Source organism: Mus caroli, unplaced genomic scaffold (assembly GCF_978045245.1).
Source record: "Mus caroli unplaced genomic scaffold, Mus_caroli_1 scaffold_2, whole genome shotgun sequence".
In the NCBI taxonomy this organism is placed as follows: domain Eukaryota; kingdom Metazoa; phylum Chordata; class Mammalia; order Rodentia; family Muridae; genus Mus; species Mus caroli.
Window position 1 is genome coordinate 149,373,025 of NW_028227257.1, and position 253,023 is coordinate 149,626,047.

At 51.7% G+C, this 253,023-nt stretch overlaps 2 protein-coding genes across 3 annotated transcripts; both read right to left on the bottom strand.

Annotated features, from left to right (window-relative positions):
- Window positions 1-34,278: 34,278 nt before the first annotated feature.
- On the bottom strand, window positions 34,279-85,132 carry Ass1 (argininosuccinate synthase 1). 2 transcript variants are annotated; one of them, XM_085835036.1, is made up of 17 exons: window positions 85,034-85,132; window positions 80,500-80,563; window positions 78,479-78,588; window positions 76,863-76,931; window positions 74,354-74,542; window positions 68,679-68,735; window positions 66,546-66,620; window positions 62,705-62,775; window positions 61,886-61,916; window positions 58,388-58,435; window positions 56,644-56,734; window positions 53,980-54,064; window positions 53,345-53,409; window positions 44,877-45,008; window positions 40,206-40,362; window positions 36,154-36,219; window positions 34,279-34,577 (listed from the first exon to the last, which is right to left on the bottom strand). In XM_085835036.1, exons 3-17 carry the CDS (start codon window positions 78,581-78,583, stop codon window positions 34,532-34,534), a joined length of 1,287 nt encoding a protein of 428 aa, XP_085691162.1. In that variant the 5' UTR covers window positions 78,584-78,588; window positions 80,500-80,563; window positions 85,034-85,132; the 3' UTR covers window positions 34,279-34,531. The 2 variants fall into 2 exon arrangements, with proteins under 2 accessions (XP_085691162.1, XP_021036695.1); XM_021181036.2 differs by lacking the exon at window positions 58,388-58,435 and having other exon boundaries at window positions 85,034-85,131.
- A 9,086-nt stretch (window positions 85,133-94,218) lies between these two features.
- Hmcn2 (hemicentin 2) lies at window positions 94,219-241,160 on the bottom strand. Its single transcript, XM_021181028.2, has 98 exons — window positions 240,821-241,160; window positions 221,723-221,793; window positions 220,092-220,250; window positions 219,011-219,133; window positions 212,331-212,502; window positions 211,541-211,647; window positions 211,070-211,190; window positions 208,949-209,212; window positions 205,472-205,616; window positions 204,952-205,073; window positions 201,995-202,267; window positions 201,022-201,163; window positions 200,577-200,704; window positions 200,154-200,267; window positions 198,469-198,618; window positions 193,733-193,921; window positions 192,912-193,007; window positions 192,519-192,646; window positions 190,341-190,485; window positions 185,666-185,778; window positions 185,400-185,556; window positions 183,766-183,931; window positions 176,137-176,264; window positions 174,020-174,274; window positions 173,391-173,477; window positions 171,968-172,162; window positions 170,754-170,884; window positions 170,350-170,497; window positions 170,006-170,132; window positions 169,662-169,816; window positions 168,096-168,374; window positions 166,538-166,816; window positions 165,872-165,980; window positions 165,555-165,724; window positions 163,872-164,026; window positions 163,440-163,536; window positions 162,743-162,838; window positions 161,848-162,024; window positions 160,111-160,268; window positions 158,827-158,950; window positions 158,152-158,327; window positions 157,400-157,496; window positions 157,163-157,282; window positions 156,040-156,201; window positions 154,791-155,072; window positions 153,333-153,500; window positions 152,597-152,710; window positions 151,329-151,415; window positions 150,112-150,303; window positions 149,353-149,526; window positions 149,118-149,231; window positions 148,485-148,627; window positions 147,857-148,007; window positions 145,786-146,004; window positions 143,356-143,469; window positions 142,810-142,997; window positions 142,158-142,254; window positions 141,316-141,477; window positions 141,051-141,164; window positions 140,010-140,212; window positions 139,458-139,539; window positions 138,089-138,220; window positions 135,012-135,155; window positions 134,764-134,923; window positions 134,559-134,683; window positions 134,024-134,207; window positions 132,334-132,431; window positions 131,677-131,943; window positions 130,958-131,148; window positions 130,762-130,843; window positions 130,538-130,674; window positions 129,765-129,906; window positions 129,546-129,690; window positions 128,761-128,888; window positions 128,075-128,231; window positions 126,588-126,709; window positions 125,737-125,901; window positions 124,431-124,538; window positions 124,028-124,162; window positions 123,665-123,799; window positions 122,559-122,749; window positions 121,451-121,664; window positions 120,134-120,268; window positions 119,047-119,237; window positions 116,574-116,655; window positions 109,444-109,713; window positions 104,074-104,223; window positions 102,075-102,212; window positions 101,857-101,978; window positions 101,385-101,622; window positions 100,304-100,366; window positions 100,067-100,189; window positions 99,371-99,505; window positions 97,710-97,838; window positions 96,844-97,164; window positions 96,095-96,214; window positions 95,691-95,817; window positions 94,219-94,900 (listed from the first exon to the last, which is right to left on the bottom strand). Exons 1-98 carry the CDS (start codon window positions 241,080-241,082, stop codon window positions 94,555-94,557), a joined length of 15,228 nt encoding a protein of 5,075 aa, XP_021036687.1. The 5' UTR covers window positions 241,083-241,160; the 3' UTR covers window positions 94,219-94,554.
- Window positions 241,161-253,023: the final 11,863 nt, after the last annotated feature.

The following is a 253,023-nucleotide window of genomic DNA, read 5'->3' on the forward strand; positions in this document are numbered from 1 at the left end:
ATTAAAGGCGTGCGCCACCACATCTTAGGTCCTCCATTGCTATTGAAGAGACACCATGACCATAGCAACTCTATTTTTTTAGATTAATTAATTAATTAATTTATTATGTATATAATAATATGTATACTTATATTATGTATATAAGTACACTGTAGCTGTTTTCAGACACACCAGAAGAGGGCATCAGATCACATTACAGATGGTTGTGAGCCACCATGTGGTTGCTGGGAATTGAACTCAGGCCCTCTGGAAGAGCAATCAGTGCTCTTAACCACTGAGTCATCTCTCCAGCCCTGAACATGTAATTTCAAAAAGTTTAAATTTTTGAGTAAAAATTAAATGAGTGGGATTTCTTGTCTTTCTTGTAAAGAATTTCTTTTCATAGATGAAATCATAAAATATCTTGTGAGAGGTGTTTGGATTTACAGATGAGGGTTAACTCAGTTAAATCAAGGCCATTACACCTTGTGGTCGTAAGTAAGCTTGGCTGGTTGTTGAACACCTTGATAGCGATGCTTTAGGGACATAAGCACTTGCTCTGTAGCAGATTTTGGCTTTATGGGAAGAGTAGAAAGCCTTTTGACTCATTCTCAGCTCCCTTAGACACCTTACTATGACCCTTAGTCACCCCATATGTATCAGTCTGGCCATCCCTAGAGCACCCCACCTTAAGGATAGACATGGGAGCTGGAGAGAGAGAGACAAAGAGACACAGACAGAGACAGAGACACAGGCAGAGGCAGAGACACAGGCAGGACAACTTGCCGGCATTGGCCCTCTCCTTCCAAGCCTCAGTACTGAACTCAGACCATTAGTCTTTTTGGCAAACTCTTTACCTGTTGAATCAGGCGCCACGCCCTTTCTGGCTAGTCTTGGGATCTACTAGGAGTGAAAACCTATAGTCTGTCTGTCTGTCTATCTATCTATCTACATACATACACACACACACACACACACACTTGACATAGCCTCGAGTGACCAACCTTTTGTGACCTTCATGTGTCAGCCTCTCAGGTGCTGAGATTTCGGGGTGACTCACTACACCCCACTCACTGCCTGACCTTTTCTGTTTCACGTGGCTTCAAGTCCTCAAGATCCGGCTGTTAGAACTCCCCCTCCTTTTGTAAACGATTTATTCATTTGTATTTGATGCATATGAGAGTGTTCTTCCTGCAGGAATATTGGTGGGTGCACCGTATACATGCAGTGCTCACAGAGGCCAGCAGAGGGCATCAGACTCCTCGGAACTGGTGTTACAGACCGTTGTGAGCCACCATGTGGGTGCTGAGACTCCAATCTGGATCCTCTGCAAGAGCTGTCAGTGCTCTTAACCACTAGGCCATCTCTCCAGGCTTCTCTTTCTTGTTTTTGAGACAGGGTCTCATGCAGTGCAGACTGGTTTGGAACTCTCCACACCACACTCTTGCCTCAGCCTCTTGAGGTTGAGATTTCAAGTGTGAGCCATTAGGCCTAGCTGTCACAGGCTTCTTGTTGGGGGGAAATCTCTAGTTGCTAAAATCTTATCATGTCCTCTATAGATGAGATAAAGCCCAGAGAGGTTGAGCAGAGCACCTGAAGTCACACAGCCCAGCAGTGGAAGAGTTAAGATTAGACACCAGGGCTGCTTCATGAAACCCTGGGGTCCAGTCAGCCTAGGCCTCTTCTCAGGTACACAGTAAACAACTGCAGCCCACACTCAGGTTCGCTCAGTGACAGACCCACCAGTGACCCAAGGCATGAAGTCCAAAGCCCATTTCACTCTTTTCGAATGAACAGCTGAGAGATGATTTGCAGTGTCAGGCTTTGGCTACTGATGTTGAGTGGAGCGGGACCGCAGCAAGCAGTCACACCAAATAAAACATATTATTTGGGAGTGATTGGAGGCAGACAGGCTGAAATATTGTGCAGGGAAGGGCTCCCGCAATCTGCCTGAGAGCGGCAAAATCGCTTTTCCCAGCTCGGCTGCCGATTCACATTTAGGGCAATTTCCCTCACGGTGGCTCGCCTCTGCCAGTAGGCTTAGCTTGTGCCCTGACTGTTTCCCAGATGAACAGATGCTGGATGCAGAGCAGAACTCAGGGGTCTGTGGGGAGCTGGCTTCCTCTGCCCCTGTGGTGGCCACTGAGATGTTTTCCTGAGAGTGGCTCCTGGGCCTTAGGGACTCCTGAAAAAGATGAGAACAGCGCCAGAGAGGTTCTGCATGATCTCAGAGTCACACAGCTGTCACACTGCCAGGGAGCTATGGATGTTAGGACGGTGGGGCTGTCCAGGGTGTGTGGTGCTGTGTGGCCCTGAGACTCTGCATCTAGTATGCAGGGAGGAGGTATCAGAGTGACTTAGGGAGTCCCTGTGGCAAGTGTCTCATGTCCTTTTGCATTGTGAGTGGAGGCCAGATTGAGTCTGCAGCTACAGAAGAAGGCCCCAGAGGCAAGTGTCCCCAGCAGGAGACTGACCTGGGATGGGGACTCTGAGCAAAGGCAGACACAGGTGTGTACAGCCGCACTGATGGAGACTTTTCTCTTTATGTATGTGTGTGTGCATGTGCACATGTGTGCATCTATGTGGAGGCCAGAAGAGACAACCTTGAGTATTTTCTTCAGGTGCTGGCCATCTTTTTATTTTTATTTTTGGCAGTGGTTTTTACTGACCTGGAACTCAGTAAGTAGGCCAGGCTGGACTGGTCAGCAGGATTCAAGGATCCTCATTGCCATGTCCCAGTGCTGGCATTTGCCACCAGGCCCAGATTTTTAAATAAAGTTGGAGGGAGAGGTGTTTTGAGACAGGGTTTCTCTGTGTAGCTGTGGCTGTCCTAGAACTCGCTCTATAGGTAGGCCAATCTGGCCTGGAACTCCAGAGTCCTTGGATTAAATGAGCCACCTCACCTGGTGAGATAGTAGTTTGTTTTTGTTTGTTTAATAGACTTTAAAATCTTTAAACATTATTTATTTATTTGTTTATTTTTATTTTATGTGCGTTGGTGTTTTGTCTGCAGTATGTCTGTGTGAGGGTCTCAGATCCTCTGGAACTGGAGTTACAGACAGTTGTGAGCTGCCATGTGGTTGCTGGGAATTGAACCCAGGTCCTTTAGAAGAGCAGCCGTGCTTTTTTTTTTTCCCCCCTAAGACAGGGTTTCTCTGTGTAGCCCTGGCTGTCCTGGAACTCACTTTGTAGAACAGGCTGGCCTCGAACTCAGAAATCCACCTGCCTCTGTCTCCCGAGTGCTGGGATTAAAGGCGTGTGCCACCACCGCCAGGCGCAGTCATGCTCTTAACTGCTGAGCTGTCTCTCCGGTGTGAGGCAGTAGTTTTTAAAGCAGTTTGTGTATAACTTGAAGGTCTCCCACAATGCCTGGAGTCCTTGATGTCCTGGAGATAAAGTTCTTGAGAAGAATATTCTCAAATTTCTTGCTTCGGGAACGCAGTTAAGCAGCACCAACCCTGCCCTCCGGATGGAACAGCCACGGCCTCTGCACCGTAAGTCGGAAGAGGACCTGGGAGAAGCTGCTGCTGGTAGCTCCAGCTACTGCTGCCCTCGAGAACCCTGCTGACACCAGCATCATCTCTTCCAGGAACACTGGCCAGTGAGCTGTGCTGCCACTGAAGCCACTCCCGTAGCTGGCTGCTTCCCTCATGGGAATCAAGTAGCCTTTGGGAGTCATGGCTTCTGGTGGTGACTGAGCTCAGGGCTGACCACCAGCCCCTAGCAAAGACATCTTATGTCACCCTTCCCACCATCACTCTGTGTAAAACAGATTCTGTTCTGTGCCACGTGGACATTGCCATTCCGGGCAACAAGAAAATTCACGCAGCGGGTTTGATGTAATGAATGCCAGCACAGGAAGTTCTGCGCATGCGCGGCACCGTTTCCCAGAACCACGCTTGATTGTGACTTCCACAGAGATCCTGGAGAGACAGAGGAGGAAGAATAAGTGTGGTTGGAAAAGCTGTGACCAAGGAGGATTGCAGGGTGAATAGACAGGGCCAGCTCCTGAGCTCACTGCTGTCCAGCCAGAGTCGGCTGACTCCTCTGTGGGCCTGCGAGGTGCTCTCTCTGCCTACCCTACAGTTCCCTACTGTAGTCTGCAGTGCACAGCCAGTCACTGAGGACTGGTCTGCGGTGCCCACACCTTGCCACGGCTTTTCTGGGGACACAGAATGGAAAGAAGGCAGATGGGAAAGAGAAACGAGGAAGAACCTTAAAAGGAGCTCTCTAAGGTGTCAATCAAGTGGATTTGACAGGATCTAGATCACCAAAGAGCCAGGCCTTTAGGCACATCTGTGAGGAATTGTCTGGATATGATGAACTCACTATGGCCAACATTTTTCCTTAGGCTGAAGTCCTAGTGTGAGGGCTAAAGTTGTTTTAAGTTTTAATTACTGTCTTTAAGAGAGCTAGTTTCTGACCTGTGAGCCCCACTCGCCCAAGGCAGATAACTTCCTGGAATGCTGAGGGCTGTCGTTCACAGAAGACAGCAAGCCAGGTGTTCTCACTTCTATAGACAAGTTTGGTTGCTCTAACAGCAGGGTGAGTGCTTGATCGCACGCACGTAGGCAGGAGGTCCATTGACAGGAGGTATACAGGCAGGAAGTGCGGACTGCCCCTGGTTGCACAAAGGTGGGAAGTGTGTGGCCTTGTGGGTTGTGCCTTTATAAGCATCAGACTAACAGAATTCGTGGCCATTCTCTGGGAATTCTACATATAGACCTGTCCAGTATTTAATATAGCATTCTTCAAATTTAGCTAAAAAAATGTGGTAGTGATCTTATTCTTGCCTGGTGGTATTAACACTGTCTTCCCACAGGCCTAAAAGTAATGTCTCTAGCTAACCTCCCTCAGGCCCCTTCACTTCATCAGGTGTCTTGTCATAATGAAGAAAAGCTAATGAACACACACACACACACACACACACACACAAACGGGACAGCCCATCTGCTGCTCGACCCACATTCTGTGGGAGGCCAGGCTTCAACAGGCAAAGGATCTGCTCAACACAGTCATTCAGGAGCCCCGAGTCCAGAGACTGAGATGAGGCGAGGAAGTTTTAAGAAGCAGGCATAGAATTGGCAACAGTACTTCCCCTTTGTGCTCCATTGGCCAATATGAATCACGTGACCCCATCTGTAGGGTCATCTGGGAAATGTAGTTCATCAGGGTTCGGGGGCCACAGTGAATTATGTTGAATAACATACAGGGCTTCTCACTGATAGAAAAGCTTAGCTTTCCAGTTTCTCAGGTGAGGAACAACTGTGAAGCAGTCAAGTTGAGATCAGGGAGAACTGGGACTCTGGTTTGCAGCTGTACCTTTTAAGGGGAAGTGGAGTATGATATTGAACATATAGGGGCAGTGGAATATGATATTGAACATGTAGGGGCAGAACTAAATAGGAGAGTCAACGTTCTGATCCAAACATCCTGGGTTCAGTTCCTGACTCTGCCTCTTCCTAGCAGTGCAACTTAGGGTAGGTCAGGCTTTGTGCCTCAGTTTTCCCTTCTGTCAAATAGGGACAATCTCAGTGCCTGCCACTTAAGACCTTTTTGACAGGATTGAGTTAGTTCATGTAAAGCAGTTAAGGCAGGAGGCTAACAGAGGGCAGGGGAGTCATTCTCTGTATGATGTCATTCATGAAGTAGGAAGGTGTTAGTTATCCAGCCTACCCCAGCCTGGGCTGGCTCTGAATCCAGTTCTCCAGTTTGCAGATTCCGTGGAGAAGAGTCATGGACTTTTCTAAGATCTTCCCTGTCCCCTCTTAGGACCTTTGGGAAGGAAGACTGGACCACCCAAACAACCAAGCAGCTCTCTGAGAACTAGGCTGGGCTCAGGGAGAAGAGGAACACTGGAAAAGAGGGATGGAGCCCCGGCTCTTCCATGAGAGTCCTCATTTGGCAATGCCAGATCAAGCCGGTCACTTCTCCAGCTGCCTCTGTACAGGCGATCTAATCACAAAAAGCCCGGTCACCACAGCTTCTCCAGCACCATCATGGCTGACTCTTCCAGCCATCTCGGAGTGAGTGTTCTGTACACTAGAGTGCTCCACAGGGCAGTCACCCACAGCATGAAAGGGAGAAGGGAGGAGCCAGGGACCAGTTTGTCTGTTTCTTTTGTGTGTGTGCTCCTGTGGATGACTGTCTGTGTGTATAAGTACTGGCTACTTTTAGGTCAACTTACCCCTTGCTACAATTGTTTCTGAAGAGGGAACTTTTCATTAAGAAAATGCCTCCTGCCAGGTGCTAGTCACTGTGGCAGGCCTTTAATTCCAGCGGTTAGGAGGTAGAAGCAGGCAAACCTCTTTGCCTTCAAGGCCAGCATGGCTTACAAAGTGAGTTCCAGGACAGGCAGGGCTGTTACCCTGTCTGGGAAGAAAGAGATGGAGGAGTTGGGGGTGGGAGTGGGGTGGAGGGAGAAAATGCCTCTTATTCCTTTTTTTTTTTTTTTTTTTTTTTTTTGGTTTTTAGAGACAGGGTTTCTCTGTATAGCCCTGGCTGTCCTGGAACTCACTTTGTAGACCAGGCTGGCCTCGAACTCAGAAATCTGCCTGCCTCTGCCTCCTGAGTGCTGGGATTAAAGGCGTGCACCACCACGCCCGGCTCTCTTATTCCTTTTAGGTTGGCCTGTGAAGAGTTTTCTTGGTATATTTTCTTGATTGATAGTTGATATGGGAAGCCCCAACCCACTGTGGGTGGTGCCAGCCCTGGGCTGGTGGTCCTGGGTGATATGAGAAAGCAGACTGTAGAGAACCTCAGCATTGGCTCAAGATACCCCAAGACTATGTTCTTAGTCCAAAGGATATTTATTTGCCCCAGAGGGACAAAGGACAGGGATAAGGGACAAAGACAGGAGATAGAGAACGAGGGAGGAGGCGAAGGGAGCAAGGCAGAGGGAATAAAAGGAGCATGGGGAGGGATAAGGAATATTTGTCCCAGAATGGGACAAATGGCAATCTCTGGTTAGAGAGGGGACAGACATGGCCCGTGGACAAACTTCCCGGTTTATAAAGGTAAAATGGGTGCTGGGATTAACGGTGTGTAGCCATCACTGCCTGGCTCCAACTCATTTTTTTAAACTTTATTTTGAGACAGGGTCTCCTTAAATTGCCCAGGCAGACCTTAAATATGTGATTCTCCTCCTCGGCCTCCCTAGTGGCTGGGGTTACAGGCCTGCGGGGGGGGGGGGGGGGGGGGCGCTAGTCCCACTCAGGTATCTTATAAAGGAATTTGGGCTGACAGTGTGGCTCAGCTGGTAGAACACTTGCCTAAGACACACAGGTTCCTCGGTTCTATCCTCAGCACCACATAAAACCAGGTGTGGTGATACACACTATAATCCCAGCACAGCAGGGACAGAGTTAGGGTTCACAATCCAGCCTTGGAAATCGGAAGCTAACTTTGGATTTGGGGATCAAGTTTCTATTACTGGATCTCAGAGAAACCCTGTCTTGGAAGCCCCCCACCACCACCAAGAGCAGGATTTTGGGGAGCTAAAGATAGAAAGGATAGCAGAAAGCCAGATGAGAAAGGCAGAAGTCTAGAGAAAGGTGTAGCTGGTCCCCTCAGCCCTCTTCATGCACGGACTGGTGTCCGAGGAACCTCAGACTCTGTTTTGGGTCTGACTGTGAATTTTCCCCTGTGGGTGGTCAGTGGAGGAGGGTGGTGGGAATCGGAGACTGGGGGTTGGGGTGGAGATGGAGGCATACACTGGGGACTGGGAGTGGTTCACAGGGACTGGGCCCTCCAGCCTTCCACAGCAGCCAACCCCAGTCCTTAAACATTCCCACCAACAGGACGATGATATAAATTTGGTTTTGAAATAATAACCATAATGAGAAATAAGGAGAGTGAGTGGGTGCCCGAGAGAGGGAAGGGAAAGGGGTCCAGCCAGGTCCCTTCTCAGTGTACTGACGGGGGAAGCGCAGGGGAAAATAGAAATTAGTTGTGACAGCTGAAATCCTCTACAGAGGACATTTGACAGGGTACTTAAAAAAATAATAAGAAAAGGGAAAGTGGTTTGGGTCGCGCAGAGAAGGGGGAGGACGGGGGATTTCAAGTGACACAAGACGCATAATTCAAGCTTCTTAGATTGCAAAAGCTCTTCTTACCTAAGGGGCCCGCTGCCTTTATTTTTATCCAAATGGCTCAATTACTGCAAAGCCCCACAGAGAAAATTACGGATGTTTGCCTCTATTTTTCTTCTCTTGTCTCGACAACTGTAGATATTTTGTTTTCCTTCTTTCTCTCTCGCTCTCTCTTGGTCTTTTTTTTTTTGATGGGGGTGGGGTGAAGAAAGAAAGGGGGGGGGTTCAGATGGATTGAGGGGCTTGAGGCCTTGGAATCGTTCCTCAGAGCTCCTATCAGGCAGACTCACACGAACAGCACAGGCACACACACACAGACTTACACAGTTTTACATGGACACACATGAACACAAACACAGAGACACATAGAAACCCATACAAATACACACAGACACTCACAAGCACCCACAGACTTACACAGTCATACATGGACACATGCACACATACAAACACACACAGACTTATATGGTCATACATGGACACACACACAAACACACAAACACATACACACGTAAATATGCAGACATACAGACATACACAAATACACAGACCCAGAGATGCATATAGAAACAAATACGTGTAGACAGAGACACACATAGGTGCACAAACATACATGAATATGTGTATATACACACACAGAGTCAGGCTCCCGGGTCTTGGACCATAACTGGCCTATTTGTGGTGTCCATTTTGACATTTGTGCTTTCCTGGTGACCCTCTTTTCTCCTGGGGTACCCCTCCCCTGGCTTCTTGCAAGAGCAGATCTGAGTACTCCCATGGGTCTCTATCTGCCTAGTGGGCACACCTCCCAATGGCTCTCCCCTGAGCTCAGCTATTTCTAAACCCTGCAATAGACGCAGGGAAGCTCGGAGGTACCCATTTTCCAACCTTTTCCTCCTGTCTCCGTTTGTCATTTTCGGAATTGGCGCACCAGGGAGCCAGGGCTGACGGTGGCTGTTCTCAGAACTTGCCCGTTCTGCCAGGCATGTGTTGAGCTGTGCAGTCACTGGCAAGCTCCATAAAATGTGCTTGTGTGTGTGTGTGTGTGTGTGTGTGTGTGTGTGTGTGTGTGAGATGGACTCTGGAGTGGCCTGGGCATCTGCCTGGGACCCTGTTGGTGGGGCCTGTGGGAGATGGTCTCAGTCCCCTCCCCATGGTATCTGCTTCCTTTGTTGCTCTTTCCCGGCTCTCATCTGGGGTCCATCTTTTCCTTGTCTGTTATGGAAGGAGCTGTACAGGGGGAAACATGGGAACAGGGTCCACTCCACACCTATATCCCTGCTTTCTGGAGCTTCCATTGACACAACACTCTCAGAATATGCCCCATTCATTGGCCCCATCCTGCCTTTCCTCTTCCTCACATTCGTCATGAATTCTGGGTTCTTTCCCTGTGCTCCCAGCTCTCTCTTGCCTTGTGCTGCCCGAGTGGTCTCCACTCCTTCTCTTGTCTTTGACTTTGTCTCTGTCTCTAGTTCTCTTTCCACTATTTTTTTTTTCCCAGTGGCCTCCTTCTGCAGCCCCACGGCATCAGGCTAACTTCATCCCATCTATCCTTTCCATGGGAGTGATTTCAAAATCCCGAGAGCCCATGAAAACCGCACAGCCATCATCAACACAGATTTTGGCTTAGTCCAGTGAGGACCTGGAGGCCACATCAGGTCACATGCTTGGTGATGGAAATGGTCGCAGAAATAGCATTTTAACCACTATGGCTGCCAGAGCGTCCATGGACCGTTAGTTACCACTCGCTGTTTGTGCAGTGAGATCCACTTCCACTAGCCTGGAGGCTGTTGGATCCATAATGCACCGTAAGTAAAGGGCAATGTATCATGGGAGATGGAGCAGAAGGTCCCTGGGTTCAGCCCTTCTGAGGAGACCACTAAATTTGTTTGTACAGTGTATGTGGTCATGTTTGCACACATGTGTGTTCAGATATGTTCAGAGGTCAGAGGTTGATGTCAAATGTTTTCTGTTGCTTTGAGAGTGAGTTTTACTAAACGCAGAGCTTATCAATTCTTGGCTAGCCAGCTACTAGCTATTGAGCTCCAGGGAGCCTCTAGTCCGTGCTTTCCTGTTCTCCCCAGTACAGCGGTTACAGGCATGTGCTGCCATGCCCAGCTTTTTACAAGGGTGCAAGCACTTTATAAGCTGAGCTATCTCCCCAATTCCATAAATGTGCTCTCCAGTCCTACCCCCTATGCCTGCACCTTTGGGCATCTCTCTGTGTGGAGCTGTAATTGACCCACACGTCCATCTGGCAGGGCATGGGGCATCATGGTTGATCCCAGAGGCTCCAAGGTCAAAGGGTCTAGATGCTAATTCAAAGCTCAGAGCTCTTTTGGTGGTTGGGCAATTGACTGGGCCTCAGTGTCCTGTTAATGAGAGAACAAGGCAGTCAAGGACGGAACTAATGCATGCAAATTGCTACCCCTTTGTAATTACCAGATTAGTGCATTCTGTCATTCTCCAGCCTTGCCAGTCACAGGAACCCCTCCAGTCCACCACCACCACCAGCTACCACCACAGTTCACTCAGCAAGCACTTTAAGGACACTTATTTGCCCCTCAACAGAAGACTCCAGTGGCCCATCCCCATCCAGCTACTGGAGAACCTGCACTCTGAGAAGCTGAGAACTTCAGTCATTTAGGCATAGATAAATCTAGATCTAGAGCTTTTTAATTCCATCCCCAGAACTTTCCACAGCTCATCTGTAATGCTTCTTTGAAACAGTGTCTGTCTCTGTGGCGTGTGCACCAGTGTGCACTGTGTGTGTGTGCACCCTCATGTCCCTGTGGCATGTTCACCAATGTGTGGTGTGTGTGCACACACTCATGTCCCTGTGGCATGTGCACCGATGTGGTGAGGGTGGGTGTGCGCATACTCATGTGCAGGCCAGAGGTAGACACTAGGTGTTTTTTTCACTCTTCATCTTGTTTTTTGAGACAGAGTTTCTCACTGAGCCTGGACTTCATTGCTTTGATGAGGCTGGCCAGCCAGACAGCTAGCTCCCGGGATACACCTTTCTCTGTCTTCCTGGGGTTGGGATTAGACACATGCCACATGCATCCGGATTTTTACCTGAGTTCTGGAGATCTGAAATCAAGTCCTCATGTTTGTAGGGAAAGATGGTTTACTGAGCCATCTTCCAGACTCAAGAGAGATTTGTCTTTTTTTTGTTGCTGTTCTTCAATACAGAATACAGGTTTCTCTGTGTAGCCCTGGCTGTTCTAGGACTCACTCTGTAGATCAGGTTGGCCTCGAACTCAGAGATCCACCTGCCTCTGCCTCTCAAGTGCTGGGAGATTTCCTATACTCAATTTGTGTTAGGCTACTTTTTTCATGACCCTTCCCTAGATTTCTGATCTTTGCCGCGGGGTCTTATAAAGCACACACTCCACCTCATCTTCTTATTTCCTTTCTTTTTCTCCTGAACGCCTTCATTTTCGTTGGGTGCTTCCTTCCAGCCACATGGAGCTGAGTGGTGGAGCTAGCAAAACAGGTGAGGGTCCTGGGTTCGATCTTTAGTACCTCAGTTACAAAGATAAAATGAGGTTTGAAAAATGTTTCTCCTCCTAAAAAGAAAGGTATGAGTGGGTACTCAGGAGGCAGAGGCTGGCAGATCTCTGAGTTTAAGGCCAGCCTGGTCAATTTCACAGAGAAACCATGTCTTGAAAAACCAAAAAGAAGGAGGAGGAGCAGGAGGAGGGGGAGGAGAAAAAGGAGGAGGAGGGGGGCAGAGAAAAAGGAGGAGGGGAGGAGGGGGAGGAGGAGGGGTAGGGGGAGGGGAGGAGGGGGAAGGGAGGAGGAGGAAGAGGGGTAGGGGGAGGGGGATGAGGGGGAAGGGAGGAGGAGGAGGGGAGGAGGGGGAGGAGGAAGAGGGGTAGGGGGAGGGAGAGGAGGGGAAAGAGGGGGAGGAGGAGGAGGAGGGGAAAGAGGGGGAGGAGGAGGAGGGGGGGGGGAGGAGGAGGAGGAGACCTGAACAAGATTGATGAACTTCCCCTTGTGCAAAAGAATATTCTGGAAGGCAAAGCCGTGAAGCAAGGGAGCGCACTCTCTGACCATTGCTCCCTGTGTGGTGTTTATTCATGTTCATCCTACACCATGGTGTGAAATCCTGCAGCCTCTGTATTAAACAGAGGGTGGCCCAGGGACCACTCCCCAGAGCCCAAGTCAGACCACAGTGTGGCTGGCACCCGTGTGAAGGCTGCCTCAGAGAGCACCACTGATTCCCTGGCTGCTCTGAAGGGTGAAGAATAGAGGTCCCCAGTGTCCCATAAGCATCTCAGGCAGCAGGGCCAGAGCAGAGATGCCAGAGTCTTGGGTATGGGAAAGAGCACTGGGAGGGGGGCCTCAGCTTAAAGCCCAGTGTGCACTGGCAAGCACTCCCTCAGGCAGGGTGGGACTCCCTTTGGAACTGCTAGTGTGAAGTAAGGGGATGCCCACCCTGGCACAAGCAAGAAGCAGGAATCATAACTGAAAAGTGCCAGAGTTTGTCTTCCTACCCCTTCATTCAGTTCAGGTGTCCTGGCAGTTTTTAGAGCCACATCGAGGGAGGAGAGTGACTGCTCACAGCACAGAGGCTGCCTGCGGATACCATCAGGTAGGGTAGGGAGCTGAGGTGGAGGGGAAGAGGGTCTCAGTGTGGAACACCAGTCCTGTGGTAGCCAGAGCATCCCTGTCTATATGTGACACCGTCTCTATGATCATCTCTCTGTGTCAACCCTCCGGTTACAGACAGGTATGAGCTGTCACGTGGTTGCTGGGAATTGAACCCCAGTCCTCTGGAAAAACAGTCAGTGCTCTTAACTGCTGAGCCATCTATCTCTCCAGCCCTCTCTCTTCTTTATAAATCTTGCAAATGAAAATAACTTAATTGCTCCTTCTGATTTTCAGAGTAACACAGAATCATTACAAAAAACATTGACATGGCACAGAGAGTGAAAGAAGAAAGAGATGGGACTCTGTAGAGCACCCTAAGCCCTAACAGAGCTGGGATAAAGAGGTCCCCTCTTGAAAAGACCGGGGTGTTTTCCACCAGTCAGGAGAGTGGGACTGATGGTACCTCAGCCTCAGGCCAGCCCCCACTCTGACCATCTGCCCAGTGCCTCTCCCCTTCCCTTAGAACCAACTCCAGGTGGTAGTGGTGGGAATGTCTGGGGAAGTATCTCTCTTGTTAGAGTGGTTGCCTGGCAACATTGTCTTCAGATGGGCCGTGGGACCTGTCTGTCATCCTAACATGTGGGAAGTGGACACAGGAGGATCAGAGTCATCTTTGGCTACATATTCAAGTTCAAGGTCCATCTTAGATAAATGAGACCCTGTCTCAAAAGTGAAAAGGGGCAGGCATGATGTGCAGCAGGTAAAAGTGCTGGCTCCCAAGCCTGTTGACCTGAGTTTGATCTTTAGGACCAAGGTAGAAAGAGAGAACTGCTTCCTATAAGGTGTCCTCTGATCACACGCACATCATGGCATGTCTGTGGATGTATATGCACATCAATCAATCAATCAATCAATCAATCAATCAATGGAAGTGTCTCCATTTCCTCTTCCCTAAAACATGAAGGCAGGATGGATGACTTAGGCATGAGAAGAAAGGACTTTGTGTGGGTAACAGGGGTGGCTGTTGTGGTCATGGTAGCCTTGTTGGTATTTGAAGGGGCCCTGTTCTAGCCACTCAGTCCTCCCGGAGCTCAAGTTCATCCTGAACAGAACAAACTGAGGTTGTCTAGAGGTACAGGCCTGGGTCATGTTCAAGGTCAAGGACCAGAATGCCAGGGCCCAAGGAGCTTCATGCAGTATCATCTAGCAAGTCACAGAGAGAGCTGGGGGTAGGACACAAGAGTCTGGAGCTTAGGCCTAGGACACAGAAGGCCCGAGGCAGGATCCGCTGAACACACTGTCCTCAGAACTCAGAACAGGGTTGTGGCAGGTGAGGCTCAGCCAAAGCTTTAGAAGAAAGGAGCCTCACTCTGCCTCTCCTGGCTCTGGGCTTCCCCAACCTGTAGGGGCGATTTCAAACACGCTTGTTTCAAAACCCTTCAGGTGAGATCTCCGGAACTATGAGAACTGCCAACAAGGGGCAGCTCCCTCTTCTACCCACCTGACTGAGGTTAGGGTGGGGCCAGCACAGCACGTGGCCTGAAGCCACCCTGGGTTTTGCCCTCCTTTGGGTTTCCCTGATGTCTGCATGGAGACCAAAGCTCAAGTCCAAGTGCCTGATACAAGGCTCACTGTGCTGGCATCTGAGGCCAGTCATCGGGTCACCCACTGCTCCGCCCTCCCGGCGTGTTCCTCAGTCCCACGTGTTCCTCCCACTCAGAGCAGCCAGAAGTGCCCCACCCAGGGTGATTCACAGCCAGGGCCCAGCTCACGGGTTGTGTGGTCCTTTTCTGGCACTTTCTGCCTCTTTGTACTGGACTAATCCCTATGTACCCCTTGAGAAACAGCATCTCCTCTTGGAAGTCGTCCCAGGTCCCCCCAAGTGATGGCACTGTCCTCTCCCTGAAAGGAGAGACGAGTTCAGATGGCCAGATCTGTGTTTTGGCCTGAGGTAAACATTTAAAAATGTTTGTCAGGATGAAAAGAATTATCTGGGTATGGTGACACACACTTATAATCCCAGCACTAGGGAGGCAGAATCTTGAAGACCACTGCAAGTTTGAGGCTAGCCCATGTCATGAGTTTGAAGCCAAACTGGACTACATAGTGTCTCCATAAATAGATAAATAACAATTAAAAAGAGGATGACAGTGCTTTAAGTGTTAACTAGACACACCTGGGAAGAGTTGTGATAAGGGACTGTCAACCCTGGGTTAGCTTGTGGATACATCTTGTTAATTGGCATAGGAAGACACAGCCCACTGATGGTGGCGTCATTCCCTAGGCAGGTGGTTCAGAACAGCATGAGAGGAGAAAGCTAGCTGAGAGCAAGCAAGCAGGTGAGCGAGTACACATCCCTTTCACTCTGCTCTTGACTGTGGATGTGATATACCTGCTTCTACCTCTTGCCTTGACTTCCCCTCAGTTCTGGACTATGGTCCAGAACTGTGATCCGGAACTGGGAGCCAAATCAGTCCTTTTTCTCCCATGTGCATTTGTCAAAGGACCAGAAGTGAAACCAGAGCCCCAGGGTTGGGACTCAGTCGGTAGAGTGCATGCCAGGCACACGTGGAGCCTGCATTCCATCCCAACGCCAAGTGGTGACGTGTGCCTGCAGTCCCAGCAGGGTCAGGCAGTGCATGACTTCAGGGTTATCTTTGCAAGTCTGAGACTAGCCTAGGTACATGAGACTCTGTCTCGCAAACAACAACAACAACAACAACAACAAAAGGAAATGCTAGGCTTGTGGCAGGTGGAAGGCACCCCGGTCTTCTCAAGAGGGGACCTCTTTATCCCAGCTCTGTTAGGGCTCAGGTGCTCTACAGGGTCCCATCTCTTTCTTCTTTCAGTCTTTGTGCCGGCTCAATGTTTTACATAATGAGTCTGTGTTACTCTGAAAATCAAAAAAGAGCAATTAGGGCTGGTGAGATGGCTCAGTGGGTAAGAGCACCCGAGTGCTCTTCCGAAGGTCCAGAGTTCAAATCCCAGCAACCATATGGTGGCTCAAAACCATCTGTACCGAGATCTGGTGCCCTCTTCTGGAGTGTCTGAAGACAGCTACAGTGTACTTACATATAATAAATAAATAAATAATAAAAAAAAGAGCAATTAAGTTATTTTCATTCGCATGATTTTAAAAGGAGGGAGGGGACTGAAGAGATGGCTCAGCAGTTAAGAGCACTGACTGCTCTTCTAGAGGATGCGGGTTCGATTCCCAGCAACCACATGGCAGCTCATAACCATCTGTAACTCCAGTTCCACCCTCACACAGGTGCACATGCAGGCAAATCACCAAAGCTCATAAAATTAAAGCAAATCTTTAAAAGTTTATGGAGCATCAGAAATGAAAAGGAAGTGGGTGTCGCTTACACGAGAAGGGGTGTCATTTGGATGAGTGGTACACCTTGGACCTGAGCTTTCAGACTCAGGACCCTTAAAGGGAAAGCAGCCAGAGTGGGAGATGGGGTCATAAAAACACATTAGCTGTAGGTGTTGTAGCTCTCAACACTCAGGAGGCAGAGGCGGGAAGATTAGGAGTTCAAAGCTATCCTCAGCTACACTGAATTCAAGGACAGTCTGAGCTGCTGAGATCCTGTCTCAAAAAACCAAACATGATTCTAGCACAGCCAGAACTACATAGAGAAAGCCTGCCTGAAAAAAAAAAAAACAAAATAAAACATATACATGAAACCAAAACCACCACCACACCAACGAAGCTCAAACATGCCTTATAAATGGGAGGGAGGAAACAGGAAAGAGGGAGCAAAGGGAAGAGGCGTGGCTAGCTATGTGCCCCTTCCTCTGGTGTCTGCCGAAGCTTCATCATGGTTGGCTAATAGGACATCATCACTGTCTTTCCTCTGCATCCTTGTGAGTGTGTGTGTGTGTGTGTCTGTCTGTCTCTTTGTGTGGTGTGTGTACCCGTGTCTCTCTTTCTTTGTGTGGTGTGTATATGTGTGTCTGTCTGTCTTTCTCTGTGTATGATGTGTGTCTGTCTTTCTCTGTATGTGGTGTGTGTCTGTCTGTCTCTCTGTGTGGTATGTGTATGTGTGTGTGTCTGTCTGCCACTATGTGGTGTGTGTATGTGTGTCTGTCTTTCTATGTGGTGTGTGTCTGTCTGTGGTATGTATATGTGTGTCTGTCTTTCTGTGTGATGTGTGTATGTGTACTTGTCTGTCTTTTTCTCCATATGGTCTATCTGTCTGTCTGTCTGTCTGTCTCTGTCTCTGTGTGGTGTGTGTATGTGTTTGTGTGTGGAGGCCATAAGTTGATGACTTATATCTTTCTCAATTGTTCTCTACCGGGTAATGAGTCAGGCTTTCTCTTAAACTCAGGGCTCACCAATTTGTCTATTCTAGGCTAGTCACATTGTGTCCCTGCGTTAGCCTCCTATGTGCTGGTTCTGGGACAGGCTGCCACAGCCTGCCAGGTGCTAATGCTTGCATGGTAGGGATCCGGGCTCAGGCTATCACGGTTGCTCAGCAAGCTCTTTATCCATCGAGCCTCTGGGGTTTTCTTGCCTGGTGTCTGACGTCTGGATGTGAGAAGTGGCAGAGTGGGTTTCACACCCACATAACTCAGACTCCTGAACCCACAAGAGTCAGCATTTGACCATGTCCACATCTGTGCCACCTCTGACGGAAGGGCAGCTTGTCCTCTGAGGCACTGACTGGTGGCAAGTGCAGTTGCAGGGGTGAGGACTGCTGGCCTGACAGCTGTGAGCAGCCACCAGGGCTTCTCTAATGGAGTCCTGAGACAGTACGCAGTAGTGACAGTTGAGCCCGGAGATAGCAGGGTGCGTGGGCTCCAGTGTGACAGAAGGGACAAGCCACCAGCAAACCTGTAATCCTCTGATTTCTTAGCGGCTGTAGCATTTAACTCCTACTTCTCCAAGCTGAGTTATGCCAGTGGGGTCCCTGTCCACTCAAGGAAGGGACAGCCACTGCCTTGAACTACTGAAGTCTGAATTATCTGCTTCTGTCTAAAAAAAAAAACCACCCCCCCAAAACAAAATAAAATCCCCCTGCACTTTACTTATTTATTTAGTATGCACATAGGTGTGTTGGCATTTGACCATGGATTTACACCAATGGTGCATCTGTAAGTGTCAGAGGGCAACTTGGGGTTGGTTTCCCCTTCTACTGTGTTGGTCCCAAGTCTGGAACTAAGTTGTCATGATTGGTGGCAAGTGCTTTTACCTATTGAGCCATCTCTCTGGGCTCCTGCTTCTGATTTCCACCCAACCCTACCTCAGCTTTTTTTCCCTGGAGACCAAGAGGGGTCGTTACCACTGCTGATGACAACGATGCCAATGATGAGTGACATGGGGTCTTATGTACCCATACTAGCCTTAAACTTAAGATGACCTTCAACTCTTGAAATATTTGCTGGCGCCTCCTCAAACGCTAAGATCCCAGGTAGACACTGCCATGTCTAGCCAGGAGGGATATTTGACAAAGAAATCTAGTAAGATATCTCGTTGGTCTTGGTCTTTTTGTGGGTTTCTATTGGCCTCAGGATAAAGCTGAGGTTATGACCTTTGCCTGCAGGAGCCTTCTGACAGGGCCTTTAGCACATCTAGAGTCTCCCGTCTGTGTTTGCCCCACTGCTCTTGCTTCCTTGGCCCTCTAACTGGCCTTCCCTCAGGACCTTTCATGTCTGTTTTTCTCCATCTTTCCTGGGCTAGTGACGTTCTTATCTTTCAGACCTGTGTTTAACCTGCTCTAATCTGCAACATGGAATCAAGGCATCCTGCCTTAAACCCAAGCAGTCCTTCTTCATACCGAGTTCCCTAAGGCAGGGTGAGAGGTCAGATACCTACAGACCATACCTTGGTGAAGTCTCACAATACCCTCCATTAGGTGCGTATGCCAACAGGACTCTAGAGAGGAAGAAACCGACACCGAGGCTCGGAGTTTCCACCTTCCAAGGGCAGTTTGCTGTAGAACCAGGATTTCTACCTAGTCTGTCTGAACCTCATGGGTACCAGACAGCCTCTGAGAGATGGAGGAGACCCTTGCAGCCTCATGAGGCAGAGGTGGAAACTAGGGCAACTGGGCATGGGGCAGTGACTTCCCAGTGTCCTGTAGGCCAGCGCTTGTCCCTGCCTCTCTCTTGTGAGCACAGATGCTTCTCCCTCTGAAAGCCTGTTCTTGGTGGTCCGTGGCTCAGCTGGGATTGGCTTCTTCCTGTGAGCTGGGCTGTGGCTAGGACAGAAGGCTCCTTCCAGAAGTACTCAGGGCTGGAAGTACTCCCAGGCTCCTCCCAACCCACTCTGTCCCCAGCTCCAAGCAGCTGCTGAGCACAATTAGCCAACAAGTGGCTGTTTTGTGGAGTTGCTGCTGATGTGTTTGGAGTGGCTCTCTGAGTGGGAAATGGGGCGGTAGGAGAGGCCAGCAGACAAAACAGCGTGAGTGCATTAGGCTTTATCGCTCTGTACATGGCTGACATCACTGTTTTAAATAAGTTCTGTTTGGCCCTGGAGGAGGATAAAGGCACAAGAGGGAGAGAGTGCAGGCTGCCAGACACGTGCTCGCTTGCTCTTGATGGCTTGTGCGCGCGCACACACACACACACACACACACACACACACACCCCATCCAGTCTAGAGTGGAGACATAATGGCCAGAGACACTGGAGCAAACTGTCCAACAGATGGGGCCAGCCCTGCTTCAACAGGAGGCTTCAGCTCCAGATGAAAGCCTTCAGGTGAAATAGAATGCCTGGATTAGCCGACCATTGTGTGGTGAGAGGGTAATGCCGCTGCCTCTTCCTAATGGCCGCCCAGTTACCAGAGACCGAAACCACTCCAATGGTACAGACATCCAAGGACAAAAGTCACCGGGAGAAATGACAGAGGGGGTCCTCCACCCTGGGCTTGGGTAAAGAGCACTGTCTCCTCATCCCTTCCATCTCGGGGGTCCTGCTGCAGATTTGTCCGAGTGATCATGAAGTAGCCACCTGTGGAGAGGTGTCCCGGAGGAGGGAGACGCAGCAGAGAGGTGCAACATGAGGAGGATGGTCAGGACGGGACATAAAACAGCTTTGCCGTGAGCCTCCCATCTGCCCAGCCTTCCTTATCAGACTCCTCTCCTTCTCTCCAGGCTTCTGTGTCTGCTTCTTTAGAAAGACATTTAATTTGAGGGTGTGGGGCATATGCCTGTGTTCCAGCACTCAGGAGGCAGAGGCAGAAGGATTGACACAAGTTTGGAGGTCAGCCTGGGCTACATAGGGAGCTCACGTCATCCTGTCTCAAAGAAAAGTCAAGGTTGGATGTGGGGCCCACACACTCGGGAGAGTTTTGGGTCAGCCTGGTTTACATAGTGAACTCCAGGTCAGCCAAAGCTACAGAGTGAGACCCTGTCTTGAAAATAAACAAAACAAAAAGTCTGTAAGTAAAAGAGAAAAAGTTCATGTATCTCTCACCCCTTGATCCATTGGCCCATCTATTCATCCATACATATTCCTATACATACCCACTCATATATCCATATAATTTTCCCATGCATCTACCCATCCATCCATCCATCCTTTCATCTATCCATCCATCCATCCATCCACCCACCCACCCACCCACCCATCCATCCACCCATCCTTTCATCTATCTATCCATCCATCACCCATCCATCACCCATCCACCCACCCATCCATCCACCCATCCTTTCATCTATCTATCCATCCATCACCCATCCATCACCCATCCACCCATCCATCCATCCACCCATCCATCCATCCATCCATCCATCCATCCATCCACCCACCCACCCACCCATCCATCCATCCATTCCCTTATCTACCCACCTACCCCTCCATCTTATCCACTCTTCCATGTCTTCCTCTTCCCATTTATTCACCCACCTCTTGTCCTTGGTATATAATGAGTTATCTTTCTGGATGCTTTCATTTCCCATCTTCCCTGGTGGAATATGAACTACTTTAAAAGCCCCTCTCTCTAATGATGTATGTTTATTTTACTGTATTAAAATCTTTAAAATTTTAAAGTTTATTTTTCGTGTATGAATGTTTTGTGTGTGTGTGTGTATATACACTGTGCATGCCTTATGCCTTCAGAGGTCAGAAGAGGGAACTGAACTTATGGATTGTTGTGAGTCTTCACGTAAGTGCTGGGAGTTGAACCCTACTCCTCTGCAAGGGCAATGACACCTAAGCCTGCACATCTCCTGAGGGAGCTGGAGGGGAAGCCCCTGTAGGTGCAGATGCTGTGAGAGTGGGCAGGGACACTTCTGTTGATGTGACAAAACACCAAACAACATAGAGTAGAAAAGAGTTCAGTTGGCTTACAGCTCACTGTCCATCACTGAGGGAAGTTGAGGCAGAAATTTGAAGGCAGGCCTACTTATTGTTCCATACAGCAGTGCCTCTGATCAAGAAACTCACTTCTCAGACAAAGAAGTACAGCAGGACCATGGGGGATGCTGCTTGCTGGCTGGCTTATACTCAGCTAGCTTCCTTATACTTACTTATAGGACCATCTGCCTAGGGATGGTGCCACCCATAGTGGACTGGGTCCTTCTACATTAATAAGCAAGACAATATCCCATAGATATGCCTACAGGACAACCTTATTTAGGCAATTCCTCACTTGAGGCACCTCTCTCAGATGACTCTAGGTTGTGTCAAGTTAACCAGGACAATTGGGGGACATAGACCTGTAAAAAGGGCTGAGGTTCTGATGGGCAGATGGAGGGAGCGAGAAGTCTAAGGTACCCCAAGGCTGAGCCCAGGGAGGTCCCTGTAATCTAAGTTATGACCAGAAGCTCTGGAAGCCCTAGGGAAGTGTGGAAGAGGTGCAGGAGAAGCCTCAAGCCCAGTGATGTGTGGCAGCTGGGGGTGCAGTGTAAGCGAGGTAGGAGAGAAAGAGTCCCCTTACTTCACTGTCAGGACCTCTGAAGCAGAAGGCTTTCATCTCCAAGAAAAGAGCTTTCTTGATTTCTCCTCAGCGCAACCACAGTAGTACTTAGCGTGAGAAGAAGTGACTCCCCCACCCCATTTGTAGGTGAGAAGGTTTTACAAGTGTCAGGCAGAGACGCTAACCTGGAGGAGGTGGGAATGAAAGCTTGCTTCATTCCGACTCCATCAGCCTGGATCAGGACTTCTAAAGAACCCGACCCCGGGCAGTTTATTCTCAACGTATTTAAGCCCAGTATAATTTGGGAAAAGAAATTTCCTGCTGTGCTGTGATCCTTGGTGCACAAGTACAGCATAATTATATTGAAATGTCAGGGTACATGTCATTTTTTTCCAAGAAGATGGGCCCTAGAGATAGGCTACCTGTGCTAGCTTAAGCCCTGGCCTGGTCCCGGTCACCTAGATAGCACAGAGGTCAATTGGGTCATGAGCTACCTCTGGTCCTGGTTGTGGGAGCATAGGTGTCCCCGGTTGTAAGGGTCATTTAGATCACTGGCCACCTCCAACACTGGTTGAAGGAGCTTTGTATGGCTTGGCCAAACAGATAATGAAGATCACCAGGCTATTAATCATTTCCAGTTATCAGGTTTCTGGGTGGAAGAACAGTCTCTCTCTCTCTCTCTCTCTCTCTCTCTCTCTCTCTCTCTCTCTCTCTCCCTCTCTCTCTCTCTCTCTCTCCTCTGAATTCTTTGATTCCTTACATACACCTAGGCCTAAGGACAACTTAAGGGTGTCACAAGGGATCTGTACCCCTTCCAAGCAGTAGGTAACAGTTATGGACTGCCTAACTTATCATAAGTGAGCTTGCAGAGTGGGGGGTGGGGTGGGGGAGGGGTGGGGAGCATGCACCTCCAGCCCTTCTTTGTGCCAAGTCCAACACAGATTTATGGATAAGAGATCAGAATTGGAGACTCTACAGTTCTGAGGGCGGGCCTTCCCTGAAGTTGTGCTGGAGGAAAAATACAGAACTGGAAGCTGAACTCAGGTGAGAGAGGCTCAGGGGTGACCACAGAAGCTTGGGGGATAGTATTCCTAGTCTCCTCTTACCACTCTACAAGGAAGGCCATGTGCAAATCTAATGTATATGGTGCTGGGGACCAAACCCAAGGCTTTGTTCTTCCAACTGAGCTAACACCAGTTTGTTGGTGTTTTCAAACAAGGTCTCATACAGTTTCAGATGACCTTGAAATCACTGTGTAGTTCAAGGTGGCCTTGAGATCCGAATCCCCCTTTCTTTATATCCTGTGTGCTGAGCCTCATGTTAATATTCGGCCATTATTCTTTATCCTTCCTTCCTCCCCTAACTTTCTTCTCTCCCTTCCTTTCTTCTTTTTTTATCTCTGGATCTTTGTCTTTAGGAAAAAGTTTTTTAAGTAGCAAGATAAGAAAAGTAGCCAGATAACCCCTGTCCAGCACCCCTGGCTTTGTTTATAGATGTATGCACGCATGCGCATGCACCTCCTTCCTGTAGGAGGTTCCACGCACTAATTGACTCCTAGGATCTTGATGGAGCATAGATTGTGGTCAACAAGTGGCAAAGGGTGGGTGGCAAAGGCCCCATGCTCCTGAGTGCTGGGATTAAAGGTGTGTACCACCACGCCCCGGCAGTAAATCCCTTTCCTATACTAAAGGTGACTGGTCCCTTTGGTAATGAGAGAGGGTCTGAGCTTAGGGTGCTACTGGGCCAGGGCACTGTTAATGTGGATCTGGTTTCTGTGGAATGGAGTGTCCTAGGCAGGGTTTACTCTGATGGCCCACTGAGGTCCTGCCCTGGGATGTTGATGACGAAGTGACTCTCCAAGACTGCAGTGGAGCCTCAGACACTACGGTGCACTTGCAAAGCTTATCACCCTCGCCTTTGCCCTTAAAAATAAGTCCGTGAATCAAGGAGCTCACTGTGGAAAAACTCCCTGAACTTTCTCTGTGACCCAATTGCCCCACCAGCCTCAGGGCTCCCTTTTGAAGTCCAGTTTTTTTCCAGCCTTGTGCCTGAGATAATTCTGGGCAGCAGTGGCCAAGCCTGGGGGCATCTGAAGCCGCCTGTGCATATGGCTCCCAGCTTAGGGCTGTGCAGGTTTCTGGTGGGGGAGGGGGCTCACCGCTGCTGTCCCACCCAGCCCACATGGGGCTGTTTTCATGGGACCATCGATCCAGCTAACCCAAGGAGATGTGTTACATCTCTGGGGTCAGGGGTCCTGAAACCCAGCTGGTAAACTGCCTGGGGGCTGTGTTTAAGAGCCAGGCCCCATGTTTTGGCTTCTTGAGGCCTAGGAGAACTTGCTGAAGTTTGATATGGCTCTGGGGGCCGGTGAGAGGCAAAGGGCTCCTGCCCAGGGAGGGACAAATAGATCGATGGGAAACTGCCATGACCTCCTGACCTTGGAGATGGCTTCAAACCACATGGTTAACGTGGCCTAGTAAATCTGGGATGGACCGTCCTCCGCTGGGACATTGGTGACAGTTAAGGACCAACAGGGGATGCCAGAGAAGATAGTCTCTATTCTGGTTCTTTTCTAGGGTGGAACAAGGTCAAAGGGGAGTAGTTCTCTTCTTTTCCTGATATCTACTGTCCTCACAGGACCTGGCTGGCCCCTAGGGTGAGGCACATTAAGAAGTAGATGGCTCCTTGCCTTGCAACTTTGCCTTGGTGGGACTGGAACTTTCTAGCCTTTTCTCTAAGCCTTGGTTGCCCTGTGTGTACCATGGCCAGCATTCCCTAGCATGTAGCAGGCACATACAATGGCCCCCAAAGATGAGTTAGAAGAAGGAGTGTACCCTGCCCTGGAACAGACATTTTGAATTCCTCCATCTCCCCTCCCTTCAGTGTTAGGGAAATGTAGGCATACTTGAGGCCCTGGGGCAGCATCCCCAGCACTGTGTCAGAAACTGGCATGCCAGCCATGCCTGTGGTCTCAGCACCTGGGAAGTGAAGATAAGAAATTTTAAGGTCAAGGCTCTCTTGCAAGATGGCATGACAGGTAAATGTGTTAGTCTTCAAAAATCTAAGGATCTTAGTTGTTTTGTTTTGTTTTTTGTTTTTTGTTTTTTTTTTTTTTCGAGTCAGGGTTTCTTTGTGTAGCCCTGACTATCCTGGGACTTACTCTGTAGACCAGGTTGACCTTGAACTCAGAGATCTGCCTGCCTCTGCCTTCCAAGTGCTGGGATCAAAGGTGTGTGCCACCATTGCCCGGCTCTGAGGGCCTGAGTTTGATCATCAGAATCCAGATGAAAGGAGAGAATTGTCCCCAGACCTGCATACACATACACCCCTGCTCATTAACCACATATATATATATACATACATACATACATACATGCATGCATACATACATACATACAAATAGAATGAAAAATTTAAAGCAGTCCAAAGTCATGCTACCTGAGGTCAGTTCAAGGCCAGCCCAGTAAATTCTGTTGATATAAAATGTACCATCATACCAAAAAAATGTTTTTTCCTTTGAGAAAGGGTCTCATGCATCCTAGGCTGGCCTGAAACTTTATGTTAGCCGAGGCTGACCTTGAACTCCCAATCTCCCTGCCACATCCTCCCAAACACTGGACTACAGATACATTTTAAACTAATTTTGTTTTGTGTGTATGGGTGCTTTGTCTACATGCATGTCTGCGAGCTGCATGCAGAGATCAGAAGAGGGTGTCGGACCCCCCTGGGACTAAAGTTGTGGATGGGTGGTTGTGAGTGGTCATGTGGGTGCCGGGGCCTCTGGAAGAGGAACTAGTGTTCTAAACTGCTGGATCATCTCTCCAACCCCAGGACTCTATAGCTGTTCACGACCATGTCTTTTTCTCCTAACTCTACTACCTGGTTGTAGAGATGGAACAGGTATGGGGGTCTGCACACACCAGCTTTTGGTGTGCTCAGAAGCCCTGATGGGCCAGGGTTTAGGGCCTGGGTTTGGCGATCCTGGGCTGAGTCCTGCTTCTGCCTCCTGGCTGTGCAGCGTCAGGTTGGTGGTTTAGGCTCTCTGTGCCTCTATGACTATACCTGTGCAAGAGACCAATACTCTCTGCCCCAGAGGGTCCACAGGGGCTTCAGATGATCCAATAGGAACACCATTGTGGCCATTGTCCACATTAATGGGGATAAGCTGGGTTGACCAGGAGACCCAGTTTCCCACGACCCCAGAAAGAGGTGGCTGTTGTGTCATGAACCTTCAGGACATTACTTCTTGCTTTTCTTTCTCTGCTTCCTTCAGATCATCTCTTCCACTGGCAAAATGAGCCCTCCTCCACAAACAACCTCCTTCTAATTCATCCCAGGGCAGACACAGAAAGTAGCCCAGGAGATCCTGTTACAGGAATCCCGGCTTTACCTGACTGCTGCTCCCATGGGGCAGAGGCTGCACAAAGGGGCATGTCACCGACCATTGTGGGGGTGGGGCCACGGGGCACCTGTGTCGTGTCTCTTGTCTTCCTCTGGAGGGGGCCTGAACTGCTCCCTTTCCCCCCAGGGTACGGCTTTGTCCCATCTTTTCTCTGTCTGCTGCCCCAGAAGTCAGGGGCTTGCCTGCTGCCGAGCCTGTGAGCCAGCCCCAGCCCTGGCTTCCCAGTGATCTGACCTGACCCACACATAAAGCCCCCTCTTTTCAGAGTCCCATGGAGGCTGCCCTGGGGGAGGGGGTGCCGAGGAGGGGCACTGGGGTCCTCAGAACTCCCAGACAAAGCTGCCTTGTTGGGAGTGCCTGGAGAAGCAGGGACCCCACTCTCTGGGAGACCTTTCCCCTTAGGGGCTCACCAGGGTGCACAGGGCCAGCTGCTTCAGGAGCAAGGCCATTAGCCTTGCTGAGCCCTGAGCCTGGGGCACACCAGGGCAGAGCGGGTGGAGCTCAGGGGCCTGGGATCCTGACCACAGGACTCCTTAGCTCCTGAGTGAGAGTGTTTGGGAATGGCTTTCCTCAGTCACCAGAGGCATCCCTGGCTGCCTGTCTTGGGTGTAAGCCTAGAGTCTTGCCCTCCAGGCCTACGGTCCCTCTCCTAAGCCATTGTTCACTTTAGTTCCTGGAGCTTCTAGTCTTTGAACATGTTGATCACACACACACACACACACACACACACACACACACACACACACCCCACTCCCTTGTAGACAGGGCCTCACTACGTCGTCACCCTGGCCTGGAACTCCATGTATAGACAAGACAGACAGTGGAAAGAACAGCCGGCCCTGGGGCCCTCAGGAGCTATAGTCAAGAATTTCCCAGACCTCAGAATCTCTTGTGCACAGCTATAGCTTGCCATCCTCCGGCCACTTCCATACAGTAAAGGGGACCCATCCCCCAACTCTGGTCACTTTGAAAGTCACACTTTCTGTAGGCATAGCTCATGTAGAGTGGCATCCCAGGCTATCGGTCTTGAGTGGGACCTGGCAGGATGGTAGGGTGCTGTGGAGGAGGAGTAAAAATAAACAGAATATGAGTGGGACCACAAAACAGCGACAAGAACATAAATAAACAATCTCACCAGGGAAGGGGCTGCCAGCTGGTCCCTCAACAACATCTCTAGCTCCTGCAAGGATTGGGCCAGTGGCCAGTTGCAAAGGCTTCATTCTAGTTTTCACTCCTTAACTGAGTGGCCTGTGAGCTCTCGTGTGGGAGGGGGAGGGACATTAATGTAACAATTAGTCACAGTTCGTGCTTGATCTCTGCCTAGGATCTGAGTGCGAGGAATAAGACCAGTGTGTCATGGTGGTGGCTAAGGGGAGAAACCAGCATAACTTGCCAGCCATTCTCCTGTGGCAGACCCATGAGTTTACCCCTGCTTTAATTAAGCCTTTTGTGCCTAGGCAAGCCTGTAGAATCAGCATTGTATTGGGCCCACTTTTTTTTTTAAAGATTTATTTATTTTATTTTATTATATGTGAGTACACTGTAGTGTCTTCAGACACACCAGAAGAGGGTGTCAGATCTTGTTACAGATGGTTGTGAGCCACCGTGTGGTTGCTGGGATTTGAACTCAGGACCTTGGGAAGAGCAGTCGGTGCTCTTAACCACTGAGCCATCTCACCAGCCCCTTGGGCCCACTTTTTAGAAGTGGAAGGGTGAGTTTGGGCCAGCAAGCATTCAGTTGCTCTAATTCTGCCTGGATTCTAACCAGGGACTCCTCACAGCTTGTCTATGACTCCTCAGAGAGCCACACCCGAGGTTCTGAGCCCGGGAGACAGGTGAACCGGGGCTTATGGGCTGAGGTGGGGGTGTGAGCAAGGATCAGGGAAGCTACCATTGTGAACCCCGGCTGCCTTCAGGATTCTAGTTACACCTGCAGGCTGTGAGCCTGCTTTGGTTTTCAGAAGAGTGTAGAACCTGCCTACCAGGCCTCTACCCCCCTGAGCCTCCCTGGCCTCCTGAGGTTCTAGAGCCACACGTAAACTGATGGCTTGGCCTCTCTGAGCCCTGCAGAGTCTCTCTCTGAAGTTACCCATGAACCTTCAGGGTCTGCAAGCAAGCCAGCTGCTTTAGGGCAAACTGAGTCTTAGCACTTGGTTTCATATCTGGGTAAACTGGCCTGGAATGGTTGAGGGTCCTGCTTGGGGTCATACCAGTGGCAACTCAGTTCAACAACTTCCCTCTGACAGCAACCTGCAGGAACAGGTGTCCAGGACTTTCACAGCCAAAGGCTGAGGTTTTGAGGCTCTGAGGAGAAGCCGCAAAGTCATGGGAATAAAATACTACGTGCTGGCAGGGCTGACGTCCCAGGCCCAGGGCTAGCTGCTCAGTTTACATCTATGCAGTGGACTCTTCACGGCAAGAGAAACAGGGTCTGTAGCCATTGCGCCTGGGGAGGATGGGCCAGTCTCCCCTCACTCGCCTGCTCTTTAGAGGGACGACACCCTTCCTCCAGTTCCCACCACACAGAAGGACAAAAGGGTCAGGCAGGTAACTAGATGATGGAGAACGGCTGAGACAGACATTAGGAAGTGTTAGGGACTGTGGATCTCTCTCTCTCTTTCTCTCTCTCTCTCTCTCTCTCTCTCTCTCTCTCTCTCTCTCTCAGATCTCAGACATGGGTCTCTTTCTATGACCCTGGTTGTGCACTGCTATGTAGACCAGGTTGGATTTGAACTCATAAAGTTCCACCTGCCTCTGTCTCCCCAGTGCTGGGATTAAAAGTGTGAACTTTTCGTTCCTGATGAGTGCCAGGCTCTGGGAAAAAGCTAGCCTTAGTTTCCCTGATTGTGCTTGGAAGGGAGAGTCAGAATCATCTCTGAGGCTTTGTACCTGGAGAGCCTGGGTGGATGCCAGCATGCAGAGAGGCCACTGTGGCTTTAAAAGTGCCGGGACCACCCAGTAACAGCAACGCGGCACTGAGCCGAGCCTGCTGGCGCACAGGCCACCTGCAGAGCCCTCCACAGCTGGGGAGATTAGTCTCTTCCACTAGACAACACCCATTACCCTGGTCCAATAGCCATCACTTCCGCTAGGAGAGCTGCAGATGAGATATCGATTGCACTGACCCCAGGCGAGCCCTTTCCCCAGCCTGAGAGGCCTGCAGATCAGCTCTGTGCCTGGTCACTCCAGCGTCAAGGCCCTGGGGTCTGCTGCTCGAAGCTGTGTGCAGCTTTGGGCCGGGAGGGTGGAGCTGGCTGGCTGTGCAAGTGGACTGGCCTGGGCTGGTCAGGTTCTGTGTTGTCTTCCATTCTCTCTCTCTCTCTCTTTCTCTCTCTCTCTCTGTGTCCTCTCTCTCCTTTCTTCCTTCTCTCTTTCTTCTGTTCAATTGTTCCCTCCTGTCTCTTACCCTCTGTCCTTTTTCTTTCCCTCTTTCTTTCCTCTCTCACCGTCTTTCCTTCTATCCTCCCTTCCCTCCCTCCCACCCTTCCTCTTTTCTCTCTTTCCCTCCTTCCCTCTCTTCCTCTCTCCCTCCCCTTCTTTCTCTCTTCCCCCTTCCTTCTCTTCCTCTACTCCCTTTCTTCCTCCCTCCCTTCCTATTCAGTCCCAGACTGGCTTCAAACTTGTTATGCAACCAAAATGACCTTAAACTCCTGATTCCCCTGTCTCTACCTTCCCATTGCTGGAGTCAGAGATGTACACCAACCAGTATTCCTCTTTGTGCAGTGTGTGTGTGTGTGTGTGTGTGTGTGTGTCCGGCAGAGTGCGTGGGAGCTAGAATGTGCTAGACAATGCTGTAGGAAACAGCCAGGGCTCAGTCCTCCCTCCGAGTGCACCTTCATTTCAGGAGGGAGGTAAGGGTGGGTCTTCGGTCAGAGTGGATGTCCAGGCTGTGGGAGGCCACAGTCAATGCCGCTATTTCTGTGGTGGAGGTGGGGTGGGGTCTTGTCCTTTAGAGTGTCCTCCCCACCCTCCACCCCTGGCCTGCCTGTAGCTGCTGGCTTCTGGTGGCAGTTGCATGGCTTCCATTCAGGATCCAGGCGCTGTCCCTGAGGACAGGATGCTCTGGGAGCACGTCCTTGCAACAGATAGGTTTCTGAGGACTGGATTGTCTGCCTCTCCTTGCTTGCCTGCCCCACCGCAGCACAGGGCTGGACATGTGGTCCACGTCACCACCCAAATCCGTTTCCTAGTCCAACTGAGGAGAGCAGAAGTGGGCAGAGTCTCCTTTATTCCTTCCTCCCTTCCCTGAACCCTGCAGCCTGTGTCTCATAAGGAGATGCTGGGCTCCACCACTGCCCCATCCGCCCCCTGTGCCCCTCTGCTTTTCTGAAAGGAGGGGATCACCGTGCTTTCATTCTCTGTTTTTAATCAGTTGATTTCAAAACCAGCCCATGGCACTAAAGAGTCCACAGGGACACTGGGAAGGTCCTGGGTACAGATTCCGTCAGCTGTTCCAAGTCCTATGTGTGCTGAGCATGTGAATATATGTGCATACATTACACATATGCAGGTGTGTGTGCTCGTGTGCACACATATTTACATTTGTGTTATGCATGTGGAAGCATGTGTTTGTGTACATGTTTGCACATGTTAGGTACATACAGGTAAGTGCACGCTGGACCTGAACAAAACCTTTTACAAACACTGTTTTCTGGCTGCCATAGGGATGTTTGGTGATTCCCAGCATAGCTGGGGCTAGAGGACGAGTCTGATTGTTGGTTTGGGCATAGAAGCCCAAACACAGATCCAAAGGGTCTGTGTGACTCCTCTTCCTGTGTGATCTCCTTTTCACGTGACTGCCTGCTCTTTTGTTGTGACCTTCAGCCAATGTTTTATCTTTCTAACCTTCATTTCTTTGGGGAAAAAAAAAATTGAGCTGAGTGATGGTGGCACACACCTTTAATCCCAGCACTCAGGAGGCAGAGGTGGGCAGGTCTCTGTCTGTGAGTTCGAGGCTAGCCTGGTCTACAGAGTAGGTTCCTGGACAGCCAGGGCGATACAGAGAAACAGTCTTAAAACAAACAAACAAAGCCAGAGGTAGTAGCCACCAGGAGGCCGAGGCAGGGAGTCTGAGGACAGCCAAGCCTACATAGTGAGAACTTGACTCAAAAATAAATCAATAAATGGACTAAAATTAGGGACTGGAGAGATGGGTCAGTAACTAAGAGCATGTGCCGCTCTAGAAGAGGACCCAGGTTAGTTCTTGTCAGGAGGCTCACAACTGCCTGGGACTCCAGCTCTGGGCGATCCAGCTTCTCTAAGTTTAGGCACCTTAATTCCTGTGCATACACACTCACACGTGTGCACACACACACATGCATGCACACGTTTGCACATGTGCACACACATGCACATGTAATTGGAAATAAGGTAAATCTTTAAAAATAAAATGAAATTAGAGGCAACAAATTTAACATAAGATATGTGAGATTTTGTGCACTCTGAAAATTATGAAGTATTAAAGAGAGTTTTAAAAAGTCACGAAATGATGAAACATACCATGATCACAAATTGGGAAATGTACAAAGATGGTGATGGTCCCAGACTGACCCACTGTGTGACTGCCATGTCTAATGCCAATCAAAATCCTACTATAGGTTTTGAAGAAATTAGCAATGTGATTTTAACAGTTATATGGAAAGGCTAAGGATCTAGAATAATAAAAAAAAATATTTTGACAGGAAAGAGTAAGGTTGGAGGGGGCTGGAGAGATAGCTCAGTGCTCTAACTGCTCTTCCAGAGGTTCTGAGTTCAATTTCCAGCAACCACATAGTGGCTCACAACCATCTGTAATGGGATCTGATGCCCTCTTCTGGTGTGTCTGAAGACAGCTACAGTGTACTCACATAAATAAAAGAAATTTTTAAAAAAGAGAGTCAGGTTGAAGCTGTGTGATACCAAACTTCAGGAGTTACCATAAACCTACAGTAACCAGAGTGTCTTTGTCAAGGACAGCAATATAAATCAGTGGAGAAAAATAGAATCCAAAAATGAACCCATGGCCACAGTACTGATTTTGCTTTGTTTTGTTTTTTTCCAGACAGGGTTTTTCTGGACAGCCTGGCTGATCTGGAACTCACTCTGTAGACCAGGCTGGCCTTGAACTCAGAGACCTGTCTGCTTCTGCTACCTTTCACATGTCACATGTTGGGATTAAAGGTGTAAGCTGGCACTCCTGGCTGTTGATTGATTTTTAACTAAGATACAAAGGTGGTTTAATAGTTTTTGCTATGTGATGCAGGCTGTCCTTGAACAGTAAAGTAGTCTGGGCTAGTCTTGAATTTGAGATTACTTCCCAAGTGCTGGTATTACAGATTTGTGCCACTATCTCTAGTTTGGAAATGTCAGACTTTATTTTCTTAATTTTTTTTAAAATTTACATTTGTGTTCTGCCTGTACGAAGATGTCAGATCCGCTGGACCTGGAATTACAGACAGTTGTGAGCTGCCATGTGGTTGCTGGGACTTGAACTCAGGTCCTTTGGAAGAACAGCCAGTGCTCTAAACCCCTGAGTCACCTCTCCAGCCCTCGAGATTTTATTTTTAATTAATTATTTTGTTTTTATGTATATGTGTGGACCTGATTGTCTGCATATGCATGGTGTGTGTGTGTGTGGTATTGGGTAGGGCTAGATATGTAGCTCAGTGGTAGAATTAAGCATCTAGGAGATCCTGAATTCAGTGCTCAGCGACCTTAGAAATGTAATTATCTTTTAGCTAAATAACTACTAAAAAATCATTATAAAAATAGAACAAATGTGAATTTAAAAGGAACGGGAAATGTCAGTAGCTTTTGTGAGTGGGCGATGGGTAAAGTATCGTCTAAACATACAAGCGGCAGGAGTGAGCAGGCGCTGCTCCTTGGCTGAGTGGTCCTCAGCAAGGTCATTCTCTGTGCCTTGTTGCAGGGTAGAAAAGAGCGTATGTAGCTCATACTCTCTCACATGTGATTTCACATGTGGCAACGTGAGATGATGCTGAGTGACCTGCCTGCTCCTGAGCGATTGAGTGATTGCAGGCATACACCACCACACCAACCTGGGCGTTTGCAAGAGCATCACGGTGAAGGAACCATTCACCTCACCATGGGCATTTGCCATCAAAGAAGTGTGAAAGGAACCCTAGTGGAGAAAGACAGCAGTGTGGAGATTCCCAAGATGCAGATTCAGGCTGGGCTCAGAGCAGCTGGTGTTTTGGTCTCCCCACTGAATATGCTTTGGGGGGCCAGTGAGATGGCTCAGCAGGTAAAGGTGTCTGCTGCCAACCCAGAAGGGCTGAGTTTGATTGACTCCTGAAAGTTGCTTTCTGATCTCCACATGCACGCTTAGACATGAGAGTGTCCCCTCACAATAAATAAAATGTAACTTTAAAAACAAGGAAAAATACTCCCTCTCCAAGATGAGGAGACACAGGGGTGACTAACAACCTGGTGCAGGAAGTTCCTCCAGCTTACTTACAAACAAGCCCCATAAAACCCCTGCCTCTGCCTCCTGGGTGCCGGGTGGATGGTGAGCACTTTATGCATGGACTCCCCAGGCCCCTCTCTCCCTGCATTTTCGGGCACCCGAGGGTATCTAAGGTGACTTGTCTTCACTTGGGATCCGGTGCTCTGGCTAACTCCTGGGGATAAGATCCAGGTCACTTGGGGATGTGATTCCTGGGCCAGTTCTCTACAGAACCGCAGCCTGGGCTTCACAAAAGACCGTTAACTTCAGCGCTTTCCTCTTTTCCCATTCATCTCAGGTGGCATCGTCACCATACATAGAAGTTTCAAGTGAAGGGGTGGTGATATGTTCTCAAATGTATCAACTGAAAAACAACCACAAGAGAGCATTCCTAGGTTCCTGGCTTTTGCTGGAGGAGAGAGGGGGAATCCCCCTACCAGATAAGCAGGTTCTCTGGCAAAGATGAACTTCCACCACACTTCAAAAATAAAGGAGCTGGGAGCGTGCGGAGAGACAGGTCACCCATTAGGAGCTTAAGATCATTTGCTCTTGCAAATGATCAAGTTAGGTTCTCAGTGCCCATGTCTGATGACTTCATAATGGCTTGTAGTGCAGCACCAGGTGAGCACCCCCTATTATATATATGCGTGGTATATAATATTATATATGGTATTATGTATAAACATACATATAATATACATGTGCACCCTATTATATTTATGTGTACATTATATGTTTATATATATATTATATATAACATATAATATACATGTGCACCCCATTTTATTTATATGTATACATGTATATATATACATGTAAGGCATAATACACTGTTTAAAGGAAGACAACAAGGTTGGGCTAGGCATGAGCACACAGGCACACACACAGAGACAAATAAAAGACTAATGTAACTTCTTTTAATTGTCATTTTACGCTTTCTGCAGCTGCCCGCCACCCTCCCTTCCCTTCGATGACCACTTTTGTAGGCTATAGGGGACCAGGGAACAAAGGCTGTGGGGGGGTGGGGGGGCACAGCAGCCCCAGTCAGGTGGTGGAGAACAAGCTACAATTACAAATTTATCACAACAATTAATGCTGAAGCCTGGGAGAGCTGCAGAGTGGGGAGGCCCGCTCCTCTTTGTCAGGGTCTATTTGGCAGTGACCTTGCTCTGAAGGCGATGGTACTCCTTCAGCCTGTAAACCAGATGGAAAACAAAGAAAAATGTAATTTCACAATAACAACATGCGCTCCGTTCAATTAATTCAGGCAGGATGGGGGCGGTGGGGGCAGCTGTTTGTTAAGATGTATGTGAAGTTGTCTTTTTCTTCAGTCCCCTCTCCTGCCCTAGCCTCCCCTGGCTCCTCCAATCAGGATAATGTAATTAATTTATCAGAGGGGAAAACATTGTTTGTCATTGTTGAAGATAAAGCATTTAACAGGCAATAGGAGAAATGAAGAGGCCATTATGTTCTGGGCCATTTCAAAAGGTTTATGGGGTTATGAGCCACAGGCGAAGCAGGAGGCAGGAGGTGGAGGGGCCTGGGGGTTGTGGCTGCAGAGAGGTCTCTGCAGACCTGGGGTGGCTGCCGGGAACCTAAGGCACATTGCCAGACAGAGAAGCCATCTCTATCTTCCTGACACAGGTCCCGAGAATCTGGAGTTGTCAATGAAAAACCTAGAGTTGGTCTTCCTAGCTGGGCACCACGACTCCTCTCTGACCGACTCCAGGCAAGTTTCTTAACCATTCTGGGCCTGTGTCTGGAGAATTTTCAAATTTCTCTAAGAATTAAAGCAAATGAGGGGCTGGCAAGGTAGCTCAGTGGGTAAATGTGTTTGCTGCCAAGCCTGAAGGACTGAGTTTGATCCCCGGGGCCTACATGGTAGACGGTAAGAACTGTCCTTCAGCAGGGCAGTGGTGGCGCACACCTTTAATCCCTGCACTTGGGAGGTAGAGGCAGGTGGATTTCTGAGTTCGAGGCCAGCCTGGTCTACAGAGTGAGTTCCAGGACAGCCAAGGCTACACAGAGAAACCCTGTCTCGAAACACTGTTCCCAGCCCCCCCACCCCCAAAAAAGGACCGACCTTCAAAAGTGTCCTCTGATTTCCATATTAAAAGCACAAACCATACACATGAATGAAATAAAAGTCTGAAAGGATGAGAATGAACTAGAGGAGCGCCCAGGCCCAGCTTGGCTATGGCAGCTGTGGTAATGAATGGCCTTGCTTGTGTCTTTGAGCATACATATCAGCCCTGGACACCTTTAGCTGTTAGGTTTATTCCCATGGGCTCCTATGGGATTCACTGGGGAGTAGGGGGCACCTCACACCCTCCCTTGAACCTCCTGGAGATTGGGAAGGGGTGTGAGTCCCCCCAGGTCCAAGCAACTTCAGTTATTGCATATGAGCCCCAGGCCACAGCGACTGACTTGCCACCTGACCCTCCAGCTCAGAAACAGTGGCAGCATAAAGATTCTATCGCTCCTCAGGGCATTTCCTCAACTGGTTTTTCCAGTCAAGGAGCCCCATGTCTTTGTGGCTGGAGATATTAGGGCAATTGTTAGAGCCCAGGCCAGGATACAGGGAGCCATATATCCAGGCCCCTCCGATTCTGTTGGCTCTCAGGCCCTGCTGAGAACAGAAGCTGGCTTTGGAACTAGAGGTGCGTGGTCTGGAACATCGTGGTGTGTGAAGGGTCAGTGTCACACCGGGACCGGCTTGCCATAGCTGCAGGCCTCTGACGATTGGCATGATCCAGAGTTTCTCTCTTACCTGAGCGAGTTGATATTGATGAAGCCAGTGGCGTCGATGGGCTCATAGTCGCCCTGCACATTCATGCTGCAGGAAAAGCAGAGCTTATCAGCAAGGCCAAGCCACCCTACCCCGGAGTCCCTTCTCGACTCAGTCTAATTCTGGGAGCCCTGTATGGGGCCAGGCGCCATGTTGGCAGTCAGTGGCCAGGTAGCCCCCAGATGCCCTGAGTATAAGACTTATCCTGAGTATAAGTCTCGGGAGGCAGGTAGAGGTATCAGGTTGGGTCCCAGCTCTACTAACTCTGGGCCTGTGAATTCTTCCTGCCATTTGTAAACTGAGGTCCTCTACAGAACCAGGGCCTGAAATGACCCATAAATCTAATATTTATACCTGGAGCAGCTGATGGGCTCTCTGGAGTTGAGGGAAGCTGGCAGGTATTTATAGCATGGAGTCCCACAGTCACCTTTACCTTGGTTTGTCCAACCATGCAGACCTTATAGAACCATCCTGACACCCATGCACCCCGTGGTCAGAGCATCTGTCACCTGCGGTGGGCCTCAGTACAGCTGCCCTCTCTGCCGTTTCTACCCTCTGGCTCTTTCTCCACCCATGCCGGCAGCCATCTTGGTCTGTCATGTATCTCAGAGAGCTTAGGGAAGTATGCGGGTTCCCAGGGCTGAGCGGAAGCCTTTGGGGATATATCAGTGGCTCTCTCCAACGTTTGGCACTGTGGTCCTGTAGTCTCATTCACACCTAACTTCCAGCTCTTAATCAACCCCTTGTCTTTAATCTGGCACAAAGCAGTCTCAAGGTTCCCGAGGACAAGGAGGTGGCCTGCCCCCTCAGGAGCTCTCTCCAAAGAGGCAAGACTGGGAAGCAGGTGAGAAGGACCTGCCATGGTGAGGCTGAGGCCACACCTCTGGATCTCTGGGGACACCTACTCCCTCTTTTGGTGACCCTGGGCAATGAACCCACACCTCCAACTTAACTGTGGCCCTTTTCCTAAAACACATGGAACCAGCAATGGTGGCATTCACCTATAGCAAGGGTGGAGAGGAGAAAGCTAGCCTGGGCTATGTAGTAAAACTTTGACTCTACATTCTCACCTTCCCCTAAAACACATAGAGTTTCTGCACATGTTCCTTGGGGCCTGGAGTTTTAACCTTGATGCTGTTGTGGTCCTGAAGTCACTCCACGATATGCCCTCCATGACCCTGTCTCCTGTTGTTGTTTTTTTTTCCCTCCCCTTCTTCTCCAGACTTCTCTTTGGGATTTGGGTCTTGACAACACCAGGAGCTGGCCACTAACCAATATACTCCCTCCTGGGGAAAAGATGTGTGCACTGCGTGTCCTTTATTGTGCCTACATAAGTTAGGAAAGTTAGGTCTAGACCAGGGTACCAACTTGTACAATAATGTTCAAGCCTTGCCTGCTTAGGTGCATTTGTGAGTGCCGGGAACGGGGACACACAAGGCACAACATCACTTGCTCCCTGCCTTCTGGCTCACAAGCTCTGGAAACCCAGCCTCACCTCTGTCCAAAGCCTTCACCTTTACGAGCGAGCGCCCCTGTTCTCAGTCCTGAGAGCGGACTGGCTGGCAGCTGAACCTTCCCTCACCTGGGCCACACATGGTCCTCCTTTCCTTCCACCTCCCAAGTCAAAACAAACTCCACGCCATAATCCTAGCGCTCTGGAGTGTGAAGTACAGGAGGAGTTCAAGGTCATCATATTGTATCTAAGAAAAGCCTGGTCTACAAGAGACCTCATCTCAAAAACAAACAAACAAAGCAACAACAACAACAAAGCAAACAAAGCAGCAAATCGCTCCTCCACCCGTCTGCAAGGCAACCTGGACAAACAGCTTCAGGAGCCCCTCAGAGACAGCCCACCAAGGACAGCCCTGCCCCGTGAGGCTGCCCAGAGTCCCAAGAGGAGCTTGTTTGAGAACGGAAAACCTCTTTTTCAAATAGTGCTTTGGTGTGTGTCGGGGGGCTGGGGTGTGGAAACAGAGTTTACAATGATTTTTTTTTTACCTCCTCTGACGGTCTACAGAAAAACCTCTATGCTTTTATTTTTGCTCATTCGAGTGGCTCTGACCTGCTCTATAATTACATTACTTTCTACCTACTGCGCCCGGCATTTCCAGCTCTGCTACCTCTCGCGGCTTCCTCGCTGGTCCCTGTGACGCTGTCACTCAAGGGCTTTCAAGTCAGCGATGTAGAAATCAAAAAGAAAAGGGAAATGGTCGGAGACACAGTGAGAATAAGTGCCTCTGCTTTTTTCTCCGTCTTCCCCCTTTCCCTTTTACTTTATTCATTTAATCTCCCCGAGTGAGACTGTAAGGTTTAATGAAGGGTTGGGCAGATTATTAGAGGCTGTTCATTTGGAGGGGGAGGGGAGAAAGAGCCAGAGAGAGAAAGAGAGAAGATAATTTGACATTTACCCCGACTGATCTAAACTGATTCGGTTATATTTATGGCTTATAAAGTGTTTAGAAAGATTGAAGTGGGGGAAGCAACTCAACGTGGCTGGGCGAAGGGAAGGAGAGAAATAATATTGAACGCCAAACAAAACTCGTACTTTAATTCCGACTCATCCCTGGGAGGGCAGGCCAGGCCTCCGCCTGAGCCGGCTGGGGCTGGGGTCCTCCTCGGGTACTTCTTGGTAGTGCTGCCTGTCTCTGAGGGTTTGTCCCCACCCACAGTTTGGCCAAGTGGCACCCAGAGGAGACGGCTGGCTTTCTCAGGGCAGGCTACCCTCAATCATAAGCGAAGTCTGTGTCTCCCATGTCAAAACAAACACTGGGCATGGTCATGGAGGATGGCTTAGGCAGTACCAGCTTAGGTGACTCCCGTCTGCCAGACACCCACTGCTTGGTCCTTCCAGAAGGAAGCTCCTGGAGACTCCATCAGGATTCCCCGCTTCTCTCCCCTGACCTCAGTGGCCTCTTCTGTCCACAACTTCAGAGAACAAGCTTGAGGCCCTCCAATGTCACTTCATTCTGTACTCATTGCCCAAAAGCAGACAAAATGGTTCCAGGCTATCTCAGAGATGCCTACACTTACATCTGAGACTCCCGCAACTCTCATTCCCTGACAGCAGGGAGTGTGTGTATGTGTGTGTGTGTAGATCCGTGGTAGAGCACTTGCCTAGTGAGTGTAAAGCCCTGGGTTTTATCATCACCACCAACAGGAAACACAGCCATGCCCCAACTCATCCACAGTGTGTTCCTGCACACTGACTTCCCCCTCCACATCTAGTGCAACTCCTGAAGATAGGTTGACTCAATCTGGTTTTGGGGGATCACCAACCCAGTCCAGACTGCCAGTATTGCTCACTGGCAACCTTATGACCATCGCTGCCAGTGTCTACCCTTGCCTGTGTGCACTCCACAAAAACCATTCTTCAGGGCAGCCATAGGACCTGAACATCTGACCCTGCCCTTCTTATAACCTGGTTTGTTAGTTTCCTTCCTCCCTGGTATCTTTCCTTGTATGTCTGGATTCTTCCAAACCCTTCCCAGGCTCAGAACCAGAGGTGCTATCCCTGGAATCCATTAAATTCTCCAGGCAACTCCTGATAAGGCAGCTGTGCCACAGCCTAACTTTTATACCCAGCCAGACTATCCTTTTCCAATTCGGCCTTTTTTTTTTTTTTTCTAATCCATATTTCAGCTTGCCTGTCTCCTTTATTTTTGTTGTTTTGATTTTTGGGGTCAGTCTCATGTGGCTCAGGACAGTATTACTTTGCATCAGAAAACGACACTGATCTTCCTGCTTCTACTGGCTGAGTGCTACGATGATGTGCACTGGTTTATACAGTGCTAAAACTGGAACCTGGGGTTTCCTGTACGCTAGGCAGACACTCCTAGTCACATCCATAGCTCACAGCTATCATTTGACTGACACTTTTCTTCTCACCTGGCCTGTAGTTTCCATGACATTAAAGATGTGTGTCCATCATAAACATCTCACTGGCTTCTCACAAAGAGCTTGACATGAGATCAGCAAAAATGTGCTGGGAAAGATGCCCAGACAAGCCCAGATGGGCTGAGGCACAGGGAACCTACCTCACCAGCTCTTCATTATAGAGTGAAAGTGGAGACTCCCGACCGAGGATGTACACTTGGCCCTTGAAGACAGACACCTGCACCTTCCCTTCTACCCGCTCCTGGGACTTCTCGATGCAGTGGCGAACAAATTCACATTCAGGGCTATGCCAGAAACCTGCAGGAAGAAACAATGAAGGTGTTGTGGATGGCCTTAGGCCAGGGCCCAGGAAGGATGGGGTTGCAAGAGCAGAGCCCAGGCCTTACCTTCTGATAGGCTCCGGTCTGCCTTGCTCACTTGTGAGCACTGGCATGATGCATCACTGTTAATGAGTTGAGGAACACACTCTCATGTCCCCATCCCACCATCTTGCAAGAAATGACCTCCTTGTCCCCAAAGGCATAAAGGTCAGAAGGAAGGCATACCCCTGCTTCATGCACAGGCATACACAGGAGTTATGGGAAGACCCTGACCCTGACCCAAGAGGGCTCCATTTTGCTAACGAAGATAGGAGACCTTGGATAGGGCTCAGAGGCACATGCCATGGGACTGAGCAATGAGGGCACCCAGAAAGGCCAGCCTGGTTTGTGGTTAGACAGGCTATGGGGCTCTGGGGCCTACAGCTGTTTCCATTCCTACAAAATAATGCAGCAGTGCTGAGTGAAGCCCTTGTACCCAACAAGCACTGGGTATGCGGGACTGCTTTGAATGGTGTCCTGGGTAGGCCCTGAACTACTCTCTCTGCCCCGTGACCCTATACTCCAAAGGAGGAGGAAGAGGAGAGTCAACAGAGCAAGCAGTTTGTCCAAGCTGACCCAGTCTGTGAGTGGGAGCCAAGGGTCAGTGACTATCTCCTGTCATGATAGATGCTTTCCTTTATATGACAGGAGCATCCTCTATTTGCACACAACACCTAGGATGCACACTTCCTCACCCTACAGCCCAACATCCTTGGGCAGACAGCCATTCCTTTAGGAGAGAGCAGGGGCCCCAGTACCAAGGGACAGCAGCAGGTGGCCATAGTCAGGGTTGGGGGAGGGGCAGGCCAGGCAGAAGGTTTTTGAAAGAGCCAGGAAGGTGAGCCCACCCGGGCAGCTGTGAGGCCAGATGGCCTGTGATCTCCTACCCTGATAAGAGGGTAGGTTAGCAAGGCCCAACTACTGTTAGAGGCCTGGAGAGGCACCACAGAGAAGGGATGGGCTCAGTTTGGTGTGTGTGTGTGTGTGTGTGTGTGTGTGTGTGTGCGTGCGCGCACAGCAAGATATGATTACTTAACTGCTCTGCAGGGATATGTGGATTCAGCGAGCACTTAACTCTGTTGTTCAAACACTATGACCTCTGACGGCCCTCGCTGTAAACCAGGAGAAAGGCCCAGAGAAGCAAAGAACCTGTACAAAGTCACACAGCAGGACCATGGCAGGATTCAGGTCTGATGGAACACTTCTAAACCAAGGACTTTAAACCGCCACTGGTCTCTTTGGGAGAGGACATCAGTCACCCTCCCCTCCCCACTTCCCCGAATCCCCCCCCCCCCCCCCCCCCCCCCCCGCTTCCCTGCATCCCTGTGTCCTGCCTGCTCTTTGATTTTCTCAGTTGGGATAATTAGTCCATTATCCTCCCAGGCTGGAAGGCAGGTGGAGATGGAGCTGTTGATAGGAAGGGCAGAGATCAGCCTCAGAGCCCTGGCCCTGGCTTTATCTGAGATCTGTTTCTCTAGCCCACAGGGGTCTTAGGCTCAAGTTTCTTTCCCTAGTGGACCTGGCCTGAGATGGGCCAGCAGCCTGGTCCCATGGTACAGGGGAGATCGTGCATGCGGTGCACAGGGGGTGGGGCATGGGGTGCACAGGGGGTGGGGCATGGGGCTGAGCTACAGAGGGCTCCCCTGGCCCAGGCCCAGCATACAGGCCTCTGTTCTGATTGGAACAAGTGTCTACTAGAGTTATACACTACACCCATTTTCATGTTGAGGACAGGCGGGAGGAGGCATGTTAACTAGGTGAGGTACCGCTAATAAATAAAATGTTCCGTCAGGTGCCTTCAGGGTCCTGAAGCTAGAGTCCTGCTGAGCTGACCCGGGGTGGGGGGGGGGAGGGGGAAGAGCGGCTCACTGAACTCCATAGAGCCAGTAGGGAAATCAGGAAAAGGGGAAGAAGAATAGAGGGAGATGATCAGGCAGAGTCAGGGACAGTGTCCTGGAAGCCTATGAACCTAGGAAGGCTTCTCTGTGTCTCAACCTCCCCATTTGTGCCCTGAGGCCACAGAAAAGCTAAAAGGGTAGCCCTAAGGTAGAGTGGTGGGTTGTGAACCAGGGGTGCTTAGTGGGAAGGGAACAGACCCTAGCACGTCTTAGCCCTAGAGCCCTTGGGATTTATAGGAGGGGAAACTGAGGCCCAGGGAGGAAACAGATTTACCTAAGACCATAAAGCCAAGCAGAGGCAAAGCCTCTCATGGCCCACACTGGATATCATGCCAGGTCTCAGTTAGTTACTAGTCGCTGGCACTGTTCCAGATGCATGGTACACCCATGCCATGGTCCTCGGAGTGGCCATTTCCACTCTTTAGATGGGACATCTGAGGAGAAGGGAGAGGAGCGGCAGCATCCAGCCAGGCTGGGTCTGCAATATGCCTCCTTCCAGCAAGGGGCCAATCAAGAGCACTCTGGACAGCCAGAGGGCTGGCTTTGACCTCTGTGGACACCTGGATATGGCAGAGTTAATGTTAGCAATAACGACCTGGTCTAAGTCTTGCTCCCTGCCTTGTTCCTCTCTCTGCTCCAAGGTTTTATTTCCTTTGAAAGCTCCTAATCGCTCAGCCTCATTTTGGGATTTGCAGGGCTCATTGCTGGCTGACAGAGCAGGGACTCAACCCAGGCACTGTGCCTGTAGCCAAGGCTTCCTGGGCGTGTCATGGCAGCCCCCCACCCCCACCCCCAATCAATCCTTTCTAACAGCTTCCCAGGTCCTGTGGGAGTGACTTTTGAAGCCTCCCTGTGTCAGGTTCAACCTTTGTAACTTAGCCAACTGATAAAGTATCTTTGCCTGGACCTCAGTTTCCCCATCTCTGTTGCAGCTAAGGTTAGGTAACACCCATCAGGTGCCTAACACCCATCAGTCCTGCTGAATCCAGTGCCAGCAAGACAGCAGACAGTGAGAGATGCTGACACTGTGGGATACCGGAAACCCGCCCACTGTCCTCTGCCAGGCTCAGCCCTCGGGATGCCTCCTGGGCACTCAAGCCAGGTGCTCTCTGCTCTCCCCTACGCCCTGCCATGTCTTAATGTCAATCCCACTTTGTAACCAGAATCCACCTTTAAGCACTGGAGTCCTGCCGAGTCAGTAGGAAGCCATGATATTTAAACACCTGTCTGTACCTGGAGAGGGGGGATTGCACTTCAACACTGAGAACAATGGCAGGAGGAGAGAGTGCCAGCCAAGGCTGGGATGGATTCCAGCAGGCCTGGGAGGATGGGGATGGGGACAGGCGTGGCCAGAGGCCTCAGCCAGGTGGCTATGACTGACATCTATCCAGACACTCAGACTTCCGGCCCACAGAACTGCCAAGGTTGGCTGTTGGCAGCAACAGCCTGTTTTCTGAGAGGCTGCCTGACAAAATCATCCAAACTAGGGAAGTACAAATATTATAGACAAGGTCAGAAAATGTCTCCTATAAATGAGTGTGAACATGTGCATATGTGTGTGTGTGTGTGTGCGCGCATGCCTATGTGTGTATGTGTGTGTGTGCATGCATACACGAGTGTCTGTGTGTGCCTGGCTTATAGCACTGCTTTGGTCTTTTTTAAAGACAGAGTCTCATTGTATAGCCCAGGATTGGCTTAAACTTGTAGGGATCAAGAATGCTGGGATAGAGGCATATGTTGTCACTGTTATAGGTTGTGTATGCCTTCAGGTCTCTGCTAAATCAACTCTACCCTGCCACTGCAGCCCAAAGAGACTACAGGGACATGAGGGCTGTGTTAAGTTTGGTTTCCTTTCCAATCATTAAAAAAAAAAAAAAAGCTTAAAATGATTCTTAGCTCACAAGTGGCAGAAAAATGGGCACCAGGCCAGGTCTGATCAGGGACCAGGGCTTAGGGAACCCTGATTCCCACTATGAAGACTGTATATAAAGTCTGGGTCCCTGAGCAGCACTGCTCAGGGCACACATGTGCTTCTCTGCGCATGCCCTGTTGGAGGTTAGTAAGCAGTGTCTTCTGGACGGATTAACAGGGCCCAAGCCAGCCCTCACTCCCACCTCCCTACAGGCTCCCAGCCCATTTCCTCATCTGTAGAAGGAAACTTAGACCACCAGGGACGTTTGTGGGAACCGCGCAGGTTGTCTGGAGCCCTATATCTTTGCCAAGTACTGGGTTCCTGCTGAATCCAGTCTGGCTAACACTGGGAACGACTCATAGTCCTTCTTTTGACACTGTAATGGATACAACTAAACACCTTTGGAGGCTGCCATGTCTCCCTTGGCACTCACAAAAAGGCCACCCCACTGTCCCTTCCTCTGTCCTTTACCCCTGGTCCAACCTTCCATGTGTACCTGAGAGTTCTGAAGAGGATGCCAGTGGGTGGGGCTAGATGGGAGGAAGGCATGATTGATGGAAGCAAAGGTCTGAGTCCTGGGGACCCTGGGGGTGGAGCGTCACTGGGGGTGGAGCGCCAGGGGTGGCTGGGACTCGGACATACCTGTGTATACGAGCTCTGCGAATTTGAGGCCCAGGCCCTGCTTGATTTTGCGTACTTCCCGATCCATCGTGAAGGCCTCTATGTCTAAATGAGCATGGTAAAGGATGGTCCCTGCTGGGGTCTCGTAGATACCTAGCCATTTTTCCAGGCAGGGGGAAAGAGGGAAAAAAAGAGAGAAACACATGAAACCCAAACTGTCAGCAAATGACAAAAAAAAAAAAAAAAAAAAAAAATAATGACTTGTCTGACAGGAGACAAGCCAGTCGGGCCATTCACTCCCAGCTTGCTGCAAAATGCGTCTGTCATTATGTTCATGCTGGGGCCACGACAGTCCACTCTGCGGCTTGTGGAGAAAATGTCTAGATGCCCCCCTTTGAAGAGGCCCTCAGACGCGGGAAAATGACAGGGTTTCTGAGCAGTGCCCCCCTCCCCAATGCATGCCCACCGGCCTGCAGTTGAAAACCTGTAATTAAACCAACTACGGTGGAGCCCAGGGCCCCAAATAGCCCTTCCTCCCTTCCACCAGGGAGTCGGGGGAGGGGGACGGCTGTGCACACACATGCATGAACACGCGAGTGCACACATGGCCTGGGCAGCTACATCTCCAGAGATGCCTGGGGTTGCTTGGGGCTTGAGCACTGGCTCCACTGTACAGATGGGGAAGCTGAGCCCCTGAGAAATGGTTGGACAGGGAGAGAATGGAATCTGAGCTCCTGGATCCCTAATGGGTGTGGCCTGCTGTCTTGTGAGTTAGCTGGTCACAGAAGGCAAAGCCCTGTCTGAGGAAAGGCGCTTGCTCAAGTCCCTTCCGGTCAACTCACCTAGCTGACTTATTTCGGGTCATCTCACCTAGTTGACCTATTGGTAACACAACCTGCTTAAGCTAGAAGGTCTCCAAAGTGACAGGGTGGCCCTGGCTGAGCTGTCAACCAGCAGTCCCATGCTCTATCTGAAGCACAGAGGCACCAAAGAGGCAGGACTGTGCCTGTTCTGGTGCTGGGCCCTGTTCTGGTATGGCCTTGGACAAACCTGTGTCCACTGTGCTATGAAGGAAGGGCAGGAGCAGCACCATGCCCAGAATTTGATCCAAAAGCTTTCTCTCTTCCTGCTTCCCGCCGCATGGTGCTGAGGAGGCAGCGTTTCTGTTGTCCTGGCAACTCCTCAATCTTTACACAATAAAGCTTTAAAAGCAGCTAGGGGGCAGTGGTGGCACACACTTTTAATTCTAGCATTCAGGAGGCAGAGGCAGGCGAATCTCGAGTTCGAGGCCAGCCTGGTATGGACCGCCAGGGCCTCACAGAGAAACAAACAAAACGCAGAAGACTACACACCTGTACCCTAGGCCTATGCGGCTCAGCAACAGTGACATGCTAGCCAGTCTGGGAGGACAATTCTACCAAGCACCGAGGAGGCCAAGGAAGGAGGAACAGGTTATCTGAGGCTAACCTAGGCTCTCCAACCAGACCATACCTCACAGACAGCAACCAGAGCTGGGGCTGGGACTCCCATACAGTGTTTGCCTAACATGCCTGGGGGCTGGGGGCCTGGCCCTGGGTTCCAGCCTAGCACCGTATAAACTGGTGTCCACTCGGTTTTGTAAAAAAATTAAATTAATTTTGATTATTGTCATGCATGTATGTGAGTGTGTGTAGAAATCAGACCTTCCAGAATTGACTTTTCTTCTAACTTCATGTGTGTCCTGGGAATTGAAGTTGTGAGGCTAACACGGCCAGCACTTAGATGCACTGAGCCACCTAGCTGGCTGGTTTTTGATCTTTAAGGTATGGGAAACTCAGAAGGAAAAGACCTTTTAGGACCAAAGTTATCTGTATTCTCTAAGGGGTCGCCAACCTAATACTCAATATATGCAGACAGAGGCCTAGCACATAGAAACTATGGCTCAGGTCCTGCTGGAGGGTGACAGGGAGGTACTTTTATCAACCCTTGGCACCCCTCAGGAGTCCTTAGGTCTCTGAACTGGGTCAACAGTCTGTTGGACAGACAGGAAGATGGAATCTAAGAAGCAGTGACTTGCCTATGCTACCATGTCTCAAAGGAGAAATAAGTCCAGAATCTGCATTCCCAGTCCTGGCCCCAGGTGGCCTCTCAGAGCCTTGCCCCATGTGTCAGCACTCATCGGAATCTAAGAACACATTCAGGTGCAGGGTCTCAGGCAACACATGCCATGTAAAAGCTACCCCAGGGTTGGGAGGCCGTGCACTGGCTAAAGTGCTTACCACACAAGCGTGGAGAGATGAGTTCAGATCCCAGTGCCCACAGAAAAGTTGGTGGTTGTGGGCTGGCCAAGATGGCTCAGCAGGTAAGAGCATTGACTGCTCTTTCAAAGGTCCTGAGTTCAATTCCCAGCAACTACATGATGGCTCACAACCATCTATTTGTACACCTACAGTGTACTCATATATATAATAAATAAATAAATCTTTAAAAAAAGTGGTTGCTGTAACCCTAACTCTGGTTCTGGGTGGGCACAGGAGGAGCCCTGGAGTTCACGTGCCAGCCTGTCTAGCCAATCCAGCAAGCTCTAACTTCAATGAGAGACTCTGTCTCTCTCTCACACATATCATATATATATGATGGGATAAATATAAATATATATATGTATATGATAAAGACTCCTGATATTGACCTCTGGCCTCTGAACATGTACACCTGTGTGGAGTGCACCTGAAAACATATGCACCCCAAAACATATATGAACATATACATACAAATAACACACACACATATACACACCTGTCCCATTTTACTTATAAGGTCGCCATCCTAGGGAACCTCCTCTACCCTCCAGAATCTACCTGCAGACTCCCACCACACCCCTGATGCCCTCAAGTTTGTGCACAAGGTACCCGGCCTCATCACTCCCATAGCAAAGTCCAGATGGAGGCAGTGCCAGGCAGGAGGACCAAGAAAAGCCATGGCTGACAGCCTGAGGGCAGGGACCTGGGACCTCAGCAGTAAGAGCAGGTCCTGGTGGCACATGGCTGTGATTCCAGCAGTGGGGAGGTTGAGGCATGTGGTGGTGGCTGCCTGGGTTAGAGAACACGACGACAGTGTCTAGAAACAATAACTAGCGAACCATTACATCGGAGGAAACACAGGGCTAGCGAACCATTACAGAAGAGGAAACACAGAGCCTAGCACACACCCTGGGCTAAGTTCTCAGTACCGCAATGCACCACCCCCAACAACTTTAAGAACTGGATGTCCTGTTCTACCCCTGTAATCCCAGGACTCGGACTCAGGAGGCTTGGAGGTAGAGACAGGAGGATCAGAAGTTCAAGGCCAGCCTGCCTTATCTGAGATTCTATCTCAAAAACCCAAAGCAAACCAAACATAAAACCCAACAGCTCTCAGGAGCAAAGGCAGGTGGAACTGAGTTTGAGGCCAGCCTGGTCTACAGAGTGAGTTCCAGCAGGCTGCTTAGAAAGACAGACAAATGCAGGGAAGAAAACTGCCTCCAAAATGGCAGGGATACAAACAAGGACCGAGGCGGATCTTAGTCACCCTAGGTCACCAACAGCATCACACAGAGATTTCCCATGGCCTGTTGGTCACCTCTGACGCAGCCCAGCCACTCACACTGACTAAGGCAGCGGAGCTTGTGACGATCTGGTTTTGTACAGTGTGGAGAAGCCTGTCCTTATACTGGCTGTAAATAGAGGTGACAGCACCCCACTTTGACTCCTAGAGACTTGGGTGCCCTCTCTGCACTTCTCTCCTTCCCAAGCCAGCTGTCTGTGCATGTCCCAAGCCATGCAGCATCTGGCTTGACTGCATGGCCTTGGTCCGTCCCAGCATCCTCTCAGAGCCCGGACAGGGGAAAACAGGAAGTTGCTAAGTAACTGTGTATCTTACACGTTAACCTGTGACATGGGTACCGAGAGCAAGCATCTAGATTCCAGCCTATCCTGGCACACAGAGAGAAACTGCAGCGTCACCCCCAGCAGGCCAGGGAGAGGACAACACAGGTGGTATCTAGGGTTCCAGAAAGATCCACCAGTTGCCCAAGGTCTGCAAGCTACTGCCCATTGCAGATATCCCCTGGGAAAATGAGGCTGGCAGCACCAGCAGCCAAGAGTGGGCAGAAGTGCATGCAGAAGCCAGCTCCTCTAGCGCTCCACACCAGCCCAAGGTTGTCAGCAGTTGCCGAAAGGTCCCAGGCTTACAGCAAAGTCCCAGGCAAGAGACATGAGCACAGTTAATATGCCTGATCCCATCTCAGGCGGTGTTAAAGTTAATTGTGGCTGATCAGAAAGGGCTTGTTTTTAGCTCTCTTAGTTGTGTGTGTGTGTGTGTGTGTGTGTGTGTGTGCGCACGCGTGTGTATTTTGAAGCTCTCTCCTCTCTTGGCAGGGGTAGGGGTACAGATGATTTCTCTGTAGTTCTGAAAAAAAAATTGGTGACAGAAACCTAATTCTAAAAGACTGGATTTGGGGCTTTTGACAGTCAGTATACAAACCACCGAGCAAAGAGGGGGGAAATGACAGCTGAGCCCGCGCTGCTGTGGAATAGACAACAGACATCTTCAGAGTGACACGCACCGCGGCTCCAAGTGTCTATTTTCATCTCCCCGTGTTTACGGGAAAGACAGAGGTGTCAGCAGCCCTCTGTGGAGCAGCTTCAATCACACCCTAATTACCACTAGGAAGGGGGGTAGTGGCTGGGGAGGCCAAGGAGCTGGGGTGGTGGGAGGGGGAGAGTGGACCATGAGGACGAGGTGGGGACTACACAGCTGCAGCAGCTCAAATTCTTCTCATCCGTTGCCAAGATTGCCGGTTGGGCTGAGAAATTTGGTAAAACTAAGTAGACTTTACCGAACCCACAGGAGTCAGGCTAGAGGTCAGGGTATGTAGACTGGAGGCTCAGGCATTCAGGGGAAGGAAGGGGTTTGGGAAGTTGGACAGGTAGAGGGACGGTAGAAGATAGATTGACTGGAGCCCCAGGGCTCCTTTCTTAGGTACCAGGACCAAGGCTGGAGGTGGTTGCCATGGTGATGAGAGAAAGTCAGGGTGGGAGCCTAAGCTATTCTCTAGGCTCTTGTGCCCAGGTGGCCCATCCTGCAGATCAGCTTGGGTGTGTGAGACTAGCCATGCCTGACCTTGCTACCCCAGCCTTCTGTTTCCCAGGTCTCCCCTTGCTGTCGTTCATCTGTAAGGCTGTATGAAAGCTCGGCTCTGGGAGGGCTGGACAGGTGCGCAGGGAGACTAGATAAGAGGGCAGCGAGCTGCTCTCCTGAAAATGAAGTTCAGGGGGCAAGTGGGAGAGAGAACGGGAAGATGGAAGACAGAAGGGAAGATAAGAAAGCTGACGGGGACTGGCAGGTGGAACTGGGGGGCAGTGAGTGGAGGAATGAACAGAATGGGGAGAGGAGCGTGGGTGAGCAGCCATAAAGGAAGACCAGAGAAGAGTGAGGTAAAGAACACACAGAGGCAGGAGGGACAGACTCAGCCAGTAGCCTCCTTCCCAGGCTCCCTCCTCCTTTCCTTCCTCCTCCTCTCCCTCCTCCTCCCCTTCTTCTTCTTCCTTTCCTTCCTCCTCCTCCCCTTCCTCCTCCTCCTCAGGCTTCTCCCCACTGACTTCATTCACTTCACTTAATTAGCCCCCTCTGGAGTTAGGAAGCAGATGTGATATTAAAGATTGTATGTAAACAGCCACAGTGCAGCCAAGCCAATCCACCCAGGCTCCCCAGCCCTCAGGCTCTGACCCTGTAGGTTCCCCACAAGGGCCTGTCATGCCAGCCAGGCCACCCAGACCCGGGATACAGGATGCGGATGCTGCTCAACTCCCTGTGCTCTCCCTCCCCCTGGCCCCCACCCCAGAAGACAAGAGTAAGCTCTGAATGGATGACAATTACCAGCTTTGTAAAATCAATACAAATGACATTTCCCCCACATACACCAAGGTCTGGAGAACTCCAGCTCTGCCCTCAACATAATCAACGATTAACAGCACCTCTGTCACCGTTCACCTAATAAACTGCTCAAGGGGAGTCCATAGACCCTCATTAATTGTCTGCTTTTGCCTTCTCACACATGCGTGGCGTGTAGAAATAAAGGCTGGGCACCCTAAGCTTACCAAGCATGGAAACAGGCACGTGTAAACTCCTGGAGAGATCTCCTAGGCCGCTGGCTCTTCCATTTGAAGATTAGTGTTTCAGAGACAGAAAGCAATTTGTCTAAGGCTATACAGCAATTTTCCCTCCCCAAGACTGTAAACTCCTGTGCTTTTAGGGACAGTGGCCCACAGGCACACACACCACATCTAGGTAGAGTTGAGGACTGAGTTTCAGATGTGTGACAAGAAGTCAGTGGGATTGAGACACACTTAGCTTCTCTTTGTGGGACCTCAGTCAGGAGGGTGGTCTACCTCCATCCAAGACACAGCACCCAGACCCATTCACAAGGGTTGATTCTCAGTGGAGATGGAATTGGATCAGGACTCAGGCTGGGTGCCAAAGCCTTGGCCTTCAACACCAGGTCTGCAGAGACCCACCACCAGGCCAGCTGAGACCTCCCTACCCCCTCTATCCTCTCTCCATCATACATCTAGCCAGCTGGGAACTGTCCACTGCTGCCTTCTCCAGGTTATCTTCCCTGATTCCTGTAGTCTCAGCTTTTATCATCACCTGTTACCTCTTTTCACTCACTGTACCCCTTCACCCAGCAGGACGGGTCCATCTGGCTAGCCCATATCTTCCCCGAGAAGGAAATGAGTAACCACCCTATCAGACCAGCAGCGCCTCTGCCGAGCTGCCTCTGGACTCAGTAGGACAGTGGCACAGCCAATTAGTGACATGACATCGAAAGGCATAAGAAGGATACTGGTGTCTCACATGCCCAAGCAGCACCGGACCCCCTAGGGCTTACCGCTACCTTTGTGCTCACTCAGAATTCCCTCGGGGACCGGAACACTCCCACAGAGCCTGGTCAGGCTATCATGCTTGGGTCTGAACCTGGATCTGTCCACCTTCACAGTCCAGGCTCCTAGGGCTTCTCCTCATGTCCACTGGGCACTGAGTCCTGCCTGTAATTTGCAGGGAGCCCTCGCCCCTTCAGGGCCTCAGTTTCCCCAACTGTGCTACTTTCTCCCAGAGGTGCTACTTTCTCCCAAGGCCCCTCGAGCTGCCTTGGAGGAATTTCTTTGTGTGGCTCCCAAGGGCAGGTGGAGACAAAGGGACATTTAATCAGATGTTAAATAGGTAAGAGACAAAGGTAGGCTGGGAATGAAAGGAGACACTCATTAGCATATTGTTCTTTACAAGGCCTTCTCAAGAGAGCTGCAGTTGTGCAGATTCTCACGGAGGATGATCAGTGTGCGGTGAGGAGAACCCTGGGGCTAGGCGACTCCAGCTCCACCCAACCCCCAACTATTGGAGGCAAGACCCAGGACAAAGTAGGGGAAACTGAGGCCCAAGACAGACAGTTCGAGACCCCAGGGCCAGGGTCTGGGATCTGCATCTTCTCTCACAGCTGACAGCTGCTGCAGCAGAGGCATGTCAGCTCTCTTGGGACATAGGGTCTCAATTTAAAAATCTCCCCAAGGACCTAGACTGGGACTGAACCTTGGCCTGGTTTTATTTAGCTGTTACTGTCCCAAATCAACCATGAAGCAAAGTGATTTGAAGCCCCTACCTGTGTCACTGGTATTTAAACATTCAGGTGCCCCAGTTCAGGGGCCCTAACTGCCCAAATGACGGGAATGCCCTAAAAACACTCCATTGTTAACAACGCACACACACACACACACATGGGGGTGGGGGAGGACTGGCAGGGACCTGGGATGGAAATGCTCAATGGATAGGGAAAGTGAAGAGGAAGAGGATATAGACAGCAAATGACCCAGGACTGAGTGGGAGTCGTGTAAAAACAGAGGCAGGCACCTGCCTGGGAACCAACTCTCTCTTACGCTCTCTCATCTCCAAGACAGGAAGGGGATCTGATGGCCCCGTGGTCCCATAATGGCAGCCTAGACGAGCCAAGTGGCAGGCATGCCACAGAAAGGGACTATCTGTCTCTAGCAAGGCTTTGGAGTCATGCCTGAATTGGCCTGGCTTGTTTAGGGTTCTTGTGTATAGCTCACAGCGCCCTCCCTGGCAAGAGTCCCACTCTACTGCATGCCTGGTGCTAGAGAAGTGCCTTAATGACCACGAAATTGGCCCTGCATGGTCCGCCTCTTAACCTGACTGGCCCGCCCGTGACACAAGACAGCCTGACCTCCAGGCCGACCTCTCTCCCAGACCCCTCCCAACACTAGAGGCGGCTCCTCTCGAAGCACCCCAAGAAGTTCAGGGCAAAGGCCACTGTTCACACTTCATCTCCAGTCCTCACTTCATCAAGGTGTAAGAGAAAGCAAGGGGCAGCCAAGGTGGCCTGGGGTGAAAGGTGACACCCAGGTGGTACAGGAGCTCTGGAAGTGCAGAAGCCAGCCCCGGGTGTCGAACCCACTTACCTCGGGACTTCATTCCAATGAAGCGGTTCTCCACGATGTCAATTCGACCCACTCCGTGCTTGCCCCTGAAAAGAAACACGTCACTTGGACTCAGGTGCTGGCACAAGGCTTGAGGACAGAGGCCACCCACTGAGCAGGTGCCCTTGGCTTGGCTGAAGACCTAACTATGGGCAGACTGACTCTCAGGCTCTATGTCTCAGCTCACCTGAGCCAGGAAAACAGGCCCAAGTGGAGAGAGGTGGGTAACCTAAGGCCCTGAAAGAGAACGGATTGTCTGGGTCACCCTGGGTGCTTCGCCCGCTACATCTATACTGGGACTTGCTTGACCCTAACCCTCACTGAGGATTTATCTTTCTTTGTCCTAATGCCTGGCTCAGCCAAAGGCCTGCAGCCCCAGCTGGTTCCACCATAGGAGATGGTGGTAGCCTTGGAACTTTTGTGTTCATGGTTTGTGGATTTAAACCAATACCAATGCCAAATCAATACCCTCGGCTCAGGGCACTTTATGTCTACAAGGCCAACTGCCAGACCTCCAGGTCATAAACTTTAGCTGTGACCATTAGTCACACAGGCCCAGGCCTGTGCTTGCTTGAGGTGGTGGTCCTGGGGGTCACAGGCAGACTGCGGACACTCACGCAACTTCATTCAGGTACATGAAGAGTTCCAGGGATGTGCTGCGGGTTGTGCCATCTTTGATGTTGGTCACCTTCACAGGGACCCCTGGGGCAGAGAGGGAGGAGAGTGGGCCTTCAGGCTGGGACTCAGCAGAGCAGCCTGTGCCCACCACCCCACCCTCTCCCTCCACCCACATCGCCTTAAATGGATGTGACAGACATGGAGTCCGAATGACTCCTTCAAAGCCCTGTGCTGGGGGGAGAGAAGGGGCAAGAAAGCCCCCCAGAATGAAAGAGGAAAATGCAATAAAAACGCTCGCCCCCTCCCTCCCATTCTCTCTGCCCCTTTAGCATTTAGGGGCTGTGAAATTGGAACCAGGCCCTGAACTAATTGAATTTCACGCTTCGCCATTGTCTTACCAGTGAGCACCTTCTGTCCCCACCAGCTACCCAGGGGCCGCCTGGACGAGGTGCAGCCAGACCCTATGAGTACGCACAGGCGTGTGTGCAAGCGTGAACGTGTGTGTGTGTGTGCAAGCACACACACACACACACCCCTATGTAGCTCTCTGCCATGCTTGACAGGTGGATGTGGGCCTCTCTGCCCCAACCTTGTATCCCAGACCTTCAGAAAGCCACCTGATGGGTGTGAGCTTAGGGTAATGCCCGTTCCAGCAGATAGCCTTGAATTCTGGGATGTGTTGTCTGGGGTGGCAGGAGGGAGACAGCCGAGGCTCAGCCAGGAAAGGGCCGTGTTGAGGGGGGGTGGTGGGGAGGGGGCAGTGGGTGGGTTTGGGGTTGACTTTGAATAGCAAGGGGCACTTTCTCGAGCGGTGTGAAATGGGTAATAAATGTATTAGAGGGCTAACAAGAGAGCCGTAACAGTGACAAAGAAAAGCTGTTCAAAGTTGGCGGCTAATCCCCCACCCATCTGCCTGGCTCATTACCATGTAGCGAGCCATCGGGTGCCAATCAGGGCTCAATAGCGGCTTTGGAGTCTTTATTAGCCGGGCGCCGTTTGGAGGGGCTCCGCTCAGGGCGATGACAGCCTCACCATTCTTAACCCCCATTTCCAGGGGTTTTATAACTTGGTTGTAAATTGCTATTAAATGTAAGTCTGCCCAATAATGAACCTTAAGCCCCCTCTCCACCCCCTACCCCTCGCCTCTCTCTTTCTCTCCTTCCCTGGCCCTATTATCTATCACCCAACGCTGGGGCCTTGGATGGGGCCTGCCTGGGAGGAGAGGTTGACATTGTTGGTGCTGCCGCGGGAGAAAGCCTCTTAGCTTTTAAAATAGTTAATAATTAGATTAAAACTTCAAATAAATTAACTAGCGAGTGAATGAGGAGTAGGCTGGGGAGGGGGCCTCCCTCCCTCTTTTCAGAGAGCTGGCTCTTCTTCAACTCTGCCTGGGGCTACCCTGTGCCTCCAGGGCAGGCTGTTGGAGGCTTGTGCCCGGGACCCTCTGCCACCTCCAGCATACCTCCCACCCTCTGCCCTCCCAGCTCCCAGAGGTTTGAGGGTCTCGTGGGAGAAGTCTGCAGTGTGGCCTGGCCCATCCTACCATCTGCTCAGAGTAAAGCCCTAGGGAGACCCCTTGCTCCCAACAGAGGGTTCGAGAGGGGACCCAAGACTTCTACTGTGTCTAGGGTCCCACCAAGGTCTCCTTAGTCCCTGGGTAATGTGACTTGTAAAGTGACACAGCTAAAGAGGCACAAAGATGGCCCTGGCAGGTGAACAGCCTCTTGGGAGAGGCTGTGGGTAGAAAGGCCTGTCCTGGTACCACACCCTCACGGTAGCTTCAAGTTATGCTGGGTACCTGCAAACAGCCTTGTCACAGCCTGTTTTACAGGCATGCACACCTCAGCCCCAGAAAGGTGAAGTTCCACAAGATCATAGCAGCCTCCTCCCTCCCCCCCATCACTCTGTCTTTCAATTCTGAGGTACATTGGGGAACATCTGAAAGTCTCAGAGACCCTCTTGCTGGCGCTCCAGCCTGGTGGCCACTTTGTGGATGGCTCGCCCAGGTCTGGACTGCCTTATGCCTCCTCTCTCTCCTGTCAGATCCCATCTCTCCCTCAGGAAGACTGCTTGTGAGTATCTTTTCCTTGTACCCCCCCCCCACACTCTCTCTCAGTTGGGTTCTAGTCTAATCACCGGGCATGACTATGTCCAGTTTCTTCCTCTAGGACAAGAGAGAGGAACCAGAGGGCCAGCATCTTTGAGTCCAGGTAACTGGAAACCCCAGACAGCTAAGTCAGGGCGAGCCAAGCTTTATGAGCAGAGTCTTCAGTGTTCCTAAAGCCAGCTTTGCAGCTGACTTTCTGGTGGCAGCATCTGGCTGGATGCCTTCCCTACAGATCTCCTTGCACACTAGGAAAAGAACAGGTTCCCCCATCCCCAACCCCAGTTTATAAATAGGGAAACTGAGGCTCAAGGAAGTAGAGAATGACTTTCAAAAAGCCAGCTACTTTGGGATCCAGTGTTAGCGTATGACAGACACTGCGGCTTGGGAACCCCTCCTCCCAAGGCTCACACTGTTGGGAACTTTTAAAGCCCCTGGAAGCCTCTAGCTTCTAGGAATGCAAGGAGTTAGAGGGTCTGAGCCCAGGAAGGCAGAGGAACTGAGAGGAACTGAGACCCTTAAAGCCTACCCCTTTCATTCCTGATAGGTGGGCACATACCTTTTTTGAATTCTATCTCAAGGACATCTGGGCTGTTGGGTGCTTTGGCAGGGTCCTGAGTTTTTGTGTAGAGACCTGGAGGTGCTTGATTCTAAAACAGAAAGAAATAGGACTTGGGACATCATGAGCGACACCAAACAATACACCTGCTTCCCACTTCCTGCAGGTACCTGACCCTCCTTGCCCCTCTCTACGACCACCAGCCCCTGGCACTTCTCCATCAGCCAGAAGTCCCAATGGACTCCCGGTTCCCAGCCAGCCCAGCCTGCCAGGGGCCCGAGAAACAAAGGGCTCAAGAAATCAGACAATTTTTCCCCTCAACTTGATCTCATCTTTTTCTTTGCCGCCCCCACAGCTGGAGGCAGAATAGCAGGAGAGAAACAAGTCAGGCAGGAAAGAGTGACTTCCACAGGAGCACAGTACACTGGCTTCCCGGGAGCTGCACGCACGCACGCACGCACACTCGAGTCAGTGCCTGGAATTGGGGTTTATTCTGCACTGACCGCAAAGCTAATGACTGTGTGTGACCCCAGCAGGTGCTCGAGCGGGCCGAGCCGTCCCCGGGGTCCCTGAGGTTAATACTCACGGGGAGAAGAGAGAAGAACAAAGCAAAAACCATTTGAAAACACATCAACCTTTATGTATATTTTTCCTTGGGTGCATTAGAAAATGGGCCTCTCTTCCTTAGGCAGAGGCGGAGGGGCTGCTGGCTGCCCAGGATGTTCTCAAAATTCCCTTGCCTCCAGAGGCTCCAGCTTCCCCTAAGCCCAAGCCTGAAGCCTGGATACTTGCCACCATTAGGATGGGGGTGGGGGGGGTGGGGGGAGTGGGGGTGTCTGGGCCTGCCTGCTCAAGTTCGTCCCAGGGGCCTCCTGTCCCCAGCTGCTCTGTCCACCTGCTGATGGCTGGGGACCACAGCCTTTTCATCGCAACCGCGAGCTCATTCATACACCACTGCTCATTTTGGAGATCCAAGCAGCCTTGCCTGTTAGGAACAAATGCTACTGTCCCATCTGTGGGGGCAGAAATGGAGGCTGCAGGGAGACGCTGTTGACTGCTGAGTTTTTCATGAGCTGTGCTCTACCCTGCCCGCCGCAGACATTCCTGGCCACCCAGCACGTGGGAGGGAAAATCACAAGGCCTCAACAACTGTGGTGAATTTGCTCTGTGGTTTCACAGAAAGGGTCTCATGGAACCCTGGTTGGCCTTGAACTTCTGATCTTCCTGTCCCCAAACTCCCACCTGCTAGGATTACTAGGATTGTTAGGATGGTAGAAGACATCCCTGAGCCAGATGTCAGGCTGTGACATCTCTTCAGAAAGTGGCTGTATTTCTCTGAGCCTCAGTTCCTACCTAGGGAAAGAATATGTGCCCCTGACTGTCTTAGTGTTGAAGTGTTAAGCAAGGCCTGGTGTGAATGGCCACATGCTGTGAAGGTGGAGAGTCTGCCTTCTAGTGATGGACACTGTGCCTCCCTCTAGAAGGAGCCACAGGATGATAGTCTGCTCCATCCTGTATTGTGGATCCTCTACCACAGCTTAGGTATGGAGTGACCAAACAAACAGCCTCATTTCCCTGGGCCATCCTGGACTTAACACCAGAAGTATCATATTTCAAGAATCCTTGGTGCCACACACAGTGGTAACATTTACTGTTCCCATTCTACCACTGAACTCCAAGAGATGCTGGGCTAGCAGCCACACCCTCCTAAAGTGCTATTTGTGTGGGGGACACACAGAGTGACCTTAAAGACAGATCCAGGGAGATGCAAAGGGTCCTTAAGAAACACCCCCTAAAAAAAAAAAAAAAAAAAAAAGGGCTGGTGAGATGGCTCAGTGGGTAAGAGCACCCGACTGCTCTTCCGAAGGTCCAGAGTTCTAATCCCAGCAACCACATGGTGGCTAACAACCATCCGTAACGAGATCTGGCGCCCTCTTCTGGAGTGTCTGAAGACAGCTACAGTGTACTTACATATAATAAATAAATAAATCTTTAAAAAAAAAAAAAAAAAGAAACACCCCCAGCAAGAGACCTCCAGGAACCAGAGACATGGCTGGCCCACATCATACCTTCACCCTCTTTCCTGCATCACATGCTGCTTCCCAGCTGCTATGGCAACCTAGGCTGAGACATAGTTAGATGCTTGTGGCTGAGTGTCAAACCATTCATCATGGAGCAGACTTCAGAGAAACACCACATTCCCAGACTCTCTCTGGGCAGTGCAAAGACTGCCATTGCTTGGGTATAGAAAGACCTGAAGCTGGGCCTTCAGGTGACTAATACAGCCCTTCTTCAGTCACTTCCCTACCTGCCCAGAGCTTGCCACGCTGGCTAAGTCAAACCTTCTAGACCTCTCCTTCCACTATGCCCGACTATGACTGACTGTAGCTACTTCAGTTTTGAATCCGTCAATTCTCCGGCCACACGCCAAGCAGTAAGAGGATGAGTGCCTTGGGAAGGGGACAAGAGGCAGGAAAGGTCCTTAGGACAAGGACAAGTTCACATATTCTACAGCGTTAGCTGGGACTAGGGTGGGCAGCTGACAGCCTGAATTCTGTGAAATAACTAAATAGAAATAAGCCAATGTTTGCTTTGCATTCTGAGCTCGCCGGGTGCCTGCCTTCTTTTTAACTCTCCCTCCTTAAAAGCTCAGTTCAAATGACAAATAGTTCACCACTGAGTCTCTGGTGCCATTTATCCACCCCAGCAGGAGGGCTCACTTCCAATGTCATCTGGGTAGTATGGAGGAAGAGAGAGAGAGAGAGAGAGAGGGAGAGGGGAGAGAGGGAGAGAGAGAGGGAGAGAGAGAGAGAGAGAGAGAGAGAGAGAGAGAGAGAGAGAGAGAGAGAGGTGGGAGTTGGTTGGGGCTGGGCAGCAAAAGAAAGCATGAAGCAGGGCCCGTGAAGGAGGGATTGCAGCAAATGGCCCATGAACTAACCCATGATGTAGAGGCATGATGAATGTGGGGATGGCTTATTCACCCATCAGATATGGCGGCCGGCGGCTGAATGAACTCTTTCACTGTGGGCCGTATGAAGTTAAAGCAAGTAAATTTCTATCTTTCTTCGTATTAGCTGCCTCATTGCCCTTCAATCGGCCCCGGCGGAGGCAGAAAATGGCTCAGCCATCTGCCTCAAACCCTCCCTTCCGCAGACCTCGGGTCCTTTTTTGGGGGAGGGGGAAAGGGCCCCTCAAAGCTCTCAGTGCTCCTCCCCAATGGTGGGGGAGGGCTGGGGGTGCTGCATGGAGCAGGGGCATCTGGGTGTCGTAGGATGGGGAAAAGCCTCCAGGGCCAAGCCAACATAGAGGACAATGCTGTCAGTCCCCTGGCCAACAGAGAGGGAGCGGCTTGGACTCTGGGTATCTCTCAGCAGCAGAGCTAGCTGTTGTATCTACGCGGCTACCTACCCTAGCCTGTTCCTACTGCTTGATGAGAGAAGACTGGTTGGAGGGTGTAAGGCAGTGAGAAGCAGAGTTTGGGGTTCTGATATAGAGTGCTTATCTCTGGGACCGGAGCCCTGGCGGTGACAGTACGCTTGGTGCAGGCATGCTAGCCTCGGGACCCAGATCTGCCCATAGTGATGTGGGAATCACACCAAATCTCGTCTCAGGCCCTAAGCTGCTCAAGTGGCTTCAGCTCTGCGCCCCCAGTTCTGAGGTGCCCAAGCTGGGGGTGCTGCTTGTCTAGTGAGGATAAAGCCACAGGCTTCCCTGAGAAGGTGGAGGGAGCTGTACTTGGCCAACAGGAGCCTGGCCTGAAAGTACCTAGAAGTGTTGCTCAGTAGTTCAGTTCTGGGCCCCCCTCAGTGTGACTGACTGGCTAATGAGGAGCGGTTGGCCTGAGTGTCATGGGGTCAGCAGAGCATGAACTGGAAAAACCTGTGGCCAGCAGGCAGCAGCCCCATGGGCCCATCAGTCCCCAGGGGAGCGGTGGGGGCAAGGACACCAGCTCTCCCTAGTGACAAGTGTGGGCTCCGGGATGCTATTGCCTCTGCATTGATAGCCAGTCCAGCCTGGTTCTACTGCTGGTTGAGCGAAGCTCTGAGCAGACCCAGGACACTTAATCTTAACTGTGGCCTGAAGAGAAAGCAAGCCGCTCATCCCCCTGCCTCTGACCTTGTCCCATCTCATGCTAAGTACTTTCTTCCTTTGTGCAAATCAGACAGGATGGATGCTGTGGAAGGTATGGGGGTTCGGGGGGGGGGCGCACTGAGAGCCCCAGCTTCAGTTCGTACTCAGCAGCTGCACCAGGAATGAGTTACTGCACTGCCTCAGTTTCTCCATCTATAAAATGAGACTTGGCCAGTCAGAATCCAAGAAAAATCAAGGCAGGGAAAAGCCAGAGCCAGGTCTGAGGTCAGACGGCCGTCAGTGAGTGACTGGTGGGTAAGCCTGGTACTGCCAGGGTAGGGAATGAGGGGATGGGGTCAGGAGGGCAGACCTGGGCAGGAGGGTACCCTGGGTCCTCAGTATGAGGCTCCTGACCTAAACTGTCCTGTCAATTCTCCTCCAGACGGTTCTCTGATCCCCTAGGCCCAGATGCCCAAATTCTCCCATGTCTTCCAAGCACACTAACCCACCCCAATGCAGCTGCCCAGGGTGTGAGGCTGGGCCAGGAAAAGTGCAGTCATTTCCTTGGGGACAAAGAGAATTTCCTCCTTGCATGAGTCTTCATCCTGCCCACCCCCACCTCCCACAGTGGGCACGAGGAAACAGCGAAGTGAAGCCCCCAGGGAGAGAAACCTTAAAGTTTGACATGGGTCTGTGGGCCCATCCCGGCCAACCCAGGAGGCTGCAGACTAGCTACATGGGGTCATTGCGTCCTAGCCTCACCCTAATCCAGGCAGAACGTCCCCCCCCACACACACCCGGCTGCCCTGTCGCCCCATAGCTGGTGGGCATAGGCTGGGCCCTCCCACAAGTGCCTTGTCTGCTTAATCACTTCTTTATTGTCTTTCAATCACAGTTTCTCTCTGCCTCCCTGAAATGGTTCCTTCCACCATTCATCTCTACAGCAATTAGAAAAATAACACCAGGGAAGGGGGGTGGGGGCGAGGCGGGGACTGTGCACAGCAAGGAGGGGAGCAGTCAGGGGAGAGTAGCCCGTGGGGAGAGTTTGAGAGAGCAGAACGCAGAGTTACTCGAGCCCCTTGTGAAATTTCAAATTAGGCCTCGCATCCATCAGATAACATGAGCGGAGAGGGCTACCATAGGCAGCCGACTCCTAGGCAAAGTGGCTTACCTTGGGGTTTTCCAGGATCCCAGCCTCATAGCTGCAGGAGAGAGATGAGTTGAGTCTACAGAATAATATCATGGACACCCCCACCATCCTGTGGATGGCCCACAAGTCCAGAGCACCCACTGCCAACCCTACCGAGAACACTGAGTCACCCCAGTTAGCTGTAGGAACTGCAGGTCGCAAGGAAGAGCTGGTTCTTCCCCCAACCTCCCTCACACTCACTGACAAGGCTCAGTCTTGTGGGTACAGCCCCAGGCCTCCACTCATCCCAGGCACGTCCTTTTTTATCCTTGAGGGTTTTTAATCCTCTGAGAAGTTGTTCCCAATACCCCAGGAAACAGGCTTGCCAGGTCATCGTGCTGGGCTTGTCTGCACACACGAGCGGAAATGGTAACTCAAACTCAGGAACAGAAGAGCTGCGCTTTCTCTTTCCCGTTTATCTTATTTTAATTCTCGAGACATGGTTTCTCTGTGCAGCCTCAGCTCTCTTGGAACTCACTTTGTAGACCAGGCTGGCCTCGAACTCAGAAATCCTCCTGCCTCTGCCTCCCGAGAGCTGGGATTAAAGGCGTGCGCCACCACGCCCGGCTTCCCGTTTATTTTTATTTTATGGGTAGGAGGAGTGTTTGCTTGTATGTATGTCTGGGTACCACGCATTTGCAGTTCCCTTGGAGGCCAGAAGAGGGCACTGGATTCCCTGCCATTACAGATGGAGCCACCAGAGTGGGTGCTGGGAGCCAAACCCAGGCCCTCTGCAAAAGCAGCCAGTGCTCTTTTTAAGCACTGGGTTGTCTCCTTAGTACCAGGAGGGGTTGGGCTTACCTGATGTGCATGAGGTTTTCATCCATACTCCAGGGGCTCTTGGGGGTGACAGGGATGGGGATTCCGTGTTGCTACAGGTGAAGGCAAAACGGACAGGGTGAGGCGCCTGGAAGGGCACATGAAGGTCACTCATGCTCCATTGCCTGGGATCCCTCAAGGTGCTAGCTAGCTCCCAACTCTGGTCTCCTCGCCCCTCCTCAGGTTATCAAGGGAAAGAGGGAGGGAGGGAGGGAGGGAAGAAGGGCCTTAACCCCTAGAGGTGCCCTCACTAATCACAAGAGAGCAGAATGCAGGCTGACCTCAGAGTTTCTTCCAGAGGATTTCAGGAGCCTATACTCCCAGGATGCTAGGAGCAGATGCTTAGGGGCAGGTCCTGGCTAAGCAAGTCTTAGCACCTGTTACTGATATCTACTATTTCATAAGAGCTGGGGGCTTTAACAGCCTAAATATCTACTGTGTAGCCGTGAGTGGACCACAGAGGCCTGTAGTGCTCTGTGTGGACCAGAGGAGAGGAGGACTATTTGTAGAAGGTTTCACGGCAGGGTTATCTCCTGGGGCCACCCTCTAAGACCTGCGATCAACTCCGCAGACCCTCAAGGGAGACCCAGATGCACCCCCCCACCATTAGTTGTGGCTTGAGGCTATTCGACTTTCAAATGGTCCTCACCATTGCTAAGGAAGATCTGCCCAGACTCCAGGCCAGGTAAATGGCTGGTCACCCTCGCTCAGTTTTCAGGGGAAGGAGGAGGTGGCTAGCCCTGTCACCCCTGAGCACAGACACCTCACTGTAACTCCCCATGAACTCTGACCTTTAGCTCAGGAAGTAGGCCCAGCTCAGTGGCCAGACAGTGTCTCTCAGGCCCCTCAGGCCTGTGGTTACAGTGGGAACCTTGGCTTCACTGATACCATTCTCGGACTGTCTCTCTGGGGTAGGTTTGCCCATCCTGCTCATGGGTTGGCACTTAAGATTCTAGAGCTCTCCTCTGGGCGAGGGGTGGGGAGAGTCCTTCATTATAGTCCCAAGCTTAAAGCAATGCTGAAAGAAGAGAGGGCCAGCCCCTCGGGTTGTTCCTTCAGCTAAACATAAAAAAGAAAAGGCAGGCCGGGCATGGTGGCGTACGCCTTTGATCCCAGCACTTGGGAGGCAGAGGCAGGCAGATTTCTGAATTCGAGGCCAGAGTGAGTTTCAGGACAGCCAGGGCAACATAGAGAAACCCTGTCATGAACCCCCCCCCAAAAAAAAAAAAAAAAAGAAAAAAGAAAAAGAAAAAGCAATGTTGGCAGTTCATGTGGGAATCCCAGTACTTGAGGCTGAGGCAGGAGGATCCCTTTGATGTCAGCTTGGTCTGTAGTGAGTTCCTTGCTTGGAACAGAGTGAGACCATGTCCCAAAACAAAACACCACCATCCACTACAGCAAAACCACAATCGCCATTAAAGTTTTTGTCCTTTTGGGGCTGGTGAGATGGCTCAGTGGGTAAGAGCACCCGACTGCTCTTCCGAAGGTCCAGAGTTCAAATCCCAGCAACCACATGGTGGCTCACAACCATCCGTAACAAGATCTGGCGCCCTCTTCTGGAGTGTCTGAAGACAGCTACAGTGTACTTACGTATAATAAATAAATAAATCTTTAAAAAAAAAAAAAGTTTTTGTCCTTTGATTGAAACAGTACAGGCAACTGGAATATACTTCATTTCCTAGGCGCTCAGTCCTGAGGGAAGTGTGTCTTCCAAACCTATCCAGAGCTCTGTGCTTTCCCTGAGTGGGACCAATAGACCAGGACTGGGACTTTGCGAGACAGTGCTCGTGATAGCTGAGGCCTTGCTGCTGGGCAGCTGAGAAGAACAGCTGGTCAGGACCCTGGAGCTTTTGGTTTTGGGGGTGGTGTGTGATCCTCATCCCGGAGATGCCAACAAATGCAGAGAACAGGACCTCAAGCCCCACTTGACTCTGTCCTGAGCTTCCCAGCCCCAAAGATTCCCAGGACAACTAGGACTAGAAAGCAACTGCCAGCCAGTGGGGGGGCTGGGGGGCGGGTGGGGGCGGGGCAGGCAGGGAGGGTGGAGCTGGGGGGACGGGCACTATTCAGTGCCCACTGTGAACTCTGGTTTAGCATTGGTTATCTTTAGTAGTGATTTTTTTGAGGTCAAACCCAGGGACTCACCCGTGTTAAATGAGCATCTACCCTCCAGCCCTTCTTTCTCTTTGGAGACAAGACTTCACTGATTGACCCAGGAAGACCCTGAACTCAATCGAGATCCTCCTGCCTCAGCTTTCTCAGGCCTGGGACTGTACGTCCGTGGCATTAGGATGTTTCTTTTGCTAATTACTTGTAATAATGATGATGACAGGATAGTTTCGAGCCTTGGGTGGTGGTCTGGGGAGGGACAGAAGCCAAGCAGAGGCTTTGCCCGTGCCTTTGGAGTAGCCTTTGACCCTGGCTACTTAACGGTTTTGAAAGCAGAGATTTTTCAAAGCCCCATTGATTTTTTTTTTCCCTCATCTGTCTCAGATCTTGCCTGGCTGTGAATTTTGCACAAAGCCGCCCGGCTGCTTGGCTCTCCTGGTCATTTCCTGGGTGGGCGGCAGCTTTCTGGCTGGATGTGCTCAAGTTTTTCCATAGCCCCAACCTGCTCTATTTATTCCAATAAATCCCAGGAGGAGGGTGGGGATACACATTCTTCTCTGCTCTACAGATTATCCAAGGTGGAAGCTAAGAATCCAAGTGTGTGTGTGTGTGTGTGTAGGGTGGGGGTGACAAAAAGGGAGGGGAGTGGATCACAAATTCTGCTCTGCTGGGAAAAGCCAGGGCTGCTGTCTAGTGGAGCTGGGAGGTACCATGCAGCCTCAGGTCGGCCAGGCCCTAGCTTCCGACTGGACCAGTGAGGGAGCGGGGCTGAGCACAGGGCTTGTAACTCATTATCCCTAAAGATGGGGCCTGCTTCATATTCTTCTTCATCAAGGAGACAAGGGGGGGGGGAGGAAAAAGACGCCTTGCCAGCCTCCACTCCCTTAATAGCACCACTATTTGCCGATTTGTTTGGTAACATATGGGTTTGCTCTTGTAAACTTGACTCTTAATAATAAAACAACAGATGGTGGAAGAGCCTTTCCTCCCAGCACTCAGGGGCCTAATGGGATGCTGGCGGCTGGGGCAGGGCTGCGTTCCCCACATCCCCACATTCCCCGCAGCGTCCCCTACCACGCGGCACCTTGGCTGCAGTGCACTTGCACAGCTAGCCCCGGTGACTGCTATTTAAAAACCTGAGCAATTTTCTGGTGTGTGCACAGACTTGCTTTTCCCCCCGTCTGATTGATTGAGGCTGTTTGTCAAATGCTGCCATCGAGTCGCTAAAAAGAAAGGTGCCCTGGGGAGCAGCTAAGGATCTTGATGTAAAACTTCTAATATGTTTTATTGCAACTTGTATTTCAAAAAAAAAAAAAAAAAAAAAGGCAGGCGCCACAAAAGGCTTTGTCTGACACTGACCTGCGAGCTTCTACTAGCTCCAGGGAAAGCACTGGGGGACAGCTAGTAGCCAGGTAATTGAGGTGCAGAGAACAGCTTCTCTGCTCAGGGTCCCTCTTCCTGGCAGCCTCTTGGGAACCCACAACTATGCAGGGCAGAAGTGGCACGAAGAATTCTTATTTCCCTTAGAACAAGAGCAGGCACCCCAGCAAAATGAGGTCCCTCAGAGATGCTCGCCTAAGAAATGGACCATGGATCTCTGAAAGGCTGAAATGGGAGAGAGCTGCTTCGGGAAGGGGTTCTATCTTGTATCATGTGGGGATCAGTTTGCCCTTATGCCACAGGCCTCAAAAGTTCCCCAGAGGCAGAGATGTACCTTTGCATAATCCATCAGATCATTTCGGCCCTTGAACCGGTTGTAAAACTCAGGCATCCTCCAGGGGGCGATGACCTGAAGACAGGACAAAGGGGTCAGGACCACGGAGAGCCTACACACACACACACACACACACACACACACACACACCCCTTTGGGGTAAGAGCAAGGAGTCTCCTGCTGTGTCCCTCAGAAGAGTCAATCCATCGGGGAATGATTAAGGAGACTAAGGAAACACTATTGGGTTGTAGAAAGGCCTGTGTTCTATGGACAAATGGCTGTGCATCCTTCCCGGCCTCAGTTTCTCCAGCTGAGACCAGAGTGTCTGAAGGAAATGAGCTTCATGGATCAGTGACCCCTGGTGAACTGAACTGGGGTGGGAGAGAGATAAGATGAGCCTCCTTTGTTGCAGTCCCCCTGTAAAGCTGTGGTGGTTAGGGGAGGGGGGCAACTGCGGAAGAATCCCAGTCACACTTATTCCTCTTGGGCCTTGTAGGTCTGCAGGGTTAGGGACAGGTCTTGGAGAAGCAGAACTCAACAGATGATCCAGTGCAATGTCACTGGTGTGGTGGACATGGTGGGGTGGGGTGGTACTCGGGTACTTCTCATCCCTGAGTCCTGACACAGCAGCCTTTAATCAAGCCCAGCCCCGAGAGCATTCCACCTTCCGTTGGGCTCCCAGAGACCAACTAGCTGGGGCCCTTGCCCCTAGGCCACCACAGCCCCTGGGCGTGGCCTCTGTAAATGGAGACCCCGAAAATAGTTATTGCAGCCTCTACAAGTGACCGTGGGAGCTAGAAGCAGAGGTAGAAAGAGAGGCTCTGCCAAAGGCCCTGCATCGCAGCTACTGTGCTGGGTGCCTTCGGAGGCCTGGCCTGCAGAGGTCAAATGCATCAGAACTCATTACTGCTCACTTCCAGGCCAGTTCCGTCCACACGCTGGGGACAGCTGGGGACAGGGAAAGATGTGCTACGGAGAGGAAGAAGCCCAGGGGGCTGGAAAAGGATTAGGCCTCCTGGGGTTACCAAGGAGCTCCAATTGAGGCTGCGCAACCAGATGCAGCCACTCCGGTAAGACTGGGTCTGGAGAATCAGTACCCAAAGAAGACAAAACCCTCTTTAGCAGTTTGGGAAAAGCCAATTCCATGTTGGATAACTTCTTGGATACATGGGGCTCAATAAAATATTAAATGAAATTCTCTCTTTCTCTCTCCTTGTTTTTTGTTTTGTTTTGTTTTGTTTTGTTTTGTTTTGTTTTGTTTTGTTTTTTTGTTTCCCAAGACAGGGTTTCTCTGTATAGCCCTGGCTATCCTGGGACTCACTCTGTAGACCAGGCTTACCTCGAACTCAGAAATCTGCCTGCCTCTGCCTCCTGAGTGATGGGATTAAAGGCATGCGCCACCACTGCCTGGTTCACCTTGTTTTTTGAGATAGGATCTTGGCTGGCCTGGAACTTACTACATAGACCAGGCTGGCCTTTAACTCATAGCGATCTACCTTCCTCTGCCTCCTGACTGCTAGAAGTAAATGTGTGTATCATCATGCCCAGTTTTTATTTTATTTTTTAAAATTGAGGCAACTAGAAAAACCACCATGTTCCCTGGGGGTGGCGTCTGCGGCCTGCAAGGTATTGACACTCAGCAAACACTGAAGGAATGAATGAGGGAATAAATGAATGGATGGAGAGAAAAGCAGACAGAGGCCCTAGGCCAGTCAAGCTGGAGGGTGACCAGAGACGATAGGCTGGTCCATACTCACTTGTATACCGCAGGGGACATGCCAAAGGCAGGGACAGTCAATTACTGAGACATGGAGGGGGTCATCCACAAACATCCAGAAAGGGGTCAGAATGCAACAGCAAGAGACTGAGTCTCAGAGCTGTTCTGGCCTGCACCCAGGGAATACCAAAGATACCAATGGCTCCCGGACGCCCATACTACCCCTCCAGGAAGAGAGGATGTCTAGGAAGACTGTGACCTTCAGAGAGACTGCCACCACCAGTCTACTGGTGTTCTCTAGGAGCCATGGGCACCATGGGGTGACACAGAGAAGAGTCAACAGCATCAGGACCCCGCCCTTGTCACTGGACGTCCACGTCCTTGCAAGGTCCACTGGGAGAGGAGTAACATCTTACCTTAATCTGGGGTGCCAGTGAGTAGCAGGTGAGCTCAAAGCGGACCTGGTCATTCCCCTGGAATGGAGGACAAGGGTTTATTAGAGTCACAGGATGGATGGATCACAAAAGAATAGAGGACAAACGGCAGCGGCTTTCCTCTCTCTCTGACATTTGTTATTTATCTTCTTTTAAGGACAGAGACCAAAGAAGCAGATACTGCTCCCTGGGAGGGGCAAGGGCCGGCACCCAGGGCATCCCAGACCGGAGCTCCCCTGAGGGGCACTCAGCACACCTCGGTGCTCAGGAAGCATGCATGTGGTGGAAGGAAGGCCGGCACACGAGATGGCACCGAGGCTGACGGCAGAGCACAGGCACGTAAAGAGACATGTCTATGAGGGTGTGCACTGTCGGGGGCATGGTGTGTGCATGTATGCACAGTCCAGGGGGTGCATGTAGGAGTGTGCTCCTCTGGGGTTGGTGACCTGAATTCAGGAGACTCCAAGTAGGAAAACATGGGCCCCTCAGCTGCCCCAGCCACGTGCTTTGATCTTCTACACCCACAGAGTGGCAATTCCTGTTGTTCCCTGGGCCCCCGTTTCCCCAATTCTATAGTGGCTGTCTGGGGGCAGGGCAGAACTAAGTCACCTAGAAGGGCCTTCTGCTTTCAGCCTCTCTCTACACAAACAGGAGACTGAGGCTCAGAAGGCCACAGTGTTACAAGGCAAACAGATGAGTGTCCCCCTGGGGCAGGGCCAGACCCCCAACCATGGGCCTCAGCACCCTTAGACACGTCTCATAGTCTGTATATGGCCATCCTGAGCACTCCCATGGGACAAGAGGAGAAGGGGCAGGGTGGGCACAGGCTGCCATGGATGCCGTCTCCTCCGTGTTGCCCGCTCTGCCACTCACAGAGAGGGAGGCTCAGGCACTGTGAAATAATAGAGGCCCCTTTCGCCTACTGTGAAAACTGCACGGACGCAGCCAGGCAGCGGTGGGAATAACATGTTATTTTCCAGAGTCTTGTCAGGTGGTGCGGAAAGCCTGGTGCCAGCCCCTCCCCAACGGAGCCAGGAGCTGTGGAGAGCCTCTGTCTGTGAGCGTCTCGGACACAGGGCACCACAGCCACCCCCTCTAGTCAGTCCGCACACTGGCCACCTCCTATTACTATCACAAGGGCAGTCATAGGGGCCAGGGAACTAGAAATGAGGAGCCCAGGGTCACACAGGCATCACATCTATCCTGAGTAGGCAGTGAGCTCATCTCGATGGGTGGGGCTGCCCACGGGGCAGGGCTGTGCTGTCCCCACGAAGGTGGGACACTGAGGTAGAGGTGTGGAGAGCAGCGTTTTCTCCGGGATCCACACACCAGAACATTCTAGCACAAAGCTGACTCTTAGATTTTTGCTGTGCATGGCCAAGTGCTACCTGGCCTGGCCACTCTTTCCCCACGGCTTCAAGTTTCGCCAACACAAAAGACAGCCTGTGCCTCCTGAGCCAAGCCCGACTGGGCTAGTGTCTGCTGACCCAGACACGGCAGGGGGATGGACACCCATCTGTTTAGAGAGAGCCTGGAAAAGCTGGACAAACAGGCTTTCTTGATTCAAAGTCTGTCCCAGGCAAGAGCCTAGGGCCTCCGAGTTCCCTTTATCGACCCTGCAAGGGACTCCTGAGCCGGGGCAGCTCCTAGTAACATGCCTAGGTAGGGGATGGGGAGACGGACAGTGTCACGTCACACACATGTGCACATTGCGTGTACCATGGTGAGCACCCATGGGAATGGGAGGGTAGGGAAGGGGGGGGCACCTTCCATCTGCCCTGAGATAGCCCTGCAGATGGTGCCATTTACAAAAATACCCCTGCACCCCCAGTGTCTTCGGCTCACATTTCCAGTCTTTTCTTTCAAATCTAGAGGGTGGGGAACTCGTGCTCTGTGCATCTCACAGTGGAGCGACCAAGGATAAGAAAGATGCCATTGTAAATGATGCTCCCTGGCTTGGGCTGCTGGGAGGAGAGAGTGCCACCTTGTCCCTGGGCTGTCGCACAGGCTGTGCCTGCAGCCTGGGCTACACTGCCTTACAGGGTCATTGGCTAACTCTTGCCCTTCTTCCAGGATGTTTGACACATCCTGCCAGCGCCCCTGCTGGCTCAGTGTCTCTCAGTCCCACAGCGCCACCATCTGGCTGCACCATGGCCTGGCATACAAGAGTCATGGAGGACATGTAAAATCTGTGTTGGGGCTGGAGAGATGGCTCAGCTATTAAGAGCACTTGCTGCTCTTGCAGAGGACACGAGTTCTTCTGCACCTACATGGTGGCTCACAACTACCCGTAACCCAGTTCCAAGGGATCCAATGCCTTCTTCTGACCTCTGTGGGTTAATTCACACATGTAGCACACACATCACACATCACCTAGGCACACACACAAACACACAAGATAGATAGATAGATAGATAGATAGATAGATAGATAGATAGATAGATATTGTAAAGACTCCAAATAGGGAGAAGCTAAGGCAGAATGGAAAGTCTGGGGCACACAGTGAGATCACTGAAAACAAGGAGCCTGGCCAAGCCTTTAAATTCCAGCCTTCAGAAGACAGGCAGGGGCATCTGAGCTTTAGGCCAGGCTGGTCTACATAGCAAGTTCTGGGCTATAAGAACTACCCCAGGCCTTGGCTCCCAGACCATCCAGGTCAAGATAACTACAGGCGTATCACCAACCTTCCGCAAAGGCCAGAGACTCATTCTTGAGGTTACCCAAGGCCCTCTCTGCTCTGAGGTCCCAGTAGCCTGCGTACACCTTGGCTATGGAGTCCCCCCTCCTCAGCGGGACTTTGCCAATCTCCTGCCTTCAGCATCTCCTCGCTCCCCCCAGCCTGGCTCTGCCTCTCCGTCACCATCTCCACCATTCATTCTCTTGGGACAATTGCTTCTGACATCTGCAGTCACCAGTGTGTGCTCCAGGCAGTCAGACACTGCATCTAAATGCTGATCCCCAGCCGGGGCCCAGGACTTCTCCAGGTCTCCTCTCATTCGCCAGTACTTAGTTAGACACTGTCTCCTGGGACCGTGCGCTCGGGAAAGAGGTGGGGTGTGTGTCACTGGGAGCCATGTACATGTGGAGACAGGCATAGGAGTATCCCTATGGACACCCAGACCAGGGACAGCAGAGCCAAAGTGGCGCTGGCTCCTGGCGGTCTCACTGATCTTCTTGCTGCTCAGGGGCCTGAGATATTTCAAGTTGGACTGTCTACCCTATAAAAAGTGGGGTCCTGCAAGACTCAATCAAAACAGCTGTGGGACCCGTGTGGAAAGATCTAGAGCCCTGTGGGTGAAGCCCTGTAAAACCGCTGCAGTGAACTCAAGCCGGGGGTGGTGTGTGTGTGTGTGTGTGTGTGTGTGTGTGTGTGTGTGTGTGAGTGTGTGTGTTTTGCAGTCATCATCATCATCATCATCAACAACAACAACATCATCTGGTGCCCATGCTTCCTCAAACATAAGCCTCTGGTGCCCTCTGGTGGCCACATATACATATAGCACAGAGAGTGGCCACTCTACAGCAGCTAGCTGGCTTGTCTGTGGCTGACTGGGCTCTGCCTCACTCAAGACAGAATCAAAAGGCAGTACAGTCCTTTGTTGTACTCAGCTGATTGCCATGGGATGGACCTTCAGAGTCCTGACTCCGGCTTTGGCCAGCATGCCTCCCAAGGTGGGGAGTCCACCGCTGCCAGTTCGGCTCATTTGGAAAGATGCAGTGCCTCAGAGGTTTATTCTACAGACGCTTGTTCTTAATGACCTGTGTCCTCACCCATCTCCCAAATGGTCCAGGAGCTGGGTGTCAGTTTCACTTTCGATGGGGACACTGTGGCATGATAGCAGAGCTGAGTGCACAGCTCTGAGCCCCAGGTCTGACCTTCTTTCACCTTTGCCACCATGGCTGTCTTAGGGAAGGTGGTACACACCGGCTGCCCATACAGCCTGCAGCATCCGCCTCTCCTCATTTGGTCTCCTAGCATACAACTAAGCAGGCTGGGTACCAGAGGAAACTAGGACCATCCAGGGTGGGAAGATGGCTGACCAGTCTCCCCCATTTTACAGCTACTACTCAGGATCGCTGCTTGCCAATATGCTTTGGGGGAGAACTGCCCAAGCTGGGCTCAGACTCAGTTGTCTCTCCCATAGCTACTCTGTGTCCTCATGGGCCATTTGTTGCCACAGCCTCTTGCCTGAGAGACACTGATCCCTGGTTCTGCACTAAGTCTACCCGTGTTCATCCCCAGAGTACAGACATCATGAAGACAGGGTAGTCTTCCTCCTGTCCCCTGCTCCAAAGCTTCTGGCCCCCGCCCTTCTGTAGTCTTATCAGGTGCCATTCTATTGGGCTTCCCAAGGGCAGGTAATAGACTTAAGGGACTCAATTATGTCTGTGACCAGGAGGCACCCTACCCTTGACACTCCTGCCACAAGCCAGCTGAACAGAATCTAAGACAATGAAGGTGCCCAAGCTTCCACAAACACCCAGTGCCATCCTGGTCATTGGCTATTTCTGGGACCACCCTCAGGTGAGCTCTTCTACGTCAGCCTTAGCTGCATGTCTCCTGTACCTGCATCATCACCAGCCCCATAGAGCAAGGTGGTAAGCCTTGTGGGTTACAGGCGGCAGGATGGTTAGGCATGTCCTGTCCCAGGCTATTATCATGGTATACACTAAATTTGATGGCCCACTCTTCGGAGTCATCAATGCAGTTAGGAGCCCTGCCTATCCCCATGGGGTCCTCTTCAGCCTGTGTGGCACATGTGCTAAGGTGCCACGGCCAGGTGTGGTGATATAACCCTTTAGTCCTAGAACTGGGGAGTCAGAGTCAGACAAATCTCTATGAGTTTCGGGCTAGCCTAGTCTATATATAGAGTTCCAGGACAGCTGTGACTACAGAGAGAGACCCTGTCTTAAAAAAAAAAAAGAGGGGGCTGGTGAAATGGCTCAGCAGATAAGAGCACCCGACTGCTCTTCCAAAGGTCCTGAGTTCAAATCCCAGCAACCACATGATGGTTCACAACCATCTGTAATGAGGTCTGACGCCCTCTTCTGGTGTGTCTGAAGACAGTTACAGTGTACTTACATATAATAAATAAATAAATCTCTTAAAAAAAAGAGTCAAGTCTAATCTCCAGATCTCTGAATGTGACTTTGTTTGGTCTTCACAGAGGGAGTGGATTTCAGAGAGGCCATTAAGGTGTCTGTTATCTGGGAAGGCAGCTTTCAAGGAAAGGAGATAGGAACAGACATCACAAAGACACCGGAGCACCACTTAGGCCTCTACAAGCAAAGGAACAAGTCCCTGGGGCTGCTGGGAGGGCAGTTTCATACACAGCCCTCTGGGCCTTTGGAAGGAGCAGGCTATACTGTGTCCTTAGAATCCTGGCCCTCCGACTCTTTTTAGCTCTTTGTATTTTATCCCATGGTGACATATGCTGTGACTTTATCTGGGGCTGATGCATGTGTAACCTGGTCTACCAAGCAGGTGACAAAGCTTCCATTGGGAGCCCAGCATAGACGACTCAGCATGCAGATGGATGGGACCACCATTGTTCAGGCAGCCCAGCCTTCATCCTGGCCAACTCTGGGATCCTCAGCAGCCTGCTCTCCCTCCTCTCTTATAGTCACCAGATCCGCCCAGCCACCCCAAGCCTTACCTTTCCCGTGGCGCCGTGAGACACATACTTGGCCCCTTCACGCTGGGCAATCTCCACCTGTCTGCGAGCTATGCAAGGCCTGGCGAGAGAGGTGCCCAAGAGATAGCGGTCCTCGTAGAGTGCACTGGACTGGACAGCAGGCCAGATGAACTCTTCCACAAACTCCTTGCTCACATCTTCAATGAACACCTAAAGGGAGAGCAGCTATGAGAGGGAGCCTAGCAAGGAGTGGGGTCCAAAGGGAATACAAGTAGCCCTTAGCCATACCAATAGCCATAAAAGCTCAGAACAGGCTATACCTGCCTTTCCTTCTGCGCTGTAGTATACATCACTAATTCATTCTAGCCAACCGTACTGTTACTCTCCCTTCTGCACTCATGGCAGACATTACTAATAATGGCAGACATTACTAATCAACCCCAATAACCCATCTAGCATCCTTCCCAATAGGACGGAACTCTGATGTCCCCTAAGATCTCAAACAGAAGCTATCAACTAGAGGTGAAATTCCCTTGAAGGGACTTGGCAGTAACTGCAGATATCATTGTCACAATGGCGAGATTCAGTGAGGAGAGAGCTTGGAGCAGCAAGAACGTAAAGCCAGGGACTCTGCTGAGCATTCTAAATATCCAGACCAAGCTGCTGTGTTTGAATTCTGAGACCCCAGTCAGTCCTGAGGAAGGAAGACCCTTCTAGAGAGACCAGTGAGAGCCAATTGTATTGGGGGCTGGAGAGGTGGCTTAGCTGCTAAGAGCGCCAGCTGGTTGTGTAGAGGACCCGGCTCTGATTCCCAGCACCCACGTGGTGGCTCACAACCATCTATAACTGCAGTTCTAGGGGATCCAACACCACCTTCTGACGTCTTCAGGCACCAGGTACGCACACAGTATACAGACATACATGCAACCATACACATAATAGAGTTTGAAGTATATAACACACTGCATCACGCACTGGGGTGCTATTTGCTATTTTAGTTAAGGATGCTTTCATATAGGCAACAGGAAAGTTACGGTGGAGGGGGCAGGCTGGAGAGATGGCTCAGTGGTTAGGAGCACTGTCTGCTCTTTCAGAGGTCCTGAGTTCAATTCCCAGTAACCACATGGTGGCTCACAACCATCTGTAAAGGGATCTGATGCCCTTTTCTGAGTGTGTTTGAAGACAGATTACTCGTATACATAAAAATAAAGAAATAAATATATATTTTAAAAGTAATAATGGGTAAAACCAAATGTTCCAAGCAAGCAGACTCAATATAGATATACAGAGTGCTGGTGAGACCAAAGGAACGAAGGAGCGAGGCACCACACAGAGTCCCTGTGCAGACAGTGGCTCAAGCTCTCCCCTGTCCGTGCCCTCAAGAGTGTTTTCCTCAGCCTAGATAGGGATGAGGCAGCCCTCCCCTGAGCCCCTCATGCACAGAGGGAAATTCTCCTTCCAGGCTCTGGCCAGCATGTGACTTGGTCCTGTGATTCTTGCTCCCCAATGCCCCTTCTGACATGTTTGTGGGGCCCTGCAGTGTCAAGCAACTGCCGGTGTCCTGCAGAGGGATCAGTTCTGACCAGGTGGGTGGGCTAGCCTTTTGTACCTCTGGAGTGTCTCCTATTCTCTCCCCCAGTGAAAAGGGTTCAAGTGTGACGCTCGCTGCAGGAGGAGCAGTCCACAGATGGCACACAGAGTCGCGTGAGTGGGACCATCTGTGACTCACCTTCCCTATTGCTTATGCCCATCATGGAGTCCTGTCTACGGGAGGTCAGAGACACAACCAACAATGCCCTAGCTGGACTTTCCTGAGTCTGTTAAAAGGATGGAAGGACAGACAGTTGAAAGAGGGATGCACAGGTAGGTGGATGATGGGTAGATGTGGGAGAGAGTGGAAAAGAGAACAGAGAGACAAAAGAGGGGCAGACAGACCAAAGGATGAATGGGGGTTGGATGGACGGATGACAGACAGAGGCGTGGATGGAGGCGTGGATGGACCGATGGGTGGATAGATGGGTCAGTAGGTTAGTAGGTAAGTAGATGGGTGACTGGGTAGATGGGTAGGTAGGTTAGTAGGTAAGTAGATGGGTGACTGGGTAGATGGGTAGGTAGGTTAGTAGGTGAATGAATGACTGGGTAGATGGGTAGGTAGGTTAGTAGGTGAATGAATGACTGGATAGATGGGTAGGTAGGTTAGTAGGTGGATGAATGACTGGGTAGATGGGTAGGTAGGTTAGTAGGTGAATGAATGACTGGGTAGATGGGTAGGTGGGTTAGTAGGTGAATGAATGACTGGGTAGATGGGTAGGTGGGTTAGTAGGTAAGTAGATGGATGACTGGGTAGATGGGTAGGTAAGTTAGTAGGTAAGTAGACTGGTGGGCAGGTGAGCAGACAGGTAGACGAATAGATGTCGGGTGGTGCACATCTATCTGAAAGCAGCATATTTGACCCTGCCCTCCTGGAGGGGATGTAGGGCACAGGAGCTCTGATGCCCCTCCCATCACAGACCCTCCTCCAACGTCTTACCTTTTTGGCCCCAAGCTTCAGTGCCTTCTTCCTGGCTTCCTCAAAGTCTTCCTTCTGGCCAATGTTGGCCTGTGGAACAGAAACAGGCCAGTAAGCCCAGGGCAGAGAGAATCGTGAGGCCCCTGGGTGAACCCGGCCGGCCAGCCACCACCCACAAACAGTCTCCATCAGCAGAAGGGGGTGCCTCAGGCTGGTGAGGTGACAGAGGAAAGAAAGGGGCTCGTGGGACGACTTGAGGGTCTGGGCCTATGCAGCCGCTCGTACTTGGCACTGTGTGGCTGGGTGCAAGACACTGGTTTCCCTGTCAAAGCTGCATCTGGCGTCCAGGTGGTTGGGACACAGGTACATGTCTTATCCACAGGTCTCAGTCTTTCCCTGAGCCCATATGTGCCCTGACCACAGGAGGGAGCCACAGGAGGGGACCAGCTTATCCCAGCACTTGGGTGGGCAGCAGATACTAAACCTATTCTGCCTGTGGACTTGGGCCCGTTGCCGGGTCCCCACCGGTACCCACAGGCTGCTCTTCAGATCCTGGCTCTTCCCAAGGCCCAGCTCTACGTTCCTGTCTGAGATTGCTCAGCTGTCAACCTGCCAGCCGGCAACTCTGGGGACTGTAGTGCTAACACACACACACACAACACACACACACACACCTCTGACACTCACCAGGTGAATTCCATCCCCTCCCCTTCCCCCCCCAGTCTTTGTAGCAGGTAACAAAGGCAGCAGACTACACACAGAGACCCCTCCTGGCCCAAGGCCAACATCACTATCCAAAGCAACAGTCTTTTCCTCAGACCTTCTCCCCTGGGAGGATCCTCTCCCCAGGGGCGGTGGTGGGAGCTCATTATGCCCTCCCCTCCCCCTATGTACCCCAGGTGCAGGCATAGAGAGGAACGCCCCAGGTCTGACTCCAGCCAGTGGGAGGAGCCTTGGGCTTCACTACCAGCCAGTGAGCCTGAGACAGCTGGGCTTTGATCTCCCTGACTGTGAAAAGGTCAAGAATGAAGCCAAGTGGAGACCAAGCAGGGCAGGCAGGTGCCCAGATCCAGCCGTGCCTGAAGACTTCCGTCTCCTGGACTTCTGCTATGAGAGCCAAGAATTGACTTTTGGTTTTTGGCTTTGTCCTGTGGCCTTCAGCTGCGCTAGCTAGGTTGGAGTTTCTAAATCACAGGCCTGACTACCACATCACGACTACAGATTCTGAGACTGTGAAGGACTGTAAATGCCACGGCTCGATTAGTGATGTCTGCGCTAGACCCTGGGTGGGGAAGTAGCATTAAGCTACTCTGAGGGCCTATTTGCCATCCCAGAACTGAAGGCTGCTTGGAGGGAGGCCACGTGGAGAGCTAGGACTATGTGCCTTCATAGCCCCTTTAGACAGAGCAGTGGCAAGCTAAGGATCTGCCTGGTGGCCTTCATCCTTTATTCACCTTCCTGAGAGCCAGCCCTTTCTGGTCAAAGAATGGAGGCGGCTCATGGAGCCAGAGGCTGTTTTCCTTCTGTCTTAGGAGGGTTGTAGAGAGAGAAAAAAGCAAGGCTTGGCGGAGGACAGTGACGTGTGGGCAGTGAGGGGAGCAATGGGGGAAGGGTGGACACACAGGGCACCTCCTCACCAGGTAGGCGATGACATCATAGCCTTGTTCCTTCAGCCACACGAGGATGCAGGAGGTGTCCAGGCCACCACTGTAGGCCAGAACCACAGAGCCCTTGCTAGACATCTTGTCTGGAGGGAGCAAGAAAGATATAAGTAAGTACAATGTAGCAGGTCATCTCTGCTTGGTCTCTCCTGGCTCCAGCCCCATCCCGGCTGCCTTGGAAAGCTTTATCCCTTGAATGATAAACAACTGGGATGCTGGGGACAGAATATCCACCTGTCCCACATGCACCCCTCCCAGGGGTCCCTGACCTGACTGCTCTGCACATGTTGCACATGGGATCCAAGAATGCTGGTGGCAGGGAGCTGGGGGTGGGACCAGCAATGAGGAGGCAGACCTTGGAGTCAGACCCATCCAGCTAAAGTGAGCCTTTGAGACTGAGCGGCTGGACCAAAGCCAGCGTCTGAGGGATGTGTACAGTGGGAGGCGGGGGGGGGGGGGGGGAGGGGCCCTGGGGGGCCAGAGCAGGAGGCAGCTGACATGCCGCCCCCTTGAGAACTGTTCCTTGCCAAAGCAAAGTGTGCCGGGCAGGGCCACAAGTGTACATCACACTGAGCCTCCACAAGGACCACAGATATAGGTAGACAGTAGGGCTTTGGGGAGGTCAGTGGTCAAGGTCATAGAACAAGCAGCTCAAGGTCAAAGAGAAAGGCCTGGCTTTGTTCCTTGGCTCCTTGTCCAGCAATAGACGCCGCCTCCGGCCTTGGGTGGACAGGAGGCCACAAGAGAGGACACTTGGTCCCAGGCTGCTCTCCCTTCCGGGCTCACTGGAATTCGAGGTGCCCTGTCACACTCTGTGTTCTGGGGGTAGTAACTCAGAGGGATCTGAGAGACTCCCAGTATCTCTGTCAATTCAATTCTCTAAGGGTTTAAAGGCAAGTTTGCTTGAGTCCAGATGGAGAAACCGGCCCGGAGAGGAGCGAGATGGACAGACTGCCTCTCTGTAGCCTGAAGGTCTTTCCCAGCAGCCCCCACAGTCATGCGACCATAATACAACCTGTCTCTCAACTAACAGAACCTTCCAGAAGGTACTAGGACTGTCTTGTCTATTTTTCTCCTGCAGCTGTTTCTTCTGCCCAGAAGGCTCTGCGAGAGCCCTCGGGTGGGGTGTATCCCAGCATGCCCTGCATGTAGCCCTGAGAGTAGGCGCTATTATAGAGCCAGCCATCACTCTGGACCCTACAGAGGAAGCTCAGGGTCTGCAGCTCAGCCGCCAGCCAGGTGATTATAATGTCAGTAGGCAGCAGGGTCAGATATGGACCCAGGTCTCCGTGTCTCACTTTCCACTAGAACAGCAGTGCTCAAACAGGGGTCGCATATCAGATATTTACATTACGATTCATAACAGCAGCAAAATTACAGTTATAAAGTATCAACGAAAATAACTTTATGGTCGGGGGTCACCACACCAAGAGGAACTGTATTAAAGGGTCCCAGCATTGGGAAGGCTGAGAGTCACTGCACTAGGGCAGTCAGCTAGGCTCTTTATTAGATGTCGCTGGGAAGGACAATGGCCCTCCGCAGACTCAGGGAGTGCAGCAGGGCTCATCTGGTTGCCATCACTACCAGGAAGCTCCAGTGGCTTTCCCAGGCCACCAGGCACTAAGCTGCAGGGCTTAGCTAGTCACAGCTGCAGGTGGACTTGGGAGCTGGAGCAAGGACTATGCAGTCCCCCAAATATCCTCCCAGGGCCCACTCTCTAGTCAGCCCCGGAGGTCTCTGGCAAGCCTTGCTGCAAACACCTCAGGAACAATACTGCTAGTGCATGGACTGATACTCCTGACTGCCTGCAGTCTCCAACAGGCAGCGACTGCCTGCCCACCTTTAGCCAGCTGCTCTGGACCTGGGTTGCCGGGTGACTCAGCAGGCCCTGACCCTGAAGCCAGATGATGGTGCCCATGGCAACAGCAGCTAGGCAACTGGCCATGGATAAAGGAGGGAAGGAGGGAGAAGGGAGGCAGGACAAAGATGGAAAATACCTTAGATTATAGGTACAGGTCCCTGGAGTCCGTGTAGTCTGCCTTCCTGGCCAGATGAACCACTCTGAAAGTAAATGTGATAATGAGACCCCTGTGGCCACTTGATGCTGAGTGACCTGTCAAGGGACATGGAGACCTTGTGGTGGTGTGGAGGATGGACTCTACAGTCCTGTGTCTGCTAAGCATACACTTTACCACTGAGCTGCACCCCAGCCCCTAGGTGAGTGTATGCAAACCATCCGGTTTGTCAAGTTCTGTACGCATCACCGGAAGCCATCCTCACACTCCAGAAGAGGCTGAAGAGGCAATTCAGTGGGTAAATACCTGCTGAGAGCTGAGTTCAGATCCCTGGCAACCATTTTAAAAGCTGGGTGTGGGCTGGTGAGATGACTCAGTGGGTAAGAGCACCCGACTGCTCTTCCGAAGGTCCAGAGTTCAAATCCCAGCAACCACATAGTGGCTCACAACCATCCGTAACGAGATCTGGCGCCCTCTTCTGGAGTGTCTGAAGACAGCTACAGTGTGCTTATGTGTAATAAATAAATAAATTAAAAAAAAAAAAAAGCTGGGTGTGCTGGTGCGTAATCCCAGAGGAGGCAGAGACAGGCAGCCCTGGAACTCACCAGTCAGTCATTCTAGCCAAATCTGTAAACTCTGGGTTCAGTGGAAGACGGCATCTCAAAAATCAAGGTGGAGAGGAGGCTGGGGAGACAGCTCCATAGTTAAGAGCCCTGGCTGTTCTTTCAGAGGACCTGGGTTCGATTCCCAGCTCCTACTTGGAAAAATCACACCAGTCTGTAACTCCAGTTCCAGAGGATTTGGCGCCCTCTTCTGGCCTCTATGAGCACTGCACACATGCAGCACTCAGCCATACAGGCAGAGGGGGAGAATGTGGAGTGACTTGAGGAAGACAATGTTGACCTCTGTCCCCACCCCCAGATATAAAAGAAAAGATACTAAATCCATACATCTTATGTCGAATCCTTTTGTTAATTAGGCGTTTGCCCCAATTTAGGCAGAAGAATTGAAGTTCGGGTTAAGGGAATAGCCAGGCCCCCAAACGCAGATCAACTGGGTTGTGTGCCCTATTGATCTCTGTAGGACAAGCCTGGATACCACTCTAGAGGTGCCAGAGGGAAGAGGAAGGCAACGGGTGGTAAGGGAGTTCTCAGACATCTCAGGGCATCCGAGGAATGGATGCCCCTTGCAGATTCACCCAGCTCTTAATGGTCATTTCTTCCTCCCAGTCTGTTCCAAGGATACTGGAAGCTTCGAGGGTGGAAGGGAGGTAGGTCAGACACCTGCCCTGACTGCTCGGGCCTCAGCCGGGTCTATGCATTATGAAGGGCTGTGTCCTGCAGGGGCTGCGTGCCTAGAAGCACACATGCAGGCCTGCAACGTGTGTGCCTGCACCGGTGTGTATGTTTGTACCCCTAAGATTGGGTGTCTGAGAAAGTGACTCTGTGTACTTGTGGTGTGCACCTGAGTGTGTGCATATGTGTGCACATGTTTACACGCATGCTGGGCTTGAAGCCACAAGCCTGTGAGCTGGATATAATAATATATATCATCTTGGCTCTCAATCTGAATAGGTGTCAGTAGCAGTCTGTCCCTGAGGATAACATGCATGTGACTCTTGCTCTGGTCACGTTAGCCACACGAGCCTCTTTGGGCCTGGGGAGTACTTTGGCTGGACTGTTAGGTGTTTGGGCACTGGTCTGTTGGCTTTGGCTGATGCCACAGAGAGTGTCACCTACCTTGCTAACTAACATGAGCCCAGGCTGACTACAGTCACTCCCTGGTTCTTAGGATTTTTTTGCCCTTTGCTTCCTGTCTTGGTGACGAGTCACCAGACTACAGACAGCTACCCCGGCTCTATCTGCTGTCATGATTACTCAGTTCTAATTGGTCTGTTATTACTGTTCTTTTAAAATCCTGACCAGACCTGGCCCAGAAGACCCCTGAGATGACTCTTCTGCAGTTTCATGTCTGATAAAACTAGACTGCAATACCAATACTGATCAGCAGGAGGCGCACCATCCTCCTACTGGATCTAGCCTGTTTATATTTGATTGACGGGTTTCTGACTTTCATGCCCGAAGGAGGCAAGTAGGGAGACTAAGCGGGTTTTACCAATCTCTGGTGAGAGACTCAAACCTTTATCTAGTGTAGCTGTTCTGGAAGGCCTGAAGACACGTGTATCTGTCCCTTTGACTACTGAAACAACGGAATTCCCAGGAACTTCCCAAGCTGGGGGAAAGGAAAACCTGGAGCTCTGGGGAGGCTGAGGGAAGGAATGTTTCTCCCAAGAGACCAGACACGGTAGTGCACACCTTTAATCTCTGCACTTGGATGGCAGAGGCAGGGAGATCTCTGTGGGTCTGGGGCCAGCCTGGTTCCAGACCAGCCAGGACCACATAGTGAGACCTTGTCTCAAAAATAAATAAGCAAACAAACCAAGAGCCGAAGTCACACAGTTCTGACCACTTAGCTAAGGTAATGATGGCCGGGCCACACCTTGAACGGGATTGCATTCTTGAGCAATTCCTGATGGCGCTTTGCCAAGTTAAAACCTAAACCTCGTGTCAGGATGCCAAAGGTGGGCTTGGGGTGGTGTCCTCTGTTCCTCTTCCTGGTGTAGCTATGCGGACTACATGTCCTTCATCTGCCTTTTACTGTTACCTGTCTCTTTAACTGGGCTATGGGGGGGGGGGGCTAGCAGAGCACAGCTTTTCAGGGACAGCCAGGGCCCGTGCTCTGATGCTAACAGCTCCAGTAACACTCGAAGAACATACCAGTCCACTCATTAATGCTACCAACTGAGGCTCTGGGTGCCCAGCCATTTTCCAGGTCTAGGGAGGAACCAGTCTCAAAAGAGCAGGGAGCCAGGTCCTGGGCAGTGAACTCTGCCCAAAACCTTAAGAGAAAACTGATGCCTCAGACCCAGAGTTCAGCAACGTATCTCTTTCTGCAGGGCTGTCCGCAAGGAAGGCACTCACTCCAGAAGCCGTGTGTTCACAGCCTGGTGGAGGGATCTGGCTGACCTAGGGGCGTCCAAGGTCAGTGTGAGATGGGCCCTGAGAAAATGCAGCAGGTGGGCTGGGGCGTGACTCCACCCCAAGGCTCCTGGAGTGTCTGACTTCCTCAGCTCAGAGCAGGCAGGCAGCTGGGGTGAGGGGCACACTTGACCAAGGGTGCTAAGAGCTGTTCTGTCCTACTATGTGCGTGGAGGAGGTGGGTAGTGGACAGAAGTTGCCCTTCATTTATGGACTCCATGGGCACTGGGTAAAGTCAGAATTCCTTGGGCAGCCTGAGGCCCTTCCAATGCTCCCAGACTTGGCTGGTTTATGGTGGGAGGGGGAGAGGGGAGGGGGAGTTTGAAATGGAGGCTATTCCAGTCTCTGTCCAGCCCAGGTCTTACGTTTCTCCACTGTCTTCTTCCTTCTGAAGGCCTTGTCTGGGGCGGGGGAGGGGGTGGAGGAGTGGGGGACTAGGGGGCTGGGGAGGGACCCTGTCTTTTCAGGTCTTCATCCCAGACCCACTGAGCAAGTGGGCAGACCCTGGCCACAGCTCTCAAAACAGCTCACTGAACTTGAACTCTTGGGCAGCAAGAGTTCCGAGTCCAGGCACAAGGCTGGCAGCCCCGGAGCTGGGAGGCTGACGTCAGGGGTCACCTGCCAAGTGGAGGAGACGCAAAGCGAGGGATCAAAGGAAGGGTTTTCCTGCTCTACCCCTGGGGAAAGGGCAGGTCTGCTCCTGCCAGCTGCACTTGCAGACAGCCTGACAGACCCACTTCACAGAGGGCAATACTGAGAGTGCAGTTAGCTCTCCTGGAGAAGATTTCCCTCGATTTCTCGGTGAGCCTGCCTTCCCGGAGAAGGGCCCAAGCCGGTAACAAGCCAGAAACAGACATTTCCTGCGAAGGGGCTCCTCCCCAAAGAGCCAAGCCAGCTAGCAGGAAACCTGACTAGAAGCCCCACCCAGACTGAGCCTGGCATTGCACCCCACGGAGAAGAGAAGCCAGTAACAGCCTAGGAAGGACCCGGGACGGGTAGGCAGGGTTCGCGTGTCCACCTGAGCAGGGTACTGTCAGACTCAGGAGAAAGGCACGTGCCCCAGCCCCTAAGGGCAAAGAGGGGCTGGACCTTTTGCTTACTTTGAGAAACAAGCCTGAACATAGATCGGTGAGTCTGATCCAGAGAGAGGGAGTCGGAAGCCCCCAACCCTCTGGACTCTCCGGGGCTCTACTTGGAGCCTTCGCAGCACACAGAGGATCGTGAAAATCCAGAGGGGACCTCCATAGTCCTCCTGCTCCCGAGACCCTGGGACCCGTTCTCCTCCATGGGTTCCCTAGGCAGGAGGAACGCGTGCGTCACAGAGCCCCGGACATCAGCCTCCTTCCTTCCACCAACTGCGCGGTCACTCGGGGGCCGCCCTGCGCCCACCCCCTGCAGCTGCTCGCTCCCTCTGGGATTCCTTGGTCATGAGACCCTGGATAGAGAGTGGGGATCAAGAAGGGCCCGGAACTTCTTACCAGTGATCCCGGGCGGCAGTGGCAGACGGCGGAGCAGGGCTGAGAGAGGCGCGCATCCAGGGTTATAAGCACAGGGCCTGGGGGGCAGGAACCTGGGACACGTGGGGACGGGCAGGAGAAAGGCCCCGCCCTCGGGCCCGGCCCCCGCTCCGAGCCTCTCAGGGCTCGAGGCCACCTGCGGGTGGGCGTGGCCCTGCGCTCTCTCCTGCTGGCCCCTCCTTCTTCCCTTGTCGCCCGCACCACCTCCCGGGGGCGCACGGGCGTGGGCTCTTGCAATTTAGGTACCCTGATCCTGACCCGCTGGTGGCTCCTGGGAGGGCGGCAGAGGTTGGAACCCGCGTGACTAGCAAGGCTGATTGCAGCTGTCTTGCAAGAACCCTTGAAAGCGCTGCAAGGCGGGAGTGAAGATGCAAATTGCTTAGTCTCAGAGGCTGTGTAGCGCCACTCGATTTAAAGACTGAAGCATCTGCCCCTCAGAGGCCCTTGCTTTCCCTGATGCTAGCCCACAACCCAGAGCCAAGGGTTCACAAGAGAAAATGCAAACGAGTTGGCCAAGGATGGCTGGGATGCCATCTTAAGGTCCTGGCTGTCTCTCCTCGGCCTGGCACCTGACCAGATCGCCGTGGGCTCCCAGTAAATAGTGAATCAAAGCCTGGCTGTCTGCTGAGCCATCAGAAGATGGGGAAGGTTGAGGTTCACAGAGGTGAAGCTGCTGGCTTGTAAAGTGAACCCAGGGGTTGTGGCCCACATGAGCCAGAAAGCCGTGCCAGAGTCTTCCCAGCCTGGCCTGAGCCCTGCAGCACACAGGACAGCCCCTGTCCCCGTGAACTTCAATACCCAGGATTACAGCAAGGTCATATCCCTCAGGCATGCCTAGATTCCAAGCCTCAGCCGGCTCCATGCCCATGTCTTACCCAGCTTTCCTTACTTACTGCCTTGCCCTTAGACTCTGGGTGCCCTCTGGGGTCCAGCCAAGCCCCTTACTCAGTCTCCTGATTTTTGTTCAAGGTCAGAAACAGCAGCTGTGGGGGCTTCTAGGAGGGAGAAGGTGCCAGACACATTTACAAACTTTAACTGCAGGATTCTTTTGCGCTCCTGGCCCTGTCCTCCAAGCTAAACGTAGCCCATGCTGGTTAGAAACTCCAGAGAGCCAGGTGGGGACAGACGTCCAGGGCACAGCCTGAGGCATCTCTCTGCTAAGTGACTCTAGAACAGCTGACCTTCGGGTGTCACTGGACCAGCTCTGGACCTTCCTCACAGACAGGAGACTAGTGAGGTCAATGAAAAGAACATGCCCAGCAACTTTTGAGCCACTTTGAGGCCATTGGTCCCCATTTGCTGACTCGGCTTCTTAGGGCTGGCCCAGAAGCTTTCCATCTTACCTTTATGAAATATATCACTCTATGAAATATATGCACAGAGAGAGGGTGCATCTTTCCCAAGGCCACACAGCATACCCAGAGCATAGCAGAATTTGAGCCCCAAAGCCCAAAAGCCTCTGCTCTAACTCAGGTTTGAACTGAACTGGTTCAGGCAGGAATCACAAACAGCAGGAACCTTTACCCGCTACTACAGAAATGACTCCAGCCCAGGGGACTGACACGTAGGCAGGGGGGATAGAAGGGCCAGTACTGCCAGCAGTTGACTTATGAGCCCCGGGAGGCGGAGGTGAAGTGCAGGGGCCCAGCTGACTCCTGGACCAGCCATGTTCTCTGCATTCCTCCACCTTCGAGGCGGACACTGAGTCCCACCCATCCTCACTCTGCAAACGACTTCTGGAATTTGGGTGGAACATGACCCAAGAGGGTTCCATGACCCAAGAGGGTTCCATGACCCAAGAGGGTTCGCCCCTGGAAATGAGTCACCATGACCTTTGACTTCACCTTTCCCCCTTCCTACGACAAGGTCAGGGCTCCTTAAGAATCTAGGTTAGCGATTTAAAAAAGCAAAACAGAACAACTTTCCTATGTAGCCCTGGCTAGCCTAGAAGAGCTATGTAGACCAGGCTGGCCTTGAACTCTTGGCTTCTGAGCAGCCTCACCTCCTCCGCACTCTCCACCTCTTTGTTTTACTCAGACCACAGGACTTTTCTTGCTCCAATTTCCATTCCCATTTCCCTGCATAACCAGATTGTCCCCTGGCCCTTCCTCTATCCGGAGGCCAGAAGCTTCCAGAAAGTACAAACCAGAACAGGCCACACACACCCTTCTTAAAGGTCTTGGATGGGCCAGCAAGATGGCTCAACAGGGGAAGGCTCTTGTTACCAAGGCTAATGACCTGACTCTGACCCATGGCACCCACACAGGGAAAGAAGAGGACCAACCCATTTCTTTAAGTTGTCCTTTGACATCCACGTGGGCACCAGGGACACATATGAACCCCTAAGGGATACACAAAAGAAAGGGGGAGTTGGTGACTCACCGCTGCTTCTTAGGACTGCTCTAAAGGACTGTGTAAGTGTGGGTCTGTTTCTTGCGCCTGTGTTCTGTCATGTTAGTTTATTTATCTCTTACCATGCTGCTTCTACGATGTCTTGATTCTTGTAGCTTTACAGTGCGTCTTGAAATTTAGGAAATGACCATTTGGCTAACTTGCTCAGGTCCTTGGCATTTCCATAAAATAACAGAAACAGCCTGTCAGAGTCTGTAAAAAAGTCTCCTGGGGCTAGGCTGGGCTGGGGCTCAGTTGGGAGAGAGCTTACCCAGCATGCACAAAGCGCCCAGCTCCATCCCTAGCATCATGTGACTAGCTGGGTGATTCACTCCTGTCATCCCAACCCTTGAGAGGTGTAGGCAGGAGCATCAGGTTCAAGGGCATCCTTGGTTACATTGTGAGTTTGAGGCCAGCTTCCGGTGCCCTACCTGTTGTGCTTTGCATGTGGTCCTGACAATCAAACCCAGGGCTAAACCCCTCTTCCCTGCAAATCTATATAGATAAATCTACATATCATCTTAGGAAAGCAGACAAGACTGCATTGTCCAGTCCATGAATATGATGGGTTTCTATATCTCTTTGTAACTTCTTAATTTTCCTTAACACAAAAAAAAGCCTAAACATTTTTTTAAAATATTAATTGTTACAGTGCAAGCAACAAGAAATGTATGTATTGTGTTGGTTCAGTCTGTGGGAGTTGACATCCTGATGTGGTCTTCCTTATGGGGGAGTTTAGGCCGGATGGGGTTGAGATGGGATCTATTACATAGTTCTGGGCTAACCTAGTACTCTCCACATAGCCCAGGCTGGACTCAGATTTGCATGGTTCTCCCGCCTTTGCCTCTGAGTGTTGAAGTTACAGCCTGAATCACCCAGCTACACTTCATTAATTTATTGTCCATTCGACAGTGCTGGGGATTGAACTCACGGATTCATGCATCCCAGCCAAGTGCACAACCACCTGAGCTCAGGCCTTAAAGTAGACACTCCTGAGAGTCGGGAAGCTGCCCTGTGTTGAACATGGACTCCTGGGCAATGATATTTTAAACATGTGGGCTAAGATGGGCTTGGTGGCATAGGTCTGTGGCTCCCATTTCCTGGGAAACAGAAACTAGATAAAATTGAGTTTGAGCACAGGCAGGGCAACACTGTGAAACCCCGTTTCAAAAGACAAAGAAATGCTGTCTAGGTAGCAAGACCCCAAAGTGAACAAGGTGGGTTTTATAAAATACCTTCAGCTACAAGGCCTGAGGATGTAGCTCAGGCACGGTGATCAACTAGCATGCATGGAGCCCTGGATTCAGTCCCCAGCACCACACAAGCCACTCATGGTGGCTCATCCTTGTAAACTTGGTCCTTGGGAGGTGGGGGTAGGAGGATCAGGAGTTCAAGATCCACCTAAGTTATGTAGTGAATTTGGGCCTAGACTGGGACTTATGAGATCATATCATGCACAAAAACACACACGCACATATACATATACACTCACATGAGTATATGTCTCTGTGAATATATGTACAATATATTGTGGATCCTCCTGCAGAGTCCAGAAGAGAGTGTCACATGTCCTCCTCTATCACTGGGAATCCTCCTCTCTCACTGGGCATCCTCCTCTATCACTAGCTAGTCTTCTCTCTCAGTGGGAGTCCTCCTCTCTCACTGGGCATCCTCCTCTATCACTAGGTAGTTTCCTCTCTCAGTGGGAGTCCTCCTCTCTCAGTGGGAGTCCTCCTCTCTCAGTGGGAGGTCTCCTCTCTCATTGGGAGTCCTCCTCTCTCAGTGGGAGTCCTCCTCTTTCAGTGGGAGTCCTCCTCTCTCAGTGGGAGTCCTCCTCTCTCAGTGGGAGTCCTCCTCTCTCAGTGGGAGTCCTCCTCTATTACTGGGAATGCTCCTCTATCACTGGGAATGCTCTTCTATCACTGGGTGTCCTCCTCACTAATAGTCCTCCTTTATTACTGGACGTGCTCCTTTCTCACTAGACATCTTCCTCTATCACCGGGAGTGCTCCTCTCTCACCCCCTAGCTCTCTCTTGGAACTGGGGCTACAGGGAGGGGACTCTCGGCTTGTCATGTGGGTGCTGGCATCCAAACTCTTCTTCAGGACTATGCAATGTAGTAGGTGCAGAGCCATCCATCGCTCCAGCCCCCTGAATGGATGGCATGATCTCTTTCTCTCTCTTTCTTCTTCCTTCCTTCCTTCCTTCCTTCCTTCCTTCCTTCCTTCCTTTCTTTCTTTCTTTCTTTCTTTCTTTCTTAAGAATTATTTATTTATTTTATGTATGTGAGTATCCCATTACAGATGGTTGTGGGCCACCATGTGGTTGCTGGGATTTGAACCCAGGACCTCTGGAAGAGCAGTCAGTGCTCTTACCCGCTGAGCCATCTCACCAGCCCTTGGCATGGCTTCTTAAACAGACTTTGACAGTCCTCACCTCTCCTCAGATCACAGTGACATGCCAGTGCCCTCCTCTTGGGCATTATCTGTTGAGCGCCTATGCACAAATATCCCTGTCGTGTTAGCATGTGACAGAGGCCTGATGTCCCCAGTAGGCTGATTCCAAGAACATGAAGGTCCGGTCCCTTCCCCTGGTCCCTCTGTTGTGTCTTCGCTTCTACACCACCACCGTTACCTCTCCACCTCTGCCTCACCCCTCTGCATGTGTGGCAGCCAGGTGTCTCTTGCATGTAGGCTCAGACTGCTGTGGTCACTTGGACTGAAGGGTCTCAGTGTGTGTGATCCCGGATCCCCTACAGCCTATGGGCATGCAGACACTTAGCTTATGCTCATAAGTGTGGAGAGGCCTCTTCTTGTCTCCTGTCCCCTGCCACCTAGAGGACAGCATGATGGCTCTGGAGCAGCTGTGGACAGAGGAGCTGGGAGTGTACTCAAGGTCCTTGTTCTGTAGCTTCTTGTTTGGCACCAGAAGCCACTGTACCACTGCCCGGGTTTGGGCAGAATGGCCAGAACGGAGAATGACCTCCAGGCCAGACCTTGGCTCTCCCTTCCCACCCAGAGGGACACAGAGTCCGGCTGTTGACCTCTTGGAAAAGCTGCATCAGGGAGTTTAATGAGTGACCTGCTAAGTGGATGGTGGGCAGAGCCTCAGAGGTCATGTGCCACAGGGGCTGGGTGGCTAGATGGGGCTGGGACCAATAGTAGCTGGAGGTGACAGGCAGCTGTGGAAAACACCTCTTGTGGGGCTGGATCCAGCTGCAGCGCCAGCAGAGACACCTTAGGAGACTTCTCCTTTATGAGCCAATAGTCCCTGTGCGTGACCTGGGACAAACTTGGTCCCCACTAACCGGCCAACAATGCTGCAATGTCTCTTTGCTCAGTAGCCTGTTTTACAGCCTCAGAGGGACCAGAGGAGCAAAAGCAAGGAGTGGCCCTGAGGAAGGGACACGCCTCACTGCCTACCTCCAGCCCTTCCTCTCCATCTACCTCTGACTTCCTCTTCTCAGCGCTGCTGCTGAGCCGTAACACAGAGACTGACAGCAGCTCAGAGCCTTGTGAGACTGCTCAGAAGCCTTGTGGGCTTAGACACGCTTACCTCTTAGCCTCCACTGCTGCATCTGTGTAATGGGGATATTATTCTTGCCTCGGGAACCTCTGGGAGAGCTCATTAAGGAATAAATAGCTGGAGATGCACCAGACAGTAGCTTTACAACCCAGAGGGTTCTGGTGAGAGACTCAGGAAGCAGTGGGCAGACTGCAGCAGAGAGAGGAGAGCTAAATCCAGCTTGCAAGAAAAACCCCTGCTGGTCCTCAGCACCAGTGTGAGGCCCTGACCTCTTCAGGGCTACAAAGTTCATAAAAAGTTAACAGCCTAGCAGAAACAACCCAGGCTTTGTCTGATTCCTGACCCCTGAGTTTTCAGGAGGAGAGTTCATCTCAAGATTCTTGAGTAGGCTTCAGACAGACACCCCTCTCGCCATCCTCCCTCCCCCAGCCTGCAGTTCCAATCAGCGACTTAAAGCAGAGGTGGGTTTTTTTTTCCATGTCGTAAGTGGTTGAAAGAAGACAATTTCATAGGGTGAAAATAACACATTTGAAATGTGAGTATCAGGAGGAGCCCCTCCCCCACCTTGAGGTGGGAGGGACAGGGACCTCCTAGGAGAGGGCTCTGCCGCTGAGCTAGCTCAGCCCCTGCTAGTAGAGCAACATGCACTCATGGCTGCCTGTGGCCTCTAGCTTTGCCTTGGCACTCGGATAGCACAGGGAGTGAGTTGCATCAGAAACAAGATGTCCCGAAAAACCAAAAAATATTTACTCTTTTGTCCTTTACGAAGAAGTGTGCAGAAGCCTGGCTTCACTTAAATCTGTTTTGAAAGTAGAAGGCTGAATGGGACGTGGAGGCATGTGCCTGGAGTGCAACACTCAAGGTTATCTTCAGCTACGCAGTGAGTGTGGGGTCATCCCGGGCTACGTGAGAGACCCTAGTTCAACAAACACCCAACAAAACAAACAAAAATCAGAAAGAAAGTAGATGTGCCCTGGGGACACTCTGTTGGCTGTATGGGTACCTTCTAATCTAGGGTCGGCACATGGTTAAGAGCACTGGCGACTTTCAGAGGACCTGGGTTCCGTTCCCAGCATTCACACAGTGGGTGCCTCACAACAACCTGTAACTCCACTTCTAGCCTAGATATCTAGGAGCGCTGGGGCACATCTGTAGGTCCACTCAGGAGACCAAGGGAGAATTGTGATGAGTTCAAGTCCAGCCTGGGCTACAGAACAAGGCCCTGTCTCACTGCTTTCTCTGAGACCTAGATGGGAGAAAAGGACTATTTTGGGGTAGGTGGTGGTCGAGGTTGCCGGGGTGGCAGGGAGAAATGAATTATCCCCCAAATCTCCACAAGAGACAGGCTTTCCATAGCTATGTCTGGGGGCACCTGGCAAAAAGGTTACTAAGGTAGGGGCTTGCCTACCTAGAGAGAAAGGCAAGGCAGCAGCAAAGCAGTGTCTGGGCCAGCACCCAGGGCGCCCAGTCCCTCCAGCACCCATGGCACCCAGTCCCTCCAGCACCCAGGGCGCCCAGTCCCTCCAACACCCAGGGCACCCAGTCCCTCCAGCACACAAAGCCACACCCCCGACCCATCCCAGAGTCCCGAGGCTTCCCTCACTTTTCCTGAGCAATCCCCTCCTCTACTGCTAGACTCTTTCCCTTTCAGGACCTCGACCCCTTGCTGTTCCCACAGCTCCATCCCTCCCTCCCTCCCCCCTCCCTTTATCAGGTATCTGCTCAAAGGTCACCTGTCCAGTGAGGTCTACCTCCACCAGCCTGTTAAGAACTGTCTCAGAGGCTTGGAGTTGCAGCTTAGCTCCATTCGATATGGAGGCTGACTGGGCTTATATATAATTCTCTCTCTCTCTCTCTCTCTCTCTCTCTCTCTCTCTCTCTCTCTCTCTCTCTCTCTCTCTCTCTCTCTCTCTCTCTCTCGGGAGCGGGTAAGAGCATCTGGAATCTACTCAGTCCCAATCCTGTTAGATACTACCCCAGCTCTTCTGGCATTTATATCTCATATCTAACCATATATCTATTTCTTTTACCATATGCCGCCCCATTTCCTGCCCCTCTTCCACTCCCATGCATCTGCCTTGCATATGTATGTGCATGTTTGTATGTGTGCAAACATGGGTATTCCCTGGGGACACTGTCCACTTTTTAAATATTATTGCCATTATTATTATTATTATTATTATTTGGGAGGGGGTGTTTGGGTGTCATGGCGCCTGTGCACTGTTCAGAGAACATCTCTTGGGAGTGGGTTCTCTCCTCCTACCCTGGGATCTAAAGACCAAACTCGGGCTATGGATGGCAAGCACTTTTCTAATCTTTGAAACAGAGTCTCCCCCAGCCAAGGGAGCACTCACTTGACTGGCAAGGATCAACCTGCCTCTGCCTCCTCAGCGCTGGTGTTGCAAGCTGGGCCCCCTCCCCCCACGCCAGGACAGGGGTTGCAGGGATCAAGCTTGCATTCGCAAGGCAAGCACATTTCCCAATGACGTCAAGTCCTCAGCTGGTCCCCGTAACATCTCACAGACACAAAATCACCTAGTCCTTTTGCAATGAACATTTCTAAGTTTTCATTTTTTTTAAGTAAGCTAATTCGTTCACCCACTGGCCAAAGATAAAGCGAGTTCTCTTTAGGCATCAGAAGAAACTGTAAAACCAACCTGGGGCTCAAGGCTTCATGTTCTAGTGGCAAGATTCACGAACAACCAAGAAATAGAGTCACTGGTGCGCCTGCCACTTAGACAAGGACCAAGGGAGAAACAGAAGGGCAGCAGGCACGAGGAAGCAGGGTTCTTGTGTTATCGTTTTTGAGGCAGGGCCTCTTGTAGTCCTGGCTAATCTGGAGCTGGCTATCAGCCACGATGACCTTAAACTCTGGACTCTGCTGCCTCTACTTCTCTAGTACTGAGATGAAGGGTGTGTGCCACCAGCCCTGGCAATTTTAAATTGTTCTTGAGAATTAATATACGGTGGTTTTGGTACCAGGCATCTGTGTCTCTGAAGAACATTTAGTTCTCAGTAATTCTCCCGCAGAACTACGGGGAAGGAAGACGGGTCTGCCATACTGCTCTGTTTTACACCAAACATCCTAGCCAGGGACAGAGCCTTATGATTCCTAAGGATGTGGGTCTGCTGACCCAGCAGCTCGGATCACATCAATGCTGGTCACGTCCCTCCCAGGCCCCTCCCAGGCCCCTCCTCAGTAAGATAAAATAACTCAGCAAAGACATCAAGTCAGTAAAAAAAAAGTTTTTATATTGTACACATTCCATGTGGTCAGGACAGTGCCAGTCGCTTCCACCCCTACTGGGTCTGTCCTGGACCACTGAGATCTTGCCCAGCTCCCCGCTGAGATCTGAGGAAAGACTCAGGCCTGACCCATTGGCTTTACCCTCAAAGGGGCAGCGGTCTCTGCCCTGGGGTCAAGGCCCTGCGCACAGCAGTGTTTACCAAAGATCTCACTGACGCACGGGGGCGGGAGAAGAGGATGTTCTCTGTCACTGTAGGTGTCATGGGCAAGGGCCACTCTGTTCCTCTTTGCGAGGTCAGGGTGGATCTGCAGCTCTGGCCTCAGTATGGGTAAGGCGACACTGAGATTAGCAGGATGTAGACGCTCTGGTGGCGGGGTGCCGCTGCGCGCACAGTCAAGCGGTAGAGCCCGGCGCGGGTGAGCGCTCTGCGGGTGTAGACCGCGCCTTGTCCAGCGCGTAGCTGGCGGAGAGCGAAGGGGCTGCGTGGGTCGGGCTCCAGCACGGTGAGCTCCGTGCGGTTGGCAGGGATGCCAGCCTCGGAGAAGGCGGCGAGGCGGGCCACGTCGTGGTGGGCGCGCACGCCGAGGGGCAGCGGCAGCAGGCGGTACTGCAGTGTAGACGGGCCGCTGGCGCTGCAGTCCTGAGAGCAGCGGCGGAAGCAGGTCCTGAGGGTGACACACACAAGCTCGTTGGGCCGCCATCCGGTGCACCCCAGCTCATCCCCAAGCTCCCCAAATATCTTGCCTGCATATGCCCCTATTAGTCCATTTCAGAGATCCACAAACTGAGGACCAGAGAAGCCAAATAGAGGTTTTCCTCCCCTTTAGCATGTCTTCCCCCCCCCCCCCCACACACACACCCTTTTTTCCTTTCCTTGCCCAAAGCCCAGGGTAGCTCAGCAAACACACAACACGATAAAACTCAGTCACTTAGGTTCACTCAGAGGGGCCTAGAAGTGAGGAGCCTAGGGACTGAGTCACAGGTCTGGACTCCCAGAGGCAGGAGAGGTTCAAAGACACTTGTTCAGCCTTGTCAGAGTCTCCCCCACCGCCTGCTTCACTCCCCTTTGTAAGGTCTGGTCCCGAAGCCTTCCCCAGGTCCTGGTGAACATAGTGTGCCGAGTCCTGGAGTTTGTGAGAGTTCCCCAATTCCTATGTTTGGAGGTGCTTTCTGTCTGAGGTTATGTTTTTACAGGGGAGGGGTGTCCCAGAGAGCACACACCATGTAATGGCATGGAGCCAAGTTTGTCCCTGCCTGGGTACAGGTGTCCCAGGTGTCCCAGCACGTAGCTCTGGCCCAGGATGTCTGGCAGGGGAGTTTCCCCTGGCCTTGAGGTGCCTTCCTGGATGTGTGTGTGTGTGTGGGGGGGGGGTGTCCAGGCATGGGCAAGCTGGAGAAAAAGCCCTGTACTCATGTGCCCACCCCTGTACCTCTGCCAGCTGGGCCCCTCCTTACCCGGGGCTGGAGCCCTGCCGGTAGGTGGTAGGACAGGGCGTGTCTACACACTGGAAGCTGCCTCGGGTGTTGAAGCACATCTGGCCAGGCCCACACTCGATGCCATCTTCCTCACACTCGTTGATGTCTGGGTGGTAGGGTTCGGTAGGAGATGGGAAGATAGAACAGGGGAGAGGGAGACCAGAGGAGGCCGTGTGAAAGAGACCAGCTTTCTGAGGCAGAGCCCCAAGGAGAGACCCTCCCCAACACCTCTCCATCTCCCAGGGGCATGTCTTGGAGGGCATGTCTTGGAGGGACTTCCTCCTATCATGGGTGAGGTTCAGATGGAATAGCCCAGGGACACACAGCAGAACTTGTGTGTCCCTAATCCTGGGAGAGGTGTGGATTGGCTCTGGCTGGCTCACCCTGGCAGTTCTTCCCGCTGGGAAGGAGGCGGTAGCCAGAGGGGCAGAGGCAATAGTAGCTACCCTCTGTGTTTTGGCAGGCATGCTGACACAGGCTCCTAACACGGCACTCATCAAGGTCTGGTCCAGGTGGGGACAGAGGGCAGAGAGATGCTGAGTCAGATTGCCGTGTGGCCATGTGCTCTGAGACCGGTCAGGGAAGCTCTCTGCTCCAGGCAACCCCTCCCCTGCCTGCCTCACCCAGGCCTGCTGCAGGAGGAGTCTCTGGCTGGTGAAGAGTGGGAGCCATCACCAAGGCAAGAACAGGGGCCACTCTGCTGACAGAGTCCATCCCCTCTGCAGCCAGCCCAGCTTCCACAGGGTCCATAGGCTACAGACCTGTACCCTCTGCTCCTACAGTCCCTCTTTATAGCTTTGTGCCTAACTGGAATATTCTTTCACAGCCCCGCAAACCTCCCTCCCTCAAGAGCAGTGTTTCTTAAAGGTGTGGGGGGCGGGAGGTTCCTCAGGCATCTTTTTAGGAGGGCCTCCTAAAAACACCCCAAAGACAAACAGTTTGAATATCACCCCAGTCTCCCTCCTGGGTCCCCTTTGTCCATCCGCACAGCCACAGTGCTGCCCCTCACTTGCAGAATTTCCCCTGCCTCCACCCCACTTTGCCCATGAGTGCTGGGTTTCTGAGTTTGCTCAGATCCATGCCCAGCCTAAGAGCCCAGGACCACAGTGTGTGTGCCGAAGGCCTGCCTTACCTGCACACACGCCATCCTGCCTTATGAAGCCAGGTGGGCACCAGGCCCGGCCCACACTACTCAGGGCCCCAGAACCAGGCCGGAGGGAGACCCAGGTGTGGTAGGAACTACTGGGCCTGGGTACCCGAGACCGCAGCCAGGGCCCAAATGGGCTCCGGTGGCTGACAATGGTAATGTTTTGACGGTTCCGTTCCAGGGGGATACAGGTCCTGCCATCCCGTAGGAGAGTCTGGCCTGGTGGGCACAGGCATCGGTAGCTGCCCTGGAGGTTCTGACACTGGTAGACACAGGGTGTGGGCAGCTGTAGGCACTCGTTGATGTCTGTAGAGGGAGAGCGACAGGGTGTGAGGAGGGTAGGTACTCTGTGGCCTACAGGCGCTCCAGCTGCCCTTTGGCTTCTTTTTCTTTTTACTTTGAGACAGTCTTGCTTGGGCTGTGCCTCTGTCTCCTGAATACTGAAATGAGAGCTGTGTCCCTCTATGCCTGGCTCAGCTGCCTCTCCCTGTCATCCTCCCAGAATTCAATGCCTTATACACTATTCACAGGGTTTCCCTTCAAGCTGGCCTCATGAGGATCCTGGTACCTGCATAGTCCCTGACCCTAGGTCTGCAGTTAGGGCCTAACTCCCAGGCGGTGGAGTCTCAATCCTTAGTGACAGTCATTCATTCTACCCCATACCTCCCCTGCCTTGGTTGTCACCTCCTCCCCTTCTGACATCCACAGAAGTGCCCCTATGCAGGATCTAGTGAGAGGCCTTGGCTACTGCTTTAGGCCTTTTCAGACTCTCCAGACCATAAACACTCCTTGTCCTGAGTCAGAGCTGAGTGAGACCCAGGACCCAGAGGGGCTTCTGCTGTCCCCCTTACCTAGGCAAGGCAGGCTGTGACCCTGTTGGCGGTACCCTCTGGGACAACCACAGTGGTGGCCACCTGGAGTGTTCTCACAGAGTTGATTGTAGTGACACTCATCCAGCTGTTCTAGACATTCATCCACATCTGGGGAGGCAGCGGTGTGGTCACAGGCATGGTCATGGAAGAGGTTCAGCCCAGAGGCCTCCTCCGAGGACAGCCCCTCCTCCTCCACAGTAAGGCTATGTCTGTCTCCTTTTCTTTTCTTTTCTTTTCTTTTCTTTTCTTTTCTTTTCTTTTCTTTTCTTTCCTTTCCTTTCCTTTTCCTTTTCCTTTTCCTTTTCCTTTTCCTTTTCCTTTTCCTTTTCCTTTTCCTTTTCCTTTTCCTTTTCCTTTTCCTTTTCCTTTCCCTTTCTTTCTTTCTTTCTTTCTTTCTTTCTTTCTTTCTTTCTTTCTTTCTTTCTTAGTTTTTTCAAGACAGGGTTTCTCTGTGTAGCCCTTGCTGTCCTGGAACTCACTTTGTAGACCACGCTGGCCTCAAACTCAGAAATCCGCCTGCCTCTGCCTCCGGAGTGCTGGGATTAAAGGTGTGCGCCACCACGCCCAGCTCCTGTCTCCACGGCTGTACAAGGCTGCACACTGCCACTTTACAACCTCCATTTTTGAGAACCACGCAAGGTTAGAAGGCAACAGGGTCCAGACTCCAAAGAAAAGAAGGGACTTAGAATGTGGGTTCCAGAGGAGCTGTCATATTCTAGGCCCTGAGTAGGCAACACTCCTCTTACACAAGTTCCTCGTGTGCAAGAAAAGGCCCTGTGGGTGAGGGGTCAGATGTGTGCAGGGTTTAAGGACCTGGGATACAGGAAGAGATGAAGGTAGGAATGTAGGAAGGAAGAGGGGGAGGGAGGAAGGGAGGAAAGGAAGAAGGAAGGAGGAAGGAGGAGGGAGGAGGGAGGAAAAAGGAGGGAGGAGGTAAAAAGGAGGGAGGCAGGGACAGGAAAAGAATCTCTTAAGATCCAGAAAGCTCCAGAAACTCATAGACTCACAAATCTTTCCCTTGGGGCTATATAAACAGCAACGTTTGCCAAGGAAGAGGAGGCCCTTCAAGCTGCTGCCCAGGCTGGGGTGGACTCCTCCAGGATGCAGCTGTCTTCGAGTCACTATGTCTTTGCAAGCAGCCCCTCACCTTGACTCCGTAAGCAGTCCATAAACTCACTGGCTTGCTATGCTAGATTCTATGGAATTGTTTCTTTAGTCAGTTGCTGGTGTCTGATCTGGGATGAATAGATGTTCAAGTCTGCCCAGGAAAACACCACATGACATGTGCCTAAAACCATACAATGTGTAAAGGTCTCCCATCAAGGGACAGCAATTGGATGTTAATACAAAGGCCACTTGCCACTGATGCCCAGTGACTGCCCGGAAGCTGTGTTGAGAAGGACCCAGAGGCTGGCTCTAGTCTGGACCACGATGTGGGAGTTAGCCATGGAAGGAAGTGGCATTCCTGCTGCCTCTGACTTATATCCCTGATGCCATCAAACACAAGTGGGCAGAGGTTGAAAGGGAAAGATAGGAACCAGCTCTGGGCTTCTGCCAAGAGAGTTCTAGATGCCCTGAATCCCAATGACACTCTCTGGTCTCTTGGGAGTTTGACTGGCCCCGCCTGGTGCCCCAGTCACCTTCACAGTTGCTTCCATCAGCTGTTACCCGGAAGCCAGGCCTACAGGAAGCGAGGCAGTTATAGGATCCAAGCAGGTTCACACAGCGCTGTTCCTCCTGGCAGAGGTGGGTGTCACCTGCACACTCATCCACATCTGGGGGCAGAGCACAAGGTGTGTGTGTGTGTGTGTGTGTGTGTGTGTGTGTGTGTGTGTGTGTGTAGGGGGTGGGAAGGGGTGGACAGTGTGAACGTTTGCCTTCCTGCTGCCATCCTTAAGCTCTGGCCTGGCCCACTCATAGCCTAGAAGACCTGACATGAAGGTCTCTCAGCCCATAGTTCTTAGGTAAGGTTTAGACCATGTCCCCTTGGATTCTAGCTAGAAAGCCAAGAGAGACTTGGGAGGGCCAGGCCCCACTGCTGGCAGTGACAGGCAAAGACACAGGTTAGAATCAGGGTGAGACCTGTCATTCAGCCATGGATCAGAAAATCAGAACAGGGCTACTGAGCCTTGAAGCTGCTGTGGGGAGATCTTACAAGCTTGAGGAACACACAGGGACCACATGTTTGTCTCTGAGGGTTCACATCACCCCAACACCTCTTATCTTCCAGAAAATGACCCCTCCGTAGGCATGTGCTTCCCTTTGGAATCTGGGCCCTGAGGAGCCCACTACAGGCTTGAGCGGGGCTGGAGCTGCACTTCCCCGGGGCTGCTCACCTCTACAATTCCTGTGGTCCCAAGCCAGGGAAAAGCCAGAGGGGCAGGAACAGGAAAAATGGCCAGGAGCATTGCGGCAGGTATGAGAGCAGGGGCTGGGACCTCCTGAGCATTCGTCCTTATCTGGGTGGGAGACATGAGACTCTGTTCACAGGCTCTCCTGCCAGCTGGCTGGGGTGGGTTGTACATCCCAGAAGGAGAGGTCACCTTTGTTCCTACTGGCTGGGAATAACTCACCCACACAATATGCTCCCTGTGCATCCGGCTCAAAGCCCTCGGGACAGCCAACTTCATTTTCCTCTGTAATGGAAGCATGAAGACCCTGAGGGAGCCAATTCCCCAGGGCATCCTGGGCTTGTTCTTTGGGCTGGGCCAGGCAGTGGGCCCTGGCTGGGAGCTCAGCCTCAGCTTTGAACCAGACGGTGACAGCGAGACAACCAGCTGGCTCCGGGCCCAGGCTTGTGGGAGGTGGTAGTTATGGGGACATACCTGGTCTTGTAGCTGTGCCCGGGGGTGGGGTGGGGTGGGGTGGGGTGGGGGTGGGGGAGGCTCTTAAGGGCAGAGAGCCAGGAGAACTCAAGAGAGACCACTAGAGAGAAGTAGACTGTTTGAGTGCAAAACTGCTCAGAGAGCCCAACAGTCATGCAAAGGGGGTTGTGATTGCTGGTCAGTGGCCAGCAAGAAAGGGAGATGGGACTGCCTCAGCAACTGCAGGGACAGTCAGTCACCCTTAGCAAGGTGGCCTCTGGGGGCCAGTTAGGGTTGTAGAGGCAGAGTCTTTACTGCTGGCCTGGGGAAGCTAGCAGTTCATGACCACTGTGCAGCTAGGAACCATGGGATTCCCATCAGGTCCATAGCCGGAAAGCAGCACAGATAGGCTCTGAATCAGGGTGTGCCTTGCCTTAGAGCCTTGCTCCTTCCAGCTTTCCTTTCCGGGTCTTAAGCAATGAAAAGATACTTTTAAAGCATTCCTCAGCTCTGACTATATGATGTGCTCAGGTGGGTCACCAGAGCTTGCACCCACGGGGCCTTTGGTGCAGGCACCTTGGGAGATGGGAGTGGGTGTGGTTTAGACTTGGAGTGTGGAGTATATCTCCTGCCTAGGAAAAGGCTTCAGAGGTCTGGGCAGGAGTGGCTCGAGTAGCTGAACTGGCCCTGCTAGAGTGGGCGGGGCCAGGCTGGAATGGGCGGGGCCAGAGGAGCTAGGCTGCTGCCCTATGCACGCCCCTCTCCTTAGCCTGTACTCCGTGTGAATGATCAGAATTTGGGACTCTGGCAGTCTTCGCTGGTAGGTGGAAGTGGGACAGTGGGGCCTCACCTGCTTGCAGGGCTGTGGTAAGCTGGAAGTTCAGGGCCTCTGCCTCAGGGTCAAAGGCCGAGCTGATAGAGGAGGCCCGAAGATGCTGCACCAGCTGGGGCTGGAGGCCCCGGGTCTCATCATACTGGATGCTGTGATTGCAGTGCAGGGAGGCTGGGAGGCTGTCGTGGAGGAAGCGCTGTGTGGAGCCCGCAAATAGCTGGCCAGGCCCTGTCTGCACATAGTGCTCCTGGAAGTCCTGGGGGAAGGGAAGGGTCCCACTTTAGAGAAGCCAGGAGGGAGCTGGAGTGCTGCGTGAAGAAGACTGGGCAAGCCTCCTTGTCTCTTCTGCTCAAGAACTGGCAGTCGGGGGGCCGCGCCGTGCCTGTGATGTTCTTGAGACCCATGGCAACTGGCTCCTGGTGTATGAGGACAGAAGGAGGGCCTGTTTGCTTAGGGTGGGTTGGTGGAGCAGCCCAGATCTAGTAAGTACCTGTACTCGCAGATCTCCGTCGGCCAGGCTCTCTGGGATCATGCCATTGATTTTCATGTCCACGAGCAGGAGTCCATCAGGATCCAGGCCCCGAGCCACCTGGGTCATTGTGAGCAGCTCCCCTGCAAGCCGTCCCCACCCAGCCTGGAGTCAGCGCAGGGGCAGCCTGGGCTCTCTCAGGCCCAGCCCCCAGCCGTCTGCAAGAAGACCATGCTCACCTGTAGAAAATTCCATCTGTGACTCCTGCTGGAAGCTGCCACCCGTCAGAGAGTAGCCATTTAAGGCCTCTCCACTCTCTCTAGCCAGGGCCCAGTAGATGGGGGCAATCGTGACTACCAGCACCCGCATTAGAGGCCCTGGATGTAGCAGAACACAGGCCATGTTAGGACTGGCGTCTCAGAGCAGCGATGCTGCTCACGATCCCTCTGTGGCTCCCCCTTCTCTCAGCCTTTCCCTCCCTGGCCATGCTTGGCCTGGCTACTAAACATGCCAGGTGTTTAGCAGACCCCAGGAGATAGCAAAATATACTTTATGGAGCAGCTAGAAAAGCAAATATTATAAAGAAATGCATGGGATGTGATATTTAGCCAGGTTCAACAGAACCAGATAGATGGTCCCCATGGCTCGGGGGGGTGGGGGGCACAGGCTGTCACTATGTGCTGGTTGGGTTGATGATCAACTAACTTGTGGACAACTTCTGCAAGCACCTGGGAGAGGAAGGAGTGTTCTGAGCCTTTGACTGCCCTAGGTAACATTTGGACCTCTTAGGGCTAGGAGAGGTCACAGACCGGGTCAGGGGGGCACCGCCCACTCACAGCTTCCTCAGGGTCAGGGACAGTGGTGGTACCTAATGGGGTGACAGGAGGGAGCTAGAGCCCTTGTGGGCAGCAGAACCTGTCCAGTTCCTCAGAGCCTCTGCCCCATTACAGTCAAGCTCACTGGGCCTAGGTCTAGACATTTCCCCATGGCTCCTGCAGCTGGAAGCAGCAGCCACAACTAGGCAGCATTTTGTTTAAATTAGTCTCTGTCGACAGCGGCTTCAAGTCTGGCAGTTAAAGCCCCTGACCTGGGGCTGGAGAGATGTCTCCATTAAGGGCATTTGTTTTTCTCGCAGAGAATCTGGGCTCAACTTCCAGCACCCACATAGTGGCTCACAACCATCTGTAACTCCAGTTGCAGAGGACCTGACAGTCTTTTCTGGCCTCTGCAGGCACCAGGCATGCACATGGTTGTACATACATAAATGCAGACAAAACATTTGTACACATAAAATAAAAGCAAATGATTCTAAAACTAAGCAAAAAAAAAAAAACCCAAAATAAAAAACAAAACAAAATAAGTTAACAACTGAGGCCATGTGTGGCTCTGGAGAACTGCTCCTAGTGAGAACTTGTCTCTGCCTTTCCTTACACTGGGTCCTCAGAAGGGGGAGGGGCCTTGGGTCCTTTATGTAGGCTTGCCAAGACAGGGCCTGTGAGCCACCTGCATATTCTCTGCTCAAGACATCCTGTTTCTTGAATCTGTGATTCAAAGCAGGTGCATGCCTCTTTCTCCTCTTCCTCCTCCTCTTCTACCTCCTCTTCTTCCTCTCTCTGTTCCTTCTCCTCCTCCTCCTCATCTTCCCTTTCTTCCCTTTCCTTTTTCTCCTGCTCTTCCTTCTCTTCCTCTTCCTTCTCCTTTCTTTTTGATTTTTTTTTTTGAGGCAGGGTTTCTCTGCATAGCCCTGAGTACCCTGGAATTCACTCTGTAGATCTGGCTGGCCTCAAACTCTGAGATCCACCTGCCTCTGCCCAGCATCCCAAGTGCTAGGATTAAAGAAAGACTTGTGCCACCACGCCAGGCTGCCTCCTGCTTATTGGATGACGGAATTCTGAATCTTTCCTGCTGTCTGTCCCTTCCAGCTCATGTCTGTTAATCAATTCTTCACTTTTCTATCGGCTTCCATCGGCGGGGGGGCTCCCCGAGTGTAAGCGTCATCCCCATCGTCCTCTGAGCTCCTGATGTAGTACCCTGCTCACACGCACCCTCTCCCTGTCTATTTTAAATGCAGTGACTGTTTGGTGATGGTGGTATGGGGGTGGGAGCCTGTGAGCTGGAGAGGGCTTCGGCTCTTCAAGGTAGTCCTATCTTCAGGTACTAGGCCTTGAACGAGCCTTTTCTGTTGCTTGGGTCCAGCAGGTGTCCTAGCGTCCCTCCCCACCCCCCCTCCCCACATACCCACACTTGCTGGGACATGACTGATGCTGCTCCAGATGGTTGGAGCCTCAGAGCTGCCCTGCTGTAGCACACTGATGTTGAGAGTAGCCATTCCAAATTCCTGGCCATTGATGATTCCAGTCATGCTGCCCCGGCTGCCCCGGGGCTCCCCTGTGGAGCAGAAGACAAACAATAGTGACACATGCTAACTACCCACTCTGAGCCCCATTCAAAGGTGTCAGCACTGCTACTCTTTCATCAAATTGGAAATTGAGGCTCAGAAAGGCACAGTGTCCAAAGATACACAGCTAATAGGTAACAGACTCAAAAGCACAGAAGATCTTGGCTCAAAAATAAAGGAGACTCTGTCTGGGGAGAGGGCTCAGCCAGTGATGTGCTTGTCGTGCAAGCACGAGTGCCTGAGCTTGGTCCCCAGAGCCCACATAGAAATGCCAGCCATAGTGGTATATGCTTGGGGTCCTGGTGCTGGCGAGGCAGAGACAGCAGAGGGAGAGGTGGAACCCTGGAGCTCACCAGCTAGCCAGCTTAACCTGGGCTCAGTGAAAGATCCTCTCTTAAAAACAAGGTGGATAGCTCCTGGGGAGCGACACAAGTTGTCATCTGGCCTCCTTATGCACCTGCACCCACATGCACCTGCACACACATACACCCACACACACATCATGCACACACATACAACCATACACACATCATGCACACAGGTGTACTCATACCCACATGCACCTGCACAAGGCACCCCCCCACATGCACCTACACACAATGCTCATGCACACATATACACCTGCATACACATGTATGACATACATGCACCCACACATGCATGCACCTACATACATGCACGTGCACACATGCATGTACAAACATGTACCTGCACACTGCATGACCTACATGCATCCATACATGCATGCACCTATATACATGCATGCACCTGCACCTGCACGCATGCACCTGCCCACATACACCTGCCAACATGCATTTGCCCACATGTATGTACAATGCACCTACCCACACATGTACCTGCACATACACGTGCACACATACACATAGAGCCAGGCAAGTCATGTCCCTAAGTCACATCAAGTTGGCTTGTTTATAAAATGAGGAGGTGGATCTACAGACACACAGAAGACCTGTTGGTCTAAAACTTGCCAAGAGCTATGATGGCAAAGGTTGGCATGCTGTAGGGAGAGGGCACCATGCCAAGAACTGAGTATTATCACCAGAGCATCCTCATTCCATCAGTGGCCCTGGCTCCAGCTGGTCTGCAGCTGCTCTAGCTGGAGTGGGCTGGCTGCCCAGAGGCTGCCAGGCACTCCAAGCAGCCGTTCTTTTGCACAAACTCAATGGATGACATCGGCCCGCAGGGCCCCTGCTTCCTCTGCCTAATGAACCAGCTGACTCTATTGGGCAGATGGCCTTCCAGGGGGCACAAGACAGAGGGAGCCTGGCTCTCTGCTCACCAGCCCTCCAGGGAAATTAACAGCAAACTGCAGATGAACTATCAAAAAACAACCGGGAAAAACAAAAAAAAAAAACAAAACACAGAACATTCCATGGCCAGGATCTTAAATGGTCAATCAAGACGGGTTAATGTCAGGTTCTAGGAAGTGCAGCCCTCATCTGGGGTCTGGTGATGCCCATCTGGAATGCTTCTCATCCATATCTGTTTCACAACAGGGCACAGGGAGGGAGCTGGCTCCTGCAGGGAGGGAGACAAGTCTGACCCAGATCCCTGGAGGCCACAGGCGCTCTGAGCCCTTGAATGGCAGGCCACTTTTTAGACATTAGGAGTCTCAGCCTCTTGTTGCCCATCCCTGGAAAAAAAAACAGCCAGGCCTAGGACACACTCTTACACTGATAAGGCAGAAAGAATAAAACAGCAGGGAGGAGGGACAGGTCTGTAGTCAGGGCAGGAGGTTCAGCGCTTACCTAGCTGGTTGTCCTGGTCCCCAGGACTGCCAAGCCAAGGCCAACCAAACAAATGAAAAGCAACATAAAACAGGGGCTGGAGAGATGGCAGTAAAGTACGTGATGTGCAAGCAGGAAGACCTCTCCTAGGGTGAGCTCACATAAAAGCTGTGTGCCTGTGACTCTAATGCTGGGGAGAAAGGGCTGTAAGAGAGGCAGACCCTGGGGCCTGCTGGCCAGACAGCCTAAGAGACTGGTGAGTGCTGGGTTAGTGAGAGATTCTGGCTCAAACAGAAAGTATGGAAGGAGACTGGAGAGATGGCTAAGTAGTTAGGAGAAGGCACGTACTGCTCTTACAGAGGACCCAGGTTCAGTTCCCAGCATCTGCACCAGGCAGTTCACAATCATCTGTAACTCAAGTTTCAAGGAAACCAGCGCCCTCTTCTGGCTTCTGTGGGCACTTGCATGCGCACAGTGCACATACATTCACACAGGCATACATATATACACATACATAAAAAAATAAATAAATTTTCTTATAAGGTTGGGGAGCAATAGAGTAAGACACTCAATGTCAACTTCTGTTTCTTCACCTGCACACACACACACACACACAATCACATACACATTCGCTCTCTCTCACACACACATACATTCACACACTCACTCTCACATAGTCAAACACATACACACATACACACTCACACACAACACAGTCACATCCACACAGTCACACATCCACACACACACACACACACACACAATCACATACACATTCGCATACATACTCTCTCTCACACACACATACATTCACACACTCACTCTCACATAGTCAAACACATACACACTCACACACAACACAGTCACATCCACACAGTCTCACACACACACACACACAACCGAGAGAGAGAGAGAGAGAGAGAGAGAGAGAGAGAGAGAGAGAGAGAGAGAGAGAGAGTGCTTCAAAATCCCTTTACACAACAAAACCATTGAAGAAACTTAAATCCTGAGGCCCACCACATGGAGAAGGTGGCCGTTGTGGGTGTGGAGACTGAAACAGGAAGCTGCTATTTATCTCTCACAGACAAGAGATGGAAATGACACATGTAATGAAATGAAACTGAAAAAGATATGTCTCCAGGCAGATTATCATGGGATGTCACCCAAGCCAGGCAGAAAAGGGGTAGGTTTTAAAGCTAGCCTAACCTTGTGTAGGAAGCAGAGAGATTTACAGTTGGAGAGAAAACAAACAAATAAAAACCCGGAGTCAGGCATGGTGGGTTGTGCCTGAAATGCCAGCACTGGAGGAGACTGAGGCAGGAGGATGGCTGTGAGTTCTAGGGCCAGCCTGGGCTACAGAGTGAGAATGTTACAAAATGGAGCTAAACATTACTGAGAATTACCTAAGCATGGGAAGAGACAGGCAGCGCCACAGAGTTGTCTCTGACACAACCCATGGCTGTCACATGCATACCACCCCCAGTGCATGTAAATAAAAATATAAAAAGAATGACCCAAGCACGTTCTGATCAATGAATTATGGGTAATAACTAGTTTTCTGATTTCAGACTTCTGTTTTCTCTGCCCTTTCCGTAATTAGCAAATATGAAAGAAAACCGTCATTTCCACTATTAAATAAAGAGCGGTGTTGGGGTAAATTCTTCCCCACGCCACCTCCTCTTTCACATCTTGATGCTCTAACCCTAGGACCTCGGGATAGGACCTCATTTAGAAACAGGATCTTCACAGAGAACAGCACATCAAAATGAGGTCATCAGGATGAGCCCTTGTCCAGGATGCCCGCCCGGTGACGTTATCAAAATAGGGAATTAGAGGCTGTCTTTAGTTACTGTCCTTTTTGTCACTGTGAAGAGACACCATGACCAAGGCAGTTCTAACAAAAGAAAGCATTTAATTGGGGTCTTGCTTACAGTTTTAGAGGCTTAATCCATGATTATCATGGCAGGAAGCAGATAGAAAGGCATGGGGCAGTAGCTGAGGGCTTTATATCCTGATTTATAGGCAGCAGGCTGAGAAACAGGCGCTGGGCCTGGTGCTGGCTTTTGAAACCTCAAAGCCCACCCTCCAGGGGCACACCTCCTCCAACAAGGCCACACTTTCTAATCCTCTGAGCAGTTCATCAACCGGGATGCAGCATTCAAAGGAATGAGCGTATGGGCCCCACCTTATTCAACCCTTCACACAGATGGGAGCTCACAGGGAGATTGCCGCACAATACAGCAAAGATGGGCAACTCTTCCAGAAGCCAAGGAATGCTAGTGATGGCCAGAAGCTATGGGCAGAATCTCCTCCTTAGGCTCAGGAGGGACCAGTACTTCCAAGGCTTTGATTTTGGATTAACAGCCTCTCAAACTGAAAGATGGTGTCTGTGAATTAAGCCCCAGACTATGGGGTTTCATGATGTCCACCTCAGAAACCAACATAGAGACCTACACAGAGCTTTGTGGTTTGAACTGGGAGCTTGTCACCAGGAGAGAGGAAGAGATAGGACCAAGTTCTGAAACAGAGGAAAGTCCCTCAGGCCTGACGTCACCCTTGAGTTAGCAACTTCCTCTGGGTATCCAAGAACCATTGATGTCTGGGTACATCTGTTAGCAATTTGCCTCTTCTTACAAACAAGGGAACTAAGGATCAGAAAGGTTCCTACAGCTGCTTGACAAATGTCAAATCTCAATTTCTTTAGAGGTACCACACTGGCTGGAGAAGAGATCTATGGAGAGAGATTGTGACATCAGGTGGAAATATATTGGTGATGTCTGCCATAGGCAGGGTTAGAGAAGGGACAGAGATTCTGACACTGTGTGTGGAAATGGATTGGTGATGTCTACCATTGACATGAGATACACACCCATGCCCATGAGGTATTTGGTGCAGAGGCAGACAATCCAGAAATGATATTCTGTGACTTTTCTTTATGTTGGCTTGAATTGTTTTTACAGTGGTTGCTCAGGACACCACTTTTTGATATTAAGTTTGGCCTGACCCTAAGGAGAAGGGGGCTGATTAAGGAATCTCTAGATAGTGGGGGTCAGTAATGTCAGTAAGCTGTGATCCTTTCGATGCCCTACCATGGCTGTGTGAGACTTGGGGTGACCACTAGTTCACAGATGTTCACAGCAAAGTCCTCAAGGGCATCATAGGTAATCTTATTTGATCTTGACCTTTCCTTGAGGTCATGGGGTGCCCAGATGGAGGGTGTGGGCCAAAGTCACATGACCAGAACAGCCTGGTTCTCTGGTTAAGGTGAGTATGGTAAAGGCTTAGCCCTTCTGAGATTCAGTTTCCTCGGACAGGATGGAACGCATAGATTTCCTATCTGCCTCAGGCTCTGTTATAACTGTGTGAAGAACCAGGAAGCCTGCAGGGCAGTGGTCCAGGCTCTGCTAAGCAGGACACATCCACTAGACTCAGTCTGGAGGCCCAGGCAGGGACGCTCCTTACCTCTTACGGCCAGCAACGCCTTGGCTGTGACAGAGCCCAGAAGATTGTGAGCAACACACTCATACACTCCAGCATCTCCAGCTTCCACATGCTCCAGCCACAGGCTCCCATCTGGCAGGGCCCGGAGCATCCGACCAGCCTGTAGCGGTTGGCCTGCCCGTAGCCACTCGATCGTGGGCACAGGCTCTCCGGTGGCCCGGCATCGCAGCTCCACATCCACTCCAGACCTCACTGTCATGTCCCGAGGCTCCACCTGGAACACTGGGGCACCTGAGGGAGGAGTGGGGCAGGTTTTAGGGAGAGTCTTGTCTATTCCAGTGATCTGTGCTCATTTAGAAAACACCAGAAGGTGGGAAGGATGTGAGAGCCACACACATTCCTGCCCTGCAGCTGGTGGCCTCTTCACTGCCTTACACACAAGGGACATGCTTTTCCCAGGAGACCACCGTTGTGTGCCAACACTGCTGCTTTTGCTCCATGATGCTGCCTCACATTTGATGGTGCCCCCCACTCCCACCCTAAGATGTTATCACTAAGAACTTGGGATGTGGGTCAGTAAGAGTACTCGCTGTGCAAGCATAAGGACCTGAGTTCAGATTCTCACCACCTATGTTTAAGATGCCAGGTGTGCACTCCATGGGTACTTATTCTCTGCACTTTAATCAGACAAAAGTGAGACATCCATATTGCCCCCCACCCCCACCCCAAGGCTCAGGGACCATCACAGAACACAGGGCAGAAAGTCTGTAAGGGCCAGAAGTCAGGGAGAGCCAGAGTAAACATGTGTTCTGGATTTGACAGGACCGCTGAGGTCATAAGCTTTTGTCAGCCCTCGGTTGCTTCTAAGACCCGAATGGGATCAAACCATTGAACATTCGAACACAGACCCGGGGTGAGCTTACAAGCCCCCTCCCCCGAGGAGCTGTTGACAGCTGATGGCTCCTAGAGAATAAGTTTTCTTTAAGGATGTGGCCCCAGTAGGACGATCTTGCTCCATCAGGTGGCCCCATACCCCACACCCAGGACTATAGTATATGTATGGCACAAATTAGACTCTGTGGCTTATAAAAACAAAAAGAACACTGGACAGTGGTGGAGCATGCCTTTAATCCCAGCACTTGGGAGGCAGAAGCAGGCAGATTGCTGAGTTCAAGGCCAGCCTGGTCTACAAAGTGAGTTCCAGGACAGCCAGGGCTACACAGAGAAACCCTGTCTCGAAAAACCAAAAAACCAAACCAAACCAAAACAACAACAACAACAGCAAAACAAAACCCCCCCACAAAACAAAACAAAACAAAAAGAACACAAAGTTAGGAGTGGGTGGGGAGGTGATCTCAGAGGAGTTAGCAGGAGGAGTGGGGGAATATGTTATATTAAAAAGCACCAGTCATGGCTGTGCCTGCCTGTAACTGTAACCCAGTGCTGTGGAGGGCAGAGAAAAGAGGATTATCGGGGCTTGCTGCCTGCCAGTGTAGCTCCAGTTTCAGTAACAGACCCTGTCTGGAGGGGATAAAGAGCTAGACTCCTGAGAACTTCCTGAGTGTCTCAGCTCACTACAGCCAGTTCTACGAAAGCTGTGTGCTGTGTGACCTCACAACTCAGCTGTGGGACTCATCTCAACAGAAATGCAGGTATGCTCCTCAGCAATGTGAATCTCCCTACCAAGCTGCTCAAAATCCCCCAAACTGAAAAGGATCCACTGGGGAGCACAGAAGCAACATCGGCAACGTGGCAGGAAACCATACGGCCACAAAATGGCACGGAGATTCCAACAGCACCGACAGTGTCACAGCTTCTTTCTGCTTTTAGTGGAGCTGGAGGTAGAACCCTGGGCCACATACTCAACTAGACAAGTGCTCTGCCACCAAGCTTGTCCTAGCACCTGGATTCCATTTAGATGAAGGTCAAGGGCTGGAGAGATAGTTCTCACACATAAAATAAAACGTTTTACATCTTAAAAAATTAGAATGAAACAAGAGTGTGGAAGCACCCGGCAGTCATGGCTGAGCAAAGCGGTCCTCCACAAGCCCTCCTCCCCCAGAAAGTATGAAACTTCAGCGGAATTGACAAGTATTTCAGGGCCCAAGAAGATAGCCAAAGATCCACAACACACAACAGGTTTCCAGAACCGTGGCTGACAACAGTGTCAGCCTGCTGTACTGCCCAGGGCTCTGCTTACCCTGCTCCTCACCCCCACCCCACACGGCATCTCCACAGGCCAGCTGCGAAAGCCACCAGCTTTCTATAACCAGGGCCCCCCTGCAAGTCGGTGACAGAGGAGACAATTCCGGGGGCTGAAGTACAGAGGGGAAGAAAACCGGAGGACACAAATGGCCACTCCAGAGCCTGGCTGAGGAGTCAGAGAACCTGGCAGAACTTTAACAACAGCAAGGAGGGTGTGGAGGAGACCTGGGCTGGCCGCTCCCTTCCGCTCTGGTAGAGGGAAAGATGTGGGTAGAGGAAGACCAGAGATGGATGATCAGTGACCCACTCTACAGCCACATGAGGCTGAAATTCAGCTCCAGGTCTTCTGTCATGCTCACAATGTCTGATGAAGTAGTTTGGTGGCGGCTACTTTCAGACCTTCTGGCTGCTGAGTCATATGTCTGTGCTCTCTCCTGTGTGGGCTGGCTGTCACTGTGCCTTCAGGCTGATAATTTCCTGGTTCCTGATTGAGCCAGAGAGTTCCCATTGCAGCTGAAACAGCATGACTCCAGCAGTGTGTAATGGATGTGGTCTTGCACCAGCCTCCCTCCTCCATGGGGAGAGAAGACATGGCCCGCACTGTCAGGCCTGTTCATCCCAGGCCTCTGCTGACACCCTAGAACACTACAGGGGCTCAGCATCGTAGTTAGGCAGCTGGGGTCTTCAGGATTCCCAGTAGGGCTCCCACTAACTGTAGAGAGAGGGTTCCCTCATGAGAGAAGTAGGGCCAGTCCTGTGCCCTCGTTAGGCCTGACCCTGGGGACAGTGATGGTCCCTGTTCAGGGTATCAGGGACCTCATCTATGCATGGTACAGGCTGTACATAGTGATTCCCACGGAAACGAGCAAGATGACTGTCCTAGCAATTTATCTTCCTGCCTCATCCTCTGTTCATTCTTTCCCTGGTTTAAAATTTTAATTTAAATTACATTCATTTACTTAGGGGCTAGAGAGATGGCTCAGTGGTCAAGGCTGCAAACTGTTCCTGCAGAGGGATGGGTTTGGTTCCCAGAATTCACATGACTCATAGCTGCCTGTAAACTCCCACTCTGGACTCTACAGCCCTTTTACTGTATACACACACACACACACACACACACACACACACACACACAGAGTTAAATGTTTAAAATATATTTTATGTGTGTAATGTGTGTTGTATGTTGTGTGATGGTAGTGGTGATGGTGTATGTGTACATGTTGTCTGGTGTGTGTGTGTGTGTTGTGCATGTATATGTGTGTGTGTTGTGTGGTGGTGGTGGTGAGAGTGCATGTGTATATGTTGTATGTGTATTTACTGTGTGTGCGAGCATGTGCGTGCGTGTGCTTGTGTGTGTGTGTGTGTGTGTGTGTGTGTGTGTGTGTGTGTGTGTGTGTGTGTAGGTTCCATCACACAGGTCCTAGGGATTGAACTCTGACTATCATCTCCATGGCAACCCACCTTTACCCCCTGAGCCATCTCCTCCATCCTACAGTCTTTCTTTTGGTTGGAGAAAAGAGAAGGAGCTTTTGTTGGGCTTCCTGTCCCTTATGTTTTGTGAGATCATAGCTCTCAGCCGCACCCGGCAGTCAGTAGACGTGCCCATGGCCTGGGCCTGGGAGCCTCAGTCTCCCTTACTTTTCCCTTCAGTTTTTTTTTTTTTTCTGCTGCCGTATGAAGGTTTCTGGCTGTTCTGAGTAAGCATGGGACACACTCAGCTTCGTCTGTTATCAGGTCTACCCCATCCCTGACAAAAGAGCCTGACAAACTCAGAATAAAGGGAGCCCTGGGCAGGACAGACAGTTGCCCTCACATCAGATGGACAGGACAGATGCTCTCCACCCAAACTGTAGTGTAGGCTGGTGAGGACGGTGGCTTTCTAGGGTGGCTGCTGAGTCAGCAAGCAGGGCGAGGCACAGTTGCCAAAGGATGGACAGGAAGGAAGAGAACTCTGTTCATATGTGACACACAAAAGAGCCCACTCGGGGACAACTCTACAGAAGCTACGTGAAATCCACCAGAATTCAAAACCAAGCTGTCAGCCAGGAGGTGGTGGCGCACGCCTTTAGTCCCAGAATTCGGGAGGCAGAGGCAGGTGGATCTCAGAATTCAAGGCCAGCCTGGTCTACAGAGTGAGTTCTAGGACAGCCAGGGCCACACAGAGAAAGCCTGTCTTGAAAAACCAAAAAACCAAACCAAACAACAACAAAACAAGCTAGTGAGGCCACAGGGCATAAGATCAAGTTAGAAAAACCCAGGGTGGGCTGAGAAGTTGCCGCAGGTAAGAGCTCAAGCCTTACCTCGGAATTGATCATTACATCAGCCTCAGGCCCAGCACTCCTCTGGTGAGATCAGCTAGAAGCCTGCAGGCCAGTCAGCCTAGAGCTTACAAGACAGAGAGAGAACCAACTCCCCAAATTTGTCCTCTGACTTCCAAGGGCTGGGCCTGCAGTTCGCCAGGCCTGTAGCTCGTCCGAAGTTAGAATGCTTCATTAGCATAGCATGCAAACAGCCTTGGGTTCAATCTCCCAAGCTGAATATAGTGTGGTGGAGCAGGCCTGTAACCCTTGTACTCTGAGGTAGAGACAGAAAGATTGTGAGTTCAAGACCCTGTGACCTCCCCCACCCCAATCAAATCATCTGTTAATATCTGCACTAGCAATGAAAGCCCCCAAATAAAGCAATTTTAGGCAAAATAAGAAATACTTAGTGATCAGTTTAGCAAACAAGTATAGAGGCTTGGTTTGACCACCATTCTGCATCTGGTGAGAAATTAAGAAACAGCCCAAAACAGCCGGAGTCCAGATGAAAAAGAAAAACACGTTGAAGACTACACCCTTACCTCACTTAAAAATTAACTCAGACTGGATCATAGGCCCCATGTGAGAACCATAGTTATGAAAATTGTAGACAAAAATACAATCTAAGGTGGGCTGACTCAGTGGTTAAGAGCACTTGTCTGTTCTTCCAGAGGACCTGGGTTTAAGTCCCAGCATCCACTTGGCGGCTCACAACTGTCTCTGACTCCAGTTCAGGAATCTGACACGCTCTCACAGACATGCATGCAGACAAAACACCAAAGTACATAAAATTAAAAAACGTAATCTAGGATAGACAGCTGTGTGTGTGTGTGTGTGTGTGTGTGTGTGTGTGTGTACCCACGCGCGCTCATGCATGCATGCACATGGTGCTCAGAGATCAGCGTCAGTTGCTGTCCACCTTGTTTACTGAGGCAGGGACTTTTCATTGGCCTGGAGCTTGTCTGTTAGGTTGGCCTGGTTGTTCAGTAAGCCCTGGGCATCCATATCCTGCCATTGCCCAGCACTGGGGTTACAAATGCATGCCACACAGTGAGTTCTAACATTGTTTTTAAATTTGTTTACTCATTTACCCATGCGTCTGCCGTGGTGTGTGTGTGTGTGTGGAGGCCAGAAGACAACTTGTAAGAGTCAAATCTCAGCTTCCGCTGGGCAAAGTCCTCAGATTGAACTTAGGCGGTTGGGCTGGGAAGCAAGTCTCTCATATACTGAGCCATCTCAGCAGCCCCCACTGGACTTTTTAAATGTCACTCCTCGGGAGCAAATTTGGGCCTTCATGCAAGCTTTTTATTGACTATTTCATTGCCTCAGCCCCCTGAGGACTTAAAAAAAAAAGGTAAACATATAATCCAAGAAGTACAAAGTTGATTAAGTATGGACTGTCCCCAATTTTACATTTTAGCCTTTCTTGAAAGGTTTTGTTAAGAAAAAGCACAGACAGCTGGGCATGGTGGCGCACGCCTTTAATCCCAGCACTCGGGAGGCAGAGGCAGATGGATTTCTGAGTTCGAGGCCAGCCTGGGCTACAGAGTGAGTTCCATGACAGCTACGACTACACAGAGAAACCCTGTCTCAGAAAACCAAAAAAAAAAAAAAGAAAGAAAAGAAAAAGCACAGACAAGCTGTAGACTGGGAGAAAGAGAATTCATAGCTCAAAGAAGCCAGAACCAAGAAGACTGCCTGGAATCCCATTGTTGTGAAAGTTCCAGAAGAGGAAATCTGGAGAAACACCAAGCAGGCCACTGGTGGGGCTGGGGCTAGTCTGCAGACAACAGGACCACAGGCGGGGCGGTCCCCAGGCTGATAGGAATGTGCCCTGTAGGGCAGTGGTCCTGCTTGCACAACTCCATGATTGTAGCAGAGAAGTACTTCTTTTTCTTTTGAAAAGATTTATTTTAAATTATGTGTATGTGTGTGTAGCTGTGACTGAGTGTGTGTGCTCTTTCCCAGGCAATCCAGTTAAAACAGTGAGCTGCAGATTCCCTGGGGGACCTTGCCTCAGAACAGAAAGCTGGAAAGCAAGAGTGGAAGACCCCTAATGTCCACCTCTGGCCTCACATTCTCATGCATGGGTGAGCATCCCCCCCACACCTCCCCAACACACACAAAATACTTTCTGTAAAATTCCTGAGATCCTGTGGCTCAGATAGTGCTAAGCAAGCTCTGAGCTGTGTCTCCAGTGGAAGAGCTGCCACTTTAGCCTCAAAGGCAGTTTTGAGTCTTGATTGGAAACAACAATAAGGGCTGGTGAGATGGCTCAGTGATCAAGAGCACTGACTGCTCTTCCGAAGGTCCTGAGTTCAAATCCCAGCAACCACATGGTGGCTCACAACCATCCGTAATGAGATCTGGCGCCCTCTTCTGGAGTGTCTGAAGACAGCTACAGTGTACTTACATATAATAAAGAAATAAATCTTTAAAAGAAAGAAAGAAAGAGAGAGAGAAAGAAAGAAACAACAATAAAAATAATAGCAACATTTGTGTCAGCCTGAACCTGGGTTACATGGGATATGTTTCTCTGGGCTTCTGCCACATAATGAACCATACCCAGCCATACCCAGCCACAGCTGGCCCTGTGTGCCCATATCACCTGATTCTCCACCTGCTAGGGACAGAGCTGAAACTCACTCTGAAGCACAACTGTCACCACTTTCTTCACGGTGCCCATCTCGTTCATGGCCAGGCATTGGTACCGTCCCGCGTCGTCCATCTGCAGGTGGCAAGGGGGGTGGCGCAGGTGCTTAGGTGAGGAGGAGGGTCAGTTGGGCACACATAGATAACTGTACTGAGACTTGTCTGGCCAGGAAGGGGTGTAAGGTGGATGGTGGACAGGGAAACAAGAATCCTGAAAGCAGTGAGGGCCCCTGAGGCCATTCGTCAGCTATTCAGAGAATCCAATCCCTCTGCACTCGGAAGCCAGAGGTGAGGAAGGGCAGAGTTTGTTGCCCTGGGCAGAGTACATTCCGATTTTCCTTTTCCAGACTGTCTATGCGAACTGTTGTTAGTGCTCTGCCATAGAGATTTGGATGAGCACAGTTAAAAATCATTTATGTATTTATTGTTTATTAGGTGTGTGTGTGTGTGTGTGTGTGTGTGTGTATGTGTGTGTGTGTACACACGTTCAAGCACGTGGAGGCCAGAGGCCACCTTTGGGAGTCATTCCTTAGCTCCTATCTATCTGCCTTGTTCTCTTTGGCCTGGAACTCAATAAGTCAGCTAGGCTTGGTGGGTCATGGGGCAAAGGGCCATCCTGTCTGTTTCCCCAGGGCTTGGATTATTTGAGCTCCCAGACTCAGCTTTTTAGAGCTGGATTCCTGGGGTCAAACGCCAGTCTTCTGGAACCATGGCAAACACTTTGCTGACTGAGCCATCTCCGCAGGCCATGCCTGGTACATTTTAAAGCCTAGGACTCAGGTGTTTGCACTAGAAGGTGCCACTTACGGGGTCTCCAGCACCAGCACACAGGGGCTTTAGCACAGTAATAGCTCCGTGGCTAAGGACGCTGTGCACACGGGGCCCTGTCCGTGACTAATCTGCGGTGATGCAGAGAGACACCTTCATTCTCTTCCTGTCATTGCTGCTAGATTTGTTTTATTTTATTTTTAAAAGCAGAACATGGTGACACATGCCTTTAATACCAGTACTCAAGAGGCACAGGCAGGCAGATGTATAGAGTTCAAGGCCAGCATCTTCTACATAGTGAGTTCCAAGGCAGCCAAGGCTCCATAGTGAGACCCTGTCTCAAAAAAACCAAACCAAACCACCAACAAAACACCCCCACCCCCCCACCCCCAAAACTAAAATAAACTCTCTCTCTCTCTCTCTCTCTCTCTTTCTCTCTCATTTCTCTGTATAGCCCCGGCTGTCCTGGAACTCACTCTGTAGACCAGGCTGGCCTCAAACTCAAAAGACCCCACCTGTCCTGAGGAGGTATCTATCCAAGAGGTAGCTCCTGCTGAGGGTAGAGATCTGGAGGCCAGATCCTCACGGGCGGAGTCTGTCACTACTACATTATCATATCTCTGGAGATTCAGTTTCCCAGTCTCTAAAAGAGCTGGGCAGTGGTGGCCCACGCCTATAATCCCAGCACTTGGGAGGCAAAAACAGGCAAATCTTTGAGTTCAAGGCAAGCCAGGTCTACACAGAGAAACTCTGTCTTGAACCCCCACCCCCACCCCCAACAATAACAACAAGCAGCAAGCAAACAACAACAATAACAAAAAAGCCAATCTCTCAAAGAATACGAGCTACTAGAACTGTTGCAGGTGTCCCCGGGACTGTGCAGGTGTCCCCGGGACTGTGCAGGTGTCCCCTGTACTGTGCAGGTGTCCCCTGTATTGTGCAGGTGTCCCCGGGACTGTGCAGGTGTCCCCAGGACTGTGCAGGTGTCCCCGGGACTATGCAGATGTCCCCGGGACTGTGCAGGTGTTCCCTATACTGTGCAGGTGTCCCCGGGACTATGCAGGTGTCCCCTGTACTGCACAGGTGTCCCCAGCACTGTGCAGGTGTCCCCAGGACTCTCACATGTAGTACACCTCGTGGCACTCATGCTGGTTCAGCAGGGTGGCTGTCACTGCAGCTGCTGTCTCATTACATCTGTCTCTTTTTTAACATGTATTTTTATAATTTTTATTATAAAATTATAAAATTATTTTTTTAATGTACATGTGTTTTGTCTGCATGTATGTCTGTGTGAGGGTGTCAGATCTCCTGAACGAGGAGTTACAGATAGTTGTGAGCTGCCATGTAGGCACTGGGGATTGAACCCTGGTCCTCCGGAGCAGTCAGTGCTTTTAACAGCTGAGCTACCGTTCCAGCCTCACTATACCTGTCTTTAATGACAGTTTGCACGCTTCCTAACTGGGCAGATGCAAAGCGTATGATGACATGCTATCAGGACTGACTGGTCCGTTTCAGTGTGGCTTGCCGCTGGAAGATGGGGTACAGGAGAAGCCTGTGAGGGGAGCTTCCTATAGGGGACAGGCAGGTCAGCCTCCTGCATTCACTGTGGAGGGAAGTTCCTTCTAGACTGTGGAGGGTGGTGCTAACCTAACAATCTTCTAAACCACTGTAAAAAGCATAGGACCGGGCCCCGCCTTGCCTTGGTCCTGAGGATGGTCAGGGAGCCGTTCTGTAGCTGGAAGTGGAGGCGGCTGATGGGCAGTGGAAGGCCATCTTTGGTCCAGTGGATGTCTGGAGCTGGGTCTCCACGAACCACACAGTGTAGCTGGATGCTGCCCCCTACAGGTTCTACCAGGTAAGAGAAGGCCTCCCCTTGTAGGACTGGAGCCTCTGCAAAGGCCAACACAAAAGTAGCCAGGAGTGAAGCACCCCCTGCGGCCCATCATTTCATCAACTCACCACCAAACTCTGTTCAGCTCCTGCCTTCCTGCTGAGCGCTAAAGGAGCCCCTGCTGCCCAGCATGGCTGTGCATAGCCCATGTATTGGGAGGGCCAACAGCTTCTGTGTCATGGGCTGATGCCCATAAACCAGCAGTGGTCACCAAGAACTTGTGCTTTGATGGATTGGTGATGCCTGAGTGTATGCAGGAGGGAATTTGTCTTATATGCGTCTGCCATACTGGTCAGTCCATGCTGATAGATCTCCCCAGCTGCAGATCACACCGCCAGGTACTTTGGAAAAGAACCGTAGGAACAGCTGGGACACCCACTGGACAGAGCTAAGGGCCTCAATTAACTCTCCAGGCACTGCTGGCTGTTCTAGGCTGGGCTCCAGGGTCCCTGAGATTGAATTGATCCAAAGCCACACAGACCCAGTGCCTTGGGTTACACTGCCTCCAACAAGGCCCACCTAAGGCTAAGCAAAAGTCCCAGTGCTCTGAGGGCTTCCTATGCCAAGGGGACAACAGCAGACTGGTAAGCACTGGCCATACTCTATCCCCAGCAGTCTCCTCCTCTTTCCCTGATGCTATCCGGCTGCAGCTGGGACTGTCAAGAGATGGAGTATAAAGTACAGTATAAAGTACAGTTTTCTGCTCTGACCTCCCTCCCCAGGGATGTGTTTACAGAGTAGAACTTGGACCCTGACAGTGTATAAAGTCCCCCTGGGGCTCCCAACATGAACAGGTTAAAGAGTTAGAAGGCAGGAAGCTGGTTTCTTAAACAGCAGGAAGTGAGGAGGGTTATAGGAGGGCCATGGAGGAAGATCACATGCGCTCCCATCCTACCCTTCACGTGGACGAAGCTGACAGCCTGCACACGACCAACTCTGTTCTCGGCCCAGCACGCGTACGTGCCGCTGTCCTCTCTGGTGACGGCTGCCCGCTGCAGTGTGCTGCCCCCGTCCTGCTCAGACACCCCCTCTGTGGTGAAAAGAGAGATGTCCACAACTCTTAGTCTGGAATAAGGGCCTCCATCCTTGGTCACTCTGCCGAGGCCTGTGCATCCAGAAGGTCCTTAACAGGGACACAGAGATGAACGACAGGTTGATTCCCTGTGGGTGGCAGTCTGATTGGGGGTGTGGGGGGAGAGGGGCACAAGCCACAGAGGATCTGGCCAGAGAGTTTGCCTGTTTTGTGATTTCCAGGTAACAGTCAAGGGTTGGCCTTTGGGGGACTATTAGCATAAATAATCAGACAAAAAATTACAGGCCCGTGATCCGAATGCTTGGGAATGAAGATAGTAGGTCTGGGAGCTCAAGGCCAGCCTGGGCTACAAAGAACCCAGTGAATTCTCTGATTGGCTAGACTGACTGGCCAGTAGGCCCTAGAGTTATGCCTGTCTTGCCTTCCCAGTTCTGGGATCACAGATACACGCCACTATATGCAGTTGTTTCTGTGGGTGCTGTGAATTAGAACTCAGGTCCTCTGTAGACACTGCCTTTCCTTTCTGTGGGTCAGACATAGTCTCCATGACAGACACTGCTGTTGTGGGGGAATTTTTTTGGGATGCCAAGTGTATTGCTGGGTTGGGTCATCTTGTCCTTGGTACCCGTGCTTTTCTCTGTGTCATAGAAGTGGCTGGGACATCTACTGCAACTCCCTTGTAAGGCGCACAGAGAAGCCCTGTCTGCAGGTGCACATGAGTGCTCAGTAGACCTGGCCTTACACTTGGGTGATGTACTTTACAGCAGAAAATGCTATTTCCAGGGGAGAGCACCCAGCGATCCACTAACAAAGCAGACATTTGTCAAGTACCTACTGTGTACTCTGAACCCCTTTGTTCCCCTGCTGGGTCTGAGAAGGGGAGACAGAGTTCTCCTATGGGAGCAACATCTAGGGGCAAGAACACAGGCATCCCCCTCCTGACCTGAGGACTCTGGGGCTGAGTCTTCTGTTCAGATGGCCTCTTGCTAGCTCTAACATACAGCTCAGGGCATGCTCACAGGCAGGTTCCCTGTGTTTCCTTGTATAGACTGGACACCCAGGGCCTGAAGGACCGTCTGCCACCCCCCTCTGCTCTACCACACTGGACTTTCAACCCTCCTTCTCCTTCCACCTCCCCAGTCCCACCTCTGGTCACCCCTGACTCCAGGAGATCTAGACCTGTGACAGGCTGGTCGTTGATGGTCCAGCCAATGCGGGGTGTTGGGCTGCCCCTGGCCACACAGCGAAGCCATAGCCTGTCCCCAAGACGCAGGCTTCGGTCCCCAGGCAAGGTGGTGAGGACAGGCAGTGTCAGGATGGTGAGATGCACGCGGCGTCGGGCACGGCCCACGGCATTTTCTGCAGTGCAGATGTATGTGCCTGCATCCTGGCCCTGTGGGGAGGAAGAGGTTCAGGATGGTAACTGCCTCTGCACCTAGCCTGGGCCAGAGCATCCTTGGAGACCCATTCTCTACAGGTTCCTGTGAAGCCTCCAAGCCAGAGAAGCAGAGCCACTCCAGCCAGCAGGAGGCCAAGCCAACTCCCCTGAGGCTAGGCAGGGTGCCTCCATGCCCCAACTTTTAAAAAAATCACCCAAGTTTTGATCACATGACCAGAGCCAAGGGTCCTGTTTCCTGACATCGTACTGAGTGCTGGGCCTTGTGCTCAAGCTGACACATGCCAACTTATTCATGTTTGAAACACCCAAGAGGTGGCTCCTACCACTGGGATCTTTATGGAGAGAACCCAGTGAGTTTCTGAGGGAACATGTTCTGCAGGCGCCTTGAGGCAGGACTAGTGTGCTCCTCACTGCGTTGGGGACAGAGTCTGAGGCTCTGATAACCCCCACAGTCCTGCATCACCACATGGCTGCCAGGGCGTTCAAAGAGTGGCTCCGTTTGCTGTACTGATGATCAAGGGGGCTGGCACCTCAGATCCCCTGCTCAACACCTCCTCCGGAACTGGGAAGACCTTCAGTGCTGAGGTTGGTTGAGACCAGCTAGTCCACTTGGGAGACACTAAGTTGTCACTATGCTTCCCTGGGAGGTGGCCATGTCACTTCAAATCCTGGTCATTTCAAACCTGGATTCTGATTATGGATAGAAGCTATCTTGGGATATCCAGTTGCCTCGGAACCTTGGCTTATCCTTGTGGGTGGGATCCCAACACTGTCCTTCCTTGTTCCCAGGGGCTAACAGGCGTGGGGACAGCCTTGGCCAGCAGGCGGTACTCCACAGCTATTTGCCACGCTAGGGCCACACTCAGTGATCTTGGGCCTGGGCCTCACCTCAGAGTTCTTCACCAGGAGCTCTCCGGAAGGCTGCAGGGTAAACTTCCCCTCAGCTCCAGATACCAGGTGGCCATCCTTTTCCCAGGTAATGGCTGGTTCAGGGCTGCCCTTGGCTGTGCAGGGCAGGAGGGCGTGGGATCCCTCAATGGTGGACAAATCTGGGAGGCCATTCTCAATCACAGGCGGGACTGCAGAGAGATAGATGCTCATTTGGGGCTGGGTTGAGCTGTTATGGGTTTGGCTTCTCTGTGCCAGTGCCTGGTTAGCACTCTGCCCTTAGTAATGTCTCCTACTAACTGCCAAGCCACAGGTTATTGCCTGTGGGCAAGAATGCTCTAAGGATTCCGGGTTTGGCTATGTTATGACCCTGTGATAGCTGTGTGCCCAGGTGTGTACACACAGGTGTATGTGTATGTGTGTGCACACACACAAAATCTTAAAGCACTGTGGTGGGGGCAAAGGCCATGTAGGGCTCCATTAGCACAGGCTCTCTGATATGACAACCTCAGAGAGCATGAGCAGCAAAGCTGGGACATTTCCCTCCCCCACGGACTATTCTAGGGATACAGTGAAGGGCCCAGCCAGGCGCAACTCATTTCATTCATCCAGTTGGCATGCGTCCATGCTGGACAAGCAGGGTCAGGAAGGGCACGGAGCCAGGAGCTGCTCTGGCTTCACAGCAAACCCAACCCTAGTCACAGAGCTGTGGCCATCCAGATATCCTGTCCATAGCCTCAGGGATGGAACATCCACCCTGGGCCTCACTGAATATTCTCTGAAGGCTGAGCAGACATTTGGCAGACTGGAAGGCTCAAACTAAGGAAAAGCCAGCCATATAGCCACTTCTAGGCAGGGGAAACAATTGCTGTCACAAAGTTACAATGAGAGAAGCAAGGCCAGGCAAGCACTCCAGGAGGAGATGGAGAAGGCAGAGGGTGGGTGATTATGCCTGGAGCCAGCCAGACTGTGGACAAGAGAAAGTTCCCTCAGCAGTGCTGGGTAGGAGAGAGGTGGGGTGTGTCAGTCAGGGTTGGAGTAGACTAGGAAGAGAAAGTCTCAAACTCTGGGTAACCATGTCTCCTGCAGGTCCCTTCTGGGCCCACCTTGCACCACCAGCCTGGTCTTCGCCATGGCACTGCCCACGCTGTTCTGGGCAATGCAGAAGTAGTTCCCAGCATCCTCTGGGCTGGTGTGCATGATCCGCAGCTGGCCGCTGGGGAGGACCTGCATGTGAGCTCCTGGATTTGGATAAAGTTAAGACTAGTGTCTGCGGTGGCAGAAGCACCCAGAAGGATGTGGCTTGAGATGATCTGTTGGATTTGCTAGCATCTCAGAGGCCAGGAGGCCAGGCCATGTCTCAGGTCCAGGCTGGGCTGTGTCGGATCTCTCCCAGGGGTGAGGGTGGGGTCCCCAGGGCAGGAAGGAGGACCACCTTGCCCTTCCTGCTGGCCACTGTGAGGTCTCACCTTCAGGGATGCTGAGACCCTCCTTCTGCCAGATGACCATTGGCTGGGGGATGCCAGAGGCCTCACAGGGCAGCAGTACCTCCTCCGATGCCACAACCTGAACCACGCTGGGGAGTGGCTTTACCACAGGGGAGGCTGTGGGCACAGAAGACAGAGGTCCCTCCAACCAGGATTTATATCAAAGGAGAGGGAATTCTAGGAGGACAGGGGCTCTGAAGCCTCATGTCAGCAACAAGGCTGCGGGGAGCCTGTTCTCTCCCAAAGATACCAAATTAGGAATTAGTTCAAGTTAGGCTGGGGGTGTCAGGGGGCGAGGCCTTCCCCATACTCCTAGTCCTACTTGTCTCCAGCCCCCCACTCCATTTGCCCTGGGGCCTCAGATGGGCCTGGCTGGGGTCCTTACCTTGCACTGTGAGGACCATGTGCTTGCGGGCCACCCCTGCGGAGTTTCGAGCTGTGCAGGTGTACCGGCCAGCATGGAGAGGGAGGGCCCGCTCAATCTCCAGGGCTCCTGTGGGTGGATGCCAGGCATGATCGGGGGAGGAGGAATGGGATTAGGGACAGGAGTCCCTACTGATGGAGGAGGCAGGGCTGTTACCAACACCCTTCAAACTGCCTTTGCAAAAGGGCACAGAGGGCATGGGAATCAGTTCTGCGCCCACCATGCCAGCTCTCTGGCCTCAGTTTCTCCATGTCCATGATGAGAAGCAGACAAGATGGGCTGCAGGGCCTCAGGGCTATGGGATCTCAGGGTCAGTTGCTCCTTGCTGAGAACCTCGGCTCTTCCCAGTGTGCTCTCCTCAGAAGCCTCCCAGGACCCCCCCTCACCTCTCCGGGTGGAAAGAGGGTAGCAGGCAGTGAGCCTCAGCCTAACTTTCTCACTGCAAAGTGGTTTGGAGATACTACCTGGGGGACCCCTGGGGCCTGCTGGGGGTCCGGGGGAGTGAGGTCACTGGCCTATAACCCTATAATGGCAGGAGAGATCCATTGCACCTAGAGAGTCTGAAAAGCAGGGGCTGTCTTGCCCAGTGGTCTTGAGAGCAGGGTTTCCTAATTAGCAAGAACACTCATTTGGGGAATTGCCATAATCAGTTTTGTGTACTTGTACATCTGAGAAGTAAATGGAATTTCTTTTTGAGACAGGGTCTCATGTAGTCCAGGCTGGCCTTGAACTTCCTATGTAGCTGGGGATGACCTGACCTTCTGATCCTCCTGCCTCCGTCTCTCACGTGCTGGGAATACGTCGTGTGCACCACCAAGCCAGCATTATGTGATGCTGGGACTGGAGCCCAGGTCTTCCCACAGGCTAGGAGAGTGTTCTACCAAGTGGGCTGTGTTCTCAGCCCAGCAAAGGCATTTTACAAATCCGTTATCCAAATTCCATCAGGGATAGAATCTCTCAAACACCAAAGGGTCAAGAGCATGACTTTAAAATGAAGGCTAGCACCCTTGGGTGAAGCTAGCTTTGCCAATACTCCCACAGATATTTCTCCTTTCATCAGAAACCCTTGATTTTTCCAGGATCCCCCGCATTTCCTCTAATGGGCCTCAGACACTGCACTGAGGCTCAGAGAGGGCAAGGGTCTTCTCTCAGCTTACACAGCAAGGTGAGTAAACCTTGCTTTCTTTCCTGCTGTCCAGAGCCCTTCCACACCTTAATGCAGCCTCCTCTCTCCTCAGAGGCATCTCTGCTGCTCGCCATAACTTACCAGAGGGCAAGATGCGGTAGCCGCTGCCCCTTGCTCCCAGCTGGGTGCCTGCCTTGCTCCAGGTCACGGCTGGGGCTGGTGACCCTGTGCTGTGGCACGTGAGGATCACAGGTGCCATCCTGGTCACCGTGAAATGTGTCTGGTCGTCCGCAATGGTGGGAGGCACTAGAATACAAGACAAGTCCCTGCTGAGGTGCAGAGGGGACAGGTGGTCACCGGACCTTGGGGACAGAACTGTCATGAAGAGAGGCTAGGACATGAGGTGGCATGAGAGGTGACAGCATAGACGGAAGCTGAGGGAATGGCAAAGTCATACTGCATACTCTGCAGATATTTTTGGGCACAGAGATAGTCATGAATAGCTTTCTGTAGAGACGTTGGCCTGGTGACTTTGGAGAAGGCCTCTGGGAGAGGTGACACAGAATTGAAATCTGGAGGAAAAGTAGGTGTTGGTCGGGTGAAGGAAGCACGCTTCTGGCAGAGGGGACAGCTTGTGATGAGATCCTGAGGCAAGCAGAGGCATAGCTGATCCCAGGGCAAGCCATGGGGCAAGCTGAACCTGTGTGCCATCTGTGGGGCTGGACCACATGGGGCCTCGCAGGTCCAGCTGAGACCTTAGTCTGCCTGGAGGGCCCAGGCAGCTGAGGAAGAAGAAGCAGATTTGGGTTTAGATTGATGAAGATTGGAAGATATCTGAGTGGTGGGAGTTAAGACCCCGGAGAGTTTCCAGAAGGAGGTGTCCTAAGACGCACAGAAGTCACGGGGTGAAGCCAGCACAAGTACCTGCTGACAGGAGACCCCCTAGGAGGGAGGGTGTCAGACCCACATTTCCCTCCTCTGCGAGGACTTACCGTGGACAGTCACCTGGTAGCGCCTGCGGGACTCGCCCACCTCATTGCTCACGACACACTCAAACTGGGCTGAGTCCTGAGGGCTGGGAGCGGTGAGGAACAGGGCATTGGAAGGCAGAAGCCTGGGATGGACAGAGGGATGGCTGAAGTGAGGGGCCTGGGGTGAGCCACAGCTGTGTCCCCACTCCAGGCCTGACTCAGATCTTCTAGGGCCTCAGAGGCTCAGAGGCCCTGCCACACTTCCGGGCAGAACTCCAGCTCCAGGGGATCTGAGACTCTTTGGGCCCCTTGAGCTGCTGAACACGCATGGGATATACATAACACAGACAAACATCGTGCACGGAAAAGAAGTATCTTCTAGAACTTTCTAGACCTAGAAGTCTCAGCTGTTGGGCTTGTGGACTTTCGTGTGCATTGATTCTGTTCTGCTTCCCGTGTGGTGTTGGGGACAGTGTGTCATCGATGAGACATAACAAACACTTCTGATGGTCACTTTCCACTGGCCACAGTGATACATGGGCAACACTTGAAGCTCTCAGAAGTAGCTACAGGCTTCTGTTGATTTGACTTGTGCTTGCATGGGAATTCCCACATCTGCTGCAGGTCCCTGCCAACAGTTGGTTTTTTTGACTGGTCAATAAAGAGCCAGTGGCTAATGGTTGGGCAGAGGGATGGAGGAGGGGCTTTTAGGATTTCTGGGCAAGAACTGCAGAGGAGAGGGATTCTGCCATTAGGACGGCGTACCACAAAGGAAAAAGTGCAGGAGGGAGAGCCCGCCAACATGTAAGCTGGACATGATGGCGCACACCTTTAATCCCAGCACTCAGGAGGCAGAGGCAGGTGGATTTCTGGGTTCGAGGTCAGCCTGGTCTACAAAGTGAGTTCCAGGACAGCCCCAGGGCTACACAGAGAAACCCTGTCTCGACCCCCCCTCCCCCAAAAAAAGAATCAGAGAAAGCAGCCCCAGGGGCCACTCCCCCGATTTGGTCTGGGATAGCAGAGATGCTATATAGATTTAGCAAGTATTAACTCAGGAATAACTGAGGGGAGCCATGTGTTAGCCACGTGGAGGTTCAAGAGTGGCCCAACCATTGACCTAGCCAGGGCATATTAAATATAAAGGTTTCATGTGCGTGTCTTTTATTCATGAATCCAGAGCCCTTGGGCCAGTGCAGAGCCATTGGGAGCATAGAGTAGACTTTAATTATTTACCACTACAGGCCTCCTGTATGCCTAGCAATTGACCTGCCACTAAGCCCCCCAAGTCCCCTCACATCCTGTTTTCAATGTGCTGAATAAGTCATGCATGTTTTTCTGTGGGGCCATGCGTTCAAGCACCTTCTCTCCTGCCAGGGGGATCCCTCTGCCTCCGTGTCACAATTTCCCCTGGCACCTGGGGTCCTGGACCCTCCTCACTAACCCTGCCACACTCGGTGTGATGGCCCCAACCCCCCGTATGTCTACACCGTAGATGGACCGTTCATTACCGATAGGCGCCTTGCTGCAGGCGGAGGTCCAGCTTCTGCCCATCCTTCCACCAGGTCACCAGGGGCTTGGGAGAGCCTCTGGCTTCGCAGGGCAGCGAGGACGGGCTGTAGGCTGTCAGGGTCAGGTTGGAGGGGCCAGGAGCAATGGCCGGGGGCTCTGGGAAGAGGTTGGTTATTAGAAACAGGCATGGGGTGGGGATGTGGAGGCTCTCTGAGACTGTGCTCACAACTGGGACACTGGCTGCCATCTTCAACCTATCCCAGGGAGCTGAGGGAGGGGAGTTCTCCAGGGAGAGCTTACAAGGAACAATGGATTGGTTGGGTCTTCTGAGTCCCTGAACCTGGTGCCTCCCTGACACTCCACACTTGAGTGAGGCTACCAAGACATCTGTCCATCAGTCCTGCCAAAGGTCAGAGTCCTGCAAGGCAGGAAAACTGCCACAGAAGGCAAAGCTTGATCAGAGGACCCAATTCGGTGGCTTTGAGCCCAGCTCCCATGGAACATTTGATGTCCTGTGTTTTTAAGGAAGGGTGTATGACATATTTGTCCTCTGACTACATATGGGTAAAACCTTTCTCTCCTGAGCTTTATGGCTGAAACCTCTTGAGGATTGTTGTTTTTGGCCCTTGGCCCCTGGCAGGAGCAGATGCTGAAGGCAGGATGATGCTTTTCCCCGCCCACCTACCAAAGACTCTGAGGTCTAGGCCTTTCCGGTCAGAGCCAGCAGAGTTGGATGCTAGGCAGAGGTAGTGTCCAGCATCCTGTGCCAGGACTGGATGAATCCGCAGTGAGCCCTCAGGCAGAAACTCTAGCCTGTAACAGAAAGAGATGTTGTCCTGGAGACAGGCAGATGGGGCCCTGAGAGGGGCTGGACTCCTGACTGTGCTTCCAGCTGGGGGCTCCCTTCTGTCCCCAGCTCTCCGTACAAAAGAATTACAAGTCAGTCCTGCACTTGAGAGACTGACAAAGTTATACAACTACCAGAGAGGTCAAGGGGAGCTGCTCCAGGGGGCAGCGGGCTCACTATGTTTGAGAATGGCCTCAATGGCCATTATAGCCTGGGCTATGTTATATAATCCTGCCCTTGGATTGCAGTAGATTGGGCAGAAGATGGTTCATCATACAGGCGGGGCCAACGGCATTGCGTGCCTTGGGAATTTGGGTTTAATGTTTATAGAGGGCTTGCTGCTTCCCCAGGTTGTGTGAACGGGGAGCTGTATACTTGGGGTGGAGAGGAGGTATCTGTCATGCTTACAGAGGCAGGAGAGAGAGAGAAAGAGGGTGAGGAGAAGACACCATAGAGAAACAGATCACAAGGTCAGTGGTGTGCCTGTCCTTGTCACCGAGAGCCACCCACATCCTGTATAAGGTCACTTTTCTGCTCCAACTGCCCAAAGGAGTTTCTCTCTGTGACTGGAAGAAAGGAGCCTAAACCCGGGTCCTCCCAAAGCCCTCCCTTCTGGCTCCCACCTGGGGCTCCCAGGGTGCAGAGGGATCCCATCCTTCCGCCAGCTCACGAGGGGTGTGGGCACACCGTGGGCCTGGCAGGGCAGTAGGGTTGTGCGGTTCACTGAGACGTTCACAGTGTTCGGTCCTGACTGGATGGTGGGTGCCGCTGGGGAGGGGAAGAGGGCAGGGCTGGGAGCCTGTGGCTCTGAGGGGAAGGTGGGCGGGGAGGGGGACACTCACTGTGGATCTCCACATGGAAAGCCACGCTGGTGCTGCCTGCCCTGTTGCGGGCTGTGCAGCTGTAGTCCCCGCCGTCCGCGGTGCTCAGCGCCTGCAGCTTGAGGAATCTGCCCTGCTCTGGAAAGTGAGTGTGGGCATCTGCCTGCAGAGCCCCCGGAGGAGGGGAGAGAAGGATCTTTATTGGCATGTGGCAATGGCCTTGGTCTTATGGGTTCAGAACCGAGTCCTGAGATGTCATTCTCTTGCTGGGGTAGGAGGAAATACCTTGGAGACAGAGCCAAGTGTCCAGCCCATCTCTGGGTCCTACCTGCAGGGTATGGCCTTCCCTCCAGAGTTTCTGCTTCATGGTTCCCTATTGATCTAACTAGTCTTGGCCTAGACAAGCATCAGGCCAGGAGGTCTGAGAGACTTACGAGACTCTGCTCCATCTTAGGCTAGCAACAGATCTGCAGCAGAGGGTCACTCTGCTGAGACCCTCAGGAACCTGGAGGGGCTGAGCACTGTCACTAAACCCACAGACCCGCAATCTCCCAGTCCATAGCTACAACATAGATGTGGGTCACAAAGGCCTCAGTGTAACCTAAGGGTACGACGGAAAGAGCACCAGGTACGAATCCTGGTCTTGCTGCAGTGCCCAACCATGACACGGAGTGACGGTACCATCAGGTAGAAGATGTGCCCAGAGCAGACACGCAGAGTGACACCAGACAAACAGACCCTTAGAGCCCTGCGGCCATTTGGTCAGAGGCCTCAGCTGGAGATGAAGGGCTCACCTGAAGCAGGACACCACCTCGATGCCACTCAATCTCTGGTGCTGGCTCTGCCTCCACCGAGCACTCCAGGATCAGCTGCCCTGGAGCCAAGCCAACCACAGAGCGGGGACCCCGGGGCCCAACAACATTTGGAGGGGCTGAGGGATGAGAGGATGTGAGGGATAGACTCAGTCTTGCAGGTCCACGCCACTCCCCCTTTCCCCGTGCCCATACCTCCTCCCTACCTTGAACCCTGACCCGGAAGCTCTTCTCAATTTCACCTGCAGGGCTCTCAGCCAGGCAGGTATACAGCCCAGCATTGTCCACCTGGGAACGAGGGGAGATCAGCTGCTTCTGGCTCCACATGTCCATCCCTCATGCCACCCCAACTTCTGGCCAGACTATCCCTCCTTACTTACCCCTAGTGGGCGATGCCAATACCTGTACATCCCGCACCCGGAGCACCCGGCCAGCTTGGCTGTCATTTTCCGTCCTGCGCAGGGCCTGCCCGTCTTTATGCCAAGTGATGTTGGGTGGAGGGATGCCTTGGGCCTCACATAGGAGTTCGAGGTGGTCACCAGGTGTCAGTGACAGCTCTGAAGTCTCACCAGACTCCTCAATGTGAGGGGGATCTGCAAGATGTCCATCTTGGGTCAGCTTTTCTCCCCTCCCCCACCATCAAGAGGCTTATTTCTGAAAGGCCAAAAAACAGTAGAGTATGGTGTGTGTGTAGGGGGGGTGCTGGGCAGTCACCTAGATATAGAAACCACAGCTCCATGGCCCCCGGACAATTATTTGTACCTTGATCTCAACAATGACATGGGGAGGAGACAGAGTTGAAGCAAGTGTTTTTAATATGGCCCCTCATTGCAGGTTTTTGGGCTCCCTTGTGGAGGCTGTGTCTCTACATGTTGGCGGCTCTAGCTTTTGCTTTTGACACCAAGGGTCTGGTGGTAAAAATATTGGAATATAGTTGAAGAGAACCGGACTTCTCAGCCACAGTAGCTCGGCAGGTAGAGCCAGCGAGGCCTCTCTCTGCAGCCTCACACAAAGTTGACCCCAAACCTCTGGGGAACTCCTCTTCCTCACTGGATTTTTCTCAGTCCTGGGGTCCCACCTCACCCTCCAGCCACCGAAGCTGCTGAGGACAAGGTACCCACCCATCACTGTCAGCTGGAAGTGCCTCCTGGCCTCCCCTGCCTCGCTTGCTGCCGTGCAGGAGTAGGTCCCGGCGTCACCAACACTCACTGATTGCAGCTTCAGGCCAGGCCCCTGCTCAAGGCTCTGAGGCAGCAAAGGCTCCCCATCCTTCATCCACGACACGAGAGGCAGGGGGCTTCCCCGGGCCTCACACGGAAGGACTACTTCAGAGCCTTGGGCAGCCATCACGTTGTTCTGAAACTCCACTGGTTCCAGGATGGGGGGCACTGAAGGGGACAGGCGTAGGCAGGGTCTGCATCAACCTACAGCAGATGGCCCTCACCCGGGATTTTTGCACAGTCTGTGGCCTATGGTCTTCATGGATAAACCCTTTAGAACTCTCATGCTAGGTGAGTCCTACAACCTTGCACCCCCTTGTCTACCTAGTGGAGCTGGGGGCGCAGATTCAGTGTTCATTACCATAAGTTATGCCTGTCGGCTCTTGGAGCTGAAGTGCCTGCTCACAACTTGGGGGATAAATGAACAGACAATGGAAGAAATTAGATTGGAATGTCCCATGGCTCTCCCCGGAGCCACCCTGTTGAGCCTCGGATTGGGGATTTTATTCTCATCTGTCCTAGCCTGTGTCCTACTCACTGCCCCACCCTGCCCCATACCGAGTACCAGCAAGGTGAAGTTTCTGTCAGCCACACCAGCTGGGCTTGCAGCCACACAGGTGAAGATGCCTGAATCTGCCAGCTGCACCTGAGAGATCCTGAGCCCCCTCCCCGAAGGGGGAGAGGGGAAGAGGAAAGGGGAAAGGGGTGGGGAGGGGAAAAGGGAAAATTGTTGAGTTTTCTTATCTCGGTTCCTAATGGCTGATTCTGTAAGGAGAACCCTCTATCCCGCTTCATATCCCTTTCCTGGCCTCCTAGTGCTCCCTGGGGACAGCCCCAACTCCTCTTCCCTGAGCCCCACACCCACTACCTTCTCTAGTCCTTACTGCCTCAGCCAAACCTCTGTCCCCTAAGTGCTGGCAGCTCACTGTCCCAGCAGGCATTCTCTCAACTGGCAATCACTTATGAGTTGTCTCCATCTACCGGCCCCATTCAGTTTCCTTTCTCCTGAGCCCCCAGCTTCTTCTGGGCTGCTCTTGTGATGGTGTCAGAGCCCGGCCAGTGTCCCTTCCTGCACAGAGCCTCCCCACATCCTCCTGTCCCTGCCAAAAGCCTTCCTCCAAGTCCAAAGGACATGGTGCCCACGTGTGGCAGATACTTGCATCCGTCTGGCTTCCAGAATCTTCCACGGTGCTGCTAGTCCCTGAGTGTCTATCTCCCCAAGCTCCAAGTAGACAGTGCATCTCCCCCAGGTGCCCGAGAAGCTCGGGGTAGTCAGATTCAAGATGGAGTCCCTTTGGTCAAGCCCACACAGCCAGTAAGGGTTCTTGTGCATGACTGCCCAATGTGGCTGTCACCAAAGGTGTCTGACAGACCTCTGAGCACGGGTGGGAATGCTCAGTGAGCACCTGCTTGGCAGTGACCCAGGCCGCTTCAGATAGGGTCAGTCTTACCAGTACCGTGTGGTCGTGTGCTTAAGGGACTGGGGTTGCGGGGTATCCTGTATACTTCTCATTTTGCCTTTAAAAGTTCCCCTTTCTGGGCTGACAAGGTGACTCAGTGTGTAAAGGTGCTCTCTGTGCATCCCTGGTGATTTGTGAGATTCCCAGAACCCAGGAGAAACCCCATCACGATAAGAGTTGCTTGTTAGGAACCTCAAGACCCAACCTGTAACATCTGCCTGTCCCTGTTGTCTTTCTGTCCTGCTCCCATCTTGGGGGTGGGGGTGGCCCTTTGGACTTGCTCTGTCTGGATGCTGTTCTCCATGGAAACCAGGCCTGGCTCCACCTTCTTACACCTCGGCACCAGGAAGAGGTAAGCAGCTAGCTTTGACCACAACAGGCTCTGATGTCCCTGTGTCTCCCTGACCAGCTTTGACTGTCTTTTGAGCTCATGATTTGGAGCCTTACTATCTGTCCCTCTATACCTGGTCCTTTCGGCTACAAGACTCTCTTGCTTGCTGGAGTCTAGAACCACTAGCTTTGCTCAGGCCCCTTCCAGGAAGCCCTCCTTGTTTTCCATCTGGCTTTCCAGGACAGTACACCCAGGTGTCCTCTTGGACTATGCCTTCTCCATCAGACCACAGGATGAGGCCTCCTCTGGGGCTCCACTAGGTGGCAGGATCTTCACCACAAACCTCGGTGTCTGCACTATTTGTATTCTTCTATCCACACGGAAGCATTTGGAGCCAAAGTTGCCTGAAGAGCACGTCAGCAACTGTCATCTGGGACCAGAGGCTGGGCTTCCCTACCTGAGGGTGCGGCCAGAGCTGTGGAGGAGGGTGCGCTGGGAGAGTGGAAGGGGCAGGCCGTCCTTGAGCCAGCTCACGTGAATGGGTGGGGATCCTTGGACAGGGCACACCATGGTCACCAGCTCTCCAGTCCTGCTCACCAGGGTCCCCGTGTCACCAGCTTGTTGCTTGATGGTGGGAGGAACTGGGGGCAGTAGATTAAAAGTGTTGAGGGACTTGGAGGGAAGGCAGCACCCAGCCCTGACCTTATGCCACTGCCGGCCATTGTAGTTAGGATTTTGGAGTCTCGGCTATGCCCTGGAGAGATGAGGTCCACTGTCTTGGACCCAGATTCACCCAATCTTTTCATGGCTGAACCTTGGGAGGGGAAGTTTGTGACTCTTACTAGAGAACAAGGCCTGAAGGCCCAGGGAGCCTGCAGAGTAGCTGTCACCAGGTCTTGACTGGAGGTTCCTGACTCTGCCCACTCATAATCCTGTAGGTTTTCCCACAAGGCACTGGGGCTCCCTGCATCTCCTCAGCCTCAGTTCCTCACCCAGTACATTCACCGTGTGTAGCCTGGCATCCTCCCCAGCTGGGTTGTGGGCCACACAGGTGTAGGCACCCGAGTCTGCTGTTCTTAGGCCCTTCAGCACCAGGGTGCCACCGTCCAGATAGAACCTGCATGAGGAAGGGTCACTGAGGGCAGGCACACACAGGCTGGAAGCCCTGGTGCCTCAGGTGGCACAGCCTGGCCTTACCGGAGGTGAGGTCCCACGTGCTGGTCCAACGGACCACCGTCCTTCAGCCAGGTTATATCTGGTGGTGGCTGGCCTTCAGCCTCACAGTGCAGCCGAATCTCCTGTTTCTCCAACACATTGTGTTCTTGTGCCATGCCTGAGTCCTGGATCTGGGGAGGCACTGTGACGCAGGCCATGGTGAGGGCCTGCCAGCAGCAAGGGCTGCTGGGGATGGGGCAAAGAGGGGGTAGTGTAGAGCACAGACGCACCTAGTACAGACACTACAAAGTCTTTGCGGGCCTCTCCCTGGGCGTTCTCAGCCACACAAGTGTAGGTACCAGCCTGGGCTGGCTGCAGGTGACTCAGCTGGAGGCGGCCACCTCGGGAGACCACTCCGTGCATCATGCTGCTCTCTGTGGAATGAAGGGAAGCCCTTGAGTCTTGTACTTCCTTCCTGTACTGACAGGGAAACTGAGGCACTCGTGGGTCCGAGGCACCTTCGTAGATTTCTACTGGCCTAGTTTCCCTTCTGCCACTGTGAAAGGTTAGCAGACAAAGGCAGTGTAGAGGTAACAGGGGTTGTTAGGCCCACTGTTCCAGGTGACAGTCCTTCAGAGGGAGTGGTGGCATCAGGAAGCAGCTGGTCACAGCCACAACAGAGAAGGAAGGAATGTGTGCACATCTGTGTTCAGCTAGCTTTCTCTAACTCAGGACCCAATCCCAGGGAAAAGTGTCATCCATTCTCTGGCTGGGCCTTTCCACACCAGGAAACACGCTTAAGACGGTCCCAGACAGACAGACAGACAGACAGACAGACAGACATGCCCTCAGCCAACGTGACCTAGACACTCCCACATGGATGCTCTTCCAGTGGTGACCTGAGGCTTAAGACAGTCCCAGACAGGCATGCCCACGGCCAACATGATCTAGACACTCCCATATTGATGCTTTCTCAGTGGTGACCCGAGCCTAGGTCAAGTTGACAAATTAACCATTGCAACCTCTTTCCTTAACCCATCCATGGCTATTCTCCTTCTTACAGTCCTCCTTCCCACCCGTTAGGGTCCCACACCTTCTATATATATCTAGGTTGCTGATCAAGGGGAATCAGCCACTCAGTGGCCCCACCCTTGGGGCTCCTGGGACTCCACTCAGTATCTTGGAACGCCCCATTGCATATCTGTCCTGAAGGTATTTCTAATCATACCAACCCTTACCTCCACCCCACCTTGACCCCTGGACCAGCCACACCCTGTGTCCTACTTAGAGCTCGGAAGAAAAAGGTGAGCACCGTGGTCCCTGTCTTCAAGAAGCATGAAATGTATTACAAAGGCACAGTGCAGCCGAGGGCTGACTGCTGTACCACTCTCTCAGAGTCAGGGAGCTGGGGGTTGGAGGGCAGGGGAGGATGGAAGGGACAGGGGAGGAGTAGGAGGGTACTAGAGAGAGATGGGAGGGGCAGTAGGAGCTAGGAAGGCTCCTCAATGGGGGCTGCTGGGACAAAGCTTGAGCAGAAGCCAGTCAGATCCAAGCAGACAAGACCATGAGGCATTCCAGGCAGGGAACAGCGTGCGTGAACTAGAGGCCTGATAGAGGCTTTGATGCCAGGCTAACTCAAGGGTTCACACAGGAGAAACAAAAACACCCCCACCCCAGAACCCTGAACACCCACAGACACCTGTACTTCAAGGTCATTGCAGCCTCATCGTGACAGCCCAAGGCTGGTTAAGAAACAGTGCTACCTGTTCAATCCCAGCACGTGGGAGGCAGAGACGGGTAGATATCTGTGAGTTTACAGGCCTGTCTAGTCTGCATAGCAAGTGGTCCAATAAGCCAGGGTTACAAAGCCACATGAGGTATTATGTAAAGGAACAATGAAAAATAATTAAATTTATTTCTGAAAAAGTAAGGCTGATCCAGGCTGCCCAGTGAGCTTTCAAAGGTTCAGGCTAAATGGAGCGAGGCAGATGCAGAAGGTCACAGGATGACGTGACGCCATCAGAATGAATGCCCAGGACAGGCATTTCAGGGACACTGATGGTCGACTGCTGTGGGTGGGAAGTTGCAGGGCATGGGGGATGGTTAATGGCTATGGGGATTCTTTACTGGGCAATGATGACATTGTAAAATTGGTTGTGGCAGTGGCTCCACTCCTTGGATACACTGAAAAGCCTTGAATGATACTCTTTAAATGGCTGGACTATATAGGATGTAAATTGTAGCTCACTAAAGCTACAATGTGAAGAGTTGGGCTAGAGTCTACATGTGAATGGGGTGGGGGAACACATTGTCCAGCCACAACCTGAGGTCTCCACAGCTGCCACTAACTCCTCAGTGACGAGCTGTCAGAATCTTCTGCCTGTGTACTAGAGGGACCCGTGGGCCTGAGACCATCGGGGGGGGGGGTAAGGGGGGTGATGACATCACCAGGCACTGGCAGGGGGCAGTGATGTCCAGCATGGCACAGCCTCAGTGTACTGTGCGGTAGGATTTACCAGCTGACAGGCTGAGGTCCACAGACTCACCCTAGTAGGGTGTAGAGGTCAAGGGTGAGGAGGAGAGCTAAGATGGAGTGACCCATGGTCAAGCAGGTGCAGAGCTGATTGACAGGGGGAGGGGCAGCTCAGAGAAGCCCCAAGCCTGGGCATAGCCAGGCCTGAAGAGCCTCTCTCTTGTCTTTTGAGTGGAGGGGACAAACACCAGAGGACTCCAGCAGGAGTGGCTCCCGATACTGCATTCCAGTGGCCAATAAAAGCAGTGAAGGGCAAAAGGGGGTATGGCTGCCATCACAGAGCAGCCTAACTTGAGGGAGGAAGGGAGGGAAGGGGGGAGAGAGAGAGGGAGGAAGGAAGGGAGGAAGAGACAGACAGAGACAGAGAAACAGAGAGAGAGCGACCCAGGCTCAGGTATTTGACACCCGCTCTCTCCCCCATCCCCAGTGCCCTCCCCTCCCCAAGTTAATAGCCTGGTCTCACTCCCTCTGCTTCCTCTCTGTGGTTAAAGCTGTGTTTTTTCTGCTTCCTGCTCCTAGCACCAGGCTTGCAGCTTGCTCTCCTCCCTCACTGGTGTGATGGGCTCTTCTCCCTCTGGAACCATCAGCCAAAGTCTGTTCCTTCTTCCTTAAGTTGCTATCATCAGAGGCATGCAGAGCAACTGAGGCAGGCTGGCTCCCCGTGGCTCCACCTCCTGTGCTAGGGTTGCAAGCTTGAACCACCACATTCCATGAGCCCTCCGTCTTTGACAGGACCACTAATACCGAACAATTTCCTGGACTTCTACTGTTGCTCTACTGAATGAACACCTACCTATTTTGCACTAAAATGGGTAGTAGGACATGGGTACTCACCCACGGGCAATCTGTCCTTCAGCCAAGTCACAGTGGGAGCAGGGATTCCGGACACATCACAAGCCAGGACTAGGGTCCTCCCAGCTACCTGGCTCACCGTCTCTCTCTCGGGTTTCTCAAATGTTGGAGGCACTGCGGGAAGATGGTAGGTTTCTGCACTCTTCCTTGTTCCCCAGTTCCTTCCTCTCGGGCAGGTTAGGGGTTTTTATTTTACACTCTATTGGTGGAGGCAGGAGTTGCTTTATTCACAGATGGAACTAGAAAGCCACAGCTTTGAAGTATCTCCAAAGCAGCATCCCAGCTGACCCACTCAGCCTGAGGATGGGGAAGGGACGCTCAGGGACCAACAGTCCTTTGGGACTCTCTCAGCCCCATGCTGAGCTGCCAGGCACGTGCCTGGTGTCTAATCTATTCAGTAGATTTGTGCTCCGTATGCCCAGTGAGCAGGTTCTGCTTCTCTGTGAAACTTGGCAGGCAGAGGAACAGAATTATCTCACTAAGTCCTTCCAAGCATGCCGCAGAAAGAGTCCTATGTGGACTTTTTGTTGTTTTTGAGACAAGGTTTCAGTCTGGTCTTGAGATAGCTGTCTACCTAAGGGTGTAGCTTACATACCTTTAACTCACGATTCCCCACTTCCACCTCCTTCCCATGGGACTATAGGCACGCACCGGGCCCTGATTTTGTGCTATATCCTAACTCCCTTCTTGGTTTTGAAAACTTCAGATCTTATGCACTTAGCCCTTGATGGTAGGACCTCAGGACCCAGCTATTGATCTCATTCCTGGCAGCCCTGGGAGCTGTGGGGGTGACAGACAGAGGCTAAGAACTGGCCAGGTGGGGCAGGGACCCCAGAGCAGGGGTTCCAAGAATTTCCCTGCCTTAGGTCAGGAATGCCAGGAGAGAGCCCTGGTTCCTGGTTCCTATGGTCACTCACCCTTACCTGGAAGCTGTACATGAGGACATGACCACAACAGAGAAGGACCAGACCTACCAGCTAGCTCAGCCCTCCCTATGTCTCACCCAGTTTCTGCCATAAGTCCTTTAGAAAGGTCTGTGCTGCCCCTCAGTGGTACCCTATTTTCTTGGATGAGCTCTGGCTATACAGGAGCATGGCCTCCAATGTCTGTTGTCTGTCTGTCTCTCTCTCCTACTTGTGAATGTAAAATAAGCTCTCTAAAACTCACCCTCTAGAGTCTATGGATTTCATTCTTCAAATTCATGAGGCAAGTACCCTAAAGCTACTAGTTTGAGGTGGCTTTGGTGGCCATTAGGTTTTCTGGGACCCCAGCTCCCCCAGGATCAGCTTGTTTCCAAGTCATGAAAGGCTCTATTCTCAAAATATTGAGGTCCAAACTGGTCCTGGCTTACCTTGGATGGCAAGGACAAAGGTCCGGATGGCCTCGCCAGCTGTGTTGCTAACTTTGCAGCTGTACACACCCTTATCTGATGCCTGGACAGAGCACATGGTGTTAGTGTGTAGAATAGAGACTCCCCAGAGAGTCGCCTTGTCTGGGAAGCTATAGGGATGTAGGACTGTCTGGCCTATCTCAGGCCCTGGAAACGAGGGGAGCAGACTTGGCCCAGTATGCCCTGGTCTGCCCTTCACTGTGGGGCTGGAGCTGAGTCAGAAGATAGGAGTCCAGAGGAGGGGCACGGATTCATTCAACAAACACTTGAGAGCCTGACCTGCTCCAGTGTGGAAGGCCTCTATTCAAGGTCACTGTGAGGCAGAGCAGAGCTGGAGTCCAGCTCTTGGTTGCCCCAGGCCTTTCCTGGCCACTTTCGTGTGTGTGTGTGTGTGTGTGTGTGTGTGTGTATCTACTTGGGTTAAGGAGATGGCACCCCCACATCATCATAGGTCCAGGCCTTTGGGGTCAGAAAGCTTTGTGTCCATTGCCCAAGATGCCCACGGTCACTGACCTGTGAGTCCAGGATCTCCAGTGTTTGTCCACCTTGTAGACCCTGAATCCGCTGCCCCAGGGCTAGGGGCTGCTGGTCCTTGAACCAGGTCACAGCTGGCTCTGGGATTGAGTCTGTCTCACAGCTTAGGATGGCTTTGTCCCCTGCTCTAACCCGGACGGCCTCCTGGGGGCCTCCAGGAGCCTGTTTAAAGCTGGGGGGAACTAAGGGTTGAAGAGCGCAGTGAGTAGACACAATATCCTTGTCCATGTCACCCCCAAACCACCCTGGTTTTGGTCTAGGGAGGCCCACCCGATCGAATGGTGGACCTGACCCTCTAGCTTAGTGCTGACCCAGGGTTGCTGGAGGAAGTGAACCCAGGCCAGCCTACCAGAGCCTACTGTGGCCATGAGACCTGGTGCCTAGACATGGCAGGGAAGGTGCTGACCGCAAGGCTTTTTTTCCCTTCCCAGCATCTCCTGATTAGACACAGCCTTCTCTGGGGTCCCTCAGCTCCTGGTACTCCTGTTCACTCTTGTAGGCATCCATGCCCAGCTGTGAGCTCTCAGGGCCTGGCACAGCTGTGTATATACAAATGAATGAATCTCCCCCAGGACTGAAAAGAACTTTCCAGAGAATCTTGACTTCTAACACTGCAGACTGGTTTTCCCCCAAGGGAATTCTCAAGATGGAGAGTGCTGTCATAGGCTACAAGCCAAGAATCTCTGACCTACCTAGCCTAACTCTTGGGGTTCACCGGTGTTCTGCCCCCTCAACTTGACTGACACTGAAGCTTATGATGAGCAACATGGTAAGCCAAGAACTACAATCTCTCCTCATCTTCATAGAGGTTGTCACCTTACACACAGGGCATCTGGGGCTCAAAGAGGGGGAGACACTAGCCCAAGGTCTCAGAGCAAGCCTGTGCATCAAACCCTTGTGTATCCAACCCTCAAGACTAATTCACCCTCCTGGTGACTGTAAGCAGGATCCCTAGATCCCAAAGGCTTCCCAGGAGCTGATGGGAAAAGTTGAAGGGAACACAGGAGGGACAAGACATACCCAGAACGTTGAGCTGTACCATCTTTTGGTCTCTGCCTGCAGCGTTGAGGGCTTCACACAGGTAGGTCCCGGAGTCAGCTGGCTGTGCTCGCGCCAGCCGCAGAGTGTGGGTACCTGTGGGACAGCAGTCCCTGTACCAGCAGCCTCAGGGCCCCAAGCTATTCTCCATCCCCAGTCCTCTCAATGTGCATAGCCTGTCCCAGGTTTGAACATCTCAGACTCCCAGCCAAGCCTTGGAGTGGGCACAGAGCCCCAGTTTACCAACCGGGGAGGAGGAAAGCCTCTTGTCCCAGGGAGAGAGGCTGGCCATCCTTGTACCATGTGACCTCAGGGTTTGGGTGAGCATAAACTTCACAGGGGAGGGAGACACTGCTGTTGAGGGTGGTGGTGAGCTGGCTGGCGGTCCAGTCTGAGATTTGTGGCGGTACTGGATGGAGACAAAATTGACAGTTACATGGGTGGAGAGTGCAGACCAGGGGGGAACACACTAAGGAACTGGCCCTAGGCTCTCAGAGCAAGCCCTGGTGTATCTCCACACAGTCCTCGGAGGGCAAGCCTTATTAGGTAGAGCTGCTTTGCACAAGAGCACAGGGTGGCTCAATCAGAGTAGTCTAGCCATTCTCCGAAAGCCACACAGCAAACAGTGGCAGAACCTAGATAGCTTTTGGGCTTCAGTTTGTGACTTTGAGGATTATCCAATCTATCCTCAAGGAACAGATATCTCCTCATCTGGGCTCATGGCAACACAGATGTCGACAGCAGACTCAGGGTGGTGAGACCCTTTCACCCATGTTACCTCTTAGAGTAATTCTATAATCATAAAGCCAGCCCATCTTCCAGGGTCTGCTGGAAGCTGTTCTTTAGGCACATGTCAGGTACACAGTAAATGCTCAGTAATGATGATGTAAGGCCCTGGAAGAACATTCCCCACCCCATGCCCAGGCTATTCCTGGCTTAATTGGTCCAAACATGATTGAAGTCTCACAAATGTTCTTTGTCCTAAGATGTGACTTGGCCCAGGCTGGGTGTCTGAACTCTGAGTATAGGTGCTAGGGAACCTCAGGGAGAGGCAAGGAACCCACAGAGGTCCCCTCTCAGCCATCTCACCTTGGACCCTGAGGGTAAAGAGTTTCTCTGCAGAGCCTGCCTGGTTCTCTGCAACACACATGTAGCTGGCGGCATCAGCCACCTCCGCAGTGGCAACCTGAGGGTACAGAAACCAGCCATGATGCCAAGGCTGACAGCTCTGAGAGAACCCAGGGACTCCATAGTGAATCCCCACACTGCCGGAGAGCACGCCACTCCCACCCTGTCTCCCCACAGCAGACACGTGGACTGCAGGTGCTCACAGTAACCGGCAGCAGTCCCTCTGAGGCCCATCTGGGGCTCTGTGTGGTATCTTGGGAAGCAAGACTGATATTGGTTGGTTCTCTGTAACTAAGTGGACAAGAAGGCCACAGGGGTGGGGGAGGGGCTGTGTTTATCTCTGGGGGAGTCTGTGAAGCTATGGTGTGGTGATCTAGATCCTGGTGGTCAGGAGCTTGCAAGGGCATGCTGCCCTGGCCCTGGGTGTGGCACAAGTGCTCCTGATTTGCCAGGAGTGACTGATGCTTATGAGCACTGTGTGACCAGCTGGGCACCTCACAGATGCCATATGCTGTGAAGGTGACATCCCATACTCTAAGGGGCCTTTATATGGCCCAGATGACACTGTCCCTTGGTTCCTAGTGCTTTTACTCTGAGAGGGGTCTGTTCTCACCTTCAAGACCTGTCCCTCCTCTAGGAGCTGCAGCCGTGGGCTGGGGGACACAGGCAGCCCATTCTGGAACCATGACACAGCAGGTGCTGGGTTCCCCAGGGCTGGGCACTCTAGGCTGACAGCACTGCTAGCATTCACTGTCACCTCCTCTACCAGCTCCTGTGTGTCTCCCGGGATCACTGGTGGTGCTGGGTGCAAGGAGAGAGGGAGAAATGGTTTAGGTGTTGGGCTGGGGTGAGCCCAAGTCAGTCCCAGATGCTGGCTGGGGTGTTCTTGTGCTCATCTCACTAAATCTCTCAGGCCTGGAAGCAGGTAAGAAATTTGGGCTTCTGAGAGAGTATAGTCTACTCAAAGTTACATATAAGACAGTGGCCATCTGGGACTTCAAAGCCACTTCACTTCTGCCTGGCTTCAAGGCCCAAGCTTGCAACCCTATTACAAACCTTCTGAGCCCAGAGGGATTGCGCCCCCGCCTCCCAGGGCCCTTCAGAAGGAGGCCTCTCTGGGACCAGAGCCTCCCTGCCCCTCCTCACCAGGGACACTCACTCAACACCAGTAGTTCATAATGTAGCCAGTCCTCGCCCACCTCATTGGCAGCCTTGCAGGAGTACCTGCCCGCATCCTCTGCCTGCACAAGAGGCAGCTGCAGAATTCGGCCTCCTGCAAGGACACAGGACAGGGGCCTGAGCTCAGGGGAAGAGCCCTGAATTCAGAGCAAGGAAGCTGTTTCTCTTCTGGAGGGCCCGAGATATCACCATTGCTCCCTGCCTGGTCTGGGAAGTGAAGAAATTTAGGTCAAGGGAAGATTACATCCTTGCTCAGTTAAAGGCTGGGTCCCAGGTGCAGGCTCAGTAGCATGAGTACTGTAAGTAGCCCATTTCACAGATGGAAAAACGAAGCTTCCAACAGGGTTAGCAAAAGGGTGGAGTTGGCTGACTGGGCAAAGGTCAGAGAAGGCATTCTCAGAGGCAAGGTTAGCTTCTAGGACGGTGGCAGCGAGGGGCAGGAGAGGAATTATGTGGGACCCTTTGTGACCAGGAGGCAGCCAAGAGCAGAACCTGGTCTATATGTAAGGCTACTGTGTGCTAAAGATTCCAGGTCAGGGAGTCACCAGCCAAGGCTGTGGATGTGGTTTGATCGTGGTCAGAAATGGAGTCTCTTGACATGGGGGGGTTAAGGCCACAGTGGAGCTCAGGTGAGGTCTGGGCTGGATTTGTGATGAGGATCTATAGTCAACTCAACCTTAACATGCTCAGGGTTGGTAGCAGGGTCAGAGGGCAGCAGTGGGTGTGATCCATGCTACCATGAGAACCAAGTCAGTAGCTGGGGTCAGGGATTAACTGAGAGCTGGGATCAGCTTGTGTTTGGGACCTGCATTAGGGATCTCCCCAGGGCTGAGCCCCAGGACGTGAGTCTGGGGTCCTGGTCTGAGGTCAGCAGGAGGTTAGAGGTCAGTCCAGTAATTTCCAATATGGACAACCTCCACATGCACAGCATCTCCTCATCAGAGACTGTTGTAACTGATCTCCTGTCCCCAACCCAGCCCCAGCGCTGGACCTGGCAGGCCTCCATGCAGATTCTGAGCTAGGGCACCCTCCTGCCCCGGGAGCTACTGCAGCCTGAACAGCAACAGTCTGTGGTGGGGGCGGGACAGGCAAAGGGAAGCCAGGCATCTCTAAGCCTCATTCCAGGACCTTCCATTTCAAAGCCATTCATAAGAGATATCTCAAAATAAGGTCCATTTAAACAATTGATAAAACCTCTAATAAGGAAATATTTTAAATGGCAAAATGAAAGTAGAAAAATCTTGTAATCTGTAAACTATGAAGATAGCATAGACCTCAAAAGCCAGAGAGAAGATCTTGCATGGGATCATAATTGGCCAGAGGTCAATTTTGAGGTGTTTTCCATCTGAAGCTGTCCATATTATTTTTTGATACAGGGTCTCTCACTGGCTTGGGTTTTCTTTTTCTTTTCTTTTCTTTTCTTTTCTTTTCTTTTCTTTTCTTTTCTTTTTTTAATGAGTAGAGTGACTGTCCAGTGAGTCCCGGAGATCTGCCTCCTGCCTCTGCCTCTGCCTCTGCCTCTGCCTCTGCCTCTGCCTCTGCCTCTGCCTCTGCCTCTGCCTCTGCCTCTGCCTCTGCCTCTGCCTCTGCCTCTGCCTCTGCCTCTGCCTCTGCCTCTGCCTCTGCCTCTGCCTCTGCCTCTGCCTCTGCCTCTGCCTCTGCCTCTGCCTCTGCCTCTGCCTCTGCCTCTGCCTCTGCCTCTGCCTCTGCCTCTGCCTCTGCCTCTGCCTCTGCCTCTGCCTCTGCCTCTGCCTCTGCCTCTGCCTCTGCCTCTGCCTCTGCCTCTGCCTCTGCCTCTGCCTCTGCCTCTGCCTCTGCCTCTGCCTCTGCCTCTGCCTCTGCCTCTGCGGTGCTGGGATTATGGCATGCACTGGTACTCCTGGCTTTTCCATGGGTCTGAGGATTAACTTGAGTTCCTGCTTGGCTGGCAGGTACTTTAGGGGCTCAGCCTCTAATCCCCATTGCTGTCCTGCCTTAGAATCTTTACATAAAGAGATCCACCTCTCCCTAGAGCAGCGGTTCTCCACCTTTCCCATGCTGTGACCCTTTAATACAGTTCCTCCTGTTGTGGTGACCCTAAGCAAAATGTTATTTTGTTGCTACTTCATAACTGTAATTTTGCTACTGTTATGAATCATAATGTAAATATCTTAGATGCAGGGTATCTGATATGCGACCCACAAGGGGCTATGAACCACATGTTGAGAACCGCCGCCCTAGAGAATCACACCATTTTCCTGAGCATCCGAGGTCAATGGAGATCCTGAAGTCCAGACATGGGGTCTGGCCTGGGCTGGAAAGCTCATTTTAAAAGCTAGGCACAGAAAGCAACCCCATGCAATCGTTATCCTCTGTTTGCAAGTTTCAGGGATGCTCTGGGGTGGTCACCTTTCAGGCAGCATCCACCTACCTTGCAGTACCGAGACCCCATCAGCAGCTGACAGGGGCTGACCCTCCCTGTACCACGTGAGCTCTGGTGGTGGGATGGCATTGGTATCGCAGTACAGGTAAGTTGGGTTGTTCTCCACAATCTCTCTGTACTCTGTCACCCTGCCCTGGGCCTCCTCCTCATAGGGCAGGGGCTCAAAGCCTGCATCAACATCGCCCATCTTCTGGAACATAGGGGGCACTGTACGGAGGAAGACCAAGCCATTAGGAATACAATATAGGGTTAAGGGTGCTCACCACTACTGCCAAACAGCCCAGGAGGCACTGCCACACCCTGCCACACAAGCCACACCCTGCCACACAAGCCGCTCCCTGTAGTCAGGCCAAGACATCTCTTCATTCCCCTAGGGACTGCCTTTGAAGCTGCCACATGAGCTTTAGGAAAAGCCACTTGTTCTGGGGACCTCACATCTAACTGGCCTCAGAGAAGACCAGGGGCACACCTGTCACCCTAGCACTTAGAGGCTGAGGCAAGAGGACCACAATGCCAGGCCAGCCTGGGCTACAGGAAGACTTTGGCTCAAAGACTTTTGCTCAGAAGAACAAAATGAAATAAGATAACAATGACCTTGTAACACGGAGAGCTTCTGGAAGGGAGTTAGGCTGTTGCCAGGGCTAGCCTGCATTTGCTCGTCTGTACTCAGAGGCACAAAGCTCTTTGTAGTTAAGACCTGAAGGGGCCCCAAGGCCCCTTTAGTCAGATCACCTGTACTTTTCGCTTTTTCTTTCTTTGAGACAGGGTTTCACTGTGTAACCCCAACCGGCCTCAAACTCTCGGAGATCCACCTGTCTTTGCCTCGGGGTGCTGGGATTAAAGGCATGTGCCACCAGGCCTGGCTTAGAACACCTGCATTTTGCAAAGGACAAAACCAAGGCCCACAGGTCATACAGCTCAGCTGTGGTGGTTTGAATAGGCTTGGCCCCATAGACTCCTGTGTTTGCATGCTTGGCCCACAGGGACTAGCACTGTTAGGAGGTGTGGCCTTTTTGGAGGAAATGCGTCTCTGGGGGCAGGCAGGCTTTGAGGTCTCACATATAAGCTCAAGTTAGGTCTAATGTAGGACACAGTCCTGTCCGCTGCCTTTGGATCAAGCTCCTTTGGAGAAGGAGCACCCTGCACTCCATCTCCAGCACCACGCCTGCCTGGACACGGCCATATCTCGCCACGATGATAATGGACTGAACTTCTGAACCTTTAAACCAGCTCCAATTAAATGTTGTCCTTATAAAAGTTGCTGGGGTCATGGTGTCTCTTCACAGCAATAGAACAGGCACTAAGACAGCAGCGATGACAGGGTGAGGTGGTTGAGGGCCACATGTGGCAGAGGAGAAAGGGTGCATTCTTGTCAGGTCACTACCAAGTACTGTGTGGTAAAACCTGTCCTTCCTTCATTTGGCTTGACCTCTAGCCTCCCTGCTTCCTTTCCTGTGTCCCTCCCAGCCTCTCTGCCTCCCTGACTCCCAGCCTCCTTTCCTCCCTTGCAGCCTCCCTACCTCCCAGCCTCCTAGCCTCCCTTGCAGCCTCCCTACCTCCCAGCCTCCTAGCCTCCCTTGCAGCCTCCCTACCTCCCAGCTTCTCAGCCTCCCTTGCAGCCTCTCTGCCTCCCTTGCAGCCTCCCTGCCTCCTTGCAGCCTCCCTTGCAGCCTTCCAGCCTCTCTTATAGCCTCCCTACCTCCCAGTCTCCCTTGCAGCCTCCCAGCTTCCCTCCCTGCCTCTCCTCAGGCCCCTTGGACCCTCTCTAGCTTTTCTTTCTCTCTGCCTTCTCTGCCTGCCTTCTGGCCACTTAATCCTGATTTGAGGCTGGAGCTACCATCTTCTGAAACGCATTCCTCAGCCACAGAAAGTAGAACCCTTCCTCATCTGAGATGTTGAGACAGATGGTCCGTGGAGAATGCTTATGTGGAGTAGAGGGCTCTTGGTGCCCAGCTAATGTCCCTGCCCTGTGTCACACCCTTCTACTTGGAGGCAGCATCCTGTCTTGGACCACTGGTTGCTTTCACCCAGCCTACCCTACAGTAGGTACCACACACACCTTGGATGAGAACATTGAAGTCCTGGTCATCCTCGCCAGCCACATTGGTGGCCACACACAGGTATCGGCCAGAGTCAGAGACCTGTGTGGGTTGGATCTGGAGCAGCCGCCCCTCCCCCAGGACACTGAGCCGGTGGCTGGGGGTCACAGGCTGGGGGACAATAGAGAGGGACAAGATGAAAAATCAAAATTATTTATTTGCTTTGAGACAGGGTCTCATGTAGCCCAGGCTGACTTCAAACTCACTAGGTAGCCAAGGATGACCTTGAACTCTTGACCCTCCTACATCAAGTTTTCTAAGTGTAGGGATTACAAGTATGTCCTACCAGACACCCTACTCTATATTTTAATAAATAAAAATCAGACCATAATGTAAAGTGATGGGATTGTTCATGACTCCATCAAACCAAGCCCTAATGTTCTCAAAAGCAAAAAAGAAGCAAAAGAATGGACAGAAGAGCTGAACAGTTGGGAAGGGTTTGTTTTGTTATCATTAAAAATTGAAGGGTGAGCAGGGCCTGCTCTGGGGCCAGGTACTTTCAGGGCTTCTGTCTGGAAAGGTCCAAGCAGGGCTAGTGAGACTGACAGATGAGTGAGCGTCTTAGATTGTCTGGGGTCCAGCACGCACCCTTCCGTCCTTGTACCAGCTGATGGAGGGCGGGGGTGTGGCCCAGCATTCACACTCCAGGGTCAGAGAGCTGTTGACCTTGGTCTTCACTTCCTTCACGCTGACCTCCCCCAAGGGGTCATCTTTGGAGATGGAAGGGGGAACTGAAAAGTCACAGGATGTATGAGGAGTGAGCCTGGGGGGTCCTGAGACCCTGACCCACTGGCCCTAGGGATAGCTCCCTGAGGAGGGGGCAGGTAAATATGATTCTAGAAAGGAACACACCTGTACCTACTTAGGGTCTGAGAGGGCTAAGGGACGGGGTTATGAAGCGGGGGGCTGGGGGGGGGGTGTTCTGTGGTGGCCTCTAGAGGGTCTTTTGGAGGCCCAGGTATCAAATTGAGGGAGCCCAGGTTGCACATCCATACCAGTAGAAAGCCAGAACTGGGGGAGGCATGGGGGCAACATGTCCAAAGTCTTAACACTATCCTTCCTTTCCCGCCAAGGCAAGGGTGGTAAATGGCAGAGATTCCCCTCCCCTCAGCTGTCTGTGACTCTCAGGAAAGACAATCACAGGAAGGAGTCCTAGGGTCTCAAGTGTGGCAGCACTCTTCTGCCTGTCCAGCCAATGTCCCCGGGGTGGTGGGGGCTCACTGAGCACTTCCACATGGTAGTTCTTTGTCGCCTCCCCCAGCTCATTGGTGACTACACAGGTGTACTGGCCAGCATCTTCCTTCTGGGCGTTCAGGATCTGTAGTCCGTGGGTACCTGCTCAGGGATCCATGGACAGAGTTATCCCAAACAGGTTTTCACCATAGACACGTGCTCAGATTGACCCAGCTCTGGGAAGAGTCATCTATCCTTTCAAAGCCCACCCCAGGGGCATCACCTGGGAGGAGCTGAATGTTTTTTGAGGCCTCAAAGGGCGACCCATCCTTCATCCAGGTGATATTGGGGGATGGAAAGGCCAGAGCCTCACAGATCAAGGAAATAGGATTGTTGATGGTCACAGTCACTTCCTCGTTGGCATTCTTCTCCGGCACTCCCAGGATGGTGGGAACCACTGTCAGGGGGAGGCAGGAAGGCCTTGGCAAACAGGGTCCAGCCCGGGCTTGGGCACTCTAATGACCAGGACAGCTAGGACCCTAGGCTTCTCCTTGGTGCTGCGTTGTGTGAGGAGAGTGGGAAATGCAGCTCAGGGCAGCCAAGCCCTCCCCCACCAGGCTACAGGACGAGATGAACGACCAGTGTCCCTCAACATTCATTTAACATGTCGCCTTGCTACTTATTCAATCAAAACCTTCTTGGTTCTGAGGAGGAGGAGAAGGAGGAGGAGGAGGAGGAGGACTTTTGGTCTAACTGCTTCTTGGATCCTAAACTTTCTTTTCCTGCCCCTGCAAGGGGTAGTGTTACAGTTTGGGCATGAACTGTCACAGGAAAGACCTCTGTGCAGAAAGCATGGTCCCCAGCAGGGGTTGCTATGGAGATCTGGTTGCTCCTTCCATAGTGGTTGCTTGTGGAAACTTGGGGTTCCCTCCTGCAGCATCCGGTGACAGGGATGTGGAATGGGGGGTAGGGTGTGAGTGGGGAGTGGGGGTGGGGGGGGAGGGGGAGTGGGGATGGGGGATGGCAGAGGCCCACCACTCACCCAGGACACTGAGCTGTGTGTGTTTGGTCTTCTCCCCCACGGCGTTACTAGCAATGCAAGAATAGTGGCCAGCATTGGACAGATTGGCCTGGGGGATCCACAGGAAGGCCCCATCTGGGGACATCTCATAAGGGTCTTCAACAGTCAGGGACTGGCCATCTTTGAACCATGTGACCTTGGGCGGTGGGTGGCCTAAACAAAGAGGAAGCAGTGAGATCCTTCAGCAGGCTCTGACTAGGTGGGCTCAGGGGTCACAGGAGACTCCTGGCTAGCACAGATGTGGAGTTTGCATCCTCATTTAGGACATACAGCAGGGATAGCCTGGGCCTTTCTTCAGGAACTCCACTGCCTTACTGGGAACTGGTCTGGTCTGGCACAGACAGGCAAGATCCATTTGTCCTTCCTTTGTCTGTCCATCCTTCGACCCATCTATCTGTCTTCTTACCTTACTGCATGCTCATGAATGGATCTTTCTATCCATCTGTCCATCTATCTTCCTACCCACTTAAGACACATGTATTATTCCACCTATTAAACCATTCTTCTATTTCCTCATCCATCCATCCATCCATCCACCCATCCATCCATCCACCCACCCATCCATCCATAATCTACCCATCCATTCATTCACCCACCCATCCATTACCCATCCATCTATCCATCCATCCACCCATCCATCCATCTATCCATTCATCCACCTATCCACCCATTCATCCATCCATCCATCCATTCATCCACCTATCCACCCACCCACCCATCCATCCACCTACCCATCTATCATTCACTCATTCATTTATCATCTATCATCTTTAGTCAAACACCTAATAGATAGAATAGAATCTATCTATTCTCCCATTCATTCATTCATTCACTGTCTTTCTCTTTATCTACACAAATTTCCACCCACCCTTCAACTCTCAAGAATCAGAGGGAGCCTAGTTTTCCAGGCAGTGGGGGAGCCATGGAGTCAGGGATCTCAGCCAGCACAGATTACTATCGTTTTATGTGTGGTCAGTGGGGTGGGGCAAGGGGGTCCTCGTGCAGTGGGTACCTGGGAAGGTTCTGGCAGGTCTTTGCTGTAGTCAGCAAAGAGCAGAGCAAACAATACGTGAACACAAACGAGGCCTGACACAGACAGCGAAAATGTAGATTCTTGGTGGGTAGTCCCAGGGTTGGGGACTGGCTAAGGCAGGCTCGCTGTGCTGCATCACTCTCACCTGTGGCGTTGCACTCTAGCTGGGCAGTCTGTCCCTCAGGCACCTTGATCACTTCCTCCAAGTCTTCATTTTCAATGCTGGGAGGAACTAGGAGGAGAAAGGAGACAAACAGTTGCCAACCGGGTGGCCCATCCACAGGGTGGGAAGCTACGTTTCCTGTGCCTCAGTCCCCACTCCCCTTACTCCTACCCAGAGTCAGTGTAGTGTATTGTTGCTGCTGGGAGACTCTGAACAGACAAGTGGGTGTGGTTTTGACTATCTGCTGCCCCAACTTTGGATTGATTCTTACTGGTTCTGGAAAATTTGACCACATATTGACAACAGAGGGTATGTTTGTATGTGTGTGTGTGTGTGATGTGTATGTGTGTGTGTGAGTGTGTATGTGTATGCTTATTTATGTGTATGTGTGGTATGTGTGCATGTGTGTGCATGGTGTGTGTGCAAATGGTTTGTGGTGTATATGTGTGTGTGGTGTGTGTGTGCATGTGTGAATGGTTTGTGGTATTTATGTGTGTGCGTGGTAGGGTATATGTATGAGTGGTTTGTGGTATATGTATATGTGTGTATGTATAGTACATGTGTGCATGGTGTATATATGTGTATATGATATGTGTGTATAGTGTGTATAGTATGATATATGTATAGTGTGTATAGTATGATATGTGTTGTGTATATGTATGCGTGATTTGTGACATGTATGTGTGTGTGTGGTACATGTGTGCATGGTGAATATATTGTGTATGCCTTGTATGTTTGTGTTTATGGTATATATTGTGTATATGATGTGTGTGGCATATATGTGTCATTCGTGTGTATTGTGTGAATGTGTGATACGTTCACACGTGTATGGGAATGCATATGTGTATAGAGGCCAAAGGTTAAGCCTTAAGTTTCATTCTCCAGAGATCACCCACTTAAAAATAAAAACAAAATTAAAGAATCCCCGGGGTCTCTGGCCCAGAATTCCTGAGCAGGCTAGGCTGGCCAGCCAGGGAACTCAGGGCTTTTCCTGTTTGCAGCCCCTAAGGATTGGGATTCTGAGTGAGTGACACCACACCCATATTGTTTTCCTTGTCCTTGGGCTCTGGGACCAAACGCAGGTCCACACACTTGCACAGCAAGCACTTTATTGACTGAGCCACCTCTGCAGCCCCCAGAACAAAGATGAAGCGAGGGAATCAGAGCCTTCCAATCTCTGCCTGCCCCAGAAGTGCCCCAGCAGAAGGAGAAGGCTCCCTTGCTCCTGAGAACATAGAGATGCGTCCTACCCAAGACCTCTACACTGAAGTTCCTCCGTGCCTCCCCAGCCTCATTGCTGGCCAGGCACGAATAGAGGCCTCTGTCCTGCTCCTGTGCCTGCGTCATCTTCAGCATCCAGCCACCTGGGGAGGGGAGGGAAGGGAAGGTGTAGGCTCCGCAGCCTCTCTCTGCCCATGATGTCAAACACTAATATGCAAGCATCTGCCTCCTAGTTCTTCAAGTAGGGAACCAGATGTGCCCGAGACAGTGAACAAAAAACCCCAGGATAGAGCACAATGTCTTCAGGCAAGAAGGAACTAAAGTGCTGGTTCTAGGCTAGGGCTGAGAGACAACAGAGAGCTACAAAGCCCTGGTCCATTTCAGATGCTCATTTTGTCTCAAGAGGCCCAGACAAGAAAAGCCTTCTCCAGGGACCTTTGAAGTAGAGTCAGTTCCCCAGAGAACCACAGATCTTGTAAGACCACGTGGGGCAGATAACACACACACACACACACACACACACACACACACCACTGTTAGTCCCACATCATGGCAGACATTATGAATTGATTCTCAGTCCCCTTTCTGCAGGGCCTAGTTCCCATCTCTGTGTTCCTGTTTATACAATGGATCAGACAATTTCTACAAAGTGGGAAATGTGTTTTGTAATCCCACAAATGGGTCACTGAGGCCTGACAGCTCAGGGTCAGAGGTCATAGGCGTCTGACAGACTGATCCCGAAACACATCTGGCTTAGTACCTTACCTGCCAAGAGATAGGTGCCCTCTCTGGGGCTGATTGGCTGTCCTTCCCGAAACCACTGGACTGTTGGGGCTGGGACCCCCGCAGCTTCACAGAGCAGCGTCAAGGAGCCGTGTAAGGTAGCAGTGACATTGGTCAGTGAGTCTGAGCCTCCAGTAAGATGAGGAGGTGCTAGACACAGGGAGAACTGTATTCAGAGTATAGACTGGAGCTTGGCACTTGAGCTCTGTCTGTCCAGGGACTCGCAGCCCCACTGGGAGGGACCAGGAGCTGGGAGGGGTCAAGAACTCTGAGGGTTCCATCTGCTTTCATCAAAGATGTGATAGATACAAGGGCATTAATTTTGGCCATAAGTGGGCCTTTGGGATCAGGCGGGCATCTCAGGCCTCAGTCTCTATCCTTTCAGAGGTATATAAGAGAGGATTCTCTCTCTCTCTCTCTCTCTCTCTCTCTCTCTCTCTCTCTCTCTCCCTCTCTCCCCTTTCTTTCAAGACAGTGTCTTATGTATCCTGGGCTGGCCTCCAACTTGCTATGTAGCCAAGGATGATCTTGAATTCCTCATCTTCTCATCTCTACCTCTTGAATGCTAGGGTGACAGGGCCTGGCTTGTTCAGTTCTGGCCATGGTACCCAGGACTTTGTTGGCAGACTGCTAAATGAGCTATACCTAGCCAAATGCACCCATTTGGCACACATTGTATAAGATCCACCTGGGACCCAGAGCACACACATGCCATCACTATTCTTACACTCTCATAGACATTTGAATTAACATTCAATTGCATTAGCATTCAAGAGGTAGAGACAATAGTACCTGTTACAGGGCAGGAGCCAAGCAGGGTGGCATGCCGACAAAGGTGAGCCCACACTTACCCCTGAGTGAAGTAGCAGTGCTGTCTTTGTGGAATTATCTCCTACCTTCTACCAGTGGAATGGCAAGGCACAGAAAGCTTAAAACTGGGGGCTGATGGGAGGAGCCTTCCTAACCCACCGTGCTCCCACCCTCTTCCCAGCCTTCTCCAGAACCATATCCTGCCTCCCCCTGCAATAGACCCAGGTACACAGTAGGGGTGAAAGTGGGCTCCAGCACACCCAAGAAGCCTTCCAACTCTTATGTAGTCTTTCAGCTACAACCCCAAGGCCACCTCCCCAGGCAGGCATCTAGATTCTTCTACAATGTGTATGGTCTCCCTGGCTTTCCTACCCACTGTCCCCCAAGAACATGACACTAGCCACATAGACTGTGGATTGACAGGGTTGGGGAAAGCCAACGTGGGAGGGAAGGAAGGAGATGGGTGTTTTGAGAACAGCCATACTGAGGGCCCTGTTGGCCATGGCCCCCAGTGGCAGCTCTCATCAAAGCCCAGATTGAAGAAGCCCCATGAGCTGCCTGCATCAAGCTGTGTCTGGGCCTTGCTTGGCCCCAGTCTCTCTGTCCTCCCCACAAGCCACTGGTCCTCACCCAGCACAGACAGTGCAAACCTCCTCTCGGCACGCCCAGCTGTATTCTCAGCCACACAGCTGTAGCCACCGGCATGGGAGGCCTGAGCCCGTTCCACATGTAGGCTGTGGTTCTGATTCTGAAGCTGCAAGCCGGGTTCCACCGAGACAGGCTGACCATCCCTCTGCCATGTCACCACTGGGAGGGGCTTCCCTGTGGCATTACAGGCCAGGGTGGTGTTTCCATCCTGGATCACGGAGACTGTTGTGAGGGGCTCCCAGAGGCCAGTGACCTGAGGAGGAACTGAGGTGAAGAGAGACCCATCAGTGAAAGCAGTTAGGGCCAGCTAGTACCAGGCAGGACGGGTGCTAAGGCCTCGCTGGACACGGCCATTTAGATCGATGTTCCTCCTTGCATGACACGCTGTGTGACCTTATTGTCACTTTCCCTGTCTCAGCCTTTTCCATCTCTGTGACAGAGTGACAGCTTCATCCTTCGGTGACCTCTCAGACACGCTGGGGATCTGAGTGGGCTGCTCCTTGGGGAATAGAGCCTACCATTCTTGGTCTGTGTACTTTCAATCTCGTGAGCTGCAGTTTCTCTGGGTTGCCCATGCTTGCTTTGAATGTGTGTTCCTTCTGCTGAGCCTCTCCAGTAGGGACTGCAGTGCCTAGTGCCTTTGTGGGACTTGTTCTTTAGCACATCTGCTGTGTCATGCAGCTCAGGCTGGCCTTGAACTCCTGATCTCCTGACCTTGAACTCCTGATCTCCTGCCTCCCTTCCCAGGTGTTGGGATTACACCTGGGAAGCACTCTACCAACCCAGCAGCGGCCTCATCCCGAGAGCATGGTTTTTACAAGGCCAGAAATTTCTTTTCTTTTTTTCCCTTGCGCGCACACACACATGTGTATGTGTGTTGCATGTAGCATGTTTGCTTATGTGCATTCACATGTGTGTGCAGATATGCGAGCATGTGGAAGCCTGAGGCCTACAGACAGAATCACCCTCAGTTGTTCCTTTAGCAGGATTCATGTCGCCATACGTGGGCGCTATAGGAGCTTTTTGCACACTCTTTTCTAAACATTTCAGAGCCACACAGGGCCTGCTTCCCTGTATGCACACATCCTTCCTGTATGCACAACTGGGGAGTTCAGAGTCTAGACTGGAAGGGCAGGCACATGCCCAGCCTTGCTATGCCCCCTCCCCCACCATGTGTTCTAGGTTTCAGAGCCACCCACTCACCCATCCTCCCCAGTCTGGCAGGGCTCACCCAGAACCTCCAGTGACTGCTCCTGGCTGCTGGTCCCAGCTGCATTGCTGCATTCACAGGTATATGTCCCCTCCTGGGCCGACTGGGCCTGTTCCAGGTACAGCAGCCTCCCGACTGCCAACACCTGTTCCAGGCCGTCCCCCTCCCCAGGCAGGGGCTGACCTGGGGCAGTGAGAAAAGGTTCTTGTCCAGAGACTTGAGGTCCTTTCCCAAGGAACAGTGGTCCTCCCAACCACTAGCTCCTCCTCCAGGTGTCCCCATGTATGACACCTCCTCCAGGAAGCCTTCCCAGAGTCCTGGCAACCTCTGAGCTGCCATACTCTCAACTTTGGAGCTCTGAGCATGCCCTGCCCCACTGGAGGTAAAGCCAAGTCCTTCACAGGGGCCCCAGGCTCATACTCCATTGCTCTGTGGACCATTTCCCCACTACATCTTTTCTGGCTGACTCTGCTGTAGTCCTACTGACCCCTCTGCTGTTCCCCAAAACATGCCTGCCTTGTTTCTGCCTCAGGGCCTTTGCACCTACCATGACCTCTGCCTGGAATGTTTCCCTTTGCTCGGCATTATCTCTCATCTTGGGTCAAACATCCCGGCCACATAACTTAAAATTCCAAATCCTGGACACATGTGCCTTTCCCTTTGTCACCTACTCCCTAGGCCCAGACTCACTCCCTAACTTTCTGTTTGTCACCTGCCCAGCCAGGGCTTAGGAAATGGCATCCTAGCAGAAATAACAGGGATTTGGGGACTGAAGATCAGCCTACTGTCACAGGCTAGACGGGGCCTGCAGGTGAGGCAAAGCAGAGAGACTGGGAAAGCAGCACTCTAACTGGCTGGGGACTAAGGGCTAAAACCCACCCATTCACTGAGGCACTCGGGTATTGGATGGGGGTGCTCGGTGAGGGGGTACTGAGTGAGGAGGTGCTGGGTGAGGGTATACTGGGTGAGAAGGGACTGGGTGGGGAGGTGAGGGTGCTGGGTGCTGGGTGAGGGGGTGCTGAGTGAGGGGGTGCTGGGTAAGGGGTTCTGGGTAAGGGGGTAGTGAGTAAGGGGGTGCTAGGTGGGGGGTCCTGGGTGAGGGGGTGCTGGGTGAGGGGGCACTGATTGGGGGTAGCCATCCTACCATCTTTCCTCCATGAGATCTTGGGGAAGGGAATGCCCTGGCAGTCACACGACAGTCTGGCAGTCTGACCCTCAGTCACAGTGAGAGTGTAGGGCTCCTTTGAGGGGAACGCTGGAGGGACTGGTTCAGAGCAGACAGGAGTTGAGGGGTGTGCTGGGGAGTGGGGTAGGGGTAGGGAGGGTTGTAGCCTGGGGCTCAGATAGGTATCCCTTCTTCCAGGGACCTGGAGACCCTCACCCCAGACATGCAAGTTGAAGTGCTTCTCAGAGCGGCCTGCCTGGTTAATAGCTTCACAGGTGTAGTGGCCTGCGTCCCACACCGCCGCTCGGTCCACCTGGCCAGGAGCAAAGCAAAGGCTGTGTCACCCCTAGACAGACCTTGTCAGCCTCGTCATATCCCGTGACCTCATTAGCACATTCCCTGCCTGGAGTGTGAAGCATCTCCCTGCCCAGGGCACCACCAAGAGATTTCTAGAAGCCAGGGCTTCTCTGTGGCGCTGTTCTGGCTCCTCCACATCATATGCATAGTTCAGATTTGCTAAGAGGCTGGGCACATGGTGATCCAGTCCTACACCAGCCCTTCATCCATTCCCATAGCCCCCAGAACGCCCTTAGAGTCAACCAGAGGAGAAGCTGGACAGTGAAGGATGGTGGGTAAAGGATCTGCCATCTAGGGTCTGACCCTGATGGGGTGGGGGCGTGGGGGAAGTAATGAGAATGCACCGTGGCTTTGGAGGATGAAGGGAAGGAGAGGAGATGAATGGTGTGCCTCAGAGAATGGTCAAATCACAAGACAGGGGCAGGGGAGGGAGGGGCAGCCAGCATATGCCAGGGTTCCGAGGGAGACCCTGAGAGCTCTGTCTCCTGGTGGGCGATCACTGGTCACACGACCTGAACAATGCTCACAGGGACCTGGGACGCCCTTAAGTCCTGCCCTGCCCTGCCCTGCTCATTCAACTCCCCGAGGCAGCCAGCCACACTGTGGCACACCTCCAGCAAGGCCTTGTCTGCAGAGAGGCGGATCCCAGGGTGAGGCTCCAGGGGTCTCCCGTCCTTCTGCCATCTCAGCACGGGTGGTGGCACTGCATGGCTCTGGCACTCCAGGGTCACTGACTCATTTACGACGACGGACATGTTCAGCTCTTCTCCGAGGATGCTGGGGGGCACTGTGGGTGCAGACACGGAAGGAACCCCTGTAAGCGATGGGTCATCAGGAGAGGCCACAGAGGAGCTGGCTTAGCCCGATTCCCACAGTCAGGAGCAAACCCCAGGGGAAGAAAGTTACATCTGTAGCCTGGCCATCTCAGTGTTGCTTTGCAGACTTGGTAACAAGGCTACCTGCTGAGTCCTACACCTATCAGTTTGGGAACCAGAAACCACTGGGTTTCCCTCCTGAGTGTGCATACTGCCCCAACCATGTGGCTTCTTCTCGAACTACTCCTGGCCATAGGTGGCCACCTGCCTGCCACCTGCACACCCACAGGGATGCTCATACCCTAGGACAGCCCTCCAGTGTCTACTGGCAACCACAAGGTCATGTGGTAACTCTTCCATCTGGACCCTAGCTGTCCCTGGGCACATGGCTGCCCCAGTTCAGCTTCTTGGAATGGCTGACCTACAGCAATGCTCCCTCTGCCCCTGCCCAGTCCCAGGCTAGAGACTCACTGTGAACTTGCAGGATGACATCCCGGCGATCCTCACCCACAGCACTCACTGCTACACAGGAGTAGCTGCCCGAATCAGAGGCACGGGCACTGACCACAGTGAGGACCTGTCCTCCGGGGAAGACCTGTACCCCCAGAGGCAAGTCCACATTAAACACAGCTCTTACTACAGGGATGGTACCTGCCCTTACAAGCCAGCCCTCGCTTGTACCACACCTGCCTGGATCCTGCTCTAGACCCCTGGGGGTCCCCCAAAGCAGGAGAGTCACAAGCTGTACCCCTGACCTCAGGACCCCTGCTGGCTGGTGGCAGTTTTATCTGTTTCTAGAAGAGTCACCTGGAGCCATTCTGCCCACTACAGTGGCCATTTGCCATGCAAAGCCAGGAGACCTCAAGAGGATATTAAATTGAGTGGGCCATGTGTATAAAACACAAATTCAGAGTTGGTGTGAGAAGCGCATGGAATGTCTTATGAGTGACTTTTTAATATTGGTCACATGACAAAAGGAACATTTTTTTGATATTGGACTCGATAACATTACAATTGTTTTGCTTTTGCTACACATGGAATGGGTCACCTTTAATGCCAGCACTTGGGAAGCAGAGACCAGCAGATCTCTATGAGTTCAAGCCAGCCTGGTCTACATGCTACATAATGGGTTCCAGGACAGCCCCAGTTAGAGAAAGAAACCCTGGCTCAGAAACAAAACAAAAATTTGTTTTGCTTTTTTGGTTTTATTGTTTTGAGAGAAGGTCACATGTAGTCCAGGCTGATCTCGAACTTGTCATGTAGCTGAGAATAACCTTGAGCTTTGCCTCCTGAGTACTTTCCAGGTGCGTTGGCATGCCTAAGTGATGGGGATGGAAGCCAGGGCTTCATGCATGCCAGGCAAGGGCTCTATCAACTGCTGCATCACCAGCCCTTCTCATTACTTCTTTTTGAGGGAAGGTTGAGACAGGTCTCACTATGTCAATCACACTGGCCTAGAACTCACTATGTTGATCAGTCTGGACTTTGAAGTCATGGCGATCCTCCTGCCTCAGTTTCCTGAGTGCTGGGGGTTTGGACATGCACTATCATAGATAGTCCCCTTTCCCTTATTTCAATGTGGTGACAAAACACTCTAGGGGACAAATTTGGCTGGCACTGGTGGCATGAACCATATCTCAGTAAGTAGGGACGCCCTGCCTCTCCCTTATCCTAGACTTCCAGGGTCTAACCTCTGCTACCAGTCCCTATGGGAGACACCAGGAGGTAGCTCAGAGACCACCCACTGCTACTGACCTTGAGGCCAGGGGTTCCTTCAGGAGACACAGGGTTTCCATCCTTCAGCCATATCAGGGTGGGGCTGGGGGTGCCAGTGGCATTACAGGTCAGGCGGAAGGGTGTGCCAAGCAGTACTGGGCCTGGCAGGCTGGGTGGCAGGGTAATTCGGGGTGGCACTGAAAAGTGGTGGCAGGGAAACAGGGAACAGAGTTGACCCCCACTGCACATGATATGGTCTAGTCAGGAGCACAAGTCACAAACAAAAGCAGAATGTGGCATTGCAACTCTGGCAGCCATGCAGTAGGCATTGTGTCAACACACACCAGAGGCTTCTACTAATGAGAGACTGAGGCTGAGAAAGGAGGGTCACCTGGCCGAGGCTAATCAGCTAGAACATGGCAGACCCCACACTTGAACTCAGGTCTTGGGGATTTATTATGGGGACACTGTGGGGTCTCAGATGTAACACTGTCATTCTGGGAAAACCATAGCCAAAAGATCTCACTGTAGCCAAGAGGAGAACAAAAGCTATCCTCTCTCACAGCCCATGAGACCCAAGCTGACAGCTCCTGATGGCTACCACCATCATCCAGTGCCCCTTAATTTGTATGCTCCACACATGCCCAGTGTGGGGCAAGGTTGGCCTCCACGCATGCCGTGACTATTATCATCCTCATTGGAGCAGCTAAGACTTATTGTTTGAGATCCTCACAAGATTGAGCCTGCTTGGGTTCTGTCGCTGAAAGAGAAGGTGGGGAGGGCTGCTCCCTCTTCTCCACCTGCACATGATATTGGGGAGTGCTGGAGGATGCTAGAGGTGCTATGGGAGGTGAGAGATTGACCAAAGGAGACTTTATCCATGCAGCCTTTGAGATGCTGAGATGGAGTTTTTTGGTAATGTTCTTGTTTGGGGTGCATCCATACTCCTAGAAGAAAACCCTCACCCATATTCCTGTAAGGAAGCCCAGTAAACCCATTGGCTCCCCAAGCTGGAATTGGGTGGAATGGTGTCTTTGGTTTGCCACTAGGACCCTGGGTGGGATGTATTAGCATTTGTTCACAAGCTGTCAGGAAAAGTTGTCCAACACCCAGTCTCCATTCAGTTTCTCATGTTTCCTATGTCTCTATAGTTTAGATGGGGGAAAAGAGATGAGATGGATGGGCACAGGATTGGATGGATGGATAGTGGATCAGTCATGGATAGGCAGATATTTGTATACATTGATAGAAGGTAAATGGATGAACAGAAGTTTAGAATACATGGATAGTTGGCTCAATGGATGGGCAATAAGTGTTTATATGAATGACTGAAAGACTGGCTTGCTAGTGGTGAATGGGCGGGTAGATGGATGAATGGATGGATGGATGGATGGATGGATGGATGGATGGATGGATGGATGGATAGATGGATGAATGGATGGATGGATAGTTGAGTGCATGGATGTTCAGTGGGTGAATGGGCAGGTAGATCGATGGGTGGGTGGGGGTAGACTGTAAATAGATGGATAGATGGAAAAGTAGATGGTAGATAAGTAGATATATGGGTGAATGTATGGATACATAGATGGGTGGTGGGTGAATGTAAAGATAGGTGTGTGAATAGTAGGTGGGCAGATGGACAGATGTATAGATGGGGAATGGACAGATGAACACACAGGTAGATAAACTGAAAAGCAAGTGGAAAAGGGACAGAAGGCTACACAAATGGGAAGAAACTAAGCACTTTGGGAAGGCCCTGTCGTCTTAGCCACTCACCATTGACCCGTAGGCCATACTTCAGCCCTGCACTGCCCGCCACATTGGTTGCCACACAGCGGTAGCTCCCTGCATCGGAAAGCTGGACTCGCTCAATATGAAGAACTCTTCCATCAGCTGACACTATCACCCGTCTCTGGGTAGAGATGGGCTGGCGACCCTTGAACCAGGAGACGTCTGGGAGAGAAAAGACATGCATAAGTATCCTATCAGCTATTGACTGTTGGCTGTGGGGCATTCCGAGAAGCTCGCAGAGCAAGCACGGGCTTCTTCCGATGTTAGAGACAATCGGGGTTTTCAGGAAAAGGAGAGAGGACAGGACAGCAGCACCACAGGAGATAAGATCGGGGGCTAAGAGGAAGTTCCAAGATGGGGACTAATCAGCCAGGGATAGTTAGTCAAAGCCAGCCAAGCCTCTTTCCCTACAGCCACCCTCGCCAGGAGTGTAGAGGAAGACACTGGGCAACATTCTCAGAGGCAAGAATGGAGCACTGTGCCCTGGGCTTCCTAACTTCAGCCAGGGCCCATCATCCCTCCCCAGGCCTCCTGGGCTCAGCCTACCCAAAGCGAGTGGCTGTCTTTGTTCATGAGGGGACAGGAAATAGCCTTCTCCTTGGAACATGGGTAAGTCCCACCCTAGCCTGGATGTGGGCACTTGTATGATTCACCCAAGTGCTCCAGCCTTCTCCTTCAACTGATCTGGAGAAGCCTAGATAGGGGGGATTCTAAACCCCAACCACAGCCTGGACCAGCGCCAGGGATGCTAGAACCTCTAAACAGAACTCTTACAGGCTTGTTCCTGAGCTGCATACAAAATTCTGGGTGCTTGCAGCCGCTTTCCACAGGGAATTGGGACTGGCTAGAGGGGACTTCCGGCCAAGAAGATGGGGCTTACCTGGAGGGGGCACACCGGAAGCCAGACACTCCAAGGTCACAGAGGCATTCTCCAGAACCGCCTTGTTGACTGGGCCTGGTTCAATGTTGGGAGGAACTAGGGGGTTACAAAGAGAGACCCCTCTTGGTGGATGTGGGCTCTGGGCAGCTATAATCCCAGACACCCTGTGTCTCTTCTGGTTTCTCCTAAAGGGTTCCAGTGACAAAGCTCACGTACTTGGAGCAGGGAGCTTGCCTTTTAGAAAGGCCCCAAATCTGAGCAGGGCCTATAAGATCTTCCCAGAGGTTCCACAGGGCTCCCAGCCCCCAACCCCTAGTCCCAGGGAGGACCAAGCTGGCACAGCAGGAGCTGGAATCCCAAGTAGCCCTGGAGTAACCAGGCAGGGTTTGTCCACACTGTCAGGGACACATGTGAACCAAAACATGACTCCAGCCAGCGAGGAAGCCATTAACATGGGTAAGGTGACCAATGAAAACCTTTGCAAGGGTCTGGACTCTGTGGCTTCCACCCATCCCCGGATCCCTCTCCCCCAGGTCTTCTATTGGGATCTGGGATGCTTCGTCTAATGGTTCATCTCAGCATTGTCCACCCTTTACAAGGTTAAGCACACAGTTGTGAATCTAAAACTTCCACTTCTGGTCCCGAGGACCCTTGAGGTGTCCCCAGGCTTTGGACCCCATTGAGCTGCGGTCCTCACCCAGAACCTTTAGTGTTACATCCTTCTTGCTCTCCCCTGCCAGGTTGGTGGCTGAACACGTGTAGACACCTTCATCTCTCAGGTCTGCCTTCTCGATCTGGGAGAGAAGGGTCTGGGGATGAGGGGAAGCCACAAAGTCCAGGACCAGGCCACAGTCGGAGAGAGGACAGAACGTGGGAATGGCCCCCATAGGCAGGTGCAAGCATGCAAATGAGCTCTCTTCTCCATGATATCATCTCTGTCTTTTCCCTCTGGGGGCTAAGCTTCCGTGGCCTGGACCAGGCTAAGGGATCCCTCCATTCCCCAGGCATAGCACCCAAGTACCTATTCAAAGTGAGCACACTGAGAGGGCTCTGTTGTCCCACCTTTCTGTAAAGACTGTGCTCAGAGTCTCCAGGACCTCTACAGCCAGTCCTGGTTCCCTAACTGTACCTGAAGGTTGCCCCCTGAGGTTGCCACGGCCACACCATCTTTCCACCAGCGAAGGCTTGGGGTAGGCACTCCAAAGCCTACACACTGGAGGGTTACAGGCTGCAGGAAAGGGGCTGTGAGGTTCTCCCCACCGATGATGTGCACTGAAGGAAGCTCTGCGCAGGAGAGATTGAGAGAGCCTGAGTCAGGCTGTGGGGCTGTGGTAGATATCCAGTAATTCCCTAAATGGCTAGAAGTGAAGGAATGGCTTTGAAGGCCTGGTCAAAGAATGGCTCTAGAACCCTTGCTCCTCAAACACCTGGATAATGGAAGGAGCTCCAGACTGAGAGAAAACAGGACAGTGCATTCCCTTTGAAAGTTCTCCCAATCCACACATCCACAGATCCAATGATCCACCCACACATCCATCTACATATTCATCCATCTATCCATTCACATAACCATCCATCTACCCATCTATTCACTTATCCATTCATTCACTCATCTATTCATCCACCCACATATTCATTAATATATCCAACCTTGCATCCATTTATCCATCTATTCATTCATGCATTCACCCGAATATCCATCTACCCATCCATCTATCCTTCCACCCAACTATTCATTTATCCATTCATCCACCCATCCATCCCATTCACTCATCCATCCATCCATCCACCCATCTATTCATCTACCCACATATCCATCCATCCATCCATCCACCCATCCATCCATCCATCCATCCATCCATCCATCCACTCATCTATTCATCTACCCACATATCCATCCATCCATCCATCCATCCATCCATCCATCCATCCATCCATCCATCCATCCAGTTGTCAATTCATCCACCCACACATCCATCCACTTACCTATTTATTCATCTATCCATGTATGTATCTATGCATCTATGTATGTATGTATGTATGTATGTATGTATGTATGTATCTATCTATCTATCTATCTATCTATCTATCTATCTATCTATCTATCTATCTATCTACACATCCATTGATCTATCCATTCATTTGTGTACCTGTCCACTCATCCATCTACCTACTCACCCACTCATCCACCTAGCCTATGCATTCACTAAGTAAACCATCCATCCATCCATCCATCTTGGTACCCACCTAACTACCTACCCATACACCCAATCAACTATTCACCCATCAACCTATCCATATGTGTACATAAGAGTGTTAGAGTGTCTATTCTAGGACTAGAACTACTGCAGGCCCCAGATAAAATAAAGGAGACCACCGTGTTTCTGGCATAGAGGACAGTTACACAAACCACTCCAGAGTAGTGGGGTGGCAGGCACTGAGAGCCTCAACAGTGAGGTTGACACATGTGGTAGAAACAAGAAGCCTTCCTGGAAAAAAGGGCAGACCTAAGAATCAAGGGGGAGCTAGACAAACCCAGAAGTTGGACAGTGGGTATTTAAAACTAAATATTTGAATGATGTTAGATGAGACTGAGTGGAAACAGGAAGCAAAGACATCTCCAGGTAGCTGAACGGGATGAATTGGAGGTACGATGAGCATCCATAACAAGCCTCTCTCACCCACGTGTCTTTGGAAGTCCAGACTAGATGTCTACACAGAGGAGGCATGTCCCATGTCATTCCCAGGTCTGTCATGGACGCCCATTATTTCAGGTTGCCCCAGTGCCCCAGATTCACAGATACCTGCTTACCATGCACAGAGACCTCCACCTCAGCCCCAGCTGTTCCTGCCTCGTTGGTGGCCTGGCAGGCAAAGAGGCCTGAGTGGTTCAGCTCCACGTGGCTGATGTGCAGTATGGTCCCCTGTGAGGCCAGCTGCACCCCAGCCAGCTCCTCTGCTGGGCGACCATTCTGTGACCATCTGACGTGGATGGAGAGTGGGTCAGGTCACTTTGAAGCCTCTCTTCCATGGCTTAATGACCATGATCACACAATCAGGGACAGCTCAACTTTCCCTCACCCCAACCCACATTCTGCCTGTCCCCTCCCTGAGCAATTCTGTACATACTGGATGGTGGGCACAGGGGAGCCTGATGCCTGGCAGGGAAGATCCAGAGACTGTCCCACGGTGGCAGTGACCTGGCCCATGCCTTCCGCCACCAGCAGCTGTGGGGGCACTGTGGGCAGGACATGCTGCTGGCTGGAGCTCATCTGAGCCTTGAGTGATGCCAGGGCCCCATTCTCCCCACAGCCTTCTAGTCTTCCCTCAGATGTACCCCAGGAGGCCTTAAAGGGCCACTAAAGGACGTAAGAGGGGCCTCTGTGGCCTCCCTCCCCAGGGACCATTTATTTCATGTCTGTCCTCAGACTTGGAGCCCAGAGCTCTGTCTGTCTTGTAGTCTTCTCTCTGTCTTATGTCACAGGGGCCACATATGGGCTAAATATCAGCTAAGCAAGACTCATACCCACTCCCAGATTTGGGTCTGAGAAATGCTGGACAGAAAGCAGAGCACCACCTTTCCTGGATGAGTTGGTCTACAGCCGTGGGCTGGAGTGAGGATCAGAACCCCAGAACTCAACCTTGCCTCTCCCACCACACGTTCCCAACCCAGGCCTCGCTATTCATCTGTGGCATACAGGAAAAGGGAACATGTGGCTTCCCTGCCACCCTCCACCTCCTCTGGGGCTATGCATGAAGTGGGCATGGGAGAAGACCCGCCCACAGCTGGCTCACCCTGCATCTCCACCGAATACTGCAGTACAGCCTCTCCAGCGGGGCTGCTGGCCACACAGCTGTAGAGGCCACCGGATGCCTCTCCTGGGTTCTCCAGCTGCAGGGTACCTCCTGCCTCCAGCCATGTCCCATTACTGTCCACCACTGGCAGCCCTTCATGCTGCCAGGAGAGCGTAGGGGGTGGATGGCCTCTGGCCACACACTCCAGTGCCACGGGTCTCCCAGCCACAGCCTGCACCAGGTATGGCCCTCCATCAGCACCCTCAATGGTAGGTGGAACTAGGGAAGAGGCAGGGCCGTCTCAGGGACCAGGAGTTGAAGCTTTACTCCCTAGCCTCATTCTGTTAGCTAGACCTTACTCAGGCACAGTCTCTCTCTTCCAACAAGCCTCTCAGACCCTCACAGGAAGAGACTCACCTCCCCAGCCCCTGCTTGTATCTCTTCTGTGCTCACTGCCACCCAGAAAGCTTGTCACTAGGAGGATTCCAGCCTGTCTGTTTAACAAACTGATGGATCTCCAAAACTCTAGACTAGGCTGCCACCCTGGAAGTCTCCTTACTCTTAAAGTGAGACAGTAGATCTGAGCCAAGACGGTATGATCTTGGGGACTCCTGATATTTGAAGTGTGCTCAGAGCTCACTCAGCCTGGTGTGTGTGTTGTGTGTGTGTGTGTGTGTGTGTGTGTGTGTGTGTGTGTGTGTGTGTGATGTCCCTCAGGCCCTGAGTTATGGACCTCATAGAATCACCATTAGAGGACCCTGTACAGTCATGAACTTGGCCTCAAGATGCTCCAAAGCTTATTAGGGCCCTGAGGCTCTTGGAGAAGGTACTGGATATGTGTGTTTCATTGTACTCCAGATGGTGACAGAGCCTCATGGGAGCCCCTGGTGGCAGGTGCTGTGGTGGGACCCACCCTTTCCACAGTTCAGCACCTCCAGGCTCTGGCACCCAAGCCCTTTGCTGACTCCTCAATAGGGGTCAAGTGACTCCTATTGACTCTCAGGCTATCCCCCAACTCCCCAGAGCACCCTGTTCTGCCTGATGCAGGCCTACCCTCATCCTTTCTCAAGACTGCTCCCCGTTTTTTTCTGAGTTCCACCCTTCAGGGTTGCCAATTCACAGATATCTCTCCCCTGCAGGGAGGAACAGAGCCCATGTATCCCTGAGATATGAGCCGGACAAGCTTCTCCATCCCATGGGGACACAAGAGGCCAAATGTTTTCAGTAGCACCAGTCGCAGGCTATGGGGCTTGCTCTAAGTCCTAAGCTACACAGAGGTAAATCAGGGATCTTTGCCACCTTGGGAAGTTTCGTGGGGGATCTCACAGTCCTCCAGAGGGAGCTAGACTCCCATGGACTTGCACCCAGGCCCTGCCTCCAGCCTCCGTTTCCTTGTTTGCACAGGGAAGGTAGAGAGCTGAAATGAATGCTGTCCTTAAGTCACCCCATTTGATTCGATCACCTTGTGGCCACCCCTCACTGACCTTTAGAGACAGTCAGAGGCCACCTCACATTGTCTATACCAGCTGCCCAATGCTGCAGCCCCCTGGCCACTCACCATAAACCTCCAGACTGGTGGATTTCTTTGTGATCCCTGCAGGGTTGCTGGCCTGGCAGGTGTAGAGGCCAGCATCGGAGGGCTGGGCCTTCACCAGCTGCAGCTGCCGGCCGCCCTTGCTGTAAACCACTTCTGAGCTGGGGGCCAGCAGGGTCCCATCCTTGTACCAGGTGATGGCAGGGGATGGCATTCCTCGGGCCTCACATAGGAGCTGTGCGGTGTGGCCCTCCAGGACAGTCACCTCACCTGTCTCATTCGAACCCCAGATGGTGGGCGGTGCTGGGGACAGAGAGGGACATGAGGGTGGTCACAGACAAACTGAGTAGGTGGCGGATGTCCCGTGAGTAGCATGCACACACCCAGGCTTCTACTATAGGGACTGGCAGGCATGAGGGATAAGGGAGGGATATGGGGACACAAACGGAAGAGGCCAGCTCAGGGACATGCTAATGTGGGGAGCAAGTCCAGTCACTATGGGTAGGGATGGTGCAGATGGGGAGAAGGGCCGCAGGCTTGAGTTCTGGAGCCCACAGGGCCTCTAACTCACTGTATGACCTGGGGTAAGTCCTTTCCCCTCTCTGGGCCTCGGGGTCCCCATCTGTGGAGGAACTTGATCAGGGCTTCCCCTAGGACAGGGTACTTACAGCTGGTACTCAGGACGATGGCTGAGGTACATGGGTACAGTAGGACATCACTCTGTCTCCCAGAACATGTGCACGTGGGTACACACACACACACACACACACACGCCCACACACACACAGGTCAAAGGTCGATATCTGGTATCTTCCTCTATTAGACCCTGTCCCTTACTGTTTGTGACACTGGCTCTGGAACTCACCAGCTCAGCTAGGCTAGCTGGCCTGAGAACCCCAAGAGTCCACTTGTCTCAGTGTCCTCAGTGTTGGTGACTGTCTAGGTGAGGTGACCTTCCCAGCAGCCACATGAGTTCTGGGGATTCAGACTCAGGCTCACAGGCTTGTGGAGCAAGCACTGTACCAACTGAGCCTTTTCCCTAAGCTCTCGGCCCCCCTCGTTACCACAGAGCACAGATGCAGGCCGAGCGCCCATTGCTTGGCCTTAGGAGGACTGCCTCCATCTCTTTGAATGTGTTTGTTGGTGCTTCCCAGACCCATGCCCTCCTAACTCTCCTGTCCCCGGTGGCAGTGAGGAAAGGCTCCCTCTGAGGTCACTATGCTATCAACCTATAGTACTTAGGGCTTCTCCCATCCAGGCAAAGGGATTCCACCGCAGAGGCCCACCCCAGCCCTGAATGTGTTAATTTTTCCTGTTCCTTCCACTGATGTGGTGGACACTGGCTTCCCACTGACACTTGAAATACTAACTTGCCTTATTTGGTGTTCTCAGACAAATACGAGTTCAACACACATCGGAAGTAGTGAGTGTATAAAGTTGGTAGTTTGGGGAGATGAGGGGCCATATGTCCTTGGCTCCTGTTATTGACCCTCAGGCCCCGTTCCTGACCTCGCTCTCCCTCCCAGGCAGCAACAGGAGGCAGGGAAGCAAGTTCCTGGACCAGCTAGGGCTGGAAGGTACTGGACTCACAGTGAATGCTGAGCTGAAAGTCCTTGGCCTGCTGGCCGGCTGGGCTGAAGGCCACACACTGATACTGCCCTTCGTCACCTAAGTGACTGCTGATAATTCTGAGAACTTGTCCATCCTCCTGCAGCAGGATGTGAGGATCCCCTGGAAGGATGGGCCTAGAGAAAAGCCATCAATCAGGCTAGGGTGCCGGCAGCGGCGTTTCCTGGGAATCTCCCACGGGAGAGAGACACCCATGCTGCCCTCCACGGAATGCAGGGTAGCACACAACACACCCGCCAGGCTTTTTCAGGCTTCCCTGACCCTCATACCCAGCCCCCTCCCACTCCACTGAGAGAATCACTCACTGCCCATCCTTGGTCCACTCCACCTGGGGTGTGGGAACCCCTGAGGTCTGACACTCCAATGTCACATCAGCACCAGCCAGGCCAAGCACCTCCTGAGCGGCCCCAGCTCCCAGCAAGGAGGGAGGGACTGGGGGTAGGAAGGGAGAAAAAGGGGGGATGCCTCAGACTCCATACTCCCTGCTGACCACAGGAAGGTCCCCTGGCTTAGCTAATCATGTGACTATCCCCTGTGTGGTCTGCTCTGTGGGCTCCTGAGGATAGGGCCTAGGTCTGTGGTGGCCCCCACGCACCCCTTGGTCTCTGCTAATACATGCTTGGGAGTTGGGGACACAGTCCTCACTCACTGAACACAGCAAGATTGAAGTCTCTCTGGGCGCGCCCCGCCTGATTCTCAGCCTGGCAGGAATAGAGGCCAGAATGGCTCTCTTGGATCCTAGGGAAGTGGAGGGACCGGGAGCCATCCAAGAGGCGATGTCCACTTGCCTCTGGGATCTGAGCACAGGAGGCCAGAGGAGTATGTATAAGCAATGAGAGAACAGAGGCCCATGGAGGTGGTGACTAGAGCGGAGTTCTCAGTTCCCCAAGAGGACCCTCAGGAAGTCCTCTCAGGACGATAGTTCCCCATGTCCCTGAACTCCGGCATCCTCAAGGACATTTGTCACATTCCCATGTCCCTTAGCACACAGAGAAACATATCTTCACCCAAAGTCCCACCTTCCCCATCCCAACCTGCCCCGGAGTCACCCACCAGCTGCCCATCCTTGAGCCACGCCACCTCAGGGGCAGGAAAGCCGTTTATGTCACATTCCAGCGTCAGGGGCTGTCCAGCCAGGCCCGACACGTTGGTTATGCGCCCCTCTTCCCGGATGCTGGGGGGCACTTGGGGAGCAGTGAGAAACAGAAGAATGGTTCCCACTTTGGTTGAGCTTGGCGTCTAAGGCGGGCCACCCACATCCAGCCCCATCCCTCGGTCCTCAGGCCTGTCATCAGCCCGTCACTGAGACCCTGGGAGACCCTCCTGCCTTCATCTATCCTGATCTAACCACAAGGGCCTACAGATCACAGCTTCCCCCTGGGACCAGCACCTCTCCTCCCCCACTGTGAACAGATGCCAGATTCCGACACTCCATCTACAAAGCAGGACATAGCCAGTTCTACCTGCAACCAGGTATCACACAAGGGAGGTCCCGAGTGGGTACTGCCAAAGGTCAGTCTCCCCACCCCCAGTGTCTCTAGCCAACCTCCCCGGGAAGTCATTCCCCAGAAAATTGGGGACACAAAGTGGCTGTGAGATCTGCTCAGGCTGAGAGGTCCAGCACATCCCAGTAGGGGGAGCACTCCCAGCCTGCCCTGGCCTTGTGGAGTCTATGCTGGCACCCTTGGGTGCAGCTCCTGCTGTAGGTGATTACACAAGGCCGTCATGGGTTAGAGGTGGGCTAGAACTCTGCTCAGCTCTATTCTTACCAGCCTTGTGTGTGTGGAGGCCAGAGGACAATCTGGGATGTAATTCCCCAAGTGCCAGCCACCTTCTCTGCTTAGAAAGGAATTAGAAGCACATAGCAGGCTAGCCTGGCTGGCCAGCCAGCTCCCAGGCATGCCTAGCTTTCCCAGCACAGGTACACACTCTGTTGCCCCGAATTTTACATGGGTGCCGAGATCAGACTCAGATCCTCAAGGTTACACAGCAAGCACATTAGTGGCTGAGCTTTTGCTGTAGATCTTGACCTGCTGATACCCCAGAAGCCTCCACTGTCCCTTTAGATGTACCTGGCAAAATGGGGTGCCCCATGCAATACCCTCAAACCCTAATCTTTCCTGGTCTCTTGGGGAGAAGGAATCAGGTGTCCATAGACTGCTCTGTAGGAAGCTTTGGGGCCCTGGCTCCTGACACCTTTCTGGGTCTCCACGTGGTAGGTGGATACAGGCCTGTCCCCGGTCTCCAGCTCTAAGGCCTCAGCTTACCATAGACCACCAGCTTGGCTCTTCTGGATGCAGAGCCCACCTCATTGGTGGCCTGGCACTCGTACTCCCCGCTGTCTGCAAGAGAGACTGAGGACAGGAACAGCGACCCTTCATCCAGCACCGCCACATCTGGCCGGCCATTCAGGGGTTCTGAGGACGGGCCCCTCCGCCATGTGATTCGTGGCTTTGGAGTCCCTGGCAGGGTATGTAGAATCATCAGGCAAGATATCGGACACCCCCTCCATGCCTGCACTGTCCCCTCATGTGACTCCCTGTGCACATAATGCTGACCTTCATGACTTTCTCAGGCCCTGTGTCACCCCCATGTCAGGAGGAGGAAGAGGAGGAAAAGGAAGAAGAGGAGAGTGAGGAGGGGGAGGGGCTCCCTCAGATCTTCAGCATGTGTCCCCTATCTCCACACAGGGTTGAGTGTCCACAGGAGCATGAGAAAAACATGCTTTCTGACTCTCAAGGAGGCCAGAGGTATCCTTCCAGGTATCTCCTGCCAGCCCTGAGCTCTCCTCTCTGTGCCAACACTGACTTTCAAATGACTGACAATCCACTCCTGCCAGCTTTTACTGCTCAGCATCTTCCCCCATGAGGGTCAGGGTCTTCACTGTTCCTTGCTATGCCCAAGGCACCAGCACAGCCCACACACTAGGTACTGTGTGAATGAACAAACCTGCTGTGCGTAGCATGCTCACGGTGCCAACTGAGCTGGGCACGCGCAGTGGGAGCTGTTGACTCTGCCTGTCCTGTCCCTCCCCTCACAGTGTGACCAAATTTGTGGGTCATGGCGGAGGGAGGGACTCAGGGACTCATTACATCCCAGCCCTGGCGGGGAAGTGATGGTGTCCCTGAGTATTCCTTGTGCCAAGCTATGATGCTATGCCCTTTAGCACTCAGGCCCAGCACCTATTGCTGTCCACCCTTGGGAAAAGTGCCAAATAAAACCTGGGGGTGGAGCAGTCCAGAGAGGTTGCACTACAGAGGGCCTTTGGGTGAGGCTGGTGAGGCTGAAGTCTAGCCCTTCTGGTCCAAGAATGAGATGGGGAGGGATATGAGCGGACCATACTGTGGAACAGTTTGATGTGGAAGGCTAGGTTGGGTGGCTTGCCCATGGTTGTGTCCCTGCCTGCTATTTCTAGAGTCCAACACTAGGTGGCACTATGGTCAAGGCTCCCAGCCCCTACTTAAGCACCTGTTCCCGAGCCCCCTCTCCTGCCTGCCACCCTAGTGATGTTGAGGGCTCTCCCAGGTGCCCAGCTTTTGGAGAGCGAGCTGCTGAGGTCGAGGACGCTTTGACCTATCCTATAGAGTTGTCTGGGTGACTCCATAACCCAAGGAGGTCACTATCTGGTGACCGAGTTTCTGGAATCCATCCAGCCCTGGTTCCCTAGCCCCACCTAGGGGTTGGCCTCACCTTGGGCAGGGCACGGCAGACTGGCATTCTCTCCGGCCACTCGCTCCAGCAGGCTCTTGGTCTCGTCAGTCCCCCAGTGTGGTGGCTCTGAGAGGCAGCAAGGTCATGTTCATAGCCCTCAGATCCAGCATTCCCTCCCAATAAGGGCTGGGAGGAGGGGGTCTCCACCCAGAGCCCCAGCCTCTAGCCTCCTAGGGAGGCCAGCATTTGAGACTGGACCCTGTGCCTCAAACACAAGATGTATAATAGGGTCCTGTAGGTGTCCTTCCAACTGTGTCTTTCTTCCAGTCTCTAACAGCGAAAGTGCTAGGATATTCCAGAATATTCTGTACATCATACATAATTTCTTAGTGGCCTTGCCTATTACTGGATCACCATTCAGTTGTTTTTGTTTTGTTTTGTTTTTTATTTTTGTTTTTTAAATGGCCTGAGTTACCCATGTTGTAAAAGTCCCCTTCAGGGACTTTACACAAGGCCCCTAGGGTCATAGGCCACAGGTCTTCTCTGCAAATCATGGAGCCTTCATGGAGGCTCTGAGGACTTACTGCTTCAGACCTGACTAGCAGAGCCCAGAACAGCGAGTACTCAGAGGTGTGGGTCATGGCGGAGGGAGGGACTCAGGGACTCACCGAGCACAAGGAGTTCCAGCTTCCAGGTATCTGTGCCAGCGCTACTGGAGGCCTCGCAGTGGTACAGCCCAGCATCAGAGGTCTTGACAGCAGCAAAGTGGACAGAGCCCTGGGCTCCATCGCCCATCAGGGCCATCCCATCCTTGAACCAGTTCAGCTGAGGTTGGGGGTTGCCTTCGGCCACACAGTTCAGGTCAAGGGCTTCTCCAGCCAGTACCTTCAGGACCCGAGGGCCAGGCTGCACCTGAGGGGGGACTGGCAGGGCCCCAGGGATGGGCATCGAGGTGGGCTATCCAGTTAAGGGTCTCAGAGCCCCAGCCCATGCTACAACCCTGATATGAGCAACCAGCAAAATCATCTCAGGGTGGGATGTCTAAGGCAGCCGCTCCTTATTGCAAAGCAGAGCTGTCAGGACCTATGTGGCTTTCCCCACACCCCGAAAGAGCAGAATCCATCTTCCGCCTGGACACATGCTCTCAATGCATTTATCCCCTGCCTTCCCTCACTAGTGTGCCCTGTGCCATGTGAGATGTGCCATCTGGTCTATACCAGGGTAGTGGGCATATGAGGGAAACTGAGGCACCGAAGGCAAGACAAACTCAGAATGGCCCGGCAAGGTTGAAGCAGTGCAGTCTGAGCAGCTACACAAGCCCAGCTTCCTTTCCCACACCGTGACGCTATGCACTGGCTGAGCCCCAGCTTCCCCTTGCTGCCGTCAGAATGAGAGGTGAGATGGCACCCGCTCCCAGCAGCCCCCAGCCTCAACTATGGGCTGTGTTTGTATTTCTCAACCATTTCCCCACACTCTACCCTGTGAGTCCTCCTGCAGGGTGGAGAGTGCCATGCCCAGTTTGAAGATGAGGAAACTGAGGCACGTAAAGATTTCTCTCCTGAAGACTGTAGCCCTGGGTCTGTGTGTCTGAGGGTCCGGGCAGCTTCTGGAAGGCCCAGCCTGTGCAGGTTAGGAGCATACGCAGGGCCCAGGCCCAGCTGCTCTCCTGCACCATCAGGGAAGCTGAGTAAAACCCTGATATTGTCCCAGTCTCTAAGACACAGTCAAACATGAGCCCAGGCTTTGGAACCTAGCACAGGCCGGCTGCCTGGCAGTGCTCAGAAAGGGCCCGGGAGCACAGAGATGTCCACAGTCACTATGCCATGCCCACCATCTTTGCCATACCTCGGGCTTCATTGCTCTCAGTACCTGACTATAGGACTCCCTTGTAATGATTACAGGTTGGGCATCATCGTAGCCCCACTTAAGAAGGTTCAGAGGGATCACACAGCACGTTGGTAGATGCTGATTGAGCTCTAACCCTGCTATGCCGTTTCCAGCTCCGCCTCTCATTTCCACCTTCACTCTCCTCTCACTTGCTGGGAGGGAGGGATCTTTTCTCTCCACCCCCAACCCCAACCCCAGGCCTCAGCCTATCTATCTGCAAAGTGGGAAGCTGGCTTGGATAGGGCTGGTGAGCATCTGCGACTTGATCTCGAAGGCAGATGATGTGTCTAGCCGCCCAGCTGGGGTGTGAAGGACATAGATGAAACGTGCAGCTGTTCCCCATTACCCACAGACTCTGAGCACGGATTTCAAGGCATTATCAATGATGTGGAACTTTCATTATCTCCCCACCCTTCCCTCTTGGGCCCCATGAGAGTAGCACGTGGGCTAGGCCATGCGTGGTCTAGTCCTATGGTCTTCCTAGGGCTCTCCTGTGTGGCTGGCTTGGGATGACTTCTTTTGAATGGGACCACTCCAGGGACCCCTAAGTGTGCTGGGGACCAGTACCATAGTGAGTGCACATTTAGACCTTGGCCACAAAGGGAGGGAGGTCCACAGTGGTGCCTGGAAGACCAGGAGCCTCTCCCAGTATCAGTGGGCCTGTTACAGAAGCGTGACTTTGATCAGATAGAGAATCTTGGAACTATTGCCCCTTGTGTGTCTCTAGCGTTGGTCCCCACTGAGCCCTGATCTTGGTGGGCCTCTTTTAACAGCCCTCCCAGGCCCAAAGTCAGGGAGAGGAGTGAGCGGTCTGGCACTGTGGAGCCTGAGAGGTGTTAGAGGGCAAGGCAGGCATGGAAATGAGAGATGGAGTAAAAGAATTGTCTGTGAGCCCTACCTTGAACTCTAAGGATGTAGCGGCGAGATGTGGCCCCCGCGGGGTTGCTGGCTGTACACTCATAAAGACCATTGTCACCCCCCTGGGCCTGTGCCAGGCGCAGGGAGCCTGATGGGAGGAGCTTATACCTGTGGGGAGGAGGGACACCAGTGAGATCTCATTCCACCCTGGCCAGAGAAAGGCTTGAAGACCCACCTCCAAGGACCTAGCAGCTGCCTCCTCCAGGCAGCCTTCCCAGACTGAAGTCACAACTACCTTCTGGCCTCAACTCCAGCCCCTAATTGGCCTCCAAAAATCAAGGCCAGACCCTCTCAGTGTAGAGAGATATAGTTGGGTCCCAATCCACGTTTCCATCCTTCTTAGCTGTGTGACTCAGAACATGACCTGGGTTTCCATTTCATCATCTATAAAATGGGGGCTCTGGCACCCCAACCTTCATACGTCACCGATTGGTGGCAATGCCCCTTGTCCTCAGCACATCTGTTTGTCAGGAGGCTAGACTCCCTCTGCTTTCAGAGAAAAGTCGTCCACCAGTTCCAAGCCCCCAGTGTCTTGAGTTCTCAGACTCCTAAGCCCAGAACCAGGCCTCTTGGAGAGTCACTGTCCAGAGGCATCTCAGGGACCCATGAGAAGGAACATTGCATACCCTCCCCCAGATCTGGCCCACCTCACTAGTCCCCTGACCCTTCCCACAAGGCTACAGGCCACTAGCCAGACTCCAGCAGCTGGGATGGACCCCAAGGAGCCCTGCAGACATGATGTCAACTCCATCTGTGCTGGCCCTAAGGAACAGAGCCTGCAGCCTGTGGCCCTGACAAGTCCAAGCACAAGTGCTCAGATCGGGGCTGGAGGACCCCAGGATCAATTGTCAACCTAGAGGTGACCTTCAATATTCAGATGGGCTTCAGCCTGGTCCCCTACCCCCTCCCTGCTGAGACCAAGCATCTACTTCTGCAAAATTGTATCACGGGGTCCCTGGCAGGAGATGTGGGAGCCAACCCTGCAGCCCCCACCTCTCTCCATGCAGCTGCCAAGGTGCATGGTTTCCAACCACACCCAGGCTGTCATCACTGCCTTGCCTCTATCCACTCATCTGTAAGTGAGGTGACAACCTCCCTACCAGAACCTTCTAGCTGGTCCGAGTATCCATCAGGCACTGTACACAGCGTTGGGTGACATGCAAGCCAACCGCATTTACTCTGCAAACAGAACTACACTCCAGGCCCTTGGCACCTGTCTTTCCGATAACCAATTACAGTCATTTTTTTATAGACGTTGGAGGGGGTGGGTGCTCACTGTATCATAAAGAAGAGATGAAGACCTGTGGACCCACGGTTCAGATGAGCAAGCTGATGCTTGCAGGACCCGAGAGGACCTGGGCCTTCCCAGAGGACTAGGTATTTGCTCTGAGTGCCAAGGTGGCCATAGCAAGGGGCAGGGGCAGGGCCTGGAGGGTTCTTTGCAGTGCATCTCCTCCCTCAGCACTGTCAACCCTGTCCAACCTCCCAGGCCCTGTCCAACCCCTCAGAGCTCAGGCTGACTCCTGCAGCTCTGTGCCTGCTGGAGTGCCCTTTTCTCTATCCTTCAGGCAGGTACCACTTCCTTCAAGAAGGCCATCTCCATGCTTCCAGGCTAGCAAGCCCATCTGTGGTCTCCCATGGCTCTACCCAGCTGTGACACTGGAAGCCTCTCTGTCTTCCAGAGGCTCCAGGGGCATACCCTTTATCACCAGGCCCTGCACAGAACAGCATCTATGGCCACCAGCATGAACTCCCAACAAGGCTCAAGACAAAGTAAAGCCACTGTCCCAGTCCAGGGCTGGATAGAGCTGCTTGGGAGGGGCTGGTTAGTTGAGTTCCAGGCAGATTCCACCTGCTCCCCTCCCCCAGAGCTCTCCCCTCAACCTTCCAAGTGGCTCATAGGGAAGTGCTGGCCAGGCCTGGGAGGAGGTATACAGAACGCCAGACTCTTCAAGCCGCAAGCTGCTGGGGATGGGGGCTCCATCAATGGAAGGGCTTCTCCAAGGCTCTGCAGCCAGACGACTCTTCACAGCACCCAAGGGAGCACTTGGATTCAAGGGGAGTTTCCTGTTTATGATGTCCATTGGCCGGGGCCTTGCGATCCGGGGCCAGGCATACACAGATGTCAGAGGGCTGGGATGGAGGACCTGCAGGAGACCCACTGACCCTGGCAGATCCTCCCAGGCGGAGAGTGACCAACAAACCACCTGATCTGCCCAGATGGTCCAAAGTACACCTGGTGGGAAGTACACCTGGTGGGAAGTACACCTGGTGGGAAATACTTGGTGGGAGGTACACCTGGTAGAAAATACACCTGGTGGGAAGTGCAGCTGGTGGGAAGTGCACCTGGTGGAAGCATCCATAGCCCACAACTGCCTGCCCTCCCTGTGCACCGTTGTCCAGCCAGCTCCCGAAGCCATTAGGGTATTTATCATAGAAGTGATCCCTGACATTATCTCCGAGGAATCAGGTATGCCCAGGTTTCTACTTTATCGCAGTCCTTAGCACATAGTAGGTACACATGAGTATTTGGCAACAAATTACAGCTGCTCCCTGTCTGCGTACATACTCTTTCCCCCACTTTCACTTACACAGTCTCCTCTCTCACAGTCTCAATACAGCCATGCTGCTCTCTGGACCTCCTCAAGGCAGGACTGGCTCCAGCCCTTCCCTGAAGTTTCTCCAGACACTCCCATGCAGGCTAATGTTCCAGAACGTAGGCTCGTTCATTTACTCATTCAATGAGAGTGACCCCCTTCCCCCGGTTCCTAATGACTAAGAATCTTGGTACTTGTCTGACCTGGTCCCTGCCATTGCTACAGGGGTCATCTTGCTGCCTCTGGCTATAAAAGGTCATTCTGCAATGTTTTCAATTCTCCCCAAAGAGTACACAGTAGGACTGGAGGTTGGAGATGCTGCCCTGTCCACTGTCCACACTTCTCAGCATATGCCTACTGTGTGCCGTGTGTGCATCAGTCTAAGCCCAGGGTGGGGAACCGTTCATCCAAGTGGCACAATCCCTCACCAGGAAGTCACAGATGGAAGAGCTGAGCTGGGAAATCTGAGGAGAGGGGATGATAGTCTGGTGCAGGAAGGGGAGAGAAGGGAAAAGGGGCTGCACCATGGCTACTAGGTAATGAGAATGAAGGCTGCTCATGCTGCTGACGGGAACAGTACGGATGTCAGCAATGTCCCCCAGCTCTTGTGTGCTTCCTGTAGATATTTACACAGTTGGGTACCTGCTGGGTGACTTCTCATTTGACATTCCCCAGCCACACCTCAGGACAGAGCCCTCATGGGTAGAGGAATCAGGTATGCCCAGGTTTCTACTTTATCTCAGTCCTTAGCACATAGTAGGTGCACATGCATCACCATGTTAGCAAAGCAGAGGTCAGAGGGAAGCTCTGTTGTTGATGTCACTCAGCTGACCAGAAACAGTGGCACCTGGCCCTCAGATCGTGTCACTGAGAGTCCACAAGTTTGGGGTCTGATGCTTAGTTAACAAAGGGAGCCACTGGTCATGGTAGGTTGAGAACCAGAATGGCAGCCGGCACTAACTCTGAGGCTCCACCAAGGTAGAGAGCTCCACACCCGGCCCTTAGGTAGTCCATTCTCGGTCACTGGCTCTCATCAGTCAGCCCATAAGGAGACAGGTGGGTGGGCTGGCTGTCCTTCAGGGCGCAAGGGAGTAGGCAAAGAATGAAGAGACTGTGACAACTGGAAGCCTGGCGCAGCCATGTTCCCTTACTACCACTCCCCTTTTGGAATTGGGGATCTGGCCCTATGTGAGTCCCTGGATTGATGCCTTGGGAGCAGGAGCAGAAGCCAGGAGCACTTCCAGCTGCCCCCACTCCACAGCAGAATCCCTAAACAAACATTAAACATTGTTGCCTAGCAACACGCCCCAGCCCAGTATCCCAGCTGAGGAGAGAGATGCTCTCTGGCCACCATCACAAGTTGGACCCTTTCACATCTCAAATGGGAAGACTGAGGCCTGAGGAGGAGATGGATCTTGTTTGAGTTGGGTAACACTGGGCAGGGTCCCCCCCGCCCCCAGGCCCTTCAGTGTCTAGTTTGATCTGGCACAGAGCCGGCATGAGCTGTCCCCAATCCATGCAGCCTGCTTTAGTTTTTGCATTGGTGACTAGGAGGCTTCTGCAAAAACAACAGTTCCAGGACAATGAGATCAGATAGCCAAAGACCATATCTTAATCTTGTCCCTAGCTGGGTGCCCTGGGGCCTGCTCCCCAAAGGAGGTGACCCAGGAGGCAGAGAGGAGCATGTGAGCAGAGTCACCCAGCAGCACCACTTACAACAGTGAAACTGTTGGAGAAGTGTACATCCCGAGCAGAAGAACAGCTCTTAGTAACGCCAGGGCAGCCTGAATGCAGACTTACCCTCTGAGATAGCGCGTAGTCACACAGGCAGAGCAGGGCAGAAAGGCCAGGCATTTGGCTTTTCAAGAAAGAACCCAGTATCGGGGCAGAAGCCAGACTCACCAAATTCATATAGGAGCATGTATGTATAAGGCCATCGGAAAGGAGGGGGACTCAGGTGGATGTCAGGGTCTCTTGGCTTCTCCAGCCCCGAGCTCACTTTCTCCAGTAAGCTCTGACTTGGTGGGTATTAGAGACACCTCCCCCCCCAACCCTAGTTCAGAATATTCTTTTCTAGGTACTTGGGAAAGCAGTGGCATCCTAACCTGCATTGTGTATGTGTATGCGTATGTGTGTCTCATCTCTATGGGGACATCTGAATGCGTTCATGTCTGTATATTCTGTTCATGTGTGTCCAGCCGAGGGGAGAAGAAAATCTCCATCCAGCTCACCCTCCCCCAGCTTCTGGTTCCCTCTCTGCCTCTGTGGCCCCAGCATGACAACATTTACCGCACCCGCTCCAGGGTGGCCTGCTGCTGACTGGGCCCACCACTCCTGGCCAAACTGGGATAGAAGAGGCCGTAGCGGCCCAGCACATCCTGATTCCAACCAACCAGCCGCTTCTGCAGCGTTACAAAGGATGCTGAAGCAAGGCAAGGCCATTCTAGGAGGCAGACCTTTGGGCCAGGCTTTGTTCAGAGAAGGAAGAACGTTGTTAGAGGGCAGGGAAGGGGCCACTGGAAGCATGCTGAGACCAATCTAGATCCTGAGGCAACCAGGCACCTCCAGCTCACGGAAGGAAGTGAGCTCTTTGGTTTTTAGAATGAGTCTGGAAACTGAGCCTTGGGGCTCTTCCAAGAAGGAAGAGGAGTAGGCAGAGGAGAGGGGGGAGGGCTGGAGGAGCACAGATAGTAGGTCCATGCCTGTTTCACCTTCAGTTCTCTATGTAGTGGCTGATTGTGGGGGCTGGGGCAGTAGAGCTATGCTGTATCTGTGCTGAGCTTCAGGCTCCTAGAAAGCCCAAAGAACCTCAAACACACACATCTTGTTTGTTTAAAAGACAATTAAAAGAACAGAGGCACTAAGCAACTGCCCAGGGATGGGAAGACCTGCATGTCATTAGCTGGTGGTGCGAGTAACAGGAATGTTCTAGAGTAGATTGTGGCAAGCACTGCACAATTGTAAATGCACTGAAAACAAGACCCGCTGAACTGGGCAGGTGAAAGAAGGGAGCCACCCCTGTATTAGAGGGGATTTCCAAAAGCTAGTCATGGGACAATTCCAAGGACAACAGACAGGGTACGATGAGCATTGTGTGTGCACGTGTGTGCACATACATGTGGAAGCCAGAGGTCAACCAGTGTCTCCGCCTGTCATTCTCCACCTTAGTTTTGGAACAAGCTCTCTCACTGAGCTTGCTTCACTGATTCAGTGGCTAGTGAACTCAGAGAGCTTCCCGTGTCTGCCTCAATCCCTGCACACACAGGGTTACAGTCTCTGGACACCACATCTGACCTTTTCATGGGTACTGAGAATCAAATTAAGTTCTCATGTAGACACTTAACCCACTGACCCATCTCCCTAGGCCCAGGGTTGTCTTAAAACAATTTTTAGATTAATTTCATGTGTGCTTGTGCACGTGTGTGTGTGCTTGTGCACGTGTGTGTGTGTGTGTGTGTGTGTATGTATGTGTGTATGTATGTATGTGTGCAGTACCCAAAGAGGCCAGAAGAGGGCATTGATCTCCAGGAGCTGCAGTTACAGAAGCTTGTGACCCACCTAATCTGGATGCTAGGAGCTGAACTTGGGTCCTCTGTAAGAGCAGTATATGCTCTAAACTGCTGTGCCATTTTACCAGCCCCAGGATCACAAGTGTTTAAAAGCCAATGGCAATACTTCTGTGAGCGGAAGCAGCAGCGGCAGCAGCAGCAGCAGCAGCAGCAGGACAGAGATATAAAGCTAATGGCACCATCTATGGCATCTAAGCACTGAAGAGCCATCACAGCAGGAGAGGAGGGTCTGCAGGATGTCCACTTTACAGATGTCAAAGATGGCTGAGAGTCGCCAAGGGCCACCTGTGCTCCCCAGTCAGAACAGAAGCCGGAGCATCTAGTGTCTCCCCAGGCCTTAGCTCTCTCCCTATCCTGAGCATGCTGACTGCCTTAGAGATAAACTCCCAGAATCCCTCAAGTCCAGAGAAAAGCAGTGGGAATCTTCCAGAAGGATGCCAGTAAAAGCAAAACGAGAAAACACATTCTATGACCGCTGTTGCTCGGGAGGCCCTGGGAAATTTATGACTCCCTGTTGATCCATTAACGCATCAGACTGGAGGGGTGAACAACTGGAATTTGCTTCCCATTTCAGTAACAAGTCATAAACAAACACCACAGCCACCGCCTGGCAAGGAGTAAACACTAGCTTTTTGGTGGGTGTGGGGGATGTAGGCTCTCCCTACCCCCACCCCCACCCACATCTCATCCCATGGCTGCTCAAGGACACTGAGAAGCCCACCCAGGACTAGCTCTCTGAGCTCCAAGTGAATTCAGAGATCCGTGGCTGTGAGGTTTGGAAGGATTCAGGAAGCAGATGTTCTGAGGGACCCGTGGGGGTGGTGGGGGTGAGAGCCAACTGCTGGAGACCTTCTCGGTCTGAGCCGTCTCAAAGACTTTGCCAGGACTGATGTCACGCAGCCTGTGCTGCGTTGTCTCTACCCCACTCCAGGTCAAGGACTCCAGGAATTTAGAGACTCACTTACTGGCTGGAAGTAGCAACCGACAGCTTCTCTTGAGGCAGAATTATGTGCTACTAAAAGCCCCCTGCAGGGTCCCCAGTAAAGAAAAGAAGGACAAGCCACCAGACACCTGCTGTACACAGTGGCTGTGGAGGCCACTTGTGTATTGGTCAAGATGTATCTCCCATCCCCGCTCTGGTCTTTCTTACTCCAGTGACTCTGAGGGTCTCACCCCAGCTCAGGAACCCTCAGCATCTTGGTATAACTCAGAAAGCAAAAATCATTAGGCAAACAAAAAGCAAGATGACCTACGGGACCTGGGACGCAGAAGCTCAGATCTGCAAGGCGTGTGCTGGGTCATGAGCCACATTTGCAGAAGCTCTGGAGGCTTCCCCGAGTCTTAAGGTCACATGCACCTGCTTAGGTCACAACAACCTTGACACCATTTTCTCTTCCACCTAAGCTTGGCCTTTTACTAGACCCACACGCTAGGACTGGGTACCTGTTGGTGACAGGCAGTAGAGGGTTGGCATCCTTGGTCCAGGTGAGCAGTGGAGTCGGGGCGCCTTGGGCCTCACAGTCCAGGGTCACCTCTTCACCAGCCTTGACTGTCACTCTCAGAGGGACATCCACAGCCTGGGAGCCATTCATCTTGATCATGGGCTTGGCTGTTGGGAGAAGTTAACACAGCAGGAGCAAAAGCAAGCAGCTAGCGGATGGTTCCCTTGGATAGCAGAGGGGGAAGTCACCTTTACCTTGGGAGAGGTTCTGAGAGCACGGGAGGCCAAGGGTCATTACAATTGAAAGCACAGGTTTGGTCACTCAGCCCGCCCCCTTGACTGTCCATCATTCTGCTCTGCCATCTCCCATTGGTCAACCTTTTCATTTCCCATTATAGTTGCCACAGAATGCAACAGGAACTCTCTCTTGTTTCTTCGCACCCCAGAAGGGGATTTGGGATGATTTATGCACGTCATTTCTCTGTTAGGCCAAGGACTCCTCATGGAAGAGGCTACCTCAGTACTGACTCCCACCCCCAAGGCTTGCCCAGTGTGCATTTGCTAACAGAATTTAGTCAGAAACAAGTCACATGGGGGGGGGGCATCTGAACACTACCATGGCTTCCTATGTATGCCACATCCATACTTCTGACCATAAATTCCCCTCATCATTATTCTCTGTGAGTTTAAGTCCCATGGGTTTGGCCTGGAGTTAAACTCTTTGGTAGTCAAAGATGACCATGAACCCCTCATCCTCCTGCTCTGGCTCCTGAAGACTGAGACCACAGATCTGCATGACCATGCCTAGTTTGGTTTTGTTTTTTTTTTTAAAACAAGATCTCACTGTGTAGCCCTGGCTGTCCTGGATCTCACTATGTAGACCAGGCTGGCCTCAGATGCTCTGCCATCACCTGCCTCTGCCTCCCAAGTTCTGGGACTAAAAGCAGCATTCTCTCACACCTGGCAGATTTTTTGTTTTTGTTTTTGTTTTTTTTAAATGTGGTGCTAGGGCTGGAACCCAGGGCCTGGTGCATGTTAGGCAAGTTTCTTGTATCCCAAATCCCTGTTATTTTGTAACATACATATATAACAGAAAACAACCAGCATTGGCTCACTGTTCCAGACCCACTCCCTGAAGGTCCAGCCTGAGGGAATGGTTGGGAATGACCATAACTTCCCCTCATCATTATTCTTGTCCAGGCAGCACTTTGAGTTTGCAAGAACACTGCTTCCCAACTGACCAGTACACAATTGATTACTTAATCTCAGTAATGATAGGTGCTACGAAGGGGATGTCCCACCCAGAGTTTACAACAAGGTGGCTTGATTCAGCTTGGGGTCTGACACATGAGATAAGTCAGTTGGTCCCAGAGAAAGAAGTGCATCTAGGAAACCTGATGTCTAAAGGCCCTGAGGGTGGTTAGAATGTCAAAGAAACCAAGAGGCCAGAGAGTGAGAAGGGTGGGTGGGGGGCAGAGGAGTGTGAGGAGAGGGGCAGATGAGGGTGTTGCAGGGCTGGTGGATCCTGTGTCTGCTCAGGGCTTGGTACTGTGAGCCAGCTGGGCACAGAGGCTGAGTGAGCCCTTGTGGTCCCCCCCCCCACTGATCCCTCTTCCATCAGACCTGTTACACTCACTATTAACAGACAGCCACATCTCCTGGCTGGAGAAGCCCACACTGTTGGTGGCTGTGCACACATAGGCACCTGCATCCTGCGGGGATGGCTGGACAATGACCAGGGTACCATTTCTGCTCACACTGTAGTGACCGCTGGTAGTCAGGATGTTGGTTTCCTAGGACAGAACCACAGTGACAACATTGGAGCTCACACTCTGTCTCAGGATGCACCAAGGTGACCTCTCTGGGTCCCCCCACGCCCCAAAGGTTTCAGGTCCTGCCTACCTTGGTCCAGGTGATGGTAGGGGTGGGGACTCCTGAAGCTATGCAGGGGAGAGAGGCTGGCACTCCTTCGTTGGTGACGTGGTGGGTGGAAGTCAGATGGATTCTAGGTGGCACTTTTATAAATAGATCAATTTTAACATTTTATAAACCAGTGTACCTAATGGCTAAGACCCAGAAGCAACCCAAATCCCCCCCCCCAGCAATGACTGCACAAGTAAACGGGATGTGTGCCCATAATGAAATAGTACTCAGCCTTCAAAAGAAAGAAAACTGACTCTAACTCTGACATTCCTCCCTCCCCCCCCCAAAAAAAAAGCCAAACCTAGACATTAAAACCATCAGTGGTTTCTGGGTGTTAGGGGGTGAGGCTGCAGAGACAGAGGGTTTTTAAGACAGGGAAAACATCAAATAGAGACCACCACAGTGGCAACATGTTGTGACAGATATACATAAAGCCATGGGCTTGACCGGTGACGCCAGGCCTGGGCCAGCTGTGAGTACAGGCCACTCTGAGTGGTGATGGCAGTCGCTGATACTGAGGGAGGCTGAAGGTGAGGGAAGGAATCCATTGGATATCTTTGCCTATCTGCTTAAGTTTTTCAAGAAATCCATTTAAATAAGAGCAAAAAATACAGTCTATCCAGGCGTTGTAGTATAGGTACCCTGGCAGCCTTGGAGAGGCGGAGCCAAGAGGACACCAAGTTCCTGGCCTGCCTGGGCAATTTAGTGAGAATCTGTCTCAAAACGAAATTAAAAAAATAAGGAGTGGGAGACGCAGCTTGGTGACAAAGTGCTTGTCTGACAGGCACATAGCCATGGGGTTCCACCTCCATCACTAGGAAGAAAGGAAGGAAGAGGGTGGAGAAGGAAGATGGGAAAGAAGAAGAAAAGAAAAGAAGAGGAGGGAACTGGGGAGATGTTCAGTCAATAAAGCGTTCGCCAGATAGGCTTGAGTAGCCGAGCTCAGTTCCCAGCACCCACATACAAGGTAGCTTCTGTGATGTGCATGGGCAGAGCTCTCTGGCCAGCTGATGCTCCTTAACACGTAAGGTGGAGAGAGACAGAGGAAGATGCTCAGCCTTCTAAGTGCACACACACTAGCAAGTGTCCATGCATAATGAAAGGAAAACGCTCTAAGCTGAGCATGCTGGTGCACACCATTAATTCCAGCACTCAGGAGGCAGAAACACACAGATCTCTGTGAGTTCAAAGCCAGCCTTGTCTACAGAGAGTTACAGGCTAGCCAGGGTTACATAGTAAGACCCTGTCACAAAGAGAGAAGGGAGGGGGAGGCAGATATAGAGACATAAAGAGACAGACAGACACAGAGACAGACAGAGATAGAGACATAAAGAGACAGACAGACAGACAGACAGAGAGATAGGAAGACAGATAGAGACAGAGGGACAGATACAGACAGACAGAATGTTTTAGAAGGGGATAGTGTCTGGGGATGTGTTTTACACCATTGGATTCGACACTAAAAAACATTGGGAATGACCAACCTTTTGTTGGTCTGATATTGAAAAGAAATTCAACAGGAGAAGAAAATTGGCTCGGTATCTGTGGCCACATGGCTGGCGGTTATTGACTCCATCCCAGACACAGGCTGCCTGTGCTGAGAACAGCTGCGAGGTCTCTCTGCTCAGGACTTTGTGTAAACCACGTAATTGCTCAGTCCCTGGATTCCGGGATGTGCCAGAAAGCTAAACTGACTCTGATTCCCCACTCCTGGCTTTGGGGACAGACTGATGAGAAACAGCAGAAAGCAACGTTCACAGGACAGAGTGAACTCAGACAACAGGTGCCAAAGGCATGCTGGGAACCCTCTGGATTGACGAAGTCGGAGGGAAGCCAGAAGCCAAGAGTCCTGGAGGTTCAGGGAGTATGTCCAGGGAGCAAAATGTCTTCCTTGTGTTCCCAGTGAATGAGTGGCATGTGTGGAATGATCACGATGGAGCCGGGAGATCAGGCTAGACCACACCAATGTCACAGATTTGGCCTCTAGGCTCCGTGTGTGTGTGTGTGTGTGTGTGTGTGTGTGTGTGTGTGTGTGAGAGAGAGAGAGAGAGAGAGAGAGAGAGAGAGAGAGAGAAGTCAGTCAGACAAACAGACAGACAGACAGACAGAGACAGATACACATGAAAGCTAGCTAAGGCCTGGCTCTGTTTGAAATTCAGCAGGATTTGATCTGGACAATCTTCTAGCTCAGCCCCTGATGGATTCTCTCACTCCTACTCACCCTCCAGAGATTCACACAAGAATCACCACGGAAACGGAACACCCCCAGCAAATGGGAAATACACCTGATCTAGCTCCTCACCTGGTTAAAGAAGATGGAACTTGTTTGGTGAGAGGAAGACCCGACGCCCTGAGTAGGAGGACAGCTGGGTAAAATAAGCTTACAGCCCCCAAATGTGCCACTCCTGAGACTCAATCACTGAGGACATGGACATAGTCCCCAGGAGTGGTAAGGACATGAGAGGGTGGAGTAGACATCACAATGCATCCCAATAGGGACCTGCAACTTCTACACCGATTCCTCTGAAGCCATGAGTGACAGGGACAGAGCCATGACATATTGTCACTGGAAGATGTGACAAGACAACAGAAGACAGGAGCACAGTTTATGTTTTGTTTTTGGTTTGTTTTTGTGGTTGTTGTTGTTTGTTTGTTTGTTTTTTCTTTTGTGGACAAGGTTCCTCTGTGTAGCCCTGGCTGTCCTAGAACTCACTCTGTAGATGAGGCTGGCCTCGGACTCATAGAAATCTACTTGCTTCTGCCTCCTGAGTGCTAGGATTAAATGTGTATACTGCTGCAGCCTGACTGTTTGGTTGTTTTTAACATGGATTTGTGGAGCTGTAGAGATGGCTTGGTCATTCAAGTGCTTCCTGAGGTAGGATCTCAGCTCCCACATAAAAGCTGGGCACATCTATAATTCAGTGTGGGCAGAAGGGGGGGGATGCTGGGGGAGAGGAAAGGTAGATCTCAGAGCTCACTGGCCAGTCTAGGCAATCAGTGAGCTCAGGGATCATGAGAGGTTCTGTCTAGGCAATCAGTGAGCTCAGGGATCAGTGAGAGGTTCTGTCTAGGCAATCAGTGAGCTCAGGGATCATGAGAGGTTCTGTCTAGGCAATCAGTGAGCTCAGGGATCAGTGAGAGGTTCTGTCTAGGCAATCAGTGAGCTCAGGGATCATGAGAGGTTCTGTCTAGGCAATCAGTGAGCTCAGGGATCAGTGAGAGGTTCTGTCTAGGCAATCAGTGAGCTCAGGGATCAGTGAGAGGTTCTGTCTCAGAAAACACTGATGGATGGGCTGGGAGATGCTCGTGAGTAAAAGCTGCCTGATGGACAGCCTGAATGCTATCCTGGGACCCACGTGGTCAGGAGAGAACCTATACCCTTGAGCTGTCTTCTGACCTCCATAGACTGCAGGCACACACATGAATCAATAAATATGATAGTAATCCAAAGAGGAAGAGAGTCATGGCAGACGACACCTGATGCCTGATGTCAGCTCTGGCCCCCACACATGTGAGCACACAGGTACATACACATGAGCACACACATGAGCACACAGGTGACACGCATACACTATACACACAAAGATAAACAGACTTGTAGGGAAATGATAGCTAGGGAGACAGATATAAAGGGAATTTATACACAGCACATATAAAGAACATATGAAGAGACAGGAGGGGTGGCGCACACCTTCAAGTCCTGCACTCAGGAGGCAGGGGCAGGGTCTTTGGATTTGAGGCCTGTTTGGTCTGCATAGCAAGTTCCAGCCTAGCCATCTAGACTGGACTAGACTCAGTCTTAAACAAACAAAAACAACAATAACAAACCATATAAAGAATATATAGGTATTATGCATGATGAATGTATATTCTCTAATAGTATATTCATAAATGGCTGTTTTATATATATATATATATATATATATATATATATATATATATATGCAGCCAATCCTGTATTCCTACACAGGTTCAACCAACCACAGATGAAAAATGTTTAGAAAAATACTTCAGGGAGGGTATAGGGGACTTTGGGGATAGCATTTGAAATGTAAATGAAGAAACTATCTAATAAAAAATTTTTTAAAAAAGAAAAATACTTTCAACTGAAAAACATAATTTCCCTTTGTAAATAAATATAATAACTATTTGAAATGTCTCAATTCTACCAGGCACTAGAAGCTACCTAGAGTCTATAGGGGGATGTGACAAGTCCTGTGCAAATCCTATCTAGGGTTTTCTGTATCCCAGGCTAGCCTCTTATTCACTAGTGTGACTTTGAATGGCTCTCCTGCCTCTATCTTCCAAGTGCTGCGGTTACAGGTGTGCATCACCACATCTTGTTTATGTGAAAGGGATGGAGCTCAAGGCCTGGACATGCCAGGTGGGCACTATACCAACTGAGCCACATGCCAATTTCAGATACTTGAGCATGTATGGATTTTTATAAGCAAAGGGTGTTTGGAAACCAATTCACCATGGCTGCAGACAGGGCACATGTATAAAGTATAGAAACTACAACTGGCATTTTATCTACTGACAGTATAGGAATATGTCAACTCCAATGCTCTTGCAGTGAAGACATGTTCAAGATCAAGTTGCCTCACGTGCTTTCTCTCCGTCCGCCACCACCATCTTGGGATCTAAGACTCACCCTGGACCACCAGCTCCACATCTCGGTGCTGAGAGCCTGCCACATTGTTGGCCACACAGCTGTATCTCCCAGCATCTTCTTGCAGGGCTCGGTCAAGGTGTAGACTGCCGTCAGCACGGACAGCATGCCGGTTGCCTGGGGGGAGCTGGTGGGGGCAGAGAAGCAGGAGCACAGATGAAGGGGTCACTCCTAGGAGCTTCTCTGTCCTCCAGGCCATCTCAGGGTGCTGGACCAAGAGGCCGGGGACCAGAGCTGGTAGAAGAGCCTGGTGGGTGCACATTCAGCTTTCCAGCCCTCACCCTTCTCTGAGACCCACCATCTCCTGAGATCAGCAGGGTAAGGGGGCAGGGGGGACTCCTCAAGGAGTCTACCATATTTAACTGCACAGGCTGCAGAGGAAGTAGTGGAGCTAAAGATTGCCTAAGTAGAGCCCGTACACCTAAGACACACTCCATGTGCCACATGTATGCACAGAGCCACATCTGCTCAGAGTCCAGCTGGGGAAGGGAGGGAGGAAGGGGAGAAGAAGAGAAGAAGGGAGGAGAGGGAGCAAGGGAGGAAGGCAGCCCATGCCAGTGTTCACTGTACAGGGCTGTCAGGGCAGCGATGTCAGTACTATGCCTTTTGGTCTCAAGGTCAAGTTAACAGAGGAAATCTTTAATGCCTCTCTGCAGCCTGGCTTACAATCTTGCCTGCACACTGAAGACCCTAGGGGGTTTCTAAACCAAAGATAACAGTGGTATGATCGCTAACCTCAGAGGTTCTGATTTCACTGGTAAAGCTGAGGCCAGGATAAACAACCATCTCCCAAAGAGACTCTAAATCACATCTGTGCTAGAAGGAAGCCATCTAAGTTGGGGGATCAAAGGCACAAGAGATGATGCTGTATGTGGGACTTGAAATGGGGTTGGCAAACTGTCTGCGTCAAGCATCAGAGGTGAACTATTTTAGGCTGCATGATTTCTGTCTCAGTTGCCCATTTTGATCCAAGCATAGACTAATCGTGAGGGGATGTGTGTCAATAAAACTTTATTTAGACCAAAACAAAACTTTATTTAGCATGGGCTCAAGCCTCTGAAGTATGGCCACGGGGTTCAAGCCCAGCTTGGCCGCCTACTAGCTATTTGATTTTAAACATGCTGTTTACCTTCTCTAAGCCTCAGTTTCCCTATCTGGTGAATGGGGAAAATAACTAGATATGAAGGATGCAGAAGAGAACCAGGAGTGGCTTTTATGCCACTTGTTTTGCCATTAGCTCAGCACAGGGAAAAGAGGGATAAGCAAGGACGACTGGAAAGGCCTTCTAGTGGCAGGAACAGCATGGGCTAGTGCATGGACACATGATTATCTAGCCCGACGGGAAACTGAGGCAGGGAATTGTTAGGATGGGGTGGGGGATGAGGATGGGGTGGGGATGAGGAGGTGGGGTGGTAAGATGCTTAGACGTGCTTGAGCCTGCAGCAGATGGCAGGTGGCTCTGGCAGGGACCACAGTGTGGCTGGAACTGTTCCTGCTGCCTGGTGGTGGGTCGTCAGGCCAGGAGCAGATCATGGGGAGCAGAAAGCACAAGCAAGCTCTGCTGTCCTCCTGAGGCATGCCACCTGCCCAGAAGCTGGTGCTTTGGATGAACATGAACTGAGGGGAATCCTTTACGGTCTCCAGGGCACAGAGGTTTCAAGGGTAATGGCCCAGGGAAGTCAGAAAACACACAGGGCACAGGGTGATGGTGTAGACAGCCCTGTGCCATGGAGTGAAGAAATGGCCCCTGCATGTGCTGCTATGAACTGAACCACATAGGGCACAGGCTCTTCCTGGAAACATCACAGCAGGGTGGCTTAGCCACTCTGCATGCTCTCTCCTCAGACCCTCCCCTGCACCCTCCCTCCTCAGTCCCTCCCCTACACCCTCCCTCCTCAGACCCTCCCCTACACCCTCCCTCCTCAGACCCTCCCCTGCACCCTCCCTCCTCAGACCCTCCCACTGGGCAGTAAGCAGAAACATGGTAGCACAAATGCCAGCAATTCATGAGACAGATGATTCTGGGACAAACCAGGACAGAGAGTGAGGAAGAAGGGAGCATTCCAAAATGGGGTAGCTTCAAGGCCAGGGCTAAGGTGTGGCTGTGACAATCCCCTCTTTGTCCTCTGCCCATAGCTGCCAGGGAAGCCTAGAACTCACAGGCCTGCCAGCCTTGAGCCAGCGTCTCTCAGGGAGGGGCCTCCCTGCCAGGATGACACAGGTCAGGGACACGGGCTGTCCCTCCAGGACACGTACGACAGAAGCACTGTTGGCGATCTGTGGAGGTGCTGTGGGGAAAGGAGAATGGCCAGTCACACAGGTTTGAGGGACCCAGACCCACCCCACGGGCTTTCCCAAGAAGCCCATGACTGCATCGAGACTTGAGAGCCTAGGGAGTTGGGTATTCCCCAGGGTACAGCTCAAGAAGCAGGGACCCAGATGTGGAGATACATTGGTCCAATGTGGTAGATACAAGGAGAACCCTGGGGCACCCACAGCCTGGCTGGAGCACCTGCCTCCCACTTCCCACAACTTCCAGATTCACCCACAGACCATGTCCAGTGACCACCAGCCGGGCCTCAGCCTGGGCCTTCCCGAACGCATTGCGAGCTTCACACACATACGGGGCTTGGTCTTCCAGGGAGACTCCTGCGGAGATGAGAGAAGCTGGCTGTTGGGAACTCAGACTCTAACAGTGCAAGTACACAGCAGGCCTTGCACACATGCAAGGGAGGACCAGGGTGTCAGAGGAAACTGAGGAGGGTGTTGCTAGGCCTCATCTTGCTCATCTGTGGAATGAGACAGGGCTGGCTATATGGCTGAGCTGCTCGTGTGTGCTACCCACACGACCACGAGGAGCAGCTGGCCATTCCCACGGCCTTTAGCATCATCAGGATGATGACCCTTCTTATAATGAAATGACTTGGCCCTTATGGGCCAGCATCAACCTGTCCATGGTCAGTTAAATGAGAAAGGCCCTCATAGCCCGGTATGTTTGAATACTTGCTCCCCAGTCGGTAGAACTTTTTAGGAAGGATTAGGAGGTGTGGCCTCGTTAGAGGAGGTGTGTTGCTAACTTGCACCATCCCCAGTGTGCTTCTCTCTGTTTCCTGTTTGTGAACCAAGATGTAGAACTCTCAGCAGCTACTCTAGCGCCACGCCTGCCTGTCCTCTGCCATGCTCCCTGCCATGATGGTGATAGACTCTGACCTCTAGAATGGTGAGCCACAAATCGAGCCTTCCTTCTCTAAGTCACCTTGGTCACGATGCTATGTCACACCTATAGAAAACTAATGCAGCAGGTACTGGGACCAGGGTCTCACCCTCCTCAGCCCTGTCTCCCAGCCCAAGCCACCCCACCTCCCTTCTCTTACTTTCAAAGACCAAGACTCCTGAATCTCGTTGTCCAGTTCTGCTCCCCCTCCCAGGCTCCAGGGCTTGGCCATCTCCACGCCGCCAAGTGACAATTGGGGGTGGGCGGCCTGTGGCCCGGCAGGTGAGGAAGACACTCTTGCCCAGCTCTACAGTGACGTCCTGGGGCAGATCCGTCAGCCTGGGTGCATCTGTGGGAAATGATCAGTCTGTGGGGACCCTCAGGGAGCTGGGACCCAGGGGACGGTCCCTTTGCTTTGTGTCATCTCTAGAGGCTCCGTCAAGGCTCTGACACGCTTAACCTGAAGCCCATGTCCACCATTCCCACGGCCCTGTCTCTTGTACGCCACCCTAAAGTGCTGCCCGCCACTGCTCCTTGCTCTCTGTGTTGTTCCTGTTCTTGTACCAGGAACTATTTGGAACAAGCACGTGAAAATTCCCATTACACACGACCTGGTATCTAATGGTCAAGAGCGGGATGACGGCTGGTGACTATGTATTGACAAGTACCCCAGACCCACAGACACACATGAGGGTGAGCCTGCCAGGCAAGCCACAAAACCAGAACAGAGTACAGGGGGTGGAGATTTCCCTAATTCTTGCTCCAGGTACCCCAGACACTCCAGACTCCATCCTCCCAGGAAGCTGGTGGAGTGCTGGCTTTTCCTGTAAGTACATTGTTGCCTTTGTTGGAAGGGGAAGGAGAATCAGGCTATTTTCTCCAGAACAGACACTCCAGCTCCTGTCCTCAGGAGACCCAGATCTGAGCCCAGTGTAGACAGTCCTCCCCTTCACACCCCTCCCACACCCCCTGCAGCCCTGGCACTCTCCGGGTCCATGGGTTCGTGTCCCTAAGCCATTCACCCAGGAGGTCTTGGCTTTTATTAGCAGGGTGAATCTAGAGCCATGGGAAAGTGGCCTCTTCTTTCTTCTCCCATCTCTCCAGAAACTGCCAGCCATCTTCAGATAGCATTGAACTTCTTTCCTGGCCTCGGGATTAGGAAAGTTAAAGGGAGATGCTGACAAAGCTTGAAAAATCACAAGAAAAGAGAGTGTGTGTGAGCTGGCTTCACACAGGGCCCTTCTTTACCGGGTCTGTAGCCATAGAAGTACAGAACCTAGCTCAGGGCTCTGGTCTTCAGAGATCAAAGACATGACCCCCCCCACTCCCCAATGGTACAGCCCCTGGCCTGAGTCCCCTGAACCTGTCCTGCAGTGTTCACTATGGCGGAGACCAACTACAGCCTCATCCAGGCGGGCCTCCCATCTGGAGCCTCCTCAGCTCTGCTTTTGACTCCTGACTTTCCTAGCTTGCTCCAGACCTGTTGAGGGATAGCTCACCCCAACTCTGTACTGTGAGGGCAATGGCTACAGTGGACACCGTCTAAGCAACTGCCAGGAGAAAATGCTTTCAGAAACACCAGAAACAGTTCCCGAAGCTCAACAGGAGATGTCACAAATTCCCTAGTCACATGTGAGGAAGTAGAGGGTCGGAGAGATTAAGGAAGCCACCCAAGGTCCTTGGCAGAGCTGGGCTCAGAGCCCAGGCTCCTCCCTACCCCTTGTAACCCGCTAGATGCTGCTCAAGGACTCCGCAGTGGTTGTCTGAGCAGCAGCCACCTCTTCTGCTTTCTTGAAGGAGTCAGTCACAGAGATACTCTGCCAGAGGCCCCATACAGGAAACTGCCACTGGATGGCTCGGGTACCCATCTCTTCCCGTCCTTACCCAGAGCTCCCTAATTAAGGTGAGACCCCAGAACCCAGCAATGTGTTACAACAGAAGGTACCCTAGCTGGATCCCTCATTGGACAAGTGGTGGCTGAGACAAATGTGGGGGTCAGGATGGGGCCACGTGCTCAGCCAGGAACTTTCTAGGGACTTGGCCAGTGTGCTCAGTGTTCTCTGTCTTCAGGCCCCACTGCCACACTGACTCCCACGACCCTCTGTGACAGCCCAGGCTGGGCCCTGGGATGACTTCATCTCTGCCTAATTTCCCTGGGAATGGTTCTCTCTACCCTGGCCTTGAGCCTGTTCTGGAGCAGAGGGGTCAGGGGCGAGGCAGGCAAGCACACAGGATAGTGACGTAACCTGGGACCCCACTTAGCTTGGCTATGCATACCCTCCTTTCTAATAATGTACTTGGGAAGCTGCGGAAACGGCTCAGCAGTGAAGGGCACTGGTTGCTATACTAAAGGGACCGGTTTCAATTCCCAACACCGATATTACAGCTTACAACTATCTGTCACCCCAGCTCCAGGGCCTCTGATCCCCTCTTCTGGCCTGCATGGGCACCAGGCATATCCAGGGCACTCACACATACATGCAGTCAAAATTATCCATGTACATTCAAAATAACACACATATAAATATATTTTAAATGATGCACATGGCAGCCTGGCTCCCCTACCTGCTTGTACTATGCACACACCCTTCTCCAAACCCAGCATTCCCTACACCAGGCTACATGTGCATCCCTCTCTGGATGATGGATGAAGTGTCTCCTCTCCTCGCAATCATCATCAACAGCATCTATCCAAACACAGCTGTGTCTGGATATGGGCTGAAAGAGGTCCAATTCAGTCTGGACTACTTCTGGGTGCATGCTCAGTAAAGCAAAACTGTACCCTCAGGTAAACATTTAAGAATACCCTATTCACCATCTTAGGCCCATGCCTAACTAGACTGACATGGGACTAAAATCAGATGCATTGTGGGAAGGGACACACGGCAGTAGAAAACTGTCAATCCAAATAGAACAACACTCACTCTCTTAGTAGACAAGTTCCTTTTCTTGAACCCCATGAAAGGGAGACTCAAATGACCATGGGGCCCCTGACCCCCCTCACTTTAACTCTCCTGCAGTGTATTCCAATCTTCCCTATTGCTTCGCCCTTAATGAAGGTGCCTTAATGTTTCTGCAAATCTGTGTGAACTTATGGTTCAATTCCTTGAAGAGGAAGCCAAGAACCTGGAAAGATCTCCAACCTGGACCTGACTAGTAGCAACAGAAACTGACGGTCCATCCTCAGCTACATGGTGAGTCTGAGGTTAGCCTGGACCACATGAGATCTAGGCTCAAACTTAAAGCAATGGTGTAAATACCTTAGCCCAGGACACAGACTGTGGGGGATGGATGCTGTCACAGTAGATGTTTAGAAAGTCACTCACGTCTAGAGCCCTTGTCAGCCTGCTAGGTGTGGACACAGGAGACAGCCACCCAAGTGTGTTGATTTAGTTGTCCATGAAGCATACATCAAGCACATAGTCTGGATTTGATCTGTCAAGGACCCCCATAGCAGGGCCCTTCTACAACCATCTGAGCTCACAGAGGGGAAAGTGGGACTCTCGGGGGCAAGCCCGTCAGCCAAACAAGTGGTCCAGGATGCTCTTGATTGACAAGTTGCCAGGCCCAGAAGGTGACTCAAATGTGCCTTCCAGGGGTGTGGCTCAGAGACCGGGCACTTGTCTAGCACCAAGCTCTGGGTTTCTCCACTCAAGCCACAGAGAAGAAACGTGTCAGGGACTTGCTGGCTATTCTACCACTGCAGGCTCTTGGCTGGTAACCCTCCTTCCTGGGTCCTACATGCTACAAGAAGCCCATTCCCAGAGCCATAGCAGGAAGTAGGCATAACACCCACCTGTTCCCAGCATCTACCAGCCTTGCCAGGAAGGCCACAGCTGCTGCCCAGATGGGCAGGAAATTTGCTTTCCCGCTGTCACTGCCAGGCTTGCCTGCCCAAGACCCACAGCTGCCCGATATTCTTCACCCCTGCCTTGCTCTGCCCTGCCCTGGCTCCCGGATGTCCATTGCCTCCCTCTGAGCTGGGGAGATGGCTCCAATGTTAAGAGTAGACTGTTAAAGCAATGGAGGGACCTCAACTTGGACCCCAAAGATATAAGGCTCTGCTGAAAGGCAATCAGATATGGAGCCAAGGCTAACAATGTCAAGGCTAACGACGAGCTAAGGCAGCAATGTCACAGGTAGCCTTCTAGAACCTTCCAGCTAAGACAATGACAGTGTCTCATGTCTCGAGCCTCCATTATCTTCGTGCACATGTACCTCAGAGGCATTTGGCCAAGCAGGAGCTTGGAGCTCAGAGAAAAGAAGGATGTTGGTTACTGTCCAGTGCTGACCTTGAACACCAGGGTCAAGGGCTCAGAGCCACAGTTAGCTTTCAACTCTGTCAAGCCTGGCAGTGTGGCCTTGGGCAAACCACGCACCTTCTTTGTGTCTCATTTCCCCATCTGTAAAGGTTATTAATGTCCCTCACTTCCAAGGACTGTGATGATTTTATGAGTGTACACCTAGGGCATGCTCAGAACTGGCAAATGCTGCAGACACGACTCTCGTTTTATTATTGGACTAAAATGGCTCTTTGTTTACTTTGTCCCACTAAAGGCCAGACATGGTGGTGACAGTGTAAGCATGAAGTCCTTTCTAAAACCTCTCACTGGACCCATAATAGGTGGTAGCTCTCATTGTCTCTGATTTCCACCAGGCTTTCCTTGAGGAATTCCACACCAGCCTGGGATAGATGATCTTTTCTAAAAGCAAAGCTATTATCACTTATCTACAGCCATAAAGCTTTGTTACCTAGCAAGAGCTAACACCCGTGCCAGCTCCCTGTGTGTGTCCAAAGCATTCTATGCTACAGATATTAGCTTCCTCACTAAAGGTGGGACAAGGGGCTGGGTGGGGTGGGGAGTGACAGGTGGATAGGGCCAAGTGCACACTCACTTCCCACCACCAGCTGTATTTCAGCAGAGGCATCACCCAGCTCGTTCACAGCCTTGCAGGTATAGAGGCCAGCGTCTCTCTCCTGAGCTTCAGGGATCCGCAGTGTCCCAGACCTAGAGTCTCCAGGAGCCAGAATCATTTCCAGACCTCCTAAACCAAAGATGAGAAAAAAGTCTTGGTCCTTGGTTGCCCTGGAGCTAAGATCTCAGGTGTCCTGACCCAAGGCTCCTACGGGTCCCACAAGAGGTTGGGTGGAGGTGGTTTTTCTGAAGTCATGATTCCTGGGCCCAGTCTTAAGGCATGTCAGGGTCTGAGTCTCTCCTAAGTCCCTCTGTCATCCAGGGCTAGGATTCACCCAGACTCCGACATGGCAAGCTCCCCCCTCAAGGTCTCCACATCCAGACCTCCTTACCATCTTACCCCCAGGTCCTACAGAGGTCAGGATCTTCTTTAGGGCACAGGAAAAGGTGGGTGGTGCCTGATAGAAGACACCTGACCCATGCCTGCCTCCTTGACATCTCTCCTTGACTCCTGAGGCCTGTGTCCTCTCCCCCATCTCAACACTCTTTGATTAATTTACAAGTCCATAGCTGTACCTGCTCAGCTCTGGGCATGAAGCACTTTCATACTGAGCAGAGACTGCATCACCTGTCTGTAGGTTTCCTCGTTCTTCCTGTTCTCCCCACTGCAACTGTTCCATTAAAGACAACACAGCACACACACACACACACACACACACACACACACACACACACACACACACGCAAGCACATTCAGAGGCACACACTCACATGGACACTCAAAGACATACATTCAAATGCACACACATGCATGCATGCACTCATGCACTCATGAACATGCTTGCACATGTGCATGCATGCACACACTCACTGCACCATGCCTGTGAATGGCTCTGGGACCTAATGCCACCAATGGACTGCTAAATACATTATGTCTCTGGGGATCTGCCTCCTCTCTACACTGTCCTCATGCCCCCCCCCGTGTCACAGCAGGTGTCAAATCCCTTCCCTCCTAAGACTGAAGAAGGTGCCACCCTAAAACCTTCACTGATGGGTGAGTCTGGGGCAGGGTGAGGAGGCTTTGGCCAGAACATGAGGATCACCAACCCTGAGCCAGGAATCTCCAAGATCCTGCCTCCCACTAGGCCAAAGAACCTAAGCGAAATACCCTTGGTAAAACATAGGACCAAGGCCACCAGCCTGCCTGTCTCAGGGCCTGCTAGGTTCTGATGAGACACCAGACAGGAGCCACTGGGTGGAACCAGATGTGAGAAACCTCTGGGGGCTCTGGCTGACCTTCAGAAGTCGCCCATGGCACTACCCTCTGCCAGGCATGGGAAGCAGTCCCATCTACCAGTTAAGCTCAGCTGGGTATTAGCCCAGGTTTGCTCTAAACACATCCATACTTAATTCTCACACAACTCATTTCCAGATAAGGAAACTGAGGCCCAGGGTCCTCTTAGGGGAGAGAACAAGGATCTAGGTCTGGCTGGATGCTAGTGGGCTATAAGGCTGCTGGGGTATGGTTGCTGGGACCAGTTGACCTCCTGTGACAACCCCCAACCCTTTCCCTGTTGGGAGTCCCTGCCTGCCAGGGACCTTATGGAAAACTGTAGGTCCAGGGCTGTGGTGGACATTTCCTGGGTTTCTCCCCACTAAACTCACCTCGATACCAGATGACCCGGGGTGGGGGGACCCCAGACGCTGCACACAATAGCACAGCCTCTTCCCCAACAGCTGTGAGAACCACAGCATTGACAGCAGACACGGATGGTGGATCTGTGTGGGCCAGAGGAGAAAACATGGGGCTGGCTACTCTGAGGCCAGACCTTCCGTAGCTTCAGTGAGGAGAGATTTCTTTCTCCACTCCATCTGCCCTACACACCCCTGGAATCCATGTATATTCCCCTGGCCCCACTACCTGGAATACCAATCCCTTGCATGGGTGATGTGAGTCTCCCCACCTATGTCTCACATCACACCCAAAACTCACAACGATACACACAGGGCCTGGTATACCACAGATACTTGGTGCCCTTGAGCAGGAAGGAGGGAAGAGCGTGCCCTGAGATGTTATGGCCCAAGTACCTGTGTAGTAGAGGGTGACTGTCTCCTCATCTGTGCCAACTTCATTAGTGGCCTGGCAGCTGTAGTTCCCAGCATCCTCTGGGGCTAACCCCTGAATGATGAGTGTGCCTTGGGCATCCACATGGATTCTGGAGTCGCGCCAGAAAAATATGTGACATATGGTGGCCCCATAGTCATCATTAATAACAAATTAATGTACTATGCAAGTAACATTCAGACACTGGCAGGTTTCTCTGGGACAGGTAGGCTAAAGAATTTGTCACTTTAATTCATGAGGCTCTTCTTTGAGGCCTGAGTGCCTGACCACTCTGATCATGACATGCTCATCTGATCCTGGTGGAAGTCAGGCACACGTCACCATTTTTTGAGAAGATGCCGGCTAAGATACCCTCCCAGAACTCTGTCTAGAGACTGCCAGCCCAGAGCACCCATCCCGCCCACTCACCTGCTGTCCTCTGGCAAGGCGAGGCCTTCACGGCTCCACGAGATATGGGGTGTGGGGTACCCAGAGGCTGAGCAGCTGACCCTCACCTCCACACCCTGGGAGAAGCGCTGGGACCTTGCATTGATGCTGACTTGAGGGGCCTCTGTGGATGAGAAGACCCCATCTGACCAGTGTGGTCCCCCATGATGGCCCTGCCATCAATCATAGTAGGGGAGGCAGAGGAGAGGAAACACAGGCTTCCAGAGCCAGAGTCCCCAGGTGGTATCCCTGGAGATGGGGAGACTACACACTGAGTCTGGTACCCTGGATTGCTTTGAGCTGGGCACCCCTGGAGGCTTTGGGCACTCAGCAAGTGCCAGGGGTGGGGGGCAGTTACATATCTGTGACCTTGAGGTGAACCCCTTCACCTGTCCTAAAACCAACCCCCAAATTAGGTTTGTTTAATTAGGTACTCTCAGTCCACAGACCTAGTGTGGCTCAAGCCAAGCTGCCAGCCAAATCCCCTAAAAAGGCAAATGTTCCATGCCAAGGAAGACATAACTAATCAATCCCTGTCCTGTAGAGCCCAGGTAGGGTCTCTCAACACACTCCCAGCACCAGTAGGAGTTGCTGGCTCAATAAAGGACACTGCATGAGTTGCTGGGTTTTTACACTATGAACCGGCATCCCAGGGAGGGGAAACTTAGGGAGACTGAAGCCACACCCAGTCCAGAAACTCCTACACGGTTGGACTTCTCTCTACCATCATCCAACCAGTGCCCCCTCATCTGCGTCAGGCACATCAGATCTCTGAGCTCTCATACTGCCCCAGCCCTAGTATGAAGAACCTCCAATAAGTGATCATCACTTAGCTAGGAGACAGAGCCTCCATCTCTAAAGGTTCCAAGGTTGAATGGAGGGAACGGCTTATGGTGCCCCCAGTGAACACTGGGTGGGATGTTGTGCTAGGGAACAGCAAGAGTGGGAGTCTCACCTCGCACCAGAAGCCAGGTAGTTGCCCTCGTGACCCCATTTGGGTTGCTGGCCACACACTGGTACTGCCCACCATCAGTGGGAATGATGCTGCGGACTTCCAGAGACAGGTCACTCAGCTGGGAGATCCGACCTGTTGTGGCTGGTAAGGCTCGCCAGTCCCGGACCCAGGTCAAGTTGTAAGGAGTTTCACCTAGGACTTGGCATGACAGGATGGCAGTCTCCCCTGGGGACACGGTCACATTGGGGCCAGGGACCAGCTGTGGTGGAGGGTCTGCAGGGACAGTTGTGTAGAAGGGATTGAGGAGCTGGGGTGGGAACAGCTGTCCCCTGTGACCGGGGGACACGTCAGCCAGCAGAGCACTCAGTCTGCATGTGTTCTCCATTCGGAGATGCCTGCCCCCCTGGGGAGATTGCGTGCCCCCCATTACATTCTCCCTAGGGTGCTCTCCACAGCATGGATGTGTTCCCAAGTCACAGCTGATGCACGTTCAACAAGACCGATTCAGATCTTCACACACTCCCAGCCAAACGTCTCAGCCAGGAGAGGGAGAAACTTGCTGGAAACATCTCTGTCCTACAACAGGGTGACCTTCAGCAAGCAGCCCGAGACAGACCCAAGGCCACAAAGGAGATATTGCTAAGTCTACTCTTCCAGGAAGACAAGCCATCAAACCGACAAGATCAAAGAGCACTTGGCAGAAGAGCAGCGCCAGCAGGCCACGTGTGCCTGCAAGAGATGCAAACATCTCAGTGTGCAAGGAGCACTGCTCCATGAGGTCCATGCTGTGGAAGCAGAGTCAGGATTGCTGTGCATTTAAGACCAGCCTGGGTCACACTGCCAGTTCAGTATAGCTACCTAGTGAGACTCTCTCAAATACAAAAAAGAAAGAAAAACACAATGCTGTTGAAAGTGCTTGGAAGTGACATTTGGGGACAAACGGAGAAACTGGACTGTAGATAAAATGAAGCAGTAATGAATATTCATACTTTGTGGTGTGTGTGTGTGTGTGTGTGTGTGTGTGTGTGTGTGTGTCTAGACATTGAGACTAGGTCTCCCTTTGTAACCCTGATGGACCTGGAAGTCATCATAACCCAGGCTGACCTCAAATTTGCAACAACCCTAATACCTCAGTTTCCTGGTGCTTGAATTACAGGTGCAGCCATTAATTAGGGGACCTCAGTTTTGCAGGGTGATCCCCTGTTTTCAGGGATCTGTATTGAAATGTCAAGGTAGTTATAACTTAGTTTAATGTAGTTCAGCAGCACTGAGAAAAGGCCAGGATGTATAGATACCAGCACACGGCAGGCCAGTTTTTGATCCCACCCCCTTCCTGCTCATCATTTATAAAAATGACTCTCCCTGTGCTGAGGGGCACAGGCTGACTTGCTGGCAGATGGTGAAATCAGGTTGCTGAAATCACCTGTAGTCTCACTCCACACACAAAAAAGAAGTTCCTCTGGGGGACTAGGGAGATGGTGCCATAGATAAAATGTACAAGCATTAGGATCCAGGGTTAGATTCCAGTCATTCACATAAAATCCAGGTGTGGCCGCCCACATCTGTAACCCCAGCTCTAGGTGGTGGGGATGGGGGGCATCCCTGGGGCTTGCCCCCTCCACTCCTCAGTCTAGTTAAAATTAGAGAGCATTCCTAGGTTCCAGGAGAGATCCCGTGTCAAAAACAAAATAGAGGGAACACCTGCTGCCAAACTCTGGCCCCTGTAAGAAAGCTCACAGGAAAGTGGCCCTGCACACACATGCACAGACCACAGACAGGAAAGTGGCCCTGCACACACATGCACAGACCACAGACAGGAAAATGGCCCTGCACACACATGCACAGACCACAGACAGGAAAGTGGCCCTGCACACACATGCACAGACCACAGACAGGAAAGTGGCCCTGCACACACATGCACAGACCACAGACAGGAAAATGGCCCTGCACACACATGCACAGACCACAGACAGGAAAATGGCCCTGCACACACATGCACAGACCACAGACAGGAAAATGGCCCTGCACACACATGCACAGACCACAGACAGGAAAATGGCCCTGCACACACATGCACAGACCACAGACAGGAAAATGGCCCTGCACACACATGCACAGACCACAGACAGGAAAATGGCCCTGCACACACATGCACAGACCACAGACAGGAAAATGGCCCTGCACACACATGCACAGACCACAGACAGGAAAATGGCCCTGCACACACATGCACAGACCACAGACAGGAAAGTGGCCCTGCACACACATGCACAGACCACAGACAGGAAAATGGCCCTGCACACACATGCACAGACCACAGACAGGAAAATGGCCCTGCACACACATGCACAGACCACAGACAGGAAAATGGCCCTGCACACACATGCACAGACCACAGACAGGAAAGTGACCCTGCACACACATGCACAGACCACAGACAGGAAAGTGGCCCTGCACACACATGCACAGACCACAGACAGGAAAGTGGCCCTGCACACAGATGCACAGACCACAGCAGAAGGAGCCCATCTACATGCTACGTTTATGGGATTGCAGGTGGCTTTGATGTCCTGTTTTATGCTTTCCCATCTTTCTGCCAGGGGTCTGTGCAACGTTTTATAAATGGATGCGAGGTCACTACATTGCATTTCTTTTCTTCTCCACAAGACTATTTGGGTCTTTAACTTTAAAGACCACATCTAATCTCACTCTGAGACTGCCTGTGGCATCTCCAGTCTTCTAGAGCTCAGGGGTGGCATCGTGGCAGGGTTATAGTAACCCTACAAGGACATCTGGCACGAGACCAATATTGAACAGTGTAGCTATGTTCTGAGTGAGAGACTGTCCCCAGGTGACAGCAGGCTAGTACTCTGCTCTAAGGATAGAGAGTGGCTTCAAAGAACCCTCAAGGGGAGGGGAGGAACACAGTGGACACACAGAGAGAGAAGGAGATCGACCTGTGATGACAATCTGGGCGCTGGCTCTTCCTGACCCAGCTCTGCTGACGGCTATGCACTGGTACGTGCCTTCCTCAGCCTTGGAGGCCCTCGGGATCTCCCAGCTGCTGTTTCCCGACTCTCTGCAAAAGCAGCAGACAGTGTGATCACTCTGACCCCAGCCAGGGTTTCCCAGTCTCAAGGGCCTCAGCCCCCCAAGTCCTTACCAAGGGTAACCCCAATTCCTCACTGAGGCTCGGTTAAAAGAGCCAGGCAAATCTCACAGCATGCTGTGTAAGCTGAGTCCATGCCTTGACCTCTCTGAATTCTAGACTCCCACCCTAAGGGAAGGGTCTAGGAGGTCCCTCCACTCCTGACCCCTACTACTGGGCTCATTCATAACTAGGATACCCACTCTTCCCATCCCCAACCAGGCTGATCAGGATGACAATTAAACTGACCCCAAGCCTCTCCTGTTGCCCACTCTTTGAGATCTGTCCAGGGCATTAGAGCCAAAGACAATTGCTGCCCAACTACTCACTGAAAGTACCGCTCCTCGCCCAGCCTCTCTCCATCTCTCTGCAGCTGTAGCTGGAAGGGGAGGGTGCTATACACAGAGCAGGACACCAGCAGGGGCTGCTGTAGGTAACCGTGGATCTTAGGAGCCATGCTGACCAGCGGCATACCTGCAGGTGAGCACAGGGTTTAGTCTTCTTCCCTACCATGCCGAAGCCTGGCCATGGTACCTCAGTCACACAGGGGGCCCTTAGGAAGAAGCAAGAGCCAGAGGCCAGCCTTAAGGCAATGTGTGGTCACATTCAATGGTCACCCAAGACAGACCACTTACCTTTCTGAACCTCAGTTTTTACTTCTGCAAAATAGGGGTGATCCCTCCAAAGTTTAGGGAACATCAGAGAAGGGGTAGGAAGAATGCAAGAGCCAGAGGAAGTGGGGAAAATGGTGTGTGATGCTGGCTTCCAGCACAACATGACCATTGCACTCAAGTGTACAAGATCTGCCACAAGCTGGGCCTGTCAACATCCTGTCATAGAATAAAGAAGGGTTCACAAGGTCCCACTCATCTGTGAGGACTTCCAACAGCTAACAGTGGATGAGGAGGAGACATTTTCTTGGGTGTGTAGACATTGGTAAAATGTCCATGCTCACTAGTGTTCTTGTAAGCAACGCCAAGGAAACTTACCAGGTTGCCCAAAAGGGGGCATTAAGCCAAAAGGAAAGTAGTTGAAGGGTGAGCAGTGGAAGTGGGTAAAGGGCAGGAGACATAAATGTCACAATGAAACTCAGTAAGACATAGTACTAATAATTACATGCTAAGAAAGCATTTTTAAATTATCAAGCTAAGGTTAAAAGCTTATAAGACTAGTTAGCTTCAAGGACTCTCCTTGGTGTAATCGGTAAGATGCTGTATAGATGGGCTGATGATGTCCCCGAGCCTCTGGTGTGATTAGGAGCTGGTGACAACCATCAGCGGAGAGTATCCCACAACCTCCCTAAGGCTTCCGAGGAAGCCAGTTAGCAGGCAGACCTGCACTGGCCAGGCCCCATCTGCCTGGGAGCAGCTCTGAGATCTGACCAGATGCTGCCCACTGTGTGGGAGGGCTGTGCAATGGGCTCTTCTTCGTCCAAGAGTGGGACCTAGATCACCCAGGTCACTGCAGGGAACCCTTTCCAGTGGGGGTGGGGGAAGCACAGCTGGAAATGACTACCAATGTGAGACTCACAGCATTCTCCAGATAAGGCAAAAAACTTCGAGGAAACTCACAGCTTGTGACGAGCCCTTCCTGTCTGACACTGCTCATCTCCTTATCCGACCCCTGTCCTGGAAGCAACAGCCTCTTTCCATTTGAGTTGTTTTCAAGAGACCTCTGAGAAAGTCTCCGGCAGGGTCAGCGGCAACCCATGGTGCTGGCAAGCACTCAGTCCATAAGGCTGTCTTCTTTGCATCCCAGCCAGAGGGGACAGAAGCCCAGTAAGATGCTCCAGGGGTGAGACAATGCACCAACTGCCTCAGAGCCCAGGCTGGGGGCTGGGAGAGTGGTAGGTGACATCATGCCCTGGGCTCCCTGCCACATCCCCAGGGAGAGGGGTGTCAGACTTCCAGCCACGTCCTCAGCTGTGTGTGCAGACGCTGCTCGCCCCCACAATCTGGAGCCTCTACTAGCCAGCTTGGTTACCCCTCTTCTGACAGAACAGACCCAGGAACACCAGACCCACCACAAACCTTCAGCCCCAGAGTCAAGCTGCTCTGAGGCAAATCCCAGCCCCCTCAGCTCTTAAAGTAAGGAATGAAGGGAAAAATACCTTGGCCCATCCCTCCCTATCCCCATTGGAGTGTCAATAGAGACCAAAGCCTAGAGCTGCATCCTAAGTCCCTGGTTCCACCTGAGAAGACAAAATGGAAGGAGACAGGTCTCCAGTGATGAAATCTCTCTAGAAAGCTTCCCCTCAGGCTGTAACAGCATGACAGAGAGGTTCAGGGATAGCAGCATGGTATAGCAGCCAAGATGCCCAGGGACCAGGAGGCAGGATGAAACAGAAAAGAGGAAGGAGAAATGGGGGAGGGAGAAAGAAGAGGGGGAAAGGGAGGGGTCTCAGCCATGTCTTCAAGGAGTGTTCTTGTGTGGGCACTGTGGGTAGCCTCAAAGCCAGCCCTCCCTCCTGCCTTTCACACACCCTTATTAGAAAGGGATAGAGTAACTGCCCCACCAAAAAGTGTGGAACACCTATGAGACTTTCTTCTGTGGGCTCCTCAGGTACTTAAGGAGGACAGTGGGCACAGGGAGGGCCACAGAGCCCACAATGTGGTCAGGTGACCCATGAGCCCAGCTTCACCTGCCCGGAGCAGAAGTGGAGGTGGGAAGCCTAAGATTCTACCCTTCCCTAGGAGCTTCCTGGCTTCGGGGCACAGAAACCAGAGCAAGTCATACGGTGGGAGTCAGTATGGTGACATGAAGCATCAGCAGCCTCCGAGCGTGGTCTCGGGCATCCCTTGCAGCTATGTGCACACTGGATTCTGGAGCCTCCAGTAGGTGGGTGAACTTATGTCCTTGTCATGATTCCCAGAACTTTACTGTCAGGGTGTTCAGTGAGGGGTGGTTCCTCTGTCCACCACACAGAACTGATGCAAGTGGGCAATGGGCCAGCATTGGCAAGTGCTGGGTCAACGCTTCCATGCACTATGGCGTGGGCTTAGCTTAGTAAACCTCAAAATTATGAATGAGTGATGGATGAATAGAGAGATGGATGGATGAATGAATGGATGAATGGATGGAGAAATTGTTGGAGAGATAGATGGATGGATGAATAGATGGAGAAATTGATGGAGAGATGGATGGATGAATGGATGGAGGGATGGAGAAATGGATGATGGATGGATGGATGGATGGATGGATGGATGGATGGATGGATGAAGAGATGGGTGAGAGGGTGAAAGGGCAAAATGATAGGTAGCTGGATGAAGTGATGAATAGATAAGGAGTTGGATAATGGGTAGGTAAATCAATGGATAGATGGTGGACTTGTTGGCTATATGTAGCAAATTGGATGAATGGATGGATGGATGCTTGGATAAATACATATGGACAGTTAGATGGATGAGTAGGTAGATGGATGAATGGACAGATAAACAGATATAAGCATATGGATGAGTGAACTGTTGATGATTATATAGATGGGTACCTTGATACATGGATAGGTGGGTGGGAGAATGGGAAGGAGGTGGGAGTATTGCTGTGTGTGTGTGTGTGTGTGTGTGTGTGTGTGTGTGTGTGTGTGTGTGTGTGTGTGTGTGTGTGTGGTGGATGAATGGGCAACCTGGTGTGCAGATGGGCAGGCAGACGAGAGGGTAGATAGATGAATGGCTCTGTTCTACATCTTCAAATTGAAGGTCATGTCTGAAGCATGTCAGGATTTATCATAACACCTAACAGGGAACAGCTGTTCATGGAAGTTTTCCCAAACTAATCTAGCCAGGAAAGGCTTCCAGGAAGACACTCACCTGGGGCCACTGCACTGTAGGAAACTCCAGAGACACGGAGGAGGGGATTCCCCTCGTGGTCTTTGCCCTTCACCTTGAGATAAAAGCGTTCCTTCGGTACGTGGAAGGGTGGCCCAGCCCACAGCTGATGGGTGGACCCATTGGAGAGGAGTTGTGTAGGCAGAGTGAGAAGGGACCTCCCGGAGCTGTGTGAGAGCTCCACAGACTCAAGGTGGCCAGGTGCCTGCAGGCCTGTAGAGTTGATCACCAGGGAGATGGGTATGCCTGCAAAGCAAAGCGGGGGAAGAACTGCTGGGCTCTGGGGCTGCATTTCAGGATTCAGTCTCCTGGACCTTCCTTCACCAGCTCTGCGTCTTCCCTACCTCCCCAGAGTGGGAGCTAAGGCTGGAGGTGGGAAAGGCAGAGGCCTGTGCTGCTGTCCGTGGTCCTGAAGCACCACAGCTTCTCCACCCTTGCCTGCGTTAACTACATCTGCTTCTGCAAACCCAGACCCTAGTGATAGGACTGGGAAAAATCTAATGTCGTCCCCGCAACCCTGTACCCCGCATTTATTTGCCATGGTGTTGGCTGTGATCTGCTCCAAATAGGGACTCTCTCCCGACCCCTCCCACAAGAACTGGACTCAGCTTTCACCATTTCCTTAGTTTGAGAGCCTGGGTCAAGTTTCTCCTCTTTCAGATGGTTGCAATGATTTTTCAAAGAAACACCGAGTCTGCACTTGGCACAGAAGAATCTAAATGTGAGTTCCTGGGAAAGCCAAGCCTGAAAGTATCAGGCTCAGGCCCATGCTGCAGCATTCAGCCAACAGAATGTAGAAGTTCCCTGAGGTCCCATATGGCCAGCTAATGGTATATAGTGGTTGTTTGTCCTGGTCCAGGCATCCAGTGTCCAATTAGCCACAGACTCCCCCAAGCCCTGATGATCCCAGTATGGAAGCTAAGGGCCAAGGACTCTTAAATAGTTCCAGTTTCATCTGGGCATGGTGGTGCACATCTTTGATCCTAACACTGGAGAGGCAGAGGCAGAGGCAAATCTCTGTGAGTTGGAGACTATCTTTCTCTACAAAGCGAGTCCAGGACAGTCAGAGCTACACAAAGAAACCCTGTCTCAAAACCAAACCAGCCAACTAACCAACCAAACAAACAAACATTTCCAGTTTCTTCCTCCTCCCTCTTCTTCACTCTATTGCTCTTTGTTGCAATCCTAGGGATTAAATCAAAGCCGTGCAGACATTTGCAAGCATTCTGTCACTAAGCTATATCCCTAGCTTTTTTTTAACTTCATATGTATCTCTCCCTTCCCCATTGTGGTTACGATGGATTTTTAAAGACTAATCTAGTCTGCATATGGCACGGAAGAGTCTAAAGGATACAGACAGGAATACTGAGGATGCAGGATTATAGCCACATAGGTCTCAACAAGGGAAAGGAGAGAAGAGGGGTTACACAGTCAATCCTAGCGCTGATCAGGAAGAGACGGGCGGACGCCTGGTGCTTGACGGCTAGCTACCTAGCCCACTGGGTGAGGTCCAGGCAGTGAAAGACCTGTCTGATGGCTGGGGGTTGGAGAGATGGCTCAACAGTTAAGAACTCTGGATGCTATTCCAGAGAACCCAGGTTCAATTCCCAGCACCCACATGGTGGTTCACAACTGCCTGTTAACTCCAGTCCCAGAAGAACTGCTGCCCTCATTGGGCTGCTGTGGGTACTGCATTCACATGGTGCACATATATCCAGGCAAAACTCATGCACATAAAATCTTAAAATGAAACAAACAAAAATAATTGGTGGCCAGTGCCTGAAGAATGACCACAGAGGAAATCTTCTGACCTACACACACGCACACGCACACACACACGCACATACACACACTTGAACTTGAACATACATATAGGAAAATAAAGACAGGAGAGACAGTGATTCAGTAATAAAAGGCACAGCATGGAGTCTCCTCAGGACCCCTTGGTGGCTGACAGGATGTTTTGAAGATAAATATCACCACATGGGCTCCTGCTTCCTCTACGCAGAACGTGTTCCACAGTATCAATTGGCTTACACAGCCAGACAGGTCCTCTTTCCACCTCCCAAAGCCATTATCACCCTCAGGCCCAAGGGCAGGTACCTTGCAAAGGCCACTCGATGGTGTGGTTGAGGTCCAGGGAGGGCTGCATGGAGAAGCCAGCTCGGAAGTTGATGTTGCTGATGCCTGATATTCTCACTGAGTGGCGGCCACTGCTGTATACCTAGTGCAGGTCCCCACCCATGTCACCAGAGCATCAGGTGTCAGGGCCCCAGCTTCTGCTCAGATGTCACTGCCCACAGCTGGCAGACTCCCAGACCTGCAGTATATACTCTCTCGCCTTTGTGGGCACATGGACAGTGTATTGAGCAGGCACAGAAGCCAAGCTTACCTGTTCTCATTCTGGTGGTTTCTCTTGCAGTTCACTTCTAACTCCTGCATGCCCTGCCTGTTCCCCTGATTGTCTACCCTTCAGGCCCATACCCTCCTCTGTTCTTGACCCTGCACCCCTGGTATACACACACCACAGCCCACACTTTCCAGGCTCCCCTGCTGAATACCTGGTGTCCCTACCTTGATGGCCCACAGTCCTGGGTGCTCAGGCTTAAAGGCTACGACCTTGGCTGAGTCTGGAATGTTGAGGAGCACATTGAGGCCTTCATCCATCTGCAGGACCCTTCCTGTGAAAGCCCCGGGTACCAATCAGTGCTCTATATTGTCTCATGGTTCCTAGGTTCCCTACCCTGTCTCCAAGAACCCATAGAGCACCTATACCATCCCCAAGTCTCCTTAGGACTTAAGAAGACTGTCGTCATTTTAAGTCCCCCATTGGTCAGTTGCCACCAGCCTTCTTATCTACCTTCAGGGACATCACTTGATGTCACCTCACTCCTTCCTAGTTTCTATATCCTTGAGCATGAACCCCCGTGTCTATCACCTCTTTGTAGAGTGTAGGGGTATGTGCGGTATATCTCTGTGTGGGGGTATGTGTGCGTGTGAGTGTGTGTACACATGTGTGCAGACAGCTTTCCACAGCCAGTTTTTCCCTCTCACCACGTGGGACCCAGGGATGGAACTCAGGTCTTCAGGTTTGGCAGCAAGCACTTGGAGTTCATCGGCTAGCAAGGAGCGCAGGGACCACCTGTCTCCACATTTCCGGTACTGAGGTAAAAGCGTGGCTGCCTTAAACCTCTGATGGGGTTATCACAGGGTGCTGGGTGTTCAGACTCTGTCCTCATGTTTGTGAGGTAGACATTTTACTGACTGAGGCATCTCCTCAGTCCCCTCCTCCCATGACCTCATCTTTTTGTCTCTCTCAGCTCAGTCTTGAAACCAAAGAGGAGGTGAGCCCTGGGGCACATACCCAGTGGGTCCCGGACTTCGATCTCAGGCCCTGGCCCACTCAGTGCAATGGTGACCTCCTTCAGGCTGGGGTCAAAAGGGATTCTCCACGTGTGCTCGCCCTCCTCCTCATGGTCTGCAGATAGCAGATGAACTTTGGAGGCCTGGATTGCTGATTCCACCCACTTTAACACCTGAGGAGAAATGAGAGAAACTGAACTGGCAGGTGTGCCCAGGGTTTGATGTGTCTGGCCACCTGAAGCAGCTCTAACCAGCTTCTATTGTGTGCAGAACCCACACACTCCCCATGGGTTTGGGGGTGGCAGACAATCCATTCGGTCCATGAAGGCCACTGACTCGCCACTGTCCTACACCGGGCCTCATTGGCTCTTCTGCCATCTTGGCTTCCAAACAATGCCTGTATGGGGACGCGAGGTGACTCGGTGCAGAGAGGAGCAGTCACAGGCTTCTGCAGCACAGGCTCCTGCCTCTCCTCTGCCTCTGGCACCTGTGAAGAAGCCCCTGGCACCTGGGAGGTCTGGAGTCTTCCTTCTGTGTGGTCATGGAGCCACAAGCTCCTCACGGGTGCTGATCCTCACAGGTCTATGTGGACCTGTATTCCATCAGATATGCTGAGTTAAAAGTCTGCAGTGTGTGGCTGGGGGCAGTGTCACTGTGTGGACTGCTTACCTAGCATGCAGGAAGCCCTGGGTTTGATCCCTGGCACAGAAAAAAACTTCCCGTACCACACAATTCAAGGAAAAATACTGACTGCGACTCCAGCACTCAGTAGGAATGGTGCTCACAGGCCAGAACATCCCTTGTGAGGACTCAGAGCCGGCTGGAAGAATGCCGGCAGCTAAGTGTGGAAGGAATGATGCAATTAGGAAACCATCGTCTTGCAACTTCTAATGAAATAATAGTTTTGGGCAAGCATCTTCTTTGGATGTTAAAAGCACAGGGTGTAAGATTGATAGGGACGACATATCACCCAGAGCCTGGGTGTTACCCCACAGACACTGAAGTCAGTGTAGGGTGGGGAGATATGGCCTTGCCATACACAGCTGCCTGTCACCACCAGAACCAGTGACACAATGTGTCATCAGCTACAGTAAGACAGCAAGGTGCAGCTTGTCTGTTGCTGTCAAGCATCAGAAAGAAGCCACAACACCAGCCCCGAGACACCACTACACACACACACACACACACACACACACACACACACACACCAGCCACCACCTGCCTAGGCCTTGCAATAAACTCAGGTTAGACAGGAAGTAAAGAGTGAAGACATGTCAGTGACATCAAGGGGCAAAGACTAGACTTTAGAGCATGGGACCCAGCAGGGCCTCTTCAGCTGGTGTCATGACAAGGAGCAGATGGCCCCAGACTTGAGAGGCCCTGATAGACACAACAATCAAGTGGAACAGGCAGCAATAATTAAAACCTGAGCCACACATACTTCTTCAGAAAACATTGTGAGGGGCCGGGGAGGTGGCTCTGTGGATAAAGCGTTTGCCTTGCAAGAGTCAGGCCCAGTGTTCAGACTGCCAGTGCTCAGATAAAAAACTGGGTAGGCACAGCAGTCCACCTGTAAGCCTTGTGCTTGGGAAGTAGAGACAGGGGTCCCTGCACCACGCTGGCTAGCTAGACTAGCCTAACCTGAAATCCCAGGTGCTGCAAGAGACCCTGTATTAACCAACAAAGTGGAGAGAGAACACACCTGATGTCAATTCATATCTCCACAGGCACACAACACACGTGTGCCCTCGTACACACATGCATGTACATACATGCAAAACAAACAAAACCAAAAACAGACAAGTCTCTTTGAGGCCAGTTGGAGGAAATCAAACAAGGGTTTTGTACTAGACCACAGTAAGAGAGTTTATTACTGTTAGGTCATTCTACACTATGAGGGAGAGTGGGACTGGGGTGCCAGTAAGGTTCACTGAGGAGCACACATGAGACCCTGGGTTCTACTCACAGCAGTCCAAATTAAAAATAGTTCATTCTAAATTGTTTATGGAGTAAAGTATCATAACGCAGCAAAGTCCAGGGGGATAAAGAAGGGAAAGGCCCAAGCAAGTGTTGACTTGTTGGTAGCTGTGAGTCTTAAGGCGTGTGGTTTGTCTGACTTTTGAGACAACATCTATGTAGCTCTGGCTGGTCTGGAACTTATTCACAAGACCAGGTTGGCCCTGAACTCACAGAAGTCTGCTTGCCTTTACCTCTAAGTGCCAGAATTAAAGGTGTGTGCCACCATTGTCCCCCGCCTCCAATTCATAATAATTTTAGAAACTAAAAGCCATTTAAAAATGATAATGATGTCATGAGCTTATCATACACCTGAGTATGATATTTGCTTGCCCCTGTCAGTTGGCTGTAAATGGCTTCCTGGGATGCTGTGGGGGTGGGGTGGGGGAGGGGGATCTGTGATTGAGTCGTAATGTCTGCCACTAGAAAAGAGTGGCTTTGTGTGCGACCAACAGGTCACTGTGGTCCTTGCTCATAGTCCTTCTGCTCTGCCTACCTTGTGGCTTTTCACAGAAGGGAGGGGAATTGGAAGGTGTGCCTGAGATTTCAAAAAACGAGCACACTTTACTGAGACTGATTTAGGACAGGTGCTGAGACCTCAGTTACAGCAGGATAAGAATTCAACTTCATTCTCCCATCTTTGCCTGGTCTTCTGAGAAATGTGTCTCTTGAAAAGGCCCCACCTGCCACGGCTGATAGACCAGGACAGGGTTCTTTGTCTCCACGGTAGAGGATGGAAGGAAGACAGTGCCGAGGAAGCAGCGAAGCTAGGGAGACGCTGTCAGATGGAGAAGGAGCAGCTCTGTGCCAACTGTCTATTCCTCAGGTCATTCAGTGGGGACAGAGGACAGTGACCCAGAAAAGAAGCTGCCCCAGGCGACAACCGCCTGGACAAGTGACATCAGCTACTATACTCACGAGCTACTGCAAGCTGTTCTAGATTGTTCTGGTAGAGAGACGATGCCCAGCATTTCAGGCTACCAAACCACAAAGAAGGCTAGGACATGGACAGCACCCTAATGACCCCGGCCCCGGCCGGCATGAGGCAGCCTGCCCTGGGGCTTGGAGGGGAGTGTGATTCTCTTGCTCACAGCAAGTCCAGACCACCTTGTGGGGCCAGGCTTAGGGTCAAGGCCTTCTGGACCTGGCTGTGCCTCCAGGGCTCCAGAGCGGAACTAGGAGCCTTTGGAGCAGAGCGCTTTCATTAAGCAAGCAGTGTTTATTTGGCGACCATGATGGCTTCCAGATGTCCGTGGGGTGGGGCCTGGGAGCCGGCCATGTGCTGGCCTGCGCTCTGGCCGCTGATGGAGAAGGAAGGAAAGAATCTGGCCTTGTTACCCTCCACCAGATGACTGCTGCTGGGCCCTCTGTGGCTGATAAATCATCCGCAGAGACACTCCCAGGATGCCGGACAGCCAGGACAGCCGAGGAAGCTGAGGGAACTAGGAAGAGGAATGGGGTTCACAGCTACAGATGGGGAAACTGAGGGGTAGGTCTGGAGTCACAGAGGGAGCACCCACCCAGTCCCAGGACTCTGCCCCTTACCAGCTGTGCACCCCTGATTCTCTACCCAGCTCTGCTTTGCTGAGAATACTCTTGAGAGTGCACTCTTCAGAGGGCTTCAGTGGAGTGGGAGAGGGGATGGGAGAAACCTCTGCCACCACCCGGAAGATGGGGAGAGTTAAGCTGTGGTCAGCTCTTATCTAGTCTTCCTAGGTACCCAGCACCGTGGTCAGCACCCTTCCTATACACCCTGGCCGTCACCTCAAAGGCAAAGGACCCCAACAGCACAATTGTACCCAAGCGAGAGAGCGGAGAGGTCCCTTGAAGGCCTACAGAACTGTGACCTGTTGCCACCCCCATCTTGCCCCCAACAGCCCATGTCTCAACCTTCCCACTATCCTGCTGGGAAGGGTCCAGGGTGAGACCATCTCAGGACTCTCCTGAGCCTTTAACTAGAGCCTCCTGGTAAGCCTCCTGCCCAACCCCGTTATTGTAGAAAGCAAGTCACCTCTCTTTAAAGGGATTTGCGGAATCTGGGCAATTTGTCGGGTGTACCTGCTGCTGTAGGGCAAGAGATTTGTCCCAACCCCAGAACTGGCTAAGCTGAAGAATAAGTGGTGGGGTAGGGAGCAGTGGACCACACAGCAGGGACTGAGATGCTCAGTGCATCTGAGCATCTGGGAAATTATAGGGTGACTTCCCAGGGAAGATAATGGGGTGTGGTCAGCTCTTCTGTCCCTTCCCATCCCCTAGCACTCTCCTGCATCATCAGCTTTTGTGGCTGAGTGTGGACTGAACCAGGCTTGTGTGCCACCCATGGGTCCTACCCAAAGCTTGATTTTTAAAAATGCCCACCTTGGGTTTGGAACCAGAGCTCAGTAGATAAAAGTGTGTCGTGTGCACCCATGAGAGCCTGAGTTCAGATTCTTGGGACCACATAGAAGCTGGGAGCACGGGGACGTGCCTGTAAGCCAGCGCTGTGTCAGAGGTGGACAGACAGGCAATCCTAGAGCTCACTCATCAGGCAGTCTAGGCCACCTGGTTAGTTTTGGGTTTAGTGAAATACTGTGAGTCAAGAATTCAACTGGAAAGCACCTGGGAAAGATGCCCAGTGCTGACCCCCTGCCTCCACACACACTCACATATGAATGTATATAGCTACACATGCCACACACCCTAGGGCAAACCCAAGGCCACATTGCCTGCCTTCAATATGGTCCCCTTTTAGGGCAGGATGGTCAGAATTCTAAGTTGCCTTGTCAAGGAAAGAGGTTCTTGAATACCCCATATACTCTGAAACAAACTCCAAAGGGGGGTTCCTTCCACCTGTAAGGACAAGTTCATAACCCAGAAAAGCTAAGATCCCCGAGACAGAGGGCCACTGTTCAGACGGACTGCCTCCTCCTAGATGGTGCATGCAGCAGATGCTTAACAAATGCCCACAGTGGCGTGTACACAGTATATCAATCCTGCACTCTGTGGAGGTCAAAGCATGTGCTTGTCATGCCTCCTCAGAGGTCTGAAAGACTTCTCCCAGCTAGAGCCCCACTGGCCTGGCTTCCCTGGGGGATGACCACAGCCTTGGCTGTCCCAGACACTTCCCCGGGCTCCATGAGGGTCTGGGAACATCTAGAAAGAGCCAGATCCAAGGCACAAGGCTCTCTGTGCACAGGAGCCTCCAAGCTACCACACGGAGCAGCTCAACCTGGCTGTCAGCGATCCTGAGACTCCCACAGCAAAATGCCAAAGGGATCGCCTGGGGTGCCCAGAGACAAGGACCCTGGCAAGCTGTCCTCAGCAACTTGCCTTGCCTCTCTGTCTGGAAGGAAACAAGCATCTCCCCTAAAAGTGGGGACGAAACTGTCCCTCCACTCTGAAATGCCTCCCGCCCTTCTGTGGGGCTCCATGCCAGGATAGGCTGACAAGCCAGGAATTAAAGCCTGTTGTGTCACAGAGAAGTATAAACGCCATCTGTCAACAGGGAGCTGAGGCACGCTAATCTAAACACAGCCCCAGAGACCAGTCCTCTCAGCTCATAAATACACGGCTCACAAAATCCATCCTTGAGTCCACTGCCTGCCCTGGAGACACCTTCTTTCCCAGAGCAGCAGGCATGGGAACCCAAAGAGCTCTGTCCCCCAGGCACTTCCTGGCACGAGTTACCCATCTTGGGTGTCTGCTCAGGGTGGCCCAGCCCTGAGGGCTCTCATAGTCTGAGTACTCACATGCCCACAAGATAAAAACTCTGTAAAGCCATGCAGAGAGCTGGGAAGGGTTTGGAAAGAGATTCGACCAAGGCAGGAAGTTGAAGACGACTTCCTGGGAAGGCGTGTATATCAGATGGTCAGGAGCTGGGAGGAGAAGGTCTGAGCAAAGGCCCTGGGGCTGAGAAGCAGGAGAGAGGCTGGCTGGGCTATGCGGAGTGTGCAAGAGGAAACACAGGCAGAGATAAGGGTCTGGGTATGCGGGAGGGGACAGCAGGAGGGACAGAGGGGTAGTGTCCTGGGGTCCACACATAGGTCATTCCAAATAGGCTCAAGAAGGCTGGCATCAGTGTTGTGTGACAGCTGCAGCTCTGCCCAGTGGTTCCACGACTATGCCTTGCCCTCAGCTAATGTGGAGGACTTGCAGCACAGAGATGGGCCTCTGGGTTCTGCTAGAGATGGCGGATAGCCTCTGCATTCCTAGAAGGATGGACACAGTAAAGATGGGCTTTGGGAGGAGACAGGTGTCATTTGGCCAGGGAACAGGATGGGGCACAGATGGCTGGTATGATTTGGGCTTAGTGGATCTGGAAGCTGGACCCCTCCCCTGCTAGCTCCCAGGATCCTGGACCCGCTCTGTGGTCCCTTTGCCCCAGACTCTGTGATAGCGTCTGAAACTACTTCACTGTCACCTTCCAGCAGCAGAACATAGGCAGCACCCCAAGGTGCTCCTCCAAGCCTCAGCCTCTTTACTTTCCGGATGTCTCCCAAGTACTTGCCTGGGGGTTCAGGAGATTTGAAGAGACAATGCAGGACCTGGAGATAAGTACTCAGAACCACTCGGTGACAGCCACCAGGCAAAGCTGCCATGTACATCACCATGCAAGACTCAACTCCCTCACTCACAGGGGCAGCAGACTTGGAAGGAGCACACCGTGGCGACGCCGTGGTGGCTTACCTCTGACACCTGCTGTTTGTCCAGCTGGAACACCTGGCCAGAACTGGTAGAGGCAATCTCCTCGAAGACCAGGTAGCCAGGATGGGTGCGGTCACCACAGTCCCCAGTCAGCACAAAGACCACCTGGAAGATAGGCAAATAGGCGTGTACTTTCTACGGAAACCAGGAGAGGCAGGACCCCAACCATGGGAGACATGGGAATAATGACAGTGTTGTGTGCAGGGAGGTGAGTGGGGAGGATCAGGAGCGATGCAGGGCAGGGGTAGGGGCAGGGCAGGGGCAGGGCAGGGTGCACGGACAGAAACATAGCAGGTGCTTCAAGAGCGGCATGAAATCTACAACAAAGAACAGTACTGAAGTAGACTCCTTTTGGAGTGGCCCCTGGACGCTACCTTGAGATGAACCCTGAAGAACTCTAGAATATTCTAGACATGGAAGCAGCCATGTCATCCCAAACCTTGAGGTTTTCCTCAAGAGCAGACCACCCTTCTCCCTTCTGTAGCCATAAATGCAAAAGCAAGAGGCACTTGAAGACCTGACTCTCTTCTTTTCTCTTTCTCTTCCTCTTCCTCTTCCTCTTCCTCTTCCTCTTCCTCTTCCTCTTCCTCTTTCTTTTCTTTTCTTTCTTTTTTTTTTTTTTTTGGTTTTTCGAGACAGGGTTTCTCTGGATAGCCCTGGCTGTCCTGGAATTCACTCTGTAGATCAGGCTGGCCTCAAACTCAGAAATCCACCTGCCTCTGCCTCCTGGATGCTGGGATTAAAGGCGTGCGCCACCACCGCCTGGCTTCTGACTCTTTTCTAAGCACACAAGGATAAGGGTTCCTGAGCTGCAAGGACCAAGGGCTGAGGATGAGGATGGAGAAGCATTGCATGAAGGGTGGATGGAGTGGGGCTGCACAGGGCAAACCTCACCAGGAAGTGAGGGCTCCTGGGCCCTGAGCTCTTCCTTTGCAGAGGGGTGGCTGGGCTCCACAGCTCCAGGGCTCCAGGAGAGACTCCTGGCCCCACTCTCCAGTGGGGCTTCATGCTCCCTGGCCTGGCTTCCTACATGGCTGCCCACCTCATCCCTAAAGCCTCTCACCTGCGACTGCTTCAGCTGCAGGAGCTGCAGGAGCTCCTTCTTCTTGTGGTAGTCCTTGGCACGGGCATCCGAGAAGACGTAGATGAAGGACCCGGGGTTGGCGACCTCCACGGCAGCCTTGATGGCCCCCACACTCATCTCTGGGCAGTCACCTCCTCCCTGGAGGGTTGAAGTGTGTCAGCTGCTGCCACCCACCTCACCTACAAGGGGGCAGCCTGGACAGTCACCTCAAACCACCTCAGTGTGGATTCACTGGGTCAGGCTGTGGTCCCTATTAGTCCCTCCCAGCATCTGCCCTGTAGTGACTTTAGGCAGGTGTTACTCCTTCTCTCGCTTCCATCAGTGACAATCCCATCTTATAGAAGGTATGAAATACAGGGGCGGAGCCACTGAGATACGAGCAAGCCTTACACATGTGATTGTGCAAATTAAATGTATGGAGTTTGCATATGTACTCACGTGTGTGTGCACACATATGGGGATCCTCATACACATGTATGTGAGTGTGTGTGTGGAGGTCAGAGGTCAATGTTATGAGTCCTCCTCTATCTGCACGTTACTTTTTCAGACACATCTCTCACTGAAGACAAAGCTCGTTAACTGTTAGGCTCACCAGCCAATGGGGCTCTGCCATCCTCCTATCTCTGTCTCCTCAGGGCTGGGATTTCAAGCACGGGCAACCACACCCAGCTTTTTACATATTTGTATGGCAGGCATGCTTTACCAAATGAGCTGTCCCCCAGATCATTACCATGTGACAAGGGAAGGCAGAACAGAAGCCACTGGGGACAGCCTCAAGAAGTCCTGTGATAGCCAAGGCTTAGGGAATAAAGATCAGAGGAGTTGAGCCAGGCAAGGCAAGAAGAAATGCTCTCTGTCACTTGCCCTGGCATCAGACCCTCAAAGAGACACACTCACACCCTCCCTGCCCGGCAGCACCCAGAGCTCTTGTGAGGTGAGAACACACACAGTTGACAAGCCCAGCCTGTTGGAGCAGCCGGCCCCACAACACACCTTTCCTTTTTATATATAATTAATTGATTATTTTATTTATTTACATTTCAAATGTTGTCTCTCTCATCTCCCCTCCACAAACACCCCCATCCCACTCCTCCTTTGCCTCTAAGGAGGTGCTCCCCACCCACTCACCCCCTCCTTCCTCCCCCTACAACTGTCCTTCTTAATTCAGGAAGTCCTTCTGACTTCCTGAGCCCCAGGTGTTCTAGACTCTGCCCCAGGCCCAGTGGGATCCAGCAGAGAAGCAGGCCTCACCTATGGAGTCCCTGCTCTCAGAAGGCTAGTGGCCTCAACTGTCAGAAGGACAGATGCTGGAGCCAGGTGTTTTGTGAGCCACGGATATTTAGGTAGTCAAGGACATGTGACCCAGGCTCAGATCTGGCTTAGGAGTCAGAACTAAGCCCCCACAAATACCTTTAATGGAACAGCATCTCCCCTCACCCATTTATTAAAATAGCACCCAGAATGCACTAGGGCTCTGTGATTTATTTGTTTCATGAACTGGGGAAAGGAACCAGGAGAGGCAGGGCTGGGAGGAAGGAGGGTACCATCTTGGCAAGACCTTTGTCTCTGTCATGGAAGAGGAAGAACAATAAAGATGGTGGGTGGCCCACCTGAACATAGAGTTCTCTCAGCTCTCTCTGAAATACCACTGGGTCCGCCGTGAGGGTCACCGGGCCAATATCTGTGGGAAGAGAGAGATGCAGGTGGGTTTCCCTGAGCAAGAAGGCCAATGGCAAATCCATCTGCCATTCCAACAGTGGTCTCACGCCCTCTCTAAGAAACCTCCCTTCTGCCACACCACCCATTCCTACTCTTCAAGGGAAAGGGCTGCTGGGAAAATAGATGGAACAGGAAAGGGTTGCTCCATTCTGGAACAGCAGCAAGCAGCCAAGAGCAAGCCAAGCAGTAAGCATGCAGTGTCCCAGAAAGTCCATCTACACATCAAAGGGACAGGAAGGAAAAGCTGAGAGTCCCACACTGGATGTGGAGGGGGATGTGAGGCAGGTGGAATTCCAAGTCACTCCACTGCCTCAGAAGAGAACACACGTTTCTGAAAGATCGAGAGCTAACAGTCTGACCTGGCCACTCTGCTCAGAGCTATTTAAGTAAATGAAGTTAAAAAAAAAAAAAAACCTGGTGCCCACAGAGCTTTCTCTCAGGTGTTCATAACAATCGTGTCAAAGTTCTTGAACCCTAGTAACTGCCAGACAGACTCCATCTTGGGTGATTATGGAGTCAAACAGCTAAAAAGCGGCTTATGGATGGTCAGCGAATACCATGTGGATAGTATGCAAAAAGATGATTAGCTTCCTGGGAAGGACACAGTAGGGCAGTGTGAGGCTCCAGTCTTCTGCTCAGGATGGCATGATGTCTAGAATTTTCTATTTAGGGATCTTGGCTATTGGTGGATTGTCGGAAACTGGAGTATGAAACGTGAAGCTGTAGATAATGGGGGACGACTGTGATCAGTTCCCAAACTGAGCAATAAAACAGATGACCCCACCAGGCAGGAGTGCGCATGGCTCTCTCATGAAGGAAACCATGAGAAAGAAGCCAGACTTGGGAGTGCGCACGCCTGCGTGCTCGCCTCCCTTGGTGAGAAGCCAATACAGGACTTCCCTGCACTGGAGCTTGAAAAGGTGGAGGGATCAGCTGAGGGTATAGCAGTGCTCTAAACCCCAAAAGGAGTGTGGCCTTCATAACGTGCCATCTGCCGAAAGCGCACAGCTAAGACTCATGCTTCTGGCATCTGATGATTTGATTTAACAGCCTCAGTGCTCACACTTGGAAGGTGACATTTTGTCCCCTAAGCCATTGTCAAGCCCCTGGTCGTTTCTGTGCCAATAATAGCTCAGGCTATCTAAAATACAGATAGATAGATAGACAGACAGACAGACAGACATATGGAAGATGATAGATAGATAGATAGATAGATAGATAGATAGATAGATAGAAAATAAATTGATAAGCAAATAAAAAGAGAGGTAGACTAGATAGATGATAGATAGACAGATGATAGGTAGATAGAAGATAGATGATAGACAGACAGACAGACAGATAGGAAATAGATTGATAAGCAAATAAAAAGAGAGTAGACTAGATAGATGATAGATAGACAGATGATAAGTAGATAGAAGATAGATAGATGATAGACAGACAGACAGACAGACAGATAGGAAATAGATTGATAAGCAAATAAAAAGAGAGGTAGACTAGACAGATGATAGGTAGATAGAAGATAGATAGATGATAGACAGACAGACAGACAGACAGACAGACAGACAGACAGAAGATATGAATGGATGAATGGATGCATGCATGCATGCATGGATGAATGGAGAGATGGTGGTGGTTGGGTGAATAGGTGATGAGTGACTGCTCTGTCTCGGGTTTGTCTTTTCCATTGTTCTGCATGGCAGAACAAAGATTAGTCACTGCTCAGCCTTCCTCTCTTGTCTTCCTTTCTCTTTGGATGTTTTAGATCATTGGCTTTTAAAAACTGTATTCTCCTTTGGCCTACGCATATTTGTGTGTATGATGTGCGTGCATGTATGAGCATGTTCGTGTGTGTCTGTGTGTCTGTGTGTCTGTGTGTCTGTGTGTCTATGTGTGTGTCTGTGTGTCTGTGTGTGTGTGTGTGTGTTCACATGTATGTACGTATCTAGGCCAGAAGTTGACATCAGGTGGCTTCCTCAATCGCTCTGTATACATGGAGATAGAATTTCCCTGTTGACTCAGAGCTCTCTTACTCAGCCAATCCAGTCAGCTAGCTTGGGGATCCCATCTCTGTCTCCTGTGCACTGGGACTGCAGGTGGACCACCATGCTCTCCCCTGACATTTACCTGGCTGCTTCGGATCTGGACTCCAGCACTCACACTTACAGAACAAGCACTTCTACCTACTGAGTCATCTCCTCGCCTCAGTTCACGTAAAGACTTATTTTTATATATGTGTATGTATGCCTCTGTGTGTGTGTGTGTGTGTGTGTACACGTATGTTTGCCACCTGTTTAAGTGCCTGCAGAAGCCTAACAGGACATCAGATCCCCTAAAACTGGAATTACAGTTATGAGCCCCCATATGGTTTATTCGCACATGGTTAGGATAATCTTGGCAGTCCTGGATTGGAGAGTAAGCTCCCTGAACCCAATGTCTAAGGCTCAGCCTCTCACCACCCAGATCCTGGGAAAGTCCATCCTGTGAGAGGGAGGTGCCTCTGGGAGACCACGTCACCCCAAAGCAGCTACCTTCTTGTCTGACCTCCTCTGGTCCCATACATACGCATACATCTTGGTAGACAGGACACTGTCTTTCCCAGTCCTCAATCCCAGAGCAAGATCAGCTCCTACGACACTAGGAAGTGTCTGAGTGCTCAGGGATCACCCACCAACTGTTTGAGGACTCAGAGATGCTTGTTGTCTTCAGTGATGACTGCCCATGCCCTCACTGGTAGGCTAGCCCCTCTCACACCCAGCTCCCAGCAGAGCGGGACAGCAGGCTTGTCTCTGTGGGAGTTTACCTGTAGGAGAGATTACTGGCTCCCTTCTTCTCCTTAGTTTCTCTTGTCTGGAAGAGCTGGCTCTAAACAAGAAAAATCCCAGTGGCTCTGCTTGTGTGACTGTGCGAGCCCTTCCTGACACAGTGTGTCTGTCTCCAGCTGTGGCCGCGAGTGCTGGTTTGTGTTAGTTTGCTTTTTTTCTGCTGCTGTCATAGAACACTCGACACTAGCTAATTTATCAAGAAGAAAGGTTTATTTCTGCCCACAGTCCTGGAGGCTAATGGGTCCAAGACTGTACTGCAGCATCTACTGGGGACTCTAGGAACATCATAGGGCAGAAGGGAATCGAGCACTCTGGAGAGATGAGCAAGGGGTTTGGGGGGGCATCTCAGGAGAACTAACTCAGTCAGAGGTAAGGGGGATGACAAATGAACACCATCAACTGGTTCCTGAGGGTGCCGTCTCATGACCTAAACCCCTTCCCTGGGCTCCAAATTACCACATGGGAGATCTAAAGTTTCCATAACTTAGCTTTGGGGCGGGATACAGGCCACAGCAATGGTGTTGACAGGCATAGGTCTATTGTTGTCAGAGGTGAGATTTTTTTTTTTAGACAAAGTCTCATGTAGCCCAGGCCACCCTAGAACTCTTTATATGGCTAAGGATGACCTTGAACTCTTGAACTTGCAGTTTCCACCTCCTGAGTTGCTGGGATACAGGTGAGCACCATCTCACTCAGTCTTTGCAGTGCTGGGTGGAACCTTTGTGCATGCTGGGAAAGCCACCGAGTCACACCCCTAGCACAATAAAGTCTATTATGGAGTCCAGGGAGACAAAGCGACCTGACCAAGGAATTACGAGCAGGGATCAGTAGAGATGGAGCTGGAATCTGGGTCATTCTGACCCCAGCTCCAAGCTGTGAACCAGGCTGGAGGCTGCAGATGCTCTGTGCTCATTCCCTGGGCCTCATTGCTCCTGGAGGGGAGGGAGGTTCGTGACTGAAGAAGGACATTTGCCAAACAGCTGGGCAGATGTAGCGTGCAGCCCCTAAAAGCTGGGCATGCTGGCCATGGGAACGATTAAGCCTGTGACCTTGACTCCCCTCAGCCACCCTCCTGCGTGTGAGTCCCAGAAGCCTGGCCCAGGCTCACCCCTCTACAGGGGGAGCATCTTCTCTGCATGGAAGTGAAGTCTCTGGGGTATGTGTAGGGCATGCAGTGTTGAACAGTCCAGGTGCTTCGCTGGCCCCTTGTCTGGCCCTGTTGGTCCCAGTGGGAATAGTCAGGCCTGGAGCTGGGCCTCAGACTTCATCTGTAACAATCTCTCATCCTCTGGGTAAGAACTCTTCCCAGATCTTTCCTTCACACACACACACACACACACACACACACACACACACACACACACACACTCCCTGCCCCCCAAAGTAACCTCAGCAGAGTTCCCTACCATGCCACCACCTTGCCCTCCTTCTCCAGGACTCGGCTGTCCCATCTCTAGGAGGCAGAGGCAGAAGAAGTAGCATGCAGACTGCTGGGATTCTGACAGTTACTGAGCCTGAGCCAAAGTGTCACCTTTAAAGGTATCCCCAAATGACAGGTGTGATGACAGACTTAATGAGACAAGAAACACTAGGCTGGTGGCTCTATCCAAAGAACAAAAAACGGTCCCAGAGCCTCTTCTGTCCCCTCCAGGAGTCCGGAAGCCCCTGGAAGCCTCTGCCAGGCAGAATGCCCAGAGGATCTAGGCTCAGTCTGTTGCTGCTCCTCAGGGTGTACTGGGCCACAGTCCTGCTGGCTTCAGAGCTTCTGTTTCTGCCATTTCCTGTACCCAGGATGCTGTTCCCAGCCCTATTTGATCCTTCTCCACCCAACTAGTACCTCAACTCATTGTGAGAATGACAGACGTCATGACCAGACACCTAGGTGTGTGGTACTCTGAGTCTTACTGGCTGCACTGAGGCACCATGGCAAGCTGGCACCTGCCTGGCCTAAGGAAATCCTCCCAGCCTTACCTATTGAGTAAAGTTGACACTAAGAGGCTGGCCCTAATCCCACACCCCAGCCCTCTGAGGGTCTCCACTTTCAGATCCATCACCTCAGCAAACACCTCCCCAGCACCCAGTACCTAGTACCCACCTTTCCTTCTCCATCCCCTCCTAACATCCCTCCCCTGCAAAGACTCAGGCCTGGAGAACCCTTGACAAGGAAGTGTCTGGCCCAGTCAGGCCATGACATGAGCCAGGCTGGTCCTCAGGATACAGTCGGGTTTCACTTCCTCGGTGGATGACTCTGCCTCAGGATGATGACAACTAGCTGGATGTAGCTGACACCTTACAGGTGCTCGGATCTCCAGTCTCCTGGGAGAGGTGCCTAGAGCTAGACCAAAGGACCCTCTGGCTAAGGGGGAAACCCTCGGCTAAAGGGCCTTCTAACATAGGGATGGGAACCCGAAGCTAAAGGAACAAGGGCCTATTGATAATCAGGGAGAACACCAAGTTAAGTGGGTGAAGAACTCCAGTCCAAGGGAAGGAAACCCCAAGGCTGAGGGAGGGAGAAGTTCTGGGTCAAGGGTGTAAAAGTCTTTAGGTTAAAGGAGAGAGTGCTGTCAGGCTGAGGGAGCGATGGTCCTTAGGCTTGGGCATAGTCGCAAAATCAGGGTGGAGAAGACAATGAAAAAGCTGCCCTGGCCACGAGCAACTCTAAGGGCTGTACCATGAGTCCAGCCCAGCCAGCCCAAACTCCCCCCCCCCGGCCCCCCAGCCAGGAGGGCAGTATGCCTGGAGACCCAAAGGCAGGGGGAACTCTGGAAGGTTCTAAATTGGCCAAGAGTCAGACGTGTGCAAATTTAAACAGGGCATCATCTGTCCTCTATCAATTCAGCCTAACGTTCTTATAGCACACTATACAGACAGAGACACAGGCCAGGATGTGATAGACACAGTAAATACAGGGTAAATACAGGGAGCTTTTCCGTACTGATCAAAATGCAAAAGGTGGGGCCCACTTCCATGGAGTAGTTTCATTTCCAGGAATACACACATAAAATAAAGATGAATATATCTACTTTATAAAGTGAGCACTTTGAAAACATTAGGATTGTATATGTATGTGAAAGCAGCTGAGAGGGTTCAGTGGATAAATGGGCTTGCCACCAAGCCTGATGGCCTGAGTTAATTCCCCAAATCCACATGGTGAAAGGAGAAATAAACTCCCAAAAGTTTTCCTCCGACCTCCACATTCATGCAATCACACACACAAATAAATGTTTCTTTTACAAAGAGGAATATATGTACGTAAGTCAGATAAGCTGGCTATATATTGTTACACACATGCACACCCCCCACACACACATGCATGACCTGGAAGGACATAAGAATATTAAGGAATGTGTGTGTTTCTTGAACACTGTCTTATAAATGCATAGTCATTTTGCTTCTTTGGGTTTGGGGTTTGGTCTCTTGATGGAAGCCAGGGCCTTGCACAAGCGAAGCCAGTGCTCCACCACTGTGCTCCACCGCAGCCCCCATCTGGCAAGGTTTGAAGGGAACAGATTATTAACTGGAAGACTTGAACCCTGAGCCAAAGCCTGACGAAGAGCAGAAAGGAAGAGCTTCCTAGACGGCTTGAACAGACTTACCCAGATGCAAACCTCCTGCACGTGTACTTGAGCCAGAAGCCAGCTTAGTATTAAAGAGAAAAGCCACCGTGACCATGGGACTAAAGCAAGGAATGTGGGAACCAGTCACAACGGAGGGATTGCATATGTAGGTCAACAGGAAACAGAGCCTAGCAACGTCACAACAAAAGCTAGACATTTACCTGCGGAAATCAATATCCATTCCAAACCCCGTGTGTGTGTGTGTGTGTGTGTGTGTGTGTGTGTGTGTGTGTGTGTGTGTACTCCCCCTGTAGTGGAGAATGATCTGGAATCTCGGACCCCTGCCTCCTCCAGCTCCCAAGTGCTGGGAATACAGAGCCAGGTCACCACTCCAGTTTTACATGGTTCTGAGAACCGAACTCTAAGGCTTTGTGAAGGTTAGGCCAGGGCTCTAGCTGCTGGGTGACACCCTCAGCCCTATCATGGGAAGGTTTTTTGGGTTTGGTTTTGGGGGGTTTTTTTCCGGTTTGTTTGTTTTTTGTTTTGCTTCTCATTTGAGTTTTTCTTCTGGTTCAGTTTGTTGTGCCTTTTGGTTTGAGGTGTTAGAAAAAAAATCCTTTGCATAATGATTTCCATCCAAAACAAAAGAAACCCATCCCCAAACAGCTGGGCAGTGGTGGCACACGCCTTTAGTCCCAGCACTTGAGAGGCAGAGGCAGGCAGATTTCTGAGTTCAAGGTCAGCCTGGTCTACAGAGTGAGTTCCAGGACAGCCAGGGATACACAGAGAAACCCTGTCTCGAAAAAGCCATTAAAAAAAAAAAGAAAAGAAAAAAAGAAACCCCCAAACATACTTCAAGTCAAGAGCCAGGCTCAGGCTAACGCTCCATGCTTGAATGTGTGTTTGCTGCATGCAAAGCCCTGGGTTTGATTCCCTAGGATCAAATAACAACTGAAAAAAACAATTGACCAAGAGACTACCAGTAGCCACCAAAAGAACCAAACTGTAAATGACACAGAACTAGAAACGAGACTGGATGCTGTGGCCATCACCTTTCATGATTCTGCACACCCGGCAGAGGAGTGACCTGGAGGGGACAAAGGCCAGAGCCTGTGCATACTGGGCGTTACCCTGGGAGATGCCATCAAAGCTGCATTTAAAGAGAAAATGCAAAGGCCTAGGGAGCAGGCTCAGTAGCAACGTGCTGGCTGCACAGAGAGGATCTGAGTTCAGACGCCCAGTAAACATGTGTCTCAGAACTCCAGCACGGGAGAGGTGGAGACAGGAGGATTGCTGGGGCTATCTGGCCAGTCAGTCTAGCCCAATCAGCAGCTCCAGGTTCAAGGAGGTATTTTGTCCCTAAAAATAAGGTAGATGGAGACCAAGGAAGATATCCAGCATCAGCCTCTGGCCTACACACACAGACATACCCATACACACACACACACACACAGAGACACACCTGCACACACACCTACACACACACATGCACACACACACATGCACACACACTTGCAAACACATGAGTACCTGTGCATGTACACACACGTACACACACACATACACACACACCTGTACACACACCTACACACACACACACACACACGCACACACACACATGTACACACACCTGCAAACACATGAGCACCTGTGCATGCACACACACACACACACACACACACACACGTCCTCAGTAAAAAAAAAAGAAGTCCGGAAGGTAATAAATGTATAAAAACAAATTGTTGCCCAACATTACAGAAATACATATTTTCAAAATGAAATGTGACGGATAAAAATATCCTGATCAAAATGATAACACGTGAGAGTGAACGCAGTTAGAACCGGTCTTAAAAGAACTGGAGGAACTTGTAGGGAAATCTAGAGCCTGCTGATGGCAGCGTGTCAGGAGAAGCAGAAGTGGGTCTCAGGGAGCAGCAGATTCCTTCAAATGACAATTACAACTGAACTGGAAAGAAAACAAAATTCTGAGCAAAATCACAGTCAATTTTGAGAAGATTTTAATTTTTATTATGTTATTCAAGTCTTTATTATTATTTTAATTAATTAATTTTTGTGGCAGAATCTTTCTATGTAGAAATGGTTGCCCTGGAATTTGTTACGTAGACCAGGTGGGCCTCGAACTCACAGAAATCTACTTGCCTCCACCTCCTAAGCACTAGTATGGATCACCTGACTTTTATTTTTCTCTCTCTGTGTGTGTGTGTGTGTGTGTGTGTGTGTGTGTGTGTGTGTGTGTGTGTGTGCATATATGACTGTGTGCATGTGAGTGTAGGTGTCCCTGAGTCCAGAAAAGGGTCAGGTCCTCTACGGCTGGATTTACAGTTGCCTGTTACCCACAGTAGATGCTGGAAACCAAATTTGGGTTCTCTGTAAGAGCAGCCAGAGTGCTTAGCTGCTGAGCCATCCCTCCAACCACAGCTGATTTTTAAAGCGAAGTTAACAGAGGTTTTCTGTTACCTAATATTTCATCTGAAAGAATAAATACTTCAGAATAGTTTTTAAATGAAGAATACTCGGGGATGGGGATGCTGCTAAGCAACAGAGTTTGTGCTTAGAAAGCACTTGGAAGGTAGAGGCAGGGGAGTCAGGAGTTCAAGTTCATCCTTGGGTACACAGGCCGCCGGGCTACATGACACTGTCTCAAAACAATAAGAAGCATGAACCAGGGTCTGGCTTCTGTCTCCAGCAGCATAAAAACACAGAGCTGAAATGAGGTTTATAAATAGAAGAAGAAACTGTGAGTGGCTGTAGAGATGGAGTCTAGAGGACAAAGAAGAAGCTGGACCTGAGTTAACAAGGCTGTTTCCCACGAGGTTAGGAGTTAGCGAATCTGAACCCATGCCTGTCCACGCTGGAAGGGAACAGTGAAATAAATGGTTGGCGGACAGATGCGGGAAGCCAGGTTTGTCAGCGTTGGAACGGGAGGCTAGAGATAAGCCACATGTGTTCGGCTCTACGTGGACAGAGGTTAGAGCAGTGCATGTGGTAGTGATTTAGTGCTGGAGACATCAGTACGAAGGCATGTCCTCCTTGGAGGGACAGGGCTGTGTGTTAGGCATCCTTCCTGCTGCTTCCATAAGAAATACAGCAGAATCAAGGGGGCGGGGGGGGGGAGAAGGATGTGTTTAGACCCAAGGTTATGGTCCACTGGGTGGTGGTGGTGCACACCTTTGATTCCAGCACTGGGGAGACAGAGGTAGGTGGATCTCTGAGTTTGAGGCCAGCCTGCTCCGATTTCCAGGACAGCCAGGACTACACAGAGAAACTATGTCAAAAGGGGAAGGAGGGTGTAGAGTATGGTCTATCACACCAGAAGGAACAATGAAGTTCATGGTGAGGGGACCATGTACCAGGACACCTAGTGTGTCTACAGGTCAGGGTGTAGCAGGCAGGGGAATACCTGTGTTCCACCAACTTTCACCAGCTTCCTACTCCTACCTCATCTGAAAGGGTCTGCTGCCTGCATTTGGGGTGGGCCTTCCCACCTCAGTCTATCCTCTCTAGAACCCCCCTCACAAGTATAACCAAGAGTGTGCCACATTAACACCTGAGGGGTTCCTTGAGTCAGGCAAGCTGACAATTTAAATTACCTGTCACAAGGTGGTTATATCTAGAAACACTGTGGCCAGCAGGATGGCTCATCGGGTAGAGGTCAAGCCTTAGAACCTAAGTTGGACGGATAGGACCCACGTGGTAGGAGAGAACTGACTTCTACAAATTGTCCTCTGACCTTCTTGTGCATGACATGACACATGTCTGCTCACAGCCTCTCCCCCCAAATTTTTTTAATTTATAAAAATGGCTTTTAAACCCAGAAATGCTGATAGAAGCACATGCAAGTTCTATTTATACTCAGGTCTCCCTGCTCTGTCATGAAAGGGGTCAGCAGAGACCCTTAAGCAACCAGAGCGCATTTAGCACCAGAGCCTGGCTGCTGATGCCATTCTCCAGGACCCAACAACCAGGACTCCCTGGGAAAACAGCTAGTTGTACACAATGTGTGCCAGCAGCATCTCTAAGTGCTGAGGCATGCATGGGGCTTGTCGAGCCTGGGGGCTGCTGCTGTGTTAGCAGAGCACCTTCCCAGCATGCACTGGGCCCCAGGGTTCCATCCTAGAGTGGCATAAGGGGATGTGGTGCACACCTGTGATCCCAGCAATCAGGGAGAAAGGCAGGAGGATCAGAAGTCGATGTTCTATGTTCGAAGTCACTCTCAGCTACACAGCAAGTTCAAAGCCAGCCTGGACTACGTGAAACTTTGTATAGAAGTTCTAAATGTATCAGTAAATAAAAACAGTGTTTTTAAAAACCTTCCCTGTGCTGCACTGGGAATTTGCATAGGAACACAGAAGCCAAACAAATTAGTTTCCAAGGACCAAAGCCTGAAGAGTCTGAGCCAGGAAATAAACAAAGTAGTCTTGGATTAGACACAAGAAAAAAAAAATAGATGAGCTTCCATGCCAAACAAGATACATGACTACATGATAAATAAGTAACAAATGAAAAAGACAAGGCCACTCCCCTACTCAGGAAAATTCTGTCACTTCTGACGCTGTTCCAGGGAAGGCAGCATGACAGCTCTCTGTGCAAGGATGGACTGCACCTTCCAAAGAGACAGAGGAATAGAGCAAGGACCCCCTTCTTCACCCTGGAGGACCCTGGTCAACACAGGGAGGGCTTGCAGGCCACCCTGTTGTATGTGCACATCCCTCCTAGATACTGTCACCCTGGCATTGGATCTCTTTGTCCTTCTCCACCCCCAAACCACCTTACTAGCAAAGTGTGGTGATACAAATGGAGAGATGGCTCAGCAGGTGAAGCGGCTGCTGCATGGTGTAAGGACATGAGTTCGTATCTCTGGTACCCATATCAAAACCCAGTGTGTGCATGGCAGTGTGCACCTGTTGCAGGAGTCCTGGGGCAAACAATGGAGACGGGTGGAGGCTGAGGTCTCACTGGCCAGCCAGTCTGGCTAAAACAATTATGCCCGAGGTCAGGGAGAAGTAAGAAGTACTTACTCAAAAGGTAAGGTACAGGGGCAACGGAAGAGCCTCTGCATGTATACCACACATGTACACGACACTGCATATACACGCATATCACACATGTTCATGCACACCTTACATACATATGACCATGTGTGTATACCACACATGCACATGCATATATACCACACAGGTATGTCACACATCAATGTGCATATATACCACACTGCACACTACACAGGCACATATACCACACATGTACACCACACTGCACATGCACATATACCACACATATATACCATAAATGCACATGCATGTACCACACATATTACATACATGTAACCACACATGTCAAAGTACACATGCATGTATACCACATGCATACATCATACATGTACATGCATGCATACCACATGTGAGCACACACACACACCACATGCACATAAAATATATACAGGACATTTCTACTCTATTCTCACATTAATTCCCAAATCTAAAACCTTATGCCATAAAAACTCGACTAAAAGTTTTATAAGAAAACATAAAAGCAGATTTGAGAGCACGATTGGGAAACTGAAGCAGAAGGATTGTGAGTTCAAGGTCAGCCTGGGCCACATTAGCAAAACTATTTCTAAAAACAAAGCAGGAAAACATGGCTGGGCAGTGGCAAATGTATATCTTTAGCACTTGGGAGGTGAGGCAGGGCAGGCAGCAGTTGAAGGCCAAGTTCTAGGCCAGCCTGGGCTACGTAAAACCAATCTCAAAAAGCCAAAAACAATCAAATAACAAAACAAACAAACAAACAAACAAGCTAGGCATAATGGGCATGCCTTTAATTCCAGCACTCTGGTGGCAGAGGCCAGTCAGTCTCTATGAGTTTCAAGGCTAGCCAGGGCTACATGGCTAGCCTGTCTCAGAAAACAAATGAACGAAGTAGTCATAATAATAACAGAAAACAGGAGTCCTTCTCTTAACATTTGTTACTAAGACTGATAATTTAAAACGTGTGTTCCTGGCCCAAGAATCATTATTCGGCAGAAAGAATGGAAAACCCAGATATAGTCCACCCTGTTAGGTAATTTGGGATCAGAGAAAGAGCCAAGTGATGAAGAAGAATGGATAGGGACTCAGGGATATAGCTCAGTCAACAAAGTGCCTGTCCCCCAAGCATGAGGGCCTGTGGGCAGAGCTCCAGCACCCGTGTAAAACCTGGATGCAGTGGCAAACAGCTATAATCCCAGCACTGGGTGTCGCAGAGATAGACAGATCCTAGGAGCCTGACGCCAGCCAGGCAGCCAGGCAGCCAGGCAGGCAAGCAGATTTGATGGTCTCTAGGATCAGTGAGAGACCCTGTCCAAAAAATAAGGTGACATTGACCTCTGTCCTCTTATGTACATGATGTACATGCATACACGAACATGTACACATGTATAACACAACACAGGCACACAAGCACACATGCACACACATGTGCTCATATACACATATGCACACAGCAAGGATAATTTTATAAGATGAACCTAAATAAGTAATTATTAATAAGTATTTGTAATTATAGTATAAAATTTTAGTTTTCTCTTTTTTCTTTTTTCTGTTTTTTTTAAAGATTTATTTATTATTATACATAAGTACACTGTAGCTGACTTCAGACGCACCAGAAGAGGGCATCAGATCTCATTACAGATGGTTGTGAGCCATCATGTGGTTGCTGGGATTTGTTTGAACTCAGGTCCTTTGGTGGAGCAGTCAGTGCTCCTACCTGCTGAGCCATCTTGCCAGCCCCCTCTTTTTTTTTTTTCAAGACAGGGTTTTTCTGTGTGGCCCTGACTGTCCATGATCTTACTCTGCACACAAGGCTAGCTTTGAACCCACAGAGACCACCTACCTCAACCACCACCAATAACAACAACCCCCAGCTATATATTAGATTTTTTTTTTTACTCTGTAGGCCAATTTATTTTTAATTTCAGGTAAAAGAATTTAATGCCAAGAAACTAAAAGCAAAGCAAATACATTTACATCTAACTAATTTTATGATGATAAAGCAAAACACACCATTCCAAGTACGCATGTGGGAAGAAATGCAGAAAAGACAAAAGTCAATAGCTTCTCTGTGTGAATATTGAAGACCTTCAAACCCCAGGAACCACGAACAATATGGAAAGGTAACTGACCAGGAAAAAATACTAACCACTGGGCAGGGGACACAGATCAGTAGCCAGGCACTTGCCTGGCATGGGTCCCATCCATCTCCTCTCAGGGGGTGGGCACTAAACAATGGCAAACGGTGGGTGCCACCAACATAATATGAATTAACAAGAGAATTAGGAAGAAAGCCATTGGCATGCCCACCCCCAAAAAAACCCAACAGTAAAACTGACAATGCCTAGGATTAAATCAGAGAGAGAGAGGGAAGGAAGGAGAGAGAGAGGACACTCTAAGAACACTTTAGACTGTACTGAGCCTCACAAGCTATACAGCCAAGGAGCTGGCCTCTTCCCTGACTCCCAGGGTTGGGGCAGCTGGGTTGTGGCCCCTCAAATGCCCAGAACATTCCACAGACTTGAAGTGTCACCACCTACCCGCAATGTAAAAAGTACATTCCACTACAGTGCAGCCAGGAATGGGGGCTTTTGTAGCAGTTGCTGGCTGGCGGGAAGTGCAAAGCTATCGACACTCCAGTCCAGAGGGACAGAAAATCTGACTCTATTCCCCTCTGGAAATTGCCCAGTCTGTCTCATCAGTTTGTTTGCTCTCTATGTAGCTTGGCTGCTCTCTAACGCAATCCTCCTGCCTCTGCCTCTGCCTCTGCCTCCTGGGTCCTAGGGACTACAGGCATTTGAAACCACACCCAGTTATGATTTCTTAAAACTTCTTGCTTACCTTTGTGGATTTTTTAGTTATTTTAGTCTCTGTGTATGGGTGTTTTGACTACATGCATGTCTGTGTCCCCCTCATGTGTGCCTGACACTCCAGGAGGCCAGAAGAGAATGTCAGATCCTCTGAAACTAGAGTTACAGACTCCAGACCTGACCCCCCATCCCCCAGGTGAGTCCTGAGAACAGAACCCAGGTCCTCTGGAAGAGCAGCCAGGGCTCTGAACCATCTCTCCGGTTCCTTATTCATTCCTTGATTGGGTAGCACAGGCATGGACATCAGAGGACAACTTTCTAGAAGCAGTTCTCTCCTTCCACCCTGTGAGTTCCAGGGATAAAACTTAGATCACCAAGCTTGGCAGCAAGCACCCACAGAGCCGTCTTGCTGGCCCTGCTTTTTGCAATGAAAAACATACGGAAACTATTTCCAAAGCTTAAAGTTGTTCTTTGTTTCCAAGGCTGTGCATCCTAGGAGCATTACCAAGACCCCGCAAAACACCTAGTGACTTCCCTTAAGAAAACACTCCCAGAACACAGAGCTGAGGGGCAGGTCAGAAACCCCTGTGTCTCCAGTTCATCTTCTACTGAAGGGCACACCATTTGCAGATTCAGCAGACACAGCCAGAGCCCAGCTGCGATGCCTGCTCAGGGTGCAGCGCTACAAGCCCATACAAGGAAATTCAAGGCCTCCCAGTCCTTGGCAGCTATAGGCAGCAGGCAGCAGGATTGGCTACAACCAGCCCTGCTCTGCCCCACTTCCTCCAGGAGACTCTCTCTCTCTCTCTCTCTCTCTCTCTCTCTCTCTGTCTCTGTCTCTCTCTCTCTCTCTCTCTCTCTCTCTCTCTCTCTCTCTCTCTCACACACACACACACACACATGCACACACACCTGTCCCCACATGTCACACTGTCCTCTAGCCCTTACCCAGCCAGCCACTCGCCCCAGGAAATCCTTTATTCCAAGCGTGTCCCTGGCAGGAACATCCAATGCTCCCTCCTATAATCCTGCTTCCTCACAGTGTTTCAGTGCCCCCCCCCAACGTCCTCTCCCTGAGACTGAGTGATGGCCAGGCGCTATACCTAAGTGACTCCTACCCCCTCATTTGGAGACAGTATCTTGATCCTGAGCTTTCCAATCCTCCTGCCTCAGCTCCCACCCCCACCCCCGAGGCTGAGACTGCAGGTGTGAGGTACCATGTCAGCTGCATGCATCATGTTCTGCCCCCCAGACTGGAATCTGGGGGTAGCTTTAGGGAGGATGGTTTAGATAGCCTGGGGGAAGGGTTGGTTTGTTTGCTAGTTTGTTTGCTTGCTTTGTTAAAAAAGAAAAAGGGTTGAGGGTCCAGTGAGGTGGCTCAGCAGGTAAGGGCACTTGCACCAGCCCTACTGAGCCTGTGGTGAGAGAGAACGTTGACTCACTCAGTTGTCCTTTGATTTCTGCCCCCGCCCCCCATGTTTGCTGTGGGACATCATGTAATTTAGTTTTTCTCCAGAGCATCCCTGGTCCTCTCCAAAAAAAAAAAAAAAAAGTGAGATAGCTACCAGGGTGCCCAGAGAAGGGACATGCTCACCACACCTAAGCAGAGGGGACCCTCCTTGTTCACCTCCTGAGGTCAAGTCTGTCTCAAAAATTCTTTCCATATTGGAAAATTGAACATAAGGTTGTTAGAATGAATGTCCATGCAGTATAATGCACAGTAGAAACCCGAACTCCAGAGAAATGCAAGGTTGCATGAAGAAAAATGGATCCAGAGTTAGGGTCTGGCTTTCCTTTCAACTCCTGTCTACCTGGCGTTTACAGATGCTCCCTCTGCACCAGAAAAGTGGTGGTGATGGCAAAGCTGCTAGGACTTTCATGTGTCAATCAAAAAGTTCATGTGTACTTTCAAAGTCAGCTATATGACTCTAGAGCATCTTCAGTCAACTCTAAAGCACCCCCAATCCTCTCCAGAGCATCCCTGGTCCTAGAGCATCCCTGGTCCTCTCCAGAGCATCCCTGGTCCTCTCCAGAGCATCCCTGGTCCTCTCCAGAGCATCCCTGGTCCTCTCCAGAGCATCCCTGGTCCTCTCCAGAGCATCCCTGGTCCTCTCCAGAGCATCCCTGGTCCTCTCCAGAGCACCCCTGGTCCTAGAGCATCCCTGGTCCTCTCCAGAGCATCCCTGGTCCTCTCCAGAGCATCCCTGGTCCTCTCTAGAGCACCCTTGGTCCCTTCAAAGCTGTGGTGCTATAGGAGCAAGGAGAGGGGGCCATGGAGCTTCATCTGTATGTTCGCTTTAAATGATGACTATTCAACTCTTTCCTATCAGCTGGATTGCAGGTTTTCATTTCTGGCAGTTGGAGGGTCATTTTCATTTGGAAAAATTCCTCTACATCTGTGGTAACCTTCATTCTGATGAAAAGTTGGACTTGTATTTTACTACCAATTTTTTATCTTTTTTTTGTTTTGTTTTTTTAAGATTTATTTATTTTTATTATATGTAAGTACACTGTAGCTGTCTTCAGACACTCCAGAAGAGGGAGTCAGATCTCATTACGGATGGTTGTGAGCCACCATGTGGTTGCTGGGATTTGAACTTCGGACCTTCAGAAGAGCAGTCGGGTGCTCTTACCTACTGAGCCATCTCACTAGCCTCATTACTACCAATTTTTAAAGAAGATGAGCATCATTTAAATTTTAATGGACTTAAAATAAAGAACACAGGTGTGGTGAGATGGCTCGGAGGGTGGAGTTGCTTGCTGACAAGCTAATTGACCTAAGCCCCAGCTCTGGAACCCACAGGGTGGAAGAAGAGAACCAACTCCTGCAAGTTGTCCTCTGACCTCCACAGACCTGCTGTGGCATGCATATGTGCACACCCACAAATAAATATTTAAAAGGAGGGATAAAAGGGAGCACCGAGAAAAACTTGAAAAGGAAGAAGTTAGAGAGATAGAGGAAAGAGAGAATGGATTGAAGGCTGAAGGTTGGCATGAAGGGCTGAGCCACGCACCCATGCAGAGCCCAGAGGGCATCTCAAGTTAGTGGGCAGGAAGGGGCAGCAGACACTGCCGTCAGAAGCCCATTTTGGGCTCAAGACACTATCAGTCTCAAAAGGCTGCTATCCCATCCTGCAATAGGAGCCAAGTGTTCTAGAGTCAAATAGTAACGGCATCGCCTGGCAGGTGGCTTCAGGAAACCCTGTTGGTGCCCTGGGTCTCAGACAGAGACCCAGGGCACCAACAGGGTCCCACAATATGATAATACCTTTGCAACCCCAAGACCAAACCAAAACGTCAGGGAGAGAGAGTTGGGGAGACAGAGGCTGACCTACATCCCAGCAAAACCCCACCTCCTCACACATCCAATCTGATTATCTTTTTGGGTCTCCCAGGAGTATTTTCCTAGAGGCCTGGTCCTGAGGAGCCCCGTAGAGGAGAGGAACAAAGCCTCAGGCAGCATGGAGGGAAGACTGGAGGATGGGGAGTGAAGACCCTGGAAGATTCTGTGATTGACAAATGTGCACACCCCTGAGAGGCTTGACAGCCTACCATCGGCTCAGTGTGTCTCCTCAAACTGTCAGTGCTGTGTGGAATCTGCCTTTGCAGTGGGGGACTTTACAGCTAGCCTGGATAGACATGTGGACAGATGGAAGCAAACAGCAAACTGTAGCTCTCAGGAGTAAGGCAGGCATAAAGAGGAGCTCAGATCCTTGCTTCTCTCCTACTTCAGTGTAATGCAGAAATGTTTTCATTAAAAAAAAAATGTTGAGAAAAGTAGTTAGGGTTGAGGCTGTGGGGGACATCTCTCCCCGGGGTGCAGGGGACTTTTGGTGGTGAGGCTTCTGGGGAGCATATTCAACCCTGAGCTAACAGGGTGACTGCGGGGCGGGGGGGGGGGGGGGGGGGATCAGCAGGTGTCAGGGAGCCATGCTTTGCTGGGAAATTTCACTCTGATGAAGTAGGCAGGCAAAGGGGAACTGGCAACAGGCTGTTACTATCAGCCAGGGGTTCCACAAAGGGCTGCAGTTCCCCCTGAAAGCCATGTCCTGGCTTCTCACACTCAAGCTGGGAGAGGACTCTAAAACAAACAAACAACACCTAAAATCTTACGGACAGTCGGCACAGAGCTTGCCTAGTGTGCATGGGCCCCAGATTCAATCCCCAGCACCAGATAAAGGGGCTATGTTAGTGCAGGTCTGCGATCCCAGCGCTCTAGAAGCTGAGGCCGGAGGATCAGAAGTTCAGAGTCATTCTCCACTACATAGCACACTGGGAGACCAGCCTGGGCTACAGGAGATCTGCCTCAAAAAGGGGAAGGAAAGGAGGAGGAGAAAGGAGAGAGAGAGGGAGGAAAGGAGGAAGAAAGGGCAGGCAGGCAGGCAGGCGGCAGGCAAAATAAAATCGAGAACCAAAATCCTCACAGGTTCCTGGCGCCTGCTGCCAACATCCCCACACATGTTCCCACTTCACAAATGGAGAGGGTGAGACTCAGAAGCTTTTGGTCGCCTGCTAACCTCAGTGCCAACCTGAGGATGCAGGAGAGGGCGTGGCCAGGCAAGGGAAATGTGCCAGAAGATGCTAAGGTTCTGCTTATCGCTTTGCGCCAGGCAAGGCTGGACGAGCGGCGGGGGTGAGGGGTGGAGAGGACAGGACACCAAAGCATGACACCTCGAGGACTTGGGGGGAAGGAGGGAACCTCGAGAGCCGCGCGGTGGGGAGACCTTGAGGACTGCCGGCGAGGGGCGCTACCTGGGTCGTGGAAAGGCACCAGCGCATAGTTGGCGATGACCCGGCTGCGGCTGCTCAGGCTGCGCTCCAGAATGCGCGAGGCGCCATCGATCACCTGCATCAGGTCATCCCACATGGAGCCGGTGACATCGAAGACGAAGGCCAGGGTGGCATCTCCTGTGGCGGGGGACAGCGTCTTCGTGGGCGCGTCAGACGTGACCACCGCCGCCACTACTGTAGAGATCGCCAAGAGCAGCGGCAGGAGCTGCGCCCCAGGCGTCATGGTGAGCCAGAGGCTGCAGCCCTGATGGGACCCGCAGGTCGCAGTGAGAGATGGCAGTGCAGTCTCACTCTAGCGGGTTCACCGGACAGGGGCGCGGCGGGATTCCCCTGGTGAGAGCCCGAGGCGGTCCCTAACGCCCACCCCGCCTCCCGTACCCCTCCCCCGCTCCCCGCGGCGTGACTCAAACTTTCCCAGCCCCTCGGCTCTCTGGTCCAGCCCCGAGGTTAGAGGAGGACGCAGGGCAGACGGCAGGAGGGAGGTGGGGCCACGGCCAAAGGCAAGGGATGAGGGTGCGGGAATCCGCGGACACCTGCAAGCCTTTCTGCCGGGGCGGAGAGGCCACAGGAGCAGTCCAAGCCTGGCTCAGACAGGCTTTGCACTCACTGCTACCTCTATCTCAGGGACCCAGTGGTTCTGAGCCTCCCCAATATTGTAATTATTCTTGTCAAAATCAACAAACCTAGGCCTGGCGTCCACTATGGCCTCAGCATCCCACAGATAAAGTCTGGAAACTTGCGGTAATCCTTGGGGAAGATACTAAGACCAAACGTATTTGATGCAAGACCCGGCGGGAGATGAGCCCATTACTGAATGGTGTAGGCAACATCTGAAGCCAAATATAGAAGGACCCCAAGTCCCTCAGGCTCTTCCGTCTCCCCTGAGTATTGTAAGACATCATTACAGGTCATATGGGGACTCCACAGGATTGGGCACACACTCCTCTGGTCAACTGTCCAAGCGGACTCATGGATTGCATGTGAAGTGATTGCGGCACATGGTAGGGGCTGCCTAGGCTGGGTTCAACCATCCTTTACCTGACAGCGATCCTCTGCCAGCTGGGTGGGAGGTGCTGCCTCTGCCAGTGGGCCAAATGGGGATGTCCTCTGCACAATCAGGTTGGGGGTGCTCTCTCTGCCATTGGGATGTTGGGGTACTCATCCATCACTTGGCTGGGCAGAATGCTCCATTCACCATTGGGCTGGCCAGAGGTGGTTCCCTCCATTCTGTTGCAGCCCTTCACTCTCCCAGGCAGTACACTCCCAGTGGTTTCTGTCCTTACAGACCAAGAGCCCCTTGGAGTGAAGAGTGTGCCTTAGCGTCCACCCCACCCCACCCTGATACTACTCTAGTGGCTGGCACTGGGTGGTGACTCATTAGATGTTGCTTGACTGGAAGGGGCAGCTTTGGCTAGCATGCTTGATTTCTTAGGGTCTTTTCTGTGTACAGCACCCTGGGTAAGGTCAGAGAAACCCTGGACATAGCCGAGAGCTATGGGTTGTAGAGGCGACACTCTCTTGACCCTTCCTCTGTAAACACCTCAGCCAGGAGCAAAGCCACTCCACACTGTCTCTTCTCCTTTGGACCAGCCTCAGTTCCTCCATCTTTGAGGCTGCTGGGACCACTCTGTTCTGCATCCACAACCCTTGTGTGTCCTCATCCTAGCTCTGACTAAACTGTATCATTGGGACTGTGCCTGGGTGTGTGACCTTCCACTGCAATTGAGCTCTGAGACAATGGAGACCCAGAGCCTGGAACACACGGGAGCCCAACAAAGACTCTATCAACTGTAAGGGGAAGTGGGTACAGAGATGGGTTACTGAGTCCTGGCCATAGGCAGGGGCCAGGTTGGACATGTCCCAGAGACTCAAATCTACATGAGGCCAGAGATCAAGGGCAATATCTTCAAGAACTGTCTGTCTCTTGGGATATGGCAGAAGCCATGACCCCAAGGCCTGAAAGTGGAGTTTGCAGCCAAGTTCAATGGGAGGTTTAGTCTCCTGCATTTGTAAAAACTCACTTTTTAAACCTCCCTGGGTGAAGGCTGTAATTGCCCGCAGAGTCTGGGCAGGGCTGGGCCAGCTGTTGGAGTGAGAAGAGAGGCCCAGCTGTAGAAAGACAGTAGTAACCAGCAGCGAAAATGGTGACATTGTGAACCCAGGACAGAAGTCTTTGTCATTCTGTCTACAAACATTTGCTGAGCTGTATGTCAGGTGCTCCAGGAGGTGCTGATGGGACAGGGGGATGGGAAGATAAAGGAGTGTGGCCCCTACCCGGAGGAGAGACATGTAAACAAATAATTCTAAGTCAGTGAGATAAGTGTTAACAGAAGAATGACCCAGCGCTCTGGGAGCTCAGAGGAAGAAACACTGAGCCTAAGAGGTCAGAGAAGGTCATGGAGCAAGTCTGAGAAGCCAGTGAGAAAGAGAGGAAGGTCACAGAAGAACTGGGACAGCATTGGAACAGCATTCGCTAAGGCAAGGGGAGCAGAGAGGCCGCCAGTGGGTCACCCAACCGGACTGAAGGAGATGGTGGCAGAGGAGGGGACCAAGGTGAAAACCTGGAAGACTTTATATACTTCACCAACCCTTCTGGGGTTTACCTAAAGGTCCTGTGAGCTATTGGAGAATGTTAATCAGGGAAGCAACCTGATCTGGCTTACTAACATTCAGGCAGCTCATGGAGACTAAGTTTAGAAGACAGACCTTGTAGATTCTGGGAAGCCATAAATCTCTCCCAGAAGGTAGGGGCAGAGATAGACCCAAAGACGGCAAGAAACTTCTCTTTATGCTGATACAAGGGATGGAGGGAACCACAGACTTGAGTCTTAGTGGCTTTGTGGTAGGGGATGTAGCGCAGGCTGGCTTTGAACACACAGATTCTCCTTCCTCATCCTCATAGGTTCCTGTGTTACAGGTATGTGTCATCCTCCCCAGGTTTAGATTTGAGTTCTGAAACTGCCTGGTGAACTTCAGTGAAGCGCTCTCTTTAAGACAGAGATGGGCTGGAGAGATGGCTTAGTGGTTAAGAGCCCAGCTCCCCTTAAGGAGGGCCTGGGTTTGATGCCCAGCACCCACATGGTGGTTCACAATCGTTCATGACTCCAAGTCCAGGGAATCCAATGCTTTCTTTTAATCTTTATGATCTCCAAGCATGCACATAGTGCACACGTACATGCAAGCAAAGCACTCATACATGAAACATAATGAATAAATCTAAAGAGAAAATTCTAAGAAGATAAAAGGAGAAACAACGAGGTGCCTGCAGATGTTTCTTGTCGCCCTGCCACTCTGCAAGGACCACCAGGGTCCCTCAGAGACACAGGAGGAAAAGAAAAGTTCAGAGCTAGTCTCTGCCTGGCCTCCCTCAGATGTTATGGAGGGGACCCTCGGGCAGGCATTTGCTGTCTACCTGCCATCATCCCATTTGGTCTCATCCCATTGCCCACCCAGGTTGGCCGTGAGGCTGCCTCAAGCCCAGGTGTCCCAGTTGCTTAGGGATTTCCCCAGGGATGTAACCACGGCCACAGAACGCTAATGGGGGAGACCTGTGGCCTACAGGTACAACACAGGCAAGCCACAGCAACCAGCTCCATTCCTGCATCTTCACTTGCCCAGGCTCCTGGGAGTCCACATTTCTTTTGTTGTTGTTGTTGTTGTTTTCAAGACAGGATTTCTCTGTATAGCCCTGGCTGTCCTGGAACTCACTTTGTAGACCAGGCTGGCCTCGAACTCAGAAATCCACCTGCCTCTGCCTCCCAAGTGCTGGGATTAAAGGCGTGTGCCACCACCGCCCGGCTGAGTCCACATTTCTTAACTCAAGAGAGCCTACATTACCCGCCCCATGCATCCCCCATCCCGGTTTTCCCAGAAGGCGTGATCTTTGTGTTGTTTGTTTCCTAACACACCACATTCTTGCTGTGGAGAGCCTTGGCCAGGCTGCTTAAGGGAAGCACACTCCATTGTTCCTGGCTCATAACCATCCCTGTCCTATGTCTGCAAGGAGGCCCAAAGCAGTCGAGGGGCTGCATCAGAACCTAGGTCACCAGATGCTTGGCTGTCAGAAAGCCTCCTTGCCCCTCTCTACAACATGATCCATCCCTACATGCACCTGATCTGGACCATGTCAGTGCTGACTCCAGCTTGCCCCATCACCTTGCCCCTCCCTGCCCTCCTGCTGAGGGTGCCTGTTCTGTCCCTCAAAGATGGACAGCATCAATGGGAATGGCATGTGTCAAACCCTTACTGAGTACCAGACTAGGCCAGGAGGCTGCTCTCCTCCAGATAGGGAAACTGAGGCTGCAGAAAGGAATGTTCTGGAGTTGTGCAGGACTTGGCATGAGCCTCTGCCTTCTAGGGCAAGCCAAGGATCATGGCTGTTCCGGAAATTCAGGCAAAGTTTCCAAAAGGAGTCCAGTGGACAGAGTTTCTACAATTGACCCAGTACCACAGGTTTTTCTCAGGCACCACGCTGTCAGGATGCTCTGCAGGGAGTGGAGGGAGACATTTCTCACTCAGACTTCTGACATTTCTGCACCTTTGTGGGGCTGTAGGAGACCTAGCCCACCCATGTTTTACTGGAGTGTGAACAGGAAGGGACCAAGGATTCTGTGGTGTGGACGGTGTGGACACCGTTGGCTCTTTCCTAAGATGGCTTGCTCTCTCCTGCAGGAAGAAGTGACACCCCTCTGTCCCCTCTCCTCCCCCAGGCACAGTGGTCAGGGCTCAGGGGAAGGCAGAGGAACTGATGACTAGAACGGACAGAGCTCCTGAGGACAAGAGAGGCCGCCAGAGTCCCAGCCTTACAGCCACGGCCCCGCAGCCAGAGCTAAATGATTTACTGCCGAGCCCAGTCCCGCTGCGGGACCAGCCTCCAAGTCACATGTACTACAGGAATGATTTGAAGCCATCCCAAGACATATTTGAGCCACTTGACACAGCAACCGTTGCCCATCCTCATGTTTTCAAGAACAAACAAATGAAAAAATGGGCCAGAGACAGCGCTGTGGGGCTCACTCCCACCACCCGCCTGGCCCAGCTGCTCCGGGGTCTCCTGGGCAGAGCGCCTGTGCCTGAGTTGCTCAGTTGCTAACCGACAAAGCTGGGAGGAGAGCACATCTCTCAGAGGTCATTGCCTACTTGTTTCTGTTCCGGCTGTGTCCTGACTGAGTCCCACTGTCATCTAAGGCCATTCAATCACTGTCACTGGTGTCATTGGAGGCTGCCACCGACATTCACAGTGAGCTGGGGTTTAATACCTGTCCACATCTTACATCACACACACACACCACACACACACACACACACACACACACACACACACACACACACAGACGCATCAAACTCCCAATTTTAGCTTCTTACTTTAAGCTCTTGACCTTCATCTTCCCAGAAAGCTTGGCTTTGGGCCCCCTCAGCTTTCTGGCTAAGGTTAACCACTCCTTTTGAGTGACCTGAGGGAGAGCTACCCTGCCCCATTCCATAGAAAATCCGGACAAGTGGGACTCTCTGTGGTCCCTGATCCATCATCAAGGATGGGCTAGGTATTGGCATTTGACCATGCTCTGGCCCAGGAGCTGAAGGTCCATGTGCCAGGTATCTTCTGAGGAGACACACGGAGCAGGCTGGAAACCTTTCTCTTGATGTCATGAAGTCAATCTAAGGCAGCAGCAGCTCAGAAAGTATATGACCTAAACCAGGCTAACAAGAACCACTAAAGAGTCTAGAAAGACCCACGTGTGATCGGTTGGGTTTGCAAAAGGTGCGGACAGGAAAAGATAGGCTTTTCCAACTTACAATGTCGGAACAGCTGTGTATCTATAAAAAGAAATAACAAGTCCCAATTCCTAACTCACTACACATGAAACTAATCAGAGATACTGATAGGCCTGAGAGAAATCAGCATGTTTCTATAAACATGGTCCTGAGGAGAAGGCTCAGGGGTTAAGGATGGGTATTGTTCAATCACGAGGGGCTCACAAATGCCTATAATTCCAGCTCCAGGGGATCTGATGCCCTCTTCTGGCCTTTACAGTCATTGCACTCACATAGGACAATAAACACAGGTGCAAACACACATAATTTTTTAAAAGAAATTCGAGAGGGGGGGGAGGGAGACAGAGAGAGAAAGAGAGAAGTGATTTCTTCTTTCACTTGGTGATGCAAAGGCAGCATCTGAGGAGCTGAGCAGCTCTCTTGAAACCACGAGGAAGTCAGTCCAGAGAGCATATGGAAATGAAACTCTTCTAGGCTGCCTTAGCCATGGTTCCCTATCGTGCACGTTCCTTCGTAACTACTCAGACTGTACTGAGTTCTCTGTTAGGTGCAATTACAAGCATCCCCATGCCAGAGGCAATCCCAGCCCAGAAACATCTCCATCCCAGAATCTCCTCCATCCCTACCCTAGAAGCATCCCCATCCAAGCAGCATCCCTGTGGTCCTCCTGGCTTTGTTCTCCTTCAGCTGGGCACATAACCACTTTTATTTAGGCCCTAGGCACACATCTTTTCACACTACCATCTAAGCAACTTTTTTCTACAATTTTTCTTACCATTTTTCTTTAGATGTTGACTTTGGAATTTCATCCCCCCCCCCAGGTGCTGAGGGACCCTGAAGAAATGACTGGACTGCCTACAGCAAAAAGTGACCCATGAAAATTTGTCTCCAAAGGGAGAAAGTGACCTTTGACTCATTTTCATTCACATCTCCACACCCTGTAGTTGGCACACAGGAGGACCTTAATAAACAGGTGCCGTGTGAGTAGATCACTGCACACAGCAGGACTTCAATAAACAAGGTCATATGGGTGGATGGCTTGCTAGACCCATGGAAACCTGGGCCTGTTGACTTTCATTGTTCCAGAACCCCCAAACCTTCATCGCAATGAAGACACAAGATGTCTCCTGTCTCCTCTCTCTCTCTCTCTCTCTCTCTCTCTCTCTCTCTCTCTCTGCACACTCAGGTACGATCCACATTGTATTTTCTCTACAATAGTGTCTCTCACTGGTCTGGAACTTGCCATATGAAGCCCCAGGGATCCACGCTTCTCCATCTTCCTGACACTGAGATTCCAAGCACATACCTCCATGCCTGGCTTTTTATGTGAGTATTAGGGTTTGAATTCAGGTCCTTGCATGGCAAGAACTTTACTGACTGAGCTATCACGTAGACCCTGGTTCTTCAACACCCTCCCCTAGTATACACTATTCCATCATGAGGATAATGTCTCCCAACTGGTGGGAAATATGGTCAGAATTGGATAGTCCCTGTGTTTGAGGAGCAAGGCCCTCAAAGCCAGTAAGTATACCAAGCCTCACCTGTCCCTAAATCCAGGCTGCTGACATGTCATGGTCCCTACCCACCCACACACCACCAGCTAGCACCACTTCTATAGTGCTGAGCAGCAAGGTCAGAAGTTCACCCAGAATCCCCTAGGATACCATGCAAGGCTCAGGTAGAGCTTACCCAGAAGCCCTGGGATGCTCCATGTGTCTCAGGTATAGCTCTGCTCAACCAGAAGATCCCAAGAGCCTGTCTCCAAGAGACTAGGAGGGAAGCGTGACACCCAAGAGTCACTTTCTATCTCTGAGAGATGCTGGGTCCAGATGTGGGGCTGTGAGTTGGGACAACGCTGAGGGAAACAGCAGAGAGGAGCCTCAGGGTATTGAGACATGAAATTACCAAAGGACCCACGATTCATGGCTAGGTTTGTCTCTTCAAAGAAATAAAAATAGACATTTAGCTGGGTGTGGTGACACATGCCTTTAATCCCAGCATTTGGGAGGCAGAGGGAGGTAGATGCATGAATGTGAGGCCAGCCTGGTCTACATAACAAGTTGCAGGAAAGTCAGAGCCACATGAGACCTTTCTCAGAAGTAATTAAATAGGCATCAAAGGCTAAGGAGTCAGTTCAGGGGTAGAGTGATTATAATACAATTTTGTGGACCCTCATTCAGATGCCCAGTACCCAAATGAAAACCTGGCATGGGGGTACATATCTGTAATCCCCACAGTGGGAGGTGGGAGGGAGAGACAACAGAAGACTGGGGACTCATTAGCCCAGCCAGTGTGCTTCCGGTTCAGGGAGAGGCTGTTTCAAAAGGTAAAGTGGAGAGCAATCCAGAAAGACACCTGGTGTCAGCCTCTAGGTTCTCCACACATGCATGAGTGAGCTCACCTGCACCCAGGCATGCACAAATGTGCATGTGCACACACACACACACACACACACACACACATACTTACATGTGCACGCGCGCGCGCGCACACACACACATACTTACATGTGCACGCGCGCGCGCACACACACACACGCATGCTCACACATACAGGCATTCAAACAAAGACTCACCTGTATTGTTCACAACACCTCAAAGGAGTAGCAAGCAAACACCCATTCATGAGTCAGTGAATGGATGAAGTGTGTTACACAAATCCTGGGGCTCCATGCACACAAACGCTACTCCACAGGCGCACCGTGCCATGCTAGGCTTCATTTTGATATTTTATACAAGAGCAGAATATGGTTGCCAGAGAAAGGTGGAAGGCCAAAGTTGGGGTTCACAACTCAAGAAGGAAGGCCAGCAGGGGTCGCCCTCCACCTCTGAGCCAGGCTGGCCCAGCCCATGAGGAAGGCAGGCTGGGTTCATGGTCAGGCTTACTCAACCACCCACTCCAATTCCTGCCTTTAAGGACTTGCCAATCAAATTTCCTCAAGAAGTCTCCACTCAAGAATCCACAGGATCTGAACACGATTTCAGTCAAGGAAACAGAGGCCCCAACAGCGAGCCAAGGACAGGTGACCTTTGACAAAAGCAGAGACTTGCAGGAGGAATCATATTAAAGATGTTTTGACTGCTGCAGCCGGGAACTCCTGGCCCAAAGAACTGTGCTTGGAAATCCGAAAAGAGGACACGGTTCTTCCAGCCCACGCATCACCAGAACCTTCTGGCATGCAGAGTGATTGGGCCAGGATTAAGGCAGCGGACTCCTTTAACAAGCCTGGTCTAATCGTGTCTCTGCACATGTTTAATGGAAGCCGGCATCCCGGGCAGGCAGCTTCGAGAACAATGTTGGGTAGTTTCCCATGCACAGCTTTCCAGCCACTCTCACAACAGAGGCCCGTGCACACTGGTCTGCAGATATGGGGCCAGAGACACAAAGACGATGGTAGCCATGAGGGCAAATCAAGTCCCTGGTTCCTGGGGAGGGGCAACAGACAGAGCTACAGCATCTGATAATTACACTGGAGCTCAGACACAAGCCACAGTCCTGCCTGAGCCCTCACAGCACTGCTTACGTTAGCGGCTCCTGTCCAACGCCAGGCTTCCTCCTGCGAATAGGAAGCCTGGCTTCGGACATCCCTCAGGACTCCAGAGGTCCGGGAGAATTTTCCCTAGTGTCCCAGGGAAGAGAGTTGATTGGCTCTTAGTGAATCACATGCCCAACTCAAGACACAATGATTGGCTTTCCCTGGGTCACGTGATCACTCCGGCTCTGGGATGAAGGCGTGGACAGTCTTTTTCTGCACAGGTCGTGGACGCTTGAGTCCCTTGACCATATTTCCCATATTGGGTCCCGCAAAAGCCCTTGAACTAGATGCATCCAGCAAGCACTCTATAATTGCCAAGAGACAAGCTGCTGCTCCCTCCCAACCCAATAGCATCTTCTCTTTGACGCCTCAGGCCCAAGTGCATGGCAAGAGTAGACTCGTGATTTGCAATGAGTTCATTTTCCCCTCTCTTTTCAAGCAGCTCTAAGTAGGGCCCCGTCCCGGGTGGTTCCTCCTAGTTCTATATATATTTGATGCAACCCGAAAATTCTGCTCACTGAGGGAGTTGATGACCGGCTCTTGGAGGAAGAGATTTTCTTTGAACATGATACTGCAGACATGAAGCTTTCCCCTGAGTGTCAGCTCTGCCCACCATGCTTGCCAGGTCCCCACCCTGGCGTGCAGAACACAGTTCTTACCTTCTGGACCTGGCATGAAAGCAAGGCCACACCCACCCCTCCAAGCGTCCGGCTGGGTGTTCCTTAAATGAACGAACGGAACACGAGAGCCTGGCCGCCGTCTGACCTTCAGGCCTCACTCAGGGAAGCTCCACAGCCAAAAGGATCACAAGGGAGACTCGGACATCAGAGAGAGAAGGCCGGTTCTCGCTAAAATACCCAGGGTATTAACCAAAAGGAAACCACACCTCAGCGTCTCTCAAGTCCCCTTTCAACACGTTTGCCTGGAGGTCTCTGCTCTTTATAGGTTCCTCCAAGCTTCTCTGCTCCCTACTTACCCCCATAACTCCCCTGCCTTCCAAATCTGTGGTTTTATTTTCCCTCTTAATAGCAATGAGGGTTTTTTTTTTAAATGCAAGTATATTTAGTTGTTTTTTTTTTCAATTATTAGTAGTGTCTGTGTGTGTGTGTGCGTGTGGCAGGGGGTGCATGTGGGTGCCATAGCATACACATGGAAGTTCAATGACAACTTTGGGAAATTGTTACTTTTCTCCCACTGTTGAAGAGGAGTCTCTCTCATTTTTGCCATGCCGTGTACTCCAGGTGAGGCAGCCTGAGAAGGTCTGGGCCATCCTCCCATCTCTGGGCCCCACCTCCCAGAAGGAGTGCTGGGATTACAGATGCGAGCTTCTTTATGTGGGTTATGGGGATTGAACTCAGGTCTTCAGGCCTTTGCTGCAAGCATTTTCACCCACTGAGCCATATCACTGGCCCAACTTAGTCCTTTTAGATTTAGCTTCCCTATCTGTTCCCCTTCTCCTGCCCACAAAGCTTCTGAAAACACACACATGATGTTCAGCAGGGGATGGAGGGCTAGGGGGCAGGGATACTCAGAAAGTGACGACCTCCTTCTTCAAAGACACCATTGAGAAACATGAGGAAGTGGGGCTTTCTAGACATCCATTTGGTGATACACAGCTGACAGCTCAAAGTTAGTCATTTCCCATGAACTCCTATGAAGGGAGCAGGGGACAGGTGTGACACAAACTCATGTACACTTACCTCATGAAGGGGACCCAGCAATGTGTTTTGACTCAGCTCTCAGACGAGGGCATCTTGTCCTTCGGAGATACCATTCTATTCTGGGCTTGACTGATTCATTTTGATGGTGTCTCAGCTTTTCCAGTAATTGACAAAAAAAAAATCAGTATGATTTTCATTCTGTATCATATACAGAATGAAAACATTAGTACCAAGCTGAACAGTAGCAGCATACACCTTTAGTACCAGCACTGGGGAAACAGAGGCAGTCGGATCTCTGAGTTAGAGGTCAACCTGGTCTACAGAGAGTTCCAGGACAGCCAGGGCTGCAGAGAGAAACCCTGTCTCTAGGAACCAAACTAAAAATATTAGTTAAAAAAATTAATAAAAGAGAGCACCACCTATCAGTCTCTTACTGGTATTTCTAGAACATTCTACCCAACAATATCAGAGCACACATTATTTTTTATTGCATCAGAAACAGTCACCATGTCCTGGATCATGCCAAGCCTTAGCAAATTTAAAGAAACTAAAGTGTTCAGTATATGTTTTCTGGCTACACTGTAACTGGACTGAAAATCATTAAGTAAAATAAACAAACTGCATCACATGCCCAGGGTGCTCTGTAGCAGCTCTCATAATGCAACCCACAGCCTTAAATGCTCAGATGAAAAGAGAGATCTCGGAGATAGAGTTGCTCTTGCAGAAAACCCACGGTCAGGTCCCAGCACCCACAGAGTGGGCTGTTCAGAGCCTGAACTCCAGCCCCAGGGGATCCAACACCCTCTTCTCGCCTCCACAGGGACTGCTTTCATCTGCCCATACCCACACAGACAGATGCATAGAGTTAAAACTTAAATAAAGAAGATCTTGCCAGGCAGGGTAGCGCAGGCCTTTAATCCCAGCACTTGGGAGGTAGAGACAGACAGATTTCTGAGTTCCAGGCCAGCCTGGTCTACAAAGTGAGTTCCAGGACAGCCAGGGCTATACAGAGAAACCCTGTCTTGAAAAACAAACAAACAAACAAACAAACAAAAAGGAGATCTCAAATCAATAAGCTAAGCTGTTACCTTGCAAGTACATGGATTAACAGGATGGTCCAGTGGTCAAGACATTTTTGCTGCCAAGCTTGATAATCTGAGCTCAGTCCACTTGGTAGAAGGAAAGAACCAACT

What these genes read in the sequence shown, in the direction of transcription:
- Hmcn2 (XM_021181028.2), bottom strand. Translation starts at nt 241,082, where the DNA reads ATGACGCCTGGGGCGCAGCTCCTGCCGCTGCTCTTGGCGATCTCTACA. An exon ending in CAGGACTGTGGGCCATCAAG is followed by an intron (nt 211,191 to 211,540) that starts GTAGGGACACCA and finishes GACCTGCACTAG; the next exon opens with GTATACAGCAGTGGCCGCCA. An exon ending in TGTCATCCTGCAAGTTCACA is followed by an intron (nt 158,328 to 158,826) that starts GTGAGTCTCTAG and finishes CTGCACCCACAG; the next exon opens with TGCCCCCCAGCATCCTCGGA.
- Ass1 (XM_085835036.1), bottom strand. Translation starts at nt 78,583, where the DNA reads ATGTCTAGCAAGGGCTCTGTGGTTCTGGCCTACAGTGGTGGCCTGGAC. An exon ending in CTCACGGCGCCACGGGAAAG is followed by an intron (nt 68,736 to 74,353) that starts GTAAGGCTTGGG and finishes CCTCCATTCCAG; the next exon opens with GGGAATGACCAGGTCCGCTT. An exon ending in ATCAATATCAACTCGCTCAG is followed by an intron (nt 34,578 to 36,153) that starts GTAAGAGAGAAA and finishes TCTGGTTTACAG; the next exon opens with GCTGAAGGAGTACCATCGCC.